The sequence below is a fragment of the Tauraco erythrolophus genome, chromosome 25 (assembly GCF_009769465.1).
Source record: "Tauraco erythrolophus isolate bTauEry1 chromosome 25, bTauEry1.pri, whole genome shotgun sequence".
Lineage (NCBI taxonomy): Eukaryota > Metazoa > Chordata > Aves > Musophagiformes > Musophagidae > Tauraco > Tauraco erythrolophus.
Window position 1 is genome coordinate 5182809 of NC_141489.1, and position 264250 is coordinate 5447058.

At 50.5% G+C, this 264250-nt stretch overlaps 4 protein-coding genes across 7 annotated transcripts; 3 read left to right on the forward strand and 1 right to left on the reverse strand.

Annotated features, from left to right (window-relative positions):
• Positions 1 to 9586: 9586 nt before the first annotated feature.
• On the forward strand, positions 9587 to 11260 carry FZD2 (frizzled class receptor 2). Its single transcript, XM_009990496.2, has one exon. It carries the CDS (start codon positions 9587 to 9589, stop codon positions 11258 to 11260), a length of 1674 nt encoding a protein of 557 aa, XP_009988798.2.
• Positions 11261 to 24306: 13046 nt separating this feature from the next.
• PSMD11 (proteasome 26S subunit, non-ATPase 11) lies at positions 24307 to 46176 on the forward strand. Of its 3 annotated transcripts, none has more exons than XM_086626605.1 (14): positions 24307 to 24397; positions 26696 to 26797; positions 32812 to 32936; positions 35508 to 35579; positions 35937 to 35994; positions 37864 to 38058; positions 38540 to 38684; positions 38939 to 38999; positions 40646 to 40708; positions 41327 to 41452; positions 42008 to 42043; positions 43209 to 43260; positions 44254 to 44396; positions 46102 to 46176. In XM_086626605.1, exons 1-13 carry the CDS (start codon positions 24307 to 24309, stop codon positions 44394 to 44396), a joined length of 1269 nt encoding a protein of 422 aa, XP_086482731.1. In that variant the 3' UTR covers positions 46102 to 46176. The 3 variants fall into 3 exon arrangements, with proteins under 3 accessions (XP_086482731.1, XP_086482730.1, XP_086482732.1); XM_086626604.1 differs by lacking the exon at positions 46102 to 46176 and adding an exon at positions 44530 to 46019; XM_086626606.1 differs by lacking the exons at positions 26696 to 26797; positions 46102 to 46176 and having other exon boundaries at positions 44254 to 46019.
• Positions 46177 to 49270: 3094 nt separating this feature from the next.
• On the forward strand, positions 49271 to 50164 carry CDK5R1 (cyclin dependent kinase 5 regulatory subunit 1). The gene has a single exon (XM_086626590.1). It carries the CDS (start codon positions 49271 to 49273, stop codon positions 50162 to 50164), a length of 894 nt encoding a protein of 297 aa, XP_086482716.1.
• A 4691-nt stretch (positions 50165 to 54855) lies between these two features.
• On the reverse strand, positions 54856 to 226397 carry MYO1D (myosin ID). 2 transcript variants are annotated; one of them, XM_086626387.1, is made up of 22 exons: positions 226303 to 226397; positions 187717 to 187925; positions 186745 to 186838; positions 185854 to 186019; positions 184253 to 184306; positions 183224 to 183319; positions 182015 to 182131; positions 180590 to 180793; positions 178779 to 178924; positions 178576 to 178690; positions 177688 to 177858; positions 172864 to 172934; positions 171090 to 171164; positions 169408 to 169540; positions 158750 to 158916; positions 153873 to 154080; positions 134314 to 134537; positions 133062 to 133206; positions 132363 to 132467; positions 123201 to 123314; positions 118052 to 118206; positions 54856 to 55012 (listed from the first exon to the last, which is right to left on the reverse strand). In XM_086626387.1, exons 1-22 carry the CDS (start codon positions 226395 to 226397, stop codon positions 54856 to 54858), a joined length of 3021 nt encoding a protein of 1006 aa, XP_086482513.1. The 2 variants fall into 2 exon arrangements, with proteins under 2 accessions (XP_086482513.1, XP_086482514.1); XM_086626388.1 differs by having other exon boundaries at positions 54856 to 55008; positions 118048 to 118206.
• Positions 226398 to 264250: the final 37853 nt, after the last annotated feature.

Genomic DNA, 264250 nt, shown 5'->3' on the forward strand with positions numbered 1-264250 from the left:
TGACGGCGATAGGAACCAATAGGAGCGCGGGATCGTCACCGCCCCCTGGCGAGCGGCGCGGAGCGCGCTGGCTGCTGAGGAGGCGCGTGCACAGGGTCCCCTCAGAGGGTCCCGGGCGGGAGCGAGGGCTGAGGGCGGCCGCGAAGGGGCGTCAGGGGCCCCCTCGGGCGGTGGGGACGGGCCCCTGGCCCAGCTAGCCTGGGGCTGGGGTGCGCCTTGAGGCGGCTGGTGGGGCCTGGGGGCAGACCTGCGGTAGGCCGTGATCCCAGTGTCGTGATCACGGCGGTCAGAGCCAGCCCTGAGGTGAGGCGCAGTGCCCGGTGCAGCCGTGCCTGCAGCCCCGCGCCCACCCCAGGCCTTCAGCCAGGCCGCAGGGGCCGTTCTGCACCCCTGAGCCGCGAGGCACGGGCCTGGCTCGCGCAAGCATAGCCGGGTCCCTGTGTGTGGTGGCAGAGGAGCAGCGCCTCGGGCCTGCGCCTGCCGTGCGGTGCCTGGCGTCTCTTGTCTGGCAGCAGCCCGCAGGCCTTGCAGCACAGGGGCTGTGGCAGATGAGGCCCTGCTTTTCCATCCACCACCACAGCTGTTACCAGCTGTCTCTGAGCATGGCGGCGTGTGTCGCCGTCTCCCCGCCGTCCCTGACAGCAGGAAAACCGGATTCCATCTGTCTCTCCATTCATTCCTTTTCTTTCTCTCACCAGGCGCCTCAGTGCCCAGATCCTGCTTGAGTGCTGCCCTCTGCCGCTCTGTCGAGGCAGGGTGAGGAGAGAGGAGTTCAGAAACGGGCCTGGCTGAAGCATGTTCACCAGATCGTGCCTCCGTGTGCGCCACCGAACTTGCCGACGAGGTGAATGCCTGTGACGGCAAGCCCAGCGCAGTGGGGCTGTGGGTCGGATGCAGGGGAGGCCGAAGCGGTGGTTGTGCTTTGTGCTAGGTGGTGTAGCTCATAGCAGAGCTGACTGGATCATTAGTGCAATGTGCCAGGCTGGGCTGCGCTGCCAGAACTACTGTGTGAAGCTCCCTCATGCGTTTACCTCTAACACTTGCCAGGAGGGATGCTGCTCTCATCCTGCTGCCCCACCTCAGCAGCCCGGCAGAAATCCTCCCCAGGAAATGCCCCTAATCCTGGCTCTCTCCAAAGACCAGCCCTGTGTTTGTGCTGAGGAGGACCTCATGGTCGAGAGCTAGGACCTCTGCATCGCAGGGTGGCTGCGACAGCTTTCTCAGGCAGGAACGTGCTGGAGTTTGCTCCTCATTTCCCTAAGAAAGTCCTGATGACACTGTGACTGTCTGTGCTTGGCTCTGCTCACCGCAAACACCTCAGCGCCGAGGGTCACCCATCTCTTCCTGCATCAGGGCTGGGGTCCCACCTGCATGGGTGAGGGGCAGCTGCTGGTCTGGAGCTGCCAGGCCTCTGCCTCTGCTCCACAGACCGTGGACTCACTGCTGATATCCCCACAGCTCCTTGTGCCCCAAGGACTGCCCTGCAGCTTAGCCCTGTGGAGGGTGGAGAAACTGAGGCAGGGAGGGGAGCAGCCTTTCTCCTAGGAGTCACCACTGCATTTTCAAAGGGGACTGTCCCCCCTTGTCCTCCTGAAGCACCCAGACAGGTCCAGGCGGGCAGGGTGGTGGCCAGGATCCCTGCCCAGGAGCCTGGCCACGCTCTGTGGAGCAGCCCCATGGGCAGCTCGGGCAAAGGGAGACGCGTGTCCTGCAGCCACCTCACCCGTGGGTCCCAGGTGGGCACCCTGGGCCCTGCTCAGAGACTGGGCTGTGCCCACGAGAGGGAGCTCCTGCTCCACCCAGGCAGGCAGTGGGACCCCCACCCACCCTGTGGGCCTCCCACCCACCATGGTGGGTCTGAGCTGGACATGGCGCCGCAGGGAGATGAAGCCGTTTTGAGCTGGGCAGGGCGAGCCCCAGGGACGGGAGCGTAGGTCTCCAGCACCCCTCAGGGAGGGTGGCAACTCCCCTGGAAGGACCCAGGCATGCTGGTGGCTTATTCCCCCTCTCAACATGGCCCCCCTGCACCCTTCTGGGTGCAGGAAGCCGGTGCTTATCATCACCGATGGGTGGGGGGCACCCAGCCCTGCCTGCTTGGGCTGTGAGGAGAGTGGAGTGCCCTCTTTGGTGCTGCCCAAGGCCCCTCACCCCCTGCCTCAGTTTCCCTCAGTGCTGCAGGAGTGAGCAGGGCCCAGCTGGGGCAGGGGCCGAGCCCGCTTTGTGGGGCAGCCCTGGGAGAGGTGCTCGAGGGGAACAGTGTCCCCGGGCCGGGGGACCCCCGATCCCGGATGCGTACATGTGCAGCGTGCACCCACGGGTGTGAGTGTGTGCGTGTGTGTGTGCGAGCAGGGGGAGGCCGGCAGTGCGAGGGAAGGAGGCCCCTTTCTGCGGGCCAGGGGCCACGAGGTGGAGGCCACGCTGCGGCCGCCTGGGCACCTCTTCTCGTGTCAAGCAGCTTTGTGCGGGGCCTGCAGCCTCCAGCCCTGCTGCTGGCAGAGGAGGGGGGAGCTGGTGGGGGCCGAGAAGGAACAGCCCCCCCTTGGCTTCTCCCCATGCCGAGGGCCTATGGCTGCTGGGGACGTGCGCCCAACGGGGACCCTTGCCTGCTAGGGGACAGCCCTGCCCCACTCTGCCCTCCCAGTACCCCCTACTCTGGAGGGCATGGGGACAGCTCCATGTGCCTGCAGGGCATGGGGACAGCTCTGTGTCCTTTTTGGGTGCAACTTCATACCACCATCAGGCACAGGGATGGTTCAGTGCCATCCTTGGGTACAGGGACAGTTCGATATCCCCATTGGGCATGGGGATAGTTCGATGCCCCCATTGGGCACAGCTCTGTGTCCCCTCTGGGCACAGGGACAGCTCAGTGTTCCCATTGGGCACGGACACAGCTCAATGTCCCCATCAGGCAAAACTTTGTGCCCCCATGGGGCACAGGGGCAGCTCAGTGTCCTTGTTGGGCACAACTTCATGCCACCATTGGGCATGGGAACAGTTCAGTGCCACCCTTGGGCACTGGGATAGCTCAGTATCCCCACCAGGCATGGGAACAGTTCAGTGTGCCCATTGGGGACAGCTCTGTGTCCACCACTGGGCACAGGAGCAGCTCAACATCTATTGGGCACAGGCCGTCCCCACTTTGTGCCCAGGGTGGCTCCGTGCCCCTGGGGGTTGGGGACAGTTGGAGTGGCCACAAGACACCGTGGAGGCAGGAATGGGCCTCACGGTCCTGCTGCTGCCCCCCCAGCCTACGAGGGGCATTTGGGTGGTGCTGGGGGGCAGGCGGGGACCCCGAGGCCACCCTGGGCCCCTGGCATGGGCTTGCCTGCGTCCCTGCACGCAGCGCTGACAAGGGCCGGGTATAAATAGCAGCCAGCTCTGTCACCTCCTATCACATGCCCGGTGCTGGCAGGGTCCCCCCACCACCGGCCAGGGGCACAGCTGTTCCCGGGACGGGCAAGGACAGCCATGGGGGCACCCCGTCCCCTCCCACCAGCCACGCAACGGGGCACCCCCACCACCGAGGCCATCGACCCCCGCCCCGTACACCGGGGACGGTCCTGGAGGGGACCCAGGGGTCCAGGCTGCCCACACTGGGCACCGCTGGCACCACCTCAGGAACACAGACCCCAACCCAGCACAGGGCCCTGGGACAGAGCCAAGATGGCTGAACCCCCCACACCCCATGGGTCCCCCTGCCAGCGCCAGGGGCTTCCCTCCCTGGGCCACGTGGCACATTTCTGACCCCAAATCAAAGCAAAAAGGGAAACTCCCGGGGGCGGCAGGGTGGCAAAGCCTCCCACCACCCCCGCCCCACACCGCCCACGTCCATGGGCAAAAATTGTCACCGCTCGCCTTGCCGGTCCCCGGGCAGCTCTAAAAATACCATGTCCTCCTGACAGCGACAGCTGCGGGAGCGGGCAGCGGATGCCTTGGGGACCCGCTGGGGGGGCCGGGGCCACGCGGAGGAGCGAGACTGCCAGCTCTGGGTGCCCAGGCCCCTGGCCCGTCATCTCATCCAAGTGGGGACAGTCCCTCTCGCTTCCCATGCTCCGTTCCGGGGAGCCCCCGACATCCCACCCCACCAGGCCTGACCCGCTGCCCCCATCTCCCACAGGGATGCAGCGAGACGGCGGACAGCGGCACCGTGCCCGGCCATGCCCGCTCTTGCCCAGCGGCCACCGGCACGCAGCCTGGCCCCAGCACACCGCGGCGGCGGTGCCTCTCGCTGTGCCCCCGGCCCTCCCCGAAGCCCCTAATCCATCTCTCGCAGCGGGAGATGCCTAAGCTGCCTTTTCATGCCGGCTCCTCCGCGCGCTGCGCCCGCCGCGCTTTCAATGCCGGGCGCTGGCAGGAGATGTGTCGGACAAGCCGAAGGGATCCCTCCCCTGCCAGGAAGGTCAAGGTGTGCTTACGCCAGCTTCCCCCGCGCGCCGCCCCGGCTGGCGGCAGCCAACGTCCTGCCAGCCCAGCTCGGGGTGGGTTTTGTCCCCCGCCATCACTGGGTGGAGGTTTGGGTGACACTGGGGCATTGGGGTTTCGCCACCCCCAGGGGTGTCCGGGCATTTGGACCCTCATCCATTGGGCATCTCAGTGGCACTTGTCCCCGCTGGCTCCTCACAGCCACTCTCGGGGTCACCCATCAGCCCTCTGGTCCCGTCCCAGGGACCCTCCAGGTGCCAGGAGTCAGCTAACACACTGTGCCCGGTGCCTTGTGGGCACCTGCTGCAGCCAGGCGGGCAGCAAGGGCTGACTCTGGTTGGTGCTGGGGCACCCCATGGCCCACCCCACAGGTACCCCAGGGTTCGGCTCACCCCATGGCCCACCCCTTGGGTACCCCAGGGCTCAGCTCACCCCATCGCCCACCCCATGGGTACCCCAGGGCTCGGCTCACCCCAGCCCACCTGGGCAGTGCTGCTTACGGACCCTTCCCACCCCCTGGGCCCACTGCAGACCATTAGACCGGTTCAGACCAGTACAAACCAGGCCTGAGAACAGCAAGCACTGATTCCTGCTGCCCTAACCCACAGACGAGCGTGCGTGCAGCAAAGCTGGGCACAGGCGTGCAAACACGCACACGTGCCAGCAGACCATGCGCACGGGCATTCCCCAACGCTGCCACCCTTGACGCCCCAGCCCTGCTCCCGTGTCCCCATGCTCATCCCTCGTGCCCGGTGCCGTGTGTGCATGTGCACGCGTGTGTGTGTGTGCACGTGTGCCTGCTCGTGCACAGGGGTGCGGGAGGCCCTGCGATGCCCATGCAAGTGGCCCCCACATCCTTCTGTTCCCATGGTGAGGGACCCCAGTGCCCCGCTGGCACCTGAGCCTGAGCCAGCCAGGGCTCTGTGGCTGGTTTTAATTAGAGGCTCGTAAGTGCGGAACAAAGCCAAGGGCAGGGGCCTGGGGGGGACCCTTCCTCTGAGCTCCTGGGAGACCCCCGGGGGTCCCTGTCCTGTCTGGCATGGCCTGGCACTGCCACTCCATCCCCTGATTTCTATGCCCTTCTCCATGCCCTTTCCCAAGGGATGGGGGTGGTGGGAGCGGGTGCTGCCAGAGCCCCCCCCAAAAATATAGCCCTCCTGAATGGTGTTGGCCACCAGCTTAAGAGCAGGACACTGTGCGGGGCCGGTGCCAGCTGCCGTGCCAGCCCCAGTGTCACCCATGGGTGGGCACCAGGGCTCCTGTCCCCAGGGAGGAGATTTGGAGAGGAGCCAGAGCTGCCTGTGGCTGGGCTGGGGGTGCTGGGCACCACTGAGGGTGCTGCCAGGGGTCTAAGGCCAGGACCTGGTGGCTTTCCAGCTGTGTCCCCCATACCTGACCCTCCTGGGTGCAGGGAGGACCCTGTGCCACCCTGGCACCCCGTGACACAGGAGGAGTCCCAGGGAGAGGGCATACATGGGAACTATGCCCTGCTCCGACAAGGACACTGGAGACACCAGCCCCTCTGGAGGTGGTGGCACCCATGGCCCTTCCCCTGGCAAGTGGCAACCTGGGAACCCTAGGGTGCTGGGGGCGGGGGACTGGCAGCACTGGGTGCCCACCAACATCCGCCAGTGCTGTACTGGGATGAAGTCAGGGTGGAGCAGTGGAGGGATCAGGATTTTGGGGGCGCTGTGAGGGGAAGCCCTGGAGGGAGCTGGGCTTGGTCCCATACTCCCGGTAACACCCAGCCTGGCTGCTGGCTGCACCCACCCTCTCCTGCTGGGTGCCAGGATGGGTCCCTGTCCTCACAGGGTCTCCTCTGCCCAGGATGCCAACCCCAGACCCCCACAGGGAAGCTTTTGGGGAGGAGGCAGGACCCTCTGCCAGCTAGCAGAGGGGACGAAGGGCACTGAAGGGATTCCCCGGCCACCCTGCGTGTCCCAGTGAGGGCACCCCCCTGAGCAGACGGGACCCCACCAGCTGCCTACCAGGACACCCCCAGCCCACCCAGGGGGCCCTCTGGGTTTCCCCCTCCCCAGGAAGGCTGAGCACCCGCTCCAGGTGGGATCACGTCCCTCTATGTCCCCAGAGGTCCTGGGACACCCTGTCCTGAGCCCCCAGCACCCCGCAGCACCCAGGAGGCCGGGGAGCACGGCGACAACGCCAGCCCCTGGCACCCCGTCTGGAAGCAGCTTATCCCCCAAAAGAAGCCAAAATGTGAAGCTTTTAGGAAGCCATGATCCACGTGGCTGCGCAGACACCCCGCACCCGCTCCGTCCCCGTCCCTGGCACGGGACACCGCGGGGGTCACACGAGCCAGACCCTGCACCCATGGGGTGCAGGCTGGGGGGGCCACCCCGTGTCACGCAAACGGGGAGCCGGGAACGGGCCGGGAGGCAGCCGCTCACCAGGATCCGGCCTCGGCTCCAGCCCCCGCAGCCCGGCACCCAGCCAGGCCCTTCGCCAGCAGCCTCCCCGGCCGGGGACTTGCTGGGCGGCTGCCAAGCGCCGGCCGTGCCGAGCCACCCTTCCCGGCACATGGCGGCTGTGGGCTTGGCGTGATCCCCAAAGGCAGCACCCCTGGGTGTCCTGGCCGGGGGACGGGTGGGCAGCCAGCCCTTGGCACCCATCCCACCCCAGTTCACTCCACAACACCACCGTCCCGGCCTCACCCAGCACCACGAGCCCCCCCTTCCCTCCATCCCCGACCCCTTTGCGAGAACGCGGAGCCCCCCACCATCCCGCCAACCGCCGCGGTGACAACCGGCACGTCCGGGCCAGGAAAGCTGACGGGGGCAGAGAAGGGGGAAGGGGGGGCCAAGAGCGGGTGCGCATCGTGTGTCCCGTCCTCCCCCCCCTCTACACCCCGGGCTTTGATTTCTGGAGCCCCCCCTGCCCTTCCCCCTCGGCCGGGAGCCGCAATGGTTTCAATTACGCTCTGAAAGGCGGTGGGGCCCTCTTTTCACGGCAGCCCGGGCTTCTCCCGCTCCCAACAAAAGCTGGAGTTACAGGAAAGGGGAGAGCAGGGAGGGAGGACGGCGGAGGGGAGGGAGGCAGCCAGCAGAAACCCCCCGCGCCCCCCAGGAAAGAGGGGGACGGGGCGGGGGGCTGCCCACTGGGTCCGTCTCTTCGTCGGCTGCCCCTTGGGAAGGGCGGCCCCCCGCCCCATCCCGCTGCCAAAATGGGGGGTGATTGCCTGGAGTTTCCTGCCCCGATGAGAGTCTCCAGTGTGTCCCAATATCCGCCCCCCAGCATGTCCCAGATCTCCCTGGTGTGTCCTTGTTCCCCTCCTGGTGTGTCTCAGTTCTCCCCAGTATGTCCCAGTCCCCCTCAGTGTGTCCCAGTTCCTCCCAGTGTGTCCCAGTCTCCCCCAGCATGTCCCAGTGCCCCCCAGTATGTTCCAGTTTCCCCCAGTGTGTCCCATTCCCCCCCAGTGTGTCCCAGTCCCCCCCAGTATGTCCCAGTTCCTCCCAGTGTGTCCCATTCCCCCCCGCAGTGTGTCCCAGTATCCTCCCTGGCGTGTCCTGGTGCCCCCCTCTAATGTGTCCCATTTCCCCCCAGTGTGTCCCATTCCACCCCAGTGTGTCCCAGTCCCCTCCAGTGTACCTCGGTCCCACACCTCAGTGTGTCCCAGTACCCCCCCCGGTGTGTCCCTGTCCTCCCATGATGTGTCCTGGATCCCCCCAGTGTTTCCCAGTAAACCCCAGTATGTCCCAGTCCCCCCAGGTGTGTCCCAGTCCCCACCGCTATGTTCCGGCCCCCAGCTCCCCCCCCACTGCCCTGGTTTTGAGGACAGGGGTGCCCTTCGCCACAGTTGGGGTGGGAGGTGGCGGGGGCGGGATGGGGGATGTCCCCTGCCACCCCCAGCGGATTTGGGGACATCGGGAATGGCCCTGGCTGTGCAGTGGCCCTGTGAGGCTGCGGGGTGCCGGCTCCGGCAGCACCCCAGGGTGGCCGTGGGGTGTGGTGGCACCTCCTGGGCGACACCTGGGGACCCCAAGGGGGTTGGGACCGAGGCAGCCCCGTTCCCAGAGCGGGTGGCCAGGACCCGCGTGGGTGCCAGGGGGGCATGGGGGCTAATCCTGCCCCAGTGCACCCTCAAACGGGACTTGGGGACAGCGAGGCATCCGCTGCGGTGTGTTGGGCAGGGATGCGGGTCCCGGGCTGGGGGGGCGCGGGGGGAGCCACCGCGCTGGTGGGGTGATACAGGGGGTGGGCAGGGGACACGAGGGGGCACCAGGGGGGTGCGGGGGGAACCGAGAGGGCAGAGGACACTGTGGGGTGCCAGGGACACGGGGGGAAACGGGGACATGGGGATGGGGGGCAGGGGACACGGGGGTGTCGGGGACGCGGGGAGGGACTTTTCGCCGCGGCCCCGTCCCGACCCCACGCCGCGGGGGGAGTTTTCACGGCGCGGAAAAAGTTTGTGGCGGGGGGGGGGGGCCCGCGCTCCCCCCTCCCCCGGCCCGGTGACCCCCCCGCCGGGGGCGCGGGGGGGGGGGGCGGGGCGCGGGGCGGAGGGGGCGGGGCGCCCGCGCCGTTTGAATGTGATTGGCGGCGCGGGGGGGCGGGGCCCGGCGGGGGCGGGGCGCGGGGGGGCCCGCTCCGCCCGGCGGGGACGCGGCGCTGCCCCGCACAAAGGCGGCGGGAGCGTCCGGTGCGGCCGCTCCGCTCCCCCGGCACCCCCCGGCACCCCCCCCCTCCCCGGTACCCCCCCCCCGGCATTCCCACCCCCGGCACTCCGCCAGCGCCACCGCCCGCCGGGGGCTCCGGCACCGGGAGCTGCGCCGCGGAGCGCCGGGTCGGGGCAGCGGGAGCACCGGGAGCACCGGGAGCGCCAAGCCCGGGCAGCGGGAGCAGCGCTGCGGAGCACCGGGAGCGCCACGTCCGAGCACCGGGAGCCGTCCCGCCGCGCACGACAGACCGGGACACCGGGAGCCGTCCAACCGCACACCAGGCACGTACGCTCCGGGCACCGGGAGCCGTCCAGGCGGGACTTGAGTGTATCCAGTTACCGGGAGTCGTCCAGGCAGCGCCGGGCACAGCAAATCCGGTCACCGAGAGCCATCCAGGCAGCGCCGGGCACGGCGGATCCAGACGGGAGGACCGGCCAGCCGGCTGGGCACCGGGCACAGTAAATCTGGGTGCAGCAGCTCGGGGCACCATGGGCCCCCCCAGCGTGCTGCCTGCCCTGGCCTGGCTGCTGGTGGGACTGAGCGTGCCAGTGCCGTGCCGGAGCCAGCTCCACGGCGAGAAGGGCATCTCCATCCCTGACCACGGCTTCTGCCAACCCATCTCCATCCCGCTCTGCACCGACATCGCCTACAACCAGACCATCATGCCCAACCTGCTGGGTCACACCAACCAGGAGGACGCGGGGTTGGAGGTCCACCAGTTCTACCCCTTGGTGAAGGTCCAATGCTCGTTGGAGCTCAAGTTCTTCCTCTGCTCCATGTATGCGCCGGTCTGCACGGTGCTGGAGCAGGCCATCCCGCCATGCCGCTCCATCTGCGAGCGGGCACGCCAGGGCTGCGAAGCCCTCATGAATAAATTCGGTTTCCAATGGCCGGAGCGATTACGTTGTGAGAACTTCCCCCGGCACGGCGCCGAGCAGATCTGCGTGGGGCAGAACCATTCGGAAGACGGCGGTTCGCCGGCGTTGCTCACCAGTGCCACACCGTTGGCTGGCCAGGGCACCCCAGGCGCCCCTCGTTATGCCACTCTTGACCACCCCTTCCACTGCCCGCGGGCACTGAAGGTGCCCAGCTACCTCAACTACAAGTTCTTGGGCGAGAAGGACTGCGCGGCGCCCTGCGAGCCCACCCGGCCTGATGGCCATATGTTCTTCAACGAGGACGAGATCCGTTTCGCCCGTATCTGGATCCTCATCTGGTCCGTCTTGTGTTGTGCCTCCACCTTCTTCACCGTCACCACTTACCTGGTGGACATGCAGCGTTTCCGCTACCCCGAGAGACCCATCATCTTCCTCTCGGGCTGCTACACCATGGTGTCGGTGGCCTACATCGCCGGCTTCGTGCTGGAGGAGAGAGTGGTCTGCAACGAGCGTTTCCAGGAGGATGGCTACCGCACGGTGGTCCAGGGTACCAAGAAGGAAGGTTGCACCATCCTCTTCATGATGCTCTACTTCTTCAGCATGGCCAGCTCCATCTGGTGGGTCATCCTCTCCCTCACCTGGTTCCTGGCCGCCGGCATGAAGTGGGGCCACGAGGCCATCGAGGCCAACTCCCAGTACTTCCACTTGGCTGCCTGGGCCGTGCCGGCTGTCAAGACCATCACCATCCTGGCCATGGGGCAGATCGACGGGGACCTGCTGAGCGGCGTCTGCTTCGTGGGCCTCAACAACATCGACCCTCTCCGGGGCTTCGTGTTGGCCCCGCTCTTCGTCTACCTCTTCATCGGTACCTCCTTCCTCCTGGCCGGCTTCGTCTCCCTCTTCCGCATCCGCACCATCATGAAACACGGAGGCACCAAAACGGAGAAGCTGGAGCGCTTGATGGTTCGCATCGGAGTCTTCAGCGTCCTCTACACCGTCCCGGCCACCATCGTCATCGCTTGCTATTTCTACGAGCAGGCGTTCCGCGAGCACTGGGAGCGCAGCTGGATCAGCCAGAACTGCAAGAGCTTGGCCATCCCCTGCCCGCTCCACTTCACCCCCCGCATGACGCCCGATTTCACCGTCTACATGATCAAGTATCTCATGACTCTCATCGTGGGCATCACCTCCGGCTTTTGGATATGGTCGGGTAAAACCCTGCACTCCTGGCGCAAGTTCTACACACGACTCACCAACAGCAAGCAGGGCGAGACGACGGTGTGACCCCCCCACCCCACCCCACCCCACCCCACCCCCGAGCCTGGCCACCGCCGCCCTTCGGCTTGAAATTTTTTTTTTTTTTTTGGGGGGGGAGGCTTTTATTATATATTTTTTATTTTTAGATTTATTAACGTCTAAGGGGTGTCTCTCTTTCTCTTTGAAAAATATTTTTTTTTTGTAATTAAACCTGTAAATAGCATTTGTAAATTTAATTATATATTTCTATTTAAAACGTGAAAAAGGAGGAAAAAAAAAGGAGAAAAAGGAGACGGGGAAAGGGGAAAAAGGAGAGGGGGAAAAAGGGGAAAAGGAGAAGGGAAAAAGGGGAAAAGGAGAGGGAAAAAGGGGAAAAGGAGAGGGAAAAAGGAGAAGGGGAAAAGGGGAAAAGGAGGGGGAAAAAGGGGAAAAGGGAGAGGGGAAAAAGGGGAAAGGGAGGGGAAAAAAGGGGAAAAGGAGAGGGGAAAAAAGGGAAAAAGGAGAGGGAAAAAAGGGAAAAAGAAGAGGGGAAAAGGAAAAAGAGGGGAAAAAGGGAAAAGAGAAGGGAAAAAAGATGAAAAGGAGAGGGAAAAAAAGGAGAAAAAGGAAAGGGAAAAAAAGGAGAAAAAAGTAAGGGAGAAAAAGGAAAGGAAAAAGGAAAAAAAAGGAGAAAAAGGAAAAAAGGAGAAAAAGGAAAGGGAAAAGATGGAGAGGAGAAAAAGGAGATAAAAAACTAGGAAAAGGTGGAAAAAAGGAGGGAGGGAGAAAAAGGAGGGAGAAGGAGGAAAAAAGAGGGGGGAAAGGAGAAAAAAAGAGAAAAGAAAAGGAGGAATAAAAGGAGGAAAAGGGGAAAATCCGCTGCCGAGGCGGGGGAGGGTTCTCGCCCTCCCTCTCCCGCCGCCCGCGCTGGGTCCCCCCTCCCCGCCGGGGCCGCTGGCGGTGGCCGAGGGGCCCCGGACGGGCTCCGGGAAGGGCCCGATCCGGGTCCGCTCCCCCGGCCCGGGGCTGCCCCCCCGCAAAAAAAAAAAAAAAAAAAAAAAAGGAGAGAAAACCCGAAAAAAAACCTAATAAAAATCCCATTTTTCTTTCTTTTTGGAAACTCCCCAAGAAAGTTGATTATTTTTTAATTACGTTCCCCCCCCCTTTGCTCGATCCCAAAAGATGCTGGGACAGGGCTGGGGGGGGGTCCCTGCCTGCATCCCCCTGCCTGCACCCCCCCCCCCCCGTTACCTCCAGACTTTTCCTCCCAAATTACTTTTTAGACAAACAAGTAAACCAAAATTTTAATTTATTCCTGAGGGCTTTTTTTGTTTTGTTTTTCTCCCCCATCAAAAAAAAATCAAGAATTAAATTAATTAAACTGAGGGACACACCCCCATGGGTGCTGCTGGGCCCCCCGATTCCATCGCTCCATGGGGATGAGCCACCATCTCCCCCCAGCTGGAACAAAGCGCTTCGCAGGGGAAAAAATACGTATTTAACCCAAAAATTAGTTTTTTCTGTTTGTTAGTGGGATTTTGAGGGGGGGGGGGGCTTTTCTGTGCCCCCGCCCCGGAGGAAATAGCTCACATTTTCTATGGGATTAAGGCTTTTTGGCTACGCGTGGGCCCCCCGATCCCGAGTCTCTGGAGCGAAGCGGGTCCTGGCTCTGGTTCGGCTTGTTGGGATTTGGGCGATGCTGGAGTTGGGCTCTGGGGGAGTTTCGGTGGGGAGGGGGTGGAATTTGGGGAGGGGAAGGATGGATTTAATCAACTGGATTGAATTAAAATTAAAATAATAACAATGATCATAATACTCTTCCCGAAATGGAGACATCTGGCTGGGGAGACGCTGACCTCACGGACATCCCGAAACCGCCTCCGGGGAAGCCTTGACGCTTCTCGTCTTTCATCGTTTTTGGGGATTTTGGGATCCTCTGAGCACAAAGTGCGGGGGGGTCATGTCACCAGCAAAGCCCTGAGACGATCCCAAAAACCTCCTTAAAAATCCCAATTCTCGGGCGAAGGGAAAAGCCGGAGCCGAAGGGGTTAAGGCGGCGCCTCTCCAGCACATTTTGGAAAGGAAAAACTCTTTGGATCCGGTTTAATTTTCCAGCGATGACTTGGAAGGGGGGAGAGAAGGGGGGGGGAAATGTATCCAGTGGGGTTTTTTTTCTCCCCCCCCCCCCCCCCCTGGTTTGGAGAAGCAGTTTGAGGGATGGGCTGGTTGGGACCCCCCAACTCCCCCCTCCCCTCCAGCTTTTGGTGACTTTTGGGGAATTAAAATGGGAATTAAAAGGGGGTTGATTTTATCGCTGCCGATGTCTTTGCCGCCCTCCCAGTGGGGGGGGGGTGGACCACGACGGACCCCTCCCCACCTCCTCCCCGCACCCCTCGGCCCTGTGTGTCCAACGGGTGGGTTCCCCCTCCCCGTAGGGGATCCCGGGGCCGTATCCAGCCCTGGCACTGGGTGCTTTGGCCTGGGGGGTGCTGCCCATCACCTGGGTCTCATTGTCCCACCAGAGGGTCCCGTTGCCCCCCCAGAAACCCCCCTCCCGATCCCACCCAAGGCCGCTTTGTTTTCCGGAGGCGAAGCCGGATCGCCGGGGGACGGAGAGGGGGGAATGTAAACTCTCCACCCAGGAATGCGGGACTGGGAGATGATTGATTCATATTTTTTTTTTTTTTTAAGCCCTTCGATGTCCTGGCTTTGGAAAACAGCCGGGGTTTACAGAGCCTGCGCCTGGCGCCGGGGCTCTGTGGGTGCTCAGCACCCCCTGGGTGCTGCTGGGACCCACCGGGGGGTCTGTGTCCGTTTCCCCCCGCCCTGGCCCTGTGGATTGCTGAGATGTCCCGGGAGGTTTGGAGCTGGAATTGGAGGAATTGGGCTGGATCCTGCCCCGGCAGCGGCTGAGCGGCTCAGACTGGGGCTTCCCAGGGGTCTTTTTTGGGGGGGTTTGGAGGGTTTTGGGTCTTGGGGCTGTTTTCAGCCCAAGTGGGGAAGGAGCTGGAGGGTGTCCCCTCTGTCACTCCAGGGATGGGTCACCCAGAGACAGGTCACCCCAAGGATGGACCTCCCTGGGGACGGGTCACCCTGGGTCCAGCTGAGCTTGGTGATGGGTCCAGGTCACCCTGGGGATGGGTCACCCCAGGTCTGGGTCACCGTGGGGATGTGTCACCCCAGGTCTGGGTCACCCTGGGGACAGATCACCCTAAATCCAACTAACTCCAGGGACGGGTCACCCCATGTCCAGGTGACCCTGGGGACAGGGACCCCCTCCCTGCCCACGGCTGAGCCCCAGCCCTCCTGGGCTGGTGACTCCCATCCTCCTCTTCCTCTTTTAAGCCAAGCGAAGAGGGAGCAAACGCCAGTGGCGGGTCCCGCCGTGTCCCCCCCCGCCCGGCCGTGGTGGGGGTCCTTTGATGTCCCCTAATGAGCTCCGCTCTGTTTTCACAGCTGTCCAACACAGCAGAAGTTAATTAAAGTGCACCCCGGCCCCTCCCGCCCCAGCAAACGCCCTGCCCAGCCCCAGAGCACCCACAACTCATCACACCAGTGCCCGGAGAGGCTCCCAGGGCTCGTGCTGGTGGGGACGGGGACAGGAGGGTCCCCAGGAGGAGCAGCCATGGTCCAGTTGGCCGTAGGGTGATGGCACTGCGCTCTGTCCCAGCAAGGAGACAGCCCCATGGGGGGACAAAACCAGCGCTGGGAAGGCAATACTGGAGGAAGAAACTGGTGTCACTGGGAGAAGGACAGGTCACGGGATGTCCCCAGCACCGACTGGCCCAGTGCTCCTGTCCCCGAGGCCATGGTCCCTCCTGTCCCCTGGCTGTCCTGTCCCCTGGCCACGAGGTCTCCTGTCCCCATATCCATGAGCATCCTGTCCCCAGGGGTGGGACAGGGGACAGGTCCCTGTCCCATGGTCACTCCTGTTCCCTGGCTGGCCTGTCCCCTGGACCATGAGCTCCCTGTCCCCTGGCCACGAGGTCTCCTGTCCTTGTATCCTTGAGCTCCCTGTCCCATGGTCACACCCGTCCCCATGGCTCTCAGGCTGCCCTGTCCCCCCCGGCTGTCCCATCCCCTGTCCCCTGAGACCTCCCCCACCCTTTGCCCCGTGGGGACCCGTCCCACCCGCCCAGCCCTGCGTGACAATTCCCCCGGGGCAGTGGGACCCACCTTCCCCACCACCGTCCCCTCTTGTCCTGTGTCCCCAGCGGTGACACAACGGGGTGACACTGGGCCGGGGAGGTGACGGGACACGGGGAGGTGACAAGGGACAGCGCGTGGTGCCACGTCACGCGTCCACCCGTCACGGCATGACAGGTCCCGGGGCCTTGGCGGGGACATCGCCGGCCGTCCCCGACTCGCCGGCAGCTGCTCGCTCGGGGGGGCTTCATGTGCCGTAACCTCCATGGGGACGAAGCCAGCAGAGACCGGAGGCCGCGGCGACCAGCACCCATGGGTGCTATGAGCAGAGCGGGTGCCCCCAGCTGTTCCCGGGTGCCCCCAGCCCCGTCGTCCCCCCTTTCCCCGGGTCGCGGGTGCTGGAGCGGGATCTGGCCGAGGCCGGTGGAGCCCTGGCCGGACGCCAGCGAGGACGGGCGGCCGCGCCGGCTAAATTCGGCTCCTCGCTGCGCCGCTCTTAAAGGAGACGAAGCTGCCGGAAAGCAGGATGTGACACCCACCCATCTCCCCCCCCCAGTAATTAGGGGTGTCCCTAATGAGAGTTGGGTTTGCCAAGGCAGATGGAAGATCCTGTCTCCATCCCGCCCTCCTGCCCTGACAACGTGGGAGGGATGGATGGATGGATGGATGGATGGATGGATGGATGGATGGATGGGTGGATGGGTGGATGGATGGATGTGGGACCTGTCTCCATCCCACTGTCCTGCCCTGATGATGTGGGACCTCACATCTGGGCAGGGGTCATGCCCGGAGGGTGCAGGAGGCAAGGATGTGAGGTCACCTCTCCATCCCAGCATCCTCCTAGAGAACTTGGGATGAGTAGATGTGTCTCATTCCCACCGTCTTTCCTTGAAAACACGAGACCCCACCTCCGTCCCAGCAACCCACACAGAGAACATGGGAGAGAGGGAGGGATGGATGGATGGATGGACAAGAGATGGATGAGCATGGGAGCCCTCTCCATCCTGGTGTACCTCCTGGAGAACATGGAATGGATGAGTATGCGCTCCCTTCATCCTGGTGTGCCTCCTGGAGAACACAGGACAGGTGACCATGGTACCCCATCTCCATCCCGGTATCCCTCCTGGAGAACATGGGATGGATAGAAGTGGGATGGATAGGCATGGGCCCCCCCCTTCCATCCTGGTGTGCCTCCTGGAGAACGTGGGACGAGTGACCACAGTTCCCCTCCTCCATCTCAGCACCCTATCCAGGCAACATGGGATGGATGTACATGGGATGGGTGGGCACGAGACCCCTCTCCATCTCAGTATTCCTCCTGGAGAACATGGAATGGATGAACACGGGATGGGTGAGCATGGACACCCTCTCCATCCTGGTGTATCCTCCAGAGAACATGGGATGGATGAACACAGGATGGGTGACCACAGTTCCCCACCTCCATCCCAGCATGCCATCCTGGCAACATGGGATGGATGGACACAGGATGGGTGGGTGTGGGACCCCTCTCCATCCTGGTGTATCCTCTCGAGAACATGGGATGGATGAACACGGGATGGGAGAGCATGGACACCCTCTCCATCCTGGTATATCCCCTGGAGAACATGGGATGGATGAACACGGGACGGGAGAGCATGGACACCCTTTCCATCCTGGTGTATCCTCTGGAAAACATGGGATGGATGAACACGGGATGGGTGACCACGGTTCCCCACCTCCAGCCCAGCACCCCATAGAGGCAGCACAGGACGGATGGACCCGGGATGGGTGGCCATGCCCCCCCCCCACCCGCCAATGTACCTCCTGGAGCCCCCAGGAGGGGTGACCATGGTACCCATCCCCCCAACATCCCTCCTGGAGCCCCCGGGATGGACGGACATGGTTCCCCCCGCGGGGCTCAGCCGTGGGGTGCCCCATGGCCGCCGGTTGGGGCGCAGCTGGCCCGGGGCGGGGGAGGGAGCTGGGGGGGGGAGTCGGGGGGGTCGGAATCCGGCCTGGCCCGGGCCGGGGGGGCGAGGGGGGGTCGGCTCCGGAGGCGGTGTCGCCTCTGAATGCGGAGAATGTTTGTGCAGCTGGAGCGCATTAGGGGCGGGCGGGACCGCGCGGGGGGGGAATGGGGGGGGAATGGGGGGGGAATGGGGAGGGGAATGGGGGGGGCAACGGGAGGGGAGAGGGGGGAAACGAAGTGGGGGACGGCGGGAAACGGGGGGGGGGGGACGGGGAGCAACAGGGGGGAACGGGGAGGGGGAAAGGAAGGGGGGGCGGGGGGGAACGTGGAGGGACTGGACGGGGCGGGCAATGGGGGGGGAACGGGGCGGGCAATGGGGAGGGGAGTGGGGGTCAACAGGGGGAACGGTGGGGAACGGGGAGGAATGGGAGAGAGACGGGGGGAACGAGGTGGGGGGCAACAGGGGGGGCAACGGGAAGGGAATGGGGGGAACGGGGGGAAACGGAGGGGCGAGCAAGGGGGGTGCAAGGAGGGGGGTGGAGCGCAAGAGGGGGTCCGGGGGTGCAGAGGGGGCGGAAAGAGGGGGTGGGGGTGTGCGGGCAAGGGGGGGTGCGGGTGTGTGTGTAAGGGGGTGCAAGGAGAGTGTGGGGGTGCAAGGGGGGGTGGATGTGCACAAAGGGGTGTGCTGGGGGCAGTGTGTGTGCAAAAGGAAGTGTGTGTGTGCAAGGGGGGTGCAATGGGTGGGTGTGAGCCGGGGTGTGCGGGGCTGGGAGGAGTGCAAGGAGGGGATGGGTGTGCAAAGGGGGGGTGCAAGAGGGGGTAGGTGGGCACCAGGGAGTGCGCAGGGAAGCGGAATACGTGTGCAAAGGGGGCTGTGCGTGCGTGCAAGGGGGAGTGCAAGGGGTGGATGCGCGAGAGGGGGTGCAAGCAGGGGATGGGTGTGCACAAGGGTGTTGGGGGGCGTGCGTGCGTGCAAAGGGGAGTGCGAGAGGGATGTGCGTGCAAGGGGGGGTGGGTGTGCAAGGAGATGTGCGGGGGGTGATGTATGCAAGGAAGGTGTGTGTTCACACGAGGGGGTGTGAAAGAGTGTGTGTGTGTGCAAAGGAGGGGTGTGCAAGGGGAGCGTGGAATGGGGGTGCTGAAGGGGAACCGTGTGCACGAGGGGGTGCGCGTGGGACGCACGGAAAGGGGCGAGTGTGTGCGTGCAAAGGGGAGGTGTGCAAGGAGGGTTCGTGCACAGGGGAGCGTGGGGGTGCGCAAAGGGGCGTGAGCGGGTGTGTGCCCGCGGGAGGTGTGCAAAGGGGAGTGGGGGTGCGAGGGGGTGCAAAGGGGAGTGGGGGTGCGAGGGGGTGCAAAGTGGGTGCAAGGGGGAGAGTGTCTGTGCAAGGTGTGCGAGGGGAGTCAGTGCGTGTGCAATCAGGGTGTGCAAAGAGGAGCGAGTGTGGAAGGGGAGTGTGTGTGCAAGGGGGAGCTAAGCGAGTGTGCAAGGAGGGTGCATGAAAGGGAGGGTGTGCAAAGGGGAGTGCAAAGGGCAGCGTGTGTGCAAGGGGGACCAGGTGTGTTCCGGGGGGGGGGACGGGATGTGTGCAACGAAAAGCAAGTGTGTGTGAAAGGGGAACACACCAGTGCACGTGTGTGCACACGAGGGCACACGCGTGAGCGTGCAGCGGGGGTGTGCAAGGGGGGGTGTGAGTGTGTGAAGGCGCGTGAGGGGAGCTTAGGCCTGCAAGGAGAAGCACACGAGCGTGCACACCAGGAAGGCTTCCCCCGTGATGGAGGTTTCTCCCCACCAGAGGTTCCTCCCTGCTGATGGAACCCTCTGGGACGCAGAGGTCCCCCCATGGCAGCAGGTGCTGGAGCACCCCTGGGGTGGGGGCACCCAGGAGGAGCTGGGGGTGATGGTGGGGACGTGCCCATGGGAGACCACCAAGGAGCTCAGCTGGGGCACCACTGGTGGGGGAGAACTGTGGGGTGGGGAAGGGGCTGGGGATGGAGAGTGGGCTGGGATGGCGGCGGGGGGCAGGGGGTCCCAGCCAGGACGGGGGTCACCCTGAGTGGGTGGCACTGGCACTGTGCGACCCCTGGGGTGTCCCCATGTCACCACTTGGGTGTCGTCCCCACCCGTCTGGGGGTCCCCCGGGCACTCCCGGGCGTCACGTATGTGCACGAGCACGTCTAGGCCCTGCACACACATGGGGACACCCATGCACACGTATGCACACACGTGTCATGCACACGTGTGTGCACTCCCCCCCATGCGTGCACACACTCTCACACATGTTTCAGAGCACACACGTGTGCGCACGGGCCAGGTTTGGGGACACACACGCACCCTGCACGTTTGCCCCCCCCCAGACATACAGGAGCCCCGTCCGTGTGCGCACGCAGCGTGCAGAGCTGTGCACGCCCGGAGCTCGCAGGCATGGACCCCCCCCGCCCACCGCCCCCACCCACACGCAAAGCACACACATGTGCATGCACGTGCCACACGTGTCTGCACTCACGTGTACCAAGCCGTGCACACACACTGCACACACGCCCACACACGCATGCACGCTGCATGTGTGCACACACGTGCAAATCTCACACACGTGCCTGCACACAGCCGTGCACACGCCCGTGCACACACAACACGGGGTGTGTGCATGTCGCATGCACCATGTGCATGTGCGCGCACACGCCATGTTGCCTGTGTGCACCCCCATCACGTGCACACCCCCGGCCCCACCTGTGAGCGTGCACAAACCGTGCTCATGCATGCACACACATGTGGACCCTCATGGATGTGACCCATGCACACTCACACCAACACGCCATGTTGCACGTGTGCACACACAATGCATATGTGCACGTTTCGCAAACACACATGCAAACCTCATGCATGTGCATGCACACCCCCCATGTATGCACACCCCATGCACGTGCACACTCCCCCGTGTTGCACGCACACCCCCTGTACACGCACCCACATCCCAGGCCCTCATGCAACCCTGCTGTGTGCTTGCACACACCATACACACGCCATGCATGCACCATGCATGTGCAGACCTCGCACACACCATGGACATGATGTGCACACACCATGCACACATCAAACACATGCAATGCACATGCCATGCACACACCATGCACATGCCATGCATGTGCCATGCACATTCCATGTGCAGACCACGCACACACCATGGACATGCTATGCACACACCATGCACACATCAAACACATGCCATGCACATGCAATGTACACACAATGCACACGCCATGCACACACCAAGCACATGCAATGCACATGCCATGCACACACCATGCACACGCATGCACCTACATGAGCACCCCAGGGCTGCTCACAGCCAGGCCTGGAGGGTCCCACACTGTATCCCGCACTGTGCCCAGCACTGGCTCGTGGCCCCGTGGGATCCAGGGACACCTTCGCCCCGGGCCTGCGCCCACGGGGTGCCAGGGTGGCACTGGGGGGTGCCAGGGTGGGATCCCGTGCCTGAGCTGCGCTGGGTGCTGGGGGCCCCTGCTGCAGCCGAGCAGCTTTTCGGGTGCTCTCTGGGTGCGTGCGAGGCTGCTGGGTGCTGGCGGGTGGCTCTGCACCCCCACGGGCACCCACCGCCTGCCGGGCACCCCCGCACGGGGCGGCTGAGGGTGCGACGGTGCTGCACGAGGGTGCTGGGCAGCCAAGCTGCACCCCTGTACGGCACCCTACAGTGCACCCTGCACCCTCACACTGCACAGCACCCTCACCCTGCAGCGCACCCTGCACCCTCACACCGCACAGCACCTTCACACCGCACAGCACCCTACAGTGCACCCTGAACCCTCACCCTGCACAGCACCCTCGAGTGCACCCTGCACCCTCCCCCTGCACTACCCAGCCACGCTGCACGGTGCGTCATGCACCCACGCTGCACCCCCAGCACCCAGCTACCTTGCAGCCCTGCGCTGTGCACGCGTGCTCCTCTGCACGCTCCACGCATGCACACCCGCACTGCATCGAAACGCTGCGCACACGCACGTGCACTCACACGCATGCACATGTGTGCGTGCAAACGCACACACACGGACGTGCACATGCACATAGATGTGCACACGTGCATGTGTACACAGACGTGCACACGCACACATACACGCATACAAATGCACACGCACGCACGTGCACACACGCACATGCACTCACATGCACACATGAAAATGCACACACATGTACATGCACATGGACGTGCACACGCACAGAGATGTGCTCATGTGCATGCACGTGCATATGCACACGCATACATGCACACATGCAAATGCACACAAATGTATACGCACACGCACGTGCACTCACACACGCACACATGTAAATGCACACATGGACATGCACACTTACATGCACACAGACATGCAGACGTGTATGCACACGCACACGTGCAAATGCACACACGTGTATGAACACGCCCACAGACGTGCAGACATGCATACACGCGCACACACACACGTGCACACTCAGGCTGCGGGTGCCCCACGGGCGCTGTGGGGTGCCTCCCTCCACACTGGCGTGAGGCCCTGCAAGGGGGCAGGAGCGGGATGGCAGGTGGCCGTCAGTCGGGCTGCCCAGAGGAAGGACGGACGTGGGTGGCCGAGCCCCCGGCACTCTCCCTGGGACACTGTCCCCTGCTCCCCGCTGTGCCAGTGTGGGGATGTGTGTCCCTGCTGGCAGGGTCCCCAGGCCAGCCCCAGGGGTGTTCCCACTCAGGAGCACTGACCCTTATGTTCACTCTGGTCCCTACTGATGTACAGGCAGAATGTTCTCCGTGAGTGAAGCCACGCTTGAGGCAGGGAGGGGTTCAAAGGCCATCAGGGCTGTCTCTGCCCTGTCTGGGGACCTGAGGAGACAACACCCTCGGGGATGACCCCTCATCTTAGCCCTCAGCCCCCCAAATCCAGCTCCAATTACCTGCCCTGAGCCTGGAGCAAGAGGAAATCAGGGCTGGGGCTGCAGTGGGGGGTGACAGCACCCTCGGAACAGAAAACTGGGAGTGACTGCCCTCTCCTCCACGGCACCGTGTCCCCCCTGTCCCTGGAGCCACCCATCAGAGGGCACCCCAAAACCCAGCACCAGCCCGAGCAGGATTTAACTCCTGCACTGGCGGGGTCACCAGCTCACCTAAATCCTGCTGCCTATTTCCACCCCTTTTACCCCAAACCAGCTGATTCTGGTTGAATAAAATATTCCTTTGACTCAAAGCACTGTTTTTTAGTATTACTATTATTAATTTAATTAATTAAATTAATTAAATCTAGTGTCAGGTGTGCTCGCTGGCCACAGACCCTGATGCTTCGCCCAGGGGACCCCGAGCCGGCGGCTCCACCACAACCCCTGGCCTTTCACCCACGGAAAATTCCCCTGTTTGAAGCCATCGGGGGCTTTTATCCCCAAAATTTGTCATCGCTCCATTTTCGAAGGGGAATTTTAAAGTGGTGGCTGTGGGGACAGAGGTCTGGATCTGGCCCGGCACTGCGGGGTCTGGCTGCCATCGGTGTGATGAGCTGTGCGGTGGGTCAGGTCTCAGTGCCAACCCCCCCGATTGCCGTCCCCGCCACCCGCTCACTGCAGGGGGACAGAGCCGAGGGTTGAATGGGTGGCACAGACACCCACCGACCCCCCCAAAGACGGTGACGGGGGGCCGGGTGACCCCCCCCCACTGACTCTGGCAAAGCTCAGAACCAAAGGTGGCTCCAGCCATCTCCTCTACCAGAAACCCAGACCCCTTCCCACTGATTCCATCCCTCCCCCGGCCTTTCCCAGTTCATATTTTCATGGAAATAAAAATACCCCCCCACCTTTTCAACCCATCGAGGTCCACAACGGGGCAGGGGGGGTAAGTCACTGCCTTGGGTGCCCCGTCCCTGCGGCCTGTCCCCAGGCCTGTCCCACCTTCTGGCTGGTTCCACTGGGATTTACTGGGAGCAGTGGCACGCCAGGGGCCGGAGCCTCCCCGCCAGCCTGGGGGGACCGGTTTTATTCCCCATTTGATATAAAATTGAACCCTGAAGGTATTAAATATGTTTTTCCAGCGGTGGAAGGCGGCTGGTCCGTGAGAGTGCTCGTCCCGGCTCGTTTCGGACCGAGGTGGGGACAGGAGCGGGGCCGGGGCCGGCTGTCGGTGGGGTTTGGGGAGCTCAGCGGTGATTTATTTTTTTTGGGGGGGGGTGGGGGGGGTGGGTGTGCTGCTTTCTGCCTAATCGCGGCCCCGCACCCCCAGCCCGTCTGCGCCCCCGCCGCAGACAGCGCCCCCGGGAAGGGGCAGGGGCGGTTTTGGATCCACGGGGATCCACGAGGGAGTCCCCGGGTGCCCCCCGCCACCCCCCGGTGCTCAGGACCCCGCACAAGGGCCGCGGCCCCCCCGCCCCCCGCGCGCGGCCCCTCCCCAGACCACGCCCCCTTGCACAGACCACGCCCCCATCCCGCAAACCACGCCCCGTTCCCCAGACCACGCCCCTTGCTCCGGGAAACGCCCCCATCCCGCAAACCACGCCCCGTTGCCCGATCGGCTTTCCCAGACCACGCCCCCTTGCCCTGGGCAACGCTCAATCCCACAGACCACGCCCCCATCACCTCCCAGACCACGCCCCCTGCACAGACCACGCCCCCTTGCTCCGGGAAACGCCCCCCATTCCGCAAACCACGCCCCGTTGCCCAATCGGCTTTCCCAGACCATGCCCCTTGCCCCGGGCAACGCCCCATTCCACAGACCACGCCCCCTGCCCCATCGCCTTCTCAGACCACGCCCCCTTTCCCTGGGCAACGCCCCCACCCCGCAGACCACGCCCCGTTGCCCAATCGCCTTCCCCGGGCCACGCCCTCCCCGCCGGTCCCCGCCCTCCTCCCAGCCCCGCTCCGCGCTCCCCGTTCCAGGACTACGACTCCCGTCGTGCCGCCGGCCCGGAAGAGGCGTGGCCTGTCCCCCCCGCCGCTTCCGGGCTGGCGGTGAGGAGGGAGTGAGGGAGCGGTAAGATGGCGGCGGCGGCGGTGCTGGAGTTCCAGCGCGCGCAGTCCCTGCTCTCCACCGACCGCGAGGCCTCCATCGGCATCCTGCACTCCATAGGTGAGGCGCCGCCGCCCGCCCTCGCCCCGCGGGCCGCCCCCGGCCGCCCGCCGCCGCCTCCCGCCCGCCACCGCCGCCGGCTGCTGACTCACCGTGCGCGCCGGACGGCAGCGCGGCCTGCGCCCGCTCCGCCGGCCCCGGCCCGGCGCGCTCCGCTCCGCCGCCACGAGTCCTCCGCCCGCACCGCGGGCCGGGGCCGTGCCGCTGCCCGCCGCCGGTGAGGGCCCCGCGGGCCGGAGCTGCCGGGGGGAGCGGGCGGCCGCGGCGGAGCCCCGCTCGGGGAGCGTGTCAGCGAGGCCGCGCGGCTCGGGCCGGCTTCTCTTCCCGGCTCCGCGCCCTGCTCCCCCGGGCGCAGGCAGCGGCGTGTGAGCTTCGCCGCCGGGAAGCCCGTGGAGCGGCGCGTCCCGGGGCTGCGGCGGGCGGGAGTCCGCCTGTACCGGCGGCTCGCTTCTGGGGCTTTTCGGTTGTGGGGGCGCGGGGTGTGGGTGTTGCGCCGGTGCGCGGCGTGCTGAGGGACGAGAAGCTCTGCTGGAAATGGTGTTTCCTCTTACGACGCCAAAATGCACCCGCTCTTTAAACGACCTTCGAAGCGCTGCGCAGAAAGTTTCCCGGAGTTTTTCTGGAGTTGTTACTCGTGCTCGTCCCGAGGCAGAGGCTGTTTGCAGCGGTTGCCTTGTCCCGGGCTGTCCCGGGCGCTCCGCAGTGCCGAGAGGATGGTGGTGTTGCCAGGCGGTTCGTAGGTACAACGCGAACATCCCTCTTTATTTGGGGATCGAGGGAAGGGAGGGGCAGTGTGCTCAGAACAGGTGTATGAAAGCGTAATTCTCGATTTTTGGAACCTTTCTGAAAAGGTGCTGTGACCTGCTGTCACCCCGCCGTGTTGGGTAAATAGGTGTTTCCCAGTGCCTGTGTTAGACCTTGAAACTGGAGCTGCTGGATGGAATTGGGAAGCTGTTCGCCCCTCTTGGTGCTTCTCTGGATAATTGGGAGTCGGCGTTCTCAGGGCTGGCACACACTTAGGATGTTCCGGCGGGAGCGACAGCTCGCCTTGCCGGTTGGTGTAAGCTGGAGCCAGCCGGAGAGCGTCGCTGCGAAACTTTGGGAGCCAAGTTACTCTGCTTTGACCCCGCACGTGTTAAATTATGGGGACTGGCAGCCCCAGTCTGCGCGCGGGGGCAGCGGGGAGGGGTTCAGCCCCCTCTCTGGAGCTGGGCAGGGGTCTTGCCTTTGCTTGGGTAGAAGTTGGATGAACGCAGCTGCGCAGGGGGTGCTGGAGGTGAGTACTGACACGGCAGCCCGTGGCAGGCAGGAATGTGTTTTGTGTTGTGGAAAACTTACAGAAAATTGATGTGTAAACACAGCTTTGGTGCTGCTGTGTGTCATGGAGTGACAGGACATGGGACAGTGGCTTTAAACTGAAAGAGGGGAGGTTTAGATTGGATATAAGGAAGAAGACTTTCACTCAGAGGGTAGTGAGGCACTGGAGCAGGTTGCCCAGAGAAGCTGTGGCTGCCCCATCCCTGGAAGTGTTCAAGGCCAGGTTGGATGAGGCTTTGAGCAACCTGGTGTAGTGGAAGGTGTCCCTGCCCATGGCAGGGGGTTGGATCTGGATGATCTGTGAGGTCCCTTCCAACCCAAACCATCCTGTGATTCTATGATTTGACCCCTCTACGTGCTCCGGAGCCAGAGTTACTCATGTTGGTGTGCAGAGTGACCATTAGGTTGTCGGAGTTCCGTGTGGGAAGGAGCACTGACTCCTGTGGCAGCTGTAACACCTGCTCCGCGCCGGAGCGAAGAGACCGGGCGTTCCTGGTGTGCAGAACCCATGTTGCTCCTGTGCCACATTCCGATCGCGGGATCACGGTTTAATACACAAAGTGGCATCACCGGAAACCCCAGGACCAGAATACCCGACCCTGGAAATCCCATTAAATTTCTTTTGCTTTTGGGGCTTCAGTGGGAAAGGGTCTGTTGTGTGGGGGTGTTTTTCAAATGAAACTTGGGCAGCTGGACGGGCTTGGTGAGACTGCTTCAAAACTTAACTTGTGTTCAGGTTGGAGCATGCAGGTGTGTCAGTCCCCTGGATTAAAGCCTTGGCGAGGTACAGACGAAGCGCTTTCTATAAACTGTGCATTTAAATTTTCCCCTTAATCTGCTTTCCAGACCTCCCAGGCCAGGCTCCGTTCACTATTGCCTGTTGTTACAGTTCCTTTTTTTGGTGCCTTTCCAGCAGTTGGCTAGTAGTGATAATCTTCCAACTGGAATAGCATCACAGGTAACTTTTCCACTCTGTTCCAGTGAAACGCGATGTCCAGGAAAACGACGAAGAAGCGGTGCAAGTCAAAGAACAGAGCATCCTGGAACTGGGGTCGCTTTTGGCCAAGACAGGGCAGGCGGAAGGTGAGTCTGAAATAAGGAACTGGGGTAATGGGTAAGAGACACACACATTGAAATTAATTTAGCCTCTTTATTTAACTGGGTAGAAGTAAAAGCGTTTTTTGGCAGGAAATCTCCTCTCAGAGAAGGGACAGAAACTAAAAAACTGGGTGAACAACATAAAACATTAATCTCGTGTTTTCCAGTATTCCAAAATCTTGCTCATGTGTTGGACAGTCTAGTTTGTGACCCTTTGACGTGCAGCTGTTTTAGTGCAAGTGACTAAAGTTTTGTCGAGCTGTTCTGTTTGAGGTAGAAGCTTCCCTTGATTTGTTTTTAATAATCTCAGAGCCTTGATTTAAATTGGAAGGTTTGTCCCAAGAAGTCCTTTCTCACCAGCAGCTTTCTCAATTAATTGATTTTTCTGCTGCAACATTACATCAGAAAATCCTTGCCCAGCTCCTCACGAGAGCAAGACTTGACAGTCCTGCTATTGTGAGTGTGTGAAAGGACAGAAATGGAGTCAAGTTCTCTATTCAATGATTTTTGAGTTGAATCTGTTCATGTCTTCTGTTCCCTGGAAAACTCAAGGCAAAATGTTTGTTATTTTGTACCCAGCAGTTTAGTTTTGTTTCTTTGCTGAAGAATGCTCGTGCCTTTCTGGAGCACCTTTCGCCTCAGGCGTTGTGGGAGCTGATACACCACGTCCCTGCAAAGAGCAGACAGGTCACTGTGGGCCAGCCCTGATATTTCCTGACAGCAATGATTCAGAACGTGGAGTGTGTGTCCTTCGCCCAGTCTGAAAGTGTGTGGGGAAAACAGGCCAGCAGAAGGTTTAATCAAACTGAAAATTCAACTGGGACACCAGACCTGATGTTAAGAGTAGTTTGTGGAAAGCAGTAGAGCAGGATGAGGTCTCAGATAGCGGCCAATGGAATCATGGAATCACAGAATGGTTTGGGCTGGATGGGACCTCAGAGATCATCTAGTTCCAACCCCCTGCCATGGGCAGGGACACCCTCCACTACACCAGGTTGCTCAAAGTCCCATCCAACCTGGCCTTGAACACTTCCAGGGATGGGGCAGCCCCAACGTCTCTGTGCAACCTGGTCCAGTGCCTCAGCACCCTCAGAGGGAAGAATTTCTTCCTTAGATCCCATGGAAATCTCCCCTCTTTCAGTTTAAAGCCATTGCCCCGTGTCCTGTCACTACACTCATTGTCCAAAGCCCCTCTCCAGCTTTCTTGTAGCCCCTTTAGGTACTGGAAGGTCTCTGTGGATCCTTCTCTTCTCCAGGCTGAACAGCCCCAACTCTCTCAGCCTGTCTCCATAGCAGAGGTGCTCCAGCCTTTGCATCATCTTGGTGGTCTCCTCTGGACCTGCTCCAGCAGCTCCATGTCCTTCTTGTGCTGGAGATCATAGTTTTATATTTATTCTGAAATGCACACTTGGTGTCCTACTGTCCAGTCTTTGCAAACATCTGTTTTGACTTGGCCCTTTAACTGATCTACCCACATCTGCTACATGTGGTTGAGTGTTCTGGACACTGGTCCTGCTGTGATTTGCAGTTGAGCAGAGCTTGTGACAAAGTAGATCACTTGTGTTTGGAGCAGCGTTGGAAACAAAGGTGCTGTTCATCTCACCTAACTGTAGATGTCCATGTCTGATTTCCCAGTGTGGACTGCTTTTATAGTTATTGGAGAAAAATAAGCCCTTCTAGCACACGATTCGTCTCTAAAAATGTAAAAATGTGGAGCAGGACAAGTGAAGCCTGCTCTACAAGTGCCCGTTTCTCTAATTAAGTGTTGAAAGAACCTCAGGTCATTAACTCAGGTGTAGGTGTCTGTGCTGTACGGGTGCCCTTTGCACTCTGGTGTTTGCTTCTGTGGAAGTAACCAAACGAGGCTCTGTCCTACGCCGAGGAAGAGGTGTGTGTTTGGGCTAAAAAGGGGGAGATCATCAGAAGGATCTCTTCAAGGAAGGGTTTGGATGCGCTGCTGGTGTGCAGAAGCCCGAGAGAAGAGCTGTTAGGTGCACGATGGCCTCCCTACCGCTGCAGAACTTGGGGTAGTTTTGAGTTTAAGGCAAAGTCTTGCATGAGTGTAAAAAACTTCGGTGTATTCTCAGAGGGTGACTAGCTAGTAATGTTTTTGTTGTTTTTTTAAGGGGAAGGCCAAGTAATTGAAAATTACAATGATAGCTGATCAAAATCAGGTTTCTGAAGGAGCAAATGTGACGTGTGTATGAATGCGTTGAAGGGAACACTAACTGCAGAGCAGCTGTGGTCTGAAGAGAAGAAAATGAACTTGGCAACATCAAGAAGCCAGTTGTGTATGTGTGGTTTGGAGTGAGACCACCAGGCTGTGATTTCTGGAGATGTGGTGAAGCTGGGGGATGAAGAAAGGCAATACCCAGCTTAGAGAAGTGCCAGCCCTCTGGGAAAGGCACTGTCACCTTCCCTTTCCGCCTGCTCTCTGGGGTGGAGTAGGCTGGTAGGAGTGACAAGGTCAGGGTCAGCCACGATTCCCCCAGGTACAACTGTTCACAAAGGTGGTGGCACCAGGCGGGCGCACGGATCTTCCTGTGCCAGGGGAGCGGATCCGGAGCTGCTCAGCCTACCGAGGAAGTTCCTGCGACTGCGCTTCCTGGCCCGGTGAAACGGATCTCATCGTGGTCGCTTGCTGCACACGTTTTGGGTTTAACTGGTGGAATTTCTTTGACAGACTCGAGGTGTCGTAGTGGCTGTTTGGCTCCTTTCAAGGGATAATTTCTTGGAGATGGACGGGTCGGTGAGCTGCAGCCTAGGGAAGAAATCAGCTGCAGTTTGGTGGGGTTTGAAGGTGACAATTGCTGTGCTGCTGCCTGGCTGAGACTGAAATCAATCTGTAGTTTTTAGAGAACTAACCTCTGGTGAGCTACAGCCTTCAGTTAAATAATAACAGTGATTCAAATCACCCTCTTTATCTGCTTGATAGAGATTAAGGATTGAACTGGTAGATTAATTACTTTTTTTTTTAGGACAGTTCTGGATTTTTGTAGCATTGCTTAAAACTGGGATTGGAATAACTGGGATCAGGAATTCAGGTGTATAGCATGTGGGCTTGTGGAGGCGCTTTCTCTGAGGATGAGCAGCAGACTTCATTTTCCAGAGCTGCTGCTCATCACTTCTCCAGAGCTGTCAATCACACCACTTCACCAAGCATTGCGTTGACTTAAAAAAAAAATATTTCCTAAAATAGTTGACAGTTACTTTGGTAGGAAAGCGAAATTTCTCTGGGAACTTTGCGCTTGCGTGTCTAGATTCTAGATGTGTACTTTGCAAAATGCAGTGATATTCTAGCTGGTGACTCCAGATCTACTTCCTAGTGAATTCTCAGGCAGCTGTTGAACGAGTCAGTGGAAAGATAAGTACTGCAGTGTATTTCATGTGATTTTTTCCTTTCTTTTCTTCCAAAGTTCCTTTCCTGCGTGGAAGAGTATGTTGTGCACTAAAACCATAGAATGCTAGAATGGTTTGGGTTGGAAGGGACCTCAAAGATCATCCAGTTCCAACCCCCCTGCCATGGGACAGAGCTGGTCCTGAGAAGCTGGGGTCGTGGCAGCGATGTACAGTAAGAGGAGTGGAACCTTGGAGTAGCTGAGGGTTGCTGGATCTCGGAGAGAGCCTCGCTGCCTTGATGAGGCAAATGGGAAGACTGGCACGTTCTCAGTTGCAGAGCTCAAAGCTAAGGATGCAGAGTGCTGTGTCCTGATGAGAAGCACGCTTGTTCCCTGTGTTAAGTGTGGTGTTTTCAAGAGCTTGTGTTAGTTGCATCAGGGAGGACTTCTCTTCCGAGCCCAGTAAGGTGATCTGGAGCCCACTTGTCTCCAGAGTAGTAGCTGTACCTCAATCCCAGGAAAACTTGGCTGTTTGTTCTCCGACAGAAAGTGCAACTCCTGTGGAATCCTGGGCACGACAGTCGTAGCGTCTTGTTTTGTTCCCTGTACAAAGTCCGAGTGGGTCACGGCAGAGGCGTGATTTATTGCACTGTTTGGAAAATAAGGCTCTGCCAAGGATTCAGGGGGCACTGGAGAGAAGTTTCGTGTGGTCTAAAACTGCACGTTCAGGTGTGTGAAAGTGTCAGTACATCACCACGAGCAGCTGGGTTGGAACACACTGAGTTCTGCTTCTTACAGTTAAGAAATGAAATCCGGCTTGATTAAACTTCTAAAATGAGTAGGTTGAAAAAGTAAAAAGCACAAGGATAGTTTTTAGATATTATTAAGATGTTCTTAGAAGGATTCTTTTGCATTGTTGTGAAACAAAATATGAAAGAAACTTTGTTTTCAACTGTTTTTACTGGAATCCTTCCAAGCTGAAATTCTTACGATCATCCTCTTTGTACTAATTTAAATGAAATTAGATTCGTCTCGTTTCATTTTGATTTTGATACCAGTTTGGTATACAGTATATTGAAGATTTCTGAAATTTACTGAAATTTCAAAATTACACAAATATCTGAAGTTACACCTTTTTTTTTCTTTTTTTACTGTCAAGTCTTGTAAACATGGTAGTACGAGATCTAGCTGATGTTTGGGTGAGACTTAAAATTCTGGGGCAAATAATCTGGGATTTCGGTGTACAACCCCACTGCTTTGAGTCAGCACTGGACCCTGCACTGGCATGGTGCTGGTCTGCAGGATGTATCGTCCCCTGCCTCTCAGCAGGCATCGCTGCAGCCTGCCCCGACGGCCGTGCGTTGCTTATCGCAGGAGAAGACTTTTGACTTGTGCTGTGCAGTTCCAGCACGGAACTCCCCTCAGCTTCCGTGAACGCCGAGTCCTGAAACTGCTGTGATCATCGCATCACAGAATGGTTTGGGTTGGAAGGGACCTTCAAGATCATCCAGTTCCAACCCCCCTGCCATGGGCAGGGACACCCTCCACTACACCAGGTTGCTCAAAGCCTCATCCAACCTGGCCTTGAACACTGCCAGGGATGGGGCAGCCACAGCTTCTCTGGGCAACCTGCTCCAGTGCCTCAGCACCCTCAGAGGGAAGGATTTCTTCCTTAGATCCCATCGAAATCTCCCCTCTGTCAGTTTAAATCCATTGCCCCGTGTCCTGTCACTACACGCCCTTGTCCAAAGCCCCTCTCCAGCTTTCTTGTAGCCCCTTTAGGTACTGGAAGGTCTCGGCGGAGCCTTCTCTTCTCCAGGCTGAACAGCCCCAACTCTCTCAGCCTGGCTCCATAGCAGAGGTGCTCCAGCCCTCGGATCATCTCCGTGGCCTCCTCTGGCCCCGCTCCAGCAGCTCCATGTCCTTCTTGTGCTGGGGCCCCCAGAGCTGAACGCAGCACTGCAGGGGGGTCTCAGGAGAGCAGAGCAGAGGGGCAGAATCCCCTTCCTTAACCTGCTGCCCACGTTGACTGCCACATTCCTTTGCTCTGTAGGAAAGACATTTGTAGAGTATTTCTACATAAAGAAAGACTTTTCCTTTGTGGGCTTGAGGCTAGCTAGCTGTGAGCTAGCAAGGAGACTAGTGGAAACAGAAATCTAGGTAAGGCAAGTTCTAATTAGGTAATGTGGGTAGTTGAAGTGTTAAGAAATGTCATTTTTTCAGCAGCGGAGCAAGGGCTGTGTCTGACTTTCTTGTGTGGCAGATTAAAACGTCAAACTGTGAGTTAATAAAAACACACTTAAGCTATAAACTCCATTGCCCATTTTATAGAAAAATCTCAAAGCATTTAGCAGATGCTTTCATTTTTAAAACGTGCCTGGGGCCAGTGTGGTTACAAATGGTGTTATAATTGGGCAAACTGAAGTAAGGGGAAGCGTGTGCCGTGCGGGTAAGGCTGGAGCCCAACAGTCACCTTTGCCAGTGCCCGTTGGGAATGCCAGGGCATTCCCTCAGGCAGCGTTTATCGCTCTTTTCCTGTAAATGACGTTGAGAGACTGCTTATAAAATGTTTGGTGTAATAAATACTGCTGTGTATAGACACATCAGGTGCTCCAGCCGCGGTGTAACTCTTGGCTGTGTGGTTCTGTTTTCCGTGCACAGAGCTGGGAGGACTTCTGAAGTATGTTCGACCCTTCTTGAACTCCATCAGCAAAGCAAAGGCAGCCCGCCTAGTCCGGTCTCTGCTCGATCTCTTCCTCGATATGGAGGCAGCAACAGGACAGGAGGTGAGGTTTAAATTCCAGCAATAGTCTGTTCCTCAAAAGCCTGTGACACCGTGATCTGACCTAGTTCGCTTCACACTGAAGAGTTATTCATGCCAGGAAACATTCATTTAATGCATTTGGATATATTCTATTAATAAAACATTAATTTCATTCACTCGTAGCCATGTTTTTCTGCAAGCCTCATCCTGCTGCAGGTTAGGAGTAACTCTCACCCTGGGCGTTTTTCTTGGATTTGCGTTGCTTTGTAGTAGAAAAACCTACAAAAAAAAAATCTTACAAAACCAGTAGAATTTTTTAGTGTGAGTAGTGTTTGGGATACGATAGGTGCTACACCTGTTCAGGGAGCTCGGTCTAGGGGAAAGGTGGGGCAGTGTGTGATGCACAGAGCTGGAGGAGCGAGTGTTCAAGGCCTCTTCAGGAGTTGGTGGGGTTAGGTGGTGAGGATTACGTAGCGTCGTTCACCCGGAGGCGTGAAGGCTCATTGCATGGGGACACAGTGCAGAGGGTGCCTTACTCTACAGAGGGCTTCTGAGGCGTGAAAGTTACTCCTGAAGTGGGAGTGGAAAAAGTTTTGCAGTTACCAAGTGTAAGCTACTTCCACTGGATGAAACTCTCCACCAGAAAACCCGTTCATTCTAAGATAGCCCACAGTTTGGATTTACTCCATTCTCATTAGCTCCCTAGAATGCAGTTGGTTTTACTTCTTTTTTTCGTCGGTGTGACTTGGGAGTTATTGGGAATGGGAAGACAGGAGCAACTTGTAAATGTATCTGATGAGGAGCCACTTACAAGCAACATTGGCCTGGAGTAGTATAGGTTGTACTGACACACCAAAGCAGTTAGATGGAAAGAAGAGCCACGGAAGGGCTGAGAACAGGTCAAGGACAAAGCCCATGGAACACTGTGCACACGGAGTCTGACACATGACAGCCTAGAAGAGGTTCTGCCACATGGAGAGGCAGGTGACGTTCTCGTTAGCCAAATTAGTGCAGTGGTATCATCTTTTAGTTCAGGTAACTTAGCAAATGTTCTTCTGCTCTGCAGTTCCTGCAGCTTGTATGTCAGTGACAGGCGGAAGAGGTTGAGGGAAGCGAGGTGGGATGTGCAGGTGAGAAGGGAAAGCCCTAAAGGGGTCAGGAGAAAATGGGTGGCTTCAGACTTTTTCCGAAGGTAATTTGATGTAAATTATGATATTTGGATGCTGTCCCAAAAGGTTTTACAGCAGGGGAAGAACTTGAAGTGACAGGGATGGAAATACGGCCAAGTCAGTAAAAACATTCTCTTTCATGCGTATTCAGAAGTCAAACCCAACTTAAGAAATGATGACACCTAACCTGTGAGGTTCCTCAGAAATGTTCAGAGGGATGCTTGCTTCCTCGGTGTAAAGTATATTAAGATGACTCTCAGGAGTCCAGTAAAGCAACAAAACTGGAGATTTCTCCACCTCCTAATGCTCCAGCTATCACTGTGCAATAAATTGAAACCTCATAGTGGCTTTTCATAAAACGTCCCCATGTAGGAAGCCGTGACGAGGAGCTGACAAGTCCCGCAGTGTAGTACAGCTACAGAGCTGCTCCAGGGAGAGCTGCGATCCAGAGGTTTTGGGAAAAGGCATTCCTGAGCCTAGCACCTCAGGATGGCTTGTATGTTATGGGCCAGTGCTAAATCGACACTGTCTTCTAGTTGAGGTGGAACATGGCACAAAAAACACACTGGGAGGAACTTCAAAGCCTTTCAGTTCATCCCTTGCCCTAAGGCAGAGCGAGTTCTCGTGTACCCAGATGTTTTTGTTTCAAACACCACCACAGCTGTTTAAGAAATGCTATTAGGATTTCAGCAGTGGTTTTTACTGGTGAAACTTTGGAAGGCAAATCTTTATTTTCATGTTCCGGCGTGGGAGAGTTGTCCCTGGTGGTCAGAAAAAGCTGTCAGAAGTCAAATGCCAAAGAAAAGCAAGCAAAGAAGGTGGTCTGGGGTTATTTTGTGACAGCTAAAGCTTAAACTAAGCCTTAGTTTGCCTCCTGAACTTTACTTTCTCTTGCAATCCATACTGTAAGTAGTGTGATGCTGTGAACGTTGTGGCACAGCGCAGGAAGTCAATCTAGCAAATAGAACAGGAAAATTTGTAGCGCAAACTCTAGCTGTTCTGTATCATTTTGTGCCACACATCTGTGAGGTTGAACTCTGGTGCCCACACGATGCAGCCTGAGGTTAAAGTGTGTCCTGTGGTTACCGAAGAGTCACTTAACCTCCCGCCCTCCAGCTGCAGTTCGTGGAAATGGTGAGCTTTACCCTGGTGATGCTAAAGGTGTTGTCCAGAGACATTTGGGGTCGGCACTGATGATGGAAGCAGAGTAAAGCAGCTCATCTCCAGGCTCGTTTTAAAGGAAAGCTAATTTGATGTTTAGCAATGCTGCCGTTCAGACAGGAACGACTTATTTTCTTAAACGACACTGTGGAGATTCAGGCTTTGTTGTGTTTTTGTTGCTTTGTAGGAAATGGTTGAACCGTACTGCTGTTTTAAAGAGGGGCAGCAGAAGGCTTTACAAATTTCTTTCTGCTCCCTTTAAGGTTGACCTGTGTTTAGAGTGTATTGAATGGGCCAAATCAGAGAAGAGGACTTTCCTACGCCAGGCTCTGGAGGTACGTTACGTCGCACATCCCAAAGCTGTGTAATAGCCCCTTTCCTTGCTCAGATTTAATACCTGTGCAAGCAGAGAACTCGTAGTGTGTCGTCCAGATCTTTGTCTGTGCCACGGATGGGTGATAGCGATGGTGCCAGAGTCAGCGACTCTCCTTGAACAGGCAGGGTTTTACCCGTTGTGCCTCTAACCAATCTTCCACACGGTCCATCTCGCAGAACCGCACCGTACAGTGTACTGAACACAAATCAGTTTAGTGAAGTCTGTGCAGATAAGAATGTAAAGTTTCATTTTATGAAATAAATTTGTTCTACCTTTCTCTGGCTTTCCTCACAGCAGTTCCTTTTCTGTTCTCCAGGCGAGGCTGGTCTCTTTGTACTTCGATACCAAGAGGTACCAAGAAGCACTGCAACTGGGTACGTCTCCCACTAGATGGTGGTAGCAGCTCTTTGCTTTGACATTAGTCTTGCGGCTGAAACGATCGACTAAGTCATTCATGTTCCTCACTAAGTTCTGTAGGACTTGGACATTAATTTCTCAGTGCTGTACCAGATCTGCCATCTTTTGCTACAGCTAGGTGGTAAAAAGCTTTAAGAGATCTCTTCATTCTCAGCATTTGTGCATTTCAAATTATTTTGGAAGCAAAGAGGAGCTGTATCCAGTTGAAGGCCATCAGGTTTGGCTCCTGCTGGAACACATGTAGCATGCTGCTGTGATCAGAGAGCTCGAAGGGGGAAACCAGCTTTCTTTGCCGTGCTAAAACACAGCCTCAGTAAAAGCAGTAGTAATGCCAGGCAACGGCAAACCTCTGAGGATGTAATTAGACAAGCTCTTGTGAAGGCAGCGTAAAGGCTTTAAGAATCTGCTTCTGCACCACCTGAGGGATGGTAATTAACCGTGTGAACTCTCCTGCTCTGCTACAAAGCAGAGTAAAGCAGGTCATCTTACGCGGGCCAGCTCCCTTCGGTGCTTTACAAACGCTGGTTTTGCAAATGGCTGCGGTGAGGTAAGGTGAGGGGGAAGCTGGCTGAAGGGTGTTGGTACAGACAGCTCAGCGCGGGGGCGGGAGCGGGGCTGGGGGATGGCAGGAGTGCTCACTGGGGCCGTGGTGACACCTCGCCAGGGACCCGTCACTTCTTAATCAGTGTGGTGGCACGAGCGCCTGTCGTGTCCAGGGTCCGGCTTGTGTCTGATCAGCATACTGAGTGATGTTAAGTGCTCCGATACACGGAGTTCAGTGTCAAATTAGAATTAGTTTGCATATGGCTGGGTAATGAGCTCAGCTTTAAGCTGATCAGAGTCCACGCTCCACAGCTATGCTTAATTAAGTTAATTAACGATGGTGGTAGCTGAGGGAGTTGTGGAGGCCTGTACCTATAGGCTGGCCTCTCTGAAAGCTCTGTCGAGGTGTCAGAGGTGTGTAGTAGTGTTCGTGTGGCTGGCCAAGACGTGGTTGTGTCTGCGGCCGTGGCGAGGAGGTGCCAGCAGGAGTCTCTGCGGGGTGTTTCTTGGGACGGTCCGTGCTCTTCCACCTAGTTATGCAGTTTCAGCTGTGGCTTTCAGCTTCTGAGCACAGCAGGCGAGGATGAGGTTCTCATCTCCGCTTGCCCTGAGTTAGATTTTTAGTTCATAGTGGGGAGGAAAGAAGGGGAGAAGTTTCCTCTAAGGCTGGCTCTTTCTGTCCTCATAACGCTTTAGTGTGGCGGTTTATCCAGGCGTTGCTTACGCTGTCCGTTCCTACCTTCTAAACTTGATCTGTAGAGGTCTTGTGCTTAAAACATTCCTTCCTTGTCCCGTATTCTTAGGAGTTGCCTGAAAATCCTCAGGTCTCACCCTAAGGGAATGATGCAGGAATGGGCAGTACTTCAGGTTTGCTCGGTGCTCTGAATGTGAGTGGTAAATCATGCTGTCACCTGGGGAAGGGGTACCAGAGTGACCATCTGAACTGCACAACCCATTCTTGACTTTCTGCTGAGTGTCTGCTGCCCACGATGAGGTGGCAGAGACACGCTGTCCACATACCCAAGTATTCTCACTGCCCTTTTCCGCCTCTAACACAGAACTGGTTGGTTCTTCTCCAGCTGTGGACTGACACTGACCTACCATTAGTTCCTCTCCTTTGTTTGTTCTTGGAAGAACAGGCTGTGTAAGTCCAGCCTCCGTTCCTCAAAGCCAGTACTGCTGCGGGGGAAGAAGGGTGTCGCCTGGAAAAGCTTGGTTTTGTGAAGTTATTGATAGCAGATGCAGAGCAGGTTACAAAGGTCCTTGTTCTTCCTTGCTGCTAGGCTCCCAGCTTCTTCGGGAATTGAAAAAGATGGACGACAAGGCGTTGCTGGTGGAAGTGCAGCTGTTAGAAAGTAAGACTTACCATGCCCTGAGCAATCTGCCAAAAGCAAGAGCAGCCTTAACCTCTGCACGGACTACGGCCAACGCAATCTACTGTCCGCCTAAGCTGCAAGCAGCGTTAGACATGCAGTCAGGTAAAGCCCGTCAGGAGGGGAAGGTCTAGGACGTGTCATGATGCATCAGTTGACTGATACTTGTTCTTTCCTGAGTGAATCATAGGAAATGATGCTAGGTGGGTCTTCAGGATGTCTACTAGTCTGCCCAGCTGCCTCAAGGAAGGATCAGCTGTAATTACATCGTTCCTGACGCATGTTTTTTCAGCCTATTTTTGAAAACCTCCAGTGGTGGAGGGTCCGTAACCTCCCGTTACACCGTGTTAGTGTAACTGTAATGTTGTTCCTGACCAGATTTGCAGGCACATACCTGAAGTGCCGCAAACTTGTCTGTCTTAACATAACCCCTTAAGAGAGGGCCTGGATGATGTCTGCTAGAAAGAAAGGATTCCCTTTACTGAAGTACCAGATAAATAAAGCACTAGGCAGCCAAATTGTTCTGTCCTCTTCCAGTCACAGTCTGAATTAACTCTGATGCCTGCCTGTTTTTTCCTCTCAACAGGTATTATCCATGCAGCAGAAGAGAAGGACTGGAAAACAGCCTATTCATATTTTTACGAGGCGTTTGAGGGCTACGATTCAATTGACAACCCAAAAGCCATCACTGCACTGAAATACATGTTGCTGTGCAAAATCATGCTGAACATGTACGTGACAGATGGTTCTGCGAAGAACACCTTCTACATTTAAATGGGAAAGGCTTTTCATTTGTAAGACTCTAAACTAGCGAAAGGACTCGAGCACGCAGACTCACTGTTTGTCTTTATGACCTGATTGATGCTTCTGATACGTTATTTGAATTATAGTAATTTACTCTCAGTTGGGAATTTTTGAGGCATGGTAGATTTAACCTGAGCATGTTGTTGAATAAACACTCTCTCCCCTTCCCTCTCCTCTCTAGCCCCGAAGATGTGCAAGCGTTAGTGAGCGGAAAGCTCGCTCTGCGATACGCAGGAAGACAGGTATAGAAACTTCATCCTTTCTATCGTCCTGATAGCTCTGAGAATACTGTGTTACTCTTTTTGTCAAATGCTTTGTCTTTTCATACCAAAACACCCTTCACTTCTGACTGTCCTGAACGAGATCCAGAACTGATTAAAGTGTCATAAGTAATTGCCGTAAGTCAGATGCCTTCAGAGGGAGTACAGTGGTTTTCACAACCTGAGAATCTGGCCTGCTCACTTTGTTTTCTCTGGTTTTCTCCTCCCTGCTTTCTTCATGAACTACTAAATGCCAAATGCCGTAAGGTACTCATGGCTCAGCCTTCGCCAACTGCTCTGTAGCCATGGATCTGATGGATTTAAATCCAAGTTATTCATTGTTTTCGCTTGTGTTGTAGCAAGTCCTGAAAAATCCATTCATAGCAGCGTAGCTGAGCAGCTTGAGACCTAGATGGCTGTAAGGTGGAAGCCAGGCAGCTGGGGAGTTGTTAAATCAACTCGTTTGTTCTAACAGGTTAACTTGCCAGTCTGCGAATGCCACCCCCGTGTTAAATCCAGGGATGCTTATATAAAGTACAGGGCCAAAAGCCAGGCGTGCCAAGGTCTGAGCCAGGCTTACACGCTGATGCCCTCGGTGGCTTTGGTCAGCCAGCTATTTGCTTTGACGCAGGAGCTAATACTGGTGTATCTCGCAGCGGACTGGGCAAGCTCTTTAGTAGGGGAGGTCAGTGAGCACATGTGCGTAGAAAAGAGTCTGAAGTGGGGATATCCCTGCGTTATCCCTTCTGGATCACAAAGGGCAGCCCTAGTCCTGCTTCATCCCCTTCCCCCGAGCGGCAGCTGGGTTGGAGACTCCTTTTCAGAGCAGGAGGGCAGTGTACGATGGAGGAAATCTCAGCTGTTCCCTGCGCTGCCCTCCTGAGATGGCGATGACCGCATGTTCCTGCAGCAGCTGTGCAAACTGAGCTTAGGGAGCAGAGGGAAAGTGGGCAGCCTTGGGGACAGCTTGGTGGGAGTGGTGGTAGCAGAAGCCTGGGCCATGTGCACGGTAGCCGCTGGGCTGTCCTGCTTGTCTTGTGCACTTCACTGCTTGGAAACTCTTCTTCTAGTGGTGTTACTGTTCTGTTTAGTACAAATATGGTAGTTTGGTTGTGGCTGAGTCTTTTGCTTTCTTTCAGCGACTGTGGGGTACACAAGAAACGTTTTCTGATGCTGTCCATGATAGTGTATCTGTAGGACTTCTGCCATGCTTCTGTCGCTCAGCAGAAGAAACGTGGCACGCTGAAGGGGAGAAACACAGCTTAAGGGCTGAAAAGGGCCATGCTCATTAAGCAAGTGCCAAAATGTGCACTTTCCCTAAAAACTATGCCAAACTTGCCCGCAACCTGATAGCAGCTGCAGCTGGTGTTCTCGAACCTTGCAAAACTTGAGTTCTTTGTTTCTGTGAAGCTGATTTCATGCTGTGTCCTGCAGCTGTTCTGCAGTTCTCCTTGTTAGCAGCTGTTCGTACTCTGCCTGTGTGGAAGTTACACTGACACGGCTTTGCAGCAAAAGGAACATTCCCATTCTGCTGCTTAAGCACGTTTTCGGTGTACTGCACGGTTGGCATGATAGCACTGAGAGGAGGATCCAGAAGAATAACCTACTCTCATTTTCTTTCTCTGCAGACAGAAGCACTAAAGTGTGTGGCACAGGCCAGTAAGAACCGATCGCTGGCAGATTTTGAAAAGGTGAGTCAGGAGACAGAAAATGAAACCTGACTGGAAAAACATTTGGGAATGCCGGGTTTGGAAAATTTGTAGGAGCTGTTAAAAGCCACAACAGGAAACCATAAAAACATTCATAGAAAGCAACAGTACACCCAGCAAACACCCCACAATAATAAACTGGTTTGGTTTTTGCAGTGTGAGGATTAATAACTTGCTCGAAACGATTTTGTTTTATTTGTTACTGGTTTTTTTGATGAGCCAACTTAGAACTGTTTCCTGTACTTTTGGTGCTGTTCACTGAGATGTGTATCTTCCTAAAAATCTTTCCTGGCTTCACCAAGAATACCACAGAGATAACGGAGAGGATTCCCATGTCAGGGAACAATCCTGTCATGCCGTCTCCTGAGTGTAAACCAGAGACTCCCGCTTGCTGAGCTCCAGCAGTGTAAAGATGACAGACGCTGCACGGTGCTCGATGGGCTGCCCTGACCTCCTGGCCTTTTCGCTAAATTACGGAATTAGATTAAGCACTGATGCTTTGCTGGGCAGGGAGGGAAGACTATAGCCTGCTCAGAGGGCCTTGGAAGACAGGAGATGTCTCACTTCCTGAGTTATTTGTTCCCACCGTGTCTTTCACAGGCTCTGACAGACTATAAGGTGGAGCTCAGGGACGACCCCATCATCAACACCCACTTGGCCAAGCTCTATGATAATTTATTGGAACAGAATCTGATCAGAGTCATCGAACCCTTCTCCAGAGTACAGGTAAATGTTTCCAGCAAGTACACGGACACGCTGGTACCTCTGTCCCCTGCTGTTGCTGGGTAAGGGACTTGTTCCTGTACAGAATGCTTCTTACTCAGAGCTGCTCAGCACTTCCAGAGCTCCTCATGTTCAGCTCAAAAATGATAAGGAGGGGACTGAGGAGAACTTTGGAAAACCCTGTTCCAGAGTCATTGCCCTTTCCGCCTGTTTCACTTACACGCACTGGAAGGTGGACGTGCTTTTAACACTGAAGGTGACAGTGTTTGGCTTTCAAGGGCTCTGAGAGGGTGTGGGGAAAGCTGCAGTAATCTTGGAGAAGAAATGTTATTTCATGTTTCAGAGTGAAATGGCTTTAGGTGTCTAGTCCATCTTCAGTTAAAATTGGATATGAAATCTGAAGGACACGAAGCTGCAAAGCAGAGAAAGCCACTGGAGATTTTTAGTCCAGAGCATTTACAGGCCCTTGAACTGTTCTTTGGAAGAGCCCCACACCTCCGTGTTGTGTGTCAAAAGTACAGCTAAAGATTTACTTAACTCTACTGGTCTCTCTTATAGATTGAACACATATCCAGCCTCATCAAGCTCTCAAAGGTAAGAACATCACTGGAAATCAGTGGCACGTCTTAAGAGGGCAAAGGAATTGAGGTCACGTGGCATTTGCCACCGGGAAATCAATGTAAGCTGTTAAACCTGACAGGTCGGCTCCGCAGCACTTACAGGCAACTGCCACTCTTGGGAACTTGGCTTTAACACGGAGAGTTTCCAGGAGGCATGGGACAGGCTTCCTGTGTGCCAGGAGGAGCTGCTGTAACGTCACCTTCCTTCACATGGGTTTTGCTCCCTGTGTTAGCGCTTGCTTTTTATTGGAGACAGATTTTCCTCTGCTGTAGTAACAGCTCATGTCATGAGCAGCTCAGTCGTCCCTGTTGACCTGCATTTAATCCTCGTGAGCGTGCCCGGAGGAGTCTTTCTTAGGCCCTTAAGATACAGGATCCAGCTAATCACTTTGAAGTTTCATTAGGGATGTGTATGTCACATTGACTATTGCAATAAATGCTTTACAGATAATCCCAACCAGATTAAGTTTTAGGAAAATCCACTGTAGTCTCTAGCCAGTTGCATCCCAAAGTGCTTTTGTCCTGTATTGCCATTAAGGCCAGAGGTTTGGAAGTGTCCCGAGCTCGGCCTTTATGGCCATTACAGCATCTGTCCTCCTTTTCTATCTGTGCAGACTTTTCCTGGCCTAGCCCTTGGTGTGTTTAACACATAGTTTGAGTAAAAGCTGGACTGCAGTCGTTTAACCGCAGCCGTGTGTCCAAAGAGCAGAAGAGGGGCTGACTGCTGGGGGGCCCTGGCGCTGGGCAGGAGATCCACTCGGTGCTGAGTGGCTTAGATGAAGCTTGGCCAACGCTTGACTAAATATTTATTTGCTAAACCAAGCTGGAACGCTCCAGGTGCCCTACTGAGTAATGCCTGTGTGAAACGACAGGCACACCGTCTTCTGCGGAACAAGAGGGCGAGACATCCTGGTGCTCTGTCGTTAAAAGCCACCGCTTCATTCCTGGTGGCATCTAAAGCGTGTGGTGGTATCAAAGCAGGGTGCAAGGAGAGGTCTGTCCTGACAGCGTGTCAGTGATAAACCACCTGCTTTTAAGTGTTCCTTGTATTGTGCCAGGGCTGTTGAGTGTGGCGTAGTAAAATTCATATTTCTTTAAGTAGTTCTGGGAGACTTTTAATTTTTCTGCTTCAATTTCAGGCTGAGGTAGAAAGGAAACTCTCACAGATGATCTTGGACAAGAAATTTCATGGTGAGTCTCTGCATCCTTCACTCTTGACTGCCTTGCTGCCCACAGGCAGGCTGTAAGCAAGCTGTGGGTTGTCTCCTCTTTGTCACTGCACCTTTGAACCCCAAGTGTCCTCCTTAGACCTCTCTGCTCTGCTTCAGACGGCTGGCGCGCCGGTCAACAGGCACTATTTGTTACTCTCTCTGTTGTCACGAAGGCTGTTCCTATTGTTCCTTCCATCTGCCTTCATGAAGCTCAAGGCTTAATTTTCACAAATCAGAAATCACGTTTAAGCCCTTACTTGCTGTGGCTGCATCCAAGGACAGCTGTGAGACCCACTATCGAGCGAAGATGGGCTCTTCTGCCTTGGAGCTTACTGGAGTATGTGCTCACCTTTCCTGGCTGATTTGTGTCAGGAGCATTTTGTGCGTTGGTGGCGGCCACCCCCACAGCACGATTGATGGGGCTTGTCTGAGACAAAAAAAATACATTATTCTTTGATAAGCGCTCAAGGAACAGCTCTGTTCTTGTTTACGTTGTCCCCAGCGTCGATTTAGAAAGCCCTCTTGATCTAGCTGAGCCAGGTGAATGGCTGAAAGAAGCATATTGGTTTGGGAATAGCTCCAAAATTATGGAACCCAGCTGCAGTGCCCATCTGGCACCTGGAAATACTTTAATTATAAAATCACTTTTTTTTGTTTCACTTGCTCCAGTGTTGTGCTGAGCCATGCTGCTGGGCACAGGGGCCTGGAGGAGGAAGGTAGCTGTTAGGGAACGTGCAGGTGTAAGCATCTCTTGGATGTCTTCTTGGCCCCCTCTCCAGGATGGGTTGTTTTTTTCTGGGTAAGCTACTGCTAATGTGGTCCAGACAAAAAACAGTCAGCCAGCCTAGTGCAACACACAAGCCACTTCCAAACCCAACCCAGCTGACGGGCCGTTTGCTGGGTAGACCCCTAAATTCCTGCTGTCTGGAAGACGTGATCTGTCGAGCTGGTAACCACCGCTTTGTGTCCGCAGGCATCCTTGACCAGGGCGAGGGAGTCCTGATCATCTTCGATGAACCCCCTGTAGACAAAACTTACGAAGCTGCCCTCGAGACTATTCAGAATATGAGTAAAGTAGTGGATTCGCTCTACAACAAAGCCAAGAAGCTGACATAGGTGAGTGGAGGCGGGAGCCGGCGGTCGCAGCTGCTCCGGACCTGTCGCTCCTCCCAGGCCAAGGTGCGGTTTGTGTCCTCGAGGCTCGTTTTCCTCTCCTCCCGATTGACGTGACTCTGTTTTCTTTTTGCAGAGTTGAATTTGCTAGCTGTCATTTGGAGAGTGTGTGTGACAGGAGAGTGAAACCTTTGGGAAAATGTTAGGAGACTCTTTTTTTTTTTTTTTTTTTCCTCTTTTCTTTGTTCTACTTTTCGCTCGGAAAGTTTTTAAACTTCCTCATCCAGTGCATCTTGTATTCCATACGATGCGTGTTCCAGTTTCCATGTAATCTTTACTGGCCAAACTTTGTATCTGGGGGGGGAATATTGTTTAAACAAAGAGGGTATTCTAAATAAAAGGAAAAAGGCTTACACTACCTAAACATGTGCTTTCCACTTCCTGAGGGATGGCAGAGAGTTAAGCAGGGACAAAGTTTTGTTACCGGTAGGTGCCCAAAACAAGTTTGTTTCATCTCTCCCTCTGCTCTGAAATCTGAGACTTAACTGCCAGTGTATAAGCAGCCAAGTTTATTCCAGTCGTACTAAACCAAAAAAGCCCCAAATGTACAGACTGCTGGTTTATTTTGAAATCTTAAAGGCCTCAGATCCCCCGGAAAGCAGCTCCACAATGATTTTCCTGAAGGCTTTCACACCCCAGGAACCTGCTTCAGAACTGTCATTGTGCCGCGCTCGCCCCGAGCCGCCCCGCGCAGCCCGCAGCCTCGAGGCGGCTGCGCCCACTGCCCAGACCATTTAGGCCAGTTTCTAACCAAGGGAACAGCGCAGGTTTCCCCCGGGGGGCCTGGATTGCATGCTATTGTTTAAAATAGACTAGATTTTAAATGTTTTCTCCCTCCCCCCTACCTGCACTGGTAGGAAGAACAGGTGAGCAGGCGTTCCCCGCATCCTCCCTCCCGAAGCTCGGCCGGCGAGGCGGCGCGCCGCTGCCCGGGCGCTGAGCAAACTGTCAGTATTTACCTCTGCTAAGTGTTTCTTTTCTTTTTTTTTTTTTTCTTTTTTTTTTTCTGTTCCGACATCCGATGTGAGACAGCTCGGCCCTTCTGGAATAACCCAGTGCAGCACTCGCTGGGGAGTTTTCCTCGTTACTGTTCCAAAGTTGTAGATGTGGGGGGTGGAGCACGGTATATTCCAGCATGTTGCATTTTATGGTGAGGTTACCAGTTAGGTTTTAATGCCATTTGGGCAGTGTAAGCTTCTGCGTCTCTGTCCTGCTAATCTTTTTCTTTTTCCTTTCCCCTCCGTCTCTTTCCCTCTCTCCCTCTCCGCGTTTTTCGTACAAAAATTATATTTTGTAAAAGGATTCTGTTTTATCAGGAAATATTTTGCCTTTACACTGAATTTTAGACTGGCTGATTTTTCTGCTTTCTGTTCACATTTTAACCTTTCCGACATTTTATTATTTTTGGTTTTGTTTTTTTTTTTTTTAAATTTCCATCTCATCCAGTCAGTCACTGTTTGGGTTTTTGGCACCATCAATATCAAATGTACAAACGGTTCTTGCTAACCAACACCAGGTATATCTGATGTTCAGATGAGTTCCAATAAAATAATTTTTTTTTCAAAAAAAAAAAAAAAAATCTGTCTCCTGTTTTCAGCTGCCGAGGCAGATAATGGGCACGTTTGGTGCAGTTTCTCTCTCCGCTTAGGGAAGGTGGATCGCAACGCGAGCTGCACGCCCGGCCGGAGCCCACGGAAGCGTCGTCGATGGTTGATGTTCCTGAGATGAGCGTGAAGGACCATGTTTTCAGCAGCGTCACTAAAGGTTGATGGATTGTGACCTGTTCCTGGCACAGCAAGTCAGAGTTTTACCAAATGAAGTTTTATAATTACCATTATTATTTTGGTGAAAACTGAATTGCATCTGACCTCTTGCACCTCTAGACTTTCTTGAAAATGCTCTGATGCTGCATTGGAGAGCCTCACGTTCGGCGTGCCACCACTGTGCATAGATTCCTCTTAAGGCTGGACAGGGTTTTTAGGGTGTAATCAAATTGATGTGAAATTTTTAGTTTTCATGTCTGAAACTCCTGCATCTCGGACACCGCCTGGTCGGGGTGGTTTAGGTGTTTTGGCAAGAAACCCAGCCTTGCAGGCAGAAAAAACGTGGTGGGCTTAACTCCTGCTCTTACGCAGGGCTTGGATTGCAGGGAAGTGCTTTTCCAGTTTCCTCAATAGGTTTTTGTTTTTGAAACTATAAATAACTTGTAAGATATTTCCCAAAAGCGGCTCTGGCCGGTTCACCGTAATGCCACTTAAGTGGCGTTTTCCCCGGGGATGCTTAGCTGTGGGTGCGATTTGCTGATGTGGGTGCTAATCGTAGGTGAGCGAGGGGGAATTCAGTCGTGGAAGCGGAGCCGAAGCCCGTGTGCGCAGCGGTGACGGTCGTACGGAAGGTGCTGAGGTGGAGAAAGGTAGAGATGGCCATGAAGTCGTGCGTGTGCTCGTCGAGAACAGTGTCCAGCCGTGGCTGCCATCCCACAAAGGGGCCGGAATCGGTCCTGCCGCGGCAGGTGACGACGTGGGGAGCAGCCAGACCCCTGTGCTGGGGGCTGAGGAGAGCGGAGCAGGAGCGAGGACGCCGCGGCGGCTCTGCGGTGACGCCGCCTCGGAGGCGGCTGGGCTGCCTCGCACGCTGGGTCCAGGAGGTTTAATTGCACCTTAGTCACTCAAACCGCAGGAAAGCTGGGATTTTCCGTGGCGTCTCCACGCCTGCCTTCCACCTCCAAGGGCATTCAAATTAGGGCCAAAAAAGCTCAAATGGTAGGGCTTGTTAAACCTTTTTGGCGTAAACTTCAAAAGGCTTGAGTTAAAAAGCAGGCTTTCGCACAGAGCGACTTCCACGCTGCCTGGGTCCGTGTCATGTTTTTAATGGACAAAGGGATTTCTGGATAACAGCAGTGCCACTCGGGCTGCGCTCGCACCGTCCCTTCCGCATCGTTACGCAGAAAAGCCTCTAAAGCTGTTGGTGAGGATGGATGAAGTGGAGACCTCTTACCCATCCCTGCCAAATCCAGCTCCCCCGCTGGGCTGGATGCGCAGGGAAGGCCGTGCTGGTTTTTGGGTGCTTTGGGACAGGTCTGTCCTCGCGGCATCGACACCGTGGGTCGGTCCTGAGCTGCCCTGGAACCGGGGTCGGGGCGTGGGGGGACAGGCAGGTTTTTGAGCCCTGCTCCTTATTCCCAACTGCTGCTGAGCTCAAGGTGCTGAGAAAATTGCTGCTTGGGGAGGGGAAAACCAAAAAAAGCTTGGTCAGAAAATCTCCTGTGGTTTTGGCTACGTGGCTGCAGCCAGGAGCGCCTGGCCATGCCCAGCACGAGCCCGGGTGCCAGCAGCACCTTCAGCAGCGCTTTGATGTAGAGGGAGATTTTTCTTTACCTTCCACATACTTAAACGCCCAGCGGGCTCGTCCCGGGTGGGTGGCACCGCCTGGGCACGGTGGCTTTGGGGACAGCCCTTTCCCGTGTCCCTGCTGCTGCCCCGGTGGTTCTCTGTCCCCTGGGTGCTGTGAGGGGCCAGTTGTGTCCGATGAAACGGGAAGATTTTGGGGGTTTTTGGAGATTTCCGCGTCGTGGGAAGGTGGCAGGCAGCCGGGTGGCGGTGGTGGCTTTTGGGACTAGCAGTGAGCTCGGTCGAAGTGATGAGCCAAACCCTGATGAGCGCAGTGCCAGGGTGACACCTTGCCCTGGTTTAGTGCCAGCAGCGTCACCCAGGGCGGGAGGTGATGCCCGGGGACCGCCCTGGAGCCCGGCAGCGCCGGGCTGGGCGGGTTTCGGCGGGGCCCGTGCCGCGGCGGAGCCGCCTTTGCGTGTCGCTACAGGTTGTGCGAAGCGCGGCGGGGCTGCGGCGGCCGGGGCTGCTCCCCCCGGGGCCGCCGCTGCTCCCGGCCCTGCGGGAACGGGCTGCCCCGAGTTCCAGTGCGGGGGGGTCCGAGCTGGGTGGTGCCGGTGGCTTTTCCCGGGAGCGTGGTCCGCGCGGCACCGGGGGGCGCGGGCACGGCGGGGTGTTGCTCAGAACCGGTCCCAGACCTTAAAATTCCGTCCCGGGCACTTCCGCACGCCGGTGCCTTCGGCCCGTTTGGCCCGGAATTGGATGAGGCACCCGCTGAGCGGCGGCGGGGGGGAGCCGGGGGCCGGCTGGGCTGCCGGTAACGGGGCCGGCGGAGGGAGGTTTTGAAGTTTCAATTTATTTTTTCAATATATTTTTCTTCGGTTTGTAATTTTCTTTTTCCCGTCGGGCTGCCCGGCCCGGGGCCGAGGGCTCCGTACGCTCCGCCCGGGCCGTGACCGAGCCGGCGGCACCGCGGGCGGCTCCTCCCGCCCGGGGACCCCCGCGGGGCGGGGCCAGCGAGGCGGGGGCGGGGCCTGGGCGGGGAGGGGCGGGGCCGCCGCCGTTCAGGGGAGCGCGGAGAGGCGTGGCCTGAGGGGCTGGGGGCGGGCCCTAGGGGGAGAGGGGCGGGGCTTCAGCCGCTGAGGGCGGTGGGGGCGTGGTTGGGGCGGCGGGGGGCGGGCCCTGGGCGGGTAGGGGCGGGGCTGCAGCCGCTCAGGGCGGCTCGGGGGGGCGTGGCCTGTGGGGCGGGGGGGGGGAGGGGGCGGTCCCACCCCTCCCCTTTCCCGCCGGCGCGCCAGGCGCACGTGGCGGCGCGGGGCGGGGCGGCGAGGGCGCGCACTGCGCCGCCGGGAGCGCGCGCGGCGGCGGGGCGGGGCGGGGCGAGGCGCGGCGCTGAGCGGCGGCGGCGGCGGAGCGGGCAGCGAGCGCGGGGCCGCGCCGGGGGCCGGGGCCGGGGCGGGCGGCGGGGCCCGCCGGTCGGCCGGCGCCATGGGCACGGTGCTGTCGCTGTCGCCGAGCTACCGGAAGGCCCCGCTGTTCGAGGAGGGGGCGGCCACGGTGGGGCACTACACGGCGGTGCAGAACAGCAAGAACGCGAAGGAGAAGGGCCTGAAGCGGCACTCGCTGATCTCGGTGCTGCCCTGGAAGCGCATCGCCGCCGTCTCCGCCAAGAAGAAGAGCTCCAAGAAGGTGCAGCCCAACGGCGGCTACCAGAGCAACGTGACCCACCTCAACAACGAGAACCTGAAGAAGTCGCTCTCCTGCGCCAACCTCGCCACCTTCGCCCCCCCGCCGCCCCCCGCCGCCGCCGCCGCCGCCCTCGCCTCGGCGCAGAAGGCGCCGCCGGCCGCGCCCGCCGCCGCCGCCGCTACCCCGCGCCGGGTCGTGGTGCAGGCGTCCACCAGCGAGCTGCTGCGCTGCCTGGGCGAGTTCCTCTGCCGCCGCTGCTACCGGCTGAAGCACCTCTCGCCCACCGACCCCGTCCTCTGGCTGCGCTCCGTGGACCGCTCGCTGCTGCTGCAGGGCTGGCAGGACCAGGGCTTCATCACGCCGGCCAACGTGGTCTTCCTCTACATGCTCTGCCGGGATGTCATCTCGGCCGAGGTGGCCACCGACCACGAACTGCAGGCAGTGCTGCTCACCTGCCTGTACCTCTCCTACTCCTACATGGGCAACGAGATCTCCTACCCGCTCAAGCCCTTCCTGGTGGAGAGCTGTAAGGAGGCCTTCTGGGACCGCTGCCTCTCCATCATCGACCTCATGAGCCCCAAGATGCTGCAGGTCAACGCCGACCCGCACTACTTCACCCAGGTCTTCGCCGACCTCAAGAAGGAAAGCGGCGCCGAGGAGAAGGGTCGGCTGCTCATCGGCCTCGACCGGTGAGCGCCCGCCCGCCTGGTCCCGCCGGGCACCGGGGATGCTCCCGGCCCCCCCCCCCCCGCCACCTCCGGACACGCTTCGCTCGGCCCGGCCCGGCTCCCAGCCGCTTCCCCGGGGAGGGGGGGGGGCTTTTCCAGGCGGGGAAAGGCGGGAGTTGCTGCCGCCTGGGGGGCAGGGGAGGGGGGGGCGGGGGGGAACACGGACGCACACGGGATGGAACGATCGTCCGCCGCCGGAGCGGAGCGCAGAGCCCCGGTTCCCCCCGCTCCGGGCCGCTGCTTTCCAGCCGTCGCCCCCTCCGCATCCTGCGGGCCCGGGGATGCTGCGGCTCCGCCACCGGATTGATTTCAGCAAATCGCGTGTGTGTGTAGGGGGATGAAACACCCCCCCCGAGCCGAGGGTGCCCCCCCGACACCCCCCGACCCCGCGGGTGGGGGAGCGGAGCAGAGCGGGGCTCCGCGGGCGGGCGGCGGCTGCAGCCCCGGGTGCGGGACCGGGCACCGCATCACCGAGACAAAGACCAGGTTGGGGGGGGGGCGGGGAAGGAGGAAAAACAAACGAAAAAAAAACCAACCCACGAAAAAAAAAAATGCTCTAAAGGCTCCACCGGAGGCGGCTGAACGGGGCCGATCGTGACTTACCGGCGCCGGAGCAGCCGGTAACGGGACAGAGACGCGGACACGGCCCGGGGACCCCCGGCCCTTCCCCCCCCCTTCCCTTCCCCGCCTCCTCCCTCCCCTTTATTTATTTTCTTTGAAGAGACTCGAATTTCCCGAGCGGGTCTGGGTTAAGGGAAATAACCGCTACTGTATCACGACATCAATGTGAAATGTCTTGTTCCCATCGTGCACTGATCATGAGTATTGTGTAAAGGATCTACTTGAGTGTGCAAGCAAGGAAAGAATCTACATGCTGCTATATGAATACTTTTAGAACAAAAAAAGGAAAAAAAAACGAAGAAAAAAAACCACAAAAAAAAGAAAAACAAACTACTAACCTAAGGGGGGGAGAGAACAAAAAAAAAAAAAGAAAAACCCTTCTTTATTCTTTCATTGTTGCTTTTACAGTGGTATTGCGCATGCAAACAGGAGCATTTTGTGTCTTCAACGATTAAAAAAAAAAAAGGAAAAAAACACACAAAAAAATATTAATTGAAAGAAAAACCTTAACGAGAGACGGCTGTAAAAATGACACCCATGCACAAAGACCCGACACCACCCCGATTCCGCAGTCTTGAGCTGGTGTTCCCTTATCAGGCCTGGGGACTGATAAGTTTATTTTGGGTTTTATTTTTATTTTTTTAATTATTTTATTTTTTTTCCTCCGTGTGCACCGTTCTAGTTTAGTTCTGGTCCATCGGGCGTTGAACTTGGAAACGAGAGGGAGAAATAACGTGCCATTTATTTTGATTTTTTGCAATTTTGGTTTTGATTTTTCACTTGAAGCTCTTCATCGCTGTACATTGGACCCCGCTAACGAGACATGTGTACGTTCGTTTTTTTAGTGCAATCTCTTCCGTAGCTCTTTGTTGACCAAATTGGTGGGTATTGTTAATTAATTTATATTTGTCTCATTTTGTATGTATGTGTATAGTGTGTTTGTAAGTATGTGTGGTTTATAACCTGACCGACTGTGTCATGGGGCTCAGTGTGCCTGTAATTTAATCCCCCTCCCCCTTATTTTTATTTATTTTTGTACTGTGCTGATTAAATAAAAATGCACTGACCATCCATTACACGGCAGCCGTTCGTGGCGGAGTCTTTTCTGCGCCTCCCCCAACCTCCGACACCCCCTTGGCCACGGTGGGAAATTGGATTTGCCGTGACGAACGCCGGGGTTTACCGCGGCCGCGGGGTTTAAGCACGTTCCGGGCACCGGGGTCACCCCTGCGCCGGGCACCGGCGCCGGCAGAGCGTCGGACCCGCCACGCGAGGGGCGGAAAACGGAGTTAGTGGGACGCCAAAACTCCACTCTCCATCCGTCCGTCCATCCATCCATCCATCCATCCATCCATCCATCCATCACGGGGATCATCTTCCCCGAGTCACCGCGCCGGTCGGAAACTGGCAACGCCATAGTGGGAGGCAACTAATTGTTGTGTTTTTTTAATTTAATTTTATTTTATTTATTTATTACAGTGAATTATGTAAACAAAACCCCAGGTCCGTTATAGTAGGGTGTTTTTTTTTTTTTTTCTGCTCTTTTACACATTAAAATATCAGCAATTTAAAAAAAAAAAAAAAGGTTCATTGCATTATCGCCTCAGGCTGAAAATCGAAATTCAATTTAGAAATAGTTAATTTATGGGAAAAAACAGGAATATATATATATTTTTTATATATTTATATATATATATAATTATATATAAAACCGGAGCAGGAACAGATAATATAGTTTATAGACACATTTCATCACATACAATATTGCCAGCTCGTAGCGTCGGAAATTTCCCAACCCTGCGATTTGTTGCCGCCCATCGTGATCCGATACGACCATTTCGTTGGAGGGACAGCGGATAAAAGTGCTGATTAACTCTCTGCCTACGGGTTAGTGTTACCGGGGGGGGGACACGACACGCCACACACGACACATTTGGACGAGGAGATGTAAAAAGCGGGAAGTGCAAATAGAAAGGCACCGCGGCGGTGGGGAATCTTCCTCCTGCTGCTTCTCCGGGAGGGTGCAAACAGGAGCCGGGGTGTCCCGCGGCGTCACCGTTGGCCTTGCTGGGATCATCCGAGGAGGCGGAGGGGCCTCGGTGGTCCCAAGCCGCTGCCGCCTGGGTGGGACGTCACCTCCAGGGTCCCACCGGCCGCAGCAGTGGGTGATGTGTGTTTGTCAGCGTCTGGAAGAGCTTCTTCCCCAGGATTTGGAGCGGACCCGATGCACAGAACCCTCCGGCACAGCTCGCCGGCTCCCAGAGCTGCTTACTGGGGAGCAAGTGCCGGTGGTTGGGATGCGGCGCCGGGATGCTGGTAGGGGCTGGGCCGAGGCCGGGGACCACATGTACGGGAAGGCTCCGGCGTGGGGCCTCCCCGGCAAAGACCACAGGAGGGATTTAGCTCATCCCACTAAAATCCAGCTCTGGAGCGGCTCTGTGCTCGAGGAACCCCTCACCGCGGGTCTCGGTGGTGGTGGCCGGGCACAGGGGCCGCGGTGGCCCATCCCGGCTCCCCATGTCCGCGGCACGGCTTCGGGGGCCTTTCGTTAACCGGGCGTCAGGCCAAGAGCCCTTCCAGGCTTTCCCATCCCTGATGACACACACGCTCCCTGTTCGCTGGGTTGGAGCCCGGCGGTCCCCGAGGTGGGGGGTCACTGTGCAGACACCCCCCTCCTCCCTGGAAATCCTGACCTGACCAGCAGCGCCAGGACTCCGTACGCGTAATCCCGACAGCCCCGCGCCGTCACGCGGCCTCCCCCCCCTCAAACCCACCGGAGCAGCCCCCGTGCAGTGGGAATAAAAGGCTCGTTAGTGGACACGGCCCTTCCGTGACCGCCGAGCTCGCGTTATCCGAGCCGGGCAGACACGTGCCGGGGAGACGCGCTGTCGCCGGACGAGCCGAGGAACGGCTCCCGCAGCCGGGAAGCGCCAGGAAAATGCTTTGAAGGGACCCTCCGGGATAGCCCTGTTCCTTGCAGGGGGGTTGGACTAGATGACCTTTGAAGGTCCCTTCCAGCCCTGACCATTCTATGATTCTATGATGTCCGCCGTCGGGGTCGCGCTGCTGCCGCGCGCCCGGCCGCGCTCGGAGGTTGTGGTCCATAGTGCAAAGCGAAGGAGCCGCGGCCTCGGCCCCTCCATCCAGGCTCCGCGTGGTTCTGGGATAACCCCCCGGCAGCCCTCCCTGAACCTCAGCGCCGGGACTATCACGAAGCCACGTGGAGCATCTAAAAAAATTCAACAAGGCCACTCGGTCCAAATGGGAACCCACCGGAATTTAGGTTATTGGAGAGGGTAATTAAGGCAAAAGCAATGCAGGATTACAAAAATTCAAAAAAATAAACCCGCTGCACTGTGAATCCCACTCTCCTTCTGCTGGTGGACCTGTCTCCAGCCACGGTGCCGTGATGGGTTAATGAGGTCCGGGCAGGGAAGCAGCAAGTCTAGAGGTGCGTGTCCATGTCCCGGCCCAGCTCGGTGCGTGTCGGCAGGGCTGGAAGAGCGCGGAGCAGCTCCCTGGCGTGGGACACCTGCCTTCCCTTCCACACCTGGCTCTGGTTCCGTCAGGATTCCGTCTTACCAGATCGGACTCCCTGAGCCAGGCATCTTTGGTTCCTCCCGTTGGAGGCTGCATAATATTGCAAAAAAAAAAGACACAAAAAAACCCCAAAACGCAGAAGGGAATAGTGGAGGGGGTTTAGGAATCGATGTGGGAAAAGGTGTAAGTACCGAGAAATGCTTTTTTTGGACTAATTCAGAAGCACTTTCCTGATATTCCGGCCTGGTTTTGAAGACGGACACAGGTCACCGGCTATTTCAAGCCTTCGTTGCGTGCGGTAGTCAAACCCTCTCCTGAAGGCGCCTTTGCCAAACCTCTGGCTTTAGGGAGAGTCCCGGCCGAGCAGCTCCAGACTCATCCCTCGGGAAGTCCAAGGCGCCGGGAGGGCGATCGAAGCCCCCGTCCGTCTTTCCTCCGCTCGCTCCCGCGCTCTCCGGGCTCGCCGCGCCAAGCGGAGGGAGGGGGGGGGACACGCTAATTCCCCGGCACGCAGAGGATGAAACCGGACCGATGTTTGGTGAAATCCGGTTGGGATTGGTTAATCTTGGTTTCCACGGAAACGGTGCATTTCCGCCCGTGGAGGCTGCACTGGACCGGGTTGGTGACGCTGACGTGCAGAGCGCGTTTCTCACTGCGGGGGAAAAAGGGGAGAGAAGAGTCAGGCGAGGGCACCCCTCGGATGGCCAGGATGGATCCCTCGGATGGCCAGGATGGATCCCTCGTTCCGCGCTGGGAGAGGGAAAGGGCTCCAAGTCACCAGTAGGGGCGTTCGATTTGAACTCGAAGGCAGACAGACAGACAGACAGACAGACAAACTGCGGTCAGCTGGCCCCTGGACTTCAGCAGAGTCACTGCAAACCCTCCCTCAGCTTTTTAACCCTTCAACGAAGCTTTGGTGCTAAAAATGATCCTCACCAGTGGAATCAGGAGTTTCTTTTGGCATGAACGTGTAGTGACAGGACACGGGGCAACGGCTTTAAACTGGAAGACGGTAGATTTAGACTGGATATTAGGAAGAAATTCTTCCCTCTGAGGGTGCTGAGGCACTGGACCAGGTTGCTCAGAGAAGCTGTGGCTGCCCCATCCCTGGAAGTGTTCCAGGCCAGGTTGGATGAGGCTTTGGGCAACCTGGTGTAGTGGAAGGTGTCCCTGCCCACAGCAGGGGGGCTGGAACTAGATGATCTTGAAGGTCCCTTCCAACCCAAACCGTTCTGGGATTCTGCCCCCCCCCCACTCCCCAAATTAGATTTCCCTTGGCTGGTTGGGTCACTGCCAGCGGGGGACATCAGGACAGCATGGCCAGATTGCTGCCCATCTCTGCCCCAGCTGAGACAGGGATGGCCGGGAAGGACGTCTCCCTTGGCTAAAGGCCAGAAAAGCCACGATTTCATCTCACAAATAACTTTCTGCTCCCTCAGGCTGGCGATGGAGACGAGATGCAGCCGTGCTGCTGCACCAGCTCCAGCCCTTTGGACCAGCACCGTGAGGCAGCAGACTGAGTCAGGAGGAGAAGCACCTGCAGCAGATCCGTCCCCATCTGGGCCACCAGCAGCCTGGGAAAGTGGGAAGAGATACTCAGGGACTTGGCCTTTGGGAAATCTCTCCCGCAATCTCACCCACACTTCAAATTCCTGCATTTCCAGCATTTCCTAGTACAATATCGAGTGGTTTGAAGACTCGGCGGCATCAACCCCACCGCCTCCCTCGATGCTCTGAACACCCCGAGGTGGACGTGCCGCGTTTCTATTTCGCAGCGTTTCCCTCCCAGACCCGAGGTCTTGCCTCGCTTTCCTTGGTACATTATTTTCACCCACGCAGCCCATTGTTTTTCCCTTTTTTGAGACCGTTTGAGCCCCGTCACAGCCCGTAAGCGACATAACGAAGGCACTTTGGCCAACGGGGCGGAGGCAGAGCAGCAGCGCGCCGAGCCCGCACGTTGTCCCAGGTATTTAATACTGATTTACTCTCGCCTCGGTGACTCGGGGCGCAAATCCCCGCTTAGTTTGCTATTTTTACCGTGTCTTAGCAGAAGGAGCCGCAGACGCAGAGGAGCCTCTCGGAGATTCCGGCCGTCACGTGCTGGGACGGCGGGTTTAGCATCAAGCGCCTGTAACGCGGATCAGCCCAACGACTTTCCTTCTCCTCTCCCACAGCCCTCGTCAAATTATCGGTGAGAAGACAGAGGGGCTGGCGCTGTCAATAGTCAAGCGCCGTTGACCTTTTGCACGGGGATAAGGAGCTCGAACCAAGCAAGAGGAATGTCATTAACCTGAATTTTGACCACATGCAGGAGGGTGTGGAAATTAGGTGGATGGGGGGATTAAGTGCACCCGCAGCAAGACTGCTGATGACACCGAGCTGTGTGGTGGTGTGGACGCACCAGAGGGAAGGGATGCCATCCAGAGGGACCTGGACAGGCTGGAGAGGTGGGGCTGCGAGAACCTAATGAAGTTCAACAAGGCCAAGTGCAAGGTCCTGCACGTGGGTCGGGGCAATCCCAAGCACAAGGACAGGCTGGGAGGAGAATGGATTGAGAGCAGCCCTGAGGAGAAGGACTTGGGAGTGCTGGTGGATGAGAAGCTCACCATGAGCCAGCACCGTGCGCTGGCAGCCCAGAAAGCCAACCGTGTCCTGGGCTGCATCCAGAGCAGCATGGGCAGCAGGGCGAGGGAGGGGATTCTGCCCCTCTGCTCTGCTCTCCTGAGACCCCCCTGCAGTGCTGCGTTCAGCTCTGGGGGCCCCAGCATCAGAAGGACATGGAGCTGTTGGAGCAGGTCCAGAGGAGGCCACCAAGATGATGCGAGGGCTGGAGCACCTCTGCTATGGAGACAGGCTGAGAGAGTTGGGGCTGTTCAGCCTGGAGAAGAGAAAGCTCCAGGGAGACCTTCCAGCACCTTCCAGTGCCTAAAGGGGCTCCAGGAAAGCTGGAGAGGGGCTTTGGACAAGGGCGTGTAGTGACAGGACACGGGGCAATGGATTTAAACTGACAGAGGGGAGATTTTCAGGAGATCTAAGGAAGAAATTCTTCCCTCTGAGGGTGCTGAGGCACATGGACAGGGACACCTTCCACTACACCAGGTTGCCCAAAGCCCCATCCAACCCAGCCTTGAACGCTTCCAGGGATGGGGCAGCCACAGCTTCTCTGAGCAACCTGCTCCAACAGCTCCATGTCCTTCTTGGATCTCCTGGTCTATGCTGATTGTGAGGGCAGGGGCTTCTCTTTGCTCTCTGGATTTCACGGCCCAGTGAACTCTGCGGCACTGGGTGACTTCTCCTCCATCATCTGCTCCAAACCACCATCGCATGCCAACTGCCTTAACCTGCTCACTTCGCTCATCGCCTGTTCGTTAAGAGTCGTTAACGGCTAACAGCTCTGGGTGTGAGCACATGCGTGTGCAAAGCACCGCGAACATCGCACGAACGGCATCCGGGATTGAGAGCGGCGTTCGAAACACCGCACGAGCCGATGAGACACCGGGGCAAACGCTGGCAAAAGGGAAACGAGAGGAGAAGGGATGACTCCGAGTGGCAGCAGACTACTGGCCCATGAAAGATTAGAGTTTTGACTGAGCATTTAATCCAGGACCTCAGGGAAAACACAAGCCAAGTAGCGCGTAAATGGCCACAGACATCTGTCAGCGCTGCTGATAACGCAAAAGCATCTATGATGTTGCCTCTAAGTGGTGGGAAGCAAAACGGGGAAGGGAAAAAGTGGAGAAGGATCAGAGGGAGCTTCTGCAAAGACAGCGGTGTAAGGGTCTTTGCTAAATAAATGTGTTGGTAAATAAATGTTAAACAGTCGAGATGCTCCAGAGCAAACCCAGGTGACCTGGAATGCTTCGCAAGGAGCTGTAAAGGCGTGAAAATCCAGCAAAACACTCGCCAGTGAGATATTCTCCATTTGCAGCTGTGAGCTCCGTCGGGAAGGATGGCGGGCTGCGGAGAGCCGGGCCCGCGCTCTCAGGGACAGCGGTACCCGACTGCGGGCTGGGGTGCTCCAGAGGTGCAGCCCCATCGTCCACAGGGTTGGGAAGATGGGAGGAATGGGCAGTTTAAGCAGATTTTTGTTAAATGGGGTCTTTAAATGAGGTGCTGCCTGCCTGTGGATGGAGCTAACGCAATCACGGAGCAGGGAGTAAGTTCATGGAATCATCGAATGGTTTGGGTTGGAAGGGACCTCAAAGACCATCCAGTTCCTACCCCCCTGCCATGGGCAGGGACACCTTCCACTACACCAGGTTGCCCAAAGCCTCATCCAGCCTGGCCTTGAACACTTCCAGGGATGGGGCAGCCACAGCTTCTGTGGGCAACCTGTGCCAGTGCCTCACCACCCTCAGAGGGAAGAATTTCTTCCTTAGATCTCATGGAAATCTCTCCTCTTCCAGTTCAAAGCCATTGCCCCTTGTTCCACCGCTACACGTCCTTGTCCAAAGCCCCTCTCCAGCTTCCTAAAGTTCTTTTTAGGAAGCAAAATTTGGTAGAAGACGGTAAAGCCGAATACAATAAAGTGCCTGATTTTCCCAACAACAAACCAGAGGGATTTCAATGGATGTGATCCAGCGGGAAACGAGGGCTCAGCGGTAATAAACCGAACGGGATGTGTTCCAGTGGGGACTTTATGAAACGATCAAAGCTTTCCAGATTTTAGATCAAGGCCCTTTCTGGAAAGGCAGGCATCGCTGCCGACTGCTTGGTTAAGACGTCAAGAGAAGCCACAGCTGCAAACAAGATGTTGGGAAGCATCAGGAGCAGGATGGAGAGTACCAAAAAAAAATGGTAACACCTTATCTAAGTCCGCGGGGCGGTCCCATCTGGACACCGGCTGCAGCCTTTGAGGGGTTCAGCGATGACAACAAATGAAAATAAAAAGGCTGACAGATGAGGGGAGGCTATAAAAAAGAAACCAAAAAGGCAGCAGCTCTATTCTGCAGCAAGAAAAGACGTTAAGAAGGGGAGAGAGAAACTAGAGAGCCCTAAAAAAAAAAAAAAAGCAGCTTTCAGGACTCTGCTGCCTAACGACTGCCAAGGAGACAACCAGTAATACCGAGAATTTCCTGGTGGGTTACAAGGGTTTTCCAGGCCACGTGTGATCTGGCGGCCGTGGCTCGCTCCGGGCTGCGGCACTTGCGGCTACCGGGTGGCATCGAGGTGAGAAAAACGGAGCAGGGTGTGAAACGGCCTCGGCCATGACATGGGTAATAAACATTTACGTATCTGAGGGGCAGCAGGTGCCGGGTTTTTGGGGCAGATAAGTGTGTTCTGCGGGAGGGTTTCACGCCGGCTGGCGGCGCCGGCCGCGGGTCTGCCAGGGGAGGGATGGGGCATCTATCTCGTCTGAGCACTCCGGGTTTTCTGCAACTTGCAGGACAACGATACGGGGGATATCAGGGCTCAGAGGGAAAGCTACAGCTCTCACCGTGAAAATTAACCCCGCAACGGCTTAAACAGAGACAAAATTTGGACTGTTTAGTTTTTCAACAAGCACCAAACCTGCCCTGAAACCTCGTGTGTTTGTACCACCCCGGCTGGAGCCTCTCGGCTTCGAGCGAGGAGCGCGGCACGGCGCCGGGAGAGCCGCTCCGTGCGCAGGACCGGCGCGGTCCCTGGTCCACAGTCCACGGTCCGTGTCATCGGCTGCCACCAGCGCCGTGCCCGGGGAGCCACGGCACGAGGGGTGTCACGAGTAAATCATCTGGGGTGGATATTTCATTCCAGGGAGGGAGACGTCCTGCTGCAGGAGCTCAGAGCCCGCGGGCTGCCGGCGCTCCGGCACGCTTCATCTTCTCCGCTCTGCCGTTTCCTCTCGGGAGGGCCGTAACATTTGAAGTGTGCTCAGCTTCAAAGCACCGGGTCCCACCTCCAGAAGAGATTTACACACTTGGAGCATAAATTCCCCTAAGTAAGACTTGGATGGTTTTGACAGCGTCACCCCTGTGACTCCTCAGCACGTTTCATCCATCAGAGGGAGAAACACCTTTTCCCATCCGGCTCTTATTAAAACACCCTGGCTCACGGAGCTCCAGGAGGTTACAAGCAATGATTTACTAGCTTGTGTACCCGAGACAATAATATAACACCCTCTTTGCCTCCTCGTGCTGGCTGCTGGGCTGTATTAGCACCACCAAAGGCAATCTTCCTCCATCCAAAGGTCCATTTTCAGCGCAGCCCTGAAGCTGCAGCGGGCAGCACTCTCCATCCCATGGGTTTGGTTACCACCCTCGAGAAGTCCAGAGTGAGGAGATCAACTGGGACCCATTTTCAGGTGCAAATCATTCCTCTCTGCTCGTAACTCAAGAGCAGGCGGCTCGATGGGGGATGAACACGCGCGGGAGGTCGCCCGCCATTCATGCCACGCGTGCTGTGTTACCCGCACGCGCACCCAAGGGACCAACGACATCCTGAACCGCGACGGGGTTTTCGAAACTCCACCTTGCGAAACCCTCTCTGAGGTCTCACGCGGCGGAAGCACGAGACAAACAGGATGTTCTCTCAAACTGCTCCTTACTTTTTAGAGCCGCAGGGTCGTTGGTGGCATAGAGCTCTTCCGTACCAGGTGTTCTTGGCGGAGGTTGGACACTAAGATGGAGCAAAGCTATGGAGGAGAGAGACTACCAAGGAGAGGTGGTGGATGCTCCATCCCTGGAGACATTCAAGGCCAGGTTGGACGAGGCCCTGAGCAACCTGATCTAGTTGGAGATATCCCTGTTCCTTGCAGGGGGGTTGGACTAGATGACCTTTGAAGGTCCCTTCCAGCTCTAACCATTCTATGATTCTATGATTCTATGAATAAAGGCGCTCTCGAGTCAGGATCGAAAGGCAGATTTCCATAGTGGAAGGTCAGAACAAGTCCTCCAGGCATTTTAATGCCAAGAAAGGTCAGCTGAGTTAAACGCGGCTCTGACAGGTCCTTTCTCACTGTGTGATTTTTTCCAAATTATCTGCAGTCGAGGGACACTTGATACTGTGAATTTTTTTCCAGCTTTCGAAACCAGCAAACATTTACCACTTATTTCTAAGAGAGCTCTGTACCTTGTAGTCTACACTCGGGCAAATCACCGCAGAAGCTGGAAGAAGGGGCTTTTCAAAAGCGATATTTTTAGTCTGCAAGAGAAGGACCAGGCTACAAACTGCAACCCCACGGTGTTCCCCTGAAAACTCAACCGCTCCACTTAAAAAGCAGCTTTCGATCCTTTCTGGCTCAGCCATGCCCAAGTGTCGCTCTTCTCCGCGGCTCACGCTGGCATCTGTTTACCAGTGCCAACCGCAGAGCCGCTCGCCTTCGGTTTGGGAACCGTGGGGCACCGCGGGTTACGCCGGCACCGCGGGTTACGTCAAACTCTATTTTTGCCCTTTTCATGAGAAACAACATTTCTTAACACCTGTATATGCCCAGCGAGAAGCGCTGCATACGGCTCGAGGGAAGGCAAAAGCAAAGTCAGTTATTAATACTCCGGTCTGCCGGCGTCCGGCCGGTGCACCAAGACGGTTCCTTTTATTCATGTCTGAACCATAAAAGCCACTTTCCTCAGAAGACAGCAGCTGCCACAACACTGATGGGCTTTTTTTCCATGATGTGCCTGCGGTAGATCCAGGTCTCTTCCTTCCCCTCTCGCTGAGGTGTAAACCTAATCCGATAAACATTTGGCTCTCGCGTTCATCAAATGCATTTTTTCCTACTCGAACCCAAGGTCATGCGGTCCCAGAGCAGCGCCGGCGCATTGCGCCTCGTTCTTCATTTATTTAGGAACTGGGGCATTTTGTGCAGCCGTCCTCACCAGCCAGAGAGCGTTTTCCAGAAAGTCAGCGAGCTGTAAAATATTTCTGTCTCTTCCAACGAAACCATTTGGTTGGCGTGGGCAAAGGAGGATCCCCAGGGTGATGGGGCAGGGGCTGCTCCTCCCCTCTCCAGGGCTGTTCTTCTTCATCGGGAACTTGGGGTAACAGCAGGATTCCAATAAAATATCTAAGCAGTGAAAAAGCAGGTTAATAGGGGTCAGGTCCCAGTCATACAGCTCCCCCACCCATGGGGACAGCTCGTATTGTCATCGAACCACAGGAGCACACGGGAAGGCTGCTCAGACATCACCCCGGAGCCTTCTCTTCTCCAGGCTGAACAGCCCCAACTCTCTCAGCCTGTCTCCATAGCAGAGGTGCTCCAGCCCTCGGAGCATCTTGGTGGCCTCCTCTGGACCCACTCCGAGAGCTCCATGTCCTTCTTGTGTTGGGGGCCTCAGAGCTGAAGGCAGCTTTTTTGTGTATATTTTTTTGTGGGAAAGCCCCAAAAAGTGGTTTTGAGACATCACTTTGCAAGCATGCTGTGGCATGTGCCCTAACACCCCCTTTCCTCCATCCCTGGGAAATTTGCCTTCCAGTATCTAACGGGGCTACAGGAAAGCTGGAGAGGGGCTTTGGACAAGGGCGTGGAGTGACAGGACACGGGGCAATGGCTTTGAACTGAAAGAGGGGAGATTTTGATGGGATCTAAGGATGAAATTCTTCCCTCTGAGGGTGCTGAGGCACTGGAGCAGGTTGCCCAGAGAAGCTGTGGCTGCCCCATCCCTGGAAGTGTTCAAGGCCAGGTTGGATGGGGCTTTGAGCAACCTGGTGTAGTGGAGGGTGTCCTTGCCCATGGCAGGGGGGTTGGAACTGGATGGTCTTGAAGGTTCCTTCCCACCCAACCCATTCCATGAGTCTATGATTTACTGAGCAGCGATAAGCGACCGTGCGGAGGGAAGGGAAAGGATGGGGGGAGTTGGGGGTGAGACACGTGGGGTTTGTGGTACATGTGGAGGTGGGAGCGGGGTGGCAGGAAGGAAGACACCGGCCTCGCTTCCATCCTCTCAAACCCCCGTGAGGTTTCGGCACTAACACGAGAAGAGAATCATCATCCGGGGCTGCCCTGGCAGCATCTGCACGGAGCGGAAACCACTTCTGGCACCGAATTATGAAACGAGTGATCTCGTTAGGGAAGAAACAATTTCTACGGCTGAGTAACATCCTCCCCCCGCCCACCCACGTGGCTCTGGGGTGCTTTGTGGGTCAGTTCCCACCCTACTTGGTTTTGGAGAAACGGAGGAATTTAGTGTCCGAGGCCGATGGATACACGTTACGGTCCGGCACCGCATGCCGCCGGCCTTCCTCTCCCAAACTGACCCAGTTCTACACATCACCAGCCTTCCCGGGCTGCAGCACTGATACATGAACTACAGCTTCTGCTGAAGCCTCCAATTAGTCATATTTTCCCAGCTATTCTGAGTCCTGGCAAAGCTTTTGAGAGCCAACTCTCATCCGGCTTTCTGCTTTAGCAGGAGCAAACGTGGCCGCGGGACGCTGGAGTGTTACATATTTTATAAAAACCACTAGGGCAGAAATACAACTCAAAGTCCTTGGCTGGAGACAGGGAACGAGCGGAGCATCGGCTCCTTCACGGGGTTATGCCAAGAATCCCGCATCACAAATGCGGCAGCACATCAATAAAATACGACCACTTAGGAAGATGAGCGCAGATCCGCTTCCCGGCTGGGACATCGCGGATCTCGATTCCCGGGCAGCTCGAGAAGCAGCCAAAATCTTTCCGTACGTTTTCTTTTGGGCTCCGGAGCTCACCCTCAGCAGCCCGTGGGCTGAATTCGCCGGACTCGGATTTGTCGGGGCGTACGCTGCCCACGTTCGCGATGTCCCTTCCCGAAGGACGCGCTCGGCCTGGGTAGCAGATGCCGATAAAATTCTGCTGCTTGAATTTTGGAAGTTTAAGGAAGGAAAAAATTTTGGAATATAAAATACTTCAAAGGGAACCCGGCACGTTTCAGACATCTGGGATGTATTTATTCAAGTCCTGCAGGAACGTGAGGTGCAGGGAGCTGATGCTAAGGACGCTAAGGATGGGATTATTCAGCTCTCTTTACCACTCGAATTTACAAGGGGGCAACGATTTTGTAGGATCCAACTGGTTGAAACAGCTGCCAGGCACGTTACGTTGGAGAACGACGCCACGGCAAAGCGCTGCTGTTGCCGCGCCGTTTCCCCTCGATACAAACCCACAGTCATCCCGACGGATGGGCAACTCCGTTTTCCCCCCGCTTACGTGCAGGGCTGTGAATTTTTTTAGAGCCTGGCAGAGATCCGAAGTCACAAAACGGGGGAAGCTGCCACTGAGCTTCATAGATCCCCTAAAATCATTACAAAAAACCCCACAGCGTGTACGATTTTCAAGTTCTCTCCTTTTGGGTTTGTTTTTTTTTTTTTTTTAAACCATTCTTTGGGATTGACCTGTGTGAGTGACACTGCCGGGAAGGCGGCACGGTTAAAGCGGAAGCGGGAGGGCAATCCGCTAAGGCGAAGCCACGAGCTCGGCTTCTGCCGGCACCGACGGCTGTGATGCCACCGGAGCTGTGGGAAAGTGCAAGGTCCTACATCTGGGTCACGGCAATCCCAGGCACAAATACAGACTGGGCGGAGAATGGATCGAGAGCAGCCCTGAGGAGAAGGACTTGGGAGTACTGGTGGACGAGAAGCTCAATATGAGCCGGCAATGTGCTCTTGCGGCCCAGAAGGCCAACCGCGTCCTGGGCTGCATCAAGAGGAGCGTGGCCAGCAGGTCGAGGGAGGTGATTCTCCCCCTCTACTCTGCCCTCGTGAGACCTCACTTGGAGTATTGCGTCCAGTTCTGGAGTCCCCAACATAAGAAGGACATGGACCAGTTGGAGAGGGTCCAGAGGAGGCCACGAAGATGATCAGAGGGCTGGAGCACCTTTCCTATGAGGACAGGCTGAAAGAGTTGGGGCTGTTCAGCCTGGAGAAGAGGAGGCTCCGGGGTGACCTTATAGCGGTCTTCCAGTACCTCAAGGGGGCCTACAGGAAAGATGGGGAGAGGCTGTTCAGGAGGGCCAGTTGTGATAGGACAAGGGGTAATGGTTTTAAAATAGAGGGAGGTAGATTCAGGTTGGATATTAGGAAAAAATTTTTTACCATGAGAGTTGTAGAACACTGGAACAGGTTGCCCAGAGAGGCGGTGGATGCTCCATCCCTGGAGACGTTCAAGGCCAGGTTGGATGAGGCCCTGAGCAGCCTGATCTAGTTGGAGATATCCCTGTTCCTTGCAGGGGGGTTGGACTAGATGACCTTTGAAGGTCCCTTCCAGCCCTAACCATTCTATGATTCTATGATTCTATGAAATGACCCGATCCGGGGGCTCAAAGCCACGAGGCTGACGGTGCCAGGGCTCTCCCCGGGCTGGGAAGTGGCGTTGAGTCGTCGCATCCTACCCATGGCTCCGAAAGCGTCGGGTTGGGAATGCCCGGCCATGCCATCGTCGTGCCCAGCCGGCCCGGCCGCGCTCCCGCCCTGCAGCCCGTGGGACGCCGAGCAGCAACCAGCTCAGCTCCGTTACATTCTGCACACATCGTCGCTGAGCTCGTTAAAGCCGGAGCCGGGAATTTAATGGGAGGGCTCTGACATCCCGGGGAACATCCCCCGCCAGGTGCACTCGCTGGGCACCGCGCCGCGGCGTCGGCACGGGCGTAATTCACCCGGCTGCCTCTGAACGCGGCGTGTGGCAGCTCGGGTGTGCGCGGGGAGGGGGGATGGAGAACAACTGCTTTTAGCACTACGGCTCCCGGTCACTATAGCAACCTGGATATTCCTCATCCCATCTGATGCTTCATTCCTGCCAGCCAACCACGCCAGGGCTGCTGCAGAGCGACGAGAGATGGGTTCAGTTACTGCCTCCCGTGACTGCGGCTCGGTGCACCCCGGATAACCCCTGTCTGAGCTAATTTGGGGTGAATTCCCCTTTCTGAGGGTTTTTTTTTTGAAGTTTACTGGGGCTGGTCCTGCTGCCCACCGTTGCAACAGCAGCAGCGCCGGCACAGAGGACTTCCAGGCAGAGTGTCACCGTGACCTACTTAGTGCAGGACGAGGTGACATCATGCTAAAATGCCAGCGGCTTCCCGGCCCTCTGGACCGCTCTGTCCAGTAGCAACGCTGCAAAAAAAAAAAAAAATCTGACCCCAAAGGCAGATTTGTGACAAGGAGGGACGTACCTCTGGCCGCGGGTATAACCTTGCTCGGCCAGCACGGGAGACGTCTCCCCTCCTCGGCTCCCCTGCCCTGGAACAGCTGTGCTTAATCCTGCCTCTCTATTTCCCCATCTGATCTGAAAACCTATTTTTTTTTTTTTTCTCCTTTTCTAAGAGACAAGAGAAATTAGCTAAAGCTTCAGGGGATAGAAAAATGCCATCAGAAAAAATAAAAAGAGGTGTTATGGTGCTGTGTTCTCCTGCACGCCCGGAAAGAAGCGACGTTCCTGTTCACCCTCCCAGTACAAAGCAAGATTTTTATCACAGGTCACACTTTTTCATGAGCAACCAGTAACGCACGACGGCATTTCCCCGGGGATTCAGGCAGCAGTGTCGGGGTTCTCCAGCCCCCCCAGCCACCGGCTCGTCCCTGAACGCCAGGGCAGGGGTTTGTACCGCAGGGCGGTGGGGTGTGCTCGGGTCCTCCCGGCGCTACGCCAGCGAGGAAGACGGCGCTACGCCAGCGAGGAAGACGGCTCCTCCTCTCCAGCGCTGTGACATTCGAGCGGAGGAAGCTGAATCACCCTTCGATTAACGACAGGCTTTGAACCTGATGGTGGGAGTCTCGCTGAGGTCTCCCCACCCGTTACAAATGCCTCTTTTCCCACGGCCAAAAGCAGACTCGGGAGAAGGCGGTGGGTCTCCCGCTGCCCCGGGCTGACGCTGTACCTCCTCCGGAGCCGTTTGCCAGGGAAGGAGGTGAGAGCGGGGCCACGGCAGCGGCACCCTGTCTCCTTCCACCGCATCGCCCGGGCAGGTACCTCCCGAACCAAAGGTGGTTTAAAACACGTACCGGAGCCTGCGGAACAAGGCAGGGAGGAATGATTAAGGCAGAGGATGATGGACGGGAAGGGAAGAAATAAGTTGGGGTGAGTCAGGGCACAGACCTCTCCACTGCTCCGTCATCGCACTGAGGTTTTGGCTTTTGAACCAACTGCTATGCCCCTCTTATTTCCAGGGGTAAGAGCACAGCCAGGGCCTGTCGGAGGAGCCTGAAGAGACAAGGAAGTACGTGGGGCTTCGAAAGGGGTTTTCAAATGGGAGGGATGCTCAGAGGGTCAGAGGGAAGCTGAGGAGCAGATTGTACCAAGGTCGGTGCTACTGAAAGAGAAGAACACGGGGTCCGAGGAACAAGAACACAGATCACGGAGCGACTCGGTCCATTGGGTTTTTTTGGCTGCCAACATCCCCGCGGGCTATGAGCAGAGTCCCAGAGGGAGAAGGTATTTGAGGGACGATGTCTGGATGGGTTTACAACTGTTCTCAGGGGCTGACACACCTCGTCTGCACCAAACCTTCCCAGCAACACTGTTTTTTTTTGTTTTAAAGTCTCGAGAAAATGAAAATTTGGCCTCTGCTTCTCAGTGCAGGGTGGTCAAAAAGGGGGGACAGTTGGTCATTCAGGAGAACTTGGATTACAGAAAGAGAAGGAAAGAGCAATAACTGCAGCAGGCACTCATGAGGTGGACAAATTAAGGAGGAAATGGAGGATTTTAGAAACATCAGGAAGGAAGAGGATGGTTGGGCTGTGAGGAGCCTCTGTTCCTATAATGGAGGAAAAGTTGCTTCTACTGCCTCAAAAACTCTGTCGCATAAAATCGTCCACGCGGGAAAGCCCAGCTAGAACCAGCACCGACATCACCTCTGTACCAGCACACCAGCATCCCAATGACACATTTGGGGTCTAATCAACCGTCAGGCAGGAGGAAAGTCATTACTGTCATGGTCGAAAGCGTCAGAGTGGATCAGGTTTGAAGACGTGAAGCCTGGAGAGAACAAACGACACGGGGGATTTTGTAAGAAAGATTTTTTTTCCTTCCGTTACGACACTCAGAAGTCAGGAGACAAAGTCCTTTCGGCAGCGCGCAGCACCACGCAGGTATTTAAAAAGAGGAATTTAATTCTGGAGTCCCAACGTCCTCTCCAAGGACCAAGAACAGGCACATTAGCCTAAAACAATGTGACAGCCGACCTGCCAAGAGCTTGGGATCAGCCACAGGCACTCCTCGGAACAAAGAACTGAGCTGAAAAATATCACCCGATGACTAATGATTAAAGGCAGCCTATTCCTCTCCATTCCAAGCCTGATGATTCCCTACGAGCACCAAACTTTCACTGTGTTTTCCTTAATATTATGGATTCATGCTGCCCTGCAAGGCCCCAAGGATGCTGCTTAGAACCAGGACTTAGGCTATCCCAGGAAATCAATTTTTCATGTGATAGCGAAACGACGGGCAGGATTTTAGGGGGATCTGGTGTATTCAGAGAGGTTGGGCAGCCAACGCAGGTTTTATTATTTCAGGAGCATTTGCTGAGATGTTCCAGGGTGCTCTTGGTATCACTTCTGCAAAGGAAAAGGCTCTGAAGCTGCAATCCCAGAATAAAAATACTTGGCACTTGTGCTTCCCTTTGTTCTCTCGTCTTTATTCACGGATACATTAGCGCAGTTCGCACAGGCAGGAAAAAAGGCAACTTGCTGTGAAGAGAGACGCCGACGTCTTATTGAAATCCCTGACCTATTTCTGCTTTTCCTTCGCCGAACTTATTCGAGGAGAAGTTTGGATTTGCAGAAACAGCTGAGAGAAGCGTGTCGGATCACGTGAAAAACGCTGCTCCTCGTGGCAAAGCCGGCACGAACCCCGGGTGCACAAACAAAAAGATTTTCACTTACAGAAAGGAAAAGCTCGGAGGGGGAAACGCACGTTGCCGGGCTGATTCCCACCATATTCCACGTTTGCATTTTCATTGTGACAACATGTAATTCCCATTTCAGGGTGTCACATGACTCCACCGGAGGACAACACCTATGTAAACGCAACGGGGACATACACATCCGAACGTCCACCATCCGCGGTCTGAAATTCAACTTCTCCCTCAGCAGGCAGAGTGATCCCATTTCGGAAATCACGGTCTCCATCGCTATCCCTGCCCTATTAAACCGGCTTCGAAACGCTCCCGGGAGCGCATCACGCCGGCTTTCGGCACGGGGAGGCCTGGGGAAGGTGCGAGAGATGATTGGGACCGAACGGAGAGCAAGGCTGGGGAGGGACGGCGGGGGCTGCTGGTGACCCACCAGCCGGGCTGCGGGTGCCCTCCGGCTCCCCGGAATAAACGGGGGTCTGTTCCCCAGCAGGCTGGGGGCACGAGCTTCAGAGCACAGACACGTTCCTGGGCACACTGAACCGCTTTTCATTAGTCTGGCACAGTTTGCATTCTCAGCTGCAGGAGAATCGATCCTTCTTCCCATCTCCCCCCGCAGCGGAGGGTACAGTTTTCACTCAAATGCTATTTCTGTCGACGAGCCTCTTTCCTTCCCACCCCCGACCTGCTGCTTCATGGAGATGGGAACTGATGCCAAAGGCTGTAATGCCTGGCAGTCACGGGCAGCACTGCTGCAGCCACTCCAACAACATCCCCATTATCCCAAACAACGCAGGACTCTCCGTGCCTTCGGATTCATCCCTCGTCCTTTGCAAACACCCCGCGGGTGATGCATCACCACGGTTGCAGGAAAATGGACCTGGTGACCTCCAGGGTTTTATGTTCCTACATAAATTCCTCCAAATGCAGGCAAGCTGGAGCACCTCTGCTCTGGAGACAGGCTGAGAGAGTTGGGGCTGTTCAGCCTGGAGAAGAGAAGGCTCCGCGGAGACCTTCCAGCACCTCCCAGTACCTAAAGGGGCTACAAGAAAGCTGGAGAGGGGCTTTGGACAAGGGGTGTAGTGACAGGACACGGGGCAATGGCTTTAAACTGAAAGAGGGGAGATTTAGATTAGATCTAAGGAAGAAATTCTTCCCTCTGAGGGTGCTGAGGCACTGGCACAGGTTGCCCAGAGAAGTTGTGGCTGCCCCATCCCTGGAAGTGTTCAAGGCCAGGTTGGATGAGGCTTTGAGCAACCTGGTGTAGTGGAAGGTGTCCCTGCCCATGGCAGGGGGGTTGGAACTGGATGATCTTTGAGGTCCCTTCCAACCCAAACCATTCCATGATTCTGAAGTCTGGCAAAATAGGGTTATGCTAAGAATAAGCCATGGCATGATATATCCTCAGCTCTCCAGTCTCAGAGGGACACTAACGACTCTGCAGCGCTGTGCAAGGATGAATAACCACAATCCTCGAGCCATGTCGAATGCTATTTGGAGGTACCAAGCGGTGGTAGGCTTACCATGATCATATCCATCTTGCAGTAGGCAGAATTATCAATATTTGACACTTCCATATTTCAGAGTCTGCGCGAGGAGAAACCAGCAGATCTACGCACAGCGCTGAGAAATTTGCTGCATCAACCAAACGCCTGCAAAGCTGAAGCCATTAACAAATCAACAAATCTACAGCTCAAGCATTCAGTGTTAATTTATTTCGCTGCAGTCATTCCAGCTAGAGCAAAATATCTTCCCCCCCAGCCTTCCCAGTTTCTAATCAGCTTCCGTCCTCCTCTGGGCTTACCAGAGTTAAATCTTTCACGTTGCTCTCTGTGATAAATCAAAAAATTGAGCTGCAAACGGGGCAAAAAATGAGTCGCAAAGCAAATGCTTCCTCTAGGAATAGATTAACTCTTTGTTCCAAGGCTATCACATCGTTTCAAGAGGCTTCCTGTGTGTTTTCTGAAGAGCCTGTGCAGTGACAAGATAAGATGCCACCACTGTGAAATAATCTCTGGGAGGAGAATCGGTCCTCAAGTCTCGGAGGGCACGTCCTCATGTGAGCTCGGGCGAGAGCTCGATGAGCACGACCGAAACAGCGAATTCATGCGTCATCTCAAACAGAACTGGCAAGAGGACTCCCTTACGCTCACCTTAACACTTTCAAATACTTTCCGCCAACATAACGAAGAATATTCATCGATCTAATTTAAAAACTGCATCAGAGGACGTTAGTTGTTTTGCAACGTAATTTTTGTTTGCGAGCGACAGAGGCAGCTGACGAGGGGTTTCAGTAAACAAGCTACAACCAATGGATTTGCGAAACAGATCTCTTCTGAGTCTCATGATTCTCCCTTCCTGTCTGCAGTGGAGTGAACCGGTCTTCTTCCCCTTCGCGGTCCCAGAGCTTCTCTTTTCTAGCTCCAGCAGCTCTATGCGCAGAACATAGAACACAGGAAAAGAGCTGACAACATCCAGGGCACCCGTTAGCACAACGGCTAGAAATGAGGGGATGAGGGCAGAATGGTATGGCAGTCAGATCTCGTAATGCACGTGGTCACTGGAACACAGAGTTTGCAAATGTGTTATACACAAAAGTAAAAACCCAACATGAAAAGCTGGAGGATCAAAAGGAGCGAGAGTAGGTGCAATCCCTCGGGAGAAAACCGCATTCAACTCTGGGGCCTCAACACAAGAAGGACATGGAGCTGTTGGAGCGGGGCCAGAGGAGGCCACGGAGATGATGCAAGGCAAGCTGGAGCACCTCTGCTATGGAGACAGGCTGAGAGTTGGGGCTGTTCAGCCTGGAGAAGAGAAGGCTCCGGGGAGACCTTCCAGCACCTCCCAGTACCTAAAGGGGCTACAAGAAAGCTGGAGAGGGGCTTTGGACAAGGGAGTGTAGTGACAGGACACGGGGCAATGGCTTTGAACTGACAGAGGGGATATTTCGATGAGATCTAAGGAAGAAATTCTTCCCTCTGAGGGTGCTGAGGCACTGGACCAGGTTGCCCAGAGAAGCTGTGGCTGCCCCATCCCTAGAAGTGTTCAAGGCCAGGCTGGATGAGGCTTTGGGCAACCTGGTGTAGTGGAGGGTGTCCCTGCCCATGGCAGGGGGGTTGGAACTGGATGATCTTGAAGGTCCCTTCCCACCCAAATCATTCTGTGATTCCATGAAAAGTGTCAATGCTCTTCCTGATGTCGTCTGTCTTGGTGCAGATCCTGCTCTTATCAAGGCGACGCACTGAACGACGTCCCACGTTACGCCAAGAGTTTGGTATTGAGCAATCTTCTGTACTGCTGGGTGAACTTCCACGGCTTGTGCAGTGCAAGCCATTCGGTTAGATGATTAGAAAGGGTCTGCCTGCCCTTGAGATCAATGAAAGCCTTCCTTGAGCCATGCAAGTTTCTCTGCAGCTAAAATCCTGCCACGGACACGGAGAGCCAACAGGCTTATTGAGATGACTGAGAGACAGAGGTCACAGCAAACCCACCGCTGCCAAGTTCAGCGTGGCATCGCATGACAGCCAGCGCGAGCTACGTAGTGAGCAGGTCTGCACAAAACCCACCTGAAAACGACCTGGCAGCTCATAAACTACTTCTGTGCTTTCGTGAGGCGCTGCCCCGGCAGCCCTGCCTATACGCAGCGAGGTCGAGCTCGTGGTGGACTATTAGCATCACCCTGGTCCTGATGCTGGAAGGAGATACAGACTCTCTTTAGACCAGTGTTTCCCAAAGGTGATGATGCTCACTTGACTCTTGGGTGGACGCACCTTCAGATGACACTTACACTCAGGGATGAGCGAGCTACCTTTAAACTGCCGCATGTAATTATCTCTGAATTCCTGCAGCATAAGAGGGAAAACAGCTGGAATTACTGGCTCCATGTGTAAACACTTGTGACCAGGAGAAAGCAAGCTGCTGACAGGTAATTAAGTGCTCCTTAGCGAGTGTAAACACTTAGGTCACTAATTGGAGCTGGTTCTTACTCTTTTGCTCGCTCTGTCCCTCCCACGAGGAACCGAGCTGCTGCCAGCAAAAACTCAGCAAAATTAAAGGTTATTAATCTGCAGTTCTATACTCAAACATAAAACCTTTGCAACGATTTTTCATATCCTCCATCATCTCTGAGCTCTCTGAAACCACGACCCACGCGCGCCGTTGCAAGGATGAGAGGTGAGGTTTGGTCCTCGGAGAAGACACGGTGATACAGGAGCAGGAGCGAAGCCTCAGGACCACAGAGAGCATTCCCTGGGAATGATTTGGTTCCCGTTGAGCGAGGCTGCAGCCAACACTTGTCAACCCACAAGGACGGCGACAGCTTTCAAAGGTGCATTATGTGAGAAGTTACTTAATTAAAACCAAGTTCTGATTTCTGCAAGAAAGCTGGAGAGGGGCTTTGGACAAGGGGTGTAGTGACAGGACACGGGGCAATGGCTTTGAACTGACAGAGGGCAGATTTCGATGAGATCTAAGGAAGAAATCCTTCCCTCTGAGGGTGCTGAGGCACTGGAGCAGGTTGCCCAGAGAAGCTGTGGCTGCCCCATCCCTGGAAGTGTTCAAGGCCAGGTTGGATGGGGCTTTGGGCAACCTGGTGTAGTGGAGGGTGTCCCTGCCCACGGCAGGGGGGTTGGAACTAGATAGTCTTGAAGGTCCCTTCCAACCCAAAGTGTTCTGTGATTCTGTGATTCTGACTTTATAAACGTGTTCTTCCCTGCACACACAGGCAAAAGCTCCCCAGACTGAAGAGTCCTGCAAATACGATGCGACCCAGTGCCCTCACCTTTTTGAAGGTACTTCTACAAAACCCAAGCAGCGGTGATATTGACTCACCCAACAACCACGATATCCCGTGACCCCAAATCAATCCAACTGTAACAAGGACTTCGATATTCTCGTGCCAGGCGGACAAGTCATACATCCCACGGCTTACAATCATTAGGATTAAGGGTTTGAAACCAGAGGTGGGAAGGAAAGACTGAACCCGTGGATTCTGCTCTGCTCCTTGGGTACCCACTGGCTCATTATCACAGACAAACCATACAACTGAACCCTAAACACTCGCGATCTGCTCCGGAGATAACTTCTACTTGAGATAAAGGAGCAAGCGGTAACAGGAGATGATTAACAGCCTGACATGGAAAGTCAAGTGCCAACAGCCTGCCTGATGACTTACAAACTATTCTCCAGAGCACGCTGGAGTAGGAGCCCAGAAGTCCCGCGCCAGTTACAACAGCTGCTAACAGCACCGTAACGCGGCGCGCCGAAGAGGCGTATTACATTTCAACGGCGTTCCGGCTGGAATCGGGGGGCAGCGCGAGAGGCACGGCTCCTGTTCCCAGCTCTGCCAAAGCCCCTCTGCCATCTCCTTCCACCAGCGCGTCGCCGCTCGCCTGGCTGATAAAAGACATAAAACATCCAAAGGTTTCTTTGGACCAGAGGAAAGAGAAATGAACTGGCAGGTTGACTTACACCCTTTTTACTCCCCAAAGACAAGTTTGACAGCCAGGCACATGGCTTCCTCCCCGCCCTCCATAAAAATATTCACTAACAGAACACAGGGCTAGAAAAGATAATTTGTTCCAAGCCACAAACAAACAAACAAAAATCCTCTTTGCCTACGTTTTGGATTTAAAAGAAGCCAGGTGCTTTTTGGAACTGAAAAAATTCCTGAAGCAGGTAGGACATTAACGTGGAACGGTGCTAAGTGGTGGCTCTAACCTGCAGCCCGGGACAGGAGAGACCTTTCCTGCTGACCAAGCGTCCTTGGTGGAGTTGGAGAGGAGAACTGGAGCCTCCAGTGCTGCGGACCTTCACCCGGAGGGAAGCTGGCCAAGGCGCAGAGCAGCTCGTGTCACCTCCCCGCCGGCACCCAGCCGCTCCGCATCCTCTTTCGCAGAGGAAACCACGACCCAAACCCAGCCCCGCTGGCCAGGGCCATGGAGCTGCCTCGCCACTTGGAAGAATTCAACTATTTGGGTCTGTTTCTTTACAGGGGGAGCACTGGAGAGGTGGGATATTAACACCTGCCACCGCTTCTGACTAGATCTCTGGTTGGTTTTTTTCCTTTCTGGGTTTATTTGACAAGGAAAAGGCAAAAGGCAAGTGATGGGCTGTCATCTGGCCAGGAGCAGAATGACAGCTTCAGAAGGAATTTTCCAAAAATCCCACTTAAGCTTCTGCATGCAAAGGTCGGAGCAGGCAGGAAAAACCCTACGGTGACCCAGGACTTGTGACACATCCGAAACCCTCCGCGGCACAACCCTGCTAGTATCCATCTGTGCTCCCCTGCTCTCTCGGGGCAGTAAGAAAGCCCGAGATGTCTCTCCAGTTGTTTTCATGCATTTTTCATTCACTGGCTCTAGTTATTTTTCCGGCTCCAGAAGATAAGCGGTTCCTGCAGCCCATCAATACCGTTCAGCTGCCCAGAAGAGCTGTTATCGATGAGACGGAGCCAGTCACCCGAGGTTGAATGTGCACATCACCCCCCGCCTCCTCGTCCTCCCAGCTTCTGGGTGACCCAGGAAGCGAGAGGTGCTCCAGCAAGGTCTGCTCCCAGCAGATCCCAGCTCAGTTCCTCTTCCAGCACTGGTCTCTGAAAAACAAACTCACAGGATAATTCAGGCCAGAGGAGATCGCTGAGGTCACCTATCCCAAACGAGGCCAACTTGAGAATTAGATCCAATTTTGGGACTAAGCAGCAAGAAAATACTATTATAGTTGATGGCTCGGGGAGGCTGCTCATGGCCAACTGAACTGCTATGGCCAACCTTGGCCGAGAACATCAGAAGAGAACAACTCGTGAAAAGCTGTTGTTTGTCCACTAGCTGCTGCTTCACAGCCCTTAAGGACAAGGAGATGTTGTGTGGGCAGCAGGTTGAGGGAGGGGATTCTGCCCCTCTGCTCTGCTCTCAGGAGACCCCCCCTGCAGTGCTGCATTCAGCTCTGGGGTCCCCAACATCAGAAGGACATGGAGCTGTTGGAGCGGGTCCAGAGGAGGCCACCAAGATGATGCGAGGGCTGGAGCTCCTCTGCTAAGGAGACAGGCTGAGAGAGTTGGGGCCGTTCAGCCTGGAGAAGAGAAGGCTCCGGGGAGACCTTCCAGCACCTTCCAGTACCTAAAGGGGCTCCAGGAAAGCTGGAGAGGGGCTTTGGACAAGGGTGTGTAGTGACAGGACACGGGGCAATGGCTTTAAACTGACAAGAGGGGAGATTTCGATGGGATCTAAGGAAGAAATTCTTCCCTCTGAGAGTGCTGAGGCACTGGAACAGGTTGCCCAGAGAAGCTGTGGCTGCCCCATCCCTGGAAGTGTTCAAGGCCAGGCTGGATGAGGCTTTGGGCAACCTGGTGTAGTGGAGGGTGTCCCTGCCCATGGCAGGGGGGTTGGGACTGGATGGTCTTGAAGGTCCCCTCCAACCCAAACCATTCTGCGATTCTATGATTCTATGTTGATCCTAATCCAGATTAATTTAAGATGTTCCTAGAGGCTTCTAGACACAGGACTGCTACACAACGAGAGCCTACAAGCTCCAGAAACACTGGAGCCAGGATGGGACAGAAAAGCTGTAGGAGGAGCACCCAGCACCACCTGTGATGGAGGCCCAGGCAGCTGCGAAGGAAAACCCCAGACCTGTGACAAAATTGAAAAACAGATCAGGAAAATGGAAATGGTTGATGGATTTACTGTTGTGAGGGGACGGCCACCGCAGCACTCTCCAGAGACAGGGATGTGCCAACACTTGTTCCTGATGCCCTGAGCATCTCCTGAATCCAGGGCAGCACGGAAGGAGGCAGGGGCAAGGCATGGATATGGGTCTTGGCAAAGAGGGACACCCAACTGGTTTCAAACCTGAGGGCAGAGCCTTCAGCTCCAGGAGGACTGGAGGAAGCCTGGGATTGCCGGCATCTCCCGCCAGTGAAACTCCAGCCTCTGGGCTGATGCTGCAGCGGAGACTCCTGCCTTTACTTCATGCCTTTATCTCTTCTCCTCATCTGCAGGATCCAAAGGAGATGAAAAACAAAGAGGACGAGCTGTCTGCCGCCTGGTTGCACAAGGACACAGACAAAAGGGAGAAGAGGGTGCTGTGCTATTTAAAGCTGCCTCCTCCTCAATTCCTAGGGGTGGAATTTTACCTCTGGAGCATTGATTGCTTTGTAGGAGGGCTTTAAAGACTACTTATACAGAAACGATCATTACAACCTAAATTAAACCTATGCCAGAGTCAATAGTTTCCATTTCAGTTGTTCTCAAGATCCAGAAAAACGCATCCCATTTGCCGTAGAGATTTACTGCCCTTTTTCTACCGTTTTACTAAACCAAAATCAAAATGCTGATTTTTTAAAATTATAAGTATGTAGAAAGCCCCTTTGACAACAAGCTTCCAGCACGATTCCTTAACTCGGCAGCAGCGAAAGTGACTTCAAATTAAAAGAGTTTTGAAATACCGTAATTAGTTTGATTACTAAATCAACTCGATTAGTGAAACCACCGGCAGCTCACAAAGTATCCACCAGAACAATTTCACAAGTGCTGGCAGTTATGAGTTATATTCACCAACTGAACTCAGACTAGAGTAAAGCTGAAATCCCACCTTCTCTAATTCTTTTAACCTTTCTGCTTTTATTTTGGAAAAACAGAACACGCTCAAAATAAGCCACATGTCCTCTCGAGGTTAATGCTAATTACCGGGGTCAAAATGCCTTTGGTACATCAAGAGTCCACAAAACCCACCTTCCACCAAACGTCGCCTTTTTTAGGTCAAAGATGGCTTTTAAAACCCCAAACCAGACTATTCCAGCCCATCTGCCCTTGTGCTACTAGACAGGAGAAATTAAATTACCACCTGGATGCCCAGATTTGCAAACCTGGGACATAAGCCACAGCAGGGAAACAGCACGTCGGAAATTCAGAGGGTTTTAACGGAGCACGTGCTGGCTCAGCACTTGCTCTGGTTAAATTTCATGAGTCATTGGGTTTTGATAACGCGACGGCGATGCTGCGTGTGCCTCCTTATAGAATCTGAAGTGTAAACAGATCTTGTGAATAAGCGTTTTCCAAGTCATAAATGGGCTTCTTGTTAATAAAATGTCAAGTAATAAGTTGCTGTGGCGATGGTGATTGATGGCCAATGCCACCGCTGGCTACAGAACGAGAGAGCGCAGCGCTCGCTCCGTGTCGGCTCTTTTCTTTGCACAATTTCTACCCATCTGCTCTGCAAGGAAACCCACGGAATTAAGGGGGAGGCTTTGCACTTGGATCTAGGATAGCTTCCCCCAGCCATGGGTGTTCACCACAAACTCCCACCAGAGCTACCAGGAGGGATGCTGCAACCCTCTGCCTCGCCGCTGCTCCCATGGATGCGTCCATGTGGCACAAGGACAGGCTGGGTGGAGAATGGATGGAGAGCAGCCCTGACGAGAAGGACTTGGGAGTGCTGGTGGATGAGAAGCTCAACATGAGCCGGCACCGTGCGCTGGCAGCCCAGAAAGCCAACCTTGTATCCTGGGCTGCATCCAGAGCAGCGTGGGCAGCAGGTCGAGGGAGGGGATTCTGCCCCTCTGCTCTGCTCTCCTGAGACGCCCCTGCAGTGCTGCGTTCAGCTCTGGGGTCCCCAACACAAGAAGGACATGGAGCTGCTGGAGCGGGGCCAGAGGAGACCACCAAGATGATGCGAGGGCTGGAGCACCTCTGCTCTGGAGACAGGCTGGGAGAGTTGGGGCTGTTCAGCCTGGAGAAGAGAAGGCTCCGCGGAGACCTTCCAGCACCTTCCAGTGCCTAAAGGGGCTCCAGGAAAGCTGGAGAGGGGCTTTGGACAAGGGTGTGTAGTGACAGGACAAGGGGCAATGGCTTTAAACTGACAGAGGGGAGATTTCGATGGGATCTAAGGAAGAAATTCTTCCCTCTGAGGGTGCTGAGGCAGTGGAGCAGGTTGCCCAGAGAAGCTGTGGCTGCCCCATCCCTGGAAGTGTTCAAGGCCAGGTTGGATGAGGCTTTGGGCAACCTGGTGTAGTGGAAGGTGTCCCTGCCCATGGCAGGGGGTTGGAACTGGATGATCTTGAAGGTCCCTTCCAACTCACACCATTCTGTGATTCTATGATTACCAAGTGGCAGTAAAATTTAACCGCTCCACTTCTTTCCTTCTGAATTCCTGGAAAACTCATCCGTGCTGCCAGGCGCCCGGAGGAGCTGTGGGAGGGCTGTCGGCACGCCGGCGGCTCGGCCGTGTGAGCGAAGCGAGGAAGCCGTGGGCTTGCACTGCCGCCGGGTTCGGCTGCGATCCGAAGTGTGCAGGCCGACGGGCGATGGCGAAGGGGCAACACCCAGAAGCCAAATTAACCTTCCTCGGGTGACAAAAGCCGTGGCCGACGGCCGCTGCGGAAGGTGAGGGCAGGCAGGCGTGTGCTCGGCACTGTTGCCTGTGACGGCTGCTGGGTTTGTTCAACCCAAGCGCCAAGCCACGCTCGTAACCAAAACCTCTTTTGGAAAGTGATGGAGCGGAGCCGGCCATGTGGTTTAACGGCAGCTCGATTTAGCTCAAGAAGCATCTTCATCCAAAACAAAACCAGGCACAAAGCCAAGGCAGTGCCTCGGCACGGCTCTGCTGCTGCCCACGTGAATCTGTTTTCATGCCCGTTCAAGGTGAGTGCAGCACCATGGTCATGTAAAAATGTTTTGTTTTTTTTTTTTAGAAAAAGATCAAACGTGGGTTTTGGACAGTGTGAGAAAGGAGCAGTGGAGAACAAAAAGCTAAGGAGTGTGGTGGGAAGGTGGGGAGCAGGGCGAAGGAGGACAGGGTGTGAGAAGAGGAGCAATGGGACACGCCATGGGGCCACCACTGTATGTTCTCCAGCCCTGCCATTTGATGAGTGTTGGTCAACCGATGGACGCCAGCATGGAGTAAGACACCCTCTGCTCATGCTCCGCTCATTTGAAACCACTCACGCGGCACCAGAGAAAAAAACAAAGGACAATTTTCTCCCTCTCCTCCAAAGACAACCTGAAGTTCCATCAATCTCCTGCTTCCACCCTATGCTCCGGCCTCTCCTTCTGCAGTGACAGCTCTTCTCCACCAGCTCCACTTGTAAAGGCAAACCAGAGGGCTTTTTTTAACGCAGCATCGCTGTGTCTTATCCCGGACAAACAGTGCTCTGCTCTTTCTTGCAGGCCAAGGCAACCTCCTGGCTGTGTCCCACCCGGAACTGCCAAGGACCTGGACAGGCTTCAGAGGTGGGTCTGTGCGAACCTCATGAAGTTCAACAAGGCCAAGTGCAAGGTCCTGCACACAGGTCAGGCCAATCCCAAGCACAAGTACAGGCTGGGAGGAGAATGAGTCGAGAGCAGCCCTGAGGAGAAGGACTTGGGAGTGCTGGTGGATAAGAAGCTCAACATGAGCCGGCACCGCGTGCTGGCAGCCCAGAAAGCCAACCGTGTCCTGGGCTGCATCCAAAGCAGCATGGGCAGCAGGTTGAGGGAGGAGATTCTGCCCCTCTGCTCTGCTCTCCTGAGACCCCCCCTGCAGTGCTGCATTCAGCTCTGGGGGCCCCACCATCAGGAGGACATGGAGCTGTTGGAGCAGGTCCAGAGGAGGCCACCAAGATGATGCGAGGGCTGGAGCACCTCTGCTATGGAGACAGGCTGAGAGAGTTGGGGCTGTTCAGCCTGGAGAAGAGAAGGCTCCGCGGAGACCTTCTAGCATGATCTTTAAAGTCCCTTCCAACCCAAACCACTCTCTGATTCTCAGTGCCTGAACCTGTGCGTCGTGGCCAAGTCGTCACTGCTGGTTGGGTGCCCGGTTTTCTTGCCAGCCCTGACCCAGTGACAAACGGCACTTGAGACAGAGCGCCAACGCTGCCCAGGCCTTTTGAAATCCACAGATTTGCTAAAGGGCAGATTAATAAGACAAATATTTGAAAATACGGATATTACAGTTTAAGGAGGAGCTGAGATTCCTGGTACCCGGCTGCTGGCAAATTTTTTTATAGGAGATTCGCTGTTCCCTAAATGTGCACCAGCCAGTTCATTGTCATCGCCTGGACCAGGACTCCTCTTTGTGCGCAGCAGCAGCCGGCACAAAAACCTCATTGTTGGTGACTACAGCACTCGTGTCCGTAACACCAGTCTTGCTTTCCTCCCCCTGCCCAGGCTTTCCATTTTTTCCCCCAAAATATTCCTTCCCATCAAGACTGCAGATCATCAGAGAATCGATAGGCCCAAATTTGGACTCCAGTCCAAAGGCAGATGAATAAACCTTTCCTAGACCTCTGTCAACGGTGTTGGATACATGATATTTCCGGAGGAAATTCTATGTTTCTGATTGAACTCTTGAAAAACATTTCCAATCCTGCCCGGCACTTGCTGGTCAGGCACGTGGCGAGCACAGCCCGTCCCAGCCCAATGGGAGTTTTTTTTGCTGGTTTTATACCTCCATGGCAAGGTCTTTGCAGAGAGTTGGTGGTGGAGCAAGCAGAAGATGGCTTTTTCTACCTAAGAAGTACCTTCTGCCTTCTATCTACCCCTGGAAATGCTCCATAGCTTCAGGTACGGCAGCAGTTAATTGCTGTTGAACAAAGAAGACACTTCAGCGTAAATGAGAGCACCCATTGCCAAGGTTATCCCAAGGGATCATCAGGACAGAGAGTGAGGGAGCCACAAACACAACAAATACTCATACTGCTGGAGGTCTGACAGCAGTGGTCTCCTGGGACCTAGGAGGCTTCCTAGTGCCCAGCCTCCCCTCTCCTGCCCCTTGATCTTCTGTTCCAGAGTCAGGCGACCACCTGAGAACTTCAAAGACCTTTGTCACCATCTCTCAGCACACTAGTAGGTAGATCTTATCTGAACGACCTGAAAAGATCCTTCTGAAGTTTTGCCCCAAGGTTCAGCAGGGAGATTATCACCACTTCCGGACTGTCTGGCATTCCCTGTCCCTTCTCCGCCTGAACATCACCTGACCCTTGGGTCAGATGGTGATACCAGCAGGTGGTTTTGAGGTTGGAAGACTGAGAAATGAACCAAGAAGGTCTAATTTCAGACACAACCAAGGCCGTTCCTCTGATTTCAAGACTTTGTGTCAACAGCCCTAAAGAAACTGTGCCAAATATTACACGCACAGGGAGAAATATTTTTGTCTGGTATTCACAGATAACAATGAAGCCAACTCTGAAACTCATCTTGTAGGACTTGATAGATTGACCTTATCAAGTGCTAACCATAGTCTGTTTTTCTGCATTTTAGATCACTCTTGAGCTCTTTGGTGAAAACATTTCCAGAATGTCACTTTCTACACTAAACTATGGACAGCAGAAGCCAGTACCACCACTCCAAGTAACATCTCATTACTGTGAGTAAATATTCTGCGTTAGAAATCCTTCCTCTCATAAATATACAGAATTTCCTCGGTCATATTGTCAGGAGACCTTCTCTGCGTCCTCAAGTTGCAGGAGCAGAATGCTATGAAGGTGGATTGCCAGTTGGAGACATCACAGACCTAAAGGACATTCCACCATTTCTCTTTGAAGAAGATTATCAGAGACTTCCCAAATCACACATCTTCACAGAATTCTCTTTCTCTAAAGGTACCAGGCTGGATACCGCATTTAACTTCCTCTTTTGTTGGCAGCATCACTCTGGTTTTATCCTTGTGCGTAGCACAACATTTCAAGGAGATGGTGCAAGTTCTACTTAATGTCCTTCTGCGATCCTGGAGAGCACTTCAGGATTGCCTCTGGAGAGCCCCCAGAGATTCCCTCTCGACTTCACAAGCCCTGACTCAGGCAGGTTTAGTGTTTCCAAAAAAATCAGCCTCGGAATGAGTTGGGAAACGTTACGCTGGTTTCTAAAGCCATTATCCGCACTTTAGCTTTTGAAGAAGCAAAAGCTTCAGCAGAGGACATTCACTGAGGTCAACCAAGCTGAAAGTGTTTTGTTTGAAAGACGCCAAGTGTTAGAAGTCGATGCCTCCAAAGAAAAGAAATTAGCTGAAAACTGAAATTGTGAAAGCTCAGTCCTGAAGCAGCCCAGGAGTCCACGGTTGTAACTCTGGAGGCAAAGGAAGCTGGAGAGGTTTTTCCAACATATGGCTTCACAGCCAAATTTCCAGGAAACCCTTTCTCCAACGCCAGCCGCTTCTGAAGTGGCCCTAACACATTTCTATTTTGGGGGGTCAAGGTGCCGAAGGAATAGCTCACAGTGGAAACACTACAAGTCCAATATCAGAGTATCAACATGTGTTTGAAAAGAGCAGCAGTGACGGGAACAAAAAGTCCCCGGACTCACATCAGTCATGGCCGGCTGGTTTGGTTTTTTCCCTTGTCACTCCTAATTCACTGGGAAGTTTCTGTACCACGAAAGCGGCGCCGATCGCGCTGTCAGGAGCAGCTCGCCAAGCTCACGCCTCTACCTGGAAGTCTCGCTGTATTTCAATTTATATTACCCCAAGGATCCCACTTAGTTACAACATACAAAGACACTGGAGAGAAGAAACCATTTCCTCAACATTCCTTTCCTAACGCTGAGGGATTACAAAGGGGAACTCTACATCATCCCACCTTTTTGTTTGATGCTGACGGTATTTAGCATATCAATGCAGAGAATCTATACATCACGTTATGCTTTGGTTCAAACAACCCGCTCGAATTCCGAGAGCCAAGGTTGCTCTATCAGCATTGACCACGTTGGCCGCAGGTCCCTGTGGGTTTACCCTGAGCATATCAATGATCATCCACGTGGGTTTACGTTTCACAAGGGAAGAGGAAAAGAAAACACCAGACCTTGATCCGTGCCACGTGGCAAAGCCAACACTGCCAAACCAAACTCAACGGGGGTATCCTGCATGTATTTTTGTGTACACATGAAACACTGTTTTTCTTTCCAGCAGGAATTAAAAAACAACGATATGAAATAAATTGCAGCCTTTTCTTACCTATCGGAGATTAGCTCTGAGCACTGTACTTCCCCAACACCTACACGTAGCATTTGAGGAAGGAGTGAGTAGGAACACACTTCCTCTGCAAAGTTCCAGATCCTGTTTTGACCAGCTGAGCTTCAGTTTGCCTCAACAAATGGACATTCAGTTATTTTTATATGTTCATGTAAGATGTTGCCAAGCAAATGCCTAAATATCCATGGGAAAATAATCTACTGCATGTTATAGAATCCTAGAATGGTTTGGGTTGAAGGGATCTTCAAGATCATCTGGTTCCAACTCCCCTGCCATGGGCAGGGACACCTTCCCCTACACCAGGTTGCTCAAAGCCCCATCCAACCTGGCCTTGAACACTTCCAGGGATGGGGCAGCCACAGCTTCTCTGGGCAACCTGGTCCAGTGCCTCACCACCCTCTGACGGAAGAATTTCTTCCCTAGATCACATTGAAATCTCCCCTCTGTCAGTTTAAAGCCATTGCCCCGTGTCCTGTCACTACACGCCCTTGTCCAGCCCCTTTAGGTACTGGAAGGTGCTGGAAGGTCTCCCCGGAGCCTTCTCTTCTCCAGGCTGAACAGCCCCAACTCTCCCAGCCTGTCTCCAGAGCAGAGGTGCTCCAGCCCTTGGAGCATCTTGGTGGCCTCCTCTAGACCCGCTCCAACAGCTCCATGTCCTTCTGCTGTTGGGGACCCCAGAGCTGAACGCAGCACTGCAGGGGGGTCTCAGGAGAGCAGAGCAGAGGGGCAAAATCCCCTCCCTCGACCTGCTGCCCACGCTGCTTTGGATGCAGCCCAGGACATGGCTGTTCTTAAACTTTACTTAAAACAGACCCCGGCAGGCAACTGACCAGAGTTTGGCCACTGATCTCTCAAAACCTTCATTTTGAGGGTTTACTCAAAGGGCTTATTTCGCTCTGAAACATGACGAGATGACTCTTGGTGTTCTTCATGCGCAGGGTAAGCCTCTACGGCTCATCCCACGCTGAACGTCCTGGGAAAGCCACGGGCAGTACTGCTGTAACGTGGGCGATGGGGAGAGCTGGGAGGCAGACAAAGCCCAGAGCCATGCCATAAGGATGCTCCAAGCCAGCTGGACCACACAGACGCAGTCCTACCAAAATCTTCTTCTGAAAAAAAGAAATAATTTAATCTAAAGCCGGGCACGACAATAACACACAGAGCTCAGAGAGATGGGGGAGAACTTGAGCACTGTCTGGAAGAGGAATAAAAACAAAAACATAAAAAAGAGAATTTGGGATAACCTCAAGCAGCACAGGAAGCTTTGCTGGGGAGGGACCTTCCACCAAGACATGTTCCCTGCCACTGGTCTATCCAAAGGCCACCGTGGCTATTTATTTAGGCAGCCCAGTCCGACCAGCACTACCAGCGTCTCAGCGGCACGTGACGTGCTCAGACTTGCAGCCGCGAGCGTTTCGGAGAGGAGTTAGGATGCACCCGGAGCGCATCGCTCCCCTCTCGGCAAACACGCCGCCCGCTCTCCCCTCCGCACGGAGCGTTTTCCTCGCGGGGCAAATCAAACGCGCCGAGTTAATCGCAGGGACAGGGAAAAATCACGGAGGAAAAACCTAATATTTCACCGGGTCTGAAAAGCGTAGGCGTGTCTGCCACGGGATGTGACAACGCGGAGAAGGACCTGGGGGTGTTGGTTGACTACCGGCTTGATATGAGCCAGCAGTGTGCCCAGGTGGCCAAAAAGGCCAATGGGATACTGGCGTGTATCGAGAATAGTGTGACCAGCAGGAGCAGGGAAGTGATCCTGCCCCTGTACTCGGCACTGGTGAGGCCGCACCTGGAATGTTGTGTCCAGTTTTGGGCCCCTCGCTTTAAGAGAGATATTGAGCTCCTGGAGCGGGTCCAGAGAAGGGCGACTAAACTGGTCAAGGGGCTGGAAAATAAAACTTATGGGGAGCGGCTGAGGGAGTTGGGGCTGTTTAGCCTGGAGAAGAGGAGGCTGAGGGGAGACCTGATTACAGCCTACAAGTACTTGAGAAGGGATGGTGGGGAGGTGGGGGAAGGGCTCTTTACATTAGTGATGGGTGATAGAACAAGAGGAAATGGGCATAAGCTTAGTCAGGGGAGATTCAGGTTGGATGTTAGGAAGTATTTCTTCTCTGAAAGGGTTGTCAGCCACTGGAATAGGCTGCCCAGGGAGGTGGTTGAGTCCCCATCCCTGGGTGTGTTTAAGAATAGGGTGGATGATCTACTTAGGGATGTGGTTTAATGGGGATTAGGGACGGTTGGACTGGATGATCTCTAAGGTCTTTTCCAACCTAGAAATCTATGAATCTATGAAACGCAGACAAACATAACATGAAGAGGAGGAAAAAACCAACAGGACAATAAAGACGGAATAAGGACTGTTTAAAAATAGATCTCAATTTACACCTGAGCTGCAATTTCCCCTCCGCAGCCGTATGAGCTGAACGCAAACGCGGACACAGAGCTCAGTTATTTCTCGAGCGAAACCTTCGCTGAAGACGTCACGCGAGGCCGGGCACAGAACGCTCCGCGTTTCCACAACAAGAACATCACGCAGAACGGAAGCAGCCAGGAAGCAAAACGTTTCCACCTCAAAGCTTCTAATACAAGTGAAAAAAGAGAAATACTCTCATATTCCAACCCGCTGGTCCCACTGCCGTTACATTCTGCGACGCTGCCGGGTACCAGAGCAGCCCGCGGGCACCCCTTCCCTAAGCTCCCAACACTCAAGAAGCAGCACAGGAAAATTTATGACTTAAATTGTTTTTAGTCTTAGGCCCGAGCTGGAATTCTGAAGCGAAACAAGTCCATTAAATCGACTTCCAAGTATTTATCCTGTCTCAGACTAAACCACTGGTTTAATAACCGCTTTGTACGCCACGAGTCCAACCAGCTTCAGCGAAAAACATCTCCAACGTACACGATGATCTTATGTTCTTGCAGGAGCCGAACAAACTCCAACCCACCTTCTAATAATAAACTGTTTCAGGCTTTCATTTTCTAAATTGCAAGTGTACTTTGGCGAGAGGTTTTCGCGAACCTGCCGCGTAATGAAAGATTTCAATAAATCTTGTCGAACCAGACAAACAGAACTAAATTTTAATTTTACTTTCAAATTGCTGCTGAGCGCTCCAGTAGATGTATTTTTTTCTGTAATTGCCACATAACTGAGGCGGAGGAGTTTGCTTATTTTTAACAAGGTGGTGGTGTTGTCTCCACGTGTTAAAATATTTAGTCGGCTATAAAAATTTAACCTTTATATTACGCAGAAATAGATTTGTCTCCCCTGTTTTAGCTCTGGCCAATAAAGGAGAGAAAATATTACAGGGAGGGAAGGGAGAGAATTATTACAATAATTGGACAGGACACTTCAACCTCACGGTAAGGCTCAGTATGGAAAACTCCTCTATACGTTATCGTATCGTCCAGTGCCGCACAGGCTCACAGCCCTGGCTAAAGTGCGGCTGTGGTTTGAGAAGCACGACGACTTTGGTTGTTCAATCACACGCCACGCAAGAAACAACCAAATTTGTGGCTTTTTGGTGCTATCTCCCCCATTTCTGCACAGTCTGAAGAGCCTCCATCAACTCACCGCCGCTGCACACGACGAGGGGGAGTTTTCAGAGCCCTGAGTCATTTTCACGTTAAGGGTTTCTATCCAGCACGCTGGGCTAAAAATAAGAGAAAATGCCCTCTCTTCCAGCCCACGAGGCTGCGGGTGGGTTACTTCCATCCTCCTCCTCCTCCTTCTCCTCCTCCTCCCCATCCCTGCTCCGGCAAACCTGAGTGCGGCTTCTGTGCGGAGAAAAGGGCAGCAACGACCCCACGGCCCCTCTGCCGCCGACCGGGGGCTTCGTGAGCCCCACTGCCGCCGAGCCATTTTCATGTTATTATTATTATTATTATCGAGGATTTGGTAATGAACTCGTTAAATCATCACCGTGTTGTGACAGCGAGTGGCTGAGATGCTGCTGCTGTAGCCATGGTAACCGTCCCCCCCTCGCTCAAGGGACCTCACCAGCCCCGAAATTACCAGCCCCCCAACCAAGCACTGGCAGCCCGTGCACGTTTGTATTCCCAGCCCAGGTTTTCCCCCCTCCTCCAGCCCCGTCCTTCATCCCATCCTCTTCCTCGCTGGCTCTGCTCCAGCCGATTCCTAGAAAGGCGGATACAAAAGATGCTCTGGCCACACATCAAGGAGACCCTGGCAAGGCATCGCATCTCCTCGGCTTCACCCCTTCTCCCCATGGGAGTGATGCCAGGGGGGTGCTGGCCCCCTCCTGGGGTGCTGGCCCCCTCCTGGGGTGGGCCAAGGCAACGGGGATCGCTCCCAAGGCAGGCAGGAGCCATCCAACCCACTGGGCTATTTGGTGAAAAACATTCCTTGCCGAGGTTTAACCGGCAGGGAGGGAAGTCTTGTGTTTGCAGAGTTAATAAAGCTGATGAAAATATTCTATAATACTGAGTTTTTTTTTAAAAAAAAACCCATCCCACCACAGCTTGGATTTGTATTTACACTTAAGGGTACCTTAATTTGCACTCATCTAAATTAAAGTGAGCACAGCCAGGACTGCAGTGGAATGCACTGGACATACCAACACATCCCTGCGGACAGGGAGAAAGGACAAATGCTGTAATGCTTACGCTAAGGAGGAGTCGGGCAGACTACGGGCAGGACGGGCAGACCGTGGGCAGGACGGGCAGACTGTGGGCAGGATGGGCAGACTGCAGGCAGGACGGGCAGACCGTGGGCGGGATGGGCAGACCGTGGGCAGGACGGACAGACCATGGGCAGACTGTGGGCAGGTGGGCAGACTGCAGGCAGGATGGGCAGACTGTGGGCAGGATGGGCAGACCGTGGGCAGACTGTGGGCAGGTGGGCAGACTGCAGGCAGGATGGGCAGACCGTGGGCGGGATGGGCTGACTGTGGGCAGGACGGGCAGGCTGTGGGCACGATGGGCAGACCATGGGCAGACTGCAAGCAGGACGGGCAGACTGCAGGCAGGACGGGCAGACCATGGGCAGGACGGGCAGACCGTGGGCAGGATGGGCAGACTGCGGGAAGGACGGGCAGACCATGGGCAGGACGGGCAGATCTTGGGCAGGATGGGCAGACTGTGGGAAGGACGGCAGCAGCTCTTTACCCAGCGCCTGCGCAGCCCAGCTTCTGTCTCCACGCTGAGCTGAGCCAAGGCTGCGAAAGATGATTCAATCCCAAACATGAAGAGCAAATCCCACACGTAAATTCCGATAACCGTTCCGTTACGAACACGAGATGTAACCAATATTACACCATTTTACACATAACAGACCCTCGCCCGTTAAGATTATTAACAGCGTTCAAGTAAACGCCAGCATCTTGTTGACGAGATGGGGAGAGTTTCCGACAGTATCACCTCCGGTGTTGGGCTCAGTGAAGTTATCGCTGTCAGATGAGGAGGAAGTGAAACATTTGCATAAGCTAAAAATTTGCTCCTTTAACGTGCGAGGCTACGAATCCGCAGCACACCCCCTCCGCCGCCCTCCCCGCCGAGGCCGCGGCCGCTCTCTGCTGGATCGGTTCTATTTGTGCTCCCGATCCCCGCGCCTGAGTCATGGGAGAACAGAACAGCCTTTCTTTGCAAAAATATATTTTCCCAACACATGGCAGTTACAGGATGTGCTCGACTCCACAAGCTCCCTGAGTATTTTTCGTAATGCTAAAAAAGAGGAATTAAGTCAGGAGTCGCAATTCAGATGCCCTCAATCAGGATCTGTACTTTCGGTCGGACCTCGACCTCTAAATTCTCACTCTCTCCAGCTCAGCTGACAACACGGAGCAAAAGCAACCACAGGATGTGGCCACCAGCAGCAGCTCGAAGCGAAACCACCCTGACCAGAAGCTCGTCAGACGTTTCTCTTTAGAAGCAAATTTTAAAATTGGCCACGGCACAGCTTTAACGCGTTATTTGCCCCGCAAGCCCGAACGCGGGAGCCGACGGGCAGCCCGGCGGCGAGGGCAGCGTGGCTCACGCCGACCTCTCTGCGTACAGCCTTTTGGCACCGCTTCCCCAAACACTGCCGGGGCCAACCCTGCGGCACGGCACCGCTGCCAGCTCGTGCAGAACGGCTGCGGGGCGCTTTGCTGGGGGATGCTGCTGCCGCTGCCGGCCTGGACCTCGCCGGAACGTCTGTGCCTGGTAGAGGACGCTCCTCGAATGAATATTTAAACACCTTGAAAGCAAACGGTCGATTCTCGGGTCAGGTCTGGACTATCACGTGTGTTATCCCAGCAGCAGATGGAGAGAGGGTCCCTTTTCTGTTCCAAAGGCCTACGCCATCATCGGCACGATGTAACAGCAGCAGTCGGGAGAAGCTCCTTTTTTGAGCCTTGTTTACCCACCAGCGGGGCTCCGATGCTGCTTCCCTGATCCTGCTCTCCCACACAAAACCTGCTCTTGTGTGAGCCGCGGTTCAGGATCACGCTCAGTACTGTGAAAGCCGGAGCTGTCAATTCCAATTATTTCCGACCTAGCCGTCCTTCCGAGCAGCATTCCCGAGCTGCTGCTCCTCTGACGGACTGCGCCGCTGACTCTTTTCCAAGCCTGCTGAACTATCCGAGGATTTTAGGATATTACAGCCTCCATATCCATTTTGTTTCCCTAAACAAAAGGTTTTCCACTAGTTTTGGGTCTCCTCCATCCCCCACCTCCTCATTCTCGTACCTCACCTGAAGCCCAGGTCACATTATATGAAAGAAAAGGACTAAATTCAGCTTGTAAGGTCACTGTAGATTTTTCTATGGTTATCACTGCTGCATTTAATTGCCCGGAGCAAAGGATCAAAGATGGATGAAGTGGGAAATTCAGTAGGTAGCAAACAAGCACTGATATAATTTGACGGTTGGCTTTTCTGCTCGCTGCTTTACGCTCATTAACCCAATTCCTTTGAACTCAAGCAGGAGATGCAGTAACGTATCATTGGCAACCGACCTCCTGGGGATGCCAAAAGGGATAAGAGTCCCAGGCAAGTAGGAGAGAGATGAGCCGATGATGTCAGAATTTCCCAGCATACACATCAAAACTTCAGGAATGTTGACCCCATGTCTGCTGGAGAAGCTGCCGACACGGAGAAACTCACAGGAACCCTGTGTTCCAGGCACCTTCCTTTGCATCTTTTCCTCTTTCCTTAGAAAAGAGCTTGTGCATTATTGATACTCTATATCATTACCTACAATATAGGGTAAGATCCACAATATACCGTTGAAAAGGATTTTCTGAACAGTTTACGAAACGGCCCTACTGCTCCATACCTCCGCGTAGGCACTGCGAGCCACAGCCAGGCAGGACAGACCGTAATTGGGAATAAAATCCCTCCCTATAACGTTGTCCTCCTGCACAGCGGGTATGAATCGAGCCGCGCTGACGAACAGGAACCCAAGCTGATGATAAAACTATCCTGCCTCTTGGGAGAAGAAGTGGAATCAGACATCGGTCTTCAAGTCCAAGATGGGCAAGACCCACTTGGCGTGACGTCCTGCCTGGTCACAGGATGGCAGCTGGTTGTGGCTCACTCCGTACGATCAATGGCCACTGTCTCGGGGGTGCCAGTGAGATGGGGACACGGCGAGAGAACGTGGCTGGATAAAGCCTTTGGCATTTCAACTACTCAGCAGAAAAAACCCCACTCTTTATTTCCCTTTTTGAAATTCATGACTTGGAAAACTTGGCAGACGTTGTTATGCATCACCACATGCCCATACCTGTGGTCTGAAAACAACCCCAGCTCTTCCCAGTCACCGCCACCATCAGCAGTGACAACACCCGCTGTCACCAGCCAGCAAAAGGCGTTTTAGCTGACACAGCCGAAGCAATCAAACTCATTAGCAGCAAAGATGCCTCAGAAGCTGGAGAAAGGGCAGCTGCACATCAGGGATCTAATTTGCTTCTTTCTTCACCTTCATTTCATCACCTACCACCTCTTCCCTTGCCTTGTTACCTTTGTTTAAAAATTTATACAGCCCCTGCTTAAACATTCTGGTGTGCTTTGCTTCTGGGAATCTGCGAATACGTGACTTGGGACTTTATGCATATTTAGGGATATTCCAGCTGGGCAAGTACCTTGAAAAAACAGTTCTGAGTCTGTTGGAAAGGAAACAAGGAGGATGACAGAGCTTTAGATGAACCAACAAAACAAAGCCCATTAGGGCTCTTTCAACAGCGTCTGGGTAAAGCACGGCACACCTCAAACGAGCCGGGGCGAGTGCGTCATCCCAGCAAAGCTACGGCTGAAGATCCTCCACTAACCGGCTACACAATGAAACCCACCCGTGCTCACAACCTGTCTAGACACCACGGAACCCCATTTAATTAAAGCTCTTTAGGCAACCCGGTGCAAACCCTGTGGAGGCATTCACTTCAGAAAGGCTCAGACTAAATCCAAACCTTCCCAGGAACAGCTGTCAGCAAGAAGGTGGGAAGATGCACAAAGGGAAGGACGTGGTGCTGAAAAAATACTTTTTATATAGCCACAGCTGTACTGACACAGCTTTTTTGGCACAGGGGAGCGAAACGTCGTGTTCAAGACAGTTGTCCACACAGATAAAAGGCACAAAGGTTTTGGAGAGCTGGATGCTGTCCTCTTCGCAGCAAGTCCCTTCCATTTCACAAAGCTTCAACCCTTCATCTCCCTTCACATTTATACCAGCTAAATCATTTGAAATCCCAGCCTGGATGTCCACGTCCCCGAATCCGGTCAGATCACTGCTCTGAGAAACGGAGATAAGGACACTCCGAGGGACGGTCTGTTCGAAGGACAGAGAAAATTACGCAGCAGCCCAAGACCTAATAGGCAGGAATTCGGTTTGCCCCATTGCAGCTCCCCACGAGGATGCCCCGGGAAGGGTGAGGGCACATCGGCTCACACGGAGGCAGCTGGAGTTAAGCTGGAGAAGGCTCAAACTGGAGGCAGGACTTTGGAGCAGCGATTCGCACCGAGGGCTGCTCGGGAGGGGAGCTGACCTCTGACAAGCGCAGAGAGGAAAGTCAAGAACTGAAAGTTGACAGTTAAAAATAAGCTCTTGGTAAAAAAATCAAAAAGCTGTTGTAAATTTAACCTTCTCCTTCCCAAATTCTCCTCCGCTGACGTTTGATGTTTGGTTTGGGAGTGAAAGAGGAAATAAAATTCTGCCTTTCGAAAAAGAAGGTGCATTTCAGCCTCGTTACCTTTGCTGGTGCAATGATGCTGCCTGTCTGTCCGTCTGTGCCCACTCCGCCCCCAAGTCTGACAGAGAGAGAGAAGAATAAATAAACTAAATGGAAAATTAACTGCCAGAGATATCCAAATAAGCACCTCACTGATGGAAAGGCAAGTCAAACACACGTCAAAGAACCATGGAATGGTTTGGGTGGGAAGGGACCTTCAAGATCATCCAGTTCCAACCCCCCTGCCATGGGCAGGGACACCTTCCACTACACCAGGTTGCCCAAAGCCTCATCCAACCTGGCCTTGAACACTGCCAGGGATGGGGCAGCCACAGCTTCTCTGGGTAACCTGTTCCAGTGCCTCAGCACCCTCAGAGTGAAGAATTTCTTCCTTAGATCCCATGGAAATCTCTCCTCTGTCAGTTTAAAGCCATTGCCCCGTGTCCTGTCACTACACACTCGTGTCCAAAGCCCCTCTCCAGCTTTCCTGTAGCCCCGTTAGGCACTGGAAGGTGCTGGAAGGTCTCCCTGGAGCCTTCTCTTCTCCAGGCTGAACAGCCCCATGTCTCTCAGCCTGTCTCCATAGCAGAGGTGCTCCAGCCCTCGGAGCATCTTGGTGGCCTCCTCTGGACCTGCTCCAGCAGCTCCATGTCCTTCTTGTGCAGTGGGCCCCAGAACATCCGTTTTGCCAGCTGCTGTCAAGCAAGCACATGTAATTCTCTGCCCTGGCCACGTAACGTGCTGTCTCTTGCTGAGGGAGGATGAGCAGAGAGGAGGAATCAGCTGTTATGCCAGCAGTGGTGGTATTTAGAAGAAAAGGACTCATTCCTTAGGCAACCTGGTTTTATCTGTTCCACTGCTGCCAGAACGCCTACTGGGAGTGATGGAGCCCTCTGTTAGAAGGCACAGCCTCCGCAACTGAAAAATGAATGCGACGTTAACCTGTAACGTGCCTTTTTCAGGCTTACATCTCAATCCCATCTGTCCTTACTATTCATAAACCACCTCTGACCCAGGGCTGAAGATGTTTCTCTTCTGGGTTAATAAGCTTTAAAGTCAGAAGTGAATTCACTCCCAAGCATCTGAGGCTCCCTGCGACCTCAAAGTCCCAGCTCAGGTGCTGCAGGACTTGGCTCACTCGGGTGTCTACTGGGTTTTTGCCCAGGGTGGGCCTGTCCCAGAGCAGCTCAGTAACTTCCCCAGCAGCAAGAGCAAAGCAAAACACGGGCTGTGGCAGATTAAAGCGCACAGACTTTGCAAGTGCAGTAAAGGATCACGGGTTTTGCTGCAAAACTCTTGCAGCCGGGCTGGGCTAAGTGCCAGCGTGCAGACCCCAGCACCAACCACCTTAGTAAACTGAGCAACGTTCACAAACACTTTAGGTTCCTCCTTAGCACACAGGCTTTAAGCTGATTTATACATGTAGGAGGAAAAACACTGGGTGAACGCTGCAACGGCCAGAGGATCACTGAACTTCTCACGATTTCCTTCTGATCTGCAGTCGAGTTTGCGCTGAGTCAAATTCGGTCGAGTTCTTTAACCAAAGCCAAAGCAAGTTGGCTTATCAGAGAGCCATCTCCTGCAAACACAGCATCCCTTAGAAGCTAAGTTGACAGGCAGACAGCTTTTATCTCTTTCACTAAGTCTAAAAAAAAAAAAAAAAAAAGAAAAAAGAAAAAACAAACCCCAAAACTAGGTCAGCGTTGGCCATCCCGCCGTTTCGCACTCTCTGTTCAGCTGTCATACCAGCGCCCAACGCAGCGACAACATGGCTATCAGCTCTAGAAGACGTGTGATCACAACTGCCACGCAGCTGGGAGGAGTGGCTGGCACACCTGAGGGCTGTGCTGCCATTCAGAGAGACCTGGGCAGGCTGGAGAGTTGGGCGGGGAGAAATTTACTGGAATACAACAAGGGCAAGTGTAGAGTCTGGCACCTGGGTAAGAACAACCCCATGTACCAGTTGGGGACTGAACTGTTGGGGAGCAGCACAGGGGAAAGGGCCCTGGGGGTCCTGGTGGACAGCAGGATGGCCATGAGCCAGCAATGTGCCCTGGTGGCCAAGAAGGCCAATGGCACCCTGGGGTGTATTGGAAGGGGTGTGGTGAGTAGGTCAAGAGAGGTTCTCCTCCCCCTCTACTCTGCCCTGGCGAGGCCGCATCTGGAATATTGTGTCCAGTTGTGGGCCCCTCAGTTCAAGAAGGACAAGGAACTGCTGGAGAGAGTCCAGCGCAGGGCCACAAAGAAGGTGAAGGGAGTGGAGCATCTCCCTGATGAGGAAAGGCTGAGGGAGCTGGGTCTCTTTAGCTTGGAGAGAGGAGACTGAGGGGGACCTCATTAATGTTTATAAATACGTAAAGGGTGACTGTCATGAGGATGGAGCCAGGCTCTTCTCAGTGGCATCCAATGACAGGACAAGGGGAAATGGATATAAGCTGGAACACAGGAGGTTCCGCTTAAACATGAGGAAGAACTTCCCAGTAAGGGTAACAGAACACTGGAACAGGCTGCCCAGAGAGGTTGTGGAGTCTCCTTCTCTGGAGATGTTCCAAACCCGCCTGGACGCGTTCTGGTGTGATCTGATCTAGGTGGTCCTGCTCCGGCAGGGCGATTGGACTAGATGATCCTTTGAGGTCCCTTCCAACCCCTGACATTCTGGGACTCTGTGATTCTGTAATTCTGTGAAGAGTTTCTCCTACACGACGAATCCAGAGTCCTGGGGAGTTTCTAAACACCGAAGCAATCGGCACTAACCTCCTCTGTCTTCAGATAACATTCACTAATTTTGCTATTTTTCCTCAACATAGATATGATGAGATATTGGAGGCTTACAAGAATACCCACCTATAAGCCACACATCTCCAACCACTTACCAGCTCCATCCCCATCCTCCCACCAGCACACATTAGCGTGGTACGGTATCACACACCTGCAGAGGGATGAGGAGCTAAGAGCAGCAAGGTCATTAGGAGGAGGAGAGGTGCTTGGTGTTTGTAGCGTGCCCGTGGCCAGGTGGTAGGATGAGAAGCAGCTCGGGCCTGGCAGTCACAGTTCAAAGAGGCGGTAACAGAGTTCTGGGTGTAACCTCAAAGTCGTTAATCATACCAGGGATCTCAAATGGCATCAATACAAAAGGGCTTCCATCATGTAGTGACAGAACATGGGGCAATGGCTTCAAACTGAAAGAGGGGAGATTTCGATGGGATCTAAGGAAGAAATTCTTCCCTCTGAGGGTGCTGAGGCACTGGACCAGGTTGCCCAGAGAAGCTGTGGCTGCCCCATCCCTGGAAGTGTTCAAGGCCAGGTTGGATGAGGCTTTGAGCAACCTGGTGTAGTGGAAGGTGTCCCTGCCCATGGCAGGGAGGTTGGAACTGGATAATCTTGAAGGTCCCTCCCAACTCAAACCATTCTGTGATTCTATGATATTATTTAAGGTAAATATGTGGCAACAGCCTAGACAGGAATACCAGTGATGACCCTGCCTTGTTCACCTCATTACCTACATCAAGGCTTTTCACATCTTCCACTCCATCAACACCGCTCGTAGGCAGTGACAGCAGCGGCTCCCGGCTCCGTCTCAGACCGGGCGCACCCACAGAAAACAGACACCTCTCCCATCTCCTCTTGCGTGGCCCACGGCTCCCTGAACCAGCATTTAAACAAGTCCTGCTGCTCCCCTGCGCACACTCCGGGGCTCCCGACGCCTCATGCCCTTCAATCCCCACCTCATCCTGCCTCGCTTCCCCCGCGAGTCCCACAGGTCCCAACACACCGACGCTGCGGGCAGTCCGGAGAGGCAGATTTTCCTGCCGAGCTGCCACCACCGCCAGCACCTTCCCTCACAACTCAATACGCACGCAAGAAGAATTAAGCTGAAGTCCTCAGAGCCAAGAGGAGTCATCAACGCTCATCATTCATTGTGCAATTACTGAGCTACTCAACCTCTGGCTGCAGTAGGTACCTTCACACCTGTGGGAGATCCTTACAGGTTATTCGCCGTTGAGCATGACGTTGACGTATCTCCAACACCTACTATTTGCAAACTTGTATGTGAGTACAGCACGGCGTGAAGTTGGGCACTGAAGTCCTACTTTAGTCACGCTGAGGTACCAGGACTAGACCAGCCTAAGCTTTTTCAAGCACACTCCCCTCTAAGCTGGTTTTTTTTTGCCCTGTTCTGAGCTCATCAGCACCTGCCCTGTTCCCTTGTCTTGTCCTTCAGGGCTTCTCTTGGCCAATTTGCAAGATGTAGGAGAGGCACAAGAGGACTATTAACATTCCAAAGTCTTCATGTAAATCCTTATTCTAAAGCAAATTAATTCTAGTCTGAGCCAAACTCAACCCAGACCAGCAGCTGGGCAAACACATACGCCTCCGAACTGCTACTGAGGCAAATATAAGCAGTCGATAAACACTTTGGGAAATGGCGGCCCTATCCCAGTTGCCCCAGTTAAAATTGGTGGAGACATCTTGTGCTCAGATTTGAAGACAGATGGTGGAACAAAGGTCCTAAACACAGGCATCTAGTGCCATTTTAGAGACCCTGGGGTACATCCCCTGCCTCAAGCCGCCACTGCAGAAAGGCACAAGTCACCTTTAGGTCCTGTGTCCCACCTACCAGCCCTCTGTAAATGAAAATTTACAGGCCTCCCTGATCTACCACAAGGCATTTAAAAATGGCACTGAACACCTCTGCTTAGGCATTAATTCCACTCCCATCTACTAGTTCAGTCTATTCCAAAACCCCACTTCACACTCGAGTCGAGACACGGCAGCACGTGCCTACGGCAGGGACCCACCTAACGCTGGCCAACTCTGGAGAAGACCATCTCCCGCATCGCCCTCCAACTGACACGCTCAGTAAGGCAAAACAGAACACGTGCTGGCTGTCAAGGTGACAAATTTATGATTAAGTGTTTCACTCATCCATTTTACCCTCTTCAGAAGTTCCTGGGAGGGTGTCACTGCTTGTATTTGGATGCGAACACCAACTCCCCCCCCAGTGCCCACCTTTCATGAAGATGAAAAGTCTGCAGCAGCCCAGGGTCACTGGGTTCAGGCACCAAAATATCTTTCCTTTCCCCTTTTCTACATTTAAAAACATAAAAAAGAAAAGGATCCATCCATCAGGTGCTGTCACGTCCTGCACGCGGCTGGAGAGCACTCCAAAAGTATCTTTTATGCTTCCATTAAACCCATCGAGCAAGATGCTCTACGAGCGGAGGAACGACTACAGCCTGCTTTTCCAAAAAACAAATAAACCAACCCCAACAGAACGTGCCTCGCACCCCTTACACCCCTGCCTTGTCCCCCAGCACCCTTCCCTGGCACCCAGCTTTGCCTTTCCATGCTGCGATAGTTCTTGGTGGGCTGACGGAGCACCAAGACAGTGACTGCCCCCCGAGGTGGAGCACGGCTGAACCCCCCTGCCTTTGGCTGCACGCAGATTTTCGAGTTTGTCTCTTTCATCAAAACGAGTGATTTTCACAAAACTCCCAATGATCTTTGCTACCTCTCTCCCTCGCTGTCAAATCTGAGGATACAGCAACCACATAAAATCACGTTTCCCCGGGAAACCAAACTAAAAATAGCCAGGCTGGCTGCTGGGGAGACCGGTCAGGAGGTTTTGAGATTGCGGTTAGGACAAGACAGCACTGGGGGTTGAGTATGTGCATTCCATTTTTTACATTAAGGGTGCTGAGGCACTGGAGCAGGTTGCCCAGAGAAGCTGTGGCTGCCCCATCCCTGGCAGTGTTCAAGGCCAGGTTGGATGAGGCTTTGGGTAACCTGGTGTAGTGGAAGGTGTCCCTGCCCATGGCAGGGGGGTTGGAACTAGATGATCTTTGAGGTCCCTTCCAACCTAAATCATCCTGCAATTCTATGACTCTATGATTACTGACCCAGCATAAAACATCACTGTCCCCTCTCTAACACGCTGTCACTGATGGCGAAGGTTGACCTTCCTCCTGGGTGTGAGGAGCTCAGCCATCCCAGCCAGCAGCCTCTCCACAACCCCAGAGGGGCAGGTGGACTCCGAGCTGCAAACCTGAGCTGGTGGGACGTATCCTGATTTGAAACCATCTCCAGCCCGGGCTCAGCTTCCAGCACGCGTGTGGTGCGGAGCTGCCGGCTGAAACCAACCCGGTCACGAGTTGGTGGAGCGCAGCGGTGACGGAGCACAGTCAGCGACTGCTCGGTGGGAGCAGCCGTCCCCGAGGTGCCGCAGGACCCCCAGCTCAGCTGTCGTACCTCTCCTCGGATCGGCACCTCCGCACCAAGATGAGCGATGGAACGAACCGGCGCTGCGGGGGATCGGGGCTGAGGGGGCAGAGGGGCCCGGACAGGAGCTTTGTTTTATCACTTCTGTTCTCTACCTGCGCATCAAGGAAACATCTCACACCGTCGGAGCGGTCTACGCCAACACAAATAGAACATATTTCTGCCAGAAGGAACAGTCCCCACGAGGTCCGACTGCAAATCAGGAATTTCTGGACGGGAGCTGGTTCGGTGAGCGGTCCTGGCACAGCACGGGGCAAGGATGGAGCTGTCCCTGTAAAGCTGCCCTTAGCCTCCCCCACGAGAGTGCCCAGCAGAGAGCGGGACGGGGCGATGGAGAAGGAAGAACACTTTCCCCAATTCCCATATCAGCTCCGTTCACACAAAGAAAAGCAAGAAAGGAAGTAAAAAAAATAATAATCTTTTGTGCATTTAATTCAGAATCTAATTACTTTGTAAAAAATTAGTTAGCTGGCTTCCACCTAAGATTGAACATGTCATAGGTGATGAATCACATCTCCGTTACAGGACACATCGTGCCATTCACACGTGAAAACGCTTTATGCGAGGCACCCTGTGCACTGCGGATATTAATTTACACCACAGGCTCTGAGAGATTAAGTGAAATTAAAGAAGATGAGGAGATAAGACACGACTGCTGATCGATGCTCCTTAACGAGGAACGTGCTCTAGGTGCGTTTTGAAGGCGAAATCAGCCAGCAGGGTCCAGCAGCCGTAGGTCAGGTGGGACAGATGAAGATGGTCACGTCAAAACCCCACTGGTTGTAACAAAGACTCTCCGGTCAACAACACTGAGGCTGTTCCCTTCCGCCTGCCCGCTCCGTATGCTTTTAAATATTCTGTTTAATCTGCCCGGATTAACTCCCGTGGACACAGACCCAGGTAGAGAATATTCCTCATCGTAATTTGGATTTTTTGTCCTTCCAGCAAGCCACGTTTCGCGGCAAGAACTTTTCTGGCAGCTCTTCCAGTCAATCCCTATGTATTTCCTGCCGGTTTGTGAGTGCCACAGGGAAGAGGGATGAGGACTATCATGCCATGCATTTCATGCCTGAAAACAGGCACATGCACCCCAATTTCCCTAACGAGGCAGTGACATCCACCCACTCCAAAGGCTTCAAACTCACTCTATAAAGAGCTGTCATCACACCTAAGTTATTCCACCCAAAGGACACAGCACAACAGCCACATGCAGCGCGGCTGATGAAGGAGTCGTCGCACCAGGAGATGAGGTTCCTCCTCCTGAATCAGCAGTCGGCAAATCCAACAGCACAAAACTGTGTTCATGTTTATTTACCATCCTGACCAGCTCCTCCTCGCTACTTAAAAAAGAACCAAACATTACTTAGAGACTAATTTCAAGCTAGTGCCCTGAAGCCAGAAACTGAAATAATTTCATAGAATCATAGAACGGTTTGGGTTGGAAGGGACCTTCAAAATCATCCAGTTCCAACCCCCCTGCCATGGGCAGGGACACCTTCCACTACACCACGTTGCTCAAAGCCCCATCCAACCTGGCCTTCAACACTTCCAGGGATGGGGCAGCCACAGCTTCTCTGGGCAACCTGTGTCAGTGCCTCAGCACCCTCAGAGGGAAGAATTTCTTCCTTAGATCCATTGAAATCTCCCCTCTGTCAGTTTAAAGCCATTGCCCCTTGTCCTGTCGCTACACGCCCTTGTCCAAAGTCCCTCTCCAGCTTTCCTGTAGCCCCTTTAGGCACTGGAAGGTGCTGGAAGGTCTCCCCGGAGCCTTCTCTTCTCCAGGCTGAACAGCCCCAACTCTTTCAGCCTGTCTCCATAGCAGAGGTGCTCCAGCCCTCGGAGCATCTCTGTGGCCTCCTCTGGACCCGCTCCAGCAGCTCCATGTCCTTCTGATGTTGGGGACCCCAGAGCTGAAGGCAGCACTGCAGGGTGGTCTCAGGAGAGCAGAGCAGAGGGGCAGAATCCCCTCCCTCGACCTGCTGCCCACGCTGCTTTGGATGCAGCCCAGGACACGGTTGGCTTTCTGGGCTGCCAGTGCACGGTGCTGGCTCATGGTGAGCTTTTCATCAACCAACACCCCAAGTCCTCTCCTCAGGGCTGCTCTCAATCCACTCCCCACCCAGTCTGTATTTCAATAGATACGGAGTGGTTTTACCAGTATAGTGGAGCTAATTACATATTGTCTTCCCATTTCCATTATTCCTGTCACCTCCTGCAGGGCCAACGCAGAAGCAATGTCCCACCCTACGAACGCAACACACACAGTAACCCAGAACTGTCTGGCAGAAGGTGGTAAACGCACCCCGAGCATCTCAGATACGCCAGTACACGGAAATAACCCCGAACGCTTTGGGGAGAAAATAAGAACTATCTGGACTGCAAGAAGTTTAACTCATGATATAAACCTACAGGCAATAGGGTTTAACTCCAATAACGCGATGTTGTCCGGCGCCGAGAAACGCAGAAGCCATGTGATTTTTTTTTCATGTTGCGTTTTCATACACGTGCTTAGAAATTCTGTTTCGATTAGAGACAAGGGGATTTAGACTGGCACAAAACCATGTTTTATGTGACCGAAGCCATAAAACCAGAAGGATTCTTGAGTCACCAGAAGCGAACACTTCAGGTGTGATCCCTCATACAGGCGTTTCAGTGGACGTCTACACCATCCTGCTGATACTTTTTGGAAAAGTAGGATCGATTTATCCAGACCATGTACGTATTCAATCATGAGAATCCAAACTAGACAGTTTAATCACAGTATCCACAGAGCCACGTGCATGTGCCAGTATCACCAGTATCACCACGTTCCTTCTGCCTAACAGCACTGGTTTGATGAGCAAAACATCCAAGCCTTCCTCTACTGAATTCATACACAGAAAAAGTAGGAAGAAGAAAACTCGACAGGCGCAGCATGCTCAGTGCTTACGACTTTCTACCCTGGACTGCAAACCCATTTATAACAACCCTACAAAAATATACCAGTATAGGTATAAAGCATTTGTTAAATAATCACCTCGGTTGGATCATTTTCAGCAGAAAAATAAAAATAAAAATGCTTAACACAGGACTGACAACACAGCTCAGACTCTCCAGGATAGAGCCAGAAGCCTAATTTTCTTAAAAAAAAAAGAAAAAAAAAATTTTTTTTGCAGGCATCCTGTGATTTAATGGCATCTCTTCGAATAACAGCACTGCCTGCAATCAGAACACAAAGGCTTCTGAGCAGGGAGAGCAAAAATGGGAATAACACATCACAAGTGGGGGAAAAAACCCCACCAAGTCTAAATGATGCAACTAAAAAATTAAAATGTGTCTTTTCAGAAACTACTGTTAAAGAAACGAGAGGCCACGTTTTGCATTCATTATCATTCCGGTGGCAATTCCTCGGAGGCTGCACGCCAGCCAGCGTTTCAGCACACACACTGAAAGAGGATGAGGAAAGAGGATTTTAAGTAGGTCACCAGTAAATATGATCATGATGGATCTTTTTCGTTGTTGTTTTTGTTCACTGTCAGCTATTGGAGTCCTTATTTGAGAGAAATACCGGAGAAGAAAAGAATTTGGGCAACAGCAGCAAGGTGGGCAGCACATGGATGTGTTCCATATCTCTGGAAGTGTTGAAGGCCAGGTCAGATGAGGCTTTGAGCAACCTGATGTAGGGGAAGGTGTCAGGGGGGTTGGAACTGGATGGTCTTGAAGGTCCCTTCCAACACAAACCATTCTAGGATTCTACGATGCTAAGAAATTCTTCCCTCTGAGGGTGCTGAGGCACTGGCACAGGTTGCCCAGAGAAGCTGTGGCTGCCCCATCCCTGGAAGTGTTCAAGGCCAGGTTGGATGAGGCTTTGAGCAACCTGGTGTAGTGGAAGGTGTCCCTGCCCATGGCAGGGCATTGAAAGTAGGTTATCTTGAAGGTCTCTTCCAACCCAAACCATTCTACGATTCCATGATTTTCAGCCGAGCGTATCCAGAGAAGAACACGCGTTGCCTTTCTGAAACCAGCCTTGTACCTCTAACACTCAGAGCTGCGTGCACGTCACCACCACCGCTCACCAGGCAGAGCTGCTACCTCGTCTCTTGACCATGGAACTGCTGGTTAGAGGTAGCTGCTGCTAAGGGCTATGGGGAAATGCAGGTTGAGATTTTATATCAAGATAATTTAATGGAATCGCATCGTTATCCTCTTTCCTTTTTGATTTCTTTTGCCGCTCCTCAGGTTTCTCGTGCTGAGGGTATCAACCCCAAAGCACTCCTCCCTGCCCTGTCCCCTCCCTGCCCAGTTCTACAGTGTGATTTGGGGGATGGAGGGGTGGGGAAGACAGAATTGGGAAGAAAACTAAACTGTCCCTTTGTCCCACGAGCTCTGGGGATCGCTGTGTGTTTGCATAAAGATGGGAGAGAGGAGAGATGGGAATAGCAGAGGGAGGATGCCCATGGCAGTAGCTGCCTCCATTCCGATGCCGCTCTCTGCCGCTGTGCTGGGAAGCCAAGGACAGTGGGGATGAAGGGATGTGTCGAGGCCAGAAGAAGAGCTTCACCATGTGGATAGAGGCCCAAACTGCAGCAGCCACTCAAACCCCAGAAGAAGGACGACAAGTCCATCAAGCAAAGCCGCATCATCTGCCATTCTGTGCCTCCTCACCGCGGAGCGGTATGTGGTGCTCTCACACCGGCGTCCACGCGAAGTACACGCCAGATCCAAGGTGCTGCCATGTTTGGCACAAGATCCCACTGGCTTCAGAGCAAGACCACCACTGCAAGCTGCTCAGCTCCCATGTTCATGTGATTCCTTCCCCCGACACATCCAGCCCGCGTGGGTCCAACGGCACCCATCATGGCTCATCTGGAGAGGAAGCTTCGAGAGGAGAAAATAAGAGGAAAAAAGATATTCCCAAATATTCCATAAAAACTGGATTGCCATTGCATGAGCAGGAAGAAGGGATTAGCTTGGGTCCGTTGTCGATACACAGGAGTGATGCTGTGTCAAACCCAAGTTTATAACTTACTCAATTCTGCCTTTTAAGGAAGAAACTAGCACGTTGTTTCCAAACCTCGGTTGTTGAGCAGGCTGGGAGCAGGCAGAGTGCTGGTTTTCTCGAGGTCCTCAGGGTTATAAGCAGAGATGGACATTTCAGAAAATGATGCTCTATTGAGCAGCCTAGAAAGTTTCGGTGTTTCAGGTGTTCTCTGTTTCTGGATGAACATTTGGCTGTTTCCTACACCCAGCGTGCCCTTGGAGCTCCTTCTACCGCAACTTTCCCCATTAGCAGGGGGGAAAAAAAAAAAGGCCAATGAAAACAGCTGAGCTCATAGACTTTGGAGGCAAAGCACATCAGATGTGATCGTCGGTGGAAGCGGCAGGTGCTCTTTGGGCTTCTCCTAATTTGGTTTCACATCATCTGGACTGCATCCACCTCTCGGTGCTGCAGCAAAACGAAATCCTTGAAGGAAAGGAGCTGTAATGAAAGAGAAGAAGCTCCCCTGTCACTCATTCAACTTCTCCCCTTGCCTCCACGGGTAACAAATCCATCACATGAAGCACCTTTTGCCAACTGTTTATCAAACCAGTGAGCGTCGCTTGAAGAAAAATGGTTCATTGTTTTTCTCTTGGTAATAGCTGTTGGCCGACGGCTGCGGAGATGCCAAAGGTGTCTATAATTGCGGGCACTCATAGAACCAGAGCATCACAGAATGGTCTGGCTGGGAAGGGACCTCCAAGATCACCCAGTTCCAACCCCCTGCCATGGGCAGGGACACCTTCCACTACACCAGGTTGCCCAAAGCCTCATCCAACCTGGCCTTGAACACTGCCAGGGATCAGGAGGGTTTGCTAAACTGGAGGCTCCAGCACAAGTGCTGGGTAAGAAATGAAAATTGAGGAATTCTCTTTTATTTTTCCCTCCTCACTTAATTTAACATTCAAACATCCTATTTGGAAAATAAATTATTACACAGAAGTACCGAGCTACGGGCAGGAGTGAATGGTTTCAACGCCACTTTATGAACAAAGCAGGTTTACAGGGAAATTTGCCTTGGATCATTCTCAATGCATCTGTTTTGAAAAAAAGGGGGGGGGGGGAAGCAATGTTTAAGCAACAGCAAATCCAAAGTGATTCAGGGATCTGAAGGACTGAAACGAAGCCAACGCATTAAATCTAACCACAAAAATTATCGTCAACTACTCTTATGCAAATCCTTTTCATATTACATAAAAAAAACAACACCACCGCTTTATTTAGGAGTTTGGCACGCCAAAGGGGGAGAGGAGAGCTGCAGACAAAACACGTGAGCGCTTATTTTACTCAGATATTCAGGTAAGAAACATGGCAGCAGAATTACGGGCTGGCAAAGGTGAATTTATTAGGGGAGCAATACACCAGGCTCAACACATTAAGTAGGCAGACCTCGATTTTACACTGTGAATTTGATTCTGCAGACTGTTGTGGTTTTTTTTTTTTCCAGCCTGCTTTTTAACATGAGCTTTAAAACTTGAACTCAGACATTAAAGTTCTGGATCTGTTGTAAAAAGACAAAATAAAAGCTATAAAGGCTGTCAAGAAATAAAAGCGTTTTTAGTTGGGTATTTTTGCAAAGTCAGGTTAGTACAGCCACATTTAAATACTAATTTATTTGGCCTTGGCTGCAGAAGGAATTGTTGGAACCCAATATTTTTAGCAAAGATTTAGTCTCTATTTAAGAAGTTCCTTAGATATTTCCAAAAATGTCAAGCACCGAGCTAAGAGTCTTTATTGCAGCCAGATTTTATCAGATAGATACTCCACATTTTCCTGAAGAAAACCAAAACTAAATCTACTCTCTAAGCGTAAAATTTTAGTTATGCGTCAAAGTCATTAATCGCTTTCGAAAGAGCAGCCTCAGAAACATCAAGTGTCTTTTTGAGAATAATTCAAATATTGAGTTCCCAAGATGAAATGAACTGGGCAAAAGATAAAGGGAGGAGAGCAAAATAAAAGACAAATTTGGGCTCTGCTGAAGACGCTATAAAGTAGAAAACCAGAAGGAAAGTCTTGTTAACGTGCACTTTTATGATACTTCATTTTACGTCAGAATGTAAAAAGTAGCAGAAATATTTCTGAAGAGGCTTATCAAATACCCAAAGACTTCAAGAGAAGAAGGTACATTTTCCCCCATTGTTTAAACGTAAGAGAAATCTAGTGAGCCTGTGCGTGTTATAAAGCTTTTATCTCTTAAGAAGTATTAAAGTCTTGAAAATAATTGTTGTCCTTGTCTTTAGAAAGCAACTTCTTTTAGTATTTAGCAGCTCTCTGCAGTATCGAAGGTGTGTAGAATCATAGAACCAGAGCATCACAGGATGGTTTGGGTGGGAAGGGACCTCCAAGATCATCCAGTTCCAACCCCCCTGCCATGGGCAGGGACACCTTCCACTACACCAGGTTGCTCAAAGCCTCATCCAACCTGGCCTTGAACACTGCCAGCGATGGGACAGCCACAGCTTCTCTGGGCAACCTGGGCCACTGCCTCAGCACCCTCAGAGGGAAGAATTTCTTCCTTAGATCCCATCGAAATCTCCCCTCTGTCAGTTCAAAGCCATTGCCCCTTGTCCTGTCACTACACACCCGTGTCCAAAGCCCCTCTCCAGCTTTCTTGTAGCCCCTTTAGGCACTGGAAGGTGCTGGAAGGTCTCCGCGGAGCCTTCTCTTCTCCAGGCTGAACAGCCCCAACTCTCTCAGCCTGGCTTCATAGCAGAGGTGCTCCAGCCCTCGCATCATCTCCGTGGCCTCCTCTGGCCCCACTCCAACAGCTCCATGTCCTTCTTGTGCTGGGGACCCCAGAGCTGAACGCAGCACTGCAGGGTGGTCTCAGGAGAGCAGAGCAGAGGGGCAGAATCCCCTCCCTCTCCCTGCTGCCCACGCTGCTCTGGATGCAGCCCAGGACATGGTTGGCTTTCTGGGCTGCCAGCGCACGGTGCCGGCTCATGTTGAGCTTCTCATCACCCAACACCCCAAGTCCTTCTCCTCAGGGCTGCTCTTGATCCATTCTCTGCCCAGCCTGTCCTTGTGCTTGGGATTGCCCCGACCCACGTGCAGTTAATAGGCAAAGCTGTTCAGAAGTTTGGATCTGGATCGGGGTCCACAGAGCACCTTTAATCTGAAATAATGAGACTCGAGATAGGAAAACTACGCTCTAAGTGACTCACTATAAACAAACAGGGAATGCATCAACTTATGCTAATGTTTAAGCATCATCTATGAGACACTTTTCATCTCCGAAGGTTTGTAACCAGTAGCTCCTGTATCCAACAACCCTGACCAGTGTCATCGGCAGCAGCATCCCACATCACAGGGAAGGAGAACAGGTTGCACATTCTGGCCAAGATCTGACGGTCAGTGGAAAAGCAGGCACCAAACGCACCAGAATTTGCATGAGTTTGAAGTTGTCGACACCAAAAATAGATCTGCATTTCTTTCGAGTCCTAACCTGCATGTTTTTTAAAACAAAAGTTAAGTAAAACTTGCTGGTATAGTTACGGCAGACCACGGACTACGAGGGGAGCGTAAAAGATTACTTCTCCCTAGTAGCTTGTTTTCCAACGTAATATCCCTTTGCTTAAGCACACGAGGCAGATGGCATGAATTACAACCCCCTCCCCAAATCAACCCAAAATATCAAAGTTTCCTACGGCTGAGATTTGCGGAGCAGGGAGGTTCCCAGCATACAGAGCGCTGGATGCCAGGACAGCTGCTCGGGGCAGATGGGTCCTTTGACAGCTTGATAATACTGACTTGCTGGGGAAATTAAGCCCTGGGAAGGGCAGCCAACGTGGGGCCATCTGTTTGCTGGAGAGGGAAGGCTCTTGGAACAGCAGGTAGCCAATGCTTTGGTCGAGAACGAAACCAGCAGCAAGATCAATCAGTATGTACAACCTTTACTTGCACAACCGCACACGTTACAGCTGGCAGCGTTCACTCTGCCGCGTCCGACCGCTCCGGCAAGCGCCGCGCTCGGCTTCAAGTCACGGCTTGGGATTTTTGGTCTATGGTTTGTATCACCGAAGGCTCTTTGGAAGATGCTTTCTGCTTCTGTCGGTTTGTTAACAGCGGGCAAGGTGATGGTTCGTGTTGGACTTTCCTTGAATGAATGGCAAGAGCTGTAGTTCAAGACTGAGAATAATGCTACGGGCAGAAAGGTGTGATAATGAATACACTGACTATAGCACATAGCCCATAAAAAAACATTTTTGGAAGAGGAAACGTTCCCATTCAACCTAATTCCCACAAAAATACAAAGCCCACAGTGTGCAGCATTAGAAGGGCAGCTCGATGGGGAAGGCTGGCTCGGAAGCTGGACAACGCAGAAACTCTGTGTCGCTGCGCCGCAGTGACTCCTCCGGTGTGATTTCTTTTTATTGCTTTTATATTCTGATCATAAATTTCTCAAGGACAGGTGGGAGCTGGACAGAGCCTCCTAAAAGGGCACAGAAAATGTTAAGTGCTCCGAGATATTAAAATGTTCCTACTTTGAAGCATGATGGCTTCTGTAGCACCTAGAGAGGAGGAGGAGGAGGTTTGAATTTTCTGTTCTAGGACACTGCAAAACACATATCACAGCTTCTGGCAGTCTAAATGCTATTTTTACCCCCAAACCACAAATAATCCCTCCAATTTCACACTGCTGCTATAGGACTGTCCAAGAACAGAAAGGATTCACCTGTTTCAGCCCAGTAGATCCACTCGCTGGAGAGAGGGAATGAACTGGGCAACCCAAACAACACTTGGCAAAAGGTCAATAAGACAAAACACCGTTTGTTAGTAACACATCAGACTGATGTGATGAGCTGGAGAGGACCTTTGGGTCACTGGAGAGCTATTTTCACAGGAATAATAGTTATGGTGGAAACCTGGCTCTGAAATTTCAAAGTAAACAATGCTTTTTTGGAAGAACCCTGAATAAGACTTCTCAAATGCAAACCAATTTCAGAAAATGCCAAGCAACTCAACCATTGGAAAAGTCAATCTCCTTCAGAGCACATCAAGCTCCAAGAACTTCTCCTTTCTACCAAGATCTCCATCCCAGGAGGACCCTGAAACTTGCATGGAGCCTTAGCATCTAGATGCTGTGTAGGGATGGAAAGCATCAAAGTTACATGGAGATGCTGGTAAAAAGTAACTGGAACGTGTCTCAGCCACAGTAGAGTCCTTTTTCCAGTGGATTTTAGACAGAATTTGTGCTGACAACAGGAGTAGGGCGCGGGCAGGCTACGGAAGGGCAAACTGACCAGTAAAACTCTTCATACGCAAAGGAATGCCATAAAACACAATAAATCGCTACTATCCACGTTATCAGGCAAAAGAATTGATTTTTAGATGTAGAGGGCAAGCACTCAAATAAAGAATTCCCAATTATTCTGTAAAAATTAAACTCAGCCTCTTGAAAGTCCAAGCCCCTCTCCAGAGCTCATTTCATTCTCAATATTACAAATCCCAAGACATCAAAAGACAGTTTGTTTTCTTTTTTTTCTTATTGAGAAGTGTCACAAAAAGCTCCTTTTCCATCGGAATGTGAGGCAGGGAAGGTTTCCCAGGCCAGGGAGTTCAGGACTCATTTCAGAGATAATGAACGAACTCTGGCACAGCAGCAGCACTAGGAAGTTGAGTTTTAAGAAAGGAAATGATCCTCTTCTGAGTTCCTTAATGAGCTCCCTTCTAGCAGGACAAGTGTTCTAGCAAGACAAGGAGAAGGACTTGGGGGTGTTTGTTGATGAGAAGCTCAACATGAGCCAGCACCGTGCGCTGGCAGCCCAGAAAGCCAACCGTGTCCTGGGCTGCACCCAAAGCAGCATGGGCAGCAGGGCGAGGGGGGGGATTCTGCCCCTCTGCTCTGCTCTCCTGAGACCCCCCTGCAGTGCTGCCTTCAGCTCTGGGGTCCCCAACATCAGAAGGACATGGAGCTGCTGGAGTGGGGCCAGAGGAGGCCACGAAGATGATGCGAGGGCTGGAGCACCTCTGCTCTGGAGACAGGCTGGGAGAGTTGGGGCTGTTCAGCCTGGAGAAGAGAAGGCTCCGGGGAGACCTTCCAGCACCTTCCAGTGCCTAAAGGGGCTACAGGAAAGCTGGAGAGGGGCTTTGGACAAGGGTGTGTAGTGACAGGACACGGGGCAATGGCTTTAAACTGAAAGAGGGGAGATTTCGATGGGATCTAGGGAAGAAATTCTTCCCTCTGAGGGTGCTGAGGCACTGGCACAGGTTGCCCAGAGAAGCTGTGGCTGCCCCATCCCTGGAAGTTGTTCAAGGCCAGGTTGGATGGGGCTTTGGGCAACCTGGTGTAGTGGAGGGTGTCCCTGCCCATGGCAGGGGGGTTGGAACTGGATGATCTCTGAGGTCCCTTCCCACCCAAACCACTCTGTGATTCTATGATTCTAAAAGCTCAGTAGCATCAACAGCTGAAGAAACCTTTCCCAAAACACAGAAGAATTGAGAGTGCACTTCATCGGGGTGCTGGCACTCCTCCTGCTCATGCCCTGGAGTCACTGAAAGCAGCAAATCTTTAATCTACAGAACATATTTTCCAAAGGAAAACTGTAATTTCTTAATCAAAGCTGCAACTGTGAGGTCAACACATCTACACAGAGACTACTTTAAAGATCATAACTCAGCCAAAGGTAAATTTTAGCTAAATCCTAGAATATTTTTTTTAAGTCACTAAGCCAATTTTTCCAGTTTATATTTTATTTTCAGTTTCATTTTATTTTCTTTAATAAGCAAACTATTTTTCCTTTTTCCACTACCTTTCCACAGGGTCAAGTACCTGCTGCTTAAAAGCTGGCAGCCAACTGCGGGTTAGGGCTTTCCTGCCCCAAACACAGCAGAATTTTACCAAAATCCATTATGAACCGCAATCCCGTACGAAAACGAAGCTCAAGTGCTGAAAGAAACACGAGGGAAGAGTCGGATCTGAACAAAGTCTGGTCCTTTGTCCAGCTCCGGCCGCCGCTGACGATGGTGTCAGCCCCTGGCACGGCTGAATGGGAACGAAACACGGGGCAGGTGGCAGCGGCGACAGCGGACAAGTCGTCTGGAACAGCGATCCCGAAGCGGTTTGCTTCCAGCCCGTTCTTCCAAAGCGGCGCTCGACTCCTTTCGATCTCCCAGCCTACAAGAACTCACCAACATCAACGGAAACTTCCAGTTAAAGAGGACCCGGCCCGGCTGCCAACGCTGCCAACACCCAGCGTCACTTAGCGGGGAATTCTCGTAGCGTTCACGAAGCCGGAGAGACAGATCAATTCCCACCAGCGGTGGGAACACCCGTCCTCTGTGCAGAGGCTTTTTGCCTCACGAGATGGTTGTTTCCTTGGAGTTATGGTCCCTCTGTGAGCACAACTCCACTACGTTTGTCTTTCCAATACTGGTTTGGGCTCCTCTTTCTCCCTTTGTCCCCAAAAAAACACGAGTACGAAGCCCCATCGTCTCCTCCGGACTGTCGCTGACTACAGAGAAGATGCTTCTGGTTTAAGTCGTGTGTAAATCTATTAGTGTCAGCAGTTAATCAAGGTTTCTACAAGAGAAAGGTAAACAGTTCTGAAAAAAAGGAATAATTTTAAACTGATTAAAATCAGCCCAGGCTTGTTATGAAAGAGCAGCTTCATGACAACTCGAAGTGGTTTTAACCTCTTGCATCATACCTGGGCCTGAGCTGGAAGGTCTGTTTCTTCATATCAGTGGAAAAAAATTCAAATTAAAAATATTGAATCGATTTTAATCAAACTGGGACCTCCTACTTAATGATTTGCATTCCAGATCGTGCTCAGAATTGAGCTGAGGATTTTCTCTTAAACAAGAAAAATAAAATTGTGTTGAATCGCTTTTTTTTTTTGGGGGGACAGCACCAAAAAAGCATAAAACGCTTCTCCTCCCCCTTGCACAGTGGATTGAAAATGTGTATTTACAGAGTGTTTCTTTCCCTCTATCCAACAAACATCTCAGCATTCACACTATTAACAGAACTCACCCAGCAGGAGCACTCCCGGAGCTTAACCTTAAGCACTGCTATTTAGACAATGGCAAATTTTAAAATCTTTCACTTAAACCTGTTTGCAGGAAGCTTTGTTTGCCACAACATGAACTGTTTGTTGCAAAGAGCAAAAAAAAAACCCCAAAACCCCCTGAAAACCCATTTGGGAGTTCTTCTATTTGTACCAAATATATTTAACAGCCCCAAATTACCTGTGACACTCGATTTACGTCGTTCAGGGGGATCAGGGGCACACTGCACTCACCCAAAATTCAAAGCAATTCTAGTGAAACTGGTATTTATGGCTAAAGCTCTGAATACCAGGAAAGTAGGCAGAAGTGCACTTTTTTTAAATTCCAAAAAAAAAGGTTTTTTCTAAATGCCTTAAAGCTCCAAGCTCAGCTTTGGTCTCTCCCATGTCCATAGCACGGGCTGAGCAGCCTCCGCCCCCCCACTGCAATGCAACCCCCACTTGTCCACCCTTCCAGGCTCCCTGGTCTGCTCAGACCACGAACTTTTTGGCCCAGGATCTGTTTATTTGTAGCATTTAGCATAATAAAGCTTTAACCCCAGATATAGCCCCTATGTGCCACCGCGCTGCCGATGGCAGCCGAAGAAAGGTGCGTTCCGTAAGGATGCGCTTCCCCACCCAAATCCTGCTTAACAGGGAACGACCCGCGCACCCTCCACCAAGCGAGTTTCTATTTCAGTTTGAAAGCTTTGAAAGGCTGATGGCTCGGATTTCCCCCCCGGGAAATATGTATGGTACATATGTATATGTACCAGTGCCTAACTGGGCTCCAAGAAAGCTGGAGAGGGGCTTTGGACAAGGGCGTGGAGTGACAGGACACGGGGCAATGGATTTGAACTGACAGAGGGGAGATTTCGATGGGATCTAAGGAAGAAATTCTTCCCTCTGAGGGTGCTGAGGCACTGGAGCAGGTTGTCCAGAGAAGCTGTGGCTGCCCCATCCCTGGCAGTGTTCAAGGCCAGGTCGGATGAGGCTTTGAGCAACCTGGTGTAGTGGAAGGTGTCCCTGCCCATGGCAGGGGGGTTGGAACTGGATGGTCTTTGAGGTCCCTTCCAACACAAACCATTCTGTGATCCCATTCCATTCCATTCCACTCCACTCCATTCCATACATAAGCTGCCACATTTTTACATATATGTATATATACAAATCTATTTTCCAAATGTTTACATATATATAAATGTATACATATTTCCCCCAATTTTTCACATGTGTGTGTATAAATTATACCCCCACGCTCACATTCCCCTACCACACACAGACAACACACACACACGACACAAGGTCTGATAACCAAACCCTCCATTTCTGCAGTCAAATTCCGACCGTCTCAGCTCACGTACTGAAATGCACCGATGGAGCAAAATTCCGACACTGAAGGCAGTAACAGGGAAAACCGAGGAACGGCATCTTCCTAAGGACACCCTCGTGCCGAGCCAAGGAGAGCCTTGCATGGAACAAGCAGAGGGTAACAGGCTTTACCGGAGCCTGCGGCCCCGTCATCCCAGTTTGTGATCCGGTTTTACGAACTCCTGCTTGGTCACTAGCGCCGCGGTGCCGACGCAGCTGGCTCCGAGGCGCGCGCCGGTTTAAGAACCCAGAACTAAAGAAAATTAACCCAGTGCACACTAATGATCAAAAATTGGCTGGCGGGTCTAAAAGCACAATGGAAAATACCGAATTATCCTTCGGCGAGTGATTTTCTGCTGGAGTTCTGCAGGGATTGCTTTCTACTGCGCTTTTAACCGCCCCTTCCCTTCAGCAATCCTGGAAGGAACCCAGCGACGGCGGCCGCGGACCGTGCGGGGATTAGGGGAACAGGGAGCGCGGAAGAGAGCGGCCCACCGACACGCAGCGAGCCGAACCGCGGGGTAAGTCAGCCGGAAAATACCGTCTGTGTTTCAACAAATAAATCCTTTAAGTTCGGGCGTGCTGCGGAACGGAGCACGGCGCTCGGAAACAAAGGATGGGTCTTGGTCACCTTCGGTGGTGACATCTGAGTCGCCTTTGGCAATCCCCGGTGTTCGGGTGACGCCGCAGGACGGACCGGACACGGGAGGTGACACAGGCAGCGCGAGAGCCACGAGAGGATGAGAGTAAAAGCAATTAGTGCTTTGGAAACTGGCCACGATCAGGTCTTCTCTGGTGAAGTAGAGCTCTGAAGTACATCCAGAAAGAGTCCTCAACACGTCAGACTGACCATTGAGACATCTTCTAGAGGCTTAAGGACCGCGAAGCAATGCGGGTGTAAAAGATGGAAAGGATAAGTCCTTTCCTGGCTGATAACCCTCCCCGTTGATGTCCACCCTCCCTCCTCCAAGAGCTCCTCAGGGCCCTTTCTCCTCAGCATGGGCTCCAGCACTCGAAGGGACACCATGGCCACATCCACAGCTTCCGAGAGCCGTTTCCTCCGCACGATAAGCAAGTGCTTTGGGAAGCCAATGCTGAGAGCAACATACCACCCTCATCACTTCAGAGCATCTTCTCCTCCTGCCAAGCAGCGTAAGAAGAGCCTCATGATCCAAATTTCATATGCTTGCTCCTACATGAGACTACCCACCACGCTGAGCGGCTAGAGGATTTTTCCAGCTATTTCATGCCCTCTGCTTAATTCCAGCTCTTCTCACCTGGAAGGGACAAGGGCTCCGAGGGAGCCTCAGCTGGAGAAGAGCAAGGAAAGCACCCAGGTGAACTCAAGTTCATGGGCACGTCCACACACTGCTCTGCAGGCAGGCTTGAACTTACTGCGGCCGCTACATCAGCATCTCAGCCGGCTTTCCCATCGCTCCTGTTGGGAATCCACTTACCTAAATAATTGCATTGTTAAAAAAAAATATAATCTAGCTGATGTTTTAGAAGCGTGACTCAAACACCATTGACTATATTCAATTCACTATCTTAACCAGCAGAGCTGCTGCTCCAAAATTTTATAGCTCATAGAAAAATCATGTTAGCCTGACGCGGTATAAATACTAATTTGTGACCACAACCCGAAAGTAAGAAAAATCCTACTTGGATTTTTGGAATAATTTTCAATAGATGCAGCTTGAGGGAGATTTTCATGGGCAAAGGGAAAAGATGTGATACAGTCCCAAATTTGAAGCCTTTATGCCCCAGAACAGGGACAGTGTAACTTCTCCAAAAGCAGCTGCCAGAACGCAGCATCTGAAGACGTCACCTCTAAACTTTAAGCCTTGACTAGTTTCCGCTGAAAATTGCCCAAAATTCCCAAGACGTGACACGTCAGCATTGATGTTCCAACTTTGAAGAGTTTGGAAAAAACAATAGGAACTACAAAAAAAAGCATCGGAAAGAGAAGGTTTAGGCATCCTCAGCATAGATGTCACCACCAGCCTCCTCCTCATCTTTCCTACACACCAGTACAGATCAGCACAGAATTTTACACAATTTTATTACACAAGTAGTCAAAGTATCATTATCTACACACAACCAAGGGCAGTCGTGTGATGTTACCCTTCCTAAAACCTCCTACCAGGGGTTTCAAGACTGGACCTTAAGCGAGATCCCCCCCAACCCAAGGAAGCTGCTCCCCACATCCCAGGTGGAGCAGAGCTCCGAAGTCCCATTACAGGGTTGCTCAACGATGGAACCTTCAGGCTCAAGATTTTACTGCTGGATCCACTTTCTCTTCACAGCAACCACCTTCTGACAGGCAGGACAGAGAAAGCTGACACTCGCCATGAGGCACACGGTGACTTTTCAGCTAATCCCATTTAATGAGGAATTCCCAAAGTGCCTCTTGAGCAAAGGGTCAGCTAATCCCATTCACTACCGGGATTTTTTGACTCTTAGAAAATGGAAAGTGGCTGAAAAGAGGAATATTTCCTTTTATTTTGATTTACAGATATGGCTCTGCAGAAGGAAATCATGACATTTGGATATTTGGAAAATTAAACGTGAGCTGCTCCCGTACATTATTGTTAAACCAGTAAATTTTAATGGATGTTGGAGAAAAACGAGCTTTCAGACCAGCTCTCCCATTTAACCAGCCGTGCTGAGATCTGTCATTTGACACAGTGAAAAAAATGCTCATGTTGTTTTAAGTGAAGATTAAACTGCATATAACTGTATCTTCTTGCAGCGATTAGATAAAAATGAATTCTTTTTGAGATAAAAACCTCCCTGTTAAAATCAGTATAAGAAACTGAAAATCAATAGTTTATACCCTTGCACGAAAGGCGCAATATTTTGGACTGGAAACACGTGCCTCACGCTGAGCGATACTGGCCACATCACAGAAGGTTCAGTATTTCGTAGTGACGTCGGAGCAAGAGGAACAGCAAACCAGGGCAGGCTGAATGCTGAACGTCCAGGGTCTGGGGTGTAACCAACGGTTTCACAGCTCTTCCCCACATTAGAGACTTGTTAAGGCACCGAGGAGCATCAGGTACCAGAAGATGATGTCACCTGTGCTCAAAACACGCCAGACATGAAAGAACTCCAGCTACTTCACAAGATTCCTCAAACGTAGCGTGTTGCTTTACAGCACCTGTATCTCCTGAGCCTTCAAGAGGAGCCACCTTTGAGACTAAACTATATTTAGCTAAAAACAAAACCAGAGGATGTCTTCTGTTGCTTTCCAGCACTGAATTTCCCCGAAACAAATTATGCCAATGCTGAGAATTCATTTCAAACGAACTTTGCACCTACCTCCAGCAGTGGCGAGACGCGGCTAAACCGGCATGCTGCTCTTGAATTCATGAAAAACAAATTACCCAGGGACCTAAATTCACTCTCCTTGTCCTGCTCTGTATCAATATTTACCTACAAAGGCTCCTCTTTACGGGTCCTACTGTGAATGGCAAAGCCCACAGTGCACGGGATGCTGAGCAACACCAATCCTCGTGCCAAGCTGTGCCGGAGGAGGAAGGGAACGACTCTGAAGGTCTGTGTGCTCCACACACCGTTTCTCTCCCTCCAGAGCTATTTTTATGCGATTGTCTGCAATGCAGTCACTGCTGTGATGCTGGTCTGGGCAGGCCCAAACTTGCTGTAGGGTATAAAGGTGATTGCTGCTACTTCAGCTGCAGCTACAAGAAGCTCAGTGCAAAGATAACGGCTGAGGTGTTCAGTCCACCAATAAACCAGCTTTTGCACATTGATTTACAAGAGAGACAATTTTCAGGAAACAGAGATGATGCTTTACAGCTCAAGCAATAAATAATCCACTGATAGTGGGGGCAGGGGGAGCATTTTGGGAAAGGAATAGCTGTGCCTTAATTTACAGGTTAGAGTTTGACTGTAAGAAGCATTCGGGAGACATTGTGACACATTCAAAATGCATCTTCAGTGCTGTTTGTCCCCAGACACCCACGCTCTAACACACACAGACAGGGAAGGCAGAAGGGGCAAGCAAAGCGTTGTAGCTAAAAAGCTAAAAATAAAAGGAAAAAAATGTTGCTCTGGTATCCTGGTAATACGGGGAAGCGACACAGAGAAAGCTCAAGACTGGCATCAGAACGACTCCAGGGGACGTTTCTGATTCGGCACGCTAGACTGAGTTTTCAACAAAATCCAGCACTGACCTCTTGAAGTGGCTTGCCAGGACGCCCACCAGCTCTCCAATCCTGCTGTCGTTAGAGGGCTCTTTACTGAAGAGACAGACAATCAGATCCTTGTTGTCTTTCGTGTGGAAGACCACGAGCTGGTCCTTCCCGTTGGAGACACTCAATCCTACCAACTGTGAAGGGAAAGCAAGAACAACGTTATACACGTTGATAGATCTTTGCTGCTCGCCAGGTTAGTCCTTTCCTCTCCAGGATGCCACGTTCGCTCTCAACATTGACCTTCACCAGAGAGCTCAGGGCACGGGCAGCCTGCAGGTCCTCACCCCTGCTGAAGAAGTCATGCTGAAAGAACGGGGTTTTTTTGGAAGTCAACGGTCTCAAAGGCGCAAGGAAATTTTACCGTCTAGTCTGGGTTCGCTCTGAGCTCTCCCATGTTACTGAAACACTCTTCTGCCTACCCACCACCAAGGGCCACCCACCAGAGAGTGCCCCAGGTGGATTCCCAACAGCCAGAGCTTGCTTCTCCAACAACCTCACACCGGATGGCACCTCGTCGCTCAGCGGCAGAGCCGCAAGCCTGCTTTTATGTCTTTTCCAAGGAAACCAACAATAGTCATGAGTATGGCCAACAACCATCTCCAAAATCACCTCCGCAGCGCTGGGAACGCAATGACGCACAGACAACATCAGAATTAAGTTTTCTACTGAAAGCTTAAGCATCTTGATGAATAATAGAAGCTGCAAACCCCACAAAGCCTTGATGATTCCAGTACTTAGGCATGGATTAAAGTCTTGCTGTCCCGACAAAATAAAAAGGTGTGGGGTTTTGGATTAGGTTTTTGGTGTTCTGGGGTTTTTTGTCTGTTAAGTAACTGCTACTTGGCACATTAAAAGCTTCGTCCTCATCATCCCGCAAAGCAAAAGCAGGAAATTTGTAGGAGTGGCAATCTGAGTTCCCAGGCTACTCAGATGAATATTAGGAAAAGCAAAAAACGAATCTGTGCTGGGGAAATAAAATATAAGGATGGTAAAAGAAACATCAAGAGGCAAGTACATTTAACAAACCAGTACTACAAAAATAATTTAAAAAAAAAAAAAGAGAGAGAGGCAAAAGGATGATGAGTACGGAGAGAGAACGGAGCAGACCTTCCCTGTCCACCAAAGGACTACACGATCCCTTTGAGTCACCCAGAGGTTTGCAGAGAGAGGCCACATTCTCCTAAAAGTGAGAGGCACAGATATACCATTTTGTGGAAATGAAAGTCTCATTATTCCCTTTTCCAAGAAAAAAGCCTTCTAAGTAAGCCCCCTGCCAGTGTCGGAAAGGATGTGAGCACAAATCGAGCTGGAGACTACTCACTCCTTTCCGAAGCACGAATCATGTTCAGGAACAGTTTGGATCCCTACGTTTGGTTTAGCAGTCACAACGTGTTGTTTCCAAGAAGCCTGTTCCAGCTCTGGATGTCTAACGCCTACCAGAAGCAGCATCGTCCTACAGCAGCGCGCTGTACGTCCCATTTTCCGGATAAAACATGACATAAGTTTAGGATCACTCGTATTTTGTTGGCTTATTATCCCAGTACAACGGTCAGAACGACGGTAACTGCTGATACCTCCAACGCTGAGCAGAGACCTCCTGCTACCAGTTGTATCTACCCCACACAGGTGGAGTTTATTCTCCGCCGTTCACGCGATTTTGAGCTTAGGAAATGGTTGAAAAACAAGCTGCACTTCCTGCACAGACATTAACAGCTGCCTGGGTTTATGGTGTCCCTTAAAATTAATTTGCATGCTTAAATAACATCCTGGGAGCTCAACAGCACCACGGGGACCGCTGCCATCGAGGTTTTAAATGTGCACCGAGCGTGAAAGATGAACAAGTCGAAATCTCTGCATTTGAAAAGCCTATTTGAACCTTAATTATTCACCAGGATCATCTTTGAGGTCCAAGAGCCCTTCAAGAATTTTCCTGTTTCACCCCTCCCCAGAAGATTCTCTGAATGAATAAATGTAATGCGAAAGAAATAATTTGAGAGAAGGTGCTTAGTTCAGTGTTTGCAAACACTGGTGCTAGCTCTGCTCGGAGACCTCGGCATCCACAGAGCATCCTTCACTGTAGCCACCGCTGCACTGGGACAGGCAGGTGCAAGGCGCTTTCTGCGGCTCCGTCGCCTTCTAATTCCCTTCTGCCCTTATCCGTGTATTTTCTCTCCGGGTAAGAACAAAAAGATAATTGTATGCAGGTACTTTGGAGGCAACTGCCGGAACGTTTGCACACAGAAGTCTCATCTCAATACAGCGAAACAGTCGGGGTTGAGAGGAAAGTTATTGCTTTGTCATCGTTTGCACAAAATGACACGTAAAATAGCAGAAGGCAGAGCCCGGCGCCCGCGTTCCGGGCTGGACTCGAACCATTTCTGTGCAAACACGCAGGAGACAGGGAAGCAGGGCGATTTCTTCAGCCGAAAACAAGTTTACGGCGGTAACAGACATCAGCTGACTGTCTCCGACGAGATTTCCATGGAAACACCATCCCCGAGGATGCTGCCGTGCTGACGGGGCGCTTCGGCAGCGCTGCCAGCGAGCAGACGGATTTCAGCTGCGTTCACCTTTGCGCAGCAGAAGGACGATCCGTCTTCTCCAGCGTCCTCCGAGTAGGACGTGTTGGATCCAGCGACACCCGCCCAGGCCGGTGTCATTATTATCCGTCTGCTTCTCAAAAAAATCCTCGTTATCCATTCAAACGTTTGTTCTTTCCAAAGGGAAGGAACCTCTGTGTCACTGATTTGCTGCTTACTCCACCTCCTACCCTAGGGAAGGGTTTCCACACGAGAAGGGATCAGGAATGTGGAAAAATGAGAGAGGTGCAAGGCAGCTCGGGAAGGGAGAGACGACGCATATTCAGATCCTTTAGTAACAAACCCAAAACGTAACTACGAAGGGAAAAAACCAACGGCATTACAGCATTAACCATTCGCAGGAGCTCAATTTAGGAAATCCTGGCAAAATACAAATATGTCAGGTGCTATATAAGAACACAATAAATATCCAGATTCTCTCTCCTCCTCTGTGCAGCGCAGAGAGGGGTCAGCAATAAATCACCAGGATCCGCGCGCGTGTCCCAGCACCACGGTGCAATCCTGCTGCGTACGGGCAGGTTTCCTACCGTTCCCCAGGATCACAGCGCAGGAGAAGCAGGTAAAAGGAGAGGCCGTGGCCAACGGAGCAGAAAATGTATTGCTACAGCATTTACCAAAGATAGCTTCCGTCTAATTTTCACTCTGGAATTATTCTGACACCTGTAGGAGTCAGGGAAGGGGCTTCTGGGCTCATCCCTCTTGTGCAAAGTACTCCAGGAGCACTCCAGGGTTGTTCAGGTCAAGGAAACTGTTTGGTCAAGGAGCCTCGTGGTGGGTTGGTGGGTTGCTATAGGGAGTAACTGCAGATCTACAAATAAAGCTGATTTAGATCTATGGAAATTCGGGTATTCTAAGAGGAAGAGACCTATATGCACAGAACGTTAACTGTTCTGCTGCCAGAGGAAATGCAAAGCAGACAGTCGACACACAGCGCTGTAGGAATGGATGCTCTATTTTAAAAATCCGTGTTTTGAGAAAAACCAACAACTACTAACATTTCTAAGTAACAGATATTCTACAGGCAACCTACAAATCGTATCTGCTTTGCTCATCTCCTGTAATTTTTAAGGCACTAAGGATTTCAGAGGAAAATGTTCAGATGATCAACAGTGACCTGGTCTTGTGCTGTTACGTAAATGTAAAAGCTTCACCTTTAAACCCATCAGACTCATGTAAAGCTGATGTTTTTCTATGACTGTGATAACTGCAGATTTAACTACTAATGTCGTAAGCGAGTTGCAGTGCCCTACCCACTTTGTAGAAGGCAAGAGCGCAGAAAATGAATAGTGAGAAGCTGTGACGGACAAAATTCCTCCCTGTCCACCCGAGCTCACCTTGCCACTTCACCAAAAAACAAACACCCCTCTAGGAAAATCGCTGCTTCGAGTCCCGGTGGCTGACCAGGTGGGTTCGCACCGGCGAGAGCCGGCCGTTCAGCAGCACGAGCTGCTGGCACGTTTCGTTTTGCACAATGGAGAGATAAAGTCAGCAGAACAGAACATCAACTGAGGAAAACTCCCAGGCGGTACCGTCTCTTCAAACCAAGAGACACCACCACGGAGACGTCGCTTTCCTACGGCGAATACTCTTCTCAGGGTACCAGTGCATTACTCCACGTGCGCTGCGGCGGGCGGCCAGCGCACAGCTTGGGTGGATGAGCAGCAAGGAGGGTAGACGAGGACCTATAAAGCCAACATCTGGGATGCAGTCTGAGCTAATCGTTCACTCCACAGTCACAGATTAAATTTTACCGTTACCTTAATCCCATCTCTGCTCTTTTAGCAATACGGGGACGCCAGATTTATTTATTCCTCCAAAGGCAAACGTCCCAGCAAATTTGTGTGTGGCATTTCCAAGCAACCCAGCCAGGTCCTGTAGGTTTAAGATAACCGTGGTAGCGTTACCTCGGGCTGAGGAAAACAAACACGCAGTTGAATCCACGTTCCAGGATGCTGAAGAGCTAAAATGAGGTTTTCCCTCATCTCCCTTCCTACCAGTGATAATCTGCTGCTTTGTCACCAGCAGCTAAACTCTGCTGCCCCGAAGGCCAGATACCTCACTATAATTCCAAATTTAGCTTTGGTAAGATTTACATTAAACATGAACAAATAAAAAAAAAAAAAAGAAATTCAAACACGACGCAAAGGAGCAAATAAACCCTCAGAGCCACAGAAATTGTGTCACAAACTGCTGTGAAATGCTAACCCCCTTATGGGGTTAGCAACATCTCGCAGCACACAGCAAATAAAAAATAAAATAGACGAATGAGCAGAGGGGAGCGCGATAAGCAGTTTGGGTTTTAGTTTTTATTTTATGCACTGAAATTAAAAGCTAACATGATGCATCAGGGTTGTAGATAATGGCACTATAGCTGTTTTAAGGACATAAAATATATTAAAAATATATAAAAATTAAACCAAGGTTTTTTTTTCCATTTTATGGATGTGAAAACAGAGTTAAACAGTAGATGCACTGCCCGAGACAAAGAGAGAGCCCGAGGTGAGTGAGGTTCCCCTCACTGTACTTACATTATAGAGCGGGATGGTCTTCATCACTTTGTACTGCTTCATAGGGTCCATCTTGTAAAGGTGTCGATCAGTGATGAAGATTGCTCTGTCCTCCACCTTATTAAAGCGATTCACCTGTAAAGAAGCAGCAAATTTTCAGTCCCACTGATCGCTGCAAGAACACGCGGAATAAAACTTCGCAGCAGCGAACGCGCGAAACTCACGCAGCTCTTCAACAGGTTTTCTTCAAAGATCCTGAAACAGTGAGAAGGGCAGATGGACCCATAATCTTGTTTCACAAATAGAGAAATGCAGAGTCTCGGAGAACCAACATTCCCAGAGTCACCCAGAAGGGCTGGAGCAACCTGGGGAAGTCCATGGCCTTCATCCAAGAAAAGACAGATGCTTTCCCCTCACAACGTTCAACCTGCAGCCCTGCCCACTGGCAGACGCCAAGCCCAGGCAGATGCTGATGGTCCTACGTTACATATATCTGCCTTTGTCACCCCAAAAGCACAATGCAGATCCCCATAGAGCTAAATGAGGTGCCACCAGAGTCCGTGACAGTCCAAATGTTTGAAAGCAGATGCTTCGGACCATCCTAACTTTGAGCAGGTCCCATTTCCATCTTTGAAAACATCTGTGCCTTGGATGTAGGTAAGCAACTTGCCCAAGAAGTGGAAAACCTGGACAACTGCCCTTCCTCTGCCCATTCGGGGACGTGTGAGCTGAGCATGGGCACACTCCACTGGTTTGGCTGAAGTTGTGCCACTCTGGAAGAAGAAACTGAATCATAGAATGGTTTGGGTTGGAAGGGACCTCAAAGACCATCCAGTTCCAACGCCCCTGCCATGGGCAGGGACACCTTCCACTACACCAGGTTGCTCAAAGCCTCATCCAACCTGGCCTTGAACACTGCCAGGGATGGGGCAGCCACAGCTTCTCTGGGCAACGTGGTCCAGTGCCTCAGCACCCTCAGAGGGAAGAATTTCTTCCTTAGATCCCATCGAAATCTCCCCTCTTTCAGTTTAAAGTTATTGCCCCGTGTCCTGTCACTCCACGCCCTTGTCCAAAGCCCCTCTCCAGCTTTCTTGTAGCCCCTTTAGGTACTGGAAGGTGCTGGAAGGTCTCGGCGGAGCCTTCTCTTCTCCAGGCTGAACAGCCCCAACTCTCAGCCTGTCTCCAGAGCAGAGGTGCTCCAGCCCTTGGATCATCTTGGTGGCCTCCTCTGGATCTGCTCTAACAGCTCCATGTCCTCTTTATGTTGAGGGCCCCATGTCCCTCTTATGAATGGGCCAGATGGAGCCTGGGAGAGCCAAGCCTGTACACAAGGACCTAGGCAACCAGGTGGTGGGAGGAAGGCAAGGTTATTTCTTGGCAAGCAGAAGACCCAAGCTGGAGTGCCCTCAGGCTGCAAAGGATATTGAACACAACCCTGTTCCTTCCAAAGCGAGAGAGGCAGAGCGAGAGCACAGCCACTGTGGTCTAAAGGCTCAGAGCCACCGAGAACAACGTCCTGCTGCCCCTTCAAGGAGGTCATGAACCCATCTCCTGAGCCAGCTCTGCTGCTCATCATCCCTATCAACTCACTAACCTGACAAAAACCTGCCCTTTTAGAGAATTTAACGAGGGAAGGGCATAATGAGCATCAGAGCCACAGCAAGGGAACGAGGGTGAGACTCTAGTAGCCATAAACAGGGGAAGGAAACAGCCGGCTCTGTCCAGCAGCAGCAAGCGATGAGATGGGTCCAGCTGTGCCTCACTCATACTGGGGGCACAGCAGATGTTGCTATAGAGGTGGACATGGCTCAACCCATATTTTAACTTGACTTTATGCTCTGTTAGGGACATGGTATTCAAGGCAAGGATGTTTAAAGATCACTGGTGGGCTCAAACGCCTCAAAAGAAATTCTTTAAGCAGGAGATCGCTGTTCAGCTGTGCTGTCTAGGGCTAGTCTGGGAACATGGAGAGCAGAGCTCCAGTGTCCAGCCAACTTCTAGACCAAATGAAAAAGCACCTGGAGTCATTGGTGAACCTCTAAGGTTAACTGACCACTGAGTGAGGTTTTCAGTTGTTTTGTTTTTTGTTAAATGTTTGTACCATCCTCAGCTTGTTTTGAATCTGGACTCCAGTCTCCCGATTCCCACTCCACTCCTGGACGGTACTTACAACTAAAAAAATCACAGTGTACTTCAAACAACTTTAGTCTTGGCTTCCAAGAAGAGGTAAAGGTGTTTTAATCTTCAAATGACTGCATCCTCTGAGAAAGGTGGGGTACAGAGGAGATGGAGCTAGACTTCTTGGAGTAGAGCAAAAGGACAAGAGGCAATGGGCAGAAGATGCAGCAGCAGAAAGTCCAGCCAGCCATAAAGGAAAACCACCTGCCCAGGAGGGTGGCAGCCCTGGGACAGGGCTCAGCGAGGCTGTGTAACCTTCATCCTTGGAGATTTTCAAAACTCAGCTGACTGAGAGCCAGAGCAACCTCGTCTAACTCTGAAGTCAGCCTGCTCACAGCAGGAGGTTGGAGCACAGACATCCAGGGGTCCTTTCCCACCTAAATCACTCTGTGATTTCATCAACCCACATGCTACCAAGAAAACAGACTTCACAGCATCTGAAATGTTCTGATGGTTTCTAGTAGTTGAGCAAACACAGTTTAGTGTTGCCATTGGGAAACATTAATATCTTCATATCTTAACGCTGCCACTGGGCTCTAGAGTTGTAAATTTATGACCAATTATAGATCCGTGCTATAATTCAAGGAAGAACCGTCAGTTGCCTGCGGAGGCAAACCACTGTGTCATCTCCTGTAGTCTCACTGGCAGCCAACAGCAGCAGAGATTATCTGTCCATGTATGGCCCCACCCTCACGGAATAATCTCAGGCATACTCAAGAAGTTGGTTCACTTTAATTTGAACTCAAATTTCGACCCACCTGGGATATCATTTGCATAATGAGGTGCTCAGTGTATGGGGAAAATAAGCTTTGTCCTGTAGTGCACTTATGGGTTTTCTGTGATCAACCCTAGAACATTTTCTTTTTTTTTTAGATATCAGTTATACGTAACGGTTCTGATAAGGTGAAAATTAACTGTTGGAAGACAGCAATATGTGAACCCCTCAGCAAGGACGGCTGAAAACAGCCAAACACCCCAGTATTTCGCTGCAGTTCATGAATCCAGTTTCTATGTAGCAAGAACAATGGGAGAACAGATTAGTTAAGCACCAGCCAATGATGCAAAATAACAGACATGGCCCAGCAGCAACCCATGCACCGTGATCACACAATTACATTATTTCCCTAAATTCTAGGTATTCTGGCATTCCGAATTCCTATCTATTTTTGGCCACCAAGGAGATCTCCAGCAACAGCATCCTTCCAGTACCTGACAAATTAAATCGCCAAAACTGTTGTCAAATGCCACATAAGCACCTCTGGCAAACTATTGTAAAAATAAGCAACTTAATTGCTTTAAGCTTATTAAAAGCGTACTCATTGGGAGGATAGAAGATAGTAAATGTTGTACCTTCACAGTAACATCTGATCTGGGGAAGATCCAGGAAGACTGAAGCTAATAAACCACCTTATGGTATTAGTGGGATTGTTCACAAAAAGAGAAGTGGGAGGATCATGTTATGGCAGGAAACAAAATTATAACCTCTCCGGAGAAGTGTTTCATACCCCGGGATCGTGCCTTTAGTCATGTCTCCTTTCTAAACCCAGATCATTTCAATTCCCTCCATCCCACCACAACCCATCTCAAATATTCTTCTACGCTGCTGGTGACGTCAGGCTCTACCAAGTGGGGTTTTCACCGAGGAAACACATGTCTCACTGACATTACAATTAATTTGGCCAGGAAATACTACACCAAAGGAGACTGTTTGATGCCATCTAGACTTTCGGCTGCCCCAGGAAACCGGGTACTGAATAGTCACAAGATGCAAAGTTTTGTGAAAAGCAAGTGAGAAAGTAGGACACAAAGCAGAGTATTTTTCATTGAGGTGATACTGGAGTCATCAATTTATCACAGTCACAGAGATATTTATTAATCGACTGAGAAGGGTAGACAAAGGTGAGACGTGATGGGGTAGATGAACACAGAAAATAGGATTTTCGTAGATGAAGTCAGGAGAACAATATTCTCAGGCAACAGGCAGCAGAGGGGCAACGTTCAGAGCAGATAAAGGCAAAAAACACACATTCTCGAGCTGTATGACAGCTTTAAATTAACAGCGTCAACTCAGAAAAAGGAAATGAAGATGATTTTAGACAGCTCAGGATAGATCTTGGCACAAACATACGAGGCAGCCGAAAACACGCCAAGCGTCAGCAGGCGGTGATGAGCAGGATGGGGAATAAGGTCCTGGGTGCCACGGTCTCACTTGGGACAACGTGTGAAGCACCGGGACGGTGAACGCAGAGGAGACTCTGATAGTTCAGAGAAGGTAAAGAAAATGATTGAGGGGCTGGAAAATCTCATAGGAAAAGATGCTGAATAACTGGGATTATTTCAGGAAGCAGATGAATGGGAGTAAAAAGACTAAAGGAGATGAAACACTGAATGGCCCAGAGAAAGTAGGTTAGGAGTGTCTGGCGCTACACGTTGAGTTGTTTGAGCAGAGTAGCACAGGCTCCACAAACCATCGGTCAGCTGTGCAGCTTCCAGCTCGCCACGCTCCACCTCTTGGGAGTTTAAGCTTCTCCAGCCCGCGAGGCTGTGATCTGCCCCACGCAGACCTCAGATCTGATGCTGTGTGGCCACGGTTCTCAAACGTTGTCTTTTTGATAGAATTTTTTTTTTTTAAAGAGTCTGACACCACCTGTCCACTGCCATGATCCTGCTTCTTGCTTCCATCTCAACGTCCTCCCTGTTGTCCATACCCACCTCCAGCACGGTGACAAACGGAGCAGACGTCACTGAGCTGTGCAACCAGGGCCACCCCACTGCAGAAGGTCCTGCAGCTGCTGCCCAGAAAGCCGGGACGGGAAGCACGCCCGGCTTCCGCAAGGCAATATAATATTGTAGAAGTTCTAGAAGCACGTTTTTAATCCCAGTTCTTTCTTGTGGTGACCCACTGTTCTTAGCGTTCGCACACAAAACTAAATTTGCTGAACTGCTACAGTGACGTATCGAAGGGGAAGTCCAGAAGCTCATCTCATGTGAGAAGCAAAGTCTCGCTGCTCTGGAGCTCATGTCCTTTTTCAGCTCGTTCCAAGTAATCGCTTTGCTTCAGGTGTCTCATGCATCTATGGTGTGTATTTTAAGGGGCAATGGCTTTAAGCTGAAAGAGGGGAGATTTTGATGGGATCTAAGGAAGAAATTCTTCCCTCTGAGGGTGCTGAGGCACTGGCACAGGTTGCCCAGAGAAGCTGTGGCTGCCCCATCCCTGGCAGTGTTCAAGGCCAGGTTGGATGGGGCTTTGAGCAACCAACCCAAACCATTCTATGATCCTATATTTACGTAAATAATAAATGCTGTGTTTTCAGAAGTAAACCGTCACGTTGGCAAGCAGGCACAGAAGAGATTCAGACAAATGCCAGCACCATCACAAACGTCGCTATTCTTTTGATTTTGTAGGAGTAGAGAGTGGCCTTGTGTTCTCAGATACAGTTTATACCCTCCCGGAGAACAGCCCTTCCCAGCATCGTGTTCTCAGCACCTTCTGGGCATTTTTTATTTATATCTTTGTCAATCCAAACGTGAATCGGTCTTAATTTAGCTTCCTGCCTAGCTGATGGGGGGAAAAAAATGAAAATCTAGCCTATAGCAGAAAAACCTCCAAATGAGCTTTTCAGGTCTCTGCCAGGGGCCTGCAGACACCGCAGGGCACCGGGCTTTGGAGGAGACGGTCCGTTCGACGGAGCTTGGTGCCACAAATGGCAAGGGAGAAAGTGGGAAGAAAAGATTTAAAAAAGAAAAAAAAGAAAAAAGAGAGAATCTGTTGTTTCCTAGGTGATAAAACAAAATCTGGTGGTATGCATGAAATATGCATCTGGTTTCCCAAGGCAAAAAAACTTGAAAATTTCCTTTGAAAAACGAAGAGCTCCACATATTTTTCCATAGGCAGAAATGACTTTCTTCTACCTTTACCTACGGCGAGAAAGCAAACGTATCCACCTCCCGTCAGCGAGAATTTGAAGGCTCTTCACAGACCTTCTATAAACAGAGCTCTAAAAGCTCCACGTCCAAACAGATTCACCCATTATTATTCATCTCAAGCTGTTGAAACTAAGACCCCACGTACTCAAGGTAAAGAAAACTTCACCAGCAGTTATCGAGGCTTTAAGAGCAGCTCCCCGGCTGGTGAGAGTTGCTGCTACTTCACTAGAATGATGTCAATCATCAGCTAAAAAAAATCCACCCTAAAGAATTCAATGGTCAGCAAATAACTTACAGGTCATATGATGACACCGAGCTATGTGGTGTGATGGACACGCGGGAGGGAAGGGATGTCATCCAGAGGGATCATGACAGCTTGAGAGGTGGGACTGTGTGAACCTCATGGAGTTCAACAAGGCCAAGTGCAAGGTCCTGCATGTGGGTCGGGGCAATCCCAAGCACCAGGACAGGCTGGGTGGAGAATGGATGAAGAGCAGCCCTGAGGAGAAGGACTTGGGGTGTTGGGTGATGAGAAGCTCAACATGAGCCGGCACCGTGCGCTGGCAGCCCAGAAAGCCAACCGTGTCCTGGGCTGCATCCAAAGCAGCATGGGCAGCAGGTCGAGGGAGGGCATTCTGCCCCTCTGCTCTGCTCTCCTGAGACCCCCCTGCAGTGCTGCGTTCAGCTCTGGGGTCCCCAACAGCAGAAAGACATGGAGCTGTTGGAGCAGGTCCAGAGGAGGCCACGGAGATGATGCAAAGGCTGGAGCTCCTCTGCTCTGGAGACAGGCTGAGAGAGTTGGGGCTGTTCAGCCTGGAGAAGAGAAGGCTCCGGGGAGACCTTCCAGCACCTTCCAGTGCCTAAAGGGGCTACAAGAAAGCTGGAGAGGGACTTTGGACAAGGGCATGGAGTGACAGGACACGGGGCAATGGATTTAAACTGAAACGGGAGATTTTGATGGGATCTAAGGAAGAAATTCTTCCCTCTGAGGGTGCTGAGGCACTGGAGCAGGTTGCCCAGAGAAGCTGTGGCTGCCCCATCCCTGGAAGTGTTCAAGGCCAGGTTGGATGAGGCTTTGGGCAACCTGGTGTAGTGGAAGGTGTCCCTGCCCATGGCAGGGGCGTTGGTACTGGATGGTCTTTGAGGTCCCTTCCCATCCAAACCATTCTGTGATTCCATGATTCTACTCTGCTGCCATGCCAAGCACATGCTTCCTTTACTGCCCATTTCAAAAAGCCACGCAGCTATGCAGGCAAGCGGAGGATGAAGCCTGACCTCTCTGATAGAAGAGAGTGACCAACAATTTAACCTTTAAAAAGCTCCAAGAAGTTACAAGATAATTTAAAACCCACAAGACTGCAAGTCTATAACCTCGCAGTCTCTCCAGTATTTTCTGATTTCAGCTGAGCTCCTTTTTTGAAGCATCTATGGTAAGTTACAGCTTTCTTCACCTCTGAAAGCACTGAAAGGAACCTTTCAGGCTCAGGAAGAAATCCATTCTATGGTAGGTAACACCTATTCCATCTCCAGACTGCTTTTATTATGGAAGTGCTGGGAGACTGACACAACAAACCGCAGCAGAAAATGGATTTTTCCAGCAAGTAAACACAGTAACAGGATGGATGGAAACAAGGCCTGTTCGTACGCTCAAGGATTTCTTCCTACGCCATAAAGAAAAAGAAACTGCTCAGACACTTGCCTAAAGGCAGGAGCTCTGTGCTTCCCGTATGGAATGGGTTACGGTATGGATCTGTGTTTCAAAAATCTGCTTTCCCCTGTGCTTGCACAGGAGATCGTCCTTCAAAGCAGAATCAGGAGCACGCGAGAGAAATGTCAAGGACTTAAAAGCTTAAAAGTTGCATAACAGTGAGCAAAATTGTACTCCCACACCGGGTATATATATATTATATATATATATATTATACACTCCCCGCACGTTGAATAATTCCCCTCACCGTCATTCCATTCCCAGTCAAACCACCAACAGCATCTTTAAGAACTGAATATTGTATTTTTAGTTATTCCAGTTCAGCTCGAAACAGCAACAACGTGGAACCAGTTCATGACATTATTTAGAAGAGGAATTAGTTTGTTTTCAGCCCAAAACGAAAAAAGCCAGGGTGAAATCCTCCTGTAGCTCCTTGTCTGGAACGTTTGGTTCCAGCCAAACGGCTGCGAGATGGTAAAGAGGAGAGTTGGATTCAGGCTCACCTGATCCTCCTGTGATCCGACCAACACGCACCGATACTCGCTCCAACCACCCCTTCGACCACCAAACTCACTCCTAAAGACGGCACGTTAAAGCACAGGACACTCCCCTGAAACACTTTTCAGTGATTTCGATTTTTGAGATTTCTGTTTTTAGATACGGACATGGCTGTTGTGTGAATGATGTAACTCGGCACCGCTAGCCAAGGGGTTTCGTGATCAAGTGAGATTTTATGCTGCAAAATGAATTTTGTTGTTACTGCTAAATGTAATATTTGCGGAATCATGAACAAAAATCACGCACGTGCTCCACTTCTGGCAAGTGGGGACCGACTGCAATTGCACATTTTTAGAAATGAAAAGAATATACAGCTTCTTAAAAACCCTTGAACATCAGCAGCCCCGGGCAGTCGCTGAAATTGTTGTCTGTTGGCTTTGTAAACTTCAGAATATCCTCTCCCGACAGACATTTAAAACCAACATCATTTAGATCATTATGAACTACCCATAAAAAATTACGCAAGCGCATTTTTCTAATTAGTTTTTTAAAACCTTCCAACCATTTTAATAAAAAAAAAACTCCATTCTGCTATGAAAGAAGTCAGATCCAAACCAGTTACACAGAACCAAGGGAATGGATTCATGTCTCTGACATGAAGGGCCACCGAAGCCTCTCAAACCAAGCACCCTTCGGTGCAAAAGGTTCCCAGTTACGTATCCACCAAAAAAATCACTGACACTGAAAGAGGAGGGGGGTTAAAGCATCTCCAGGATGGCCTCCTCGCCTTCAGCTTCCCAAGACTTCATCTCGAGTGCGAGAAGTTTCCCACCCAGCCCATGTGTCTGCGAGACCACGCACGGGCCCCTTACCTTGCGGACGTGGCAGGAGAAGAGAACGTTCATGTACTTGTCCTTCCGTTTCAGCTCGTTGGCGACGGGGATGAAGGAGTCCGTGGTCTGCGGGTTCTCTGGTTTCTGAAAGAGCCAAGACAGGCACGTAACTCCTCTGGTTTACCCAAGAAAGTAAATTGCATTATGTCACAGCAGGCCAGAGGACTGCAGCTGCACCACCTCGTCCGAAGGCTTCCTCCAGCCTCTGCCTCGTCGAAGAGCGGCGGAGCATCGGGAGTTTTATGTGCTTTCTGAAAAAACCACAACTCTTAACAAAACAAAATGCTTAAAGGAAGGACGGAGTGAAAGGAAGCGATGCAACTTGCCTAGAGAGAATTTCTTTGTTCCTTTTCATTTTATGCTATTTCTCAGCATCCCATTATATCCAGAATTTCAGTTCTACATCGACTTCTTCCCTAGCTCTGGCCATTTGAAGAGCCAGCTGACGGCATTACTCATTATTGTCTAATGCTGCTTGTGATGCTCAAGCCAGGCTTAGGATTCAGAAGAATCACTCCTAGTGCAGTACAAGTCAAAGACTCTGAAACCACACAAACCCATTTACAGAGGAAATTTCAAAGTATTTCTTGCTCCCAAGAAAGAGTCACTTTTGCAAATTTCCACCCTTTTAGCACCCCAAACCCCAGCCGTCGCATCGATCACTTCACTTGTACTCACCAGTGCGATGTAATTCCCCTCCCACGCTCTCTGTAGGCCAATATCAGCTCTGTGACCCTTCAGCACTTCCATGGCAGCGACCTTGGCCCTCAGCTGAGGTAGGGCTTCTGGTGGGACGCTCCGGATGAGTTCACCCGCTCTCCACCTGACGCAAAACACCTGTATCAGTTCTACAGTCTGTACCACGCGTTACGACGACTGGTTCTGCCGGATCAGCACAACGAGGACATCCCTAGACTAGAAATGTCAGGGGAAAAAGAAGCCCTTCCATTGCATCCATAAACCTGGAAACGTCAGTGATCATTTTGAAGTCACATATCACCTCTGACTCCTAACAGATTTGGCAGGTATACTCCCCATCCCGTATCCAGAAGTCAACTACTGGTACATCTGTTTGTAATCAAGTTTTTGTGAGCACATTTTTTGGCTCATTTACACCATCGTTCTCCTTTAATAGCTGAATTTGGCCGTACGATTGAAACCCAACCAACTGTAACATGAAACAGGGCAGGGCAGCCCATCCGTTACTCCAGACCACACTCCAGCCTTCAGCAGCAACACCAGGTCTCCAGGATTAATGCTACAAAAAGTCTTGTAGCAATTAAAATTTGGTAGTTATGATAACTGAGCTTATTCTGAAAGCAGGAGACTCTACCCCGATAGGCCGTGGATGGTTTTCAAGAGACACTTGGGTAAAAAAAGCACAGCTGACTTGATCTAGTGTTGGTGGTAATCCCCTTCCAAGCAGATGGCTGGATTGGAGAAGCCCCGTCCAGCATCATTTTTCAAATTGGAATTGTAACTACTTTGCCTACAACTCACCAGAGGAAAAAGTCACCAGCTTTTCGATATTAAGAGCTTGTAATAAAGGTATAAAATACATCTTCTGCACATAGAATACGGGTGAATGGTGGAACACTGCTTATTCTGCTGCAGAAAAATGCTGCCTTACTAGAAGAAGTCTGGAGGAAGCCGAGAAGATTCCTTTTCTCTTCCCTCTCGTCTAACAGCAGCTGCTCTTTTCTTTGAAACCCAACCAGAAAGGCCAAGGGAAGGAAACACAATGTCCAGCCTGACTAAATCTTTGAAACAGAGTAATTATTTGCCTGGTCAAGGACACCAGAAGCCATCGATATCTTCACCTATGACATGCAGTTAATGTCCTTGAGTTGTTTTTCCAACTTTTTTGGAACGAGCAGTAGCTGCTCACTCCTCTAGGTTAGACTGAAGAGCCCAGAGGTTTTCTTCGTACCTCTGGTAAATGGTCTGGAGTGCCTCTTCGAACCGGCGCAGCACTTTGGGCGGAGCGGGCCACTGCACGTGCTTGCCGTAATCCTTCATCAGCCTCACGTTGTGAAAGCGTTGGGCAACCTCCTGGATGTAGGCCTTCACCTTGTAGCGGCGGTAGTACTTGAGTATCGTGAGGGCAGCCTTCGTCCTCTTGTAGCGAAGGCGAGCCAAGGTGCCCCTCCAAACCTACGAGCCAGTGGAGAAATAGTTTGAGCAATAAAAAGCAGGATATTTTATTTTTTTGCTTTCTGTGTTCCTTCTATACTGCTGAAATCCATAAATATATTGGTTTTAAAGGAAGTGACCCCTCTGTGCCAATCACAGGCAACCAAAACATCACTGAAAAAACACCGTGTTTACCACAGTATCGAGAACCAATTTTAGCTCTGATTAAAAAAAAAAAAAATTGTGTTGGAAATAGTTTAGGGATTATCTATTCTGGCTGTGTGCTGAAAAGTGAGCAAATAGAATCATGGAATGGTTTGGGTGGGAAGGGACCTCCAAGATCATCCAGTCCCAACCACCCTGCCATGGGCTGGGACACCTTCCACTAGATTGGATTGCTCAAAGCCTCATCCAACTTGGCCTACAACACTTCCAGGGATGGGGAACCCAAAATTTCTCTGGGCAACCTGTTCCAGTGTTTTACCACCCTCATTGTAAAAAACTTTTTCCTTATATCTCATCTAAATCTCCCCTCTTTCAGTTTAAAGCCATTGCCCCGTGTCCTGTCACTACATGCCCCTCTAAAAAGCCCCTCTCCAGCTTTCTTCTAGCCCCTTTAGGTACTGGAAGGTGCTGGAAGGTCTCCCTGGAGCCTTCTCTTCTCCAGGCTGAACAGCCCCAACTCCCCCAGCCTGTCTCCATAGCAGAGGTGCTCCAGCTCTCGCATCATCTCCATGGCCTCCTCTGGACCTGCTCCAGCAGCTCCATGTCCTTCTGATGTTGGGGACCCCAGAGCTGAAGGCAGCACTGCAGGGGGGTCTCACAGAGCAGAGCAGAGGGGCAGAATCCCCTCCCTCGCCCTGCTGCCCACGCTGCTTTGGGTGCAGCCCAGGACACGGTTGGCTTTCTGGGCTGCCAGTGCACATTGCTGGCTCGTGTTGAGCTTCTCAGTACCCAACACCCCAAGTCCTTCTCCTCAGGGCTGCTCTCAATCCATTCTGCACCCACCCTGTATTTGTGCTTGGGATTGCCCTGATCCACGTGCAGGACCTTGCACTTGGCCTTGTTGATCTTCGTGAGGTTTGCATGTGCCCACTTCTCCAGCCTGTCAAGGTCCCTCTGGATGGCATCCCCAGAATTTAATAGATCAAACAGAATATGTTCTTATCTTTTTGAAAGTACAAATACAAATAGTAGAAAAATGTCTACTAAAATATCTATCTTTCATAATGTTTACACCCTTCCTGGAAATTACAGCAAAAAATTGAGTGACCAGACTTTTGCATTTTCTACATCTCTTCAGCTGTTAACTGTGTGCTACTAAGAACTGCAAGTCCCAGCACCTGACTTTGTCTTCACACAGCCTACCTCCCTCTGAAGCAAACCAAAGAACACCCAATCAACATCACCTGAACGACAGGCAAACATAGGCAAACCAGTGTTTGCAAAAATAGGCAAACCCAACGACATCCTCCCAACTCGCCGGAGTCGGGCGGCGTCGGCATGAGTCTTGTTTGTGCCCGGAGAGCACCGCGGGCAGAAAACACGCCGTTCTCTGGGCTTCTCCTCCTGACACCCCACGCAAAGAGCCGCCGGGGACTCGGCGCGGGAAGAGCGCCCGCAGTGCCGACGGGACCGTACGTTCCCACCGACCCGGAACGGGAAGAGCCCGCGCACGACAGGCGGGTTTTGCCGTTTCTCTGCCGTAACCAGAGACAGGCGCGTTGGCCTGAGCGCGTTCCCGCCGACACGCACGTCCCGGGGGATTCGCCAACGGCTGCACCTTCCCTCTAACGCAATCCATCAAGATGAAGATTGTCTTTTTGTTTCCTTGCAGAATTCAACTGGACGGATAACGAGCCTCCTGCACACCAGGAGTGCTTCACTGCTCGCGGCCAGCCCTGCTAGACAGTTTAGGTCCCTCTTGAGAAACATCCCACAGCGTCGCCGATGCACATCGAGCCTTCTATTTACAATTAACTAATTACCTGAGGCAACTTCCAACAGGATATTCGCTTTACGAAGCCGGTGTCAAAGGTTCTCTTGACAGCTTTACTGATAATCCTGATGTATGGCTGAGCAAAACCACACGTAGCAAAAGCAGCGGAGCAGATGTGAGGGGGTGCTCTTCACTAGACACTCAAAATTCAAAGAGGAAATAGAGACTTTGGGTTCCAAACCCCTCAAAAGCAGAGGACTCTCTTCCAATCTCTGTTAGAATAACCCCTCCGTGTTCTCCTTCGGCCTCACTGTCCTTGTGAGGGATATCTCCCGTTCACAACAGACACGATCCACGTCGCTCAGGCAGAGACTGGGAAGTTGCTGGAGCACTCAGCACGTCACTGTTGCGTTTGGTGCTCCATAAAGCACGTTTGTGCTCCAGCACGCCAGGCAGAGACACGACCCTACACAACACTGCCCAAACATCTGACAGCGAGGCTCAGCCAACCCAGCCCTCGCTTGTATTTCGGGGCGTCAAACTGACTGTAAATGTGCAGCCTTCAACACCTCATTCCAAGATAGAAACCAGTCCTCCAAACAGTATGAAACCACCCTACACCCTATGCCATTCTGAGGATCGTTTAGCACAGTGAAGGCCAAACTGCAGCTTCTAAGTCTCATATGGCTGGAAGCAGATGGAGCCCAGCTCACTCCTCAACTGTACATTGTATATGGTCGGTAGGAAGAGGAGTGAAATTATTCTGGACAGCAAAGTGCAGGAAAACAAAGCACAGCAAACAACCAGGGGAACAACTTAACATGTGCGCTGGCAGCCCAGAAAGCCAACCGTGCCCTGGGCTGCACCCAGAGCAGCGTGGGCAGCAGGTCGAGGGAGGGGATTCTGCCCCTCTGCTCTGCTCTCCTGAGACCCCCTGCAGTGCTGCGTTCAGCTCTGGGGTCCCCAGCATCAGAAGGACATGGAGCTGTTGGAGCGGGGCCAGAGGAGGCCACGAAGATGATGCGAGGGCTGGAGCACCTCTGCTATGGAGACAGGCTGAGAGAGTTGGGGCTGTTCAGCCTGGAGAAGAGAAGGCTCTGGGGAGACCTTCCAGCACCTTCCAGTGCCTAAAGGGTCTCCAGGAAAGCTGGAGAGGGGCTTTGGACAAGGGTGTGTAGTGACAGGACACGGGGCAATGGCTTTACACTGACAGAGGGGAGATTGCAATGGGATCTAAGGAAGAAATTCTTCCCTGTGAGGGTGCTGAGGCACTGGCACAGGTTGCCCAGAGAAGTTGTGGCTGCTCCATCCTGGAAGTGTTCAAGGCCAGGTTGGATGAGGCTTTGGGCAACCTGGTGTAGTGGAAGGTGTCCCTGCCCATGGCAGGGGGGTTGGAACTGGATGGTCTGGAAGGTCCCTTCCCACCCAAACCATTCTATGGTTCTGTGCTAACACGACTGAAGGCAATGTGCTCCTTACCGGACTCCATCCCCTGCCAGCAGCCACTGTCCTAAGGACGGGGTGGCGACAGAGGCTGTTGCAGGGTGTCTGCGTTTAGCACGTATCTGGGGCTGACAGTAGTCAGCTGTTCTATTACCCGATGACATCTCCTCGCTCGAGGAGGGGAATTGGGAAAAGGAAGACCTGTGGGCTGAGATAAAATCAATTTAATAATTGATATAAAATAAAATGAAAAACAATGATAATAATAATACATACAGACAAGTGATGTATGGTGCAGTGGCTCACCACCCCTTGACCAATATCCAGCCTGGTCCCACTAGTGATCCTGGAGCAGGAAAACCCCCAAAACAGAATTTCAGGACAGAGTGAGTCAGCCTCGGGAGAAGAATGATGGGACAGACCCTCTGGGGATGACGACCGTTGAGAAAGAGAGAGGTCGTCCCCAAAAAACTTAGCAATTTCTAGTGAGCATGATGTTCCATGGCATGGAATACCCATCTGCCAATTCAGGTGTCAACTGCCCTGGCCACGCTCCCCCCAGGTTCTCGGACATGTGGGTCATTAACAAAAAGAGTTGAGAAGTCCTTGAGCATTATGGATACCTGGAAACCACAGCTGGCTACCAACTAAACCAAAGTGTCTCATCAACCTCGTTCTCACCAAATCGGGCACTGCGTCTTCTTAAAAATGCCGTTTACTTTAGAAACGTAGCTTTTCTGAACAGCAAATTGATTTTAGGATTCCATGCCAGTGAACCCAGGACACGGGAGAGCTGGGGAAGCAAGATACGACACGGGACAGCGAAGGGAAAGGTAGGAGTAGGAAGCACAAAGAGCAGTCCCTGCACCACGGCAGAGAACCAGCACTGCTGTACTGGCCTGAGAAACAAAGCTGGTGGGGAGAGAAAGCACCAGTGAAACGGTGAACGGTGGACTGGTACTGAAAACCTGCAGACTGCACACGTATAAAATAATTTCTAACACTTTCCCTATTTAGTCTTTGAATTCATTAGACAGATTGAGGGAAAGCAGCATCCTCTGCATCACACATGCCGTTCCCAGCGTTCCCTTTCAGTGCGCCCAGTTCCAACCGTAGTTTAGTTGCACATGAGGAGCCCACCCCAGAGAGACACGAACACCGCGGCAGCCAGGGCACGAGAGCTCCTGGGCAGCTCAGGGCTTCTTGGAGCCACAAGCTCAAACGGCCTTGCAGAGGGCCTGGGTGCCACCCAAGTGTGTAAGGCTGACCCAAACCTCGCGTTTCCACGTCTGAGGGCGTATCAGATTCGGGAGCTGGATGAATTCGACAGAAATCAGCAACTAGGATAAAATAATTGAGTGTCTAAAGACTACTGAGGTAACCTGTGCTCTTTTTACAAAGAGAAGTGCGGAAGACTTGGATTGCTTGAGACATTTAAACACAGACTGAAGTGTTGCAAAACGGACCTGGGAGGAACACACGGACAGCAAACACGATAAACCGGGTGAAAACCTACTGCCAACTTCTCCGTTTTTAATTTCGTAAGAACAGAAATGAGGAACAAAAGGATTCCAGGATGCAGCTAAACAGCCTTCGCTGCGCCACGAAGGGTCTCGAGACAAGAACGCGCTCGGTAAATTTGCATAAGCTGGTAAAGACTCTGTAGAGCTCCACTTCTGCCCGTTTTTTTCCCTGAAACCATTTTGAGCTGTTTTTAGAGACAGAACAAGGTCTTGATTTCGCTTCCTTGCGCTCGCAGTAGGCATGCTCTTGAGGAAAGCCTCTTGCTGTGGTTATTTTTCACACCAGTCAGACAGCCGTGGAACAAAGGCGCTGTAACAGATTGCCCCCGTGTCCTATCAGCTGCATCGCTGCGGAAATTGGCTTCACAGCAAGAAGCATCACAATTGGTACAAACACCACCCTTCCAAATCCAATTATCCCGCCGAGGCATGGCCCTGGGCTACACGTGAGCAGGAAACTCTTAATGAAAAGCATGTCCTCAAATCAAGTTGTCATAACAGGACAACCTCACTCCTGGTAAGGACCTTCCTAAGAGCCCCAATGGCAGCTCCTTCCAAAAGGAAGGAGAACGTCAAAGATAAAACCAAACTTTTCCCAGGGAATGAGGTACAAATACTTTTAAAATTAATTGTTTTTCTGTCTCAGCGTTTTTCTTTTCAACCCCAGGGCTTGTTTCTCCTTCAGGCTGGCCACCAGGAATGTTGAAGGCAGCCTGACTGCCTGATGGTCTAGCAGCTTCTTCCAGAAACACGGACCCTTCAAACCTACAAACGAGAGGAGAGTGTCAAAGCAACAAACTCCTTGTTCCACAGCTACTTGGTGTACTCTGCACTGGGTAGTTGTGAGCAATGGGTCAGAATCCTACACAAGCCAAACGAGGATGCTGGAACGTTTCCTAACCACACGCACTGTTCTCACACATGAACATTGGGAGAGCACTACCTCTCTCAGTGTACCTTTCCAATTCTTTCCCGTACTTCCAGTTCATAACTCAAGAACGGTAAGCACTGTAAAATGAAATAGAATCATAGAATCACAGAATGGTTTGAGTTGGAAGGAACCTTCAAGGTCATCCAGTTCCAATCCCCTTTCCATGGGCAGGGACACCTTCCACTACACCAGGTTGCTCAAAGCCTCATCCAACCTGGCCTTGAACACTTCCAGGGATGGGGCAGCTTCTCTGGGCAACCTGCTCCAGTGCCTCAGCACCCTCAGAGGGAAGAATTTCCTCCTCAGATCTGATGTAAATCTCCCCTCTTTCAGTTTAAATCCATCATCCCTTGTCCTGTCACTGCACACCCTTGTCCAAAGCCCCTCTCCAGCTTTCCTGGAGACCCTTTAGGTACTGGAAGGTGCTGGAAGGTCTCCCTGGAGCCTTCTCTTCTCCAGGCTGAACAGCCCCAACTCTCTCAGCCTGTCTCCATAGCAGAGGTGCTCCAGCCCTCGCATCATCTCCGTGGCCTCCTCTGGCCCTGCTCCAACAGCTCCATGTCCTTCTGATGCTGGGGACCCCAGAGCTGAACGCAGCACTGCAGGGGGTTCTCACAAGAGCATAGAAAAATCAAATTTCCAGAGCTAAGTCTATCATGGCATTTAACAGACTGTCATATCGCAAAAGCTACTTTTCTGTTATAAGCTGGAGAACAATAGCAGAGCCACGGCCAAATACATGAGACCCGCATGCCAAAAACCCAACAGAAAGAAGATCTGTGCATCCAGGATGCTACTTTCTTTCGGCTCTCTGCACCTAAAATAACGTCCAAGTCATTTTCACGTCTAGTTGAGAGAGGATTCAACAGCTCCCATGCTTTCCAAAGCTCCACCACCAGCGAGCAGCTTTCAGCTTGAACTTAGCTCAAAGCTACGCACCAGCGAGCTGGTAGTTTCAGCACTGGCATTTAGCAAATCCTGCACGGACAGGGTGAACAAGCCGGAGAATCGCAGTGCCTCGCATCATTCCTCCCACAGGCAAGAATCAAAGGATACATCCTTTGCCACCTTTCTGTGGCTTTTACTCCTGGTTAACCTGGCTCCCATAGAAACGAGACTAAAGATAACCCTGTCCTCGTGTGACCTCTTGAGATTGCCCTGATATCTTCTGAATCTCCAGCCAGCTTCAACCAAATCTGACAGAGGAACAGAAGACTCAAAGAGGCAAGTCCATATATCTTTCAGGAAAAATCAACAGCAGGGTAGAACAAGCCTCAAATTAGAGTGACATTGCTGGAAACGCTTCAGAATGAGCTCAAGAGCCATCTGTTTTCTTCCATCTCCAAATCCCAACCGGCACACTCCAACCTCCTAGCCGGGCAGAGCCCCACACGACTGTGTGCCAAGCCAGATAGGTAGAGGATACCAGAAGGATCTGGCAGTATTTCATGGGGATGATGAGGTGGAGATGGGGGCAGGACACAAGGGAAGGAGTGGAGGATATGGTGAGGAAGATCGGAGAGGACTGGCAGCGAAGCAGTCACAAGAAGAAAACTGACTGTTGTCCTTGTGGGGTGCCAGCAGTGTAGGACAAACCCGGAGGAAGCCAGGCTTGCAGAAAAGCTTCTTTGATGGCAATTTTCCAAGTGGCACACTGAAGAGCAGACTCCAGAGTGATCGATTTTGCCATCAGTGCAATGCCTAGTGACCAAGCAAGAGACCTGGTGCAGGACACGCTATGGAACAGATCATCCTCTACAAGAAGAGCTGCCCAAGGAGACAGGGCAGGGCAGGGGGTCAGAAGGGGAATTAATGGCAGCATGCGTTGGCTCCCCAGTGTGTGCATGCAGGGAAGGGGACCACGAGCAAATTAAGGGCTCAAGAGCAGAGACTTACAAGCAAGGTCACATTGCAAATGGAAAGAAAAGGTCTTTCTAGGTTTTGTGTTGTTTGTTTTTTTTTTTTTAAATTAAAACTATTCCCCCTTATCCAGTCCTCACCCACAGTCTCTTCACGTCCCTCTCAATACCTCTGCCTTTTCCTCTATGCTTTGTCCTCCTAAAGGTCAGGTGAAGACAAATGAAGAGGGCAAGTGAAATTACGACTAAATGGCTTGGAGGATGGATAGAGGAAAAGGAAAAGGCTGGAAAGCAAAGTCTGAACAACACAAGAAGTTCGGTCAAAACTCCTGAACGTTAGAAAGAGTATACATCCTGGAAGAGTTCAAGACCAGATTGGATGAGGTTTTGAGCAATGTGATCTAGTGGAAGGTGTCCCTGCCCATGGCAGGGGGGTTGGAACTGGATGATCTTTGAGGTCCCTTCCAACCCAAACCATTCTATGATTCTATGATATTTCTATGGCTGCTTCCAGTGAAAAGAGTTCCTTGCTGTTTCCTGTACCACAGTCCCTTTTACTCCTTCAGTTAAGGCCAGAGAGGTGGGAGTGACCACTGGGACCATGAAAAGCTCCAGACTAAGAGAGAAACTCCTGCGCAGCTCTGTCTGCTCGGTGATCCCAGTGTGGCAGCTGCTTCGGCAGCTTCTGAAAGTGGGACTTGCACAAAAAGCAATAGAGCATTCACCCAAACCAAGAGTCATATCTCTTCTGAAATCTCTTATCTGAAATCTTTCTTGGAGCATTCACCCAAACCAAGAGTCGTATCTCTTCTGAAATCTCTTATCTGAAATCTTTCCTGAAGTACGTTTCATTCACATGGGTTTTGATTGAAACTTAATAAATCAAAATTCAAACGAATGGAAAAGGAGATCTGGACGTGCCTTTAGAATCAGCTTAAAAACCTTGGTGAGCTTCTAGTGGAGTTTCTAAGATTGAAGAGACCTAAGCTCAGCAAGTCCATCACCTTAGCAGAAAATCCTGTATATCAATCTATGTACAACAGGCTCGTCTGCAGACAGCAGTCTGCTTCCAAGCTCAGAACTTCCCATTAAAAAAAAAAAAAGGAAAAAAGAAAGGAAACCAATCAAACGGGCCCTGCAGAGCACAGGGAAAACCAGCAGAGCAGCCGGGATGGGTCTGGAGTGCTGAGATGGCTTCGCCTGTAGCTCTTCCAGGGAAAAAGGGATAATCTAGATTTGACCCAGATGCTGCCATCTCTGCGAACGCAGAAGGAAACGCACGCAGCACGCAATGTAAACACTCGAGCGAGCAACCAACCGCCCAGAATTCAGCAAACAACCCGAGCTCGTCTCAGTGAAACACCAGCGTTCATGTTTCGGAGCGGTTCTGCACCTAATGAAGCCTCAGAAAACTCCTTCGTGCTCGCTGTAGCTCAGCACACCTCCTCCCAGCGGGCCTCCTCCGCCGCAGCCCGGACTGTTCCGTGATCAATATTTCATGCCGCCCGAGCACGAGCTGCCCTCCAGGCACCCAAACTGTCAAGAATAACTCAAACCCCAGCTAGAAACCCATGCGGGCATGAAACCTCCCTCCTTCTACAGGAGCTCGAACAGGGCGAGGTCATTAAATATTGAAGGCAGAAGCTGCGTGCGGTTCTGCCGCGAGGTCCTCCGAGGCACCGGAGCCGGAATCCGCGCTCCGCTCGGAAGCAGGCTTTCATTACACTGCTCCTGACTGCTTTGGAAAAGGGTCGTCTCCGACGACGGCTCCGCCGCGGTGCCAGGGCGCAGCGGCTGATGCTCACGCGCAGCACTCGCCGGGCGCCGGCGGCACACGGCGGTTTGTGATCCGGCGTTTCCCCAGTTCCAGCGAATTCAGATCCCACAGAAGGTTTGGAATCAAAGCCTCCCCGCTCCAACGGATCACGTTACAGAGCGTATAAACAGCGAGTGGGAAGAGCTGCTTAATTTACTAAATGCTCTTTTTTCACACGAGTCAGCTGAACGATGCTCACTCCACCGCTCTGCTTAATAGAAACAATATTCCAGAGGCAGGAAAGAGAAGAAGGTCCCACTCGGAGATTAATTGGATTGTACTGACAAGACTGTGTCCAATAATAAACACGAGAATGATCAAAGGAACGGTGTTTATAAGCGAGTCGCACGTGAGACTCGCACACGTACGCGTGACGCGCTGGATGCAGAGCCCGAGCAGAGCTGGTCCAGGTTCCTCCTCCAGCTCGTCCTGCTGCTCAGCAATGGCTGCAGCCAACGTCATGCTGCTGCGCCCATCTTCCTCCGAGGCCATGGGCTGCAGGTCAGCCTGAAAGCCTGGAGAAAGCTCTTTACCATCCATAAGGACTTGCTACGTCCGTCTGGTGCCCTCAGCAGTGCTCTACTGCCCCACTGACATGACAAAGAGCATCCTACTGCTCCATCCTGGTTGCACCCGATAGAATCTCCTGCCTCTGGCCATGACCAGGGAAGGCAGATGCTGGGAGAAAGGAGATAAATTATATGAACAGATGCAGAGAACTGCCCAAGATCCCCGTATTAACAAAGCAGGGAAGTTTGCAATCACCAGAACAAGGTTGCTGCCATCAGAAGGCAGGAACCTTCTCTCATCCCATGAAAATTTGAGGTAGAGTTTTTCATGCTGAAGATATCAAAATACAGGTCATTTCACGATCTTCAGTGGTTTAGTGCTGGTAAAGACTGCAAGGACAAACAGAAACACAGAACGACGTCTAAACATGGAGAAGCTAAATAAGGTAGGACATTTCTCTGTGGGAAAGGAGGACTGAGGTGGGATATGACAGACCTCCACAGAGTCCTGAGCAAAGTCCAGCCTTGTCAGTACGGAAATGAGCAGGTATCAAGCGAAGCTGGGAGATGCAAGGACCCAAACAAAGCAAGATCTCTCCATGCAGTGCTTGGCTGAGCTTGTCAAAGGCAGCTACAAGACCCAAAAGCTGGTGGCACACGTCTGAGGACAAGTTCAAGGAAAAGAAATCCAGCAGCTTTTATTGAATAAAAAAACCCCAAAACATGTCCAGCCTAGGTCATTCCAACTTCAAATATCTGGAGACTGGGAAAGCATTAAGGAGAGGCATGATGCACACTTGCCCTGCTGCTGTCCTCCCGAGGCACCTCTTGGAGACACGGCTGTGGTCCCAACAGACCTTCAGTCTGACGTGGCACAGCAGCTGCTACAGTTTAAAACCAACATCTATTTAGTGAAGCAGCTGAGGCTTAAGCTCCATCTACATTTCTGAGGTTGTGACAGCAATGTTCTGCCTTCCCGGAACAAAGAGCAGACACAGGGAAAATAGAGCCATGCAAAGACTTCGAAAATGTTACTTACATTTCTCTAAGCAACAAACCTCCTGAAACTTGCATTTCTGCTAGGGAGGACAGTTTCAACCATTGTTTAAAAAAAAAAAAAAACAAACCAGAAATATTTCAGTATAGAATCCCAGAATGGTTTGGGTTGGAAGGGACCTTCAAGATCACCCAGTTCCAACCCCCCTGCCATGGGCAGGGACACCCTCCACTACACCAGGTTGCCCAAAGCCTCATCCAACCTGGCCTTGAACACTGCCAGGGATGGGGCAGCCACAGCTTCTCTGGGCAACCTGTGCCAGCGCCTCAGCACCCTCAGAGGGAAGAATTTCTTCCTTAGATCCCATCGAAATCTGCCCTCTTTCAGTTTAAAGCCATCACCCCGTGTCCTGTCACTCCATGCCTTTGTCCAAAGCCCCTCTCCAGCTTTCCTGTAGCCCCTTTAGGAACTGAAAGGTGCTGGAAGGTCTCCCTGGAGCCTTCTCTTCTCCAGGCTGAACAGCCCCAACTCTCCCAGCCTGTCTCCATAGCAGAGGTGCTCCAGCCCTTGGATCATCTCCGTGGCCTCCTCTGGCCCTGCTCCAACAGCTCCATGTCCTTCTTGTGCTGGGGCCTCCAGAGCTGAACGCAGCACTGCAGGGGGTCTCCCGAGAGCAGAGGGGCAGAATCCCCCCCCTCGCCCTGCTGCCCACGCTGCTTTGGATGCAGCCCAGGACACGGTTGGCTTTCTGGGCTGCCAGTGCACGGTGCCGGCTCATGTTGAGCTTCTCATCACCCAACACTCCCAAGTCCTTCTCCTCAGAGCTGCTCTTGATCCATTCTCTGCCCAGCCTGTCCTTGTGCTTGGGATTGCCCCGACCCACGTGCAGGACCTTGCACTTGGCCTTGTCGACCTTCATGAGTTTCGCACAGGCAAACACAGATCAATCACTATACGCTTATTTTTGCCCCAGAGCGCCATAACCAACGTGCGTAGCGCACGGCCCATCCCCACAAAAGAGTGGCAAACCCCCTCAACGGGACCGTGATCTATCCTGCAGGGTGCTGTTGGGAAGGAAGATACGCTGAGAAACTGTCTGTGCGTCTCTGCCGTGTTACGGGCACAGCTCACGTGAGCCTCCTATTTTTGCTATCGTGTTAAATTCAGATCTTTCCCAAGTTAAGGTTGCTGAACACTATCTGTGCTTGTTTGCTCTTCAATTTACACCACACTGGCAGCATCTTTACAGGTCAAACAAGGCTTAAAGACAGCCTGAGGTGCAGCAGATCAGTATCTTTTCAAAAATGAAAAGCTCAGGCGCAACAACAAAACAATCCCCTTCCAGGAAAACCACAAGGAAGCATCAGTAGCAACGGCTGCAGAATCTGGTCTTCCCAATTTGTCTGTGATACGCATGAATGAGCTACTGATGCTTCCTTGTGGTTTTCCTGGAAGGGGATTATTTTGTTGTTGCGCCTGCTGCTGAAAGGGCAGGGTCCAGCTCTCCCCTTTTTGCTTTCTCCCCATGAGCACATCCCTGACTCTCCTTTTTACCAGCACAGACGTTCATCCGAAGGAAGGTGAGCTGGTTGCGGAGCTAAACTGCCAGAAAAGAACCTCTTCTTTTTTGGGGGGTGGTGGTTTTTTTTGGGGGGGATTTGTTTATTTCAGGTGGTCAGAGCATGGTGGGTTTTCTGAGCTTGAGGTGCCTCAGTGCACTGGAAGCAGAGAAGTGACGTTTCCAGCAAAAGGGATGCGAGCAGCACGGGAGAAGCAGTCGGATCAGTCCGCTAAGAGATCAGCTTGGCCACACCGGCAAGTGGACCTGTCAAAACAGCGGATATATCCCATCCTTCATTTCACTTGGTCCCTCTCAGCACCCACGTGCTGCTCCTTTGGAAGGAGCTCCAGCATCTCCTCTCACAGCTTCTCCCTGCCAAAGCCTCTCGAGATCAAAGCCTGAGCTCACGGTGCAAAGCCACGCGTAATTATATACCTATTTCCACTCCTACGGAAAACTTCCCGAACACGTTCCCTCGAGATGGTAAAATGCCTTGAGTCGGGATGGCAAACGCGTCGCATCACCTTTTATTTGGGTCACTGAACCCAAACCCTCATCAGATTATTACTGCCCGCCCGTAATCTGACATGAAAACGCCTTCTTTGTCAGAGTGAAAGCTTCCCTTTGTGCTTAACGCTTCCCGGCGCACCGTGCTTCAAGGACTCATGGGGATGGAGAAGAAAGGGAAGGTGAAACATTAAATTATGGCAAGTCAGCCATGGTTCTCTTTTTCTGCTCTTCCCCGCTGGGTTTTCGGGAAATGTTGCCATGGTGATGGCAGCTGCGGGGCTGCGAGTGACAGCTCTCCCGAGAGCAGCCTCTGCGAAGCCCAGCGCCCGCGGCGAAGGGCACGCTGCCGGAGGACGGGCACCGAGAGGCTGCCCGGCCGTGCCAGGACACCATGGCACGTGCCGGGGCCAGCGCTGCCTCCTTCCAGCCACGCTGACCTCCTGGGCTTAGAGGGCTCCTGTGCACAGGGATTTGTGTCCGAGGAGGTGCTGGGCTGCGATACGAGGATGATTTTTGCTTCCCCTGCATGAGGCAGGCAAGATTTAGCGATGCGATTACCATATGCAGCTGTACTGGTCTGATAAAATTGCACTGAAATAGTGCACTAAATTATATTGACAAGATACATCATCTTTGCATACTGCACGTGCTGGCTGGCTGGGCTTTTTTTTCGTGAACAAAGCACTGTTCTGCAGAGCTAATGAATATGTGGGAACGTTTCCAAAGGCAGAAAAAGCAACGGAGTTTTGCGGCAGCTTTTTTTTTTTTTTTTTTCATTTTATTTTTTATTATTAACATTAGAGCTGCTCCATTTGCATTCATGAAGACCAGGGGTATAGTAAATAAACTCCACATAAAAAGCAGTGATGTTCCCAGCTGGTGTTTCTGAAATGACCGTTTGAGTTGACTCCGACAGCGATGTTCCCACTGCCGTATGGGTTTCCTCATACTGGACAGCTCTCACTTGCTAAATTCTCGGGGAGCCAGCAAGTTGTCACGGTTAAATCACATCACATCTGCTTACTGGCTTGGTTTGGCCTGAAGTAAATTCACACCCTGGAATCCCACTAATATTTTATCCCAGAAGGAAAAAGAGCGTTGAAGATAAAGATAAAGGAGAAGACATCCAGGAGACATGGAACAAAAGAAAGTCAAATTATCCACTTAAACTGGAAGTCAGTTTTAATTCAGTTTAACCAAATTCATAAGCAGCAAATTCTTATCACCATTAAACAAAGGAACCAGCATTACGTTAGGGTTAAGGGTTACTCCCACGATGAAGCCCTTAAGATAATTACCAAATCCCTTTTGAAACTCTTGTCATGTGCATGAGAGCAATAAACCACATAATATCTATCATTAGAAACGAAGACGCACGGTTAAAACTGCCAAGAAACAGAACAGCTAAATGTAGCTGCTTCTTTCATTTGAAATGAAAGAAAAATGTTGCTGGCCCCCAGCCTGCGACCGGCTGCTTTTAAGGCCACGTCTTTCGTTTTCCCTCATTTTTCACCACGCAAGTGCCTATTGTCACAACAACACATTTTACCTCCAGTTGTCTTTCCCTTTTCCCAAATTAAAATTTGAAGAACTCCAATGCAACAGAAGGCTCAATTATTAAAAAAAAAAAAAAAAAATATCAAATTAATCTCTCTCTTTCCTTTTAGATGCAAGCTTGTGACTCTCAGAAGCATCACAGTTTGCCTTACGCAGCCTTTGATACTTTTAGGCAAAACTGAAGTAAAGAAAAAGCAGCAAGAATTCAATTTTCGGGAGAGTTTGTCACGAACAATTGAAAGCAAGTTGAGAATAGAAATTAAGACAACAGACAAAATTGCCTTGATGTTTTCAGAGCATAGAGATGGCCCCTTCAGATCCTTACTCTGATTTTATTTTTTTTATTGTTGACTGTTCCTTTTTCAGCACGGCCGGTCTCCAACTGCCCCATCTACCGGCAGCAGCACACGGCAGTGCCTGAACGCAGGAGTGACCCATACAGAGCAGAGAATGAGATCCAACAGCAAAGCAAGAGAAATGAAGAAAACAGAAGAAAAATACAAGCATTTTCCAGACAGATTTAACACCGTACAAGGTATTTAATTACATATGTATAGACACCAACCCAACACCTGCTTTTTGGTTGACGAGCTGTTTAGTAAGCATTTGGACTCGTTAGTGTTCCTTGTCTTTAGTTTCAAGTTCCGGGACTCTAAAGAGCTCCTCTCCATCACTTTGCTGACGTTTTAGACATCCAGTCAGTACAAACAGATACAGGTGAACCACAGCAAGGTTAAGCTACAGAAAAGGAGCTCTGGCCATCCAGTTTCCTTCAAAATCTTCAGTAACTTGAGCGCTTGAGAATCATAGAATCACAGAATGGTTTGGGTTGGAAGGGACCTCCAAGATCATCCAGTTCCAACCCCCCTGCCATGGGCAGGGACACCTTCCACTACACCAGGTTGCTCAAAGCCTCATCCAACCTGGCCTTGAACACTTCCAGGGATGGGGCAGCCACAGCTTCTCTGGGCAACCTGCTCCAGTGCCTCAGCACCCTCAGAGGGAAGAATTTCTTCCTTAGATCCCATTGAAATCTCCCCTCTTTCAGTTTAAATCCATCATCCCTTGTCCTATCACTACATGACCTTGTCAAAAATCCCTCTCCAGCTTGAGAAGGAGCTTGTCTTTTCCCTGCAAATCTTTAGTAGGTAAATTAGAATCTCACTGGAGATTTCTCAGAGAGGAATAACAAAACGATGACTCCAACTGTCCTATTGCAATAGTTTGTGCAGAAGAGAAAGATGCCTCCACGTAGACTTGTTTTAGTCTTTCTCCATCCAGGGAGAGGAGGAAACAGCGGAGGAAGGTTTGTGAAGCCATAGGACAACGTGCAGCAGGAATTTAATTTTTGTCACTTTTGCTGATTGTCGCAACACAAGAAGCCCCAAAAGCACTATAATAATTCTATATAGAACCCAGCATGCCTGATTCCCCAGTAAAACCACTGTAGCTAAATCCCTCACAGAGCCAGAGTTGCTCCATTATTCCTAACCAGGTACTTACTTTAGCCCTGCTCTGCTCCAAGGCTGCCGAGCCCAGTCCAGGTCACAGCCCAGACTATAGAATGCTGAAGTTTCCATCTAAAGGAAAGGCCAATCTCACAAAAACGGGCACGTTGCTGTCAAAATTGTGCCTCATACTGCTCAGTGGATTTTATCTGAAGGAGCTTCAGTGCTCACCTTGCAGCGACACATGATCTGTTTCCACAGCACAGCCAGGCTGGGTCTTGAAAATTATTCTTCAGGAACTGCACCTTGCAATTTAAAAAAGGTCATCTCTTTCTTTAATAGGAGAACTGGGGTCACCTGGCAGCAAGGTGTCCCCTTCCCTGCAACTTCATTCAACAAGGCATCATTAGCTTGCCTCATACCAGGACAGGAAGGGAGAGAGACCCCAGATTAGCAGCATGACCAGTGAACTCACTGAATGCACCAAGTATGACCAACACACTTGGAAAGGGGCTGCAGCCAGGGGAACTCCTCCTGAGGAACCAGAACGAGCGCGGTGGAAGCATAGCTAATAATCCAGAAAAAATAACAGAGGTGGAGGAGAGGGGTCCCACAGATTTGCCCCGTTTCACTCCAAAAGAAGAAGCTTTTGGCAAAGTTTGCTGCCATTTCCAGGGAAGAGATCTGGAAGAAAATGACGAGTAGCCCAAGAAAGCTGTTGTGAAGCTCATCAGCAGCGAAGCAGAATGTTGCTACGAAAAGAAAAGAAAACACTGAACCACAAAGCTCAGAAACAGGCAGGTCCTGCATCCTTTAAGCAGCCTTAGTTCTTCTGGGAATGCAAAGCTCATGGCAGACATAGATGCAAAACGTAGCAGATTCCTTACTAAAGATAAACCCTGCAATCTGGCACAGCGAATGCCAACAGAGATGCAACCCTGGACTTTCTCCTTCCACACTGGTCGAATTGTTGTGCTTTCCAGAAAGGGAATCAGATTGAACGCACCGTAAACACAAGAAAGGTGAGTGTTTTGCAGAACTGTTAAAGCTTGCAGTGGATAACTTCTCCTTCAGGGTCTTACTCGTCACCAAAAGTGATTCAGTCCCTCAGGTCTAGAAAGTTTGTGCAAACCTAGGGGAGGTGCAGAGCTTCAGAGCAGGTTTTTCTCTGTGCAGTTTTTATACCCATCTGTCAGCAGTTTCTATTTCCGACGTGCAAAAAGGGTTTCAGAAGTTCCAAGAATGACAAAGGAAATACATGTTTTAAGAAATACATTTCTAAAAAATCTCTAACTAGCCAGCAATCCCTCAGTTTGGGCAGAGGCAGCTCCACCGCTGCGGCGGCGGTGAGTCAGCAGCTGTTGCCCTTTGCTGGACAGACACGCTCGGAGAACAGTTTGCAGCAAGGACTAAAACCAGCTCTTGTACCTTTTCCCCTTCGGCGTATGTTGCTTTTGAGGTTTCAAAACCAGCTTCTATCAGTGGTGCTGTGGCCTCCAAAAGCACCTCAATGATGCAGGAGTTGGCCCAGCCACAGCAAGCAGCGTTCCCTCGCCAGCAAAGTCTGAGACTGTGTTTGCCCTCGAGTTACACAATGTCAAATTCTTTATCCTACGGGTAAACCCAGAGAGAATCTCGCGCTCCAACGCCATGTTTTGCGAGGAAAGACAAGTGCACAGGTCCTGCTGCACAGTGCTTTAGGTGTCTTACCCTCTGTAACGCCAAGGGCCTTCTATTTTCTGTTCTGCAGGCTGCCCTTCCACCCAGGCTGCTGGGGCAGTGTTTTCCAGAGCCTCTGCAGCACCGTTCTCCCTTGCTCCCGTGCTGTAACGCTCCTAAGCTTGCACCCACGAACCCCAATATTGCATGTTGTAGCAGGTTCTTACGGGAGGTGATTGCCACTAGTGTGCAAATCGTCCTTTGTTTCTGTGTGCCTCCATACGCGCAAGCATCTGTCCCCAGTCACCGAGTGCTCCAGTCGGCACTAAAAATAGCTTGAAAAAAATATAGGGATTTTTCACAGGTCCTGACGAAAACTCAGAAATTATTAATGAAATAGTATGATGAGGGAGATCATGTGCTGCACCAGAAAGGATGCTCTGGGAGGATACTCAAGTAAGGATCATGGAACAATTTGGGTTGGATGGGACCTCAAAGATCATCCAGTTCCATCCCCCCTGCCATGGGCAGGGACACCTTCCACTACACCAGGTTGCCCAAAGCCCCATCCAACCTGGCCTTGAACACTGCCAGGGATGGGGCAGCCACAGCTTCTCTGGGCAACCTGCTCCAGTGCCTCACCACCCTCTGACGGAAGAATTTCTTCCTTAGATCTCATAGAAATCTCCCCTCTTTCAGTTTAAAGCCATTGCCCCGTGTCCTGTCACTACACCCCTTGTCCAAAGCCCCTCTCCAGCTTTCCTGGAGCCCCTTTAGGTACTGGAAGGTGCTGGAAGGTCTTCCTGGAACCTTCTCTTCTCCAGGCTGAACAGCCCCAACTCTCTCAGCCTGTCTCCAGAGCAGAGGTGCTCCGGCCCTTGGAGCATCTTGGTGGCCTCCTCTGGACCCACTCCAACAGCTCCATGTCTTTCTGCTGTTGGGGGCCCCAGAGCTGAAGGCAGCACTGCAGGGGGGTCTCAGGAGAGCAGAGCAGAGGGGCGGAATCCCCTCCCTCGACCTGCTGCCCACGCTGCTCTGGGTGCGGCCCAGGACACAGCTGGCTTTCTGGGCTGCCAGCGCACGTTGCACAGGAAGGGATCCTGTTCCTTCTCCTCCTAACTGGCCACTGGGAAGAGTTTTCCCTGTTCCCTGTCTCACTCTGTCTTCCCCTCTCATTCCTTTCCCTGCACCCCAAGAGTTTCACCACTACAGCTGACGTACGCCATCAGCTACAGACCCACTAATGAAGTTCTTACACGTGTAAGCCTGTCTGAACATCCATCGTGCATCACTCTTACACAGTCATCCATAAAAGCTCCTCCAAGCTTCCAGGCAGACGACTTTCACTGAGTAAAGAGCAAGTATTTTAAACAGCATCCAAAGATCTTACAGATCCTACAGCTCACTGCACATCACACCACACCAAGACTTCAGTGCAGCTCCAGAGAGCACCACTGGAAGAGCTTTAACAAAACCAAGCAGTAGTCAAACCCTGGTGTTCTAGAATTTGTGCAGGCTTGTCACTTTGCAAGTGAGCCTGAAAAGGCAGCGAAGTGTTTTAAGGAACTTGAACCGAGTTTTTAATGCAGTAAACTCAGCTTTACCTTCTGCAGGAAGAGGACAATCCTCACAAGCATCTTGGCATGCAGATCCTCCAAGGTGAACAGAGTGCGAGGCGTGCGGATGAAAATCTTGGTCTTGCCGTAAGCAACGTCATGCTGAAATCCATGACATTCTATGAGCTTCTTCACAGCATCTTTGTCGGAAGGGAGGTCGTGGTTTGGCCAAGTGAATTCCGAGATCATCTTGTACCTGGAATTACAAGGTACAACCTATGCTGTGAACTTGTCAGCTAGGTTCTCGAGAGGGCCGACCTTCAACACGTGTTAGAAATAACTCCCTTCTAAATTCTAATAAAAATCATTATAGATAGCAGAGCCTAAAGATATCCTCTGTAGAAATTGCGATCCTCAAAATCCAAGGAAAATGAATGAGAGGCACAATTTTGTGAGACACTGACAAACAGATATTGCAAGGAACTTACTTCATCAACACCGCACTGATGCAACACAACCAACCTCACCGTTGTCTTCCTGCACATTTGGCAGTTCCACTAACGACACTTTCAGTGTTCCATTTTAATTTTTTTTTGCGAGACAAAAGCTTTATTTTGCTCACATTCTGCATAAGAAGCCAACTGCAATCAATTGTTTCGTCAGAAAAATTTAAGAATTCTGCAAATCATTTCTCTCGTTCACCATTTCGGTGGCCATTTCTAACAAATTCTGTTGTTTACCACAGCAGCGGATAGTTGACTGCCACAGGGTGTGCAAACACCACTGCTGCCTGTAACTGCTGTTCAATCACTCCCTGCCACCCTTATTCTCCAAACTCCTTTCCACGCTAAGAGCAAGAATGCAGATTAGAACTAGGACCACTACAAATAAAACACAAAAATAACTGCCTCAGACTCCGCTCTCCGTAAGATTTACCAGCCTTGCAAAGCGCTGATTAGGTGAATAGACGTTTGCAAAAAGCAACCATGAATTTTCCGCGGAAGATTTATGGACATAATCAAAAATGTAATAGACATTTTCGCTGTAATAGCACCCACATTCCTGTTCCCAATAAAACAAGCACGCAGCAATCTTAACCACTTCTCTATTTAAAAGCCCACGATCCAAGTCAAGCATCAATCTCAATGTTTTAGACATCTGGAATTTTCAGCTACTGTTGAACGGACGCGGCGATACACCTTTTTACTGGGGAGGGGGTGCCCAGAAGGAGTTATTGAACAGCCTGAAAACGGGAATACATCCCACTGTCGCGCTCCCGTTCATCACATGGGCCTTTCTGAACCAGCTGTTGAAGAGGGGGAGAACGGAGCTGCGTGCTGTGTCTGAGCAGGGAGCACCATCAGCGTGAGGGTTACAGCACGCAGACTGCGGATCTGATTGACAAACAAAACGGGTGTATAAAAAAAAAAAAACCCTCTTCAGACTCACAAAAAGACAATTTTGCACTTCTACTTGGCTGGCAAAAGCGTTCGCTCTCTCCAGCACACGTACGCGCTGGACATAAATATTTTACACTGGTTTCTCTTTGCTATTCTCATCAGGAAGATGTTCCCGCAATAATTAATTCACTGGGAAAATTCTTCCACCTCGAGACGTTTACACTAGGAAAAAAAGAAAGGAAAGCAGGGTGGTGGTGCAAACCCACGCGTTATTATGGGCCTGCTCCACCGAAGGGGCTGGGAGAAAAAAAAAGACAGGATAAGATATCAGAGAAATGAAAATTTGCCCAAAAGAAACGCTAAATTCTCTTCCTCCTTTACAACAACGAAGGGCTATGGTATTTACAGACATCCTGAGGGGAAGGGACCACCTCCCTCCCAGCCCGCGGGCGGTGGGACCAGCAGAGGAACATCGCGGTGGTTTTTCCGGTCCTCCCACGGCACGTGCAGCGCGATGCCACGAACTCCTTCCCCGCGGCAGAGAGCACGACCTGGGTGCCAAAGCGAGTCAAAATCCCAACCTCGCTGCTAATTATAGCGAGGCAGACCCCAAATAAATCCGCTCACGGACACCACAGCCCTTCCCTGCTCCTGCCTAGAGATCCTGACAGCTTCCAAGGTCACTTACACACTAAACAGCCATCTCACACCACCCTTGTGTCCCCTCCGTGCCTGGCTAGAGAAACACCCGACACACACGAGGTTCCTACTGCACCTTACAGCTCCCAGCACAGCTTTCCTAAAACCCCCAATTTTTGCGAGGCACCGAGTTACGAAGCTTTATTGAAACACATCGTGTCCGCGCGTGAAGAGGGGTCATATGGCATCCTATTATTATTACCCAGCTGGCTTGAATTGAATAATTAACTAATTAACTAAGGTTGAGACCCTGCCTACAAGAGGCGGGCCATTTCCTCCTGGCTGAAGAAGATGCAATGGCATCCTTGGAGCTGCAGCCCAGGCTGGTGAGCAACAGGGCCATACTCTTCTCTTACCACGGCTGTCTCGGTGTCGTTCCGGCGCGGTGTTTCACACCGCCTGGAAAAAGGCATGTGGATGCCTTCGTGGTGGAAAGTGTTGGGTTACGCTCACGCGCAGCCGTGCCTGCAGATGCCTGGCAGGCGCCGTTCCTCCCCCTGCCCCGCACACGGATCCCTTTCTGAAATCCAATCAGCTTTTTTTTGGATAGTAAGTTATATATTAACACCAAAGAATGCAGCACATCTATTTAAGACACACGGTCCTGACACGTATTCCACGCAACTGGAAGATGGAGTTACCAAGCGAACGCACAACATCTCTCGGTCCAACGAAAAAAAATATTTAGATCTGATTTTCTACAAATTGGTAAGGGCAGACTGGTTTGCACAGAGCTCAAATACAAGTTTTTTGAATTTTAAAGCCAGATTGAAAGGGACGTTGGTTAATGGTCTTAACTGTGCTTCACTTCATTTCCTACTGGTAGATACATCAACTACCTTACAGTATTTTAGAGCTAAATAGCAATAAACTCATTTCCTACAGAAAAGAAAGTTACTTTTTATATGTTTTTATATACAAACATACATATATATATTAAAAAATACACATACATGCACTCATACATATATACTCACACATATATACGTACCTCATCTATATATCTATCTAGATATATATAGATATATATGTATCTGTATCTATATAGACAGACACATGTGTGTACATCTATCTATCTATCTCTCTCCCGTCCCCTCTGAGACGAATCAGCAAAACAAAACACAGGTATTTATTTTGGGCTCAGAAAATCTGAAAGCTTCAGGGGCCTGTAAGGGAGTTGAACATCTGCCTGCAGAACTGAACTTTCAGAACATCTTTTACAAACGTTAAGCAAACAGATGACAAAGTTATGTCCCCAAAATTGCCTCTCGCTGAGTTACTCTAGATCTATCTGAAAATGTGCCCCACATGCAGTGCAAGAGCCCAGAGTAGAAGTGCCTGGAGTCTCCTCCACATTCCCAGTTTCCCAATACACCTGTTAAATCTAAAGGAACAGAAATCCCTTGTTATCCCTCTTCAAAACCACTCAAAACATGTGCTGCTTGTACCACAAATTATATCCCCCAGCCCCTGTAAGAGGGTATGTCTCACCCAAAGACAAGGAACAAAGAATTCTGGAAAAAGTAAAAGCAATATCCAGGTCAGAAGATTTTTTTTTTTTCTTTTTCATTTAAAAAATTCAGACCAGACTGGACTCGGAGCAATACCACGACGTGCAAATCCTGCGCCTGATACCTTACACCGTAGATGCTTAATCCCACTCCAGGGTCCGGCAGAACAAACGTTCCCAGAGCCTGAAAGCTGCACCAGTTGCCATGTGCTAATTTGGTTTACTGGCTGTAAACACCACTTCTGGTCTTAAGCTTCCAGGAGCTCGCCAAACATTCATTAAAAACAAAGCAGCTGTTTATATTAATAGTAATTACACAAATGTTACAAGGAAACGGTAACGAGTTCCACGTGTGAGGGCAGAAGCTGCTCTAACCGCTGCGGAATGTTTCAGAAAAGGGGGAGACAACACCGTAGGCTGCACTTGGTAAAACAGACCCTTCCGTTCCGCTTCAGGTACCACGAAACATCCAGGCAAACCTCCACTGGGAACAGCAGATCTTTCAACAGCACTTCGTTTCTAACGCGGGACATCCCACCTGCACATCCCACCTGCTGGAACAGTTGATTTTTTTTCCTGCCCTCAGGGCCTTTTTCTCACCTGATTCAACAACAGAAGTTAAAAACCAATTCTTTCATCAGTAAGGGGGCTGAATCCTTAGTACCCACGCTAATTTACTGAAGGCATAAGACAAATTTCAATCCAAAACATTGCATTTGTCACAAGTCTGGGAGGAATTAAGAGGGCAAGAAGTATCAAACCCATGTTTTAACAGGGTCATGTTACTATCCTTTTTTTTTCCAACCTTCAGTTTTAAAGTCCAGAGGTTTCCTCCTGCACATGCATAATGTCACTGTGCACCATCAAGCACTTCAAGACACACAGTCTCTGTCTCTCTCGCTGCAACAATTAGACAATGTTCAGAGAGAAAACAGAAGTTAATTAGCTTTGGGTTTAGGGTTAAGCTCTGGGGAAGAACCTCATTACACATTCCTGCTGCAGAGAGTAATAAAGCAAATGAATTTTAGCACAAAAAGTGGAGCCCGAGTGCCACGTATGCACCTCTAAACACATCTGCTGCCACGAAACGAGAGCGCAACCCGAGTCCCTGTTGGACTCAGGTTTTATCACACCCAGCAGCAGATATTAAACCAAACCCACCACCACCCATACGCTCAAGAGTGAGGATCACAAGCCCAGAGGTCTTAAGACTTGCTCTCCACTCAAGGGGAGGCAGCCAAACCACACACCTCATTCCAACGCCCGAGTTGTCCCACAAAGAGTTGAACCGAGTCACTTGCCAGCACCCTGCTTACCTGTGAAGAAACTTCTCGTAGGTTTGGCGGTAGGCAAAGCCCGCTCGGCGGACTCTCACGTTCTCCAGAAGGCCAAGGTATTCAACTTGATGCCTGCAACGCTCCTCGTCAAAAAGCTGCGGTGACTTCTTATCGTTGGGCTTAATACAACGGACGTAATAGGGCTCCTACAGGGAGAAATGGAACCAAGTTTCACTCAGAAAGAAAAAAGTCTGTGCAGCCACAGCTGGTTCCTCCTGAAAACACTGAGATGTCAGTCCAGCCCAGTCATCTCAACGAGGTTTGGCTGCTCCATGGGAATTACAAGGTCAGAACAGAATTGACAAGAGTGGCACACAACGCGTTCCTCCTCTCCGCACACCGCAACGACATCTGCTGCGGGATCCACGTGCTACTCACTGGAGTTCAACAGACCTTTGCTACGTATCAGGACCAGTTCCACATCCCCCTTCTCTACAGACTTCGACGACAACAAAAATCAGTCCTCACAAAAGACAGAACAAACAATGTAATTCGTTGCCCTGTCAGATACGGCTGTTCCAGTACCAACATCTAAAAGCAGCATGGATTACTCCATAATTTTTAAACTATGCTGAATTAAGTCCTCCAAAGCCTGTAGCAACGTGCCTGAATGATGGAACGTTACCCTGTGCAGGGCAAAACCCAGCTACTTTCTACCCCAAGCACCACACCTTCCACGGGACAACCACAAGCCATCAGCAGGCGGTTCCTCCTTCCGCACCACCTCGGACTTGCAGGCGGCCGAGAACGTTGAACGGGGGCTGGTGGCTTTACCCCACCCCGCGCAGCCCGGGTGGTCCTGCCCCGAGCTGGCTGGGCTGATGGGGACGGTTCAGGTGGGGCTCCCACCGTGTCACACACCTTCCACCGCCAACCAGCCTGTGCCCATGAGATAAGCCCCATCCACAGTCCTGCTAGACTGGTTTTGACGTTCACTTCTATTTTTATGAGAATTAAGGCAACCTTCAGTTAGGTCAACATGGTCTATAACTAGCACCAGTCTGTAAAGGGTGGCTGAAAGTTTTTTAAACATATGTGCTGTCATCACTCTGGGTTTTGAAGTCCCTTTCTTTCTTTCTCTTCACCGTTAGCCCTTGCTATCCCACTCCTAACTTTATCAGTGCAGGGAAAACCAATTAATAAGCGTCATAAAGGCTCACCTTAGTTTTTCAAAGTAAAATTGTGTTTACAACCATCGTACATATTACTTTTTAAGTAACCCTTGCAAAAGGAGTGGCTTATTCTGCAGGCTGGCGGAGCCTACTGCCCACCAAAACTCATCACTAGCCAAGGGGAGAACTCAAAAGAGGATCCTGGTCAGCTCAGAAGGTCACAGTAGGTCCAGAGATTTGCTTCAGAGGGCATGTCAAAGATGCAGCTGAACTGAAGCACTTCAAAAATCAGTTTACAGCAATGCCAACATTATGATAAGGGAGATAGCAGCCTGTCTGAAATCTTAACATGAGAAGACATCAACTTTCATAATCACAATGGATAATTAAAAATGAAATTTCAGCAATTTTCCCCTGGACTAGATGAAACAGGTGGCTGTGAAATCACCTGTAAAACTGCTCTGAGTAACCAAAGGCCCTTTCTCAAAGGGAAACCTCAAAGGTTCTCCAAAGGAGTCTGTTCTGTTCCAGTACTATCAGGATTTGAATGAAGGAGTACAACACGGGTACTAAACCTGTAGGCAACAAACAGTTTCAGAGTGCAAAAACCCACAACGTTAACAAATGGGAGGAGTGGTCTGGAAAACAAAACAAAATACAAAAAAAAAAGGATTAATTTAGTGAGCACAAATGCAAAGTTCCACATTTCGGCAGAAACAGCTGTCTAATAAAAGAATGAAAACCTGATTTGACACTAGTGCTAAAAAAAGATGTAGGAGTTCTAGCTGAACACGAGTCAGGTTCATGTTCTTTTAGGGAAGGAGCACAGGAACAGGAAAACTACAAGACAAAAAAAACCCCAATAGATTTCTACTTATCTGAACATCACAGTCAGTTTGGGGCACCGCAGTTCAAGCGGGACACGAACAGCGGTGAGTCAGTGCAGGAAGGAATAAGAAAGCTTCAAAATTCAGAAAACGTGACTCAAAGGAAATATCGTTTTAGTCTTGGAGGGCTGAAAACACAAAACCATCCCAATGTCAGATTTTGTACACTTAAAGGGTGGATATGAAGAAAAATAAATATTCAGTTTTAATACAAAGAAACACTGGATTTAACCACAGTATAAAAATTCAAATTAGGCATCGGGAGAACAAGGAATGGGAGCAGAATGTCTGCGGAAAGGAGAGGAAGCTCCACCACTGGAGAGGAACAGTCTGAACAAGCACCTGCATAGAAAAGGCAGAAGTGTCCTCAAACGGGATAAATTCCCAAGGTCCCCTTCAGCCCTATTTTCTATGACTTGTCTATGATTTAGCCCTATTTTCTATGGTTTTAGGTCACTTAGCTAATCTCAGGATAATATGAATGGCCCAAAATTGGTATTTAGAAGAATTGGGATCATCCTTGAATACCCTGGCTAGTCCTGACATCACCTGGAGGTAGGCAGCACTAATGACAGGCACACAGAGGTGCCACCCACTAACGAGTATGACCAGGCTAAATTTGAGTAACGAACGGAGGCCTTGGAAAAGAAGATCCTCGTATCCTAGAAACTACAAGCCAGCAGACCTTCTGGGGAAGGTGTTGGACTGGAACGTTTCCCTGCTTTCTTAGGCATGCCATCAGTAGCATCAAGCTGTGCTTTTCTCCTGGAAGGTTATCCTTGGAGTAGGAATACATGGCACCGAGGAGAGCGAGCAAAGTCTAAGCCAACCACCCATACAAGAGCTGGCAGCGTCCCTGTGCCGCCGACTCTCCGTGCAGCAACCCAGGAGTGCGTGTAGGTACGGGGAGCGTATGGGTAAACAGAAGGATGTGTGGGTAATACACATTCTTACATCATCTCCCTTCTCCCCTTCTGACCTCATCTCCCCCCACAAAGTGCGTCAGGGACAGCTCTTTCACTGTCTTGCAGGGCTCCTTTCCTTACCAGGGAGACTGAGGCGAAGCTGCAAGCAGTGGAGAAAACTGCCCCGCTTCCAAACCACCAGCTGAGCCCGCCGGTAGGGCAGGGCTCTCTTCATCCTCCTCTTCTTTTCACACCCTCAGAGAGCAGTGGGCTCAAAAAAGGAAGGAACACTAAGGACACAGCTTCCCCAGGACACCAGGAAGCCAAGCAATAGCTCTGCTTTGCGTGAGGTCTTCTACCAAGGTCACTACCACACTGAGCACTTTCTTCTGCCACGGTAATTCAACACAACCCCTGCCTATTCTATTCGTTCTCCTTTCCTTAAAATCATGGAATGGTTTGGGATGGAAGGGACCTTCAAGGTCATCCAGTTCCAACCCTCCTGCCACGGGCAGGGACACCTTCCACTACACCAGGTTGCTCAAAGCCTCATCCAACCTGGCCTTGAACACTGCCAGGGATGGGGCAGCCACAGCTTCTCTGGGCAACCTGTTCCACTGCCTCATCACCCTCAGAGTGAACAATTTCCTCCTCAGATCTGATCTAAATCTCCCCTCTTTCAGTTTAAAGCCATGGCCCCTTGTCCTATCACTACATGCCCTTGTCAAAAGTCCCTGTCCAGCTTTCTTGTAGGTGCCTTTAAGTATTGGAACATATACTCCAGAAGGTCTCTCCAGAGCCTTCTCTTCTCCAGGTTGAACAGTGAAACATAACGTGTTGCTAAAATTTAAAGAGTTTTAAGAGATTTACATATTAACTTTTTTGCCTTTCTCCTGAAAATTATCTCTGCACTGAAGGTAAGAAGGTTTACAAGGGTCTCTATTCACTCAGCAGTCTCCTACCAGCTCTCAGAACTTGCAATCTGTGTGGGTGGTGATTTTTCCTTCAGTTGTAGAGCTTGGCTGTGCCATGGGAACGTAGCTGTCATCGCCGCTCTTCACGTTCTCTCAGATGCTGTGTGTCAAACCACGAAGGCAGAAGCAGCCCCTCCTGAACCTCAACTCAGTGTTGAAGCAGGTTTGACGTGGTCAGGGCAGCTATAGCTGATGAGGAGTAGGAGTTGCTGGACCTGATGCTGGCAATTTATAAGCTCTGTATTGTAATCTCTCAGTTGCACGGCAAGAAACAAAAGCCCTACAGGTCATTCACCTGCTAGAACAAGTCTCCTATGAGAGTGGAAATAGGTATTTAGGGAAAATGTAGGATATACAGGCAACTCACGTTCTACACCTGAATTACACCTGAACTTCAAAGCTATGGAAGAGTTCACAGTCATGAAGGTCAATGGTCTGCAATTCTCCCCGTCCTCTCTTGCTAATATTCAGCTTGGGCACTTCTCCATCCACACATTAGTCACCCTCAAGGACAGAGCTATCTCAGGGTTAGCAACGGGGTCACTGGCATCAGAACGATGCCAGATCTGCCCTCGACACCCTTACGTTGCACCTGATGTCAAGATGAGGATCAATCCTTTCATGAGACTGATATCATAAATATTCTACGTTCCATCCACAGCACCGCAAACACCTTGAGAACCCAGGAACCAAATCAAAGAAGTCATTAGGAGCACGAAGTCAAGAAAGTGCATCTCACCCCTCTGCCTCGGGGGAAACGGTGTCACTTGTTCGTCACGGACGTCACAGCGCCCAGCTCACAGCTGTTCATCCCTGCAAACACACAGACTCCCTTCCCCTCTGCCAAGCTGGCTGCTTGGCTTGTCCTTTATGTCTTGGCCACTCAAAACCGCAACAAACCTCAACGCAAAAAACCCACGACTTCAAGCCCAGCACAAAGAGGAGTGACCGTGTCTGCGCTGGAGACAAAAGGCAGAAGTCAAGACGCTGCTTTCCTTTTGGAAAACAGAAATAGGAAGTTCCTGCACAGACAGGAGATCATCTATCAGTGCAATTACAGCGTAATTAAAGCCTCACAGCAACGACAGCTACTCGGGTAAAATTCTAAAGTAGATTATTCTGAGCTTACAACCCCACCAGCCTCGGCTCTTCAGGGGGATAATTATGCAGCTCCCATTATTGCACCAGGAGGCTGTCAAGCCCGGGAGCTGCGTTTTATAAATGGAAGAACTGAAACACAGAGACACAAAGACCTCAGTTCTGAAAGCTGATGGATGCCTAATTGCTACTGATTTATTTTTTTTTAAATCAAGCTGAGAGATTTTTAGCTTCTTAAGTGTTAAAAAGGAAACAAACCAGTTTAAAGCCATTGCACCCTAAACAAACTCCTCCTTGAGAAGATTTCTTGTCCATAGTTTATAGCTCGTTAGATGACAGAAGGGATAGGACACAGGACTGACAAATTTGCACTGGATATGCCCAACCAGTCACAGTGATGACATTATAACTTACTGGAGATGAAGCCTGTCAACCTGGATAGGAAACGGGAGGTACGGAAGAAAGAAGAGTCAGTCAAAAGGAGTTACAGAGAACAAGGGTGGGGGGGAGAAAAAGGAGAAAAAAGAAGATAAAAAAAGATGTATGTCCAGAGAGAGTTCCTAGAGAAGCTCATCATTTACAGCCGTGTCAGCCAAAGGACTTCCTGTGTCAGTGTTTAAAAGAAGAGCCACCCAAAGTAATCCATCACAGAAGGACCAAATCCTCAAGAGAAGAGCGTGGGCAGCAAAACTCGTGCCTGAGAGATGTTACATGGCACTCTGTACAGCCAGGTTTTGGGTTGGTTGGGTTGGTTTTTGAAAAAGCAGCACTTTTTCCTACCTGCCAGAGGTTTCTGCCTGAAAGACACTCAGTGTTAGTCTGGAGGCTTTCAGTGTTATTGAGATACCAGTACTGACAAGCACCACTTCAGCTCAGCATCTTCCAAAAACATATTTCCTGAGTTTTCACACTTGTATGGACGTGTGTACACACGAGCTGAAGTTCACACTGGATTTGTGAACAGCTCCCGCAGCGTTAACAACACTTTTATGCTCCTCACCCTAATGGAAGCATCTGACACCCTAATAACCACACCACCTGCCCCTTCCTCTCAGGGACCACAGAACTCTGCTTCGCCACCCAATTCCAGATTTAAAGCACAATGCCAACAAAAATAGAAATTTCAAGGTGGTTATTTTAAATATTGGAAAACTAAAACAACCAACTGTTGCTGTACTGTATTCACAGACTTTGCACTTTGGTTTAGATTAGATCTAAGGAAGAAATTCTTCCTTCTGAGGGTGCTGAGGCACTGGCACAGGTTGCCCAGAGAAGTTGTGGCTGCCCCATCCCTGGAAGTGTTCAAGGCCAGGTTGGATGAGGCTTGGAGCAACCTGGTGTAGTGGAAGGTGTCCCTGCCCATGGCAGGGGGGTTGGAACTGGCTGATCTTGATGGTCCCTTCCAACCCAAACCATTCTGTGATTCCATGATTCTATGATTGTTTCTGATATTATTATTATTCCTGACCATCAAATTAGCATTTTTGGAGACTTCCCACACACAACAGGTTTAAAGATATTGTTAGTATTGCCTAAAAACCTGCTGCTTTCCAGGAAGGCCAAACGAGCATCAGGGAAGACGAGTTCTTGGACTGCAGAAACAAGAGCACATCGACACGGGTTACGGCAGTTCACGGAGACACGTTAAACAAACAAGAACAGCGCCGGTAGAGCGGGAGGCCGGATGGGAAAAGCAGCACTGACTGCACTTACCTACTGGGCACACACCCATAACGTTAATAAATCATCAGCTCAAACTGCACCAAAACTCAAGCCCATCTCCATCTCACTTTTGGAGAAAGAGCTGAGAAAGGCATGAACTGACATTACCTCTCCCTACGGAACCTTATTCCTCTGACACCCGCAGACCACAGCAGCTCACACCACTTGTGCAACGCTGTTTTCACCAGCTGTTACCACAGGCTTCCCAAAAAATAGTCCTGCAGGGTCCAAACTGCAGTCAGACACATAGACTTTGTCATTGTTGATCCCCACAAGTGCAACTCCGGTCCCAAGTGAAGTCTGGGAAAAATGAGTAACAGGACCCAAGGGAGGAATTAACGGTCCCCATAACTGCAACGAGTGGTGTTCCTAGAAGAGACAGTGGGTTTTTCAGCCCGGGAACAGCAACTGTTCACCCACTCTCCAGCCCCCAGCAGAAGCAGGAGAGCGGAGACAAGTGTCCAAAGCAGCAACGACTCAGAGGCAGAGCATCCCATTTATTTGTGCATAACCAGTATCTAGCAAAGAATGGCTTCAACGCCCAGTTTGCTAACAACACGCACATATTAACTGTCTGAAAAGTCACCTCAAAGGGATGCTCGGGCCACAACGGCCAAACACAAGGACTCTGTCTCTGCACTCTGGTTTACTGGTTGAAGTACACGGTGATTGCGCTCAGGATCCTTATATCTAAGTAACCTCTCCTTTCTAGGACACCCCAAAATTTAGACCCTTTAATGGAACATAAGCTTGACTTCAGGATGGGCCTCACCAAATTCTTCGGGTCTTTAAGAGGTACGACAGCCAGGCTCTCCACTAAAAATAGCTGAAGCTCAACTACGTAACTTAGTTTGCAAACTTTCAGTTACAAACATCACTCTGCCAGGAGCATCAGCCATGTAAACTCTTAAACAGCAGACTCCAAAGTGCGAATTCCATCCCCTTCATTCCAACCCTGCATCGTGCTGAAGGCTGGCCGCAAAACACCGCACAACCAAGGCAGCCCTCGGCTCCTTCCTGCCTGGCAACGGCCCTTTTTAAGCCCTGACAAACACATCTGTTCGATGGGAGCCTTCCCTTTAACGGGATCCTTAACTCTGAGAAATACGATGTTCTAGACAATTTTCGCCATGGCTATTCAACAGAAAATCATGAAAAAACCAACATCTTAAATACAAGTTTCTCCATACTGGCGTGTATCAAGAATAGTGTGACCAGCAGGAGCAGGGAAGTGATCCTGCCCCTGTACTCGGCACTGGTGAGGCCGCACCTGGAATATTGTGTCCAGTTTGGGCCCCTCGCTTTAAGAGAGATATTGAGCTCCTGGAGCGGGTCCAGAGAAGGGCGACTAAACTGGTCAGGGGGCTGGAAAATAAAACTTATGGGGAGCGGCTGAGGGAGTTGGGGCTGTTTAGCCTGGAGAAGAGGAGGCTGAAGGGAGACCTGATTACAGCCTACAAATACTTGAGAAAAGATGGTGGGGAGGTGGGGGAAGGGCTCTTTACATTAGTGATGGGTGATAGAACAAGAGGAAATGGGCATAAGCTTAGTCAGGGGAGATTCAGGTTGGATGTTAGGAAGTATTTCTTCTCTGAAAGGGTTGTCAGCCACTGGAATAGGCTGCCCAGGGAGGTGGTTGAGTCCCCATCCCTGGGTGTGTTTAAGAATAGGGTGGATGATCTACTTGAGAATATGGTTTAATGGGGATTAGGGATGGTTGGACTGGATGATCTCTAAGGTCTTTTCCAACCTAGAAATCTATGAATCCATGAAAGTTTAGGGAAGGTAAAGAACGGGAAAGGAGCATACCAAGACACACACAAGAACCTCCTAGTAAATTCATGAGCTTCGCTTTGACTTGGAAACAGCTCCTGGTTATGGCCTATCTTTGGAAAAGGTTGGCATTTGCGATAGATACTGACGATAAATGGCTGAAACAAGCTCATTTCACGTAAACCAGTCAGCCTTTGCCGATGAATTTTGGTACCTACTGACTCAAGATGGATCACGTGCGATTGAAACTCTTCATCTCCTGCTGTGAGTTGCAAGAATCATTCAAGCCACCACAGCACGTGGCCTTCTCCTGACTATCCCATCTTTACAAACACCACGTGGCTTACACTAATTTTTCCAATAAACAAGCAAATGAAGTTTTTCCACAGATGCTTGCTGAACGTCCCCACCAACAGCTCCCTGCCATCCCCCCTTGACCACAGCCCTCCACGACAACGCCTCCAGCAGCTTCTCTCTGTGTCGCTGGAAACACCTCACTGCGGCGCGTCGGGCTCCCTACGTGTTTGAGTAGGCAAGAGATAACGTGACTGCTCTCTACGACAGAGAACTGCACTAACAACAAACAGCATCGATCAGAACCTTCTTCCTTCCCCAACTACTCATTTTCACAAGGCTCTTGTGAGAAACCTCTCTGTTTTCTTGACATCTCCACACCAAATTTAGCTTAGGGTTAGCCAGCAAATCATTTGGAGGATTGACAGATCAAGTAAATCTTGACTCCTTGGAAAATCAGACTAAAGTCTGTCCCCATCTCCCTTCCATCAGGGTCCCAGCCACCTTCTCCAGCTCACGATTCGCCATCCAGGAAAGCTCCTGGATGCACCCACAGCAAGGTAGGACCTCTCTCAACTTCTGCTAATGGTTCCTGTCGGCTGGGCTAACAAGGGCATCCTCGCAGCAGCCCTTAGTCACTGGGGAGAGCTACGGGGCTTTGTTCCTCATCAGGAAGCTCAGCTCGTGCCTCGGATCAGCTTTGGTCGGGCTCGCACACCCTCCTGCAGGCTGACTGCTCAAGATTAAAACCACTCCAGAACTGGAACTCAAAAATATAAAGCAAGCATGTTTTCATCTCCTAATTTTGGAAAACATGAAGCAATACCCTATTTCTTGTAACATTGCCAGTGAGGACAGCGCTCGTCCTGTGGGCAGCCCGTGCTGTCTAACTGTGCTCTCACCAATGCAGCACCTATGAAGACTTTGTTACTCTCGTGGCCACCACTCCAAGTAAAAATTCAAACAGTGCTCTGCTCTTCACAGGGTCTTCTTGTTAGAACCAGGATCATCTTTCTACAAAGCTTTTCTTAGCCTTACCACATCTGCGTGCATGTTTTCCACGGACATTTCCTTTGCTACCACAAGCCCTGAGCAGATAGCCAGAAAGCATTGCCCTTTATTGCTTCATTATTCTGAATGTTAACGTAGACCACTGCTCTGGGCTCACTGTTCATCTCCTGTGGATTGCATACCCCTTCCACGAGAGTACCAACATGCCAGGAGTCCAGCAAGGTCACCCATCATCAGCAACACCCAAATCTTTCTCAGTGACCTCTGCTCGCAGGAGCGACCACGCTGCTGCCTCGTCCTGCACTCGCGTTCAGACGGCCCCTTTCCCAGGTCATTCCCATTCCTACCTTTCTTCAAACAAAGCAGTGGTTGCCAAAGCAATACCTTCTGTTAGGAAACTTAATTATTTAGTAAAATAAAAGGTTTCACTTCTCACCCTCTGGCACAGCAAAGAGGAGGAAAGCAGGCAAGCACACAGGTCTGCCTGTGTTTTCACGGCAGTCGCTTGGCATCGAAAGAGAGAACCTCTCCACTGTGAAACTACATCCTCTGGGCCCTCTGCCAAAAGAGCTTTGTTGAAGACGATTATTTATTTGATGGAATAATTATTACCTAAGAGAGACTGTCTTTCCTACAACTGAAAGATACACTGGTCACAGAGAAAAAGAAATATCCACCTTCTTTGTGCGGGGATGGCAGCTAAATCTCCTACGAGATCTTCACGGCTGCCCACTGTCACAACCACAGCTCATCTGCCGGTGGCCAGCTCGGCTTTCCGACGAATTGCAGACACGGGAAGGTGGCAGCCCCTCCACGGAGAAGCTCAGAAGTTGGAGTCGATTTTGAAACATAAATCTTTACCTTTGACGCCAGGTTGTCCACTAGTGCAATCATGGAGTTCTTAAAAAGAGTAGCAGCTGTCAGAGGTCTCTTGGTCACCTCAGTGATGCTCAGTTTGCCTTCAGGCCACATCATCTTCAGCACGGGGTTAGAGCTAAAAGACAGTCTCTTTAACTGCACAGTCGACCAGCACTTCTGCTAAATTCACAATTCAACAACTTGCTACTTGTCCAGATCTACTGGTGTTTTCAGCTTAAAACGTATCAGCCAAACCAGTATGACATTCCTGGGCCAAATCTCTTGCTCTTGAGCAATATACGGTTCGAGCTTACAACCGAATGTTCCAGGAAAATGACATCTTCAGATAAAGATGTGCAGTAATGGGATAGTAAAAATGCTGCAGAAGTGATCTGTCAAAAGCAGCGCCTGCCTTCCTGACACAAGCATAAAGCATTTAATCAAAACAGAAAAGAGCAAGACCACAGCCCACAACATCCTCCCTTGAAACTTGCTATCTGATTTCGAGCTGTAATTCGGCACCGCTCCTGATATATAAAATAATTTATACATTTTAGCCCACATTTTCTTGGAGGGTTGAAGGTGAGGTAAAACGGCCATGATGGATGGCAAGAGCTCTGCACCAGACAAAAGCTGAAAGCAGTTTCAGCAACGAAGAGCCGATCCATCACGTGCTTTAATATGCCGTAAGTGGTCTTTGTGAACGGTCTTTACCAGAGACTTGGTGGAAAACAGAGGCTAAATTTAATAAAACCTCCGTACAGCAAATATTTTGCAGGTTTTTGGATAACGTGAAGTCTTGCAAACATGAACAGCAAGACTGTTCAAGGGAGAAAACTGAGTAAACATAACAGGACTGTAAACTAAGTTAATAGTTGTCCTGGGTTTTAACCCAGGTAAACCGAGCTGCCCACGCAGCTGCAGGCTATTTTACACTGACTTCCACCTCTGAGCAAAGTCTCTGAAAGGTTGGGGCAGGCCAGAAAAGGATTAGAACATGTTTAATGCCAGCCACCAAGGCAAACAGCTTTCTGAGGCAATTAAATATACACAGGCATTTTGATAGGATTTCTAATTTGCTTGTCAAAGGCAACGTTGTATTTATAACACACGACTACATGGTTTAAATGTTTCATGTCATTGCACATACAAAAAGGATTCAAACCTATTTGCCCATTTTTCCTCTCACTCTAAACTTTCTTGCAAAACAGGAACTTCTACCTGAGGCCCATGATATCTGCTGTTGACCAAATGCTTCCCAGTAATTAAATTTTAGCAGTAATTAAAGAGAGATCAGTAATTTTTCAGTAATCATTTGCAACTGGTCTGAAAACCTGGTTAATGACAAATCAAGCAGCACAGGTAATCTCTGCACAGCTCTCTTGATTGCACAATGAGTTGGGTTCAAACAAACAACTTTAAATTTACTTAAATTAAAGGTTACATCAGAGCAAAACCAACAGATGCAGAATAAGGACTTTATCCTGAAAGCTCAGACCAACAACCTTTGGGTCACAGCGGTTACACAAAGATCAAATCCCAAAGCAAAGTGTTTACTCACGTGCCCTGCACACACGGTAAAGACAGCAGCAGTGAAAACGTTAGTCTCTTCTAGCATCCACTCCACAAAAAAGGATTCTGATAAATCAGATTTGAATTCACCTCATTAATATTTTTATTCCTACCTGTTGTACATGAGGCGCTTGAAGTCTTGAAATAAAGTGTCCTTGTTCTTGTCGATAAATCCAGTGACTGAGTAACTGGGGAAAAAAAAAAAAAAAAAGGAAAATAGAGATAATTGCAAAGAAGCAAAGTCCTTCTCTGAGCTGCTGGTGTCAGTGCAGAATCAGCATCCTTGCACTCCTACAGACACAGCAGATGCTCATCAGGAATCCAGCTCTGTTTCCCACCCTGTCACTAACTTGCCGCCCGGGCACGGCGTGCAGGAACACGGCACCTGGAACTTTAGGCAGCCCCCTGCACGACGCGGGCGAGGAGCTCGATGGCTCAGGACCTGGCAGGACCTGGGCAAGCTGTAGACGGCCCAAATTCCAGAGTTACACTCCTGACTTCTGCCTCCAGATTCCGAGTACGCGTTAGTGTTAAATCCTACAGAAACGAAGTTTTCTTTTCCAATGTGTCTAGTCTGTCCCTCTCGTGGTGTCAAGGAAAATTCTCCAGAGGGAGAGTGCCTGAAACCAGGAACAGCCTATGACCAGTGACTTAGAGAACTCTCTTGGAAATCAACACACACACACAAAATTCGGACTCTTTTCGTCCTCTGTTCCCACAGAAATACCACCCTAAAAGATGAGAGTTTCAGAGTTTCACCTCTTCTCCAAGCCTCAAGACAAACTGCACTCTCTCCTCAAAGAAAAGGTCCAAAATCTCCCCATTCAGTGACTCAGGCACTTCCAGAGCTTCAGAACCACCTGCAGGCACTGGGATCCAGAGCCCCACAACATTCATATCCCTGCACGGAGCCATCCTCAAATCTTACTGCTCCACACAACATCGCTGAGGCTCAAATCTTATCCGTGAATATTTCCACATTTCAGTTTTCTTTACATTTTTCAGCCACTGGCAGTGCAGCAGGTTCAACCCCTAACACAGCACCTTGTATTTTCTCCTCCTTGGCAAAATGCCTTGACATCAAGGAGGTCTATCAGCAATCGCTCAGCAAAGACTCCAGAGCAACATCCAGCTGTGCCGAATGGTTTCCAGTGTGATCATACTGGTTACCCTTATAAATTCAAGGTAAATTTAATCCCAAGGTAAAAGAAATCCTAAATGACTTCCTTATTAACTCCCTTTAGATTCTGCTGGCACAGAGAGTTACACCAATCCTAAGCCATTAAATCACTCCAGTGATATTCCAGACAACAGCTTTCCCACTGAACACTTTCTAACATATAAACATCTTTCACTTCTACTTAATCTTCCTCCCTATCACCATCACATACTGTTGCTGTTTTTCCTGTAGGCACAGGAAACTCTTTAACCTGAACAGGGAAGCCTCTTTGCACCGATACTTATTCCAGTTTAACACCACCCCGTATTCTGAGTCTGCTCAAACTGATTTGAGAATTTAAAGCCAGGGAGTTATATAATCATTCTAAACAGATGTCTAAACCAGATTTTATTAGCTCAGTATAGCTTTCTTGCATAAACAGTGCTGTTTTGCTTTTTTTCCTCTCCTTTTTTTTCCTGAAGCACTTCTCTCCCTTCACCCCCTCTCCCCATATTCTCCTTTTGTTTCAATTCCAAGCACACAATCCCGTTCTGTATAGCAAGTGAGCAGCATCAGATTTAATTGATAAGCAACTGCACTCTGTAACTCTGTACGACAGCTATTCTGGTTCATACCAGAAGCAGCGTTAAATTAGAATATTGTACCACTTCAAAGCTGGCTAAAAGACAAAAATAGAAGGTGCAACTTTATTTCTGAAAGAAACTTACATCACATCTCCGGCGTAGTGCTTGATTCGAAAGTCTCTGTCAAACTCCAGCGTTTTGTCAGTTGCACAAAGCTAAAATAAATTCACAAACATTAAAACATCATCCGTGGATTTTCAAGTTTCATGGAAGAGCAATACACATTGGAAATAGAAACGGAAACTACGGTTATTCCACTTTACATACGCATGTGTAGATGTGAAATCCAGTCACAACAATGCTTTTTAATTTTTTTTCATGGATGCATTATAAGAATACATATTTGTAAAAAATCCAGTTGCAAGAGCCTATAGTTTTATTTAAAAAGTGATAGTATCTCAAAACCACCATGAAGCAAAAAGAGCATTTGTGCATGTAGAGAAACATTGGACCTAAGAGCTAATTTATGCCTTTTTTTTCCTTCCTCTTTTTTTTTTTTTCCATTGCAATATCACTCCTCAGCACCGAAATGAAGCAATTAAAATCAGACAGTTACAACAGCAACGCTTGTTCTGGCCCAAATCACTCTAGATCCCCTAACAGCCCTCGAACAGCGACCACCCTTGCAGATACCTACAGGGTGGTCACAGCCCCAACCCCTCCCGTTCCATTCCTTCCATTCCTTCAGCACAACGACGATGCCAAGTGCCCACACGGCAGCCACTCAGTAGCAGCAGCCATAATACACTCATCCCTTCAGGAATAACAGAAGCCAAAAAAAAAAAAATCCATCAGGCTCTGCTTAATTAAAAAGGGAGAAGAAGATGAAAATGAAGATTTTCTTCTGTTAAAGCCAAAAGGGGCAGGTAGATGAATTAAGTCTTTGCAGGAAGCACGGGTACAATTTAAACGCCGAGGGCTATGAGCAAATAGGTACTATCCACCAAAAGTCTTGGGAAAATAAGAGAGGAAATTATCATGGTTAAACTGCAGAGCAGCAAGAAGATACTCTCCCAAAAACTTTACCTGTGTCCAAGAGTAGAAAATAGATTGGCTCAAACCAACAGAACAGAGGGGAAAAAATAAAATAAAATATATCTTTAAAAAAACCCAAACACACAAGGAGGAAACCAAAAAGTTTGAGTAACAAGGCCCACAGAAGGTTACAAAGGCACAAGGAGTCCAGCACAGCAGGAGCAGGAAGGACGCCAGGGTCTGCAGAGCTGATGGATGACCGAGGTGTGGAAGGAACACAGAGAAAATGAACAAACGAGGCCACATCAGGAAAACAAAGTCATTTTTCTTTTAGCAGCTGCGTTCTCCAGCAAGGGGCTACAGAGGAGGTAATGCCTTTTCTTCAACGGCTCAAAACATACGTCTCGAGCAAACACGGCAACAGAAGAGGCACAGGACAAGCAAAAGCCTAATGAAATGAAGCAACTGTTGCTACCAGATGGGACACGGTCGGATGCACGAGCTTCACTTAAAACTCATCCAGTACTGGAGAGACTGGAAGGGGACTGAACATGACACTGGGGTTTGGGTTTTTTTACAGAGTGATTCTCTCTGAACTTCGTTTGGGCAAATCGTTTGAAATTATTAAGAAAAAAAAAGAGCAGCAAGTGTGTGATAGAGTTACTCTGCTTGGATTTCTACGAGCCTTTTCGCAAGGTTCCTCACTAACAACTCAAAGAATTTAAGCTGCTGTGAAAGAAGAAAGGGTCCTCACACACCTAACTGCTGGAGAGATGGGAAACAGGAGTCCTGCGGGGCCCTGAGCTGAGGTCTGCACTGTGAACATCGTCTTCAAGGAGCTGTAGTCTGAGGGTAAGAGGAAGGTGATCAAGCTTGTTGCTGGTACTTAATTACTCAGAGAAGTAAAGACAATGGCTGGCTGGGAAGAACTGCAGGAAGAGGCGAGAGGCTAAAGGCATGGCAAAAACCAGCATATGAAATTCAACATAAACACAGTAATACACACAGAGAAAAGCCAAAATTCATGGAAATGATGGGCCCCAAACTGCCCATTCCCAACCCAACAAGTACCTTAACGACCCTCCATCTCAAAAAGGACACGGGAGAACTGGAAGAGGCTTGATGAAGGGCAAAAATAATCAACAGGACTGGCTGATCCCTACAGGAGGAAGGACCAAATGAACTAAGTCTCTTCAAGTTATGAAAGAAATGCCAGGAGATGATGGCAAACAACACAAAGATGATGGATCAGAAGATCAGTGAACTGTGTTTTGGGGTTCAAGAACTACCAGGCAACAGATGTAACCTAAAAGGGAAAAAGGAGGAGGGAGGAAAATGGGAAACGAGAAGGAAGGAGCTCTTCACATGAGTATCTAAGCTGTAGAATCATTTGTAAATTAAAAAAAAAAATCAAAACTTAACAAACAGAAAAAACTATTAAGGACACCAGCCCTGATTCAGGAGGTTCCTGGACTGCACATCATCAGAGACTGGGAGCATATCAAGTTACCATTACATGTTTGTTCCGTATTCTTCTCTCCCTTAGCACTCACTACGGCCGAGTGCCTTAGAAGACACTACATCAGGTGGGCTAGAACAGACCTTCTGATATTCTTCCCTTCACAATCAGTTTGTTGATCGACACTTTCCACAAATTGAAGATTTAGGAATTCATAGACTGACTCTCACTGCGCTTGATCCTTCGAATGTATAAGATCAACTGAAAAAAATCAGAACTTAAAGAGGTTGAGAAGATGAACCTGCGATGTTGAGAAGTACCATCAGAATAGTCAACGTGTCTACAGACCTAGATCAGCAATAGACAATCCACAGAAGGACAACCCATGCTCTGGCAACGTAAAATAGTGCCAGAAATACTCACAATGGAAGTGTTTTCCTGGTTGGTTTGGCTTTCACCAGGACAACCACGCAGCCAGCAGCAGATCAGACATGCAGCACACAAACTAGGACACCACTATTTAGGGCACAGCAGCCCCTTAGAGCTTATCCACATGGAGCCAGCGTGCAACATGCTCTGCAGGGGAGCAGTGAAGCATTAACACGGGCTGAGGGACCGGAGCTGTTCCCATAACATACCAGCACACGTGCTTTAACTCCTTCGGAACAGCTCTGATCTACACTGAGCTTTACAGGATCTGGACAGAACCACCGCAGTCTACTGAAGCAAGTTATGAAATGAAATCAAGTCCTTTGTTTTAATTCAAGCTGGAAGAGGCTGGCTTGGAAAGCTCAGGTTTCCTACAGCAGTTCTAGATGGGATGGGATCGAGGAAGGTATTTCAGATACTGGTAAAGGGCATCCGCAAAGACACAAGGGGATAAAAGTAATTACGATGCTGAGCGTTTCATCGGTCGATTTTTTCATGGCTATATTGATTTAAACTAGAAATTAGCAAGGCAGGAAGATACATCACACCTTCCATAAACATTATTTATAGCAGTATTCCTTGTTTCCCTCCTAGCCTGGGCAAACGGTTTTCCGACAATGTCACCCCCTACTGAGGAACGCCGCAACTGGCGATTTTTTCTTTTCATGTTTCCTGTGCTGGGAAGGGACTCCTGAATGTAAGGACACAGATTTGATTTTATTTTTAGTTTTCATTTTATAGCTTCCCATATACTTCATGAAATTCAGTCCTCTTCCCCACTGCATCAAAGTACCACCTGCTCTCTCTGTGATGAAACCGAAATTCTTTCTCTACCAGCTCACGTCTATTTAGACAGCTCCAGCAACTGGACCACTTCCCACACTACCCACTGCAGAGGATTTAAGCCTCCATCCCCCCAGGCTTCACTACTCACAATAATTAGTACTCCTAAAGGAATCAATCTGCATGAAAATGTAGAAACCCAGACTGGGCTTCACGAAAATATCTTGTTTTCAGGTGAGTCTGCTCCGAACGTGCTCCGCATCTGCTGCTTCAGCACATAAAATCCAGGCTAACACACAGAGCCAGATTCCCTGTTCCCCCTCTCTCGGCTCAGGATGCGTGCGGCAGATGAGATGCCAGGTGTGCTGCAGCTAAAGGGCACTTAAGGAAAACCCCATCTGGGAGGAAAAAATGGTTATTTTATTTCCCCCCTCCACCCAAACAAGCCACATCCAGATCCACTGCCTACATCCGGCCCCCCCGGAGGCAGCCTTTAGCACACATCTTACACAACCACGCTGATTTGGTCTTTCTGACCTACATAAAACATCGCACCGGGGTGGGAGGGAGAAGGGGGGAACCAGCATTCTGAATGTCTTGCAGACGGTTCTGAGCAGAGAGACATCAATAAATCTGAGGCCCTTATTGATTACGCAGTGTGAAAGGGCCCCGAATTCGCCAGGCTGGGCACCGTGTTTCCAACACGCTGCCAAGGGAGGAATAAACAAAGCCTTTTAATTCGTACATTGCACCAAAACCAAAGCGGGTCGAGGGGTCTGGCTGATCACAGGCACAACCTGTTTTGCAGCCAATGACGAAGCAAAAGGAGAAAATCACGGTGCTGTAATCAAGCAGGAGTGTGAATAATTTCACTGTCACTGTGTATTAGAGCAGCCTGGGAAGAGCATCATGTGGGTTGAAACCCAGCATCGATTGGCTACAAATGACATCATGGTATGTCACGGCACGAGCTCACGCTGCTTTTATGCCCGGAATAAAACTGATCTCACATTGGCCATACTTCAGCTCCCTCTGCCGGATACGGGGCCGCCCGAGGTGCCACCTAAACCCAGACAACGGCCTGTTCCGTAACCAGGACCTGCTGCTGCTCTCGGGCATTTCACTTCCTACTCAACGATAAGGATTCCAACCCCAGGCACCCTGCAAGTCTTTTTCCCTATTCCATTATGCCTAAAAAACCACAGAAAAAGGTATTACGCAGGAAAGGAAGCAAGTTTTGAGGGTAGAGAGGAACACGTTACCTTTCTGCTGGAGAAATGAGCGTGCTTCCCCAGCTTGTTATTAAGAGCCTCGAGGAACATCTCATCCGTAACTTTTCCCACGTTCATGCAGGCATCGTCCAGAATGGCAATGATCCCTTTGTGCTGCTGCTCTACCAGGTCGACGATGACCTGATTGTTGAAGTAATCAATCTGTAAAACACAAAGAATGGGAATATCTGTGACTTTGGCTGGTGAAAAAGGAGCGTACCCAGTGATGGCCACTGATGAACGGTACCATGGGTCTGACAGAGCACGGGGCCCACCGTTCACAGGAGAAGCAAACAGCTTCCCACATGCAGATCACGAATTCAAAATTAAGCAGGCTGCGCTTCGGCCACTACACAGCCAAGGAAGGTGATTTTTCAAACACCTCACATCGATCTCGAGACCTCTGCTAAAAATCAACTGCTACCAAATGCGCTTTAAAATGTCTTTTAAAATTCAGCTGCGCACAGTCAGCACAGTAAAAACTGCACATCTTGTCCTCGGTGTTCCGAAAGGAATTTGAACAGAGAACTGAAGATTTTTACACTTGAACATCTACAGCCAGACAAAACACATAAGCACTCAGAACAGAAACACGCAGTGATGTGCGTGGCATCACACAGATGCCACAATATGTTGTCACTCAGACCTGGAGTCACTTGTTTTCCCGCACCATGGCAAATACAGAAATGTTGGGAGATAACTGGTTAGCTTCTTCCACAGCCTGATTTCCAGACAGCAAGTCTGACAGTACAGCTGGCACAGGCACAGATGTCCTATCGACTTTGACGGGAGCGTACATGTGGAGCAACTTTAGATCTGGGACTTCTGCTGGTACACTGACCTCAAACCAACCTCTCTCTCCCCTGCCAAATCACTCACATGCTTCCAGGGAATTCCCTCTCGCTGGTACTCTTCCTGCTCCTGCTTCAGAACCAGCTGAATAAAGAGCTGCTGTAGCTTTTCATTGCAGTAATTAATGCAAAATTGCTCAAAACTGCAAAAACAGAAGGAAAAAAAAAAAAGGTGATGAGTTTTCTGCGAAAGAAGGAGGCACAGCACTGTGCTTTAACAACGTGGCTCACCTGTTATTGTCGAATATTTCGAAGCCATAGATATCCAGGACGCCAATGACGGTGTTTTTCCCATGTACTGTAGTGTCATAGTTCTTCACCTCAATCACGTCGTTGATGTGTGTCACAATCCAGCCAAAGAGGCGCTCGTATATAGCCTGTGGGAGACAAACCCTGAAGAGTTCCACCTGCATCTGTCCCGGTTCTTTCTGGTAAATGCAACACAGGTTCTACAAAGGTTAATGCCAGATGCTGCCCTAACCACACTGAAGCTACAGATCACACAGATCCAAAGGTGAACAGCTACTGACAAGAAGAAAACGTTCCATGAAAATACTTCTTTTCTTTCATAGAATCAGAATGGTTAGGGCTGGAAGGGACCTTCAAAGGTCATCTAGTCCAACCCCCCTGCAAGGAACAGGGATATCTCCAACTAGATCAGGTTGCTCAGGGCCTCGTCCAACCTGGCCTTGAACGTCTCCAGGGATGGAGCATCCATCACCTCTCTGGGCAACCTGTTCCACTGTTCTACAACTCTCATGGTAAAAAATTTTTTCCTAATATCCAATCTGAATCTACCTCCCTCTGTTTTAAAACCATTACCCCTTGTCCTATCACCCAAACCTCATTTACATCAAGTCGAATCCTAGTGAGGTCACAAGCTACAGTGGTTCCCTTGATTTGATTCCAGCTTTTCAGCTGCCTAATAACTTCCATTCCTGAGAATTATTTCACAATATTGAACAGCAAGTGAGAGTTCAGTTATAAGGACCTAAAAACCAAACACAATGGCAGTAAAATACTCCTGTTCACCTTTCAAATGGGAAATGTTCTGTAGATATCTTCAAAGTCTACATGTTCAGAACAGACTGCGAAGCTGTGCAAACATATAATCTTAGGGAAAAAAGTCACTTTAATAATCAAGGATCTTTGCAACTTCATCGCTTCTTCCCTTATCATTTGATTTGAAACAGCCTCAAGTTGTGCCAGGAGATGTTTAGATTGGATATTAGGAAAAATTTCTTCACCAAAAGGGTTGTCAAGCACTGGAGCAGGCTGCCCAGGGAAGTGGCTGAGTCACCATCCCTGCAGGTATTTAAAAGCCATGTAGACGTGGCACTTAGGGACATGGTTTAGCGGTGGACTTGGCAGCATTACGTATATGGTTGGACCTGATGATCTTGAAGGTCTTTTCCAACCTCAATGATTCCATGATTCCATGATTTCTCAGCAAAGGGAGGACAACCCTCACTCCTTCAGCCACCAGCATCCACCTTCCCAAAAAAAAGAGGGCCCTTTGGGTTTCCAACCTAAGTGCTGGATGTTACTGCTCCACTCTCTACCCTTTGAATTCAACTTCTAATGAAACAAGAAACTGTATTTCCCAGAATATTCAGCCCCGTGCAGTGTATTTATTCCTTCTGCAGATGCCAGCAAGCCAGGCTTGCAGCTGCCTCCCCTCTTTCCCGTGCTGCACGCGCTGCTGGTGGTGCTGCACGCTGGGTCAGAGCCAGGGGAGGGCAGGGCCGGCGCCGCTCCGCAGTCCCGCCTGGAACACAGGAGCGCACGTGTTCGGAAATAAATCCGCACCAAGTACAGACTTCCCACGTCTCAGTAAGCACCATACTTATTGATCCACCCAGGAATCCTCCTGGGACCCCAGCATTGAAAAACGAGCAATTATGAAGGTAATTCAATATCGAATGCCTTCCTCTGGGCCATTCTTTGCTGCAGCAGGTACAACTCAACCAAAAGCGAAAGAAACGTGTCTGAGTTACCGTCACATCCAAAATCAGATGCAGAGAAAGGAAATTTAAACTCACTTTTGCAAAGGCATCTCTGCCGTAGGTGGCTTCTTGCTCAGTATGCTGCTTGTCAATGACATCCCGACCCGTAGCTACAGTTCGAAACAGAAGGGCCTTCTCCACCATGTCAGACTTTGTCGACAGCAAGTCTGCGATGATCGACACAACCTTGCTGTTTTCTATCACCGGCGTATCACCATCCACAGAAAACTTCAAGTTCCCCTGCAATAAGGAGCAAGAGACCAGATTTCTCAGTCTGCCTTTTATTAATCTGAACCAGTAGCATCCCAAGTCCATCCATATGCCACCTGCTATTCAAGTCAGTAAATCTCCCAGCACATTAGAAGGGTGGGCCCTGCGCATCCACAGACCCACGAGGCTCTAACATCAGTGGAAGCAGCAAAGCCTGACTCAAAACAAAGCATTCCTGCACAGTGTTCAGCTCAGCTTTTGGAAAAAATAAAACAAAAAAGAATTAAATCCAAACTTCCAGAGGTTTAATCAAACAGTGTCTCAAGATTCAGAGTCCAGTGGTGGGTAACGACATTACGATACAAACATTGGATGTAGCACTACATCTTCACTGCAGCTTGCCACTAAAACGCCGGGCTGCAGTTCTTACTTAATGCCATTGCCCACAAAGGTAACGTGAATATTCCGGAGAAGACGACAAGTCAGCGTGGCTAGTAGGAGCGGGCTGATGGCACATACAACAGCTTTGTTACCGGACACCTGCAGCGCCGGGATTGGGAAGCAGCACCACTGCGCTCCTCGCAGCACCTGACTCTGCCTCCATTCCCTTCCCCAGCACTGGGGCACAACTACTCCAAGGAGGAGACAAAAAATGGAAAAAAGCTACTGTTTCCTTTGCCACCTTCCTCCTGCCCACCTGCGGTGCCTCTCTCCCCAAGGAGACATACGATCGGAGGTATGAGGATGCTGCGCAGGGGAGGAGACTTTGTGGGTCCCAGGAGAATATGGGTGAAGGAAGGATTTCCTCAGCAGAACAGAGAGAATGAAGAGGTCTCCTGCATCCAGCTGCGCCCAAGCCTCCACCACGAAGTACCATCCCTCCAGCAACACCACAGCGGTGATGGTGAGCGTGAGGGTAAAAACAACAGCGAGACGAGAGCTCCCAACTCCATTCACTGCCAAACCCAAACAATTCCAGTTCAGAACATTTAACAGCTGCCAGTACTTAGTGACAGGTCTGTTTTGGGATCTGGAATATGCAGGAATAAACGTGACCTTCCATCATTACTGCAGCGTTCTATTTGATCAAGGAATTTCACTCACCACTGGAAGCTGTAAACTGTATACACTTTTCCAGCCAACAGATCTTCCAATTGCTTCTGCAGCAAGAAAGAGCTGCTGGAAGTGCAAGTACACTGCTTGACCCCTCCCAACAAGCAGCCCCCTCCCACCCGTGGGCAGAGAGCTTACCAAATGAAGAATGACTGCCACGATTTTGTAAACGGTCTGGATCTCCTCTTGCTTGAAGCCGATCACTTTCATGGCATCAGCTACTGCTTTGAACTCCGCACCATCGTTGATGGAACACTGAGGGGAAGAGAGATGTTTGGGACATGAGGGGCTTAATGGAAATCAACTGTGAGAAAGCAAAGATTTTGCAAGCCCATGGGAAATAAGGATGTACTTGGCTCTTTTTCCGATGCAAGACACTGTCTGGAGATTTCTCAATCTAATGCCACACCGTACGTTTGTACGCTGACCCCCACATCGGACACACACGTATACTGGCAGCAATGAGGTACAGAAATCCATCACAGCACGATTAAATAGTTCAGTGCTTTCCCAGTGGATTTTATTGTGAAAGAGTAGAAGTAATTCATTAAAAAAAACCATCAGAACAACAGTTCCAAGTAGCGCAGTCACAGACCCTCTGAGCAGAAGCTGCAGAGCATCAGCAGTAGATTTCTGGTTGTCATCTTTCTCTGCCTGTCTCCCTCCCCTGCCAATCATCTGGATTTTTCACTGCAGATTTCTAGAGAAACTGATAAAGGCATCTGAGAAGGTCTGTGGGTTTGTTTGCTAAAGGATCTCAAGAAAGCAATTAGGAAATCAAGGAGCCTTTTGTCTGGACCCTGCTGAGAGACAGCACTAGGGACAACTCCAGACGTATTTAAAGTGTTCAGGATCTCGTTGTCCTAAAAACTTTATGGGTTTGTTCCCTTTTTTCCTGCTCAGAGGCCCCCTCGAGGTTAAGTCAGATGAAGAATGAATGCTTCAGTAACTTAAATGCTCCTACTGTAAAAAAAACCAAACATTAGTCCTTATGGCTTTTTGGTCCAGAAAGCAGCTTAAGTTACCTATTATGAAGCATGAAAAGTCTGTCACCCGTAACAGGTCAAATATCTACGCCTGCATTTATTTATTAACAAAGGTGATCTCTCTCCTACTACATTTGATCGGTTTTTATAAGCAGACACAAATGTAGTAGGCACAAGTACACACACACTTGACTTCTAGGGCCAGAAACTCCATTTAAAATAGCACACTGGTGTCACCTTTCCCTGTTCATCCCATAAATATTGGTCTCAGCTTCTGCTCGCTCAGCAGTAGTTTAAGTATTTCAAGAAGCATTTACAATTTTAAGACAAGTTACCTCTAACTCACTGACAACACCCTCACCTTTAGCTGTGCCCCAGGACAGATGTAGTTGTACGCAGACGCATCCTTCTGAAGATGTAGAGAACGTAACATCTGGTCAGAACCTCCCTGGAGGAGCTGCACAAAGAGGATTTTAAGAAACGGTGCATGAAAAAAAACCCAGATCCTTCCTTTTTCTGTTTCTTATTCCTCTGCTTGACAGGCAAAATCATAAAAACATTAAATTAGTGCTATGGAAAAATGAGCTACAGTACCTGGAGTCACAAGCACAATGTGCAAAATCCAGGGTCTGCAGGGCTCTGACCCCCAGAAGGAGGTTGCCTAAATGACTGGCTTTTTGAGTGACACAACTGTTTAGAAAACAAGTCTGAACCTCTTCACAGACCAGACACGTTTACATCTGTGACATGCCACAGATGTGGCTTGGCAAGTGCATCGACCTTCTCTGCTACACACAGCGACTTTCCAATAGGGAAACGACACAGTCATGAGAAAGGTGCTAACGTGCCATCATGGAGTATGGAGTAAGTGGGGAAAAAAAGAAATAAACCTAAGTTTCCCTTGCTGCAAAACTGAGAAGAAAGGTTATGCTAATAGGCCAACCATTTTCCCCAAAGGACACACAAGGGAACCACTGTACAATGTGGAAGACATTCAAAAGTAGCCCCCTCAAAAAAAAGAAAGTCAACTTGGTGTCATAAAATTACTTCCATATGGACTAAAGGTCTCAAGAGAAAATAGAGGGATTAGACTTATTACAAACAAAACAGTGAGGCAAAGCCCAATATTCTACCATATTTGTTTAGTTAGCCTCCTTTTAAGTTTACAAATGTGTTAATTTGAGACTGGAGGATAGAGAAAAATAAATCTTCCCATGCTCCTTTCCCAAACCAGGTCTCTTCAAAGAACTAACGAACCCAAGATCACCCAAGATGCAACAACAAGGGAACCCTTTGCAAAACGCACGAGAGGGTGAAAACTTTAAATATTTTGCCTCTCACGTCTGGGAAACTTGAGAAAAGTCGTTTGTTTCAGCAGATGAGTACAAACCTGGTAAAAGGAGTGGAAGCTTCGTTCTCCCGGCTGCTGCACAATCACACGGGACTGTGGGGAAACAACAGAGAAGATGGGTGTTTCTGGATAGGGATGGTCTGCTCCTCACACCTCCCCTTGGACAACGATGCTAGGACACCTCCAGACTAATCTTATCTCACAGGAAGTCTGTTATGAACATTATTTGCTTGGCATGACCGGGGAGTTTGAAGTCTATAATCAAAACGACCAGCTTGTCCAACAGCTGCAACGTCCTACGTCCAACCAGGAACCCCATGTGGCAACTGCAGAATTGCTTTCATGGAAGAGTCAAATAAAACGTCATTTTAGTCCCAGGGTTATTTAATCGCTGGAAATGAAAAACAGGAGTGGGTGGCTACAAAAAAAATAACCTGCAGGCCACAGTTAGGGCCTTTCATAAGCCCTTCTACAGCCCCAGGCCAGGCTGACCCACAGCAGCCCCGCCAACGCTCTGCTCCGACACCAGGGCCTTGCTCCAGGGAGCGACAGCTCCATCTTCAGAGCACTCGTTCCAAATCAGTGTAAAACAGCACACAGAAAAAAAAAAGATAAATGCAGCAGAAATTCAGTCAACAGGCACCGTATCCTCAGTTTACGCTGCAAGTTTGGAATATGGTGAGCAACGAGGCACGTGTTCCTGCTGCAGTGTAACGTCAATCTTTGTCAACCGCTGGTGTTTGGACCAGAATCTCAACTGTTTTCAAACTGGAAACTAATTTAACTGGGTAGAAGTCAAAAATATGAAATAAACGATCAGGATTTAAGTCACTGCAGCTGCAGCTCTGACCCTTTTTTGCATCAAAGTACCACACGTTAAATGTTTAGCTTAGTTGGTTTGTTTTTTGAAATAAAAGTGTTTATTCTGAAAATAGACTTCAGGGAAGTAAGGGGAAAAGTGAAAACCACAAACAAAAAAGCATGTTAGCGGATGTGGTCAAACATAAATGAAAGCCAGACACGTGTCTCACACACAATGAGAACTGCTAATAGATCAAGCCCAGTTTCTCTACAGAGCTTTACATATTCCAATGTTTCCAGTAACCATTTAATGATGTGAAAAAAAGCCTTATGCTTAAGATCACTTGGAATATATAAAACCAAAGCTACTAAAAGATCACACAAGGCTGAGCCATTATTCCACAATAACACCTCTGAAGCATACCATTGCTACTTCCAGACCTAGATATCTTCTCCTTTTGTTCACCAGCGAGGTCTCAGAGCGGGAACTTATAAAGAAGGAGTTTTGCAAACATTAAATTAATCTCAGCTTTTATTCTGGACACAAAGGACACACACTTCCATGCACGTAAGCTTCTGAGTAACCCCCGGCCCGCACGCGGCGAGCTCTGAAAGCAGAGGTGTTGAAGTAACCAGGCAGTGCCAGTGCTTCAGCAGGGTTTCAGTTACTTATATTAACTCTTGAAGGAAAATTAAACCTTGGATTTAAGGAGATTCTATCCCTTCACACATCTCCTGTTGAAATACCTCGTTTGAAAGGAGAATCTTCTAATGGTAAAGCACATATTGCCAAAGTAACGACACGAAAGCCTCTAAGTCTAGAAGCGAGGGTGGCTTACCTTTTCTAGTAAGTAATTATTGATATGCCCCCCTATTGGGTCTCCTTTAAAATCAAAGTTGATATCCATGTATTTTCCAAACCGGCTGGAATTGTCATTACGGTTTGTTTTGGCGTTGCCAAAAGCCTCTAACACACAGTTGGATTTCAGCAGTATGTTCTTCACTCTGTAGCAGAGAGAAATGGAAAAGAGAACAGGGTAAGTTCAGACTTGTATACTCAAATCACGGGATTTTTTTTCCCGCAGGCATTTCTAGAGAAGAATTTAGTAACAGCAGAGATGCTCTTTGATGACGTATTTGGGCAGATGTTTATGACATTAACAATCCCATGGGAAATCAGCTGGGAGCTTTTGGTAATGTTCCTTAGAACCAAGCAAATGGGAACCAAAGATCGGATCCTCCCACTGAAAATAGCATCAAAAAATCAGTTCCTTACATATGACAGTTTCAAAATCAATTCCATGGTCTCTTATGCAAGGATTATTCAAAACTTTGTTGGGCTGAGCATTAAGTCTGTTTCAGAAGAAAGTCACGTTCTTTGCTCAAAAACTTTCACTGTCAGGCTGACAGGCACATTTTGCAATTCAGGCACATGCAAGCCCGAAAGGTCACGGAATATCCTCCTTGCACTCAACGTACACAGGAAACATAATTTCTAGATATTGGTTTTATTTTGCAAGTTGGAACTTTTAAAATAAACTTGTCTACATGATTTTAGCAGCCAATACTGCCAAATTCCCAGAGTAAAAGTAGCATCTGAAGAAGTTCAGTAAACGCTGTCAAATCAGCACGCAATTAGTACGCGACCATCTAATAACACGGTGCTGCACAGTTCACAGGGAGAGATCCAGAAACAAATTATTTCACTTGTTTTTCTGCAAAGCTCTTACCTTTCCACCTCTGCTCTCTGCCCGGGGTTGGTGATGGCTGCTATGTACTGCATTATATATTTACTGGCCTCAGTTTTCCCAGCCCCACTTTCACCTGAAGGCACAAATACAAAGATGATACAACAGATCAAAAAAAAAAAAACCCAACCACCAAACCACAAAGATAATCACCGAACAGTATATCTTAATTCTACCCTGAGAGCGTTTGGATTTTTCATTATTGTGTTTTTTTTTTTTAAAGCAGTCTCATTTGCGTGCACTCTGAACGTTTTCCAGATGCAGCCCCAAGCCTGCCTGGTTGTTGCTGCTGTGCTGACTTAGAAGCAGTTCTGATGTCAGATCTCCCAGGTCGGTAACCGGCCTGGCACAAAGAGGATCAAAAGGAATACTGTTAGAGGAGAAAGACTGGCATGCAGAGGCTTGGCTAGCAGCAGTGCCGGGAACGGCAAGACAAGGGGCTACTGTTCCGCACCCCATCGCGGGTGTCGCGCTTTTCAGAGCTGCGAGAGCACGGGAACATCAAGGAAACCAAGTGCCAGGATCCAGACAGCGACCGTTCATGGTACAAGCACTGCTCCCACTGTCAGAGCCACGACAAGCGACCAGTCTGGCCACCGAAACAGAGAACAAAACCTTGGCCAGCCATCTCCCGGGGACAAAAATCAGCAGATCGCTCAAGAGAGGCAGGAACGCTGCTCCCGCTGATGCCCGTTCGGGGCAGAGCGAGCAGAGGGCTCCTGTTCCAGTCATCCTTTGCACGCACAGATTACGCTAATGCCTGACACCAGCTCTTGAACTAGAGACAGAATTGTTAAGGCCCCCACACAGCCTTCAAATGCAAATAGGGAGTTTTAAGATTAATGAAGTTTTCTTTTATAAAAGGCTGTCATTCGCCAAACCGTTCTTCTCGTCTCTGCCTGGAATCTCACAAAGACCAAGAGCTCACCATCACGAGAAGCTCTTTCAGCTCACCTGATATCACAATACAGGTGTCTTTGGAGCGCCTCTTCATGGCCTTGTAAGCAGCATCAGCGATTGCAAAGAGGTGAGGAGGCCTCTCGTACAACTCCCTCCCTTTGTACTGCTCGATCATGTCCCGCCCGTAGATGTTCAAGTTTTTGTAAGGATTCATGGAAACCACCACCTCCCCAATAAATGTATAAATCCGTCCTTTTTCGAACCTGCCCGGGATGAGACAAAAGGGAGAAGGGGAATTAGTCAAACATGGAGCTTCAGAACACGTTTTCCAAGCAAGTTGCCCGTTTCATCAGGTCAACTTTTCAATCCATCATCATACTGAAACGCTACAACAAAACATGGACCACAGCCGTTACCTGACCAGCACGGCCCCGATGGCACGTTAGCATATTGCACACAGACCTGATGCTACACGGACCAAGGACCAGGGCTGGATTTGAATCTTGCCACCTACAAAGGCAATTTCTCCTGCTGTTTCACTTACAGATGCACGACCAACCAGGTTACTACGGCACAAACACTGACCATGTTTCTGAGCATAACAAACTTTTGCTTTGCTGATACAATCCAGCTGGATTTCTGCATATTCAGGTATTTCTGTTGCCATTAATGCTGCCAGAAAGAAATATTTCTAAGAAATTCTTTAGCAAGGTTTAAGTTAATATACTTTATTGTTTCCACAGTTGACAATAAGTAAACCTGAGTTTGTGATGAGCTTATAACATCTTCCTCATAAAGGGGATTTAAAGGCAAATTCTTTTTTCACATTCTATAGTTGTCCACTGTCCAGCTCAGGCCAGAGAAGCAGAAGTTTTGAAGCCGCTGACTCAAAGATCTATACACATTTGCAAGAAAGTAAACAAAGATAGAAGCCAAGAAGCAAATTAGAGCCTTTCAGCTCTAGCAATTAGCTTCCACTCCATCCTTTTCTCTAGAAGGCACTTTGAAATCATCACTGCTGCTAAACCAGAAGTGAAAGGTTTTTAAGAACACGTGAAACAACCCTAAACTACACCCTCCCTACACCTTACCTGGTCCTCAGTATTCTTTCTGCAAACAAGACTGAAAACAATTTGAACCTCTGCTACGGAGACAGGCTGAGAGAGTTGGGGCTGTTCAGCCTGGAGAAGAGAAGGCTCTGGGGAGACCTTCCAGCACCTTCCAGTGCCTAAAGGGGCTACAGGAAAGCTGGAGAGGGGCTTTGGACAAGGGGTGTAGTGACAGGACATGGGGCAATGGCTTTGAACTGAAACGGGAGATTTTCATGAGATCTAAGGAAGAAATTCTTCCCTCTGAGGGTGCTGAGGCACTGGCACAGGTTGCCCAGAGAAGCTGTGGCTGCCCCATCCCTGGCAGTGTTCAAGGCCACGTTGGATGAGGCTTTGGGCAACCTGGTGTAGTGGAAGGTGTCCCTGCTCATGGCAGAGGGGTTGGAACCGGATGGTCTTTGAGGTCCCTTCCGACCCAAACCATTCTGTGATTCTACTAAAAAAAAAAAAAAAAAGAGTGTTGAAGTTAAAAGATGTTTCCAAAGAAATTCACATTTTATCAAGAGTTATGTAGCAGAAGAGCACAGAAGGAACTTCAGATTAACAGCTGAAGAATTTGTACAGCATTTTCTTCTCAGGAGGAGAAAGGACGACAGCAGATTTGGCGATTAACGTGCAAACGATGGCATTTCTACCACCCAACACCTGTCAGCACCCTGTATCGAAATCTTACAACATTAGATGGCACCATAACACTTCTCTAGAGCACAGCAATCCTTGATGGGCTCCGGCACAAATTCTAGCGTTACTTTATTGAATTTATTACCACCCCCATGTGGTGACAGGCTTGACATTTTCTATTGTTCATTTGAGAATTTTCCACAATATCCCGGCAGTGTTAGTTTTTAGCAGGTGTAATAAAACTCAAGAAATATCATCTAGCAATCAGCATTCCACTTTCTAAAAGAGATTTTGCCTCCAATTCCAGCTTCCTCCAGAAATACTTCACTAAAAAGACACAAGAATTGCAGAACATCTTTTTGTTCCTGCATCCAGTTTTAACCGGATAGTCCCGATATGCATTTCCCAACACATTAGTGAGCTTAAAACACAAAGATATTTTATATTTTAGAGACAGATGCTATTTAAAAGCTACCAAAAATGTTTTAGAAAAGATAAGGCCGTGACAATTAGCAACACCACCTGCAGCTCAGCAGCAAACTATTGCAACAAAAATGACGGATAACACGGAGGCAACGACATTAAGCAACTGGTATGAAACGCAGAATCCCAGCTTAATTTTTAAAAAAAGAGTTTATTCCCTGGGAAACCAGAAGGCTGACTCAGGTACACAGGCAGCCTCACGCACTCAGTCCCTGTCACTCGCCGTCCCTAATTTTACTTCTTTGATGCACAAAGTGGTTGGGAATCGCGGTGTTGGGAAGACACCAAACAGGCAGCAGAAGGCACAGGTGAGTGGGGAGGGATCAAATACCAGGCTGCTCCTCTTCTGCCCTCTCCGGAGCTCGCGAGGGATTCTACATATACATAGGAGAGCCTGAGAAAAACCAAACACACACACACACCGCTGTCTGTATTAGGGAGATCGAATCGCACCCGCACATACATATGTAACGGAAACCACTACAACAACATCAAAATCAGCAGAATCCGTCCCATCTTTTTGGAGCTGGGCAATCCAAAACAGGCACCTTGTCCAATGGAGAACATACAGACTGCTCTGCAAAAGTCACTGCACAGCAGGCACACAGCCGCTGCTGGAGGCACTGTTCACAAGATACAGCAGTTTCTGGAGAAGGTTTTAAGCCCCACCATGCTGCCAGACACACCTAGGGAGGGTTCACGGTCAGCACGGAGAGGTTAAAGGGGCCTCTTTTAGCTGCTGAGGAGAAAAAAACACAGACATCCCTGCTGAAGTGTGGTGCCAAGTCGCCATCACCGCACCCAATACTCTGACCTCTTCCTTCAGTAATGAATTATGTAAACTTTCAGTAGCAGAGCACAGTTTCAGTTTCCTCCTCCCTTGACACCTCGGTGTCCTCGACTGCCTCGTGAGCAGAACCTACAGATTTGCCTCTGCCAGCCTGTCCCAGCGCCAGAGCTCCCTGCTCCGGAGGAGCCCCTCGGCCATGGCACGGCCGGGACACACACTGCCTGCTCGCCTCCCCGCCAGCTCCGCGCTGAGACGGCAGATCTCACGTTTGGCCTCCAAGTCAAGTCTTCAAAGCTCTTACAAGGCTCTGACGAGTTGGGCCTTCAATCTCTGTGGCAAAAGGCAGATGGAGACGAGGGAGAAGGATCCAAGGGCTTGACAAACAGCCTGGTTTTAAGGATACAGAGTTTATGAACAACTGACATCCCCGTTTACCCCTCTGTTAACATTTTGGTTGGGGTTTTCTGCCGCCTTAGCACCAGAGTTAAAATTCCAGAGCTGTGCTTAGATGCTCCTAAAAGGAGCTGTGGCTCCTCGCCCCTCCTTGCTGATAAAGCCTCTTTTCATCAGCCAGCGCAGCAGCAGGCCAAGAACAGCAGCGGCTGTTTTCCCGACTCCATTGCTTCCCTGTGAGCTTCTTGGTTTTCCTTGCCCAAGAAGAACTCATGAAAACTTGAGAAAACAACCACCGACGGCCGTCCATCCAAGCTGGGGGGTACCAGCTGGGTTAAATTCGCTGTTCTGCTGCGAGGGAAGGTCACGAAACCAGAGGACGAAGCTACCTGGTGCTTTTTGGAAAGGCTGATAACTGGGGCATCGAGCTCCACCAAGGCAAAGCTCATCAACGTAAGGGATCGCGTAACCAGTGCAGCGCCGCGCGCGTAACACGGAGGAGTGGGGTTCTGTTATTAAAAGCTGTCCACAGCACACTCGGTAAAAGGAAGCCCTGTACCTGCTCCTGGGGGCTGACATCCCCACAGCCAAACCTCGGTTTGTCTCATGGGAATCACGGCATCTTGTGCTGACACTTGGAGGAGAAAAGATTTCCCCAAAATGATGCTATTCGAATAATTTCTGTATCAGTCTTCTGAATTTTCCGCTTATGACTCTGGCATCTGAAATCCAGCTCAGCAGCCAATAAGAAAGTCACAGTATTTAATCCTTATGTGTTATTGTGATGAAGAACATCAGCTCTTTCATGAGAAGTTTTTATACCAGTTTTTATTACCTTGTTAAAACTTTGCTTGATAGTGAGAAAATACAAACCAGTAGGTCACAATATAAATCACTGAAAGGGACAGAAATGATTGTCCAGGAAAGAAGACTGCCAAGCAAAAAAAAAGGCTCTTACTGTTTTGTAGTCTTTATTTTTAGAGAGTTGAAAAAAAAAAAATATATATCCTTAAGTGCAGACGTCCTATGTTCACATCCAGTTGCCGTTGGAAAATACACTGCAGAAACCAGAAAACTGAAGCAGAAATCTTCACCACCAGAGAGCACTCACATTTAGGATTTCTCCCACCTGACAAACACACCAGTCAAAAATAAAACTGTTCTTACCGAGGAAATGATGCAACTTCAAATGCACTCAGTACAAATAAAGAAAAAAGTTAGTTGGCAAGACTTGGAACCCATACTGCAAAACAACATCTGCAGAAGGCAGACCGTTATCCAACGGCACCCGGCCGTGCGATCGCCGCTCCGAACGCTGCGATTCCAATCACAGAGGGAAATTCTAATTAATCATTTACATGGAGACTCCTCTGTATCGAAAGACAGACTCGCCGGGATCACAGACCGCAGGCAGCACCCCGCAGCCCTACTGCTATTTCTAGAATTGAGCACAACTTTCTGAGATAACCCACGCCAGCTCCCGGGGCTCGTCTGCCTGAGATCGCAGGCTGGGCTGCGCCGGGCTGTCACACGGCTCCTCGGAAAGACGCTGTGCCAGTCTTTGCCTCCATCTGCCTCGCATCTGAGGAGCAGAGCAACTGCTGGAAAAATCACGTCAAGTCACCAGTCGTCTCATTTTCTGTTACTTCAAGAGAGCTAAAGTGTAGCTATTGGAATTATGGATTTTCTTCTCCTGGGAAAAGACTTACTTTCATCTGGAACTACTCCCTTCTCACCGTTGATCACAGATTGACCTCATATTCTGCTTTACATACAAGCAGATACACTAAAGCTTTCCCACTTCAGCAGGTGCTCCATACAGCTCCTCGGTCTCACTCCTTCCTGCTCCCTGATGCTACACAGATGCTCCAGAAACAGAATGCCTCCATGACAAGAAGTCACAAGACAGCCACCAGCTGAAGACAGACTTGCAGTTTAACTGTACAGCAGTGGCTAAAAGTTAAGGAAACGTTAACAACGAAAGTCAATAATTCCAGACAGATACAGGAGTGCTACAGATGTATGAGCGCTAGATACTCAACAGCTAACCTAGTGCCACTGAAGGTTAAAAGAAGAAAAGTTGATGGTTTCCAACCAATACCTATTTCCAACTTACTCATTAACTCCAAAGCATGAACAAACCGAAATATTTAGCATGAGCATACTGGTTTTTCCTCCTTCCTCCTTTGTGCACGGGAAGAAGAACGACCTAGCAGCTGCACACCTCGCTGGCAGGCAGAAGAGAGACAAGTCCTTTCCCTGTTGCAAACACTCTGTGTGATTTGGGTTATTCCCCCAAAGGGGGAGGTCATAGGTCTTAGTTATTTTTTTTTACCACCAAATATACACATTAAAAATCCATTACTGCAGGCTTTGACTCCGTTCTGATTGCAAACACGCATGAAGACATTTAATTAGAACTTGTGTTCATGAAGAGATGTACATGGATAGTCCAGGATGGGTCTTTCGGATGTGTGTGCTAAAGAAGGGAATTTAAGTGGAGTTCTGGCAGTGAAACTGTATTCACCTTTTTTTTAATGCAAGAATGTACAGGTAGCTGCACTGCCACAAAGGAACAACTATTCTTTTCACGCTTTGGGGAGGATGACTTTGTTTAAGCACACTTCACCCTGCGTGTGTCAGCCAATTGTGCCTTTTATACGTGACACCAGGTCTCTCCACTGAGAATTCAGTGCTCCTTAAAGCCTCTATTTTAGGTAAATCTCGAAATAAACTCAGCTGTCAAGCAGGAAAGAATGACTTTCAAGTCTTTCAGCAAATTGCTCATAAACTGTATTATAGCGAGTCATCCTCATCACAAGAGAACTCAGATAAACAGGATCTGCGTTGGCAGAACTATAGCTAAAATATTCTTGCTGCACTTGGAAAAACAAACCAAAAAACTGCCCAGTCAGTATTACCTCCCTGTGCTAGGAAAACAATCCGAGCCCCTCACAATCCTGAATACGCATGTCTCCAACGTTTTGATCCCCCCTGAGGGCTAGAAAAACTAGAATTTAAGTTCATTTAATGTGCAGGTGAATTTTTTGCTTGCAGTTATCCTGCACGGATTCAGTTTTCAGATGTTGCCAGTTTAACAAAATAGGAAATGCCATTCAGCGCGCGTTCTGCACCACTCCTTTCCTGTACGGAGGGAGCAGAAAGGGCAGGGTGAGGAATACTCCATTCATCTGCAATTTTCACAGTCAGCTTTGGAAACCAGGTTAAAAGAGTCCTTTGTAATGACGTCATTTTTTTTTTTTCTTAAAAGAAAACAGTAAACTAGGAGTGCCTGGTGCCACATCTTCCCCAAGAAACCAACATTTAAGCAAACAAAGTTTTGACAAGGCTGGTTCAGCTCCCCAGAGCTGACCCTTGAGTCATCTGAGCAGCTTTGCAAACCCACTAGGTAAGCTCGGGGGAAAGGAAAACAGAAGATGGATGCTAAGCTAGCTCCAACGAACGCCGAAAAAAGGCTGAAACTGTGAAATGTAGCTCGCTAGAAATGAGTATAACATTAAAACCCCTCTTCTTAAACACGAAGTTGAAGTACTGACCTTGCACTGAGAAAACGCCAAGCCACTAAACACAGGAGTCACTGAACTTCCATTTCTGTTTGCGTCAGACTGAGCTGTCTCCTGCAGCAGGGAAGCACTGCGTTCCCTGCCCACAGTTCTAGAAGCGTGGCAGAAGGCGCAAGTAGACTGAAAATAGATAATGAGACAAAAGGAAGTTCTTTGAAAAGCTTCCAGGGACAACACGCTGCTTTGTGGTTTTATTCCAACCCACACGTGAAAGTTGCTATCGAGCGCAGGTAGAGGAAAGAAACTTGCTCCTGATTTCTCTGCGTTGAGCCATAAAACACACTTTCCATGTGAAAAGTCTGGCTGGAACACTGTAAAATCCTCACGCAGTAATCATATTACTCTGCTTTCAGCAGGAGGTTGCCCTGAATTACCTCCTGAGGCTGAATTATCCTGTGATCCTGTATCTAAGCAGGAAAGAGTAGAACAGGCTTGGGACAGCAACAAACGACACTGTCATACAATCATAGAATCCTAGAATGGTTAGAGTTGGAAGGGACCTCAAAGATCATCTAGTTCCAACCCCCCTGCCATGGGCAGGGACACCCTCCACTACACCAGGTTGCCCAAAGCCTCATCCAGCCTGGCCTTGTAACCTCTAACTTTTTAATCTGTCAAATAAAAGCACATCACCTACACAAGGGTAGTGAAAAGAAAAAGAAAGCTCAAAAGTCAGGTAGGTTCTTCTATCTGCTCCTATCACACGTGAAGTCAACTGGAGCATGTATGCAGAAGAGCCCAGAGCTGATCATGTAAAAGAACGAACTTAAACGCTCAAGACTCATAAAACTACCGAGGAGGAAGAAAAGGTGGAAGTACTCACTCTACAAATACGTCAGTAGATGAATACCATCTTGCTGGGTAGCCAGAGGAACTAATTAAACAAAAAACTACACAGGCCCATACAACAGAAAAATGAGAATAGACTTACCCTGGCTGACACAGGTTTGAAACTGAAAGCTCGCTGTCCTGGAAGAGCGTTTCAACAGAGGCAGCAAGAACCAGGGAGCCCTCCTGGATACTGCTGAACTTATTTTATGGACGTGTTTAGAAGATTTAGCTTCCTACGCTGACCAGCAACTGACTGCATGATCCGTTTTTTTTCTTCCACTCTGATGTTACAGCATTCAGGTACTTAAAAAAAGATATTTTACCTTCATTCACCACCTCCTCTCTCCAAACCCCATGCCCATATTAACTGTAACCTGCCACACCATGATTATCTCAGCCTTCAATTTTGGGAATTCAGCGTTGGTCATCAGATTACACATCGCTGTGTTAAAGGGTACGCAAGTTCAAAGATATCAGTGGGCAAAACTGCAGCACAAAAGGCCAAAACCAGAATAATGACTGGTGCTTGGACAGATTTGCACCACGCGGAAGGTGCAGTCTGATTTCATCGCCCTGGCTCAGTGGTGCACGAGTTCTGCAACGGTGGGTTTGTCTGAAGAGTGTCCAGGCAAGGACTGCCTTATACTTCGGAATAACAACCTTTCTTTTCAAGAGATGCTGAGGGAACCATCAAATCCTGCAACCCCACGGAAAGATCAAGCAACATAGAGGGAAACAAAGACCATGGCTGATACCTTCTTACTTCCTCCTAACTTCTCCAGTAACTTCAGGAAACAAAAACCATTCACGTCGCTGCTGCTGCCCCTGACACAGCAGCGTCCTTGTACAAACACACACAACCTGAAGCCACACCAGCAACTTTCCACCGTATTTTCTAAGCCATCTCTTTCTTATACTATACCACCTTCCCAATTTTCCGCACACACGGCACAACTAACCGGACTTCTGCTGATGTCTAACTACACTTCTCTTTGTCCCACAGCGCAGGTGCCAAGGTACCATCACAGTATTTCACAGGTTTCCTTTGTAGATGCTTGGAGGCTCCTTTTGCAGGCCGCTGGCCACGAGATGCTGATGTTCAGACGCTTCATTGTTCTGCTGCAAAGGAATATTCTGCGTTTGTTAAGCTCGTGCCCGGTGCTGATCTGGGAACGCTGCTGGAGTCTCCTGAATACAGCATTGTTTTGATACAGGGCTCAGAATTCCCAAGAACCATCTCGCAGTAGTAAGACACAGTACACCACCAGCAAGCACTCCAAAAGGTTTGCTTAGTCCTTTGGTAACCTTAGATCGAAAATAAAATTAGATGCCTGACTAATGCAGGCCATGCAAATCATGCAAAAATAATAATGCAAGATATGCAAACGATGCACAAATATTATTTATGTTTCTGCATAAACAGAGTTCCTACAGTGACCTGTCCCATCTCATCTAAACACAAATACTAAGGATACAGTCCTTAAACGGGACTGTTTGTTTTCTGGCCATGAAACCAGGCAGACTTTTTTAGGCATTTATGTGTTTTACAGCATATTGTGACTTAACACAGCTCTTTGTGGTTTTGGCTCGTGAACTGTCCCAGCAGCACATCAGATTACCAAGTAAGGGCTTCGGCAGACAAACTGCTGAGTCTCAAAGCAGCAGATGAAGATATTCCACCTACAGCTGCCCATCCAGCTCCTCTGCCAAAGATCCCCATCTGCCACGTCTGCTGAAAGGACAACCACGGAGAGCCGTGATCCCGGCCGCCCCAAGTCCAGATCATCAGTGACACCGTTCCCCGAGGGACACAACCCACAACTTCAGCCGGCTAACGTAGAGAAAGAGCCACAAGCCATGGAGGGGAAAACTAAAATCACAAAGCAAATATGGTTCAACACAAAATGTCTGTTAACTATTCGGGCTGAAAGGATGGACTTTTCCTCATGCTTTAAGAAAAGCATGTCTAGTCAGGAAAAGCGTCCCATTTTTTGGTCGTAGATTTGGCTCAGGTTCGTCGTGGGATCTTTTTCTTGTATTTTTTGGTTTGTATGGGAAAAGCTTCATGTTCCCTAACAGCAATTTGAACCAGAACTGCAGTGAAAGCCCCTCTTCACCATCTCTCCGTCTCTCCCTCATCAGCAAGAATGGAGCAGCAGATGCCCTGGAAAACAAACCCTCAAGCCCTACAGAAACGAGATCAAGTGTGTGTAAAAGTGTTGAAAAGGCCTAGTAAATACACAAGGTTTGTTCTTCCAATTAAAGAGTAACTAATATTTTATAGGAAGTTTGGTTTAGAAACAACGGGAGTTTTTTCCTACTACCAAGTGCAGCGCTTTCAGATAAAGGTGTGAGTGTGCCTGACCTGGCGGATTCGACATCAGGATCTTCTTCCCATTCTCACTGGAAGGACAACTTCAAAAAGGGAAGAAGAGAAGGAAGAATACAGGGAACTCTTCAAACATCTTGTGGATATGGAAGGACCCGGTAGGTTAGGCAAGATAAGCAAATCAATTTGCACAACAGTCTTAAGTACTTTACATTCTTTGCAGGGAAAAACATCTGAGCAGTAGGAGTGCCGTTATTTATGCATTCATCATTCACTGCAGAAGGAGTGAGTTTCTAAATGCCAACCCTACCGAGTTGTTAAACAATGATAACGGGAAGGGAACATTGGCAATATGGAAAAGGACTTAATTAGTTTGATTATTAAAACAGATTACTTGATTTACATGCTGCTTATCGTTTTAAATTATCACCGGAAAGATTGTGTTCATTTACTTCCTCCAGATTTTACATATTTTTTCTGTCAAGATAGTTTCCCCTCGGAAGCTGAAAGACTGTTCAAACAATGCTGTGAGTCAGGACAAATACCACCCGGGATGAACACCCAGATAACCTGTGAAATATCTCCAGCTCATCTTCCACAAGCCGGGACGACTTTGGCCACGCCGTCGCATTGTTAATTCCAGGCCAGTGGAATTCCGAGCCCTGCGAAATGATTTAAACCAGGAGCGTTTCAGACGACGTACCAGCCCAAGAATTCAGGCAGGCTCTTACTTCTGTAAAGTATTTTGTTAGGTGATGAGCGTTAGTTAGTGACAACCACCCAAAGTCACAGCAATGCTACGCTCTTTATCAAAAAGTTTAATAACCAAGTTTCCAGCCACTGATTTTTTTACTGAAAGCACAAGTGTAGCCAAGAGTGGTGGTCAAGTGCATACTCTCAGCGTTGGCACATCTAATGGCACTCCCAAAACCAGCAGCACAGGGCACAACTGCACCAGGATTATCATGGTCATTTTCCACACAAGTAATAAAGCAGTTGGCCCAGTTTAAAACGGCGTTAGACGAAATGAGCCCCACAGGTCCCTCCAAACGTTGCTCCATGGCTACGACGTGCATGTTGCAGCTTCAAATAAGGGCTGAAAGTAATTTTTATTTCCAATAAGAGCAGCACAGGTTTTCAAATTAATTTTGCTGTCGGCTTTATTTAGATTAATTAAACTGATTTCTTAAAAAAAAAAAAAATTAACAGTTCAGAGCTCCAACACATCCTCCTCTAAATGCAGCTATGTTTCTCCTTTCCTCCTGTGAGCAGTCAGCTGCTAAGCCCTTGCAGGACAGCAAGATACTGCAAAGAAACACACAGAAATACACTTGGAATCAAGAAGTCTGGCAGTCACAAACTGTCAATCTCTTTAAACTTTTAAAAAATATACCTGAAATCATCTATTAGATGGTCAAATTCTTTCCCACATTATTTTTCCTATGTTTATTAAGTTAAGAGGTTTGTATTCTCTTTCCCACATCCATCTGATCTTCTCTTCTGCAGCAGGGATATCTCAGAAATACTTGTACAGTTGGAATAACATAGATCGAACTAAATTACGAATAATTAGAGACTTAGAAATCATCACATATCAGCTCCCCAACACACTTAGGAATTGTCTTCCAGCAGGCAGTAACAAATGAGGGAAATGGATCCATTGCCAGTTTTCCAGGGACTTCTGAAAACAACAGAATGCTTCAAGTTTCTCAAAATACTTTGCTTTCCTATTTGGAAAGCGTTAGCAATCCATACGTTTAGGTGACTACTAGCAATCCATAGTGGAATATAACTGTCAACCATTCCCTGGAAGTGTTCAGGGCCACGTTGGATGAGGCTTTGAGCAACATGGTGTAGTGGAAGGTGTCCCTGCCCATGGCAGGGGGGTTGGAACTGGATGGTCTTGGAGGTCCCTTCCAACCCAAACTATTCCATGATTCCATGATTCTATATCAGTACACACACATCATGACCTCAGCTCTGTAAAACCCAAATAAAATGCACACTTATCCAATAAGAAGCAGCAGCAAAGCTGACAGCCTCACCCTAAAGTGGCCTCGTGCTACCTAATGAAATTCTGTTCAGATCCGGCTCAAGCACGACACTGTTTTCCACACCTGTTAACAAAAGAATTCCAACCCACAACAAAATCCCAACCCACAACACATACAACCCTTATTACCTGCATTGTAATTATGCAATATATTGTGATGCAACAGTCACTACTACATTACTCAGTGTGTACATATAGCACACACACTGAGTACTTTTATGGTCTTTTTTATATATATATATATATATAATATATATACTGCACACGCTCTTCTGACCTGCTTCGGAGTGAATCTGATGAGTAGAACGATCACTTATACAACCCAGTAAGAAAATGCATCTACAGCACTGGGACACAGGGAAATGGTCCGAGGGACTTGCAGATAAGGACAGGGTTCAAGTGGTTCATTCACAGCACTTTCATGCAGGGCCAACAAAACTACTACAAATCCCGGTTTTGTCAAAAGGAGAGTGGAATGCATTTATGAAATGACTCTTTTCCTCCTGAATATATTCAAGAGGGACTTACAGGAAAAGAAATAAAGCTTAGTTATTTCCTGTTCACGTCTTTGTCCTTTGAGAAGGAGAACAAAGGAATTTGACACTTCCCATCTAGGCTCATCTCGAGCGCCCATTCTTCGCCTTGTAACCGGAACGCAGACTTGTGTTATGGTCAAGGAAAAAAATCCTACATCTAGAAAAATCAGAAGCTTCGATAAGTCGCTGCTACAGTGCTCAGGTCATGAATGCTGATAAGCAAACGCCAGGAAATAAGGACAGTTATTAACACCGTATCCTCACTTCTCTCCAAGTCCCAGGTGGGAGCAGATAAAACCCAGCTCATTATTTCTTCTGCTTCTCTCTCATGCAAGTGAGCTTCGTCCTTTGAAGCTACTGCTTGCGTAGTGAAATTTCTGTCTCAGTCTTAAAAGAATTAGAGCTGAGCAGTGAAAACGCCAACGGTTCTAGGAAACAGGCCACACAAAAAATCCTTCTCAACTGTCCGGTAACCTGATACCAGAAAAATCCTTTCCTTAGTCCAAATCTGTTGATGTAACCTCAAGCAAGACAGACCAAGGATCCAAACCAGTCTAACACCACTTGAAGAGGCAGTTCACCCTGAGAATAGCTCATCTGGGCTGCGGCTCATCCGGTCCTGGAGAAGAGAACAACAGATGCCCACCAGCCAAAGCAGTGTGCCAGGATGAAGGATTGCTGCACGGCCTCTGCAAACACTACGTGGAAGCCCTAAAACACAGGATCAGTACGTTAAAACAAACCAACCTGTTCAACCAGTTTGTAATGATAACTCACAATTTCCCCTCTACCACCTAGTGCTGCTTTACCAGTGTTATTCCTTAAATTCCTTCTCTTACCCCTTTTTTTGGTGGGGATAGGGAGGAGTGAGAAGCGGGGAGAGACGGAAGGCTGGAGGGAGAGAAGATAACAGGAAAAGTGTAATTCCATCAGCTCAGGTTTGAGGGTTTGTTTCCACTTCCAGTTTAAACAAATCAAGCTTTATCTACTGTCCTTCCACAAACCACTAGTAACTCTTCGTCACAACAACTCTCTCTGTTTCTTCTATTTTATCCTATTTTAAATACAGAGAAACAAAACTGTGCATAGTTATTAAAACAAAAGCCTGCTAACGTTTTATGAAGTCACACCAACATTTCCTTATCTTCACTCGCTGCATTTCCTCCCGCTGCATCCTTGAGCCTCATGAAGGTTTTCTAGAAGTGCACCCAACTGGTGGCTGCTATCATGCAGCAGTGTCCTCTAACCCCCCTCCGCCGCCGATCCATGACCTTGCAATTTATAGCACGTTATTCGTCCGTAAATGAATGGCTCAGCATTCTGTATAATTGGATTTCACCCACGAGGTGATCCAGGCATCTTCAGGAGGAGCACCCCGCCACTCGTGCCATCACTAATGTCACGAATCCTGCTTTTACACCAAGGCTACCTCAGCAACACCTCCATCATCTCCGTGGTCTGCGGCAGGAGATTCTTGCTCCCTGGGCCAGCTGACGCCGAGCAGCTCCCAGCACAGCGCCCTTGCTAGCTCCTCGTCCCGCAGAGGCTGGGCCAGCCACGCTGCCTCACGCTTGCCACGGGCATGGGAGAGGGATCTTTCTCAACAGGTCTTTGCACATATGCTTCCAGAGCTCTCCAGCCGACCACGTTCTGCACCACACACCACGGCTGCTCCCGCAGGGCACCTTAAGGTAGGCCAGGTTATGGGTTTTTTCAGTTTGAGCAGCCCTGCAGGACCAAGCCAGCTTGCCAAACCCCTGCAGAGCCCTGCTCTGGGTTAACCAGCGCACTGCCACAAGCCTTCCACCAGCTACCTACGCTCAGGCAGGTGAAATTTTGGGGTTGATTCATCAACTGCATTGACCAGGTTTCCACTGACTGTACAGAGAGATCTCAGCATCACTAGCTCCTGTATGACATCCACATTGCAGAAGTGGGGTTCACCTCGGGCCAGGAGACCTCTGCAGCTTCTTCCCTGGTGTCCCTGCTCTGAGAATATGGTGGCAAAGGGCAAAGTCCAGCTCTGCGTAGAGCCACCTCAGCACTGCAGCTTCATCAGCTGGAGCTCCACAGGGTGAGAAAACAGCGATACGACCGCCCAGCCTGAAAGCAGCACGGGCACATCCCCCCAGCACCAGGTCCGCCGGGACGGAGCTCACACACGCCTTTACCCGTGGTGTGGTTAATCTGCAACCAGATCATCCACCTCATGGCAACTGAGGATTAAGTGTACAGGAAATAAAAGATATTACTAAAACTAAACATTAACTTACAGCTGCTTGACTGTCCTGTTTGTAAGGCCCCATCTTACTCACAAAGTAGGGAAAGAAGGTGGGGCTAACACCCAGGTGTTACTGGCAACGTAAAGCACCATCTCAGTTTCAAACAGTATACACAAAACATAAAATGTCACATCTCCACAAACCAGGAAGACTTTCAGAAATTTGGGATTCTTTTTGATCATTTCTTGCTGGCCATTTTGCTTCCTGATCACCCCCTCCCGGAAAAGGGCAGTATCCACCCTCCTGTTTCAACAGGGTTGGTTCAGATCGCTTTGCTCCTGAAGTCCCTCCTTGATCATCTGCTTTCAGCTCTGTTTTCTCCAAGAACACATTGCTGAGCCCCGCTGGCACGGGCAGCAAGGTGAAACTGCGCTGACTGCGTAACACGCACCTCGAATACTGCGTCCAGTTCTGGTGTCCCCACCATAAGAGAGACACAGATCTGTTGGAGCGTGTTCAGAGGAGCCCACAAAGACGATCCAGGGGCTGGAGCACCTCTGCTCCAAGGACAGGTTGTGGGAGCTGGGATTGTTCAGCCTTGGAAAGAGAAGACTTCGGGGGGACCTAATAGCTGCCTTCCAGTACCTGAAGGGAACCTACAGGAAGGCTGGGGAGGGACTTGTTACAAGAGTGTCCACCAACAGGACAAGGGGAAATGGATTTAAGTTGGAGGAGAAAAGATTTAGATCAGATCTTAGGAAGAAACTCTTCAGTACGAGGGCAGTGAGACTTTGGAATAAATTGCCCAGAGAAGTTGTGGATGCCCCTCCCTGGAGGTGTTCAAGGCCAGGTTGGACGGAGCCTTGAGTAGCCTGGTCTAGCTGAGAGGTGTCCCTGCCCATGACAGGGAGGTTGGATTAGATGATCTCTGAGGTCCCTTCCAGCCTGAGCCATTCTATGATTCTGTGATTCTTCCTTCAAAGGTTTGTAAAGAGATGGTCCTTTTTTCTTGTTAACAACAGCTCCATGGGGTAAACTACCGCAATCCTGTGACACCACAGGCTTTGTAATACCTGACCAACTGCTAACACCAACCAGCACACCTCACGCACCACACGGCACGTTCAAAAACCGCACCGAAGTCTGCGACTGGTTATTTAGACACGGGCTCTTGCTGCACTGCTCAGTTTCTCCACAGCACTGCCTGCTTCGTAAGCGTGCAATTATAACGCAAAGGCGAAGGAAATGGGCACGTGTGATGTCTTCCTCGCATGCTCATCAGATATAAGCAGTACACAACAAAACAAAGGTCGCAGAAGGTGGTATTTTAAAAGCTTCTAAACCATACCACCACGTTGGCCAAGCAGTGGTACTCATTTTCAAATTACAGCTTGTTGGATGACAATTATTTCTACACCATTGCAATTAATGAGGTTGTTATCTTCATAGTTTGATCACAAATAGCAGTGTTCTGTGCAGCTGAGAGTTATTTGACAGGTTTTGCAGCTATTAAAATGACCAAGAGAAATAATCAAAAATTCACAAGGGACCAATTCCCCAGATTCAAACTGAAAGGACTGTCAGAAGATGTAAACAGATGAAGGAACCGTTAGTAAATCAATGGTATCAACCCAATAACCTACATTAGCAGATTGCAACACTTTACAAGTCATTGCTCATTTATAATAGCACCTTTATCGCTGCTTCATGAACCCTGGAATTGGTTCACGGCCCCCTCATGTTCCTCTCTCTTCCTCACATTGTACCCAACCTTAATTAAAAAAAAAAAAAAAAAAAAAAGAGGGAAAATTGTTAGACACAACTGTCTTCACATCACAATGGCAAGAATGAAAAGAGAATCATAGAATCATAGAATGGTTAGGGCTGGAAGGGACCTTCAAAGGTCATCTAGTCCAACCCCCCTGCAAGGAACAGGGATATCTCCAACTAGATCAGGTTGCTCAGGGCCTCGTCCAACCTGGCCTTGAACGTCTCCAGGGATGGAGCATCCACCACCTCTCTGGGCAACCTGTTCCAGTGTTCCTGTTCCAGTGTTCTCCAGCTGGAGAAATCCAGCTAGGATGTGATTTTTAGCCATGATCAGCTAGAAGTCAGAGGCAGGTGGTCTGCGTTGGTGTTCCCATCATGAAATCCCCCCGGGAAGTTCAGAGGTGCGTAAGGAGCCCTGGAGGAATGAGATAACTCCAAGCGTGGACGGACCAGGGCTCAGAACAGCAGAGCACACGGCTGTTGGCATACGTTACTGGAACGGGTAACTCGCCCAGTTTGGCCAACACGATCTATAGCACAAAGGGCAATTCAGGAGCAAAATGAGCCGCAGCGTGAGCAAAGGCAGTTTATCAGCTGTGACCATGGCACCAGCCAGACAAGCAAGCGGGATTTCTGGCAGCACCGCTTATTCTGGGATCGAGGTACCATTTCAGCTACTGACAGACTATTCTGCGAGGCATCCAAACAAAAGTCTGGTTCAAATAAAAAAAAGTCTGACATTAGAGAAGGGCACGGGCTGCCAGGCACTCCCAGGCAGAATCGCAATTACAGGCATTGCCTCCTTCGCAGCTGGCACTCACAATCTATAATCGCAATAAAAAGTAGGACATCAAAAGAACAAACATCCTGCCCAGATCCGAAGGACACAGCCTTCCAGTACCTAAAGGGGGCCTACAGGAAAGCTGGAGAGGGGCTTTTTACAAGGTCATGTAGTGACAGGACACGGGGCAATGGCTTTGAATTGAAAGAGGGGAGATTTAGATTGGATCTAAGGAAGAAAGTTTTCACTCACGAGGGTGGTGAGGCACTGAAACAGGCTGCCCAAAGAAGTTGCAGATGCCCCATCCCTGGAAGTGTTCAAGGCCAGGTTGGATGAGGCTTTGGGCAACCTGATGTAGTGGAGGGTTTCCCTGCCCATGGCAGGGGGGTTGGAACTGCCATGGGGGGGTCTTTGAGGAAGGAACCGGCATGGAACTGGAAGTTCCCTGGCATGGAACTGCCAGGGGGGTCTTTGAGGTCCCTTCAAACCCAAACCATTCTACGATTCTATGACACGAATACAATAAAAAGAGCTGTAAACTACTTCCAGTGAACTGTAGACCACAAAACCCTCCAGCAGAAAGACCTGTGCCTTCCCCCAAAGCAAAGTCAGTCGGAGCCAGGCTGGCACCTTCAGTAAAACGGGTGTAACATTGAAAATCTGTCCCTCGGCCAGCTGGTCCCAGGTTTGTGCCTCTTGTGCAGATGTCCTCGGCTGCCAAGAGAGCAGGGACGGAGCCCCAGGACCACTTTCAATCCCTGTTCACCCATACGGACGCGAACACTGGAGAACTCAGAGGAACCAAAGTTTATGTTCAACGCAGCAGAGACACATCATCTGAATAGTTTGTACAAATCACAAAATGACTTAAGAGGAAGAAAAGGAAGTAAATTTCCAAAACCGTGACACTCCAAGATGCACTGATGAGCGCAGGCACAAGCCTTAGCTGCTCCTGACACAATCTAGTTCTCATCAAGCTTTGCTTTCCCAGAATTGGAATGTGCAAGGAAGGGGTCAAGAGTGACTCAATGCGGAGCTGCTCTCCTGAACGAACCTTCCCTGGTGCTGCACTAAGGCACAGTTTCTCCAAAACTTAAAATGTGTCCAGGATCTTGAGAAATCCTGCGTCTCCAGCGTACATCAGGGAACTGGGAACGTTTTCAGCACCAGACCTTTTCTCTTCTCTCCTGCAGCTGAGCAGGACACGAGCAGGGCACTAGCCCTTAGCAGGCACCTTCCGTTGTGCTCCGTACGTCCCCGCTCTGTCTCATGGATCCTCTCACCCAACAGCGGCTTCTGCTGCTGTCACCTCTCTGAAAGCAGTCCAGTTTATACCGTTTTCTGTGTCAAGTTTTGGGGGACACATAAGAAGGAAATTTACTTTCAGCAAACAAATATTCAAAATTCTGATTCTATCTAAGCCTTCTCCCCCCCCATAAGAGCAAATAGTTTAAGGATTCCCTAAATGGAAATACAACTAACACAAGGCTTAAAGGTCATCTCAAAGGAAAAGTGCCTGCAATGAAAAACGTCCTGTCGATTCCACACACACGATTCCAGACTGCCTTGACTCCATTTAGGACAAAGACAAAAACCAAGGAAAATGAAATAGCTGGTGAAAGGGAATTTAAGGAGGTTCTTACCAATTCTTTTCAGTATCAGGAAAAAGGATTTAAAAACACCTCAGCTGTGGCTGAGCACTAGACCTCTTGATCCTCTGAACGCATCTCTGATCCAGGCTTCACCCCACCCCATCCTGGGCAAAGCCACACAAAACATCCCTCCTGGGCTGCGCCGTTGCGCAGCGGAGCCCGCGCCGACTGCGTGGCACCTCTCGGAGTTTTTCTGCAAGAACAAGGCACACGGGAGCTGCACGCTGCAGCCTCAAAGCTTTCTGGGCAACCCGAAAACAGAAGGCTTTTCTGACTGTCTGCTCATTCCCCTGACTGTTGGCACTCGGGATGGCCGACGGACTGGCAGGGAGGGCAATGCCACAGCTATGGTGATACAGTACATAAGGAAACGGTGCTTTTATGAACACACCTCACCCCTGACTCTTGCATGCACCGACACTTTGCACGTCACTGCCACAGCAGAGACCGCACCAAGCACCAAACTGCTGCCCTGCCAAATCCCTACTGTGATGCCAAATCATGACCTTACACAATATGGCCCCTATCCAAAGTAACTAAAGTTTTCTGAAGAAATCAACATGCCTTCAATTAGAGTTGCTTTACGATTTTAAGTAAACTTCATAAACTCTTTAAGCCACACCAATCTCTCAGCTGTTCTGGATGCACGATACGCCTTAATACCTTATTAAAAAAAAAAAAACAAACAACAAAAAAGCATCTGCCAGCTGGTTCTTCGCACTAGGAACTACAACTATCATATACAGCCATAAAGCATTACTTTGAAAATTACCCATTACAGATGGGTCTATACTTTTAGTACTTTTAAGTTCTTTGGATAGCCTGCATTTACTATAGATTAAAAAAAACAAATTACAATCTTTTCACAAATATCGTTCCCTTGAATTATTCGAAAAAGTACCTTAGAGTCAACACCAGTTCAGCACAAGACTGGTGACGAGCGTAAGCACACACAAGCCAGAAGGAAATCAGACTGCTAAGGAAAATGGAATTGCATCCTGCCAGGCTAACGACTCGCCTGTTTGCAGAAAGGCTGACTGTACAAAATATATGCTATTATTTTTTCACAAGGAAAACACTTGCTCTAACACACGGTCTTCGATGGCTGCTCCCTGTCCACTGACTGTGTTTACTTTCAACTTACCAACTATAGCGTTGGTAAGAAAACAGCACGTCATCACTTCTGCTGGTTAAAGAAAGAATTAATTTAATTAATTAAATGTTAATTAACACAGGACAACGCTATAACCAAAAATAGTGCTGCCACTGTGGCTGCAGGCTGCATACACCTTGAGTGTCTCAGGCAATAATAACATCCCATAAACATTCAACACCCATTTTTGGTCCTCCTACCTAACCATGACAATCAGAGAGAGAGGCTGAAAGTTTTCTAGAGCATCTAAAATTCAGGTTCAGGTAAGTGCTTTCTGCCCTGAGCAGAGCTTCAGTAAAATAAACAAACTTCCATGAAATTTATGGATGCACCAACAGTAACTCTTGTTGGCCAGCAGAGAGATGCAAAAAAGAGAACTGCCACGAACCTACTCCTGAATTCAAAACTAAATTCTTGTTCAAAATAAAATACAACAGTGGAGTTAATGAGAATTCAGAGCTTTTCAATCAAAAACAATCCACAGCTTGAACGTTGCCAAAACGATCAGAGTAATCAATTCTCCTTTATCACTTGCTTCTCAAGGATCTGTTCCATGTGGGTTGGTCTCACTAAATGTAAAAAGCTCAAATGTTAATTCAGAGCATGATTAAAGAAATCCCTCAGATGAACCCAGTTACTTTTTCACCTTCAGAAAGATTATTACAAGAATATTTGGAAAATTCAGCCTGGCAGGCTGATACATCACTTTATCCCGTACAGCCTCACGGAAGATATTCGGTGTTATTCGCAACACCAGTTCACAAGCCTTGAAAAGACAAACTTTAGGATAAAGCTGGCACCACGTCAGTTCAGAAGGGTATTTTAGTCCTTATCCATGAGGATGTGTATTGCATTCTCTGAAGAAAGAAGCCACGGTACTTCCATCAGTGAGAGTCTGAAAAAATGTCATGCCACATTCTGACACGGATGGCAAACCTGCTGGAGAGGTATCTGTAAAAAGGAGATTTCAGTACTGAAGCTCTTGCCCTGGTGAAGGTTTGAGACAGGAGACAGCATGAAAAAGCGTTACAGCAGATAAAATGCGACTGACTCTTCAGCGTAACGCTCCGCGACATGGCAGCAATGACTTTCTCAGTCTCCACCTGCCAAAACAAATTCACTGCCATTTAAGGTTGTTAAAATTTTTCCCCGATTAATCATCGTTTCGCTGCAACATCTGTCCAAGACGAGTGGTTTTACCCACTGCAGTACGTTGTGCAACCGCAGCCGTGCCAACGCTCCGCGTACCGTCGCTCGGTGCCAGCCTCCAAGGGAAGAGCAGCAAAAGGAGTGGGAGCTCTCAAGGGTGGAGCGTACCTAATAATCCCAGGGCTGGAAAGCACCGTCCCTCCCCGTGACACAACCAACCTGCATCCTGGACCACCGCTGAGCAGACAGGATCCTGCTGAAAACATGTCTCTATCCAAAGAGTTACTCCCATTTTGACAGAAGGAATTTAAATTGAGAAGAATGAACCCGTTTAGGTTTCCTACAGGTCACCCTGCTGCTGAAGCCCTGAGGCAGCACTAAAACATTGATAACAATCTCTTTTTAGGAAGTAGTATCTGTAAATATTGGGAAGTAATTCTGTAAATTATGGAAGCCCAAAAGAAGCATCCTAACAAGGCTGATTTCATCCTGGAAATACATAGCTCGCCCTTTTATTTAGGCCTTAGTGTTTAGTTTCACTCATTTAATCCGTAAGTGGAGACAACTGCCTCTCATTTAACCTTCTCCTTAATTTCCAAGGCAATTCTTCTTGAAACACCTGCCTGGTACATACCCAGCAATGACAACTGCTCCCAGCTCCAAACAAACTGTTTATAAAGGACAAGACAGGCCACAGGACAAGGACGTTGGCAACAAAATGCTGGGGAATGGAAAAGAATGGGAAGGAGTATCTTGAGCAGACAAAAAAAAAAACGGAAACTACAAATCTTTTGAACAACTTCCATTTCAGTTGTGTGTTCCAATTCATCACACCAGTATTCCAGAAGTGCCACACGAGGCTCAACCGCAGACGCTGCTACTGGAGATAAATTTTCTGGCAGGAAGATCTCGCTTTGGATAAAGCATGAGGAAGTTCTACCTTGCTTCTGGATGTTTCAGTAGATGATGCTCTCAGAAGAGATCACAGTGCTCGTAGCTGGAGTTCTGTTTTCTGCACCTGATCGGGTCAGTTGCTCACTCGCTGGGGAAGCTGCACAGCAGGGTTTCCAGATTAAAAGCGTTTTCCCTCAATCGTCTCACGGCCCATTCCACCAGCTCCCAGATCTGCACAGCCCCTGAGAAACACAACTACACCAATGCAAAACCAGGTCCTTGCTGCAGCTGCAGTTTCGCAACAGCGAAACTATCACTGAGATGGAGATTACCCAGGGACTATCTAGGAAATTAAAAACTGGGACTGGTGTGGCTCGAACTAATTAACCACCAACACTCCCACAGGCTGCTGCAAGCAGGAGGCTGAGGTCTACAGAAACCAGCCAAGAGGTAGAGTCAATGGCAGGAATAACACGTTATTGCTTTCTGGAAGATGACCTCGGGCAATTTCCACTCCCAGTCATAAAACCAAGGCAGATGGGAGGGCAGGTTAACAGCAAAAACCTTAATGGAGACACATTCCAACTTCAACTGGGGTTTTTGTTTGTCTTTAGGTGGACAAATGAGGGAAGAAACAAGCAAGCTCACAGATAAAGGCTACCAGCTAAAGTTCAGTGACTACTGGACAAAACATTAAGTAGCCTAAAGAACACGCATTGTAATGGCATATTCTATTTTTGCTACACGTGGATCTGGCAAATATGAGTCATCTTTGGAGGAAATCCCGAACTGCTCTCCTAGCAGAGTCATATCTGTAGATAGAAAAGAAGGAACAAAGTCCATGACAAAAAAAAAGCCACCTCCACATTAACACGTGTTGGCCAAATTTACTGCGTTCAGCTCTGGGGACCCCAACAGCAGAAGGACATGGAGCTGTTGGAGCAGGTCCAGAGGAGGCCACAGAGATGATGCGAGGGCTGGAGCACCTCTGCTATGGAGACAGGCTGAGAGAGTTGGGGCTGTTCAGCCTGGAGAAGAGAAGGCTCCACGGAGACCTTCCAGCACCTTCCAGTACCTAAAGGGACTACAAGAAAGCTGGAGAGGGGCTTTGGACAAGGGTGGGTAGTGAGTGACAGGACACGGGGCAATGGCTTTACACTGAAAGAGGGGAGATTTCCATGAGATCTAAGGAAGAAATTCTTCCCTCTGAGGGTGCTGAGGCACTGGAGCAGGTTGCCCAGAGAAGCTGTGGCTGCCCCATCCCTGGAAGTGTTCAAGGCCAGGTTGGATGGGGCTTTGAGCAACCTGGTGTAGTGGAAGGTGTCCCTGCCCATGGCAGGGGGATTGGAACTAGATGATCTTGAAGGTCCTTTCCAACCCAAACCATTCTATAATTCTACGATATTTGCCAGCTGGACAATTTTAAAGCAGGTAGATTTTAAAGATCACAGGACGTTTATATTTTGAATAAGAGCAACAACCTCATACGCTATCTTTGCAAGTATGATCTAATAAATAAGTTTTCATGAGATCCCAAAACACACTCGGTAAGAAAGCAAGTCAAACCAAGACAAGTAGATGCTATCTACTTAATAGGAAGGTGGTTTATTATTACTATTCCAACTTCTCTATGATGTAATTCAAGGCAAATCTAGCAAGAAAACTCCAAGCCACATGAAGAATGGCTAGTTGCACCCTGCAAACGTGAAATCCAAAATCAAAAGTGTGACAAACACTGCAGTGGGATCCAGAACGATCATAAAATTATAAATAGGATGTGTAATTACAGAATGTAAGAGCAAAGCAAAGACTTTGCACCAGGGCAACACGAGGGATAACCCTCTGGAAGTCACAGAAGTGCTGGCTGAACAGCAAAGCTCTTAAGAATATTTCCAGAAGGCTGACATGTCAGGTAACTATCCTAGGAAGAAAAAATTAACACAAATATGCTCAGAAAAGAGCATTTCAACTGACACCTTCTACGAGCTCTCCGATGGGCCAGGCTGGAGCAGGGAGTACAGCGAGCAGACGGTGGGAATCGCGTGCTAAGGAGTGAGGACGGAGGTCTGACCCTGAGCGAGCAGCAGTCCCAGGACACCCAGCACCACCTTGGGCCACCGGTTCCCATCCTGGAAGGCTCTTGGCGATCCTGAGCAGAGAAGCAACAGATCCTTTTTCCAGCCAAATCAGTTCCCAGGCATTAGCCCCAGCACCTGAAAGCACCTAAGGGCAGGGACATCCCTCCTGAAATGCCCAGCCCTTGCATGCCCTTAAACTTCCCGTGAATTCTGGCTTACCTGCTCCACAAAACCCTTCTGTTGCTGATACTTTCTGTGTTCACTCAAAATTTCTCTGAGGCTGAAAACTACCCCACTCTTCCACTCTGAGTGGAAGCCGTAATTTCAAAGGCAAAATCCCTGGTGCAAAAACTTTCAGCAGGAGAAGTGAATACAAGTGCAAGGAGAAGCCAAGGGGTCGGTGGCAGGGACAGCGGCACCGAGCACGGAGGTGAACACGAGGCAAAATTACAGACTGAGGAATAATATTCACCACGGGTACTTGTGATTCATTTCATGGTCTCACGATAACTATTGGGTTTTTTTTAAATACATCCTTCTAGAACAAAAAGAATACAATCATCTTCACTCTCATTAAGAGAGGTTTTTTGCTTTCGTCACTGTGAAGTTTGAAAGCAACCACGGCGTATCCCAAAGGCTTCCACGTCAGAAAGCAGAAAACAAAATGAGGGAATGGTTGAATTTCATCACTCACACACAGTGAGTGTCCTCACTGATAGATGGACAGTTTGTACGTGATATGGGAAAAGTTTTTTCATGTTATTTCCTCCCCACATTGAAAAAAAGGGACTATTTGGCACCGATAGCTCTGGAGTGCACAAAGAGTACCAAAACCCAGGTCAAATCCACAAAGAAATTGCTGTCTTCAGTGATAGGGATTTCTCGTTTGCAAAATATCCATCACACTCTGTCACTCAGAGAATGATAAAACGAGAGTATCAAAGGCTCCCACTATCCCTGTGGACACCCAGTGATGCCCAGATGGGTGGGCATAATTATGCAATTTTCCTACACGCTGTCACACAGCAAATCACTTGGGATCCGGCCATTAGTGCTATCAGCTCCTACATCTAATGCCTGATTAAGATAAACAGAGGCTGCTCTTTTAGCTTCAACTGGTTTGGGCTGAGAGGAGCCAATACATCTACATATGAAAGCTTAGAGTGGTTGTTGGTTTTTTTTTTTTTCCCCCTGAAAGCTTTCCCAGATTGGTTATGGGGCTGCCCCTACTCATCAAGAGGGCCCAGAATTCGGCCTTGAGGTGAAAAAAAAAAAGTTAGCACTGCACAAAGGATGTGAAAGAGGTGCAGGAATTACTATTAGAACAAGATTTCTGACACATAGCACACATACAGGTGTGGAGGAGCCTTCAAAAAGGCAGCAAAAGTGTCTTGATAAAAACAACCCACAAACTGAACCTGATTACTTAAATGTTTGAGCTCACCAAAGTCTCCCCACGCCCCAAGTACAACGTGCACCAGACCTATCGACCAAGCCAGTCTTTCTGTAAGAACCTGTTAATTTGTTCCATCCTGCAATTTAATTTAGGTTAATAGTGTACATTAGTAAACGTAGCCCTAGCAAATTTTTCCTTGAATTTAGTCAAGGTGCTACAAAATGTCTTCAAAATTCACTAAGTTTACTGCATTTAACTTCTGCTAAATTTTTGGAGATAGAAGGACAATACAGGAAAAGCAGAAGGTTCAAACATCATATCAGATGGAGTTTAACATACAAAAGATTAGGACCCAATTCAGCAGCTGTCATGATTCAAGTACGTTTGCTGCACAACACGTTTTTACTGCTCCCAAACGAGTCTGTACAACAAAACAAGTGAAATTGCTCTGCTCTGCCTATCTGTACAGGGTCTACTCACTGACTTCAGTAAATGGCCTCTGAGCAAAGCACCTGAACTGCCAGTTACAAATCAGCTATGGGAAAAAATCTCCCAGAAGGAGACCAAGATGGACTATAAAGAGTTTTCTCCCCAAATTCAGTAGCAACAAATCTAGACTGGCCCCTAAAGTTAATCACGGCCTATGGTGTTTCACCCCAAAACAACGTCATCACCGCAGAGAAGTCATGGAAACAGTGAAGATCTATCTGCTGTAAGCCAGCTGCTTAAACTGTTCCTTCACACACCGAGCAGCATGTGCCACCGTGGCTCCTCGACAAGAGGATCAAAGATCCAGAAACCCAACAGAAAAGCAAAAAAAAAAAATAATCAGATGTTCTTAAGTAGAATCACAGAATGGTTTGGGTTGGAAGGGGCCTTCAAGATCATCCAGTTCCAACCCCCCTGCCATGGGCAGGGACACCTTCCACTACACCAGGTTGCTCAAAGCCCCATCCAACCTGGCCTGGAACACTGCCAGGGATGGGGCACAGTAAGGCAGACATTGAGATTTACAGTGCTACCTGTTTCCTGCCTGATGGGGGATCATACATGCAGCATCTTTCTAAAGATGAGTGTCCACCGTCGTGCTTTCCTGGCTGTCATACTTCTACCCACCAGCTGGGAGAAGCACTCAGCATCCAAACCCCACAACACCCAGGGCTTCAGGCATTCGGGGTGACTGACCGGCACCGGCCACCCCTCCACTACCCACAGGAACAGAGTGACACTACCTAAAAAGAAAGAAGGCAGCCAAAATGTCTTGGTTCGAAACAAGACTCGTTTTGACAATATGCAGCACCTCTTTAAGTCTCCAAAAACGTTAAGTCCTTAATGGGAAACATGTTTTCTATCAACTGATGGGAAAAAATTAAGCAAAATATTTCCAATTATTTAAAAATTGTTCAACTTGCCCTCAGTTTCCTATCAAGCCTGGCTTGGTATAGATTTACACCAGACTTAAAAAGGTTTACGCGTATCTACTTTTTCTTGGCGTTTCCTCAAAGGAGTTTAGGTTCAGCACAACTAATAAAGGCTCAGAGAATTAGCTGCCAGAGACTGGAGATGTCTAGCTGAGGAATGTCTGCATCCTTGAAAGCCAGGATGCACTACGGCCCAAAAAACAAGTTAAGAACAAACGAAGACAAGATTTCCATTGTTTGTTTTGCTAGAGACATAAATGCTACATTTAATAGGGGGAAAAAGGAAACGAATATACTCCTTTTTGTGCAGCGATGCCTGCAGGCACACACCAAGGTCCTTAGTGTTCTCCTCACCTAAAAGAGGTCAGTACACAAACCACATCAAGAAAAGTTACTTTCTTACTGCGACACAGACAGAACTCAAAAAAGGAAACACTTTATTATCAAGAAGCACCGTCCACAAAGTTATACATCTAACCCTCGGTCTTATTTTAGAAAGTCTCCCTGGTAATTTGCCTGTCTTTTGAAAAGCAAGTAATATGTTTTGAATTATAAGAGGTTACAGGGACATTTTTGTGGTAAATTTGGACTTTCATTTGCAAAAAAAAACCCTTCAGTGCTACAGAAATCCTTTCGGAAATAACATTTTTTTGTCATTGCTAAGCACTTTTCAACGAAGTTTAATAGCTACTGTTCCAAGGAGCTGTTTACATCCAGCTTTAGAAGAATAGTGGGGTACTTCTGCCCTGCAAGCAAAAGGAAAGGCAGCAGGGCATCTTTCCAATATTTGGAGAAGCAAACAAAAGAGAGTAATGCCCAGCAGTATGCGGGGGCAACAATTTTTGTAAGCAAGTTCACTTCAAGACTCTCAGTGCTCGGGCTCCGGTATTCTGGGATTTTTCTGGAGATCTAAATTATACTTAGAGCTCCTCTGAGCCTTCTTCCTTTGGCTTCCCTGGTCTTCATACCCAGGATCAGGAAGGAACAAAACACCGAGCAAGCTGGTGTTAATGGGAAGGGGAAGGCACTATTTCCAGCCTCGGAAGTTCATACACTCGATACCCAGTTGCTTATAAACAGAGCACGGGAAGAGAGGCCTTCACACAACAGTAGCTGGATTTTTCCTTGGAAGGTGAAGCTCGTTTTATTGTTCCTTCTTGTAAACAAAATAACCTATTTAGCCGAAGTTTAGTGATATGAATAAAAGTAAAAGTCTTACTGTAAACATCTAGAAGCTGTCTAGCCAGATGAAAGCTTCATTGTGCTCCGGATAGCCGTGATGTAAAGGCTGTTACAGCCACTGGAGCTCTTGCAGGCGGACACGCCAGGTTTTACCACCTCAATACACCACAGAAGAGCTCTCCGAAAGAAAGCTGTGCTGTTCATACAGTGGGAAAGGAGAATTTTTTGTTTTAGTGTGTTTTCCTTCGCTATTCATCGTGAGACAGCCTTTGCTGCCATCCAGCATCCGGGTTCTCATTACTGCCTGGCTGTTCAGCTCCTGGACAGAACGATGCAGTGAGCTGCTCCAGCCCTTCCTTAGTTTCCCTACTGCGAGTTTGTCCGAGGCATCATAAATAAAACCCGGCAGAGTGATGAAGGTACTGACCAGTCTGATGTTTATCATGGAAGCCAGATAGTAAAAGGGAACCTTTTCCGAAAGTTTCAGCTGGTGCCCTCAAGCACAATTCATTTGAGGAGCAGCACTGAACACCTGCTCTACATCAGAGACTGAAAACCCTTTCATCAGGAGCTCCGTTCCAGAAGATTTATTCAAAGATCATCAGAAATTCCAGTGAAACACCACTTAAACTGGCTCGATCTAAACAAAGCATGTGAGAGTGCACGTGCAAAGGGGCAAGCACAAAAATCCAAACTTAAAACATTATGTTTTGGAGATGGAGTTCGACACACTACCCTAAACTAAACATCCACCTCTCGCAGCACACCATATATCACATACTGCACAGAGTCCTGCCACAAAGCTTTTCCAATTTTTATTCCCCAGGAAGATGTAGCAAACCTTCAGGCTTCCCAAATTAAGTTACATCAACCTTAAATGGGAACAGATCATGACACTATAAGCAAATTACTCTCTACCTGTACAACCTCAGACAGGATGATGTCAGGCCACGCTCTGTCCAAACCCAAGAGAACAGGAACTCCCCTGGGCACAAATCCAGTACGGAACCAGGAAACTACTCGAACAGATCAACACGATAACCAGTGGTTGCAGCACACCAAACCTCCTGCCATGACAAAGTTTGTGTAGGCTCCATAAATTAGACATTTAAGGGGGAGGCAACGTCTTTGTTGAAATTTATACGGCGTTTCTTCCATGCCAAAAGGAGCAACTGAGGGAAAAGGACATGGATGCTCGTCAGAAAGACATGTTAACAGAGCAGTCCTGTGGGACAAACTGATAAACATTGGAAGGAGATAAGTCGTGTTTCTGAGGTCGAACAGGAAAGAGGCAAAGAGACAGGTGAAGCAGATAAAGCAGAAAGCAAAACCAACCTCTGTAGATGCACTAGAACAAGAGCTATGTGGGAAAGGAGGGTTTGCCAAGGCGTCAGGCAAGGAGGGAGCACAGTCATCGGTGCAACGGCGACTCTAGGGAAGAGATTTGGCTCTGTGTACAGCTCAGACTTGGGTCTGACACACTACAGGGGGAACAGGAAGATACGACTTTGAATGTAGAGGCCTAGAACGGACCGATGCAGACGGTGCAGGCAGAGCAAGTGAACTGCTGTCCGGAACAGCTCACTCGCTCCAGCCCAAGAGAACTCCAACTGGCTCACTGTGCAAGGCTGAAAAGATCCCACCAAGATCAGAGAGGACATCTCCTCCACTGGGAGAGCCGAAGGACAGTGGAGGACATCTCCTGCACTGGGAGGGCGAACAGACACTTCAGCAATGGGGAACGCTGGGCAGAGGTGTCCACCTGTACAAAGAAGGTGCTGAAGGCAAGAGGAGAGAGAGAAGTCACCAAGGATGACCAAGAGGATACCACAACTATAAAAACACAGCCAGGAAGTCAGTAAGAGAAATGCCAGGCCAAAGTAGGCAAACGGCAGCAACAGGGTAGACCACTGCCAACTTCTAAATCAAGAAGGGATGGCTAGCAACATCACAGCAGCCAGGAAATGTGCTGCAAAAACGCTTCAGCATAGCACAGAACCCAACAGTAGTGAGACACAAATATTCCAACACTGTTCAAGGAGAAGATATGAAGTCTGCACAGAAAAATGCTCTGAAATTAGGGGGAGCAGAACGGAAAGTACCACCACCATCACAAGGTAAAGCAAGAACTAGTCACACTGCAACTGATGACACCGAGTAGAGCTCTGCAAGACCATCTGTGATGGTGGGGGCGGGTCCTCTGGCTTATCATTAAGGGCTGTTTTATTTAAAAGGTCTTTACAGGATACCCCTGCTCCTCCCACCTCAGCTGCTCACTGCTGGCCTCTGGCAGTACGTTACCTGCTGTCTGTTGGAACCACTACTCACCGACGGAACCAGACCGCTGTCCCATGTCAGCTCGCAGCAGCTGGGCCCGGCGCAGGCAGAGGGAGAACACTAACTGAAACGAGTTCCAGGGAGGAGAAAAACCTCATTCCTAGCAAAAGACAGAGGTTATCTGAGGAACAGTTTACTGGTTTAGATTTGAAGGAACAAGAAAAAAAAAAAAAAAAAAAAGTCTTTTGAAGAGTTTAAATCCATCTAATGCCCCTTTTTCACTCCCGAGGACAGAATAGATTCATATCCAAACTGTTCTTTTAGCATTTGAAATGAAAATTTACTTCTCCTCCTGGTCTGTTTAACAGAGACAGAAACATCAGTAAGTGATAGTGTGAGCAGGCATCTCATTAGATCTGACCAAAAAGCCCTGAAAGGAACAGAAATCATCTTCTAGAAACTGTATTTCTGCTTCTGAGAACTGGAAATGAGCATTTGCCACCAAGGGACACACAGCTCCCTTATTTCACACTCACAGGCAAATCTCTGTTCAGACATCTGTTTTCTCCTCCCCTCCCTCTCACAATTTCTTCATTCCATAAAAAGATGCAATCATGACCCAGGGACTGAGAAAGACGAGTGATGATGTAACAGTCAAATATCAAGCAAGATCTGCATCTGTAAAAGGAATTTGAGTAAATAAGACTAAAGGGGAAATGTTCAGGTAGTGTAAAAGCTTGCTCAGCCCGAAAGGAATGCAAGGGGTTGGTGGAGCGGTAGATCAGCAAAACCATCTAAAGAGGCAGATTTTTGAGCAGAAGTCAACACAAAGGACTCTTGACTAGAGGCCACCACGAAACTCACTGGACATACTAGCTAATATTTACGACAAGGATTTGGCAGATCTTAAAGCCAACCTTTAGCTCGTGAAATTCAGAAGTGATGATAACTTCAGTTCAGGTGCTGCAGGTTATATAAGCCATCTCCAACGCGTGGCGGTCAAAAACAAGAACAGGATTCTACTTTCCAGTACCACAAACAGACACGCTGCCCACTCTGAGGGTCTTCAGGACCCACAGTGCTTCATCAGAATCCACAGAATAACTGCAGAGAAGAGGCAAGGATGAAAGCAAAAAGGCTGCTGAGGAATTCCTAAATTAGCAGCTGAGTTTTTGTAGATAGCATTAAAAAGAGACGCCATAAGGAGCGTCTCCTATTGAGGTAGTTCAAAAGAGTCTGGTTACAAAACTGGTTCTGTAGGGCTTTTTCTTCACACCTGACGCCATGTGACACAAACGTCCCTCCCCAGCTTGCTGCTAGCCAGCTACCTACAATTAAATGTTGATATCTGTGCTCTGACAAGTACCATAAACGCAGCTCGGCGTCAGCTGGCGAGCCAGGACCAGCAGCTCTACTGCCCAGCATCACCAGCTGAAAACTGCAGGGTACCCAGAAAGCCTCATCTCGTCCATAAATCTGACCTCGGACATTATTCGGCACCCGCGCATTACAATTATTAAACACCACCTCACCCACACTCCTCTAAAAACTACCATAAAATTCACTCTGCGAAAAGAAAGTATTCATGAAGCAGGAGAGGACGGCCGTGTAAAAGAAGATCCAGTGAAGCTATATAAATTCAGCACATATGGAGGGAGAACAAACTCCAGGCGGGACATGGTTGTGTTCGATGCTTCGTTCACGCGAGCGCTGCCAGGAAACACTGGGCCCACCTGCAGCGGCCATCGGTTCCCGTAAGCTGAACGTTGATGCCCTGCAGAAATCGGAAAGCTGCCCTTGATCCTCCCTTTTGCTCCTTGTGTAGTCGGGATTTGCTTTTTAAGGGAGATCGATGGCCTTCTCCGTCTATGAAGATCAAGCTGGAACCTGTCCAAGCTCGTAAGTCAAATTTTGACGGACTAAGGGGAATTTTCATTCCATTCATTCCAAATTCTGACACAAGACAGCTCTCTGCAAGCTGAGCAGTTCTGAAGAAGCCAAGAAGAGCTGGTGAGACTTAACTGCCAATTGTCCAAGCAGCAGTGAGGAGCGTCCTGCAGCATCCACAGCAGCAGGCACCCCTCTCCGGGAAGAGAGCAGACTCTTCCCAGAAGCTTAGGAATTCCACACCCCACGAACAATTCAAATATTCCTATCTATTTAAAATGAGGAAATTACCATGGCTTAAAGGCATGAAAAGCTTGTTTATTAAGCATGACTATTTCATTACCAAAAGCACGAATGAAACCAAGCGTTCACATAACATTTCCTCTGCCAGGATTACAGATACTTCGATATCCAGCGTGGAGCCAAACCTCTCCCGCCGCAACTTCAACCAAAAATATGAATGTTTAAGATGACACTCAAAAGATAAGCAACCCAGTGTAAAAACAGCAGCACAACACAGACAGCACTCCTTTGCTCCGACACGTCAAGGAGGATTAAGTCAACGGCAGAGCAGAAAGGGAGCTACACGGATGAAGAATCAAACGCTACCAACGATCCACATCTCTGCTGAGAAAGAATTCTTCCTAATGGATTTATGGGCACTCTCAGCCTCTGAAGACAGGAAGAAATTAAAGTGCTGGGTCAAGCTCAGACCTTGCGCGTGTTTTGCCAGACCTGCTGAGGACAGATAAAAGGAAAATAACCCAGCCTCCAGATCTAGAGGATACTAAACTGTAGAATGAGTTTGGCCTTTCAGAACTGTGAGATGAGTGAACATCTGTGTAGCTGCACCAAAAAGAAAAAGCCCTTTAATATCACCTACTGAAAGGGGCTGCCAAGAGCTGCATTACAGTTTCTTTTCTGGTCACCCGGGCAATTAAGAAGTCTACACATTTTTGGAACCATCTTCAGCTTCTTGTAGCCAAAACTGCCTCCCCAGGAGAGTGCTGCAAACCCCGGAGGCCACCAGTTATACACAGCAGAGTCACCCAAAACACAAACCACATCACTTTTGAGACTGACAGATACTATGGACTCAACGCATCACATCGTCCAGAAGAAAAAGAAGTCGTTTTTGAGAGAGGTCCGAAAAGCATAGCCTGCACACAACTGTCTCAAGAAGATCACTTCAAGATATCTCTCTGCAGCATTTGAAGCCCAACTCCCTGTTTCAGTTTGCCACAACATTTTTATAGGACTACAGCCTACGCCTCACCCCTGCCTGAACAGCAAACACTTGCAGAAAATTCTCAGAGGAGAATCACATTGTCTTTGCAGATTCTTGATACCAAAAATATTATTAATCATAACAAACATTATCTGTCTTTCAAAAGAATCTGCACTAAATACGAATTTAGAACTGCTGCCTGGATAGCTTTGAAAACACGGGGGTTTGCACTGTAAGACATAGCTAAGAAATGGCAGAAAAAACACTTTTGCGTATTTTTAACTAAATGCAGAGGTGTCTTTTTATTAAGTGTTGCTTTAAGAGGCCAGAAATCACAGTGTGTGCAGGGAGACAACCACAAGGACTATTAAACTGTGCTTCTTCACACCACATCCCCAGGCTCCGGCAGGCTGGGGTGACCAGGAACTATCTGAGCAGCAAGCACAGCCTTCTACACCAGGTTACATGCTAGAACTAGTTAAGAAAAAGAGGAAAACAACCCAAAATTCATTTTATGATCACTACACCTTACCACGTGCCTTCACAGTCTTCCTTTCACACATCCTTGAATTCTTTAATAACAGCCACAAAGACCTATTGTGTTCCCAGGAGATTTGCACAATGCTTAGGAAAAATGAGCAACTCGCTAGAAATCAGGAAAACATGAGTCAAGGAGCACCTGCTCACGAAGGAGATGTGAGAACAGAAAGACCTCGAGCACGCAGCTCGTACGGGACCACCCCGAACGCCACCCTGCCGCTGCCACACGTAATACTCCACTTCCTTCCTGCATTTTGGCATGGCATTCCACGTCCAGCCCTCGGCTGCCGTTCGGAGTCGCTGGGTCTGTCCGCAGCCGGGCCCCCACATCATCTCCCTGCCTGGCACCAAGGGGATGCCAAGGGGATCACATCCCACCCTCCTGCAAAGCATTCGAGACCGGGTGAGGAGAAGCCAGTCTGAAGTTATTCTTGAAGTTATCACCGAGAGTGCAGAACAGATAATTTAAGAAATCAAGCTACCTCTTTGCATGTCATAGAGACTATTTTTAAAGCTCTGAGTTTTGATTTGTTTATTTGTTTTTTTTTATTTGTATATTTGTTTTGATTTGATAAATGCTATTGGTACAGGATAGTACAATGAGCAGTTTTTGCAGGATAATACAAGAAATCATACCAGAATATTTCATACTTGTGGAAAATAACCTTCTCGTCCTTTTCCTTAGAAGGAAGTAAATTAAAAACGGTGACTTTTATCACTTGAAATTTTCATTATGATGAAAAATGAGGTGATGTACAGTTTTATGTTTCTCTTTCTTACTCCAAAGTCCACATCCCAAGTTGCATCTACGCCACAATTTCTGCAAAACGTGAGCAACTCCTGCGAGACCGCTGCTCCCTTCCCGCAAGCACCATCTCACTCCACCTGGAATAGTCACAGTCGCGTTAAGTCAAAACCATCCACGGAAATTAAAGTGTTTGAACGAGTCCAGAGCAGGATGTTCTCTCCTAGATTACAGGCAGGCAGCACTCAGAGCGCAGCTAAACTCGAGTCCTTGAACGCCAGTGAGAGGACTGAGCTGCCTGACACTATAAAGATTCCCTGTTTTAATTAATCTTATGTCCTCTGATAGGAACTGAAATGCCAACTACGACTGCAGTAACCAACCTGCCCAAAGGGCGACAGGGAACCGATCACGGGCAGTGCCAGACTGTCTGTTCCAGTGCAAACGGCTCAAACAGGGCTGCTCGTAATAATTCATACTTACGACCACTTAAGGAACAATCATCTGTTAAAGCTTTGGAGGTTTTCCATAAAGAGACAAAGCTAGCTACTGAGTCCACACTAACTGTTCCAATACTCCTGCTTTTTTTTTTTTTCTTTCTAATTATTCTGATGACTAAGAATCACAACCAGACGCTGGTTCATGGTACGAAGCCCACTCAGAACTAAGGAATTCAAGGACCAGATGACTTTTATTTACAATTTCCGTGTAATGCAACTGCTTGAGCATCCACATGAAATGGCCAGTTTACTAAGTAGCTGTAAGCCATGCCCATGAAAAAAATCTAGCACTGTGATACCCTCGCTGAATCACTACAGGAACCTAAGAACAACCGGGCATGAAGTGCTGGGATTGGAAAACGAGGTAGTAAATTCACATCTATCCACTCACCCAGGCAGATACTCACATCGACAAACAAATGGGCCACACTAATCGAGCCCCTGTCAACGCCACTAAATTCAAATATTAAAGGAATGAAAAGTGCAACTTCACCATTCCTCTTCTTCCCACTAGAGACATCCTTGGGGAAATATCCTCGCATGCACCGAAACTGGTATGATTTCAGTTCCACCCACATCTGGGCTCACTTGGGAACTAAATCCAGCACAACCCGTCTCGGGTCAGCCAGTGACCCCGAACAAAAATAGCTCTGGCAGAAAGCTGGATTTATGGAATAGGGTGGAGCCCATCCAAGTGTAAATCAAATAAACCCGCCACTCGAAGTTAATGATGGAGAAGCAACAATTTCTCCGTTCTGTCCAACACATGACGAGCACAAAGGCGACTTGTGCCATCTATGCAACGTGACAAAACACAACATGACACAATCAACCCTTGAACAGGTCGGAATCTCGGGTGTCATTTGGGTCTGACACAATTTCAAATGTGTCAGCAGGAAGTGTTAATTGCCACCTCCAAAGCACTAAAATTAAGAAGCAAATGTTGCTGGAGAACGTACTAACACCAGCAGCACAGCTAAGCCAGGGCCACAGCTCGACCGGCAGCGTCGATCGGGGCTCGGCGGAGTTTAGCCATTTTACTGAAAAGCCACACTTTTGGTAAATTCAGATCAGCTTTCCCAAACGTCCCAGTGCAGACAAACATAAAGTCAGAGGATGATAGCACCAAAGTTAGAAAAACTAACAGTTTTTTTTTTAAGCGCAGCACAAGCCAACCTTGAAGTTGGCTGATTACAGCCAAAGACACTCACGCTTCTCGTGCAAAAGAAAGTGGAGTTTGAACTGGTGTCACGAGGAAAAGCCCAGGTTTGAGTACCAGTGACAAGGATTGGAGCTAAAGGGACACCTGATGGTGTATTAGATACAGCAGAGATGTCCAGACAACATCCTTAGGCAGGACCAACACACAACAGAACAGAAAGAAAATAAAAAAAAAAATCAAACTACATCTCCATTGTAAGGATGCAGAACTGCAAGCTGCTTCTACTCATCCTCTTTCATACAGAATTAGCAAAGTCTACCAGTGCAAAGCACCTCTGAATTAACTAATTTGATTCCTAAACACAACCAACATGCTACGTTGATTTTTAAGTTATCTAACAATGCGTTTCCAATGCTTCGGTCAGATTTCCAGTATACATTAACCAAAGAATAAAAAACCTCAAGAACAAACTGTTACATGGAAGTTTCCTGATAATTACAACGACTTTGTTTGCAAGCCCTTTGTAATACAATTAGAGTGTCATGGCAAGCACAAATGAGAAGCAAATTTAAGCTTTTGGAGGCACCATAAAATTTATTTTAATCTGACATTTCCTCATGTTCAAAGCTTAACTGTTCACATTGTGTTTTTCTTAGGATTTATATCCAAATGTCCGCCTCACCCAAATAGAAATCCAAAAGAAAAAAAATAATATAAAATATGCTGGTTGTTATTATATCTCAGCCTCCCAGGATGTGAGCCCTGACCTCGCAGCACCACAGACGATGGGTACCACCTGGTAGCCAGCTGTAGCACAAAGATGCCCAAATGCTGATACAGCCAGACCTCAAAATCTACAGATTTCATCCAGAGAAGATATCACAACCGCCTGAAAAAAGCTTAATTTTCTCCTTCCTCAGTAGTTTTACACCAGCTGAGGAAGCTTAGCCCACTCCTCCTTCCCATGGCTATTGCCATGTGTGTCCGACAACTGCACGGGCCTGACAAGTTATTGATTCCGACCATCTCCAGAATCCAAGTGGCAGGAGAGGAACGATCAGCACAGCCCGGGCAAAACTTGGCAGCGGGACGGAGAGCGAGCAAGTCACGTTTTTATCCCAAAGGCTTCCCTTTGGGAACCATCAAATCCTTGCACGAGCCGGGGCGTGAGTTTATCAGGAAGAGCTCACATGAATCTTTTATAACGGAAAGCGAAAGGCAGCCGCAGACTTAGGGTCCCCCGGCCGCCCTCTCCCAGCGCTGCTCGGGATTTGGCCGCACTTCCAGAGGAGACAGGGCTGGAACCGCAGCTCTTCCCAGAGCCCGTCGCGTCTAGAAGGGAAATAAAACCATCAAGATCCCGACAGGCCAACGCAGCGAGCGCGCACCGGCGGCACTGCCCCCGCGGGGCTGCAGCAGCCTTGGACTTGGTGACTTTTATTGCTTTTTGTGGTTTTTTTCCCCGTCCCAAGTCGGTGTGCACGGGCACCACACCTGCCGGCGGGGAGGAGGAGCGGCGGAGCAGCCCAGGAAGGTTTTCCAAAGGGGTGGCAGCCCCCACGGAGCCAAGGCAGCGCTCGGTGCTCCCGCCCGCACCCTGCTCGCTCGGCGCTGCCAAATACCCCAATTTTACAGAGTTTTTCCCTCTTTCGTGCCGGATTCGCTCCGCTGGGCAGCTCGGTCACCTCCGGGCAGGGCGGGCAGGGCGCTCAGCCGGCACCGCGCACCCCCCGCACCCCGCACCGAGGGGGGGCGGGGGAGAAGCGGGAAGACGAGACCGCGCAGCCCCCCGCACCCCCCGCAGGCGGCGGCACCGCGGGGACGGGGCGCGGGTTGCACCGCCCTTCCCGCCCGCCGCCCCGCTCGGCGCTCACCGCAGGCGGAGGTTGGCCATGAACTCGGGCATGGTGACGGCGTCCATCAGCACGAAGTCCGCTTTACCGAACTCCAAGCTCTCCTGCTCCGCCATGGCGCTGGCGACGGCCGGGCTCGCGCTGCCCCGCCGCTCCCCGGGGCGGGAGCGGGCCGGGGGGGGCGGGGGGGGGTGCCCGCCTCGCGCCCTCCGGCCCCGCCCCGCCAGGTGAGGCGGGGCCAGGCGGGCACCGCGCAGCGCCCCCTGCTGGCCCCGCCCTTCCCGGAGCGCGGGCGGGAGCGGCAGCGCCCTCTGCCGGGGACAGGCGGTACTGCACCGGAGAGAACCGCACCGGGATCGGGGCTCGTCCCGCGCCCCGGGGACCCCCTGGAATCATAGAATGGCTCAGGGTGGGAGGGACCTCAGAGATCATCCAACCCAACCTCCCTGCCATGGGCAGGGACGCCTCTCAACTAGACCAGGCTACTCAAGGCTCCGTCCAACCTGGCCTTGAACACCTCCAGGGAGGGGCATCCCCCACTTCTCTGGGCAATTTATTCCAAAGTCTCACTGCCCTCGTACTGAAGAGTTTCTTCCTAAGATCTAATCTAAATCTTTTCTCCTCCAACTTAAACCCATTTCCCCCTGTCCTATCAGTGGACACTCTTGTAACAAGTCCCTCCCCAGCCTTCCTGTAGGTTCCCTTCAGGAATTGGAAGGCAGCTATTAGGTCCCCCCGAAGTCTTCTCTTCTCCAGGCTGAACAATCCCAGCTCCCACAACCTGTCCTCGGAGCAGAGGTGCTCCAGCCCCTGGATCATCTTTGTGGGCTCCTCTGAACCCTGTACCTCAGCGTTGGATCCTTCACTGGGGGAGCTGCAATGTGGCCCTGAGGCACCCCATGGAATCTCCATCTAGGGGTGCTGCAGGGCAGGGCTGGATCCTGCACCCAGGGGGTCACCTTCCCCCCACCCAAACCCACCCTGGGGTGCTGCAGGGCCCAATCCTGCGCCTGAGGAGCCACCGCTCATCTCCACGGTGTTCTGCGGGGCTGTGCCGGGGGACACCCCCCCACTCCACCCCGTATCCTGCAGGGGCAGGTGCTGCACCCAGGGACCCCCCCACAAACACCCTGCAGGGTGCGGTGCTGCACCCCAGGGAACCCCCCCAGACATCCCCTTCACGATGGGGCCCGATCCTGCACCCATTGGCCCCTCAATGCCTTGTGCTGCAGAACGTGGTCCTGCACCTGGAGACCCCCCACCATAGAGTGTCACCAAGCAGGGTCAGATCCTGCACCCAGGGGTACCCCCCACCCCATGGCCCTACCCAGCAGGGCCAGGTCCTGCCCCCAGCACCCCTGGGTACCCTCCCAGCACCCCTGCTCACTCCAGCACTTACAGAACCCCCTGAAACCCCCCAAATAACAACAAAACAAAACCATGCGTAAGATCTCACAGCACCACCAGGTGCCCCAAGAAAAGGACCTGCACCACCACAGAACCAGCTGCCTCATGCTAATTAGATTAATAATACTAATTAAGGAAACAAAGGCGGGCGGGGACCTGGGAGCAGGAACAGCCTCACCCCAAAGAGTTTTTTGGGCAGGAATTGCTGGTTTAGGTGTAGGATTTGGGGGCATGGTTGTGAAGTAGTGTCCTCGTCCCCATCGCCAGGTGGGTCCCGAGGGGCTGCAGCCCCAGCTGAAAGCAATGAACCCCCCCAGTTATAGGCAGTGGGTCCTGGTTCCCTCTCTGCCTGCTCTTGGGGGAGCTCTTGGAGGTGAGCTGGGGGAAAAGTGACTCCAAAAATGCCCTCTTTGGGGTTTATTTCTTGGCTGTGTCTGGTTCCCTAGGGGTGGGTGTTTTCTGGTCTTGTTTTATGAATATTTTTGGGTTTTTTGTTATTAAGTGCCTGGTTTGCATGATGTAAATTAAACATATGCAAATGTCCCAGGAACTCCAGGACAGGCTGGAGGAAGGTGTGGGGTGGTGAAGGCTGTGCCCCGCTCCCAGGGCTCCTGATCTGCTCTCCCTCAGCAGAGGTGTCAGGGCCATCAGTTAAACCAGTTCTGTGTGTGGGCTCAGCGATGGAGCCTGACCCCCCTGCCCTCCTGAGGAAGAAGGCAGTGGCCGGATGTGCCTGGCAAAGCCTCCTCTGCCTCCGTACCTGCAGGCAGAAGAAGAAGGTGGGTTATTCCATCTACATCCGCAAGCTTCTAAACCAGGTATGTCCCGACTGGGCTTGGGTGCAACCACCTTCTTTTGAAGCTTAGCTTCATCATCCACATACCCAAGCCTGGATTCTCATGTGTTAGCTTAATCTGGGATTTTTTTACTGAAATTGAAGGTGTGGTGGGACTGGGGGGGCTCTGCCTGACCCATGCCTGCAGGCACCTCCCTATGGATGGCTGTGCTGATGCTTTGTTGGCTGTTCTCCCCACAGACATGGTCCACTGGAACCTCCTGCCTGGCAGCTGCTGCCCTCGCCTGGCTGGGCAGCCCCCGGCTGCTCAGGGACGTGGCACTGGAGGCCACCCGGCTGTCCCGCTGTGGCAGAAGAAGCCACCTCAGCCACCGGGAAGTCCTGCTGGCCATGAAGCTGGTGCTGCTGCGTGAGCTCTCCAAGCCTCCTCTGGGATCCTCAAGCTGCAAGCTGCTACCGAAAGGACATGGAGAGATGGGACAGTCTTAGGAGTATTTTAATGTGACTTTGGTAAATAAAGTATTTATTAGTGTTTAACAGAGCCTCCTGCCTGGGCTGGCAGCTGCTGGCACTGAGAGCAGCAGGTGGGCTTGGACTCCTCTGGGTCTGGCTACCTGTGTGCCCCAAGAAGGGGTGTGGGAGGAAGAGTTCTTGCACACACCCGCCTCAATAAATATTTGCGGAGCAGCCCTGCCCTGCTGATAGGCAAACGGTCCCTGGAGGTCCAAAGGGCACTGCCCTGCCAGAGGAACCTCTTTGCTCTGATGCCCCAGGATGCTGAGAGGCTGTTGGGCAGCTGGGCACCTCTTTGCACCAGCTTTGGCCAAGAAAGGGGATAGAAGGAAAGGTGGTCATTGTTTCAGGCCTTGAGAAAACGTCGAGCTTGGAGAGCAGCAGCATCTCCTGGTGATGCTGTATGAGGTGGTGGCACTGTGACTTGTTTCCAGGCTCTCCATGGAGCCCCTTCACATGCCGGTCCCCTCTGTGCACAGAGATGTCCCCAGGTTCTCTGACCTCCTGCCTGCAGCTTCAAATCCAGCCATGGGGATGGCTGAGGTGCCTGGGAGCGCCCAGCCACGCACCTTCCTGTGAGGATGTTCTCAGTCCTGGCTAAGTGCCACCAGCTTCTGCTGGTGCTGGAACAACCTCCCTGCATCAGCCTTTCTAGCTGTTGAGCTCCTCTTCCCAGGAGCATGGGCAAGAGGCTGGAAAAGGGATGGATATTTCCAGAGGGATCTGGCCCTCCTAGCCTTGTGATGCTGACATGAGCTGAAGTTTGTGAGATGCCTCTTCAGTGGTTTTTCAGCAGGAAGTGGTGATGGGTCTGCCTGAGCCACCACCACCTGCGGCTGCCTCAGCTGGTGGGCCACCCTCGGCGTCTGGGGGGGACTCGCTGGACTGTGTGGCTGCAGATGTGGTAGCAGGTGTCACTGGTGTGAAGTAGCTCATGGTTATGGCTAATGGTAGCTCTGGTTGTGTCTCCAAGCTGCTCCTATTTGCTCTGCTCTCCTGTGTGGATCTAGACCTGTGCAGCATGATGGACTGTCACCCACCAACAGCCTTTGGCTGTTTCCATAGCAAATATCAGGGAAACAGTTGCCTTCAAGGAGCAAGTCCTGCTGGAGGACTGAGGGTTCAGGAGCTGCTGCCCAGGAGAAGGCTCAGTTTTGGTGCCCCAACTGCTGTCTTGCTGCATGTGATGCGCTGCCTCATTGTCATCCTCATGCTGAGGGGCTTCAGCTTGCCCCAACCCTTGTTCTAGCAGCCCTGATTCTTTTGGCTGAATAGGGTTGGCTCAAATTCATGGATCTGGGATCAACTCCTATAGGGAAGTCCTAGATCTTGGAGAAGTAAGAGCTTCAGCTGACCTTGAGAAAGCACTCAGGCTGCCCCACAGCCCCAGGAAATGCTGACTTTACCTGCCCTGTCCTGGCCAGGTCTGTCCAACCTGCCCCAAAAGCTTTCAGAATTGAGTCTTTGTGTTAGAAATAGGGTCTGAAGAACAGGGTGAATGAAGTGACTTTTCAAAAAAAAAAAAAAAAAAATCTTCCAGAGGGTCTGGTTTGGGGAAGAGGGAAATGTTCTCCACTGACCCTGTGGCAGCCCCTGGCACACGTTCACCCCCGAGCACAGGCATGGAGCCCTGTACCAGACCCCAGCATAAGGAGGATAATATGGCATAAATGTCCATGCTTGTAATTTCTTCAGCAATTGCACTCTGTGTTCTCAATTCCCACCTCTTCCTCCAACCTATTAATGGAGAAACATCTGGATGTGCAGCTTTGATTCGAAATCAAAGGCAACGATTTATTCCCACAGGAGGAGTACCTTGTTGAGGCTACATGTGCCTTTAAAAATCCTCTCTGTCATCCCAAAAAGCAGCTTTGGCAGAAGCAGGAGGATGAAATCCTGAGTAACTGGGCCTGAATGGGCTTTTCTGATGCTGGTTTTTTTTTTTATAGTATCTTTTTTTTTTTTTTTAAACCATGTTGGTGATAGAAACCTAGACAGACTGAAGGAATGGAAGGGTTAAACATTAAGAGGTGGTTCTTTTCAGCCTGTAGATCCAAAATTAAGAGAGAGAAGACTTCTGTCCTTCAGGAGCTCTGAAGGAGGACCAGGGCTCTCACGGTTCGCTGCTCCAAAGGATGGACTCGTGCCAGTTGTGTTGCCTTTGCTCAGGATCATGGTGGCCTTTCCAAAAACAAGATCTGGACCCAGTCCAAGTCTCATCTGCAAAACGCAGCTGTGGGTTTTACAGCTCCGGCTGGAGGCTCTTAAGCAGACGATCCTGAATTCGGCAGCAAACAGCTTTGGAAAAACAAGCAACGGGGCTGCTTCGTGCTCCGGCGTAGCACGGCGTGAAAGGACAGGGGAAAAAGCCAAGAAAAGTTGCCGCTTCTCATCCCACGCGTACGGAGGGACGAGCACGTTTCCCCTCACCGGGGTGCTGCAAGGCGATGAGCTGAAAATCGGCGTCGGAGCGCATCCCTGTGCTCGGGCAGGAAACCTGCCAGGGAGCCAAAGCTGTCTGATGGTTTCCTTTTAGATATCCGATTTAAGCCAATCACAGAAATAAATCTGGGCAGGATTGGGGTTGGGTTGGGGTTGCTTTGGGAGCCGGGGCAAGTCGGTGTGGGAGGTGCGTGTCGGCCGTGTGCCTGCTCCGGGCACCGGGGAAGAGCTGTGCCGTGGGTGACAGGTCGCTGGGGACAGCAAAAGGGATGTGGCTTGATGCCACTCTGCCTGTACAAAAGAGATGGGAGCAAGTAGCATCTGGGCCACCCACATCCCCTGTCACCACGGTGCCCAGATAAGTGCTTGTGGGGGCTCCAGCATCCTTGCTTGAACCCACCCCGAACCCGGCTGGTCTGGGTACCCTTGAGGGTGAGCTTGGGCTGCGCAGCTCTGCCCAGCGCGGGGATGTGTGGATCCAGTGCACAGGATGGCAGCTGTGTGCCTGTGTGTATTGGAGTTCAGCCAGGACATCAGCCTTGAAGTCCACCCAGTTGGGTCTGGACACATCAAAATTGCATCTGTGGAGCACAGCGGAGACCAGGCACAGACTTCCCTGCAACCGAGATGGAACGATGGAATTGAGGAAAAAAGAGATTACTTAAATGCAGAGATTTCTCTGAAAGATGTTCTCTGATGCTTTAAATAATCATCTGCTTGGTCTCCCTTTAAAAGCACGAGTTTTGCTTTTGATAAATTATATCAATACCTCATTTCTTCTGGCTTAGCTTCCTCTGATATTTCTTCTGTTTCATTAGTCAGGTCACCTTCCTCCTTTCTACAATTTCGCTGCTGGTAAAGAGCTACCGTGGGCCTCCCCAGCATTAACCATTTGTGAGTGGGTAACGTGTGCCGTTCCCTCTTCTCTGTTTTTTCAGAAAGGGAAGTGAAAAAGAAAATCGCACATCACATCAAAATTTCCAGTCTGTCACATACACAATGGTGCGGTGTCCATAACCAACGAGGAGGATGTTAAACCGTAAACAAAACCAAATATTGAGCTCTCAGGCTTTTGGTAATGATACAGGGTGGATACTGTGTTTTCTTTTATGGAGTATTCCAGGAAACATTATGAAGACAGAAATGAGACTTCCCAAGTCTCTAACACGACCGTTGCACAAATACGTAGCGATTTACGTGTTAGTAACATCCCAGCTGAGGACAGTGTGACAGACCAAGACATTCTGTGAAAGAAAGCAGATAAAGTAGAATCTGCAACACCTTTGCTTCTAATAATGGGAAATCTTTCCCAAACCTGTTCCTGAGAATCCTCTTGAGGATGTTTTTCTTTCTGGGAGGAGAGGGTGGAGGAGCCGGAGGCAGCATGATGGGTTATGGGACTGCCTCATCCCTCAACACCGTCCAACATTTTTGTTTTATCCTTCCTGGAGAGGAAGGAACTTGCCCTATGGCAAAAGCTTCGCAATGAGCCACTTCACATTTACATATATGCTTGTGATTCCCCACGCTGACGAGAGGTGGGAATTCAGCCAAAACCACCAGACTCGTCTGAACAGAAGGGAAACATCTTGAGATGTTCACCACTTTTGAGTACAGGCGATTTTGAAGCAGTCTGGACAAAAACATCATCCATCCTTGTCTGGAGATGTGGTGCTGAGCCTGAACTAGCCCTCACGAGAACAAAAGTGATGGATCCAACCCTAATCATTCTATGAACATCAGGCTGACCTTTGAAAACCCGAGCTCCTGTAATCTGGCTTCACAGCACAAGGTTGGGGGGGTTAGTCATCCTGTTACCCCATTGTATGACATCCAAATGAATTTCACAGGATGGTTTGGGTTGGAAGGGACCTTCAAGATCATCCAGTTCCAACCGCCCTGCCATGGGCACGGACACCTTCCACTACACCAGGTTGCTCAAGGCCTCATTCAACCTGGCCTTGAACACTGCCAGGGATGGGGCAGCCACAGCTTCTCTGAGCAACCTGGGCCAGTGACTCAGCACCCTCAGAGGGAAGAATTTCTGCCTTAGATCCCATCGAAATCTCCCCTCTTTCAGTTTAAAGCCATTGCCCCGTGTCCTGTCACTACACATCCTTGTCCAAAGGCCCTCTCCAGCTTTCTTGTAGCCCCTTTAGGTACTGGAAGCTTCTGGAAGGTCTCCCTGGAGCCTTCTCTTCTCCAGGCTGAACAGCCCCAACTCTCCCAGCCTGTCTCCAGAGCAGAGGTGCTCCAGCCCTCACATCATCTTCATGGCCTCCTCTGGACCCGCTCCAACAGCTCCATGTCCTTCTGATGTTGGGGACCCCAGAGCTGGATGCAGCACTGCGGGGGGGTCTTCCGAGAGCAGAGGGGAAGAATCCCCTTCCTCGACCTGCTGCCCACTCTGCTTTGGATGCAGCCCGGGACACGGTTGGCTTTCTGGGCTGCCAGTGCACAGTGTTGGCTCATGTTGAGCTTCTCATCACCCACCAGTACCCCCAAGTCCTTCTCCTCAGAGCTGCTCTCAAATCCATTCGCCACTCAGCCTGTCCTTGTGCTTGGCATTTCCCCAACTCACGTGCAGGACCTTGCACTTGGCCTTGTTGAACTTCATGAGGACTCATGAACTTCATTAAAATGAACTTCAGACAAACTCTTAAAAAAAAACAAATAAAAAGAAGCTTTTTGGAGTCTGGAGATTTTGACAAAGCTCAGCCGTTGCCTCTGCTCCATGGTCCCTCTGCGATGTTCCCAGGGCAGTTCTCCATCCTTCCCCCACCCCACCATGGGCCCGAGGCAGTGAGGCACAGCACTGCTTCCCCTGCAGCAAGGCAGCTGGATTGTCACGTTGGTGGGAGTGAAGACCTCATCCAAAAATCCACTCTTGGAGAGGAAGACCTGGTTGGAGGCTGACTGCAGTTAAATGTCTGCCTGGAGCTGTGGGGCTGTTGAAAACAGAAGTCGAGCAGCAGAGAAAACAAAGCTGGAGGGGTGCCTTGGCAGATTATCTAATCCCCCTGTTCCAACGCAGCGTAAGTGCAGTTTAAACCCTTCTTGATGGATGTTTGTCTAATCTGTGGGTATTTTTTTCCCCCAAGAAACTTCCACTAATGGAGATTTGACATCAGGCAATCTGTCCTGGCGCATCGCTGTGTTTACATGCAGTCGGTCCCCAAACATCTTACTGAATTCTCTTACCGCCGCTTCACCCCATGATTTTTCATCCAGAAAAGAATTTATTCCCTTCCTCTTCGCAGCAGCCTTTTATTTATTGGAGATTTGTTATCACAGCAGCGCAGGAAACGCAGCTGCCGAAAAAAAAAGAGAGTCTGGAGGTCAGCTAGCCTGCAGCTGTCTCGTTTTTCCCCAGGCTTCGCTCCTCTGGACCAAATAATCCAAGACTTTCATTCTTCCCTCACAGATCATATTTTCTAGATCTCCACTAATTCACACCACTAGCAAAAAAAAGGATAATTTTTCAGCAGACCGGTTGTAGTAAGGAAGGAGCAAGTCCCCCGTCCTTGGAGGCGAGGAACGGCGCTGGGTCGCACGGCGTGAGCTGTGGCTCACTTGGTGGGTTCGCTGGGGGATGTGCCGAGGGGTTGCCAACTCGCCTGTCCTCGAGGCAGCATTACGAGAGCGCGGGGCGAGGAGAGAAGCCGGCGGTACGGCAAGCAAAGCAGCAAAGAAGTTTTGGAAGGACCACCCACCTTTGACCAGTCTTCAGAAACCAGAAGTGTTGCATCAAATAAATACCCAGCTCCATCAGAATTTCTCCTCCCTACTGATGCGACCTAAAAAGATCCTGAACTTGGTTGCTTTCCTGAAAATAGGTGATATATCGGGTCTTCTGGATCCATCGGCTCTCCCGCTTTCCGCAGATGGCTCAGGTGATGAACCAGAGCATCTTCACCCGCAGCAGCACTTTCCCTGCCCTCCGCCTTGCGAAAGGACAAGGCGCCCAGACCACACGTGGCTCCCTGATTCAGGGCTGCTCATCCCGAGCATTTAAAAAAAAAAAAAAAATAAATAAATTAGCTCCTAATTTACTCATCAAAAAAAGCCTTTGAAGGCTAATTACAATCTCCCTATATTACTTTCTTCCTGCAAGTTAACCCAGCTGCAATGGAAGACAGTTTCCAAGTGGGAATTCTAGTTTAAGGAGCAGGTTTCCAGCTGTCCAAGGTGCAGCGAAATGCTTAGGAAGATCCCTCCTAGATACCTGGGCTCCTGAAGCCAAAAGAATGTCAAAAATCTGCACAGGTATTTCCCTTTATCTCAAAATCTTTAAAATCCCTGTGTCTTCAAAAAACTGGCACAGTGTCTTCAGCCGCATGGTATCAGGACGACAATATGACGATCATCCCTTTGCTGTCAAACATCCACGCTGTTCTAGCAAAACGACTCCTGAGGGCATGAACTTTCCCCATCAGTCATTACAAAATGTGTTGCAACCGTTAAGAAGCTTCCTCCCAACTCCTGCAAACCCAGCAGCCACCAGCCTGGAGCTCTCCTGGCTGCGGGACAACAGTCCCAGGCTTGAGTCAAACACGGCCAAGCGCAGCGGAGTCTGTTAGCACTGGCCTTCAGTTCCTCTGTGCTCCAGTTCCTGAGAAAGCTACGAATGGCCATGTGGAAGAATCCAAAAAGAATCCCCAAAAAAACCCCAAAATCAAAGACTGAAGGCTGGGTGTAGTTTAGCAAAGATTCAAAAGCAATACAAGAGCCAAAGATAGGTCCTGGATGTCCACCTCAGGGCTTTCCAACTAGGTCGGCATGAAAGAGTTTTCCCTGGAGCTCCAGACTCGTCTGACTTTACTTGTGAATACCAGAATATGTGATCACCAAATCTGTGATGGGCTCGGACAGGGAAAGGTTTTGTGGATTTGAAGAAGCAAAATGATTAAGGACGTGTCATTAGCCCGAGTCACAGTGAGCCCCTTGGAAAGGGAGCTGGGCTCAGCCTCCCCAGGCCCCCCTGCCCACCTCCTAGATGTCTCTGTGTGCATGAGTGAGGCAGCCAGAGCTTGCGGTCATGGGATGAAGCAAGGACATAAAGCGTGGTACCGACAGGATGCAAGGGTGGGGAGTTTGATCTAGAAGAACCCAAGAGCCAGAGGGAAAGCAAAAGAGAAAAGAGATGTTGAACTCCATGAAGTTCCTGCTGGCCCATTTCTCCAGGTCCCTCTGGATGGCAGCATGATCCTCTAGTGCATCAGCCACTTGCCCAGTTTTTTGTCATCAGTAAATGCCGTGTGCCATCATCCAGACCATTAATGAAGACATTTTCTCTGCAGGAAGCTCCAGGGAAGAGCAGGAGGAAAATGTTTAACATAGCAGGAGTCAAGAAGAGGGTAGAGGGTTGCTGTGCTCCAAAAAGAGCCAGAACCATCTGAGCATTCAGTGAATGAGTCTCACCATGGCTCAGTCAGCGACTCCTACAAGTCTCCCTGCCACAACTCCCACTTCTGTTTGGGGTCACCGGGGTGGGAAGTGTCGAGCCATACTGGCCGGACAGGCACGACGGGCAGCTGACACCGCACAGCCCTTGGTCCTGCTACAGGCGTGTGCTTCCCAGCATCCTCATCCCTGTTGACCACCTTCTACTCGGAGACCTGTTCTTGTCCTACAACCACACTCTGATCAGAGCAAGACCACCCAAAGTGCTTAGCAAGACATCACGTCTCAATATAAAAGGCACTGTAGGTTTCTTCCCACACTTCCTTTTTCCTCCCATCTCCTTTCTTCCAGTACCACTCCAACGACCTTGCAGCAGCGACCAGAAAAGGCCGAGATCTCTCCACTGCTCCCCACTACCCTGGTCTCTCCTCCTTACACTCCTCCCATATTCAGGGAGTCCAGGAGACCATGTTGCAGGGTTGGTAGCCTTCATCCTCACTGAGAGTCAGGACCAGCTTACGCAGCCTCTTCCTCGGCACCAGCTGTCTCTGCCACCCCACGATGCCTGCAGAGATGTAAATCCCGGACACCCGAACTCAGACCTTCGAGGGGATGACACCCAGCAGCTGAGGACAAGCACTAGATGGAGCCACTCAATCGGGAAACCAGGGCCTGCTCCCGCCACAGCATCCCCCTCCAGCCGCCGCGCACCGCGCCCAGCCCCGAGCAGGGGGCTGCAGCCTGGGACAGGACCGGGTAAGGGCACCTGGGGATGGGGATGCCAGGGAGCGTGTTTGGATCCGTGCTACGCGGCAGTCGGAGGCTGGAGGTTGTGAATGAGGCTGGTGCCATCTCCGTCACTCAGGGAGCTGGATGCGAATAAAGAGAAAGTGTTTAAGAGGGTCATGTGTAAGTTCGTGTAGCTCAGAAGAACAAATGAAGGGAGGGAAGGGAAGGGAAGGGAAGGGAAGGGAAGGGAAGGGAAGGGAAGGGAAGGGAAGGGAAGGGAAGGGAAGGGAAGGGAAGGGAAGGGAAGGGAAGGGAAGGGAAGGGAAGGGAAGGGAAGGGAAGGGAAGGGAAGGGAAGGGAAGGGAAGGGAAGGGAAGGGAAGGGAAGGGAAGGGAAGGGAAGGGAAGGGAAGGGAAGGGAAGGGAAGGGAAGGGAAGGGAAGGGAAGGGAAGGGAAGGGAAGGGAAGGGAAGGGAAGGGAAGGGAAGGGAAGGGAAGGGAAGGGAAGGGAAGGGAAGGGAAGGGAAGGGAAGGGAAGGGAAGGGAAGGGAAGGGAAGGGAAGGGAAGGGAAGGGAAGATTTCGGTCTGAAGGGACCTACAATGATCATCCTGTCCCACTGCCTGACCACTTCAGGGCTGACCACAAGCATGTTATTAAGGGCACTGTCCAAATGCCCCTTAAACACTGGACGGGTCTGGGGCATCGACCACCTTTCCAGGAAGCCTGTTCAAGTGTTTGACCACTCTCTCAATAAAGAAAAGCTTCCCAATGTTCAGTCTAAACCTTCCCTGACACAGCTTTGAACCATTCCATGTGTCCTATCACTGGATACCAGGGAGAAGAGCTCAGGACCCCCATCCCCACGTCTTATCCTCAGGAAGCTGCAGAGAGCAATGAGGGCCCCTCAGCCTCCTATACTCCAAACGAGACAAGCCCAAAGTCCTCAGCTGCTCCTCACAGGACATTTCTTCCAGCCCTATCACCAGCTTGGTTGCCCTCCTCTGGATACATTCAAGAACCTTCTTAAAAATGGTGGGGCCCAGAACTGCACACAGTTCCTACGTGTAGGATGGGGGCTTGCTGTGTAAATGTGATGTAGGATGAGGAAATTGGGATCTAGAAGGTGGGATGATGGACCACAGGCTGCCTGGGAGCTCACATAGCCAGGCTGGGGAATCGGGAGCAGGACCAGGATCCCACACCCGTGGTGCTACCCATGGCTTAGGAAAGACTTGATCTCTGGCAGTTCCCATGGGGGAACAGAAGTTTGACACTGGAGGGTTCTTCCGCCTGGCAGAGAAAAGGAAAATGTGCGCCAGCGCTGTTGGCCGACCGAGGCATACTGGGACTGGAAACACGGCACACATTTTTAACAGGGGAGGTAATTAATTGTCGGAGCCACTCATTAAGGTATTGGCAGGCTCAGTCACCGACAGCCTGAAATAGGGTTGCACGGCTTTTACTACAAAATATTTCTCTTCAAACACGAGTTAATTCAGAGCTGTCCTGCATCACTCAGATGTCTTCTTCAGAGTCAGTCCTTCTGGGTGGGAACACTGGGTTTAAGGGTGGCCTTTGGTGTTCGGGAGTCACAGCGGACCGTGATGCTCCCGCAGCCGCTACGCCTGAAAGCTCGGTGTCCCCCAGCGATGACATGTGGACAAATGTGTTGTTGCACACCTCTTCACTCCATCCTCGATGACAGCAGAGGCATCCATTAAGTCTTCTCTTGCAGCGTTCATCTCATGCTACGTAGCATGAGCTGTTCGCCATGCCACGGCAGTAACTCTTGGCCACGGCCACTCCGGCCTGGATTAGACCCTGGATCATATATCAGTTTCTGCCGTGGTCTTCTCTTGTCTTTGACACCTGGCACCATGCAGATCCTGTCTTTACACTGCCCATCGTGTGGGACTGTGTCCAACCACATGGGACTTTGCAGGTCTTCGTTCCCAATAACGGGCAAGTAACCCCTTTACTGCTCCTTGATGAGAAAGATGGGAAAAACAAAATACTTCTGATGTTTCAGGGTTGCAAGATTTTTCTGGATTAGCCCTGCCCGAGGTGTTTCCAGTTAACAGCTTCTTTGTGAGTGTGAACATCAGAACTGTCACTCGGCGAGGTGAGCTGCAGCTTCCCCCTCCAACACGGCGCGCCAGTGCCAAGAGGCTGCACCGTGCCAAGTGTTTACAGTAATCCTTGGCAAGGTACCCAGGCTTTCAACAAAGACGTCTGCTAATCCACAGAAACGAGCTTTCAGGAAAGAGAAGCTCAAAGGTTTCAGGAAACCTTCCTCCCCGCTGGGCTCTGCGAGTTGCAAACTCGCCTGTCCCGGCTGAGGAAGCACACCTGAGGTTCCTGAGATTGGGATTTGTCTCAGACAACACTTCCCAGTAGCTTTCTTCACTCAGATTAGTTATTCTGCAGCGTTTGTGGCCTCTGTCCTTGTTTCTGCAGCCTCCTCGCTATGCACGGATCAAAGGGATCCTGGTGAGACATCCACATGGGACCTGAGTCGGGCACTCAACACCTGAGCAGAGCTGCTCTCCCACCCCCTGCACTTCCCTCCCCTTAATCACGAGGCTGCAGGAAAATGGGACAAGGAACGGAGGTGCTGGCGAGAACCCGGGTGCAGAAGAAAGCCCCGTCCTGCTGCTGCGGGACTCGGCAGCGCTGGTTGCCCCGTATGGCCATAGGAGCCAGGAGCTCTATGGGGTTAGGAGATCTGAGATGTCCTTGCATCCCCTTGCCTTCACATGCTAAACCAGGCAGGTGCATCCACTCTGCTCCGATTCAAACACCTTCCTTGGAAACGTTCCATGATACTTTCATGGCTCCGAGAGAAATAAGCCAATTTCCCAGGAAACAGGCTCAAAATCTAAAGACGGATCAAAAGTTTTCAAGCGTTTTCCTTCCAGGAAGGCTGCAGCCTGTCCTCCTGCATGGTGCTTCAGAGGGACTGAGCTGAGGTCCCATCTCCTATTTGTGTCCTGCTTGGACACAACCTCCCCGAGAGCAGATAAAGCCTTTCCTCCCAAATCCCAGCCAGCTCTCGCGCAGCTTCTCTCCCTCTCCTGGAGAGAGGCTCCTTTCAGTTTCAGGGCTGGGAAATCACATGCTTGATGATTTCGACATGATGTAATTGTTTTTTGGAGGAGACCTGAGCACTGGTTGGTTTGCTTGTTTTTCAGGCACACACCGACGCTGGGAAGGAGGAGGCGACGTGACCGTGACCAGCTTGGCCTCCCCTCCCGGCAACCCCGGCAGAGCCGGCTGACCTCGCCGCACCGGTGAAAACATGCAAGTGCCCATTTTCAGCATTAATAATTCCTGCCGAGAGGAAACCGTCGAGAGGGGCTGGTGCATGCAGTGACACTGGAGAACATCTCAGTGAAGGGCACAGGGACCTTTCAGTCGCCTCCTGTGCGCTTGTCTCCAAAAGCGGGAGCTCCCACAAGGGCTGATAAGAGACAACCACCCAGTTCAGAAAGTCTCAAAGCTGCAGATCACTGGAAACCCAATTCCATTGCTGGGAATGGGCCAGTCCCTGGGCTCCTTCCTACATACCCTGTTCATACCCTGCTCAGAGTTACCCCCCAGCACAGCAGTACCAGAGGTTACAGGTAGAGGAACCTCTTGCTGTAGCAAACCCATCCCTCAGCTCCAGAAGGCACAGCTGGAGAGTCCTCACTCTCATTCCAGTTGGTGACAAGGTGCTTTGCCAGATGGTTATAGATTAGATCTAAGGAAGAAACATTTTACAATGAGGGTGCTGAGGCACTGGCCCAGGTTGCCCAGAGAAGCTGTGGCTGCCCCATCCCTGGAAGTGTTCCAGGCCAGGTTGGATGGGGCTTCGAGCAACCTGGTGTAGTGGAGGGTGTCCCAGCTTATGGCAGGGGGGTTGGAACTAGATGATCTTGAAGGTCCCTTCCATCCCAAACCATTCTACAATTCTACGGATCTTCGATCTGCCTCATTAATGCAACAGTTTAATTTTAATGGCCGCAACCTCCCGTCCATCTCTGCCCACAGTTCCCCAGCCGTATCACATGGGTTTATCCTCGCCTGCTCGAGATGTAAAGCAGCAGCACAGGGAAGGACGGCCTGGCCATCCATCAGCGATCGTTCACCCCTTCTCTGCCCCAGCCTGGAGACACTGGAGTGTCCAGAAACTCAACATCCAGGCCACAAAACGAACCTTGCAACAGCTGAATCAACCCTGCCTGTGCCAGGAGACCTGCAGTTGAGAGTTGGAGTGAGCACAGCTCAGAAGCTCATCTGGCTTTCTGGCACCATCCTGCCCAAAGCTTCCTTACGCTTTCCCTGAAAGGTAAACCCTCTACAGTTATCATAAAATCGTAGAATCTTAGAATGGTTTGGGTTGGAAGGGACCTCAGAGATCATCCAGTTCCAACCCCCCTGCCATGGGCAGGGACACCCTCCACTACACCAGGTTGCTCAAAGCCTCATCCAACCTGGCCTTGAACACTTCCAGAGATGGGGCACCCACAACTTCTCTGGGCAACCTGCTCCAGTGCCTCAGCACCCTCAGAGGGAAGAATTTCTTCCTTAGATCCCATCGAAATCTCCCCTCTTTCAGTTTAAAGCCATTGCCCCGTGTCCTGTCACTACACGCCCTTGTCCAAAGTCCCTCTCCAGGTTTCTTGTAGCCCCTTTAGGCACTGGAAGGTGCTGGAAGGTCTCCCCGGAGCCTTCTCTTCTCCAGGCTGAACAGCCCCAACTCTCTCAGCCTGTCTCCAGAGCAGAGGTGCTCCAGCCCTCACATCATCTCTGTGGCCTCCTCTGGACCCGCTCCAACAGCTCCATGTCCTTCTGATGTTGGGGACCCCAGAGCCGAACGCATCAAAACTCGAGGCAAGCTTGGAACACATCCTCATGCCATGTGCACGCAGGCTGGGACGGACGCAGCCCGTGCAATACAAGTGTCAGGCTCCCAGCCTGGCTCGTGGACTGAACAAATCCAGGTGAGCGATGCTGCGTTTGCGGCGGGTAAGAGGATACATCCCACCGGCTGTCGCTCGTTTGCACGTGCATGGTGGACTCCACAATCTTAACTGGACAAAACCAGAGCACATAACAGCGACGCTGCTCCCTAAGCCCAAGAGCAGAGGGACCAGTCCTACAACTGGCATTGCTGGCAAAAGTGATCTTTGGATTTTTCAAAACAGCCTCTGCAGCCCTTTGGTGAAACGGGCAGAGAAACGCTGCTTTCCGCTCGAGGAATGGGGGAGAACGCGTGGCTCCGGGCGATGCAGCCCTGTCCTGGCTGGCAGCACAGGGTCCCTTACCCAGAAGTCTGCGAATGCATGTGGCAGGGGGGAGAACGAGTGTTCTGTGGGTAGGAGGGGATGGAAGATGCGTTATTCTCCTTAGACCTGGTTTTCTTAAGACATTAGTCTCTTTTTTTTGGAAGCGACTGCTTTACGTTGTGCCTTTACATTAAAAAAGAAGAACCTATTTCTTATCTTCCCAGGGTACAAGCTGCTTTCTATCTAATACGAGAGTTGTTGCGCTTATCTAGAATAATTCTTTGATCGGTTAAGACATGTCTAAGCCTGTGGATATGGAGAACAGGATCAGGCTCCCATCTCAACTTGGCAATGCAACAACTTTTCCCCGTGATGTCTGTTGCAAGAGCGTCTTGGGATCCCGTCGATGAATAGGGCTCCTTTTGCATCTGGTTGTTACATGAGCCAAAACAAAGAGTTTGTCTCCGAGTCAAATCATTTACAGCGGAACACGACGCAGGGCAGGGGTAGGATGTAACGATTAGTTTATCTTCTGCTCCAATTCCGGGTTGTGGCAAGACTTGTTTATTTTAATGCAGGAATTACTGCTGGAGATGGTGAAGCCTGCGGCTTAGACAGACGCTTGATTTGACTTCAGGGCTTCATCGATGGAGAACTGTGAAAGTGGATCCAACTGTTAAAGTGGATTCCTGCTCTTCTGGACAGTCTGAATTTGCCTTATTTCTCCTGCCGGCCGTTGGCACTTGTTACTCTATTATTTGTTAAAATAAATATCCTCTAACATCAGAATCTGCACTGGGGACTGTGCTGGAATCACTCCCTAAGCTTTCCTTGGTTAAACAAACTCAATATAGCGCTGCTTTAGTCCGTTGGATGGGTTTGTCCCACTTCCAATCATTCTTGTCAGTCTTTTTGAACCCTTCCCGATTTGTTTTTGAAGTGGCAGCACAAGACCTGCACCCTCATTCCAATAACCCTGTGACCAGGTCTGGATAGATCCGTTCTGTTAATATTCAAGGGTCAAGCTGAAGTTGTTTTAAGCATGTGAGGGGAAGGACTTGAGGGTGTTGGTTGATGAGAAGCTCAACATGAACCGGCACCGTGCGCTGGCAGCCCAGAAAGCCAACCGTGTCCTGGGCTGCATCCAAAGCAGCGTGGGCAGCAGGGCGAGGGAGGGGATTCTGTCCCTCTGCTCTGCTCTCAGGAGACCCCCCCTGCAGTGCTGCGTTCAGCTCTGGGGTCCCCAACACAAGAAAGACATGGAGCTGTTGGAGCGGGTCCAGAGGAGGCCACCAAGATGATGCGAGGGCTGGAGCTCCTCTGCTACGGCTTTAAACTGAAAGAGGGAAGATTTTGATGGGATCTAAGAAAGAAATTCTTCCTGCTGAGGGTGGTGAGGCACTGGCACAGGTTGCCCAGAGAAGCTGTGGCTGTCCCATCCCTGGAAGTGTTCAAGGCCAGGTCGGATGAGGCTTTGAGCAACCTGGTGTAGTGGAAGGTGTCCCTGCCCATGGCAGGGGGGTTGGAACTGGATGATCTTGAGGGTCCCTTCCAACACAAACCATTCCATGATTCCATGATTCTGTCATCTGACAGTAAGAGAACTTCATTACTGAACATACCCTGGCCTGTTTCTTGGTCCTGAGTCCACCTGCAAGAACAACTTCCCTTTCTATATCCAAACAGCGTAGGGACAGCAAGACAAGTAGGGAGCTCAGGCAACATCCATGCCACTGTCCAGAAAGCCCGTGTTGACTCCATTTCCTTTTCCTCCCAAACTTCCTTCTGATTCGATCAACAGAAAAATATGTATCTGGCAGAAAAGGACCAGCAAGAAAAGGACCAGCTCTATCAGCCAGACCCCACAGCAGGAGCTCCTGTTTCCCTCTTCGCCTGCACAGGAGCATTTTGCTCCCAGTAAATACGCCGCACCAAACACTGCAAAGGACTGGGTGGAAAATTTGAAGGTACAGTGACCTCAGAGAGGTTCCCTAAAGCTCAGCTTGAATCTTTCTAAGTCCAGCTTATAACAGGAATGAATCAAATACAACTCCCAAACATTTGCCTGGAGAATTTCATGGATAAATCCTGGGCGCTTTCGTTGAAATCGAGGGAATTTAATCCAGTCGTACTACGTCACTTCTCTGTGGTACAGACCAGCTGTGAGGTCTTCACTCTCTTTTCAAGCCTTGGTTTTGGAAAAAGGACTCCCAAAGAAAACTGTGGCAATACAAATGTCTACGACTACTCACAGGCTTCTGATTTGTAACAATCTGAGCTGACTCATTTCTCAATTTATTAAGTGACCAACAAATTCAGACAGCCGCAAGATGCCAGATGGCCCTATGGGGAACCATTTTTAGGACAAAAGAACCCTCTGGGGAGGAGAGGTTGGTCTCATCAGAAGGACATGGGTTTAGGACAACAGAAACAGTATGGGAATGGGTTGGTTTAGCCCTAGAGCTAATACTATGTCCTCTGAAAAGCATGAGTTTGTTTGTCTGGAGATCCAGCAGAATCACCGCGGGGTTTCTTGTTGTGTTTTTCAAACCCGTTACTGTTTTGTTGCTCTTGCTACCAGATTCCTGGAGCGAACAGCACGCCCCACAAACACCAGCACCTCAGCTTTGCGAAACCCAGCGACTTCATCCCTGTGTGCTGTGGGAAACCAACTGCTGCTACTTTGGTTAAAGTCTAGAGGCGGGGTGTTTGGTGTGGGCTGGAACGCTGTAGCTTTAACCCTTTAGGCTGTTCTCCGCAGGCATGACCAGCCCCGAGCTTCCTCTGGAAAAAAACGACAGGTCGTGGAACCAGCCCTCTGGTGCAGCCTTGCAGCAAGCACATTTGGATCTCACCACTAAGTCTAACCTGCGCCGTTAACATCAACGGAAAAACAGCCAGGCACACGCTGAGCAGTGCTCCAAAGCACGAGTGGAGGAATTTAGGAGGTTTGCAAAGGCTGAGACATTGCACCCACCTCGTGGGTATTGATCGTGCCGAAACGTGCCCAGGCTATGTCACAGAATGGTTTGGGTTCAAAGGGACCTTTAAAGGTCATCTAGCCCAACCCCCCTGCAATAAGTAGGGACATCTTCAACTAGATTGAGCTGCTCAGAGCCCCGTCCACAGACCTTGAATGTTTCCAGGGAGATATATAGGATATACAGGAGATAGTCACTTGTGGAGGCAGAAGCTCTGGCTCCTGGCAAAGCCGGGAGCGTGCGCGGTGCCCGATTGCCCGGCTCCAGCGTGGCAGAGCTGCCTCTGCTGCTCTGGGACTCACGGTGCCAGGTGAGACGGTGCTGGACAGCCTGATCCACGGGGGATGAGTGAGCCCAACCCTACCCGGTGCTGCCTCCCTCCCTCCCTCCCTGCTGCAGAAGTTTGAGGTCCGGCCTCAACGCAGGAGCACGAGGCGCTGGGGTGTCACGGCGCTCGCTGCGCTGTGCCGCTGCCCCACGCCCGGCCGAAAGGCTGCGGGATCTCTGGAGGAGGAAGCACGGGGGAGATGGCTTGATGTCACCTTTGCCGTTTAAGTGGTACGGATTCTCTTCTAATCTAGTGGACGGATCATGCCTGAAGACAAACTCCCTGTCCCACAGCATGTTTTAAGGGTTCTGTTATTTTGCTACACATTAACACATCATTAACTTTAAAGCATTGCATGCATTGTTCTGTAAGATCAATACCAAATGTCTGACTGAATTTTTAATCCATTTCCATTTATACAGTTTTTCTTACATCTGGTTTAATTTGATTAGAAATTCCAGTCCCTGACACTTTTGATTTATCATAATTAATTCCATAAGCAACGACTGAGCCAGCTGCTTTTGCTGGAGCACTATTGCCTTAAGGAACAAAGTGTGGGATCTGCGTAAAGACCTACTTTGTGTCCCAGCTCCATCCCACGGCCTGTCTAACGAGAATTCTGCCTAATTGTTGCCACCGGAATTTCCAAGCTGGAGCAAAGAGCAGAGGCAAGAGGCACTGCCCGTTTCCTCCTGCAAGTACGTTGAAGAAGTGCCATTTACTGGCAGAGAAGCAGACGGATCCTCGCAGAGAGCAAAACCACAGACCCCGCGTTTATCAGCACAGATAAACGGTGCCCGGACGCTCCCGGTTTATTTCGGGGCACTTTCTGCGTTGGGAAAGCAAAGATATTCTGGGTGGTGTTTTTAGCGTGTTTTGCCAGGTCCTAATATTAGCTGCGGTTTGCCCGCCGACAATAAACCCTGATTGATCTGTCGGTAAATATTTAGCTAGTGACCCCCCCCGCAACCAAGCTGTCCAGCCTGGTGAAAGAAATCTTTCTCCTTTTTAGGTATTTTGTTTCAGGGGGAGGAATGTCTTCTTCATGTACGGTCTTGTAGATGAGACGACTTCGGACGTGCTCGTACCTTGTTTCATGCCCAGCTCTGCGCCCCGGTTGTTCGCCCCGCGGTTGGGCCGGCTCACCCCTGGGGACAAGGCACGCGGAAGGAACCCTGGATGTATTTCTTTCCATTTCTCTTCACTTACGACAGCAGGGACAAGGACCGTGCCATGATGGGCTCCTTCCACCAAGATTGTCCTTCTCATGGGAAGTTAAAAATGAAAGAGGGAGTTAAAGCTCTGAGGTTTGTGAGGGTTATCTGAACTTATGGGCAGGGTTTTCCCTGGGAAATAAAGGGATGGATGACAGGATGGATGGATGGATGGATGGATGGATGGATGGATGGATGGATGACTTTGAAAGTAGGAGATCAGCAGAGTTGTGGGGGAGAGCACGGATGCCAATGGAGGTGGCACTGAGCTGAGGAGCTGGGTGGAAGGCTGGAGACATGAGGCGAGGCAGAGGATAACCAGAGCAAAAGCGGAATAAAGCACTGGAGATGAGATGTCTCTAGCTGGACTGTGGTCTACTGCCTTTGCTTTTCTGTCTGCTTTTTCTGTTTCTTGGTAGCCTTTTCCACCACATATGAGAAATAGGAGAAAATATGTGAATACTTCCAACCTTTTATCATATTTCCAGTCTGAAAAAATAAGTAACTTGCATTAGAATGGCATGTAGTCATTTTGTTAATTTGTGCTAGAGCTAGCGAAAGGCGCTAGCGGAGCGGTACAAGAACCTGGATGGGGGACCGGGACGTAGTAGCCGAGTGAAGAAATCTGCTACGAGGATACACAGTGTGGCAGCTCCCTGCTGCTGCTGCAGTGCCTGGTGGAGCTGGGAGGTGTGAACATGGAGCTACGCTGACCTTCTCGTAAGGCAACGGGATGGCTGCTTTGCAGAAACGGGGTAGAAGTGGAACACAGCAGGCAGCAGCTGTTGGGTTTTAATTCAGATCATCTGAATGCCTGTAAGAGGAGAGAGCTTATCAACTGCTCGGGATTTCTGAAGGTTCAAGTGGAGGACAGGGGCTGGGATGAAAGGGGACGTTCCAGAAGGGAGGCTGAACAACGGCAGCCGCCGACAGCTGAGCCTCTTCGCGGGCTGCCCGTCCCGACACTCTCAGCATTTCCTCTCCGCTCTCCTGCCACATCGCTGGATCCATCGCAGGAAGCATGTCCGTGCTACCCATGCTGCGTTAGTTGATGCGATGGCTCTGAACATTTCAGCCTCTCGGGAAGCTGGAGAAGGTCTTCCCGACACGGTAAGCGACTGCGCAGAGGCAGGGGGAATCCTGGCTGCCTCGCAGGCACAGACCTCAGGATATTTTATAACAAGATTCCAAATTGTGGCATTCAACACAAAATGCAGAGTAGAAATGCCTGAAGCAGAAGTCTGGGGTCAGGCCCACACTATTTGTCCAACTGAGAGTTTGTCCCAAAGCCTACATCTACAGCGCTGGCAGCAGGAGTGCTTCCAAGCCCCTGGCCCCGGAGCCAACCCTTCTTCTCCACCGCGGCAAGACTGTGTTCACCCTGCCAGGGGAATAAACCGCTGCGCATGGCAAGAGAAGAGGGACGGTGTCCTCTTGTTGTGGCACCTGAGGACACGTCATGTTGCAGCACACACCCACCCTGCCTGGCTCTCATGCCCGATCCACCCAACCATGCTGCCCACCTCCGTCCCTCCGCTGAGGCTTTACTCCTGCATCCCTACACACCCTGAGCCTTGGTACAGGGTATAATTGATTCGGCCGCATTTAACATCACTGCCCAGCAGAGACCAGTCCCAGTACGCTGACAAAATCTTGTCTGAGATGTAGGAGCACAGACGTGACGTCGTGAACCTTCCTGCCCTCCCGTGTGCTGAGGAGAGAGGGCAACGCACACAGAAATGGTCATTTACAGACTTGCAGTTTGACGAGGAGGAAACTTTGAAGTCTGAGTAAGCCAATTAGTTTTTATCCACATCCTGTAGACTTGAAAAATTGCTAACTAGATTAATTCTTGCTAGTTCCCAGACCGCCCTGCGTCTACATGGGTGGAAGGAGCAAGCCAGCAGATACACTGGAACCGAACCAAGGCTGTCGAATGTGAGGAGCACTGCGAAGACGTGCTGCAACGCCGCAGCGAAAGGTAAGCCACCAGGCCGCTTGGCTGAAACGTAAAGCCAGATTCCTTTTTCCAAAGTCACGCTGGCAACAAACCACGTGTTATTTTGGAATGACCTGCACGCCATGGATCAGAAACCCGGCAAGTCAACACGGCTTTTGGGACTCCACCTGCCACGTCGTAGCTCAGGAGCGTGTAACATTAACTGGCAGGGATCTAATAATGATTACCCATGTTTTACCTGCATGGTGTCACATCGTGAAATTACAGCGGGATGCGACAAGACCGGCCATCTCAGAACAAAGTCCTTTTTATACTCAAAGCAAAAGACACAGAGCGAACATCAACTCCAGCTCTTCCTTCTGCTGAAGTACTTCAGACCTGACCTCACGAGAGCTGCTGGGGACAGGCGTCTCCATTCACTTCTCCGTTACTGATCTCTTCACATCAGTGAAGACGAAGGCCCTCTAGCTGCTAGTCTGAAAATCCAGCCCAATTTGACCCCCCCAAAAAGTACTGGATATGTAGATATAAGTGCTCATGAATGACAACTGTATCTGGGATGTATTTTTGACAAATGGCTACAACGAGTTGAATTACAGCCAGCACCCTTGGAGGAAGTTGTTGCTCGTTTTGGGTTGAGGAGTTACCAGTTAAAGCAAAGAGTATTCAGTCAAAGTAGCACTGTCAACCTCTCAAGCTCTTACAATTCATGAGCTTGATCTCTCCAAACTACCTATAAAGATTTTCTATTAAAAAAGCAACATTTAAATTTTTCATTTACTGTTCAATTCTCACTTGGGCTTAAAAAAACCCCACATGGGTATTTTAATATTCCAACAAAGATTTTGTGCTTTTTTTCTAATAGATCCTTAAACATCTGAGATGCTGTAAGGCTTCAGTGAGCAGCATCTCTGCTTCTGATGCAACCTGTGACTCTCAGAAAAGGGATTTTTAGGGAGCTGAGTTTGGAAACCCTTTAAGTCCCCTCCTAAAAAGGAGTCATCACTCCAAGAGAAGTCCTGTAAACTACAAGAAAAAAAAAAAGCTCCGATTTCCCTGAACTGAGCAGCCAAGACCCAAAATCAGAGGCTGCTTTTAATAATCTTGGCTTTATCTTTCCAGTTCTCATTTCCTCTTTTATACACTAGCGCTGGTGCCTCCGCAGAAGAATTTGATGAAGATTCAGCTTCACGAAAGCCGGTTTGTGAAGTGCCAAAATCCTCAGATGACCTCCGCAGCGGAGACAAAAATCAATGTTTAGTCCATAAATCAATGTTTAACCGTAAATGGGCAAGCGAGGAGCCCCAGCCCTGCGCCGTACGCACCCAGCTCGGGCCGGGAGCTCGTTCTGAACAGGACACACAGCTGTTAAAACGCTGACATGTGCTTCCTGGTGATAGACCAGAGCCAAAAGCAGAACTTGTTCAGGAAGACAAAGCCATTTGATCATATTTTGGCAAAGATAAGAGGAAGCTGTACAGAAGCGTATTCCCTGCAGGGGCCAAACTCGGATTCATTGGAACTGCTTGGTATTCAAACGAGCTGATGAAAAACTTTTGCAAGCCACCGAGGCTGTTTCTTATTTTTCACTGACACAAGCCATGAATGTGCCATTCAGTCGAAAGGAACTACACCAACGTGGCGTAACCGAGATCGGGATCGGACCCATTCTACACAGGCCCATCTCTGTCTGTGTTCATTCCTCCCGCGCCGGCAGACAGCAAAACCAGCCTGTTTCCAACATGAGGATTGATTTCTGTGGATGACTTCTGCGTCGTCTTTTAACATCAGGGAAAGCCACGTGCCCACATCACACAAGTAAGGGCTTTCAAAATCCTGGGCTCCGTTTCCCGCAGAGGTACGGCTGCAGCGCTAGACTGCTCTGCTAACCTTGCTCAAGTTCAAGTCTGGCTGTGACAGACAGCTTGCTTGAAGTCATGTTATGCAAGAGGATGAGGTAAGATGACCCATTAATTTTCAAATCTACCAAGCTAGGTGTCTTCATCTCTTTCTCAATAAGAAAGGGATGTTACAAACCCACTTCCACTGAGATATATACACAGAGAGAAAGGATATTTATCTATTTATATAGGGTATATATAAAACATCAGCACCTGAGCACTTCAGTGCACCCTACAAAGGACGGGGCCTATAGGTTTCTAGGATATATACACAACATACACAACTTGTAAAGAACGAGAGAAAAGCCATATCATCTGTCTTACATGGGACTGAAACTACGGAGCTAAGAAATTTGTCAAGGATCATAAATCAGGAGCAGAATGGGAAATTAAAGCAAACTACCTTAAGCACTTCTTTTGCTTTGGGCAGGAAAGTGCTCTGAGATCCGTCGATAAGAGTGCGTATAAAGCACTGTTATTCCTAAGGCAACAACTTTAGCTACATGATAGCCAAAGAGCTTGAAGAAGTGAGTTTTTCCATACAAAGTGCAATAATTCCAAGTGCAATACTGCTCCCGCTTACTCTGCAGCAACTGCAGCAGCTCACAGGCTGCAAGGTGAGTTTATCCGGCAGAAGAGGTGGGCTCCTCGCCTGGTGTCTACTCAAAGAGAGCTCAAGGGTTAAGGCCCGGAGTGTGCAAGTTACAAAGCACGCTGTGCCTCATGCGTGGGAGTAAATGTCATATCCCATTGCACGGGGTATTTATAGAACAGCACTATTTGGGAAGTGAAACTTTTAATGGTGAAGTTTTCAGCCAGTCTCTTCAGGTTTAAGTTCTGAAGAACGAAACAGCCCAGAACTCGTTTTACACTTTCTGGCTCTGGTTGGCTCCGAATGTTACAGCGAAACAAGCCGGGTCCGCGTCCCGTGACCTCGTGTTTCAAAGCTCCGCTCTCTCCCACACTAAAGGAGCATTTCTGCAGCTGACACATCAATCCTGCGTCCCGGCCGGAGGACAGAGCATCGATATCCACACCACCTGGTGGAGGAGCTCTTCCCATGCATGAGACAGACCGCAGTCCCCGTCAGGGTCACCCCCAGCCAGGTGTGCAGCTCCTGGGGGGATGCTGTTCTCCTGGCAATCCGGCTGGCTCAGCACCCCCAAACCCTGGAGCACCTCCACGCAGGTGATCCAGCGTAGCTGCCCATGGCTGGGCACCAAACTTCAACACAGACCGAAGTAGGTGTCCCTCTTTCCAAGGGGAGACCTTGAGCCAAGAGGAGCGACTCTGGGAACAGCAACCTAAGGCAGAGACGCCCACAGCTGCCGCGTTGTGAGCTCAGCAGGGTGCCCAGCAGCTGGACCTGGGTTTCTAGAAGAGGGATTGGGATGAGGGAGCACGGACTGTAGCCGGAACAAGTTGGGGTGGCAGGTAAATGGCTGAGGGGGGAGGTTAAGTGGCCGGAATTCTCCTTTGGTAAAATGGTGACATGCCGCAGGGGCCAAAGCTGGGTTGGTGGGATGAGGCTGAAGATCAGCCAAGGTGGGATGAGCCGTCCCCATCCCTAGATCCAGACTGAAGCTCACACTGCCAGAGGCCCGCCTGGTTCAAGTTCTTTACAGCTCCCTACTTGCAACATGCCGCTCTTGACTCATGCACACGCAGTGAGCACCAAACTTGGAATAACAGATCAAAAACTCCAAGTTAAAAGCTTTTTTTGATCGCTGGTCCTGGAGTAGATCACCGTAATCAAGCCAGGCAGGAACAAAAGGCCTTTTGTGAAACGAACTGTGCTCTCTGAGCCGCAAGGAGGATCACGGCACACATTCCGAGGAGTAGGTCTTGACATTACGGGGTGGCCCAAAGGAAGGGCTACGCCTGTTTTGCACCGATTATTAATGCAGTTATTCGCGTGAACTCTCCCAGGCGAGTGGCTGATACACCCTGCGTGCAACTCACGCGACAGGGACACGGGTACATTTGATTCGCTCCATCCGCGCTCGCGTCGGTAACTGCCTGTGGGGTTTGTCGCCGCAATAGAACCCGGGGCTTGGCCGCACGCGCGCCCGTAACTACCCGGCAGGGGCCGAGCCAAGGTCAGGCAGCCGGTGCCCGTCTCCAGCCCTGTCTTCTGCTCCGGTGGGTCGGACACGCTGTGTTCTCACCCTACTCCAAACACACTTTTTCTACCGGAGAGGTATCAGAAGAGCTCGGACAGATCGGTACGTGCTCGTATTACTTCCAACTAACGGACTCTTCGCATCTTTGAGCTATTACTGTACGCCATGAATGCGGCTTGCTCACCGGAGAAGTCATTCTTACATTATCATCTACCCGGACTTGTGCAAAGCTTTTGACACTGTCCCGCACGACATTCTTCTCTCTAAACTAGAGAGGCATGGGTTTGATGGATGGACCACTCGGTGGATAAGGAATTGGCTCAATGGCCGCACTCAGAGAGTAGTGGTCAACGGCTCGATGTCCAAGTGGAGACCGGTCACGAGTGGCGTCCCTCAGGGGTCTGTGTTGGGCCTGGCCCTCTTCAACATCTTTGTCGGTGATGTGGACAGTGGCATGGAGTGCACCCTCAGCAAGTTCACCGATGACACCAAGCTGTGTGGTGCCGTCGACACGCTGGAAGGGAGGGATGCCATCCAGAGGGACCTCGACAGGCTGGAGAGGTGGGCCTGTGCCAACCTCATGAAGTTTAACCAGGCCAAGTGCAAGGTCCTACATCTGGGTCGTGGCAATCCCAGGCATAAATACAGACTGGGTGGTGATTGGATCGAGAGCAGCCCTGAGGAGAAGGACTTGGGAGTACTGGTGGACGAGAAGCTCAATATGAGCCGGCAATGTGCTCTTGCGGCCCAGAAGGCCAACCGCGTCCTGGGCTGCATCAAGAGGAGCGTGGCCAGCAAGTCGAGGGAGGTGATTCTCCCCCTCTACTCTGCCCTCGTGAGACCTCACCTGGAGTACTGCGTCCAGTTCTGGAGCCCCCAACATAAGAAGGACATAGACCAGTTGGGGAGGGTCCAGAGGAGGGCCACGAAGATGATAAGAGGGCTGGAGCACCTTTCCTATGAGGACAGGCTGAAAGAGTTGGGGCTGTTCAGCCTGGAGAAGAGGAGGCTCCGGGGTGACCTTATAGCGGTCTTCCAGTACCTCAAGGGGGCCTACAGGAAAGATGGGGAGAGGCTGTTCAGGAGGGCCTGTTGTGATAGGACAAGGGGTAATGGTTTTAAAATAGAGGGAGGTAGATTCAGATTGGATATTAGGAAAAAATTTTTTACCATGAGAGTTGTAGAACACTGGAACAGGTTGCCCAGAGAGGTGATGGATGCTCCATCCCTGGAGACGTTCAAGGCCAGGTTGGACGAGGCCCTGAGCAACCTGATCTAGTTGGAGATATCCCTGTTCCTTGCAGAGGGGTTGGACTAGATGACCTTTGAAGGTCCCTTCCAGCCCTAACCATTCTATGATTCTATGATTACTTACACTTTGTTTGTGCTTTCAAGACATTGTTCACAGCTTCAAGAGTGACAAACTTCTTTTAACCGGTAAGCAGATTGAGACCATTGATTCATTTCAGATAACTTAACCTTCAAAGAAAAGCAGTGTGTTCTGGATTTCAGTATCCAGCCTGGGCTTGTAACAAGTTCCACACGTGCTTCTCAAACTCTCCATCCTGTACACCTCCTGTCTGCGCTCTTCACACAATTACAGAATGTAAATGGAAAGTGTGGCTTGTTCAAAACCCACATAATGAGTATTAAGGCCCATTATATTTTGTTCAAAGTTCTGTTTGATCGTCTTTCCACTGCGATAAAAACTTCAAGGTCATAAATACCTCTAAATGCAACATGATGATCACCTCAACGACTCTGGCAAAAATAACCCAACATTCCCTCAGATTTTGAAAGGCAGAACTGTTGTCAAATTATTTCAACTTCTGAAAGGCATTGCCTTGCGAAAATTTCTCTAATTATTTCTTATCTTGACTACCACACATCCCACATTCTTTAAGTGAGCATAAGACAGCAAGAAAGGTTGAAAGAGATGTGACCAGTCATTACCACAACTCTTTGCAACTCCCTCCATGCTTCCGGTTTTCCTTCAACACAAGGATGATTCTTTACTCAGGGCACGTGAGCGATGGGGTCGATCTCAGGTTCTGGGACCGTAACACATGCTCCCTAAGTGCAGGAATACACAGAACATGGACTCATCCCTGAAGCTCAATTCTCTCCACACATCCCACTTGGAGTTGACCACAGCTCAGTTCTTGCAGGAACAAATTAAAATCACCTGTAATTACTGCCTACCTCCTTGCAAGAACTGACCTGATGACAGCATCCCCACTCCCACCATCTTCCGTTTCCACTTTAATAATCTCCAAAAGTACTGAAGTAACCTACAGAACAGCCTATTGACTACAGCATACCACATATGACAGTGACCTACCTGTGACAGGTTCATTTAACTCCATTTTTATATTTTAACTGGGCAACAGGTGATTATTTTGCAACACTAAACAGCTTATTCTCTTCAGAAAGACCTCTCAGGACTAAAAAGCTCTCTCCAAACTACGCAAAGAGTCTGAGCAGAAGTGGCATCTGTACTGAAGGTGAGGGATAGAGGACCTTGTTACTGCTCAGAGGACCATCACTGGTTCTCACACACAGACTCTTGGCCACAGCTGAGTCATCTTCCTGCACGGGACAAAGCGTATTGCATGTCACACAGGGAGTTCAAATCTAGACGGGCCAAGCAAGTGTATCAGAGTCTTTATTATCTCTGAAATTATTTCTTTTCCACGGCCTCCAGCCCTCCGAGACAAGGACCAGGGTTCTCAAACTGACCCTTAGTGTCAAAGCAACGGTGAACACTGCTTAAGTCACAACCTGAAAACAGACTGTCACTTACTGGGGAGCATCAGAGGCTAAACGAGGGGAAAAACTACTAAAGTTATCACAGAAGTTACGCTACTCGAAAACATTCTCCCCACAGCAGGGCCGAACCCCTCCCGACCACCTCCGTAGCTGCTGAGGATGAAGGTCGATCGCCCTCATCTCTCCCGCGGCCTTGATGCAGCTCTGACACGGGATGCAGCCAGCCCTTGGCACAGCCCTGCTCTTGGCGTTTAACTGGAAAAAGGCAACACGAGTCTTGCAACAGGGAAAGAACAACCAGTCACACGGTCTCGGCTTCCCGAGCCAGTTTAAGCCGCGAGTCCCCAAAGGGGCGGCGCAGACACGATGCTGACAGCGGCTCCGCTCGCCTCCTTCGGCACGGCACGGCACGGCACGGCACGGCACGGCACGGCACGGCACGGCACGGCACGGCACGGCACGGCACGGCACGGCACGGCACGGCACGGCACGGCACGGCACGGCACGGCACGGCACGGCACGGCACGGCACGGCACGGCACGGCCCGAGGGCAGCGGCGCTGCCGGCGGGAGCGAGCCCAGTGCCGGTCGCGACGCGCGGCCGTTTTAACGGGCGCTGCGCTCCGCCCCGCGCCTGCGCACAGGGCACCGCCGCGCCGCTTCCCTCCCGGCTCCCCCCGCCCCGCCGCCGCGGCGAGAGCCGCATGCGCGGCGCGGCGGCAGCGCCCGGAGGAAGCGGGAGGCGGGGACCGCTTGGCAGGAAGCCCCGCCCGCTTCTGGGAAACCCGCGCCGCCCCCGGCCGCTCGCCGCCCGCCCCCCCCGGCCTTCCCCGGCCCGCGGGGGCCGCGCCGCGCCCCAGCAGCCGCCGGGGGCGGGGCCGGGCGGTGGTTGGGCGCGCGCGGGCGGCGGGGCGGGGCGAGGCGGGGCGCGCGCCGCCGGGCGGGGCGGCGATTGGCTGCGCGGCGGGGCGGGGGGCGGGGCCGGCGCTGGCGGCCGCCTGTCAGTGAGCGGCGCGGCGCTGAGGAGGCCCGAGGGGCCGCGCTGTGCCGGGCCGGGCCGGGAGGTGCGGGGGGCGCCGAGCGGGGCCGGGCCCGGGGCACCGCCGCGGGGGTGGGGAGCGGCGGCTGTTCGGTGCGGGAACCGCGGAGCGCGTCTGGCCGGTGTGGCTGGAGGGAGCGCGCTGCCGGCCGGCGCCAGCGCCGCTTCCGCCGGCGGGAGCGGGGCGTGAGGGAGCTCCGAGCGCTGCCCGCCGCCCGGCCCCGGCCGCCGCGGGACGGTACCGGGGAGCCTCGAGCGGTACCCGCCGCCTAACGGGGGCTCTTCCCGGGGCCGCCCTCCCGCCCGCGCGGATCTCGGCGGGGCGCTGAGGCTCCCTCTGGTTCCCTTGCAGAGCCTGCGCGCCCCTTCGCCGCTCGGAAGCCGCTCGCCGCCGCCCCTGAGCCCCCCGCGTCCCGGAGCACCCACCGGAGGGAAGAGGTGAAGCCGCCGTCATCGGGTGTTGCCAAGCGCCGCTTCGCCGAGCGGTGCCCGGCGCGGGGGGGCAGGGCGAGGCGGGCCCGGCCCGGCTCAGCCGAGCGCGGCGCTGAATGAGGGGCCGGGGTTGAGCCAAGCTGCCCGGTGTGCCCCATCTAGCCGTGGCGCTTCTCTTTGACGCGACTGTTTTTGGGGGTTTTTTTTTGGCTTTTTTTGGCAAAATGTTAAAATGCTTCTTTGGTGATTAATAAGTTGCCGCTGTGGTTGGTGCCGGACGCTTCCTGTCTGCTTTAACCAGTTACATGAGAAACATGTGTTCGGTGCTTTGCACATGTAGCAAGCAGCGGTCTGAAACTGGCGTCCCTAAACAGCGTCTAAATTTCTTTTTCAGCTGGCTTTCCGAACCCCGTTGTGAGTAATAACTCGCACCTTCTTTGCCGTGGCGTTAGTGATAAGAATAATCGAATCGGGCTTTGAAATATGTGTCTGTAGTGTGCTGCTTTATTGCATTTTAACTAAGTTAAAATCTCTTATTGGCACAGCTGCTAGATTCCTTTGGAATGAGTCATTTGCTATTAACTATTAAATTTTAACTGCTATAAGAGAGTGCATCTTTGTATGGCATGCTGTGAAAAAAAGAGCCTAACAAACAAACAGAAAACAACCAAAAAACCTAAAAGATTTGTGAGACTTGATCCAACATTGCTGGAGTTAATGAACTTCGCCGCTATCTGTCCTGAATCTTATTTCAGTGTTGAATGTAAGAAGGTAGAGCAGAGCTGTTGTTGTAACAGTGATGTGGTGCCTAATTATTACTCTGGCTGTTAAGAGGATGGAGGCAAATGTGACCGTGCTGTCTCTTTAACTTTTCTTCTGCAACTTTTGAACTTTGCTGGCAAGCGTCACTCAAATCTGTTGGTGGAGACAGAGGGATAGAGGGCTGGAAGACAGGAAAAAATCCAGTTTCCAAGAAGAGCAGCTGGCTCGGGATGAAAGAGACCTGAGTTAGAAAAGGGTCTGGAGATGCTGGGGAAGGGAGATTGAGAGGATGCGGTGGAGGACCAGAAGGAGCTCTATGAGGTCATGTGGGACTTCAGTCTGTAGGAAACTGGGCTTTGCTGATCACAGTTCAGTGACATCAGGGCCCTGAAGAATATGGACCTCGTCTTGTCTAAAAGGCAGTTCTCTTCTGCAGTTAGGATGGGAGTTTGTCTCATGGGAGTTTGCTCAGGCTGGATGGTTAGAAACTACTCCGGTCGGTTCATGTTTCTACTGTATAGTATAAAATCATCATCATTGAGTTTGCAGAACCAATCATAAATTAAGATTGTGTAGAAGTGCTTCTGTCTATTCTAAATTTAATTAAACTTTTGGGTTTGTGTGGCATTTCAGCCTTACTGCTTCCTTGTAGCCTTTCATGGCATTTTATAACCATGATTGAAAATTTCAAGCTGCAAAGCAATGTATGGTAATAGCTGGTGAGAACTCAGTCCTGCTTGCTTGGGCAGACTTGATTTTAAGGTCCATTTGTGGTTATGTTGCAAGTTGTCCATTTAGGTGCTTTATATACCATCTTGTTACAATTTAGAATATAGCTTCACTCCTCAAGTGGGTCTTAAACCCCAGGATGTTGTTAAGCAGTGTCCTGAAAGGCTGTGTGAGAACACAAAACCTTGTCAGGCTGAAGTTTGTCCTGATGCTTTCTTCTATTCTTGTTTGCAAAGCTGTTTGGAAAAATTAGCTGCTGCTTTGAATGAGTGGGGCTGCGGTGGTGTTTATAAACTCTGGGCAGATGGTGTTATCCATATCTCCCTTCAACAACACGAAAAGAATTGTTAAGGGGTGAGTTGTACTCAGTTGCACTTGAGGAAATGAAGATAGCTGTGTTGAGTTACTTTTAGAAATTCTGCTGATGGTTAAACCCAGTCAAATGTTTTCCTCCAGACTTTGTAACCAAACTGTTGCGATATACTGGAGTCTGGCAACTAAAAAGGCAGTTGAAGCTCATTATCCTGATGTTTACAGTAAGCAATACAAACAGCTGAAGCAGGATTTTGAAGTGTTTGCCATCAAACCACTTTAAAGGATAAGGTTACATATTTATTATCGCTGGTAACTTACTCACCAACGTAAGGCTGATAGTGAAATCCTTCAGACAGGCAGTTGGTGGTGGTTTAGGCAGAAGGCTTACCTTCACCTGGTGATCCTCAGGGAAACCTGTGTGCAGCAGCGCTTGACAATCCAGGAGGGACCGAGAGGAACCAGACAGGATGGTACAGGAGCCCCTTGGACAGGCGAATGGATAACACTGCTTAAAGAAGAGGAGGTGAAGGCTGTGAGCATCCTGGAATAGCAACTGGTGATCTGACTCACCAGTATTTTAATCAGTCAGGCATTCTATTTATTTTTACTTTGGAACTCTTAGATATGTAAGGAAGGTCTTTTTTTTTTCCTTCTCTTAAACATGTTAACTTAAAATGGCATGAAGTGTGTTTTAAGGTAGGGGTGTGTATTGAGTGCTACAGTTTTGTATTTTTATTTTTTTTTAAGTCCCTTCTGACACAAATTGAAACTTCTCCTTGCTGACAGCACTGAGCTTGTTTAAATAACCACCCCAGGCCCATGCTACAATAATATGCCTTAAACCGACAGGGCCGAAAACGGAACCGTTTTAATTTCAGTTCCATCTGAAACACAGGCAGGCAGGGAAGCTCATGGACAGCCTCCCGGCAGAGAAAGACAACGGCAAAGAGGCAGGGACAAAGGGAAGTGCTGTCTGGGGTTTGAAAGGTCTGTACATACATATCTACTCCTTGGGTGCCAAATTGGATCATTAGTGTGATTCATTTTATTTTCTTTCAACAAATGTCATCTTTTTTTTTTCCGTTGGTGTAATGTGTGTTTTTTTATAAGGTTTGATGTCATTGTATGATGATTTTGTAGCTAATACTCTGGACAGGTTCTTTTGGCCGCAGACTTGGCACTTTCTCGAGTACCTGCTGACAGTTGTTAGGACTGGGAGGTCCCCAAAAGGTGCGTGTTCTTCTCGGTTGACATTCCCTGCTCTAGTGATGCACAAATTCCTGGCTCTTCCCAGCTGTTGCTTTGTTGTAGTGGTCAGCAAAGCAAAGCAACATTGCTAAAATGCTACTTGTGTTGTTTTAATAAACTAGTGGCAGCTGCAAAAGAGAAGGCTAACCTAAGTTAATGCATTGTTCATAAAACTCTTCTCAATAAGGAAGTGGGAAACCTCACTGAGACAACATGATTTTTTTTTCTTTTTTTTTTTTTTCAAACTAAATGTCAATGTGAAACTGCTGCTGAACAGTCGCACTCAGACTAGGAGAAGAATCTGCATGCTTTGAAGCTGACTTAGGAAGTCTCATGTATGTTTTAAAGCTTTTTCCCAAGTCTTTTTTAACCAAAGCTGTGGACTACTCCACAAAATGCTCACTGAAATTCTCTGAAAAGCAAGGGAGATTTGACTCAGGCAGATCAGGCAGGACCCCGTATTATGGTGTGCTGCAGAGTGCTTTAGGGCTAGAGAGATATTTGCATTACTTTTTTCCAGCTCTGAGTCTCTTGTTCTATATACAGAGTAGCTTCATGAAGCACAGAAAGGTTCTTTTAAGCTCCCTGCTACAAATAGCTTCTGGTTGAGATGGAAGAGCTGAAGAGGGTGAGAAGGGACTTGTTTAGAGAAGGGTGGAGGGAGGAGGCTTTAAAGGAGCAGAAAGCACGTGGTTATCTCTTGTATTAATAACGTTTGAGTGTCTCCTTAATTCTGACTCCCTACAAGTCTCAGATTACCTTACCTAGTGTATTAGTTTCTCCCAGGAGCACAGACATTATTCGAGGGAGGAGTTGCCACTGCACCAGTGCCTCCACCCCACAACTGATACGGTGTCTGGCTTTCGTTCTGTAAAAACGCACTTTCTTTTTTACAGCAGTGAGAACTGACATTAGTTAACCAGAGGTGAGTGTAAAACCTTAGTGAAGATAAGGAACAAGCAGTCTTTAACGCTGCTGGCAAAAGCCTCTTGTGGGTTAGGGGTGTAGTATTCACTTTTATCTACTGCGTCGTTACCTGACTTCCCCTTTCTTCCTTGAAAATAATGAGCCCATGCACATGTCTACAGGAGGGAGAAAGTCAGGGATGCTGAAAGCAAGAATTGCAGGTGAATCTAAGCGACTTGGATGAGGGAGAGGAGCTTTTGAAAACCAGAGAAGCAGTTTAGGGTACGGAACAACCACCCTCCAGCTCAGTAACTTGAAGCTCCTCGTGTTGCACGTCCGTAGCTTGTGTCTGTACAGGAAGCTGCGCTCATCCTGGAGCGGTGGCAAGTAAATAGGCAGCCGAAACCACAGCTCCAGCGTGTCTCATGTGGGTAAATCCTGTTCTTAGTGGTCTGGCCGTGGAACCTCAGGTGCTCATTTACTGCTCCCAATGCTCCCTTTTATCTAGAGCTTCCCTGAGAAGAGCTGCACGTGGGGCCTGGGCTGAGACACCGAGTGCCCACGTCCCAGTGGATGAGGTTTACAAATGCTTTGCACCTCTCTGGATTGACGCCCGCTCCAAGTGCGCAGCGATGAGTCTCGCCTGTTCAGTTCTGAACATGTAACTTCAAGAGAAGTTATGCTTCAGTGATTATTTAAAAGTTCTGATTATTTTTTTTTTAGTCACAACTTATGCCAACTACGCTTTGTTGTACGTACCGTAAAAATAGTTGGGTTTTTGATTCTCAAACGGACCTGAAAATTGTGCAGCGACAGTTAAACTGGGCTGGGCTTGCAGCTTCTGTGCCCACACAGCCTTGTAGACCTGAGTCACACATTAAACTGTCTGAGCACTGGCGGTGCTGGGTTGGAGGACGTTGCTTACAATAACTACCTCTCTTTTTTTTTTTTTGGTCGGCAAGTGAGGTATGTGTTTTGTTGACTTTAATCTCCGTAACGATGTTTCCTTGTTATTCTTTTCCATTTCAGAGGGTGACAAGGACTTGCAATTTTGCTTCTGCTTTCCCTCTGTTAATCTTTGAACTGAGGAGTGACTTGTAGAATTACATGTCTTTTGGGGATGGGGCTGGGTTTGGGCTGCAGACCTTGAAGGTCCTTGAAGGGGAGGGGAGGGCGAGGAGAGACAGAGTTAATGCAAATCAGGAGAGAGTGAGTATAAAAATAGCTCTGAACTTGTCAGTTTGGTCACTGGTGGCTTGGGTTAGTCATCTGGCAGGCTCTCTTTCTCCTGCTCCAAGGGATTATTTTACAGCACTGAGATTTGACATAATTTCTGTAGAGGAGAGGGAGCGGGACGGGGCGCAATGAGTGGGATACTGTCATCAGCACTTCTTTTGCACAGCAGCTGTTCTCTGTTTAGCCGCTGAATGTGGTCATTGTTGACTTTCCTTGTATACCTGCCAGGTGACTCATTTACACATCACACCGAGGTTCCTGCACTTGGCTCCCGGTTCCCTTCCCCTTTCCTTGGTGGCCCTGTAGGCACGGAGCACCCACTAGTTCTGCTGTTTTCCTGACTGATCTCTTGTGTTGCCAGGAGCCTGCTGGAATAAACGTCCTGTTGCCCCAGGCAGCTGTTCAGCAGGGGTGGAAAGGAAAGAAAAAAGGCAAAGAAAGTCCCTGGTGCAGATTTAAACAGATGAGCCTTAAAGATGTGTTCCTGTAATAGTTCAAGTGTCCCTCCTCCTTGTCTTGTGTTGGGTTCATGGTACTTAACACCTGTATGTGTTTGCTAAGCTTTCTGAATTTTCCTGAGTCGTTTAATGATGAAATGTTCATTTTAAGATTTTGCACTTGAGCTGTGAGAAGTGACCTCTACAGTTTAGGGGCAATAGAGGATGTTCTGGTTTAAAACATAGAAAACAACTATGTTTTAACTTTTCCAGAATCCAAGGTGAGGGGATCAGGGGCTGAACCAAAGCTGGATTTCCCATGGGCTGTGTTCAGTGTGGCTGTAGGGAACCCCTTTTCACCCCACAATACACCCCTGGCCTGTCCCACAGCGCCTTGCTTCCATGCTTCTTTATGCTTCTCCCTTCCCAGCCCTGGCTCCCTTCCACCGTCCTCTGCTCTGCCAATTGGCCAAGATTTGGCATGTGCTGGGACTTGTTTGGAGCTACGTTTTCACTAACTGGTCAGCTCACGGCCCGTGCTGATTGACTCGCCAGCTGCTGCCAAGCGGAGGGGATCGTCTTTTCCAGCACCATCCTGTCCTCTGTCTAACACCAACTTGCTTTGATCCCATACACCAGAGGAGCTCCGCTTTTGTCGGGCTTGACCAAGGATTTCGAAAGTTATTGGAGATTAGGGGGAGGAAAGGGGAGCGAGGGAGGAGTTCTGTATGGGCAGGCTGATTGCCTGCCTTTGTTTCATTGGAAGGAAAAATGAGAAATGGATTTCAGGGTGACTGAGTACAAGGAAGAAAGTAATTAGCAGGGTTTTATGGCCATTTTGTGTAGTGTGAGAGCACAATGTAATGCTTCCTAAGTGCACTCTAGGAGAAAATCTGTTGTGTCTTCTCTTTTTTTCTTTTCTTTTGGGTGAATATTCTCCCTGTTTAGTGATACAAGAGTTCCCTCAAATATGGTTTCACTGTTTGTATTTAAGCTAAGGGAATATACCAAGAAATAAATTTCCCTTTG

Bases quoted from the DNA above. Each gene is read 5' to 3' on its own strand.
- FZD2 (XM_009990496.2), top strand. From the start codon at position 9,587: ATGGGCCCCCCCAGCGTGCTGCCTGCCCTGGCCTGGCTGCTGGTGGGA.
- PSMD11 (XM_086626605.1), top strand. From the start codon at position 24,307: ATGGCGGCGGCGGCGGTGCTGGAGTTCCAGCGCGCGCAGTCCCTGCTC. The intron at 39,000-40,645 runs GTATAGAAACTT...CTTTCTCTGCAG, and splicing joins TGCGATACGCAGGAAGACAG to ACAGAAGCACTAAAGTGTGT. The intron at 42,044-43,208 runs GTAAGAACATCA...CTTCAATTTCAG, and splicing joins GCCTCATCAAGCTCTCAAAG to GCTGAGGTAGAAAGGAAACT.
- CDK5R1 (XM_086626590.1), top strand. From the start codon at position 49,271: ATGGGCACGGTGCTGTCGCTGTCGCCGAGCTACCGGAAGGCCCCGCTG.
- MYO1D (XM_086626387.1), bottom strand. From the start codon at position 226,397: ATGGCGGAGCAGGAGAGCTTGGAGTTCGGTAAAGCGGACTTCGTGCTG. The intron at 186,839-187,716 runs GTGAGCTGAAAG...TTGTGCCTTCAG, and splicing joins CACCTGTATTGTGATATCAG to GTGAAAGTGGGGCTGGGAAA. The intron at 134,538-153,872 runs GTAAAGCTGAGT...ACTGGCTCGTAG, and splicing joins TTGTCCTCTTCCTGCAGAAG to GTTTGGAGGGGCACCTTGGC.